Source organism: Anguilla rostrata, chromosome 11 (genome assembly GCF_018555375.3).
Source record: "Anguilla rostrata isolate EN2019 chromosome 11, ASM1855537v3, whole genome shotgun sequence".
NCBI classification, from domain to species: domain Eukaryota; kingdom Metazoa; phylum Chordata; class Actinopteri; order Anguilliformes; family Anguillidae; genus Anguilla; species Anguilla rostrata.
In genome coordinates, this window is record NC_057943.1 from 30648560 (window position 1) to 30900802 (window position 252243).

The 252243-nt window shown below is 39.4% G+C and overlaps 3 protein-coding genes and 3 long non-coding RNA genes across 33 annotated transcripts; 3 read left to right on the top strand and 3 right to left on the bottom strand.

Annotated features, from left to right (window-relative positions):
* Window positions 1–667: 667 nt before the first annotated feature.
* Window positions 668–4381, bottom strand: LOC135234588 (uncharacterized). Its single transcript, XR_010324142.1, has 2 exons — window positions 3221–4381; window positions 668–2855 (listed from the first exon to the last, which is right to left on the bottom strand). It is a non-coding gene; the product is annotated as an uncharacterized LOC135234588 (long non-coding RNA).
* Window positions 4382–4504: 123 nt separating this feature from the next.
* On the top strand, window positions 4505–24354 carry cep15 (centrosomal protein 15). Of its 6 annotated transcripts, none has more exons than XM_064299336.1 (5): window positions 4505–4819; window positions 21777–21840; window positions 22687–22810; window positions 23278–23346; window positions 23753–24354. In XM_064299336.1, the coding sequence occupies exons 2-5, from the start codon at window positions 21800–21802 to the stop codon at window positions 23948–23950; spliced, it is 432 nt and encodes a 143-aa protein (XP_064155406.1). In that variant the 5' UTR covers window positions 4505–4819; window positions 21777–21799; the 3' UTR covers window positions 23951–24354. The 6 variants fall into 6 exon arrangements, with proteins under 6 accessions (XP_064155406.1, XP_064155408.1, XP_064155405.1 ...); XM_064299338.1 differs by having other exon boundaries at window positions 4505–4716; XM_064299335.1 differs by having other exon boundaries at window positions 4509–4716; window positions 21777–21852.
* Window positions 24355–27253: 2899 nt separating this feature from the next.
* Window positions 27254–140622, bottom strand: LOC135234583 (calcium-dependent secretion activator 1-like). Of its 22 annotated transcripts, none has more exons than XM_064299312.1 (33): window positions 140488–140622; window positions 139795–140149; window positions 113274–113387; window positions 110555–110887; window positions 93066–93146; window positions 88242–88475; window positions 87378–87499; window positions 75876–75987; window positions 73977–74116; window positions 71602–71668; window positions 69686–69794; window positions 69123–69335; window positions 65989–66000; window positions 60869–61005; window positions 60380–60567; window positions 59995–60096; window positions 59503–59566; window positions 58707–58830; window positions 55303–55371; window positions 51273–51379; window positions 50265–50294; window positions 47216–47372; window positions 46448–46589; window positions 43384–43545; window positions 40266–40421; window positions 39799–39946; window positions 38838–38852; window positions 37683–37757; window positions 37162–37245; window positions 36440–36472; window positions 34696–34803; window positions 29754–29858; window positions 27254–27564 (listed from the first exon to the last, which is right to left on the bottom strand). In XM_064299312.1, exons 2-33 carry the CDS (start codon window positions 140128–140130, stop codon window positions 27388–27390), a joined length of 4056 nt encoding a protein of 1351 aa, XP_064155382.1. In that variant the 5' UTR covers window positions 140131–140149; window positions 140488–140622; the 3' UTR covers window positions 27254–27387. The 22 variants fall into 22 exon arrangements, with proteins under 22 accessions (XP_064155382.1, XP_064155381.1, XP_064155387.1 ...); XM_064299311.1 differs by lacking the exon at window positions 140488–140622 and adding an exon at window positions 140243–140473; XM_064299317.1 differs by lacking the exons at window positions 55303–55371; window positions 140488–140622 and adding an exon at window positions 54414–54446 and having other exon boundaries at window positions 139795–140473.
* On the bottom strand, window positions 43734–46441 carry LOC135234589 (uncharacterized). The gene is made up of 2 exons (XR_010324143.1): window positions 44750–46441; window positions 43734–44140 (listed from the first exon to the last, which is right to left on the bottom strand). It is a non-coding gene; the product is annotated as an uncharacterized LOC135234589 (long non-coding RNA).
* Window positions 123352–132784, top strand: LOC135234581 (uncharacterized). The gene is made up of 3 exons (XR_010324140.1): window positions 123352–123556; window positions 125368–125544; window positions 132548–132784. It is a non-coding gene; the product is annotated as an uncharacterized LOC135234581 (long non-coding RNA).
* Window positions 140623–198392: 57770 nt separating the features above from the next.
* On the top strand, window positions 198393–228291 carry LOC135234590 (synaptoporin-like). 2 transcript variants are annotated; one of them, XM_064299340.1, is made up of 5 exons: window positions 198393–198956; window positions 214642–214766; window positions 223114–223312; window positions 224949–225137; window positions 226149–228291. In XM_064299340.1, the coding sequence occupies exons 1-5, from the start codon at window positions 198933–198935 to the stop codon at window positions 226443–226445; spliced, it is 834 nt and encodes a 277-aa protein (XP_064155410.1). In that variant the 5' UTR covers window positions 198393–198932; the 3' UTR covers window positions 226446–228291. The 2 variants fall into 2 exon arrangements, with proteins under 2 accessions (XP_064155410.1, XP_064155411.1); XM_064299341.1 differs by lacking the exon at window positions 198393–198956 and adding an exon at window positions 209274–209421.
* The last annotated feature ends 23952 nt before the right edge of the window (window positions 228292–252243 follow it).

Below are 252243 nucleotides of genomic sequence, written 5' to 3' on the forward strand. Positions count from 1 at the left end.
ACCTAAAATAAAGTATGCTTTTTGATGTACTTTATGAACATCTTGGGATAAAAATATTTTCCCCAATGTGTCTAGTTCCCTTCTTAGAAGTTAAAACAGGAGAGATTTATTTATCTGTCATACAGTATTTATACAATTACACAAACTAGAGAAAAGGTCTTCACCTGTATGTGATGCTTTGCTCCAACTTTGTGTGGGCAAATGTTAAATCTGCACGGGACCTGTTATGTGCGTAATGTTCAAAACGTGTTGAACACATACTCAAAATAATTCAGGACACATTTGTCAAATCCTGAAACAATGGTCAGTTTTTAGTCAATCTGCACCAAAATATTCTTCCACGTAATAATAATAATAAATAACTAACCCTGTAAAAGTGGAATTAAAATTATTTAAAGCCTCATTCAGGGGATTTTGCCCTCTTACTAGAGACATATTTCACTAACTCTGGAAATGCCAAAATAAAACGGAAATGGGCTTGCCAAGTGCACTATTCATTTTTCAACTCTCATGTGATAAATAATACTAGCTAACTTCTGACCTCTGGCCAACTGGCTATTGAATTTTACAGTAAATACAAAGTCAACTGGACAATATAGATCTTCTATGCCTCAGATCCTTCCCATGGCATTGTGTTGAACATGCAAACAAAATGGCAGCACGCAAATTAAAATAGTACTAATTTTATCTTATTTTTTTCAATACAAATAGTTTTGCTAACAAGTCATTTATATTCAGTCTCAAAAACTGAATGTATATTTTTCTTTCAATAGAATAAAAAAAATTGATTGCATTGTGAAAAGGTTTGCTTGCATAACAGACACAAATGTAACTCCATAGAACAAAAAAGACAAAAACTACCACAAATGCCATAATAGAAAATGGGGAAAAGCAAAAAGAGGGGGAAAAAACCAAAAGGGAAAAAAGCTACCAGTAACTTGTGTGAGTTACCTTTAGACTTTTTAGTTGGTGGGTGTGCTTTATGATCCTATTGGTTATAAGAACTGCTCCCCTCTTTGGCATCATGGCAATGCCTTCAATGGGTTGGATACAGCTCATTTTACAGATTTTCTGATGGAAATTATACAGATTGTTATCAAGTTATCAAATAATTTTCACATATCAAAATTCGTCTTGACCAACTGAGCAAGTGCAACCAAGAATGCTTACTCCCGTTTAAAGGTAGTTGAAATATCAAAAATAAGTTTTGAAAACGGATGCAAATGTAATTTGAATATGCACAATCACAGTGCCAGCATATTTAAAAGTTACATCATTTTAGCTTCCAAAAATCAAATTATTAACTATCCCATTGTGGTCAGTGAGAGGCTGTCATACCTTCACCATGCAAAAGATGGCAATGTTAGGCAATGGTAGCTAAAAGAATGTAAACTATTTTTGACAGATTAACCAGTAAGAGCCAGGGAGTATCACTACATGTCTGGTTTTGCTTACAAATGACATGCTTTGCGTAGTAGTGAAGGTGTCTGACAGGGGGGCATTAGAAAGTAGATACCTATTTTGTGTTTGATCATGTAGGGAATTACAGCAGGGGTCGATGCTCACACCAAAAAAGTGTGTGTATAGGGGGAGGTTGTGCATAGACGTTTGTTGGATGTGTTGGCTGTTATCTGGTCTTTTAAACTTTAAGTTGGGGATAAGTGTGAAAATGTCCAGAGAAAACAGAGTAAAAAAAAAAGTGAACAGGGAATGTCAGAATACATATATTTGAGGTATAATATTCTATACCAACACATGCATGCTTCAAATAAAATCATCAAAACTGGCCAACACTGTATATGAAGAAGTAGAGGTCTGCACCGGGAAACAAATGAGGCCTGAGCCTGCCTGAGACCAATGTCTTTAGGGCCCGACAGAAACCAGCCTGACAAGCTGTAGCCAAGTCCTTGAGCCAGGCAGGCTCCCTACTGCTGCGCTGGCTCTCAGCTCTTGCAGTGGTACTTGATTCAGGCTCCACTGCTTGTTGTTATTCAGCCACAGGAGGGAGCCTCACTGGCAGCACAGACAGGTGGGCAGCATCCCGAGTCTTTCCATCACTCAATGTGCAACTGCATGATCCCGTCTGATGTGTCACTCAAAGAGGCTCGCCGAACTTTGATTTTCCTTTTCTCACGAGCTCGGGTCTCCTCACACGTACAAGACTTGCTGAGCAGATATTGGGTGGGTTTACACGTCTCTTTTGATCAATGTGTGTTTTCATATTCAGTTGTTTCTTTTCAGCTCTGTCTCGCAGCTCGTTGTCTTCAGCGACTGGGATCTTCGGCTCAATGGCGACTTTGGTTCTCATCTTAAGTCCATACAGAAGTTTGAACTGTGATGTAGTCACGTGATGTTGCCCTGTAGATCTGGAGGAACATGAGCTTCCCATGGAGCGTTTTCTCTCTGTACAGCAAAAATGCACTATGTGAACACTGAATCTCCCCACCACTGCATTTCTTTCTGGGATGATATACAGCTGTACGAATGTGCTTTATCTCTCTGCCTTCCAAGAAAGATGACAGAGATCAGCTGTAGACTGTTGTCTGCCACTATAGTTATTTGATTTCCTGTATGGCTAAACACTGTAGCAGCAGCATTAGTGACTCATGCATTGACAGTTCATCTTTAATCCGGTAGTATGGCATCATGTCTGTAGGCAGTGATTTGGCTGTAGCAGGCCACTCATTTGTGATGTAGGTGCGCAGTTTACTTAGCTCTAGGCACGAGCAGCAGGGATCTGTCGAGTCAGACGTGGAAACGGCAGGCAGCAGGAAAAAGCAGCAGTCTCAGGTTCCATGTCCATGGCCGCCATCCTCACAGGGTAGACTGCAGTACTGTTCTCAGCTCCAGGCCTGCTGTAAACAATGTCATAGTTTAGCCTAGCAGACCGGTGTGCCACTCTCATACCAGCATGTCCCATGCCTTTGGCAGTCAAGAGTGTAGTTAAAGCTTGGTGAACAGTTTCTGAGATGAACTTTGTTCCCCATAGGTAGGGCCTCCATTGTTCAGTACACCCAATGCAAGCTAAGGCCTCATTTCCTCACAGCAGAAATTAAGGAGCAGGTGCAAAAGCTACTGTGTGGTCAGTATTGTCTGGGTGTAGCTGTGAAAGGAACCCACAGTCGAAGGAATCTGAGGACAGGATGGAAGGCAGTGAAGAGTCAAATAGGGTAAGTGCTGAGCTGTCAGTGATGGCACCACAGTGAACAGTTTGACTTACTAGAAACTGTTCTGTGCATCAGCAATCCATATGAACATAGGCTCACAGAGCAGATATCTCACTGGTTCTGTGATGGTTTCGTAGTTTGGAATAAACTTGGTGTACCGCAGGGTCAGGCCAAGGAAGGACCTGAGGGACGTAGAGCCACTGGGAGTTGGAGCATAATGGACGGCAGAATCATGCCATTTGTCTTTGTTCAGATGCAACCAGCCTCCTGTAGCTTGTGTAGGACAGCTTTGAAATGTGTTTAATGTTCTGTATGTGAGGCAGACACAATAATGTCATTGATGCCAGGTCTAACACTGTTCTTATGGCCATGGGTTGGATGTGGGTGAACCAAACAGATAAATCAGTAATACCAACAAATAAGCAGAGAACATTTTCTGAATATTTATTTCACACACTATGGTGACATTCACAGAAGGTAAATAAACTCTAGGACTGTTGACCTCCAACACCATTAAAGCCACAGTCAACTGTCAACACAGAAACTCTGGTTTCTTTCTGTCCTTCTGGATACTTATTGTCAAATCAGAAATATATGAATTGCAATTGGTGACAGGTAAAAGAAAGATCATATGGTGATACTGTCTGGAATACATCTTATGCAAGTATAATACTATTTACCCATACATTACCATAACTGGCTAGGAACCACATCTTTCTTGATAATGATTGTATTTACTGCTGGCTGTGCAACAAATTGCCCCTCAGGGATAATAAAGATTACCTTACCTTACTTTCTTGAGTAGCGTAATTTTCCAGTATCATATAGGGAAGGTTGGTTCATTGAACCATAAAGTGTACATAGAAACTGGAGAGGGTAGGAGGGGCAGTGAAGCCTAGGAAGTAGCAGGGAAACAGCCTCTACTCTGCATACTTGAGGGCAAAAGCACTTCCTGGCCATTGAATTCAATGTAGAAATCCAAGGTGATTTAACAACCAAAGAAAACCTCATCGGTCCATTTTTTGTTATCATACAGTGCATTGTGTGCGAAACAACGGTTATTTTGGTCCAGTAGTCTTGGGAAAATATTTATTAAAATGTGCATATTTTATTACATAATGCATATTTTTCTATATGCTTTCCATATGAAACGGTAATCACTCCAGTTTCAAAATACCATCGAGAACGTTTCATTTTGACTTCAGAGGTCTGATATTCCCCATTCAGTTCAATGGGAGCTTCAATGTTCTGTCCTCAACAAGCGCACCACAGGTTTACTTCCGGGATTTCACAATTTTAGGTTAGTTGAAGGCGTGCCAGCCAGTCCAGTTAAATATGCATGTCTTTGCATTGGACGCACCCTCAATCCCAGTCTAATCTGCTCCGGTTTATCGAATTTCCTTTTAAATCCGGCAAACCAACTGCAGACAGATGTTTATTCAGTGTTTAGTCTCTGGTCTAGTTTCGCACAAAACTTAGTTCACGGTCGGTGCTCTCTTTGAAGATACGTTTCACAGCAAGCAGTCAGCTGTCTATTAGCTATTTAATGGTAAATATGAATTAAATAGCTAATGACGTTAGTTACTTAGCCAGCTACGCAACAACACGATAAACTGTTGTGGAGATGTACAAGACAAACATTGTGCTGCGTGGTAAGTGTATATCTTGCAGTGACGCTGTCGTAAAATGTCTTCTGACCGTGTAGAGTCACTGACTTGCCTACGTTTCTGTGCATATTACTTGGGGTATTCGAATTTCCAGCTTCACTAGTCTAGCTCACGTAGGAAACGTCCAGATAAGGTAAAAGCACCTAAATTCTTAATCATGGCAATGTAAGCATTGAACTACAACGTCTTTTTCGTCAGAATTGCGTACGCTTTGAAAATAAGAAAATACATTGAGCTCAATGGCAAGCCCTCAGCGTGTTTAGGGACCGTCTAAGAAGTACAGCGACTAGGTTTCAGGAGAATCAAATTGTCAATTTCAGATAATAGATCTTAAGGAACCTATGAAGACCATAGTACAAATTTTATCTTTTAAAAGTTCACATATGATGATTTCTAAAAATAAGCAGGTTTTCTTTTTTTCTTTTTTTAGGTAAACGATTCAATAGATTTTCAACTGTGCAGTGGAGAGCACTGCAATCAACACTATTGCATTGACATCCCATTACACATTTTAAATTAGGAAATTATACCGTGGTTTAATTTTGGTCTGTCTTTATTATTTAAAAAAATGTAATGGCTTCACAACTGTCAGTAGGAGAGCACTAAAATCAACACCACAGAATAGAGGGCCTCCTATTGGCTGTTCTTCACCTTTTAGATTGAGAAACTAATTTTAAGATTATTTTTATTAGTTGTTTTTTTTTATTTATTTTAAGTTGCTTCTTAAACATTAGGAAAAGATTACTAGAGATTGATTTTTATTAGGGAAAAAAATTCAACAGTACCAAAGATTGGAGGGCCCCCTTTTGGTTTTAATGCAGATTTTACTTCAGAAAAATTACACAGATTAATATTGGTGTTACGACCCCAGTCATAAGTTTATGTTTACATTTGTCACTGTTGCGTGTGTTTCTTTCCGGTTGTCATCTATTTGGTTGTTTCCGTAACCGTATTCAGTAGATACGTCACTGTGTGGTGGAGAGAGCTTAAATCAGCACCACAGATTAAGGCCTCAAATATATTTTTTAGCATTTGTACTATGGAATTCACAGTCTTGACTTAGTTTTTCCAAAATTTTAAATCAGTAATCACATGTTTTCAACAGTTCCTATGGCTTCAATTACGTTTTAGGGCTCAACTTAGGGTTAGGGTTATGAAAACGATAAGTCTGAGGGTCGAGGCAAGTTCACGGCTGTGTTCAGCAGGTTAAAGAAAGGTTGGGACATTGGTTCTTTTTTGATTTTGGACAATCCAAAAATTTTGTATATACTAGTATAGGTACCTATGACCATAAAAGGATATGGAATTTATACATATTTTATCAGGGAAAACATTTTTTTTTTAAGGCCTCAAATATATTTTTTAGCATTTGTACTATGGAATTCACAGTCTTGACTTAGTTTTTCCACAATTTTAAATCAGTAATCACATGTTTTCAACAGTTCCTATGGCTTCAATTACGTTTTAGGGCTCAACTTAGGGTTAGGGTTATGAAAACGATAAGTCTGAGGGTCGAGGCAAGTTCACGGCTGTGTTCAGCAGGTTAAAGAAAGGTTGGGACATTGGTTCTTTTTTGATTTTGGACAATCCAAAAATTTTGTATATACTAGTATAGGTACCTATGACCATAAAAGGATATGGAATTTATACATATTTTAATAGGGAAAACATTTTTTTAAGGCCTCAAATATATTTTTTAGCATTTGTACTATGGAATTCACAGTCTTGACTTAGTTTTTCCACAATTTTAAATCAGTAATCACATGTTTTCAACAGTTCCTATGGCTTCAATTACATTTTAGGGCTCAACTTAGGGTTAGGGTTATGAAAACGATAAGTCTGAGGGTCGAGGCAAGTTCATGGCTGTGTTCAGCAGGTTAAAGAAAGGTTGGGACATTGCTCTTTTTTGATTTTGGACAATCCAAAAATTTTGTATATACTAGTATAGGTACCTATGACCATAAAAGGATATGGAATATATACATATTTTTTCAGGGAAACCATTTTTTTTTAAGGCCTCAAATATATTTTTTAGCATTTGTACTATGGAATTCACAGTCTTGACTTAGTTTTTCCACAATTTTAAATGAGTAATCACATGTTTTCAACAGTTCCTATGGCTTCAATTACGTTTTAGGGCTCAACTTAGGGTTAGGGTTATGAAAACGATAAGTCTGAGGGTCGAGGCAAGTTCACGGCTGTGTTCAGCAGGTTAAAGAAAGGTTGGGACATTGCTCTTTTTTGATTTTGGACAATCCAAAAATTTTGTATATACTAGTATAGGTACCTATGACCATAAAAGGATATGGAATATATACATATTTTTTCAGGGAAACCATTTTTCTTTTAAGGCCTCAAATATATTTTTTAGCATTTGTACTATGGAATTCACAGTCTTGACTTAGTTTTTCCACAATTTTAAATCAGTAATCACATGTTTTCAACAGTTCCTATGGCTTCAATTACGTTTTAGGGCTCAACTTAGGGTTAGGGTTATGAAAACGATAAGTCTTAGGGTCGAGGCAAGTTCACGGCTGTGTTCAGCAGGTTAAAGAAAGGTTGGGACATTGGTTCTTTTTTGATTTTGGACAATCCAAAAATTTTGTATATACTAGTATAGGTACCTATGACCATAAAAGGATATGGAATTTATACATATTTTATCAGGGAAAACATTTTTTTTTTAAGGCCTCAAATATATTTTTTAGCATTTGTACTATGGAATTCACAGTCTTGACTTAGTTTTTCCACAATTTAAAATCAGTAATCACATGTTTTCAACAGTTCCTATGGCTTCAATTACGTTTTAGGGCTCAACTTAGGGTTAGGGTTATGAAAACGATAAGTCTGAGGGTCGAGGCAAGTTCACGGCTGTGTTCAGCAGGTTAAAGAAAGGTTGGGACATTGGTTCTTTTTTGATTTTGGACAATCCAAAAATTTTGTATATACTAGTATAGGGACCTATGACCATAAAAGATATGGAATATATACATATTATTTCAGGGAAACCATTTTTTTTTTAAGGCCTCAAATATTTTTTTAGCATTTGTACTATGGAATTCACAGTCTTGACTTAGTTTTCCACAATTTTAAATCAGTAATCACATGTTTCCACAGTTCCTATGGCTTCAATTACGTTTTAGGGCTCAATTAGGGTTAGGGTTATGAAACGATAAGTCTGAGGGTCGAGGCAAGTTCACGGCTGTGTTCAGCAGGTTAAAGAAAGTTGGGACTTGGTTCTTTTTGATTTTGGACAATCCAAAATTTTGTATATACTAGTATAGGTACCTATGACCATAAAAGGATATGGAATTTATACATATTTTATCAGGGAAAACTTTTTTTTTAAGGCCTCAAATATATTTTTAGCATTTGTACTATGGAATTCACAGTCTTGACTTAGTTTTTCCACAATTTAAATCAGTAATCACATGTTTTCAACAGTTCCTATGGCTTCAATTACGTTTTAGGCTCAATTAGGGTTAGGGTTATGAAACGATAAGTCTGAGGGTCGAGGCAAGTTCACGGCTGTGTTCAGCAGGTTAAAGAAAGGTTGGGACATTGGTTCTTTTTGATTTTGGACAATCCAAAATTTTGTATATACTAGTATAGGACCTATGACCATAAAAGGATATGGAATATATACATATTATTTCAGGAAACCATTTTTTTTTAAGCCTCAAATATGTTTTTAGCATTTGTACTATGAATTCACAGTCTTGACTTAGGTTTTCCACAATTTTAAATCAGTAATCACATGTTTTCACAGTTCCTATGGCTTCAATTACTTAGGGCTCAATTAGGGTTAGGGTTATGAAAACGATAAGTCTGAGGGTCGAGGCAAGTTCACGGCTGTGTTCAGCAGGTTAAGAAAGGTTGGGACATTGGTTCTTTTTGATTTTGGACAATCCAAAAATTTTATATACTAGTATAGGTACCTATGACCATAAAGGATATGGAATTTATACATATTTTATCAGGAAAACGTTTTTTTTTAAGCCTCAAATATATTTTTTAGCATTGTACTATGGAATTCACAGTCTTGACTTAGGTTTTCCACAATTTTAAATCAGTAATCAATGTTTTCAAAGTTCCTATGGCTTCAATTACGTTTTAGGGCCAACTTAGGGTTAGGGTATGAAACTAAGTCTGAGGGTCGAGGCAAGTTCACGGCTGTGTTCACGGTTAAAGAAAGGTTGGGACATTGGTTCTTTTTTGATTTTGGACAATCCAAAAATTTTATATACTAGTATAGGTACCTATGACCATAAAGGATATGGAATATATACATATTTTTCATGAAACCATTTTTTTAAGGCCTCAAATATATTTTTTAGCATTTGTACTATGGAATTCACAGTCTTGACTTAGTTTTTCCATAATTTAAATCAGTAATCCATGTTTTCAACAGTTCCTATGGCTTCAATTACGTTTTAGGGCTCAACTTAGGGTTAGGGTTATGAAAACGATAAGTCTGAGGGTCGAGGCAAGTTCACGGCTGTGTTCAGCAGGTTAAAGAAAGGTGGGACATTGGTTCTTTTTTGATTTTGGACAATCCAAAAATTTTGTATATACTAGTATAAGTACCTATGACCATAAAAGGATATGGAATTATACATATTTTATCAGGGAAACATTTTTTTTTAAGGCCTCAAATATATTTTTTAGCATTTGTACTATGGAATTCACAGTCTTGACTTAGTTTTTCCACAATTTTAAATCAGTAATCACATGTTTTCAACAGTTCCTATGGCTTCAATTACGTTTTAGGGCTCAACTTAGGTTAGGGTTATGAAAACGATAAGTCTGAGGGTCGAGGCAAGTTCACGGCTGTGTTAGCAGGTTAAAGAAAGGTTGGGACATTGGTTCTTTTTGATTTTGGACAATCCAAATATTTTGTATATACTAGTATAGGTACCTATGACCATAAAGGAATGGAATATATACATATTTTTCAGGGAAACCATTTTTTTTTTAAGGCCTCAAATATATTTTTTTGCATTTGTACTATGGAATTCACAGTCTTGACTAGTTTTTCCACAATTTTAAATCAGTAATCACATGTTTTCAACAGTTCCTATGGCTTCGTTTTAGGCCAACTTAGGTTAGGGTTAGAAAACGATAAGTCTGAGGGTCGAGGAAGTTCACGGCTGTGTTCGCAGGTTAAAGAAGGTTGGGACATTGGTTCTTTTTGATTTTGGACAATCCAAAAATTTTGTATATACTAGTATAGGTACCTATGACCATAAAAGGATATGGAATATATAATATTTTCAGGGAAACCATTTTTTTTAAGGCCTCAAATATATTTTTAGCATTTGTACTATGGAATTCACAGTCTTGACTTAGTTTTTCCACAATTTTAAATCAGTAATCACATGTTTTCAACAGTTCCTATGGCTTCAATTACGTTTTAGGGCTCAACTTAGGGTTAGGGTTATGAAAACGATAAGTCTGAGGGTCGAGGCAAGTTCACGGCTGTGTTCAGCAGGTTAAAGAAAGGTTGGGACATTGGTTCTTTTTGATTTTGGACAATCCAAAATTTTGTATATACTAGTATAGGTACCTATGACCATAAAAGGATATGGAATATATACATATTTTTTAGAAACCATTTTTTTTAAGGCCTCAAATATATTTTTAGCATTTGTACTATGGAATTCACAGTCTTGACTTAGTTTTCCACAATTTTAAATCAGTAATCACATGTTTTCCAACAGTTCCTATGGCTTCAATTACGTTTAGGCTCAACTTAGGTTAGGGTTAGGAAACGATAAGTCTGAGGGTCGAGGCAAGTTCACGGCTGTGTTCAGCAGGTTAAAAAAGGTTGGGACATTGGTTCTTTTTTGATTTTGGACAATCCAAAAATTTTGTATATACTAGTATAGGTACCTATGACCATAAAGGATATGGAATATATACATATTTTTCAGAAACCATTTTTTTTTAAGGCCTCAAATATATTTTTAGCATTTGTACTATGGAATTCACAGTCTTGACTTAGTTTTTCCACAATTTTAAATCAGTAATCACATGTTTCAACAGTTCCCATGGCTTCAATTACGTTTTAGGGCTCAACTTAGGTTAGGGTTATGGGAAACGATAAGTCTGAGGGTCGAGGCAAGTTCACGGCTGTGTTCAGCAGGTTAAAGAAAGGTTGGGACATTGGTTCTTTTTTGATTTTGGACAATCCAAAATTTTGTATATACTAGTATAGGTACCTATGACCATAAAAGGATATGGAATATATACATATTTTCAGGAAACCATTTTTTTTTAAGGCCCTCAAATATATTTTTTAGCATTTGTACTATGGAATTACAGTCTTGACTTAGTTTTCCACAATTTTAAATCAGTAATCACATGTTTTCAACAGTTCCTATGGCTTCAATTACGTTTTAGGGCTCAACTTAGGGTTAGGGTTATGAAAACGATAAGTCTGAGGCAAGTTCACGGCTGTGTTCAGCAGGTTAAAGAAAGGTTGGGACATTGGTTCTTTTTTGATTTTGGACAATCCAAAAATTTTGTATATACTAGTATAGGTACCTATGACCATAAAGGATATGGAATATATACATATTTTTCAGGAAACCATTTTTTTAAGGCCTCAAATATATTTTTTAGCATTTGTACTATGAATTCACAGTCTTGACTTAGTTTTTCCACAATTTTAAATCAGTAATCACATGTTTTCAACAGTTCCTATGGCTTCAATTACGTTTTAGGGCTCAACTTAGGGTTAGGGTTATAAAACGATAAGTCTGAGGGTCGAGGCAAGTTCACGGCTGTGTTCAGCAGGTTAAAGAAGGTTGGGACATTGGTTCTTTTTTGATTTTGGACAATCCAAAAAATTTTGTATATACTAGTATAGGTACCTATGACCATAAAAGGATATGAATTATACAATTTTTCAGGGAAACCATTTTTTTTAAGGCCTCAAAATATTTTTAGCATTTGTACTATGAATCACAGTCTTGACTTAGTTTTCACAATTTTAAATCAGTAATCCATGCAAGTTCCTTGGCTTCAATTCGTTTTGGTCCTTAGGTTAGGTTATGAACATTCTGGTCAGCAGTTCGCGTGTTAGCGGTAAAGTTGTGTTTTTTATTGGACATCCAAAAATTTTGTATATACTAATGGTACATGCCTAAGGTAGGAATATAATATTTTTCAGAAACATTTTTTAAGCCAAATATTTTTTGCTTGTACTATGGATTCACAGTCTTGACTTAGTTTCCATTAAAGTAATCCATGTTTTCACTCTTGTTCATTACGTTTTAGGCTCACAGGTTGGGTTAGAAACGATAAGTCTGAGGTCAGAAGTTCACGGCTGTTTCAGGTTAAAAAGGTTGGGCATTGGTTCTTTATTTTGGCAACCAAATTTTTAAACTAGTATCTATGACCATAAAGGATTGAATTTAATATTTTAGGAACATTTTTTAGCTCAATATTTTCATTTTATATGGATTCACAGTCTTGATTAGTTCAATTTAACAGTAATCCTGTTTTCAATTCCAGGCTTCATTCGTTTGCTCACTTGGTTAGGTTTAAGAGTCTGAGGTCGAGGAAGTTCACTGTGTTCCGTTAAAGAAGTTGGGCATTGGTTCTTTATTTTGACACCAAATTTTATATACTGTATAGGTACTACCATAAGATATTATTTTTTCGGGAAACATTTTTTTAAGGCCCAAATTTTGCATTTGTACTATGATTCACAGTCTGCTGTTTTTCCCATTAAAAGTACACATGTTAAGTTCCTTGTTCATTCTTTGGCTACTTGGTAGGTAAAGAAAGTCTGAGGGGAAGTTACGGTTCGAAAAAAAGTTGGGACATGGCTTTTTTGATTTTGGAATCAAATTTATATACGTATTCCATGCCTAAAAGAATGATATACTATTTTCAGAACATTTTTTAAGGCCCAAATATTTTTAATTGTACTTGGAATAATCTTGCTTTTTTCCACAATTAATAGTATCACTTTTTCACATTCCATGTTAATTCTTTTAGGCCAACTTGGGTAGGTAAATCTAGTCGAGCAATTCACGGCTTCGCGGTTAAAGAGGTTGGGACATTTAAGAAAGGTGGACATTGGTTCTTTGATTTTGACAATCCAAAAATTTTGTATATACTAGTATAGGTACAATGACCTTAAAGGATATGAATTTAATATTTTTCAGGAAACATTTTTTTTTTAAGGCCTCAAATATTTTTTAGCATTTGTACTATGGAATTACAGTCTTGACTTAGTTTTTCCCAATTTTAAATCAGTAATCACATGTTTTCAACAGTTCCATGGCTTCATTACGTTTTAGGCTCAACTTAGGGTTAGGTTATGAAACGATAAGTTTAGGGTCGAGGCAAGTTCACGGCTGTGTTCAGCAGTTAAAGAAAGTTGGGACATTGGTTCTTTTTTGATTTTGGACAATCCAAAATTTTGTATATACTAGTATAGGTACCTATGACCATAAAAGATATGGAATTATACATATTTTTCAGGAAACCATTTTTTTTTAAGGCCTCAAATATATTTTTTAGCATTTGTACTATGGAATTCACAGTCTTGACTTAGTTTTTCCACAATTTAAATCTATCACATGTTTTCAAATTCCTATGCTTCAATTACGTTTTAGGGCTCACTTAGGTAGGATGAAACGATAAGTCTGAGGTCGAGCAAGTTCACGGCTGTGTTCAGCAGTTAAAGAAAGGTTGGACATTGGTCTTTTTTGATTTTGGACAATCCAAAATTTTGTATATACTATAAGGTACCTAGACCATAAAAGATAGGAATTATACATATTTTTCAGGGAAACCATTTTTTAAGGCCTCAAATATTTTTTTAGCATTTGTACTATGGAATTCAAGTCTTATTAGTTTTTCCACAATTTTAAATCAGTAATCACATGTTTTCAACAGTTCCTATGGCTTCATACGTTTTAGGCTCAACTTAGGGTTAGGGTTATGAAAACGATAAGTCTGAGGGTCGAGGAAGTTCACGCTGTGTTAGCAGGTTAAAGAAAGGTTGGGACATTGGTTCTTTTATTTTGGCAACCAAAAATTTTGTATATATAATAGTACATATGACCTGATATAATATAACATATTTAGGAAACCATTTTTTTTTAAGGCCTCAAATATTTTTGCATTTGTACGGAATTAGTCTTGACTTAGTTTTTCCACAATTTTAACAGTAATCACATTTTAAAGTCTATGGCTTCATTACGTTAGCCACTTAGGTTAGGTGAAACGATAAGTCTGAGGGTCGGGGTTCCGGCTTCCAGGTTAAAGAAAGGTTGGGACATTGGTTCTTTTTGATTTTGGACAATCCAAAATTTTGTATATACTAGTATAGGTACCTATGACCATAAAGGATATGGAATTATACATATTTTTCAGGGAAACCATTTTTTTAAGGCCTCAAATATATTTTTTAGCATTTGTACTATGGAATTCACAGTCTTGACTTAGTTTTTCCACAATTTTAAATCAGTAATCACATGTTTTCAACAGTTCCTATGGCTTCAATTACGTTTAGGCTCAACTTAGGGTTAGGGTTATGAAACGATAAGTCTGAGGGTCGGGAGGCAAGTTCACGGCTGTGTTCAGCAGGTTAAAGAAAGGTTGGGACATTGGTTCTTTTTTGATTTTGGACAATCCAAAAATTTTGTATATACTAGTATAGGTACCTATGACCATAAAAGGATATGGAATTATACATATTTTTCAGGAAACCATTTTTTTAAGGCCTCAAATATATTTTTTAGCATTTGTACTATAATTCACAGTCTTGACTTAGTTTTCCACTAATTTTAAATCAGTAATCACATGTTTTCAACAGTTCCTATGGCTTCAATTACGTTTAGGCTCAACTTAGGGTTAGGGTTAGAAAACGATAAGTCTGAGGCAAGTTCACGGCTGTGTTCAGCAGGTTAAAGAAAGGTTGGGACATTGGTTCTTTTTTGATTTTGGACAATCCAAAAATTTTGTATATACTAGTATAGGTACCTATGACCATAAAAGGATATGGAATTATACATATTTTTCAGGGAAAACCCTTTTTTTTAAGGCCTCAAATATATTTTTAGCATTTGTACTATGGAATTCACAGTCTTGACTTAGTTTTCCACAATTTTAAATCAGTAATCACATGTTTTCAACAGTTCCTATGGCTTCAATTACGTTTTAGGGCTCAACTTAGGGTTAGGGTTATGAAAACGATAAGTCTGAGGGTCGAGGCAAGTTCACGGCTGTGTTCAGCAGGTTAAAGAAAGGTTGGGACATTGGTTCTTTTTGATTTTGGACAATCCAAAAATTTTGTATATACTAGTATAGGTACCTATGACCATAAAAGGATATGGAATATATACATATTTTTTCAGGGAAACCATTTTTTTTTAAGGCCTCAAATATATTTTTAGCATTTGTACTATGGAATTCACAGTCTTGACTTAGTTTTTCCACAATTTTAAATCAGTAATCACATGTTTTCAACAGTTCCTATGGCTTCAATTACGTTTTAGGGCTCAACTTATGGTTAGGGTTATGAAAACGATAAGTCTGAGGGTCGAGGCAAGTTCACGGCTGTGTTCAGCAGGTTAAAGAAAGGTTGGGACATTGGTTCTTTTTTGATTTTGGACAATCCAAAAATTTTGTATATACTAGTATAGGTACCTATGACCATAAAAGGATATGGAATATATACATATTTTTTCAGGGAAACCATTTTTTTTTAAGGCCTCAAATATATTTTTTAGCATTTGTACTATGGAATTCACAGTCTTGACTTAGTTTTTCCACAATTTAAAATCAGTAATCACATGTTTTCAACAGTTCCTATGGCTTCAATTACGTTTTAGGGCTCAACTTAGGGTTAGGGTTATGAAAACGATAAGTCTGAGGGTCGAGGCAAGTTCACGGCTGTGTTCAGCAGGTTAACGAAAGGTTGGGACATTGGTTCTTTTTTGATTTTGGACAATCCAAAAATTTTGTATATACTAGTATAGGTACCTATGACCATAAAAGGATATGGAATATATACATATTTTTTCAGGGAAACCATTTTTTTTTAAGTCCTCAAATATATTTTTTAGCATTTGTACTATGGAATTCACTGTCTTGACTTAGTTATTCCACAATTTTAAATCAGTAATCACTTGTTTTCAACAGTTCCTGTGGCTTCAATTACGTTTTAGGGCTCAACTTAGGGTTAGGGTTATGAAAACGATAAGTCTGAGGGTCGAGGCAAGTTCACGGCTGTGTTCAGCAGGTTAAAGAAAGGTTGGGACATTGGTTCTTTTTTGATTTTGGACAATCCAAAAATTTTGTATATACTAGTATAGGGACCTATGACCATAAAAGGATATGGAATATATACATATTATTTCAGGGAAACCATTTTTTTTTAAGGCCTCAAATATGTTTTTTAGCATTTGTACTATGGAATTCACAGTCTTGACTTAGTTTTTCCACAATTTTAAATCAGTAATCACATGTTTTCAACAGTTCCTATGGCTTCAATTACGTTTTAGGGCTCAACTTAGGGTTAGGGTTATGAAAACGATAAGTCTGAGGGTCGAGGCAAGTTCACGGCTGTGTTCAGCAGGTTAAAGAAAGGTTGGGACATTGGTTCTTTTTTGATTTTGGACAATCCAAAAATTTTGTATATACTAGTATAGGTACCTATGACCATAAAAGGATATGCAATATATACATATTTTTTCAGGGAAACCATTTTTTTTTTAAGGCCTCAAATATATTTTTTAGCATTTGTACTATGGAATTCACAGTCTTGACTTAGTTTTTCCACAATTTTAAATCAGTAATCACATGTTTTCAACAGTTCCTATGGCTTCAATTACGTTTTAGGGCTCAAATTAGGGTTAGGGTTATGAAAACAGTAGTATGCAGTATCAGCTCCTCGTCCCCTCACAACTGGGGTCCCTCAGGGCTCTGTCCTTGGTCCCCTCCTCTTCTCTCTGTATACTAGGTCCCTTGGCCCTGTTATTGCCGCCCATGGCATGTCATATCATCTCTATGCAGATGATATTCAACTTTTCTACTCTTTCTCTCCCACAGACACTCAGGTCTCCGATCGCATATCCGCCTGCCTGAGTGACATCCAGAGCTGGATGACCAAACACCAGCTCAAGCTCAACACAAACAAAACGGAACTTCTCCATATTCCTTCTCTTACCTCTCCCACTTCTCATCTGCCCATTTCTTTAGGAGACACTCCCCTACACCCTTCGCAGAGTGCCCGAAATCTTGGAGTTGTGCTGGACAACAGGCTGGCACTCTCTGAGAATATCGCGGCAACCACCCGGTCGTGCAGGTTCATCCTGTACAATATCCGCAGAATAAGACCACTCCTCACCAATTATTCCACACAGCTCCTGGTCCAGGCCATGATACTGTCACGTCTGGACTACTGCAACTCCCTCCTGGCTGGCCTCCCAGCATCAGCCACCAGACCCCTTCAGCTCATCCAGAATGCAGCAGCCGTCTGGTTTACAACCTCCTCGTGACTCCACGTCACTCCCCTCCTCATCTCCCTCCACTGGCTACCAGTGCAAGCTCGCATCCGGTTTAAGACACTGGTGCTTGCTTTCCAAGCAGTCAAGGGTCAGCTCCTGGTTATCTGCAGAAGATGATCAGACCCTACAAGCCGGCCAGATCGCTCCGATCGGCTACTACAGGGCGGCTGATTCCTCCCCCTACACGAGCAGCAACAAGGTCTCGACTCTTTGCAGTTCTGGCCCCACGATGGTGGAACGATCTTCCAGTGGAGGTCAGAACAGCAGAGTGTCTGAGCACCTTCAAACGGAAACTCAAGACGCACCTCTTCTCTGTGTACCTCTCTCCTCTTCCCTAAACCCCCTCCCATAACTATAAAAAAAAAAAAAAAAAAAAAAAAAAAAATTTTGTTCAGACTATCTTGTTTCTCCTTATTGTATGCATCATAGTAAAGGCTTTTTATCTACATGTTGTTCAATGGACTTAAGCGGACTTGATCCTGAGTTTGGTTACTCTGTTGTAAGTCGCTCTGGATAAGAGCGTCAGCTAAATACCTATAATGTAATGTAATGTAAAAAACGATAAGTCTGAGGGTCGAGGCAAGTTCACGGCTGTGTTCAGCAGGTTAAAGAAAGGTTGGGACATTGGTTCTTTTTTTATTTTGGACAATCCAAAAATTTTGTATATACTAGTATAGGTACATATGACCTTAAAAGGATATGGAATATATACATATTTTTTCAGGGAAACCATTTTTCTTTTAAGGCCTCAAATATATTTTTTAGCATTTGTACTATGGAATTCACAGTCTTGACTTAGTTTTTCCACAATTTTAAATCAGTAATCACATGTTTTCAACAGTTCCTATGGCTTCAATTACGTTTTAGGGCTCAACTTAGGGTTAGGGTTATGAAAACGATAAGTCTGAGGGTCGAGGCAAGTTCACGGCTGTGTTCAGCAGGTTAAAGAAAGGTTGGGACATTGGTTCTTTTTGATTTTGGACAATCCAAAAATTTTGTATATACTAGTATAGGTACCTATGACCATAAAAGGATATGGAATATATACATATTTTTTCAGGAAACATTTTTTTTTAAGGCCTCAATATATTTTTAGCTTTGTACTATGAATTCACAGTCTTGACTTAGTTTTTCCACAATTTTAATAGTAATCACATTTTTCAACAGTTCCTATGGCTTCAATTACGTTTTAGGGCTCAATTAGGTTAGGGTTATGAAAACGATAAGTCTGAGGGTCGAGGCAAGTTCACGGCTGTGTTCAGCAGGTTAAAGAAAGGTTGGGACATTGGTTCTTTTTTGATTTTGGACAATCCAAAAATTTTGTATATACTATATAGGTACCTATGACCATAAAAGGATATGGAATATATACATATTTTTCAGGGAAACATTTTTTTTAAGGCCTCAAATATATTTTTTAGCATTTGTACTATGGAATTCACAGTCTTGACTTAGTTTTTCCACAATTTTAAATAGTAATCACATGTTTTCAACAGTTCCTATGGCTTCAATTACGTTTTAGGGCTCAATTAGGGTTAGGGTTAGAAAACGATAAGTCTGAGGGTCGAGGCAAGTTCACGGCTGTGTTCAGCAGGTTAAAGAAAGTTGGGACATTGGTTCTTTTTGATTTTGGACAATCCAAAATTTTGTATATACTAGTATAGGTACCTATGACCATAAAAGGATATGGAATATATACATATTTTTCAGGGAAACCATTTTTTTTTTAAGGCCTCAAATATTTTTTTAGCATTTGTACTATGGAATTCACAGTCTTGACTTAGTTTTCCACAATTTTAATAGTAATCACATGTTTTCAACAGTTCCTATGGCTTCAATTACGTTTTAGGGCTCAACTTAGGGTTAGGGTTATGAAAACGATAAGTCTGAGGGTCGAGGCAAGTTCACGGCTGTGTTCAGCAGGTTAAAGAAAGGTTGGGACATTGGTTCTTTTTTGATTTTGGACAATCCAAAAATTTTGTATATACTAGTATAGGTACCTATGACCATAAAAGGATATGGAATATATACATATTTTTTCAGGGAAACCATTTTTTTTAAGGCCTCAAATATATTTTTTAGCATTTGTACTATGGAATTCACAGTCTTGACTTAGTTATTCCACAATTTTAAATCAGTAATCACATGTTTCAACGTTCCTATGCTTCAATTACGTTTTAGGGCTCAACTTAGGGTTAGGGTTATGAAAACGATAAGTCTGAGGGTCGAGGCAAGTTCACGGCTGTGTTAGCAGGTTAAAGAAAGGTTGGGACATGGTTCTTTTTTGATTTTGGACAATCCAAAATTTTGTATATACTAGTATAGGTACTATGACCATAAAAGGATATGGAATTATACATATTTTTCAGGGAAACATTTTTTTTTTAAGGCCTCAAATATATTTTTTAGCTTTTGTACTATAGAATTCACAGTCTTGACTTAGTTTTTCCACAATTTTAAATCAGTAATCACATGTTTTCAACAGTTCCTATGGCTTCAATTACGTTTTAGGGCTCAACTTAGGGTTAGGGTTATGAAAACGATAAGTCTGAGGGTCGAGGCAAGTTCACGGCTGTGTTCAGCAGGTTAAAGAAAGGTTGGGACATTGGTTCTTTTGATTTTGGACAATCCAAAAATTTTGTATATACTAGTATAGGTACCTATGACCATAAAAGGATATGGAATATATACATATTTTTTCAGGGAAACCATTTTTTTTTAAGGCCTCAAATATATTTTTTAGCATTTGTATTATGAATTCACAGTCTTGACTTAGTTTTTCACAATTTTAAATCAGTAATCACATGTTTTCAACAGTTCCTATGGCTTCAATTACGTTTTTAGGCTCAATTAGGGTTAGGGTTATGAAAACGATAAGTCTGAGGGTCGAGGCAAGTTCACGGCTGTGTTCAGCAGGTTAAGAAAGGTTGGGACATGTTCTTTTTGATTTGGACAATTCAAAAATTTTGTATATACTAGTATAGGTACCTATGACCATAAAAGGATATGGAATATATACATATTTTTTCAGGGAAAACATTTTTTTTTTTTAAGGCCTCAAATATATTTTTTAGCATTTGTACTATGGAATTCACAGTCTTGACTTAGTTTTTCCACAATTTTAAATCAGTAATCACATGTTTTCAACAGTTCCTATGGCTTCAATTACGTTTTAGGGCTCAACTTAGGGTTAGGGTTATGAAAACGATAAGTCTGAGGGTCGAGGCAAGTTCACGGCTGTGTTCAGCAGGTTAAGAAAGGTTGGGACATTGGTTCTTTTTGATTTTGGACAATCCAAAAATTTTGTATATACTAGTATAGGTACCTATGACCATAAAAGGATATGGAATATATACATATTTTTCAGGAAACCATTTTTTTTAAGGCCTCAAATATATTTTTTTAGCATTTGTACTATGGAATTCACAGTCTTGACTTAGTTTTCCACAATTTTAAATCAGTAATCACATGTTTTCAACAGTTCCTATGGCTTCAATTACGTTTTAGGGCTCAACTTAGGGTTAGGGTTATGAAAACGATAAGTCTGAGGGTCGAGGCAAGTTCACGGCTGTGTTCAGCAGGTTAAAGAAAGGTTGGGACATTGGTTCTTTTTTGATTTTGGACAATCCAAAAATTTTGTATATACTAGTATAGGGACGTATGACCATAAAAGGATATGGAATATATACATATTTTTTCAGGGAAACCATTTTTTTTTAAGGCCTCAAATATATTTTTTAGCATTTGTACTATGGAATTCACAGTCTTGACTTAGTTATTCCACACTTTTAAATGAGTAATCACATGTTTTCAACTGTTCCTATGGCTTCAATTATGTTTTAGGGCTCAACTTAGGGTTAGGGTTATGAAAACGATAAGTCTGAGGGTCGAGGCAAGTTCACGGCTGTGTTCAGCAGGTTAAAGAAAGGTTGGGACATTGGTTCTTTTTTGATTTTGGACAATCCAAAAATTTTGTATATACTAGTATGACCATAAAAGGATATGGAATATATACATATTTTTTCAGGGAAACCATTTTTTTTTTAAAATGGCCCCATTGACAATACAACTTTTAGACTTAAAATGTTAATTTTGTTTCTGTTTCATTTTGGTCCATTTTTGTTGGGAAAAAACAATACTCAATAGCGTCTCTATCATGAGGTGGAAGGCATTAAAATCAGTCAAAAAGAATGCTTGGCCTTTTAGATTTAAACTTGGTTTAAATTTTGTAAATTATTTTGCTAACATGTAGCCTATGTCAGTTTCACAACCACCTACAGTTCTCTAGTTAACATTACAATGGGAGGCCGATGGCTTTCTAGCTAGATAGTTATAGCTAGAACCTTTTATGTTTCAGCGTTAATTCTGCCAGCACACTTGGCTAAATGAAAGTTTTGTTTTTTTCATTTTAGCAAAGTGAGAAGGTTTCTTTGCAATGGAACCTCGTTTGACTCATGAAATTGAACTGAACAAGAGGTATGAAGAAATGTAAGTACTTATTTGGAGCTTTGTTTGCAATTGCAGCAGTGTGAGTCCTTATTCTGTAAGTTTTACAGCAACCAAGCACCAGTGGTAGTGAGACAGTATTGTTCTTCTTTTTCTTCTTCTTCTCCCTTTTAAAAAAGGCTGTATAACCCAGAGTTTCTAAAAAAAAATTGTGCAAATTCTCAGGCTTGAAGAAAGCATTGGATTTCCAGGGCCCAGTATTTAAAAACTTCCTCAGTATGATAGAAGGGGTGATCACCCACAGCACCAAACAGTTGGGCACAACCTACCACTAGCTTGATGGTCAATGAGAAATGTTCAAGTGAACCTTTATTTTAACCTGTGTCATTTGATGAATAAAATCAGGATGCTGTGTTTGGAATTATATTTACTATCCAGTGAGACATTGATTTCAGAAATTAGATTGACTTTGACATATGTATAATGTATTAATGGTGGTAGGTGAATAGGAGTAATATGCAAACTGATTCAAACTGGTTCTGACGTGTTCACTCATGTGTTTGTCTTAGTGGAATGTTACATTATTTTGACCTTTGTATTGCACTTAGTCTAAAATTAGCTAAAGAGGCTTCTTTCCGTACACTGTTGCCCCAATAACCCATGAGGCCTACTATCATGGGCTTTTGTGATTGGTATTTGTCCTTGGCTTGGTTTTATGATTTGATTGTGAGAGCTGTCTGACTAGACAGTTGCCTGTTAAAAAAGGCATTCAAACATGCAAAATACAATTTCCCTTATTCAGTGGCACACATAGTCAGCTAGCTAATTAGCCTGCCGAGTGGAATGGAGCATCACATATTAGCGTTGATGTTTCAGATTGAAGAGAAGGACCACTTTACTTCAAGAGATGGAGAATCTACACGAGCAGCATGAAAATAAGAAAAAGCAACATACCATGGATGTGGAAGCTGCAATTGAAAGAAATGCTCAACTCCTTCATGTAATGTATTTACCTTGTGCATGACCTTTAACCTTTGCCGAACCACCAAGTGTCTTTTTTGTAGAAATTTCCAGTACGATTAGATTTCCCCTTTGGTATTGCTAGCTAGTTAGCTAACAGGAATATCTACCTCAGAGCATAAATGTGAACATCACATCAGATTGGAGTGAAGATGTATGGCTAGAAATAATGTAACCCGAAATACCTATCCATGCTGAGAACAAACTAATATTGAGTGTCGATAGCTAGTTTGCTAAAGTTAGCTGTAAAGTAACTTCGTACTAGTTAAAGTTAGCTGTAAAGTAACTTGGTACTAGTTAACCAGAGCATTTTTTTGCTTTTTAGTTACTAGTAAGTCGATTCTGTTTTAAAGATGATAAAAATACTCACTTTTAAAAATGAATAACCCTTTGAAATGTGTGATAATTATTTCTCATGTATTATAGCCCATTTCAAATGTCTTTCAGGACTTGCAGAAAATTGAAAGTCGCTTGAAAACAAGATCTTTCACTCACCCTGATATTCTCAGTCTTGAGGTACGAGTCTCTCAAATGTAATGTTTTGACGTATAACACTGCTCACTCCCAGAGGGGGAAAAAATAAAAGCCAGTTCTGAGCTCACCGGCCTTCAAGTACAGTACAAACTGAAAGCAGATGGAAGGCAGCTCAGACATTGGCAAGATTCTCAGGGTGGTTTGCACAACTGTGGTATATTTCACATTTTTAGTACATTTAAGTCGAGCATTTAAGTCGCTGTTGATCAACCTTCATTGAGGTGATGTAATTGGCAAGAAGATACTGGCCATGCCTGTGGTATGGGTAGGTTTATTCCATTGAACTGCACTTTCACTGGACTGGCGTGCAGTTAGTTCTGTGTAAATTTACCATTTTGCTTCTTGTACACGGTTAGGCTGTGTTAACACTTTCATTGTTCTGCCTCAGGCTCGTTACTGGGCCTCTGTGGAGGAGAAGATTCCGGAATGGGAGCCTTTCTTGCTGGGGAGGGGGCCCACTCCAGTTAGAGATGGGGAAAAATCACAGAGGAAGACAAGGAGGAAGAAAGGGTCATCTCAGGACAGCCCCCCCACACACACTGTGACCAGTTTGCCTCCTCGCTCCAACCCTAAAACTGTATCCTGACCGTTTCTGCTGTTCCACATTACCTACTTGGATGTGATCTTTCCTGGTTTGAAAAGTTTTGGAACCTTTGTACAAGTTTGAGCGAAGTGGGTTGCGGTCCGTGTGGACCTCAAACTGGGAAACGGCTTAACCCAGGAACATAATGCAGTATATGGCAAAGCAATCTGTGTACAGTGCTGTGAAAAAAGTATTTGCCACCTTCCTGATTTCCCCTATTATTGCATATTTGTCACACTGAATGGCTTCAGATCTTTAGACAACATATAATATTGGACAAAGGGAACCTGAGTAAACACAAAACACATTTTAAAAATTATTTTGTTTATTGAATGAAAAACATTATCGTACACCCATGTGAAAAAGTAATTAATAAACGTAACTGGTTGCACCACTTTTAGCAGCAATATCTGTAACCAAATGCTTCCAATAATTTGATGTAACTTTTTCATATCCGTGTGGAGGAATTTTAGCCCACTCTTCTTTGCAGAACTGCTTTAATTCAGACTCATTTAGGTTTTTGAGTATGAACTGCTCATTTCAGGTCCTGCCACAGCATCTCTATTGGGTTCAAGTCAGGACTTTGACTAGACCACTGCGGAAGTTTAATTTTGTTTTCTTTCATCCATTTAGATGTGAACTTGCTTTTGTGTTTTGGATCATTGTCTTGCTGCATAACCCCTTTACGTTTCACCTTCAGTTCATGAACAGATGACAGGGCATTCTCCTTATGAATCTTCTGGTACAGAACAGAATTCATGGTTTCTTCAATAATGGCAAATCTCCCAGGGCCTGCCTATATGTATGAGTTCATACCAACATAATTGAGCAGTGTAAAAAATCTTGCCAGTGGAAAAATGATAATATTTGTGTATACTTATTGTAATAACAACAACAAAAAAACAACATAAATTGTTAATATCTGCAATATTTACAGAACAAACCACTGTTGGTTCTAAAGAGCATACTGTGTCTCTGCACCTCCCACAAAAAAACGTCTTGTGAGAAACAGATGATTAGTATATCCTTTCCTCATCTTCCATTGCTGTTGTTGGCTACGGAAATTGGTGACATTCCCTATGCAATGCGCACATCTCTCAAAAGGAATGAAGAGAGGTCATTTGATTGACTATTAATGAATCCAGCTGCACCACAACCGCTGATAATATATTCAGTATAATCCAGCCCATTTTTCAGGTGTACTGCATTCGATGAGCTGTATGCTCCTCGCCTCTGGTCAACATGCACCTCAACATTCACCAGCCCAGTGTGCCCACACACCGCACCACTGACTGCGCTCATGCGCCGTGCGACATTGATTCTGGAAAATAGACGACTATTCTAAATGGAAACATTTGGTTAAGTTTGAAGTTATGGTCATTCCATAAATGATCATTTAGGTAAAACATTTGATAAAACAAGTACCTACTCTCTCACAATGTGACACCGGCTTACCTCTGAATATTTCTTCAGAATCCTTCTCGGCTGTCTTCAATAATGTGCTGTCTGTTGCTGACTTGATAAACAAAAGCATTGTACAATATCAATAACTTCCTTTTCTTTACACTCGCTGAATTTTGCTATATATCCCAGCATGCTGGTGGCCTTACTCCTGTAACACAATCTCACAGTTGTTTCAGAGTCAATAAATTGAAATGAAGCATTCATTTTATATATCCCTATTAGCTAATATATCTTCATTGGCTTAATCATTTATTAAACATATTTATTTTTTAATAAATGATTAAAACAAACAAAAAAGCTTTACATGACTGATGCAATAATAAAAACCCACAATCAAGCTTGTGCTCTTTAAAACTTCATAAAAGATCAGTTTTATTTCGGAACCATCCAGAAGTAATTTTTAGTGTTCAAATGTAATGACTTTGATAAAAAGGTTAGAATAAGACTAAATTTCTAAAACAGACCTGTTAATTGTGAAATGTGTCAAAAAAGACAACTTCATAATTTCACCATTATTAGTAAAGCATATGTAATGAAACACAAATAAATATCATTAGGTTCCAGAAGAATTTATTACTAATTTTAGAGTTCTTTTATTTGAGTGGCACATTGGAGTATGTGAACTGGATGGGTGCCATCATTTATAAACGTTGCATCGGGCAATGGCAGAGTGAAGGGACACCTTTGGAAAGCTGTGTGGGTGGATTTGGCCACCAGATCAAAATTGTGAAAATGGCTGCTGTTCTAGAGCATAGAGGGGCAACATGGGCTGGTATCGAATCCAGACCAGCGTGGACTGTAGATTGAACAAGACACGGGTGATACAACTGTGTGTTTGTACAGTTAATTTTATTTAGAAGCCACAGCTCTTGCATATTACAACTGTAGGCTTTTATAAGGCAAAAGCAAGAATGAATCCACCAGGTAATTCACACAGAAACAAAAGCTTTTAGAAAGGGAGAGAGAGAACCCCCAGGAGCATGCAGATACAGCTCAAAATGCAATGTACAGCATTGTATATACAAAACAATTGTGGGACAAAAGGAACTGCTGTCTGACATCTTGTAATATTGAAATAAAAAACAAAACAAAACTAAAAACTAACAAAAAAATTAAAACAAGGAAATTTTCAGGAATGGCTTATTAAGTTAGACAAAAGGGACATCATTTCTTAAAGTTTTCTTTTGTCTTTAAATAGATTACATAAAAGTGCTACATAACTAAAATATAACAATTTTGAAGTTGTAAATTAGTTCCAACCTAAAAAAAATATATAATTTGCAACAAGGTATCACAATGTGGCTATGAGGATATTGCGTTTCTAAAATACCAACTCATTTAAACCAAAATGGTTTCTCGACAACATCTTATTGGTGGATGGCGAGGCCAGGCAACAGAGATGTTGACTTAAAAGCAGAACATAACTCTTAAAAAGGTAAAGTGACGTCAAAGGTGCGCTGACGATGGAAACACAGATTCTTAACAGCATCGAACGTAAATACAGAGGTTCATTTCATTTTAAGCAGTCGGCATCCACTTAAAAACAAGAGATAAATCAATGGGTCCATACACTCATCTTCACGACAACGTACCATCAATGAATGTAAAGTTACGTTTAAGAAGCGCCATATAAGTTTGCATTTAACAGGGACACACCTAGCAGTATTTCTATTCATCTCACTCAACAAACTGTCAAATGAATGGTACTCGATATTGCTTAGGGAACACATAGAAATGAATTCAGAAATAAATGATTCAAAGATTGGTGCTAACTTTTATATCACAGCTAAAATGTCAATCTTATTTTTTTTTCTTTATTGTTACTATTTTTTTTATTTATTATTATTATAACTATCATTTTATTGTTATAGTTTCTTCATGGGCAATTAGAGCTGACAGAAAAAATCTCCTAGAGTGGCTAACTGAATAACAGAGTTGGTACATGCATTGGTTACCAGGCTTATTCAAAAGAGGCTCTAATCATCTTCTTCATCCTCCTCATCGCTGTCCTTCATGGTTATGCCTTGCATTCCGCCTTCCCGGACGGATGCCGCGGCTTCTTCCATGATGAGGCGATTCCGCACGGTGTCATACATTTTACTGTTGAGAGTGGAATCGAGCACGCCTTGCAGGCGGAAATCGCGGTACTTTTTCTACAAAGAATGAAGAAATTTAAATAAAGACATGCAAAATTGAACACAGATTAATTGGGGATGGAAGTCCCCTCAATTAATCAGTGTTGTTTTTTTATATTTTTATTTTAACATGTTTAGCCTGCAGACCAAAGTCAGGACATGATCCCTAATCAGGCTCTCATGACAGAAATAAATAAATAAATAAATAACTTCAAGCAAGCACTGAAATATGATTTGTATCATCATCATGTGGCATTAAGAATTAAGCAATGTTCCACTTTTCCAATATTTAAAGAACACCTCATTGTTCTTTGTACTGTGAAGTACTTTCATCCTGCACAACCACCAAGCAATCATGTTTCTTTCTCCATGCACTCCCACTGCTCTCCTTCTTCTCTGCATTGAGTGTAAAATGTTTTGTTATCTCCTCTTGCCATTAGTGGTAATTTTATCTATAATAAATGCAGATTGCATGTGAGACTGGCAGAGAAGATTTTCAAACTGGAGGCTCACGTCCAGACTCTTCAACACATTAGAGGAAGCGCAGAGTAAAGAAAAACACCCACGTTACCCACTCAACCGTTTTTCCTAAAATGCTAAAATCCGTTCACCCCACTCGACAACACACCGGTCGAGAAATGGAAAGCACAGAAGGCTCTGATAATTGACGTGACAGTTTTTAAACCAGCGACTGTAGGGACCTAGTCAATTGCATTCCTGGTTCTTGAAACACTGACATGGAGGCGAATTTAAAAATGCTGGCTAAGGCTACACATACATTTTCCCGTATATTCACATCAAGACTAACAACGTTCGATGGAGGCTTTGCCCTATTGAGACTGTGTTGGTCCCCAGAAATTCAAATAATTAAAAATCATGAATCAACACCATGGAGTTTGTCACAATAAAATGTATCAATATCAATACAAAATGTATTGCTATTATTTCCAGTAATACTACTCCGAAAGTTTGATTATTACACAAAAGATGCCTTAACTCTAAGGCAACTCTTGTGAACAAACTATTCACCGATTACAGACAGGATGTATCTTACTGAAACATGGCAGAAAGTGGATGAGAACTTTGCTTTAAATTAGTCCTCTTCTCTTGGGTTACCTATTGTCAAAATTCTTGGGGTGGTGTTGCCGTTATCTACAATTCCTCTGTTCACCAAAGCCCAAAACCAGAGTATAAATTAGACTCCTTTGAAGCACCAGTCATGAACCTTACACAGCAAGATGTTGGTTTTTATTTCCTTTTTCCAAAAATGTGAAGTCAATAACAGGGTTTAATGTTACTTTGTCAGAACGAGGTACTGAAGCCTGACTTCAAAAGTATGAAACAGGATCACATTCAGGCGGCAGCCATATTGCCATGTGTTCTGCTCCTGTGGAATAGCTGAAGGTAAGCAGGTCTGGGCTTAGTTAATAGAGCCACCAGGGAAAACTATGTTGCTGCTGAAACTGGTGTTGGTTGGCTTGTAACAGGCAATAAACTCAAGTGTAGTGATTAGGATACTGTGCTGTAGGATATGCCTGGTGAGACATTAAACTGAGGTCCTGATTCACTGTGGTCATTAAAGATCCCATGACACTTGTCACTAAATGTAAGGGGTTCCTTAGTGTACTAGTGAAATTCCCAACCTGGCTCTATTAATCTGCCACCTAATCATCCACTGGCTAGAAATTCTTCTCCACACCTCAGTTGATGTGTGGTGGGCATTCTTCTGCAAAACAGCTTCCGTGCATCCCCCAGGTGGGTGCTACAAATCAGTGGTGGTTATCACCGTAAAATGCATGAGTTTGAGAAAAGCGCTATATAAATGCAAGGAATTATTTTATGTGTTTCTGAGTTGGGGGGTTTTATATGGGCTTTCATATGCTGTTCATATGGGTTTCACACAGATTTCACATGTAGTCACATGGGTTTTCACATGTAATTATCAGACCTGGGTCAAACATGTATTTGTTTTGGAATCAAATGATTTTCTGTGCTCTATTGATCTTGCCTGGTGTAACTGAGCCTGCCAATATGACCAGAAGGTGGGGTTTGCAGTTTTTGAGAGTATTTCATTGGTTCCAATACAACCTGGTCAGGCTCATAGTTCCCAATAAGATGATGAGACATATATTTGAGGCTATGATGACTTTTACAACCTATTTCATTAAGGCAGTGAAAGCCTTTCCCCACAGGGACCTTCACGTTACCTTCACGATCCGGATGAGGATTTTAAGCTGGTAGACGTGGAGCTGCAGGTCCATGCGGTCAGTCAGCCAGGTTCCCAGCAGATTCATGGTGCTGGTGTACCATTGCTGAAACACAGACAAACAGCATTCTCCAGCAAAACAAACAGACACATAAAGGCACAGACACACAGTCAGACAGAAACAAACGAAACAGCTATGGCAAATGACTAAGTCATGGAAACTTTTCAAAGGTTCCATTCCTCTTGGTATACGTTATAAAAATATATAATATCTATTTTTATATCTCTTTTTTAGCATCTGTGACACAGGAGTATTTGAGTGCAACATGACTTTGTTTTTCACTCAGAAGTTCATTTAGATGCAAAATGTTCTTTCTGAAGAGAACGTGTAGTACAGAAATGGAATCAGATGCCCTTTAAGCGCCTGAAAAGTGCAGCAGTGCAGTACTACGTGCTAAATATAACTGCATCCTTTCTATTGAATATTATATTGGCAAGCACATATTTGTAGTTGCTAAAATGAACATATTATGTATGTTCAGTAATGTAGCCTTCCTATACAGGAAGAAAGAGATACAGTAGACAGGGAAAAGGTGTGTATTTCACAGTGCACACAAATACACATGCCTTCATAATCATACACACATACACACCCGCACATATACACACACAGGTACGCATACATACGTACATGTATGCACTCTTACGCATACACAAATACATATATTGTCAACTCCTGACCACTTTTTATTATGTTGTGTCCTATTATTCTGCAACTTTCATGGAAAAAGAATGTTTGAATGAGATCCTACTAGGTACTTGTTCGATCATTGGTTACTACCTCATAAAAAGATTTACAGCTACAAAATAAAAGCCGGTTAAACATAAGGCTGGAGTAATGGAAGTGACTATTCCAATAAATGATTTGAATTACATTTGAACAAATTTAAATTTCATTTTCAAAGATACCAACACGTCACAAAGCACCCGTATTGCCAGATGTTTTGTATTTCAGAGGATCTGAACTGTCTGCTCTATACATAGCAGCGAGGCATTGCATGTAATAATACATGCGCTTTGGAAAAAAAAACTAGAACTGTAAGCCTGCAGCTGCACAAAAGGATGGGTGAGCAGATGACATTATTTAAGGTGTGAGCGTGTGTTGTGTACCTGTGAAAGAAATGGCAGCCCTGCTGTGAAAAGTATGGGGCCCCCACTGATTTGCAGGGCCAGGGGCCGCTTACACATACTCACAGATCTCGCACAGTGTTATTATTGTTTTTTTTTTTTTTTGGGGGGGGGGGAGGGAGGGCTGGGGGTGCCGTAGGGTATAGGAGGAACCTCGACTCGGAGAAAAATCTATACCTTAGGAAATATTATTGGCTACTAAGATAACTTCAGAGACATACTTTCAGATATTTACAAGAGATCAAAAATGCATACATGTATATATAGAATACCTGGCAATTTCGCATTGATACTTCAGTATAAATTGTACTCTTGATGAAAGGACATTTACTTCATCAAATTATTTGACATACCTCTGAATAGGAACATCCACTAAATGACTATAAAACATGGTTTGGTTTAAAAAGACTACCCAAATAAATCCAATTAAAACATGCACACACACACAATTTAAGAATGAGAATTCTTGGGGCTACTGGTGGCTCATTCTATTAAGATTCTGTTCTAGTGTGTAGTTGCCTATTCTATTCCAGTTGCCTCTAGTGTGCCAAGTAGTGGTGGCTGATGTCATGTGCTTTGGAAGGGAGCACATGCTTGTTTGCACTCTCCTGAATTGATAGCAGACTGTGCAGCACCAATAAAATGCTGTATACAATGCAACAATTAAATGAGATTTGTCATAGCATAGTAGAGTTCATCCTCAAGACCAGTATCACCATATGATTAAATTCTTACTTCACTGGGTCAGTGTTCCAGACAAGGATTAAGCCTAGTCCTGGACTAAATATATTTCCCTACTGGAGGTATCCACTAAAAAAAAAAAAAAAAACTTAGTCTTGGACTAGGGTTAAAAAAGCCCTACGAGTGTACCCTTGCAAATCTAATTCTAAACTGACATGTCGACAAAAATACTCAAATAGAATCAATGGATTTCCAAATGTAGATAATGTAGAGTTGACCCATCCAGTTGTCATCCATGTATCTAAATGGCAAAATACATGAGTATGCACTGTACTCTCTTCTCTACCTCAAGGGTCTGCAAACTATGTAATGAAGCAAGTTTGCCTCAAAACCATTGGCTTTGTGTTGAAGCAGTAGTTTAGTTTCAATATGTTATCATATTGGTTAACCCTCTTTGTGGCCACTCAAGTACCACTGCTTATGTATGCATGTAAGGAAAAATATTATAGCTCACAATACACCTGAAACCAATTTAAAAGCTCAGAGCACTTATTAGGAGCTCAGTAATCTTTCATGCGCATTAACATCTACTGCTCAGAGCCGGAGAACTTTTGTTCCATTTGTGTGCTGAATACCAATTGGACCACAGGTGTCAAACTCCAGTCCTGGAGAGCCGCAGTGCCTGCTAGTTTCTGGAGTGTTCTCGGCATAAGTGTTTCATTTAAGTCATTGATTGGCTAAGGAATCCACACACCTTGTTCTCAAGGCCTTAATTGGCAGCTGAATGAAAGGAAACTACAAAAACCTGCAGACACTGCGACCCCCTTGGGATTCAATTTGGCACCCCTTTGGGTGGCCTATCAGTTCACAATGGAAGAGAAAAAAATAAAAACGCAAGGAGTGGACAAGAGGGTTCAGGATGAGGAAGAGCCGGGCAGCTCTCTGAGGGCAAAACATTACAAAACAGATTATTTATATATAATCAATCATTCAACTAATCAATCAATCAATAAAATTCACCGCTATCAAAAGCTGTAGAGGACAAACTTCAAAATTTCATCCTAGACAATGATGCTAGGTGGAATTCAACCAATGGCCTTATGGAAAACATATTAGCTCTATATAATCTGGTCATGAAATCATTTAATTCTGCAGTGCAATATTTGTGCAACCCAAAATCTAAGAAGAAATTAATGACAAATAAATAGAAATAAAAAAGTGGGCAAATGGTTTTTGCAAGCAAGGACTAGTTGTGCTGTTCTCTTAAACCATAATTTACAGTGAAATGTCAATTTTATTACCCGATCTTGCAGGTCTGGAATTGCACATGTTTGTCTCACTGGTGTTTGAGAACCAGTTTAAAGACAACAGCACATAGTATGATATGAGGGGACTCCGTTTTCATCCCTCAAATTAAAAATAAAATGGAAAATCAAACTTTTTCGGCTTTGGTCGTGTGGAGTGACAAGGCAAGAGTGGGGGGTGTTTGGACCATTTTTTGGGAAGGGTGCCCTCCCGCATCCCCTTCGTGAGTTTTTGGTTTTTGGTGCCTGTCCACTTCACACTGTGGAGTGGGGGTGTGCAGTCCATGCAGAAGTGGGTGGCTGGATGCCGATAAGCTGTATGCATGTATGGGGCAGGCCTTTGAGAAGGTGGGTCATGCTAGTAGATGTACACAGGAAGATTATTTGAGTCTAAATCATGCCACTGAACAGAATGTGATAAAACAACTTGACATGAGAGATAAGTTCCATTTTAATCTTTGAGAGAGAAAGAGAAAAGTGGGAGTTTTGGATAACAAAAACAACAGGTAAAAGAAAGGGTGAATCGATAAAGGTTGAAATGAAAGAGAAACAATGAAGGATGAAAAATGTAAATGTGTATGCAGACAATGCAAAAAAATTTGGGGCTTTTTTTTTGGCACTTTGACATTTGTAAGACAGGGAGCAAATGTCAAAGGACCACAAAAAAAAACGCCACACTCCTTGGTTACATAAAAAAGTGAAACACAGTTAATAATAAGGACCCATTGCCAGACACACGATATTGCAGTGAAATTAAAAAGCACAGGAATACAGAGACATCAAGCTCTCAACACACAGTTATTACTGAACTCCTTTAAACTCTCAAACGCAACGGCATCGGGTAAGGGAGAAGCAATGCACACATACGTTTTAAAACAAAGGCTCTTACATACAGTAACTGACAACAGAAAGGGACAACTGGTGCGGGCCTAATAGGCTCAAAGCAAACAGACAGTGCAACGTCCTGCAGAACAGAGGACAAATTATTGCACATGCATCACAGAGGATTATAAACCGGCGAATGCCCATGGTGGTTATCTAAGACAGTGCTCTCTCTCTCTCTTTCCCCATTCTTCCCCATTCTATCATTCTCTTTATCCCTCGTTTTCTGACATAAACACCAAATCAAAAGCCTTTGGACTCCAAAAAGGCATTCCCTACTTCTATTTCTTCAGCGGAAATGTACTGTGTAATATATTTATATGCATTTTTGTACAATTACTTAATTACTTTTAAGATAAAAGTTATTGTTAGGTAGTTGTGTTTGTCACAGAGTAGATACCATTATCAGGTAACTGTAGGTAGCAATAACTTTTCAGAAAGGAAATATAACTTATGGAGATATTTTGTCCCCACAACCACCCCCCCCCCCCCCCCCCCAGTTGTGTATATTATAGTATTGACGTGTATCTGTGTGTATGTGTGTGTGTGTATGTGCACATGTTTGTGTAAGTCTTTTTGCTCATTCATTCCTTTGCTATACTCTTCATTAATTGAGAGAACACTGCTTAAGATAATCCGCTGTAAGGTTTTTTGAACACTTTGCTCGCAAGCACAAATAACCAGAGGGACAAAGGTCCAAAATACTGTGGTAAAGACTGAGCAGAAGACAGCATAGTAAAGGTTCAGAGAGAAAGAAGGGAAAAGGAGAAAGGGCCTCTAAAGTAACGCAGCAGCTCGCCTCAAAATGTGACTTATCCCTCTGCCCTTCGTTCTGTCACATTTTGGAAAGCCTCCTCCCTGAACCGGAGGAGACGGCATTTTACTTACATCAAATAACCTTTCTATATACATCTCTTCATTGACCTTATCTCGCAGAATGTCCTGAGAGTGGCGCACGAAGGTCACGTAGCCGTCAGCTACGTCCATCCCGGGCTTCTGCACGACGTCGAGCCACGGGGAGACAGGAGAGAGGAGAGATATATATACAAGTCAGAGAAGTTAGCATTAGCTATTAGCGGAGCACAAAGAAACAGAAATAGGACAATGTGGCAGAGGACTAGTAATTAGCAAGAGCTAACTAGCATTTGCGCAAAGTGGTTGTGTTACCTCGTCAACAAAACAGGGAAAATGACACAGCTACATTCAGCAAAAGCTTTAATACACTGTCATTCCTGATTTTTTGATGTTGTTTTTTCCATTTTATCAGCCAGACAAAACCTGTTCCTCAAATGTAATTTAATTTAATTTAATCAATCGTTATGCATTACTGGGTCAGTTTAACATTTTTATTTAATTTGGCCCTAAGCACTATTTTTTAAATAGCTGTTAACCACACTAAACTATATTATTCTCATTTGCTGTAATCCCCATAAGAAATTCCTGTAGTATTTCAAATATCTACTGACAAAAAATTAAAAACATTTTCATTAACATTGAGAATATGTTCCATAATTCCAGAGCGTTTACTGTAGATAACATGTATTAATGGTCAAACAATATAAACCTGCACACTTTCACAGCTCTGCTGAAGACGGATGACAGTAACAGAGCATTGCCACTTTATTGTTACAAAATACACTACGGATAAATATTTACTAATTATGCATTATTTTAACTCCCTATACCAATATGTTAAAATGTTAGAGGTGTGTATTATATTTTTTTTAAACCAAATTCCAACATAATCTTCTTTTATGGCATGGAAGGAACCTACCTCCAGCATATTGTCACTTTGCTCATATGGCATTCAAACAGGTAACACAACAGACTTGCACACAGGCTGCTCAACATAATCCCTTTTCAATGGCTAAATTAAATACATTTCTAATGTCATTTTATTGGTCATTGTTGTTGCTGCTTTCATTAAGTAAATTCAGCAGAGATGTGGTCACAATGAACTGACACCCACTGAAAGTAATGTTATTATGCAATATTATTATATATATATATATGCAATTTCCACTGCTGTTTGAGAGGTAATTATTTGTCTGCATAAGCCTCAAACCAATAATGGTTTCCTTGCAATATTTTCAAGATTATACTTGCATGTTGAAATAGTAATAAATAATATGTACAATTGAAAGAAAATAAACTAAACATAAATTAAAAACTTCTTCCTTAGATTTTGTTTTTAAGATACTTTCAAAGACACAAATTATAAACATCACCTGTTATTTAAATATAGCTACATCTCATACAAGGGATTTATTTTAACCAATGGGTACCATTCAGATGGAAAACAGTAATAGCAGTAATATAACAATGTGGATGTACATAGCAAAGCGTCCAGTGTTAATTCAACTCTAACAGAGTACACACGAGTCCAACTGGGACCATATGTACTCTGTAAGAGCTGATTTAACACTTAACATTTTACTGTGTATGAGCAGAAAAATGTTCAGTTTACATCAAGCATTTATATGAGATCAATAATGTCAATTTATTCTATCAGAGTAAAATCTACTCCATCAGAGTTGATTCCGCACTGAAAGGTTTGCTGTGTGGTGATGCATGTGACTTTGCTCATCAAAGGACTCAAACAGTCAGCAACATGAATTATCTTCTCACTTACAGGAACATCCACATACTTTGAGGCTGCTTTCACCTTAGAAAGAATTTAGGAGAAAAGAGGAGGCTTAATTAATGTTTACGCAGTAAAATAACATTAAATCCCCGCTGGCTACTTAAAAAGTAATTCCCTGTTCAAAAACAAGACAGTTTGTATTATTGTCACTAATGATGTTTTTCCAATATCATAAGAGCTGTCCATAGTACAAATGTGCTTGTACGCTGTATGACTGGGGCAAATAGCAGTAAAGTCATGGTTACTCTATGAGGTTATAATGTAACAGTTCAGAATTCCTCATGGATCTGGTTTTACATATATGACAATCTAGAAATGTTGAGCATTCCCAAGCATTCTAGTTGACAGTTTATGAAAGGAAACTGCATTATCTTAAATACTTTAACTCTTCAGACACCAGTAAGATTCCTGGAGGTTACTGTTAAATAGAACCTGTATCATCACCATATTAAAAACTAAATTCTTCTTTCATATGACTGTATATTTTAGCTTTTAATACATTTGTCAACAAAAAAACAACACTGTTTTCAAATATGCATCTAAACAGTCTTTCAAATACATATTTGATCCAGGTCTGATTTGAGGAAACATTCAACGCTAATGCTTTATACAGTATAGATTTTTAAAACTGTGGTCTATAGATGAAGACCAGTGACATATATAATTGTAAGAGACTGAGGAGGCAGTGAAAGAACAGAAGCCATTCTTACTGTGAAAGATAGAAATGAGGAGAAGAGTGTGCCTTCATCATATCTGGACAGCTTCGCCAGGACGCTCTCCAGAATCACTACAAACTGCAGGGCAAATAATTATCTCCTTGTTACCGATGGATATTACAGTAACAGGTTTTGTCATAGCATCCTTTCTTTTTCAACAGAAGCTAATGCAAAAAAAAGATTTAAAGTGCATCAATAAAATATTAATCTGCTTAGCAGACAATCAGACAAAGGCTAGGATTTCATCAATCTATCCATATGTCACAATTATCAGTTTACTACTTATTTAAAAAATTTTTTTTTGAAAGTTCATCACCAATCACTTGCCAAACTGTATAGAAAAAAACAACATTTATTTTTCATTAGTTTTTTTCACATGCAATTTATTTATGCATTTATATTCTTCTCACACAGGTATGTCATTGCAAGTACATATATGGACCTTCTCAGTCAGTTAAAGGCAAAAAGGCAGAGCTAAAAGAAAAAAATGAATGAGAAGTAGAATTTGCACAGACCTTTGCCACCAGAAGGGCAATCATCTCCTTGACAGATTCCTCAATGAGCTCGTCAATTTTGGAATGGTACTGTTTCTGAAATGAACAAAACCAAAATAAAGAAATAAATATTATGTAAAAGCCCTGATCTATTTGATCTTCCACGCTGTGTGCGCTATGAATGAACTGTAAAAACACATTACAAATGGGGTTTACTGGAGTAAACACTCAATAAATACAGTCACTTCAAACTGTCTACCATATTCCCTGGTAATATTTGGCTCATTCTCATTGGTTAAAGGTATACCCAGCCCCAGATTTGTTCCTTCCCTCTGTGCAATGCAGCTATCTGCTTATAATATAAACTGCTTATAATATACACTGCCTATGTTTGTCGTTATGGTACCAAGTACATCTTTAAGATAAAGTATGTTTGCTATGTTTAACATACAAAACATAGTATAAAATTAACTTTTTGCAATTGGATTCCAATTTTCCAAGGCATAGTTAAATGTTTTTTTTAGGAAGTTTAGTTCATTCCACATAGTTTTGGTGGCGATATAATACATTTTATGTATCACCCAGAACACCCTGATGTTGATGTCATAATTAACAAGAAAGCATCATGCTATATATTGCTTGGTAAATATCCACATACTCATATATCAACATTCATGCACATTTATACAATCCTTTACATTCTGTACCCTGACTATGAATCTGAGCTCACAGTTAAATTAGCCTGGTTAACAAAGATATGATAATTAAGATTCAAATGCAGTTATAGCTCAGATACATTTACAGTAATAGAATAAATGTGTTTTACATGCAGTTAAATATGTTCAGAAAGAATTAAGAATTACATGTTAAACATATCAACAGTTTCAGTACCATATATGCAAATACACACTCATGCACAAACACGCACACATACACACATACATACACAAACACACCAGATCATCCCCTCTCTTAAACATGTTCAGAAACATCTGATAACAGCTAATATCCCTTTGATGCTCAGTAGGACACGTCTCGTAATGACCCAGTTGCATGTGGTAATGCATTAAAAACAAATCAAAGCATTCGCATTGTGGAGGGAAACGGCATTGTGCTGACAAGTGTACGTTCAAGCAATGAGAGAGACGTTTCAGGGGAACCGTTGGCCACACTTACCCGCTCTTTAACAAACTTTCACAAGATTGAGAAAAGAAAGGCAAAAAAGACACGGCAGTGGTGAATATTAAAAAGCAATGCAAGGAATGTTTAAGCAGTGCAAAACATCGGAGCATCAAAGCAAGTAGGGGAAAAAGCAACAAATATTTGCCAGAACTCATGTGAAATGCTTAGATAAAAGTTCACACATTTATCATAAGATACCGAAACACAGTGCCCGAATACAGAAGTAAATTTCTATAAAATTAAAAAATTTAAATTCAATAAAATTGAATTCTATTAAATTAAAAATCTGTAACTTCCCCTTCTAAGAGTGAGGCAGTGTAAATATGTTTTCCTGTATGTTCAATATATGTGAAAATACATTGCAGATATTTGGAAAATACTGTTTTCCCATGCACACTGCTGAGTAAAATGTAAATTATTGCTTTTTACATATTAATATTACATGTATTGCATAGTAATGCTCACACATGGAATTGTAAAATATGTAAATATATATAGTATACTGGATATCATATTTTACTGAAAATCAATATACATTACTTTTTCAAAGGGGATTAGATTCACGCTTTCCAAAAAATATTTTTAAAAGGTAATGAACACTAAATCACTTTTTTGAGTTCTGCAGCAGAGTATCATGTCTCCATTTGATACATCACATTAGTCCTATAGTAAAGAGAAACAAAAATCGAATTAAGCCGTGCCGCTGCATTTTGTGCCAAAAAAATAACTAAGTAGCCATGCACTGCCACCGAAAGGCAAAACGTTTTCTTTTCCGTGAAGTGGGTGGAGACAGGTCAAAAGCTGGTGTTGCTGCACACTTTAATGAATGCCATTAGAAGCTAAACCAATAGCTAGGGCACTTGAAAGGATCTCTTTCCCAGATATCCGATTGGTGCAAATCCTTCCTGAAACGCTCCTGGGACACAGGAAAGATAAGCGATGGAGGGAGAGTTACCTCCTGGCCCATCTCCAAGGCGCACAGTTTGGCAGACTGGTCCTTGGCATCCACCATCACATTGAACATGGTGCATATTGACTGCGGGATGCGGAAGTCTGTCGACCGGCTGCTCTTCTGAAGCTTCGACTCAAAAGCAGCCCTGGTGCTGGAAATGATAAACAAAGAGAGAGAAAGACCCCAGGGGGCCCCATCTCTGCATAAGAGCATCTGAGAAACACCAATACATTATGTAAATATAATTATCGAATAGTCTGGCTGGAGGTGTGCCTGAGGAGTGATAGGAGGGACGTAACTAGTGATGGCTAGGGCTAAGGCTGTGGGTGGGACAGCAATGAGTTGTGGCTATTGCTGTGTTTAAGCTCGGCTGCTGGAGGTCAGAGTATGTTTAACGAATGATGGATGGGGTATAACCAGTGATGGGTGGGGCCAAGGCTGTGTTTACACAGGGACTGGCAGAACCTCACCGTTTTACACAGGACTCGATCATGTCACTGGACATGAGTTTGAGGCGGTTCTCCAGGTGCTTGGCAAACTCCTCTTCAGGCCAGTGCAAGTCTCGGATGAAGGTCTGCAGGGCATCCAGCTTCCAAAAAAGGTCTTCTGAGGTCCCGGAGCCATTGCTACCAGGAAGAGGGACAGTCTGAGGTCAAAGGTCATCACCCCTCCCACTCACAGTGATGTCAGGGAATAGATCGGATCGGCACAGAGGCAGATGCTAACCCTCCGCACCTTCTCAATTCAGATTCCATTTGTTTATTCTTTATTTTTACCACACACTGATGCCCCCTCATTATGATTTTCTTTGTTTTAAAAAGTGCATTTTGCACCTTGCTGATTTCCCAACTAGTGGACAAACTGTCTCATCAATTTCACAAATCAATTTATGGTAAAAATAAATGGACATGTATGTCCATAACAAATCAATAACCACGCAGAAGAGCGTGATTATTTCCAGTGTGCGTGGGGGTGGAGGTCTTGGCAGTCATGCATACGATCAAAATCGTAACCACACGTCATGGTGTTTTGTGGAACACACACAGCCGGCTAGTTTGAGGAGTGTACTGGTGAGAGAGTCTCTCAGAATCACAAAATAGGCTCAGGTTTAGCAGGAAGCTAATGAGCCAGACCTAGAACTACTTTTCCTTCCAACTCAGAACATATTTACAGGAAACTTTTCAGGTGGCGAGTTCTACTTTTTATTTTGTTTGCGCCAACAGGACAGCCTCTCCCACAGTACTCCTCGCAGCCAGGTCACTGGGTATCCAGCAGAATGAGTACACCATGCAGAGTCAGGGGTGCTGCCATCCTCAGTAGAAGTGACGGACGGGGAGGGGGGAGGGGCAGTTTCTACTGCTTTGGATGCCAGCTGCACTGAAGTGATGGCCTCTTCAGAGCAACAGCTAACGACGTACACACAGAACTACCACCGAGCCAGGACACCTGGAGAGTGTCTGCCCTTCCTCGACCATCACTTGGGGAGACAAAGCTACTATGCCAACATTCAGTGCCTGGTTTCGCTAACGCTAGGGCAATTCAGGAAGACTGGAGGCCAGTAGGAACACACAGGAAAGATACAAAATCACCATCAAGCTATAAATCATTTGTGCCACTCTTGTTTCTTAGCATCTGGATCTCAACAAGAATAGGAAAAAACGTAGCAATTTGTTGTTTATGGTGAAAAACTGTCCGTGCTCCATCTTGTCTACGTACAAATTGATTGCTGTCACAAGCACTTCTTAATATATAGTAACTAGTGGGGGTTGGTTGGATATGTTCGTATAGCATACTGGTTTTTATTTTAACCATTACAATAGTTGTAATAAACAGCCATCGGGTTTTGTATCTTTCCATCCTACTGAATGCATGCACGTTTAGGAAAATGAAAAGCCATCAGGTTTTCCCATTTAAAAAACACCAAAGGAGGCCTATACTCCAGTCTTCCAATGCAGTACGCTTGGCATGAACATGACTTGAGCTGAATTATTATGTAAGGCATCCTTGTGATTTTTATATGAGCCCTAGATTATCGCTCCAAATAGGATTGGTATCTCATTAGTCATGGATCTGGCAGGAACATCTATCACAATGATGTGCTGTCATGGATCTATCATAATAATGTGCTGTGTTACGGAACTGTCCTGTGAGGTTCCTCTGGCTGACTGAATTCATAAAGTGTCTTTATCTTGGGACTTGGCAAAGGAACAAAACCTAAAGCTATAGTGTTGCATGGCTTGAGGCCAGATTTTTATTTTTATTTTATTTTCCAGGAAGTGCTGAAGATGTTTTGCTTTCCTTTCGAAAGTGGGATAGATAATCTGCTTGAACACTGTTTACACATAACTAGCACATAGCTATACAAATAACTAGTGAGTATAATTCACACAACAATCTGTGGACTTTTTCTCACTAATATATAAGATGACACAATTGCACAGTTAATGAGATGTGTTCAAATATATTATAAACAGAATGGCAAGGCATGGCCAAACATTGTTTCTGAAAAGTATGTCCCTTATGCGCAAACAACACATCGTCCAAAGGAGGGCAGAGACTGGACCCAGGCTAGACAAATGGAGTTTCAGTCCAACTAAGGACCCACTTAAAATGAATCAACATCAGAAGACCATCTCCATGCCAAGGTAACTAATGTTAAAGGAAACCCCCACTAGATAAAAATTGAACTCAAAATGCAGAGAATGGTGAATTAAGAAAGTCTCTCATTTAGTTCCCTTTTCAAAATGGCTTATTTCTTGGGTTTTTCACAATTCAAAAGGCTGATGCCTTTGATTAAAATGAGCACTGCATTGTGGGATTGCTGGCTCTCTGGCTTGAAAGTCTCATTTTTGAAGGCCTTGACAAATAATATGCAAAATAATAGAAGTAATATGCAAAATAATAAGAAGACATACAACACAGTTTGTACCTATTTTGTTGTTGTTTTGTGAGTGTGTGTGTGTGTGTGTGTCTGTATATAGAGTGTGGGTGAGTGCGAGTATTTGGGAGTACGACTACGGGAGCATGATATGTGTGGGTATATGCGGGTTTGTGTGAATGCATATGTGTAAGGGTGGGGATTTTGTATTCATCTGCACTTGATAAAACCCTCAATAAAAAAAGATTAACGGGTTTTGATGGATGTTGATTTGCATTAATGTGTATAAATTCTCAATCAAATGCTTTATTTCAAACAAATCAATGACCATTAAAACCACACCACTGCATAACGAAGACCCCTTAAAATTAAGGAGACAAAGAAACTAGCAATCCCACAATGGATTACTCTGATATGTTTGTAAACGTGGGTCTCAGGCTTTTAAAATGTGAATAACGAAAAGCAAACAATTTTACACCAGAACTAAACAATGGATATCCTTAACGCTTTAACTTGCAGCTCAACCAAGCAATTGGACGTCTCTTCCCATCAAAATGTAGCTTATTTATTTACTTTTGAGCAACTGAGCAGCCATTTAAATTACGATTAATAATAATAGAATTCTATGCATTTTAATTTCATGTTTTGTTTTTACAAGCGGAGGTTCCCTTTAATAAATCAGGTCTAATGTGAACTTGTTGAATACACACTCAGAGTCATATATCGCGGCCATCCAAGACGGGGTTGAAAAGCTAGGCATTTGTGGAAGGTTAACTGATAGTCCTGCTACTGGCACTGGTAGGTTTGGTACTTTGGGAATTTGGAGATTCACATTTGGAAGATTCACATTGGGCAGATTACTTGTTAAACTCCTGCAGAAGAAACAGACAGAAAGAAAATTTCTGAAACAGTGATTATGTTGATGCTGCAAAAGCAATGTGAGGCTTAATCTGGTTTTAGCTTCAGTCCAGCCAGAGTGCTTTGTCGTTAACTTTGCTTAAAACATGGAGCGCCAGGTTTTTTGGGGGAGGATGGGCTCCTCCGAAGAACAAGCTAAGCGTCTCCCTGAAGGGTCCTCCATCCATATAGCGCACTATGTGATAACGGCCAAGGCCCAGCTCTCAACCATCCATAGGCAGCTGAAAATGCTATAAATCAACAATAAACAATAATCTGGCAACCAACTTCTCAAAATGGTACTGGTATGTATTGCACACTTTCAGCAGTTCAAAAAACTTTGTCTCCACATACTATCTATTTTCAGAAAAATTTATGTTTCCAAAGTCACACAGCCACCTGCCGCAACACTATAAACACAATCAGGAGCCTTATTGGAATAAAATCTAGACAAATTAGATAGCACCCATATGAAAATAAATTACTTAGTCTGATGTTATCTCTATTAGACTATATATGGTGTTGTTTGGAGTTGTAAATGGTATACAGGCTAATGCCATAACATTTACACTATAGAAAATAAGTGAGATAATTAGGTTTGAGGATACAAACCTAGATTAGGGTATGGCTGAAATGAATATATGTGTTCTCCTAAAAATTTCAATGTTCTATAATGACAAAATAAATTAAGTGATTGGATTTGGAAAGTGGGAATTTTGAAATGATTCAAAATTATTATGGTAAGAGCACAAAGTGTTCTTGCAGGAAAAATTAAGGGGAAAAATAATCAGTTATAGAACATGTGTATTGCCTAAACCAGTAAGTGAAAATTAGTTATTTTATACATTTATACATTTTGTTTTCACCATTTACAACTTACAGTACGATTTAAATAGTCCCTCCATTTCAGGGCACCATAATGTTTGGGACAAATGGCTTCACAGGTGTTTCTGATTAGTCAAGTGTGTTAAATTTCTTCCTTGGGGCAGGTCCAAGAGAGCTTTCAGTATCTAGTCTTGATTCTAGGCTCTTGATTGCCATTGGAGACAATTCACACTTGAGCACCACTGTGAAATGGTGATACTTTTGGCGACTAGGGGGAGTCTTTAAGGTGGGGGGAAAAAACAAATTTTTGCTTTTCTAAATGTACATTTATAATTATAACAACATACTGTAAACACTTACAGTATGGCTATTGAAAAAGTCATGGCAGGATGGAAAAAGCATAAACACTAATGAAATAATTCAACTTTTTAAATGTTCTATAATGACGTGCAAGTTGGCGACTCTAATGTTAAGAAATTTAGGCACACTTTTAAAACACTCTTTACTCAACATTTGCGTGCTACACCTACATGTGTTTCTTCATCAGTTTTATCACAATTTGTCACAATTGATAAGGCAAAGTTAAGGACAGAATCTTGGATCTGTGGCAAAACTGAAGCTACAAATAAAAAACCAATATAAAATAAAATGCACACAACATTTCTGGACAAAAAAAGCACAGCAGCACAAACCTGCGGAGTAAAAGAATCAGTCATTTAGAGGCACGGGAGGCAAGTTAAAACTTAAACAATAATATCAAGGTCATACTTTATGTTAAGGGCTTGTTTTAAGATATATAATAAGTAAACTAAGGTGATGGTTTGTGACAGAATGAAGTAGAGGTCCCCAACCATGGTGCTAGAGAGGCACAGACTGTTCAGTATTATGGAGTTATTACTCAGCACTTAATTGATCAGTTATAGCCACATTGACTGCACAGCGACCTCAGCTCAGTGAGTTAAATGGGTCTACACTGGTTTCTGTGGCAATCCTGTGGCTCACCAGACTCCAGGGTTGAGTCTGAGGACCCCTGAAATAAACAGACCCTTAATATATAGCTGGAGCATTGATAGGGACAGGACACAAAGTAAAAACAAGTTAAGAAGGGGAAACACATAGTCTTATGGTGCAAAGAAATGGCTACATTGAGCCACAGAGAACAGAGTAATTCAAATCTCTGGTGGTATTTCAAAGCAGAGACTATGGGGGTTAGTAGAATAAATTAAATATTGAATAAAATAAAAAAATTTAAAAAATCAAATAATATATTGTCAGGAGTCAAGTTACAGTAACAGATAACAGGACATTTTTAAACTGATAATACCACGTAAACACTACAAAATTCTTATACAATCTGTTAAATAAGAAATGTAACCATATTTACCTGTATTTGCCTTCAGTTAAAGAAATAATGATATACTGAAATAAAGTATTGTGACATGTATATAAAACTGTAGTATAGATCCAAGTTCAATTTACAGACAAATCCCTTCATTGACTATGTGTATTACCATACCTGCATTTAGAACCAATTAATAAACATCACATAAAATATTATTCATAAATAGTGGATCATTATTGCAATCTGTTGTCATAAAAAAATGCAACTGTCTCTTAAATTCAAAATAAAGTTGGAATTACCATGTTAAATCCTAAGAAGTACTGTTAAATTGAACTCAGATGGTACAGTACAAGACTAAAATAATGTTAGCCACGGATCCAAATGTAGTTTCAATCGCATTAAAAAGCTATAGGTTTATACAGTTTATTATTTTATTTTTTTTTACATTTTTTAGGTTTGTGCTTAAACATCAAAGCTCAAATCAAAATTTTGATCAATATGGACAGGGGGAAATTAGAACTGGAAAGAAAAAGAAAAAGAATAATTTTTAAATTTGAAAGCAAAAGGATTATAAAACACAGATTTTGCACTCTTTCCCCTCAAAACAAAAATGTGACTGTGTGCTATATGTGGTTTTCTTCCTAAAATCAAGTCTGACTTCTCCAACCAGCTCAAGGCGAAGTGATTTTTGTCAAAAGAGGTTCTCTTACTTCACGGGTTCCCACGACTCCCGCTCAAAGCCCCTATGTATTGACTGTGCAATGGATGACTCCATCAGGTCGACGTATCTAACCACCAGTGGAGCGTACAGATCCTGAAGGTGTTTGTGGAACTTTCCGTTGCACAGGTGATCTGAAAAAAAATGAAAAAATACATTTTTGCATTTGGAAATAAGTAGGACATTTAGGTCAGGAGGTGTCAAACTTGGCTAAGTAGCCTCAAAGCTGATAGGACAGTTAGGTTTCATTAACTTTATAATTCATGTTTACATAGCAAGACTTTTAATCAGTCAGGTCCGCTAAATATTTTATATCTATTTCATATTAGGCTCTCCACGGCAAATTATACCTTCAACAAGAGGTCGCATTTTATATTGATTCAATTATAGACTAAAATTTATAAGCAGTGGGGTGCTAACTGCTGAGAGTGCAGACACTTATCAGTGATGCTTGTCTTAGAAAAGTGTTAAAAGACAAAGCAAGCGGTAAAAGAGCTTTTCAAGATCATAATATGATCTTGAGATGAAATGAACAATAACAAAAAAAGCAGCATACCCACGAGTCCCCATTACACAGTTTTAAGAACTTTGGAGTTTCAAAAGCAATAGAAGGTCATCTTTTAAAAAGGTTAACATTATTTGTTCAGCAACATCATAAACTGAATCACACATATCCTTCATTGCACACAAAGGCCAATCAAAAACACACAAAAACCTGGTCCAATTTAGACTTAGCAAAGTTAATTTGTGAGGTGCTCACAGTCTGTCCGAAGGAAGTCGTTGAGTAGCTGGAAGAGAGGGAAGCTGTCCCAGCTGTCGGGCGGCTGGATCTCCAGTGCGGCATCCATGTCCACTGCATAGAGGGACAGGAAGGTCTCGGCGTGTTCCACCATCAGGTCCGACCACCAGGCAAAGGCCTTGTCACCACACAGGGGAAAGGGATCAAACAGAAACAGGAAGTCAACAAGACAGCGCAGCGGCAAAATGAGGGGGGACTCACATCAAGGGGGCAGGCTTAAATGAAACCAAAACTGTGACCCACCCCATAATCTAACGAAACAAGCCTAGAGCAAAAACCAGTTTGGTCCTATGCAAACAGTGCCATATAATACAGCCAAGATTTAGTTCCCATTTAGACTTATGGGTCACTGTTTTGATTTGATTCCAGACAAGGCCATGAATCTCTATTTTTTTTTAAAACTATGGGTACCATGGTAGCTGTAACCCACAAATACATACAAATAGGGGTGGATAAGCTAGGAAAAAAGCATTTATTATGGATGTGGTAGCCCCATACAAGTGCTAAAAATGTAAAAATTATATCCACACTCAGTGGGGAAAAAATGTTTACTAGTCTGCAGTTAATATACATTCTAGATGGCCCTATTTTGACATACATTTTGTACAACACTTGGCCTTTCACCCCACTGAGTACAGATAGCACTATCAGTATGAGTGTCCTGTGCACATCCCTGGTTCTCCTGCAGCATCACACTGAAGAATGCTCATACTCTTTACTGTAAATGAGCAGGCTACTGTTGATTGTACAGGTCTCCATTTGTTTTTGAACACTGTAAACAACTCATTTTAACTAAGTGGATTTCATGATGCATTGAGGTACAATGCAAGTAACTTCATTCCACTTAATTCTATAAATGCTGTCATTTTCTTGAGATGCCCCATGGTCTTTCCAGCATCTCTGGCAACATCAAACCTTCACTTCAGATAGCTTCATCTAAGGATATGAGACACACCATCTGTGTGAATTATGTGATGTTCCCTTCAATGACATAATCGGGTTAGCCAGAAGCAGCACCGATCTCTAGTGCTGCGACTGTTCATTGCAGATCTATAGAATGAGTGGAGTTGGGGTGCTGGGCGACGGCTCTCACATGCAGGGGCGCCCCCCCCACCCCACTGTGCATGCTTTCTGAACCACTCGGGAAGGCCCTGCCCAAATTCAGCTTTCCACCATTCGCATTCACATCTCGATCGCCTCAGATGTGAATGTTCCACACTTCTCATGCATGTTCGGCAATCTTCAGCTCACCAGCGACTGGCAGCATGCAGCGCAAGGTTTCACTAGCAACAGGATCTCGTTGACGGAATGCGCAAAACCCAATTAATGGCTTCGTAAGGTAAGGATGCTGCTTTTGGATTAGCGCCCTCCAATAAGAGAAGCCGTTGTAAGGCATGCGGCTGAGGTGGCCAGAAAGAGCAATAGCCTTTTGCTAGTGATGCTGGTCTGCTTGCAGTTGCCGCCTTGATTATTCCGTCCATGGAGAACCAAAAAAGGTAAGTCTGCTCAATGCACTAGGGAGTCGACAGAACGAAGGGAGGTTTAGTCTCCTGATGAGTGGCATGCGTTTTGTCTCAATGGACCAGACAAACATCTGTCTCGACCTTCCATGGACCTATGAGAATGCGAGACAGTCGCCTCTTACCTGATCATACTTACCTTTCAACAAACATTCACAGTGCAACACATAGCGAGCAGTTTAAACGACAGTAACCACAGACCCTGCGAGGGCAGTTGCTCACAGAGGCGGACAGAGACTGGACCAGGCCAGACCAGACCGGATCAGACCGGACACACAGAGCGGACTGAGGGAGGGGCAGGTGTGGGAGGGGTTAAACTGGGGGAGGAGGAGGAGGGGATTTCAGGGCAGCCTTGCCTGGCTGCACTGCCAGCAGGACTGAAGACTATACACGCACTTGCACAGTTCTCCACAAAGGCACAGAGATAGCCCTGGAGGACCACAATGCAAGGGTAACAATCCCACAATCCCAAGTAACAACATCCCAGCAATTAGGGTGGGTGGGAATCATCCTTGGGACATGCACAAACTGTTATGGGGGGAGCGGGGGTGACTCATTCCTCACAATCACGTACCTCTTTTCCCTGCCCGGATCGTCACGAGTCAAATGAACAGTGAAAAAACAGGGAGATTTCATGTAAAAAAATCAACCATTCCTATAGGGGGACTAAGAGAGCTTTTAACTCTGAAAACTTGCTCGCCCTGATGGCAGCAATTCAAACTAAAAACTGCTGCATAAACAAACAAACAAAAAAACTGTTGAAAAAGGTACTAATCTGAAACTAGCTAAATGTTTTGCTTAACGTAAAAATTAATAAGCAGAACCTAAGAATGAGTAAAATAGTGAAGCATATCGTCATGCACTTGGAAATGTGGTTTCGTATGAGACCTGTAAGGACTTGGCCTGTTTCTTAAAGGGACTGCTTTGAAATTGGGTATAATTCAGCCAATAGACAAATATGGCGGTAATGCGCCGCATAAAAAATGAGCTGAACATTGGCTTATTTCTGGTGTCACGTGGTGCCAGAATCCTACTGCCAGAAGCACACATTTTCCTGCCAGCTTCTCTCTAGCTTTGCAACCACAGGTCAAGTCCTACAGGATGAACTTCTCCTAGCCTCTCTCGTTTTGGCGGATAAAATCCAGATGGGGCTTCTCTCAGAATGATGCGAGCTGGAACGCAAACTGCGCCATATGCAAAAACCGGAATGTCCTGGACGGCATTCCTGCGTTCTGGTCATCCAAATATCGCATTGTGGTTGTGGAAGTCGAAAATGTACTGTATGTGGCGTGTCATGGGGTGGAGTGGGGGGGCGGGGTAGGAGGTGATCGGAGCGGAATCCTGAGTGACCCCGCTCTGGGGTTTCTGACACATGACCCCCTCTCTGGCCCCCCAATAATGCCCTGGCCTTTTTAAGAGTTCCATTCGCATGCACCATTGCGGGGCGTGTGAGATGTGACTGAATAGAAGGAAACATATATATACTGTACCGATTGATCTCCAGTACTTGTGACTGCAGCCTGTTGAGCATATTCAGAAAGATAAAATAAATCCGCAAATCTTAAAGATAAGAACGGGTCCCCTAGTAGATCGCTATTGAATGCGATTCATTAAACCCATCTGGCATAATTCAACTGCAGAGTAGGGTAAAATTTCAACCTGTTTTGTGGATCAGCTTTTAGAACCAATAGGATAAAAGTAACCTTATCAGGCTCAGTTATTTAGCTGTATTGGTAATATCCTGAATTTTAAATGTCAGTTACTTTAGAATTGCCCAGTCAAATTTATTCATTATGATTGCATCTCTTAATACCAAAAAATAAAATGACTGAGTTTCGAGCTTATTATTGTATGTTCATTTATATTAAAAACTCAAAATTCAATGTTTTGAATGATGATTTTTACTATTTTTAAAAGCACGTAGCGTTAGTAACAGGTGCAATTTTATGGTCCTTTGTAGACCCTCTAGGTGCACTGGCTCAGTCAGGATATGAGCCCATATGCACTGCACAGTAGTGTTGTAATGGTATGCTTCATCAGGAAGCCTATCAAAATAATATTTATAATACCAGCCAAGGGATGTGTATTTAAAGAAGTTTTAAGGAGACCAACAGTAAGAAAACCTGTTCCGGGAGGGCCATATCCATTTCTGGTTTTTATTTTCACAAGTTACCCTGGTTCAGTTAGCCAATTAGCCATATACATCAACACTAATTAATGAATAGACCACAGTAAACACCTAAAACAGGGACACAGTAGCAGTCGTCAACTGTGATCTAAGAGCTCATCAACAGAGGCAGCTAGAACATCAGCTCCAATACTGTACAAATGAGCTAAAGAAATAATAGCAGATACAGATACCAAATCCAGAAACGGAAATTGCCCTCCGGGAACATGGTTCCGTACCCTTAGAAGCTGAGTAGATTAGTAAGTAGTGATGTCTGAAGACCAGTGTGTTGGCTCATCTGTTAGAGTTTAAGGCTTTCCCGGCTGCTCACCTCCGCGTGGTGCTCCTCGTTCTGCTGAAGAACTTCGATCACTAGCTCCGCCAGGCGAATAGTGTCTTCCAGTTTTTTGGCAGGCGTTACTAAGCGGGCTGCGTTTTCTGCAGCAGAAACGGGGCATTGTTAATGAAGCAGACTGAATTCATCCAGGCTCTGGTTGGTCATTATCGATGCAATTTAGCTGTTAGCATTCGGCAACAAAGGGGCGAATGGTGCTGATGTTTTTGCATGCTGGAAACCTGGCTTTTGTTAACATTACAACAGTGCCCCAGCAAAAAAAAAAGCAAAAAAAAAATTGTCTTTTTTCAAAGCCAAAGCCAAACTCAGCTATGATGCCCATTCTGCAGCATTCAGTATACTGACCGTTGCCTCGTTTACTGTACATCTATATGAAAAATACTACCATATCAATAACTCAAAACCATGCATGTAGCATTTAAAGACTGTCAAATAATTACCAATAATATAGCAGGACCATAACTATGAATATAGTTTATAAATTGATAACGAACATAAACATACTAATATAACAGTGAGAACTGGAAGAGAGCAGGGGTATGATAATCCCCACAGAAAACTGTTATCAACACAATGGTAAGGCAGTTTAGCACAATGCAAGTACAATGGATCAAATCAAATGAAAACAAACATGTTAACAGTTATCATGCAAAATACTGTGCAGAATTTATGTTGTTTTGTATTGACACCCATACTCAAATGTTGTATATGACAGGTACCATAAAAAATGAAGAATGTAAAATGTTTGCATTGTCAGTCTAACACATGGTACAAATAAAATGAGTCCATCTTCTTTGGACATTGACACCATCAGTAAAGTATAACAACTCTGACTTTATCTCACACAAATATAACCAGGGAAACTGAAGCAGTATCATTGACTTAATATTTCAAATTAAAGAGGAACTGCATAGACAGATAGAAGGCATAATCATTTTATGGCTTCTCAGATTGCTATCTGTGACCACAAGTACATGTGTGGAGATGCCATGCGATTGGACAAGAGACAGGAAGATTAAATGAGCATGACAACCATTGACCAATGAGGTGGTATGGAAGCGCAAAGTAAATACAGTGATGATAATTGGGGCAGGGGGTGAAAGGGAGCACGAAGACGTCATCCCCCCAGTTCTGTCGTACTAGCTGATAGCTGAGAATGAGAAGAAAAAGTGGATTCATTTGTCACAAAATTATTTTTGTGGGACAAATGAAAATTATTCGACTGTCCTCTCATATTAAAATAAAAAGGTATATGCAATTAGAAATTAGTTATATTCAGCCATTCGAATTTGTGAGCCCTTAAAAGGACACATTTCTACACTTGATTAGAATTTTGACAGGCTATACTTTCAATGAGACCACTTCAAAAGACCAAGAACAGCTGCAGACTATAATGCTTCCTAATTTCACATTATTATAGAACGTCACCCCCAACACACACCTGTGTTTAAGGGGAGATATAACACAATTATGGACAATACACTGCCTGCAGCCTATTGCCTGTGGGTTTCTTTCAGAACCAAATAATCATCACTTTTAGGCTCAGGGTGCCTTTTGATAAATAATTAGTTCTTATAATAATTAATAGTTAGAGTTAATCATTTAAAATTATGTAGAGCATAACCATTTTCAGTTGGGGTTTATATTACATTGTAGACCTTATGTGGGATTTGGGAAACTGAAGAACAATATAGCAGTCCTATTCTAGCTCAGTTTTCTCTGTAAAAAGTGGTAACAAAATAGGGGAGGGTCTGGATATTTCCACAGATCCAGTAATGCCATTTGGCTGTCCTCTGTGGCTGTATAGGTTTTCACTCAGTGCCTGTACTAGAGATTGAAAACCCCTTAGTGCTCTGGACTGCAGGTCTTATAGCCAATAAATCATATCCTCAGTGTGAGGAACAGAATGCTCCATAACTTAAGCCAGATGGTGTGATGGAATCAGCCCCAATTTAAAAATAAAGAGTAATGCTCTTCTTACTGTCCCAGGTGGCTGTTCTGTTCAGTATACCCTGTTAAAGGACATTTTGTTCATTGGCACATCCTATAAGCTAGCGTTGGGATTTGATCCAGGATGAATATTTCTACATTACATGGATTTTTAAGATGAGCATGCATCAAAGTTAATGCATGAGCATATCTTAATTGGAAGCACATCATGCACACCCCTAATTTAATAAAAATCTGTAATAGTAATAGCACAATTTCCATATTGGATGGCTTGTAAGCAATCTGAAGTAAACCGCTCCACTTTCAAGTACAGGATGGTTTTTTTTTGTTGTATAATGATCAGCATCATCAAATGGATCTTACATAATCTAAATCCAATGTATTAAGGAATTTAAATGTTATAAGGGCCTACTATTCATACTGAGTGTACGGTTATTATTATTATTATTATTATTATTATTATTATTATTATTATTATTATTATGATTAACGACAGCATAGTCTAATCAATATGGCCAGCATAACAAGAAATATTAGAACTCAAATTTAACCAAAATAAAGTAATTCAGTTTACATTTTAACACATTGGAGACGGTCTATGTTGTGTATTTTTCCAGAGACAGTCTTTATTAATTAGGAGAAATTAATTGCTTTAGGTTGGTAGTTTAGAGTATAATATATAACAAGATAGTGCCAAATGAATATCTTGTGTAAATATACCAGAAATGGAAGCAGGTCCGCAATAAAGAAATATTTATTAGCGGATAATTATGATCGACATTATAGAATGGTTTCCTGAAATTCAGCTTATTGAAGCTACTTAAACAGTGTGCAAAGAGAGAGGTATGAAAAAGAGAAAAGTACAGAGGTGTGTATATGTTTGTGCATGTGCATGTGTGCGCATGTGTATGTGTGCGTGTGTACGTGTGTGTGTATGTGTGTTTGCACCACACATATACAAATGTGCCTTTGTGGAATGTTTATATGATACACAATGTGTGCTGCTATTGAAATGAACTGAGCTAATGAACTTACATCCTATATCAAAAGTTATTCAATGCAATTTTATGACATTACTAATTATTGTACAGGTGTAATGGAATATTACTGCCCGTGCGTGTGCATGTGCGTAATGAACTAGGCTGTGAATCAGACAGAGGGCTTCACCTGGATCCTTCTGATCCTTTTGATCTTTCTCAACTTGAGAGAGAGAGAGAGAGCGAGAAAGAGAAAAGAGAAAAAAAAAACAGTAAGAGAAATTGAGGATTAATGACTTTCCGGGGAAAGAACACGTTCCTAAAAGCGGGCTGCCTGACCCCTCACCCCCCAACAGAGCCCTCCAGGACCTTCAGACAGAGGGGACACATTCTGATGTAAAGCCAGGCAATGGACACATGTCTTACAGTTCCATAGATAGTCAAAGAAAAACAGAAACAGCCGCAAGGATCAGGTAAACAAAAAACAGTAAAGACAAAGCCGACAGAACATACAAAATACAGACTGGAATGTCAGAGGTAAAGACATACATGTAAAAGCTGTTGGAAATAAAGACAGGACATTTTTGGTGAACTGAATTAAAAACACGTAGAAGTACTCGATATGCATACACACAGAGTGCTGCGCTCCTCGCTCTTCCCAGCTGTGGTTGTTCTAATGTCTCTCGGCTCCAAGTGACATAGCACTGTCATATCTGTCCTGCATTGTGTACCAGTGACATGTGCTCACACAACTGAGGAATACACAGAAGCAAAGTAAAAATGCATTCAAGTCACAGGCATGAACATCAAACTCAAAAAAGCTTACAGATATCTCATGTTCGTCACAAACAGATGGACTTCTCAAAGTTTTTCCTGATTGGCCGGTGACTGACAAGAGAAACCGGCGGCATGTTTCTCGCGCGCGGTCTCCGGGGTGTGAGCAACGGATGAACGGAAAAAGGCTTGAAGCAAGAACGTGATTTCAGTCAGGGGGCTATTTCTGGGGTGTGGGTGGTGGGAAGGATGGGGAACGGAAAAAGTGGGCGACAAAGGATGAAGAGGATGAGGAAGGTACTCACGAATGGTTAAATCCATCACTTGAGACGCCAAGCAGAAGACAGGGTGCTCAAACATTTCTCTCTTTTTCCCTATAAAAGAGGATTTGGGCATGCGAGAGGCTTAGGTCAGAGGAAGAGAGGTTAAAGGTCAGAGGAACACTGTGCGTTAGGTCAGGGGTGAGGGGCCTGCTGAGATGGTAGAGCAGGGTGCAGAAGAGATTGGAAGTGGTGGGTGACAGGGGGCTTCGTAAATTGTTATTATTTGGGGAGGGTGGCTTGGTAATAGACAGGTACAGGTTCCTCGTAGGGCTCGATTTAACCATTCAGCATTCCCCAGGACTGAAATCTGGAAGAGTCTGAGAGATCTCTCTCAGACTGATGCATGGCAAAAAAACATCATGTGTAAAGGAAAATGTTAAATAGATTTGGCTCCAAGATACTAAGGGACAAAGCCTTTAGTATCTTTAAGACCTTCAGGTTTTTCTTCATAGACATTGACTGCAAAGTGACTTGCAAATGTGGCACAATAATTGATCGATAGCAAAGCTCTGCTCACCTTGGTGACAGCTGCTAAGTGTTGAATTTTTAGGAAATACAATTGAAATCATATACCTAAGCCAACTACAATAAGAGATAATTCATTATTTTTAGATAAGGAAATATACAAACAAGAAGCCTTCACTAAGGCCTTCAATATGTGGTGGAAGGATATATACAGGATGTGAAAATATCTGAATAAATTACTGATGACCACAAAACAAAATGTTACAATGTCAGACAAGTAAAATATAGGCTAACATGGTTAAATATTATACATGCTAGCTAACTTTAGCTAGGGGCTAGAATCAATGCATTGTAACCTTAATCTATGCCTAGATTAAGGTTACAATTCAGTTTACAGTAGTTCTAACATTTTATGTCAACCATTCCTCTCAACTAGTGGCTGCTACTGCTAGGAACCTACATAGCTGACTACCTAACATTTGTTAATTACGACCATACTAAAAAGTATTGAAAACTAGTAATGTTGGCCTGAAAGGGTAAAAAACCTTTTACAAGTTCCCCATGCACATCTTAAGACCTGAAATGATTAGATTCTTTGAAAACAATGGCATGGTCTTCCGCACCTAGCATTGCTTGTACAAGGTTATGGTGGATTATAACAATTGCCAAGCTGTGACTGGAGGATCAGGAACAAAGGCGGAGCTTTGCTAAAGGTCAACTGGGGTGGATATTTTGCATGTCTGTACATATATTACACATACATAAGTGTTAAATATATGTACACAAATAGAAACATTGAATAACTAGTCTGCAGATATTACAGACTGGGAGAAATTTGGTAGCTCAATGAGCATATCTGGGAAAGGCCTTTGCTAGCCTTTGTCTATCAAAGAAGAATTTCACATGCAGCTGACAGATGTTGGGTTGCCCGTGTAGGCAACCCGGCATGCTGTGTGTATTGGCTTCCCGGACACTCTTTATAGAAAGCTATAAATCAGTGCCGAGGCCAATCAAAGGAGGAGGAAAAGAGAAGGGAGCAGAGAAAAGGAGGGTGAGAGAAAGGTACAGACAAAAATTTTTGCTTCAAAGTATTTCCACACCAAAACGTCACTGTGTGGCAAGGGGTCAGGAACCAGCGAGAAGACTTGAGGTGCGAAATGGAACCCGAACAAAAGGCAGGGTACAGAGAGAGATCTAGTGATTCGGAATTGAATGCATTTTTACTTACACACCCTCTAACACAGAGTGAGTACCTGACAGACAGAGCAAATTAAAACAGACCTGAAATATAAGGTTATAAAGTTAATAGGCTGAAAATAAAACATGGCTGTCAGTCATGTGACAGACCATGCAAGTTTCCACTGCAGGTGGGAATAAAGTTAATTGACACAATAGGAAGTAGAAGGGCACACGGAAACATGAAACACAAGACATAAGCTATCATGCCTGTATGTGCTACCCTAGAATATTCACAGGTGCCAGTGATATAAAGTAGATTTGTGAGGTAAAGAGGTATTCATGCGAAAGACAGGTTTAATACTGAAAACAATTTTGGGTAAAAGGTCATTATCAAGGAATAGCTATATCCTTAGCTGTGCTGGCAAAGATAATTCAAGGTCAAAAATGTAAATCGTAAATCTGTTAGGGAGCACTGAATTCAGAATACAGAGTGTTAAATGCAGAACCCCACTCGTGCAAAATGTTTCAAGAATATTGGACAACAAAGGTTGTCATTTTTTTGTGAGATCATGTTATATTATGAAATGTCTCCAGAATGCCTGAGAACATATTTATTGTTTCGAAGAAACTGTTATCATCAAATAAAAACATTCCAGGTATGACTCATGCACACTTACTAGTAAAAGCCCAATGGTGAAGCACCATGGCAGAGACACATCACACGTTTTAATAATATTCCAAATGAAAGTTGAAATAGATTTGTTTATTTTTGGCAGCATTCCTAAACTAGCATGAATCATAGATATATATTTCACCATGTAGAAATGACAAAACATATAAAGTTCTGTAATTTCTACATGGTGAAACCAAAGTGTATACCCTTAAATAGAAGCACTTTAACCACGTGTGAATTGTTTGATTACAAATCGAAAATTGTGGCGTACAGAGCACACACACACTATATACACACAAATTTTAATTCAATATAGAACTGAATAACAGTTCATTCCTGTTGAACATTCCTGAATGTTCAGAGAACAAAATTGTTTCCCTCACCATAGTTCAGACACAATTCACAGAATCTGTTCCAGAGCCTCTAACCTGTACACAACTTGTTTATATACTGTAAACGCAATGGAAAAGAGATTGCGTAAAGTGTCCAACTTTGCCTGCCGTGTTAGGCTTTTCCCTACACATGTCTAACCAGTAAAAGCTAATTTTAGGTATTCAGGAAAATCAGGGATCTATTTGATAATACACGCATAACCCATATTATTCAGATAGCACCTGACAGCAATGTCGAACCTTAAAAATTTAAACATCACCCATATCAACAGGGGCTACGCAGAGCTACGCGAGAAAGGGATGCTACAGCAAGGCACCAGTTAAAGAGTCACTGCTCTGATTCGTCTGCCGCCATTTCCCCAAATCATCTGAATGCATAACAGCAGCAGTGCATTGAATTAGCATGGAAATTGCAAACGATTGAAGCTGAAAAGAATGACTCACTGTTAAGAGAAGCACTGTATAAATGAACTAATACATTTATGCACAATGCGCAAAATGACTCAAAATACTTCCTCTGAAGAAATCTGCAGACGCTGTACATTTTTATCCTGCTGCCAAAAAAAGATCATTGAGGATGAAGCTCCTCTGTTTAAAGAAATAACACATGGGGACCTGCGGGGTCTTCTGTCAGCTGCGGCCTGTGGGGTAGGGGTGGAAATTGGTGCTGTAGTTACCTTCCACTTTGGCATACTCAGACAGACGCTGGTAGTTGACCAAGGCTGCTTCCTCCAGGCATTTGCGGATCACGGTTTTAACCTCCTCTTGTGGAACTGGTGTTACAATGTCCTTCATTAGGACCTGCAGATCATTGTGAGGTGACATTTACTTTACTAATAACGAACCCTCTCTTGAGAATTCAAATGCATTAAGTATTTATGTGGCATGGAATGACATATTATGAATAAACATAATATGTCATTCCATGCGACAGATGATGAAAAAGTAACAAAATATAAAACTTCAGAGAGTAACAAAGGCATGACTGATGTGTTATTGAGTGGTGTGATCGCAAAACTGTGCTGTCTGTATCTAACCCCTCAGACTGAAATGAGGATAACGAGCACTCGAAACGAATCTTCTGGCCTGTGAACATACATAGCATTGATGCTATTATCATTGGCATATATCAAATGGGGTTCTCAATGGTTTAATGATTTTGGCTGATAATATGAACAGATGATCTGCAAATAAACAATAAACAAGAAATCAGATTTTAAGAGTTCTAAAAATCATAGTTTGTGCAAATGTGTAAGGCTTCTAACTCAGTAAACTATAATAATAGAGTAAAATGTATAAATTCAACTCCAACAGGGAATAAATCATTTCGATGGAGTACTCTCAGACTTGATTTAACCCTGATCATTTTACTGTATATAGGCCAATACATATAATTTTCTTTATATAATTCATAATCCGTTGCAGTGAACCTAAATGCATTTTTCTGTTCATAGTTGAGGAAGAGTAGCATACCCTTTCTAGTAAAGATAAAGTTGCTTTTAATGCTCCTTCAGGACGGCCAAAAGGGAAGCAATACCTACAAAATGAATCACAGTACAATACAACTAAATACATTTATTATTACAAAAATGACTCTAATAAAATATATATTTTTTACATTTACATACATATAATGCACAAATGAGTGTAATAATTATAACAAAAATGTGAAATAAGAATGTTATAAATCTAAGTCATAGGAGTAAAGATAAAACTATAGACTATTATTAACAGTTCTTTATCATAGATTAATAAAAACTAAAATTGCAGGTTGTATATTTTCCCCTCACATATTACAGATATTCCAAATAATCATAACACCATAAGAGCAGACTGTTCCCTAAATAAATACCGTTTGGAGAAAGGAAAATGGCACAAACATTTGATCAGCGTATTTCACTTCTTTGTATGCTTGGTTCTTTCTCATGCACTCGGAAGGTCCTGGACACAGGAGCGGGTACCCACCTGAAGTGTGTGATCTGGTTCTCCAAGAGCACCCGCAACCGCTCTTTTATCTCCTCAAATCGTTCTTTCTCGTCAACCTTTACAGTCCCTATTCCGTCTGGCCTGAAAAGTAAAATAAGAAACAGTACCACTTGAAATTAGTCTTTCACTTCCTACAGTATACCTCAGCTCATATGCTTTTATAGAAACAAGGATTTTTAAATAGATGTTGACATTTTTTGGTTGGTGGGGGGCGGGGGGGTGGTCAATTTATTTAAAAAGTGAACCTGCACCTGTAGTGTCTTTTACCTCTAGGCCAGGTGTGGGCAGTCAGGCTGGAAAGCATCCTGTAACCATGGGCATGTATCTGTTTCCATGGGCGTGTACCTGTTGTAGCTGCTCTTACCTGTTGCCATGGACATGCGAGGCGCAGAAGGCAAAGCTGTAGTGCAGGAGGGTGGGGTCAATCATGGCTCCATTTTCAGCTCTCTCCAGCAGGTCGCCCAGGTAACACAGGTGTCTGTGGCATCCCCTCACCCCGTTCCGTGCGCAGTACTCGTCCAGAACGAACACCTGGCCAGGGCTGAACCAGCCCTGTGAATAACACACAGTACAAACACTTTAGCAGAGCTCCCAGGCCTAATAGAGATTGCACACACTTTAACACGGGTCTCAGGCTAAATACAGATTACATATACTTTACCACAGTTAAGTTAAAAACCTTTTAGCGTGGACAGGTAAAACATCCACCACATCAAAGCAGGTGTGAATACTTACTGCATGTAGGCAGAACAGAAAGGCGTTTAATGTGAAACACCTAATCAGTTGTGCAGGCGGGAAAGGAGAGCATGCGCTTTGTAGCGGGTCAGAAAACAGCGCACTTCGTTCTACTCACCAGACAGGAGTAGGAGTCATTGAGCCTGTGGTCCAGGGTGAGCCGTTGAACCATCTCGAAAAGCGAGGCGTGGTCAAAGCTACATGGGTTCGCGGAGATAAATTCATCCATCCCATGTTTCTGAGCTCTGTCCGCGTCTATCCGGCCGATCGCACATGGAAAAGGACAGGATTCACAGGAGACACAGGGTCAGCCAGCGGCGGGAGGCAGCGCAGCACAGTGAGCACGCTCCCTCTGGCACCACACAACACTGCACTTCTCTATCCAGAGAGGCTGGTCTACGGTTTTAAAAAAATGGCAAATTAAATCGGTACAGCTTTACATTGTCAACTTGCATCATCTCAGCTGAGCAAAGTTGGGCTGCGCTGGAGCGAAACTCCATTTGGCAAATCTTTCGTACAGCACAACCAACATGGACGTATGTAATCTTCACAGTGCATTCATGCATGCACGGGTCATTTGGGCTTAGCTGTGTCTTTTTTTTTGTTAATTGAAAATGATTGGTGAATGTGTCCTGATTGATTTTTTTTGTTGTTGTTGTTGTCTGTTTGTTTTGGAGACAGTGGTGGGTTTGCGAAGATGAGGTACAATGTGTTCTCCTTCATGTGTGTAAAATAGATTCTGCCATTCGCTCTGAGCACTTTTCATTCATTTCCTAACAAATGATGAGTTGAATACTGAAAGAAAACAAAGAAAAAAGGTGATTGTTGATGGTAACTTCAAGATTTCCTTTTTTGTTTGCTGTTCATGTTGAGATAAAATTTAGTCAGAAAGAAACAACAGGCAAATTGAAAAAAATATTGCTTCCTGTAGGAAATGGAAACTGGAAATTGGAGCTGACATACGGAAAAAAACCTCAAAACATTTGATGCCGTGCCAGCCTCAGCTAATAATATAAGGAAATAGAGACTGGACAAAGCAAGGGACTCAATGTGTGCTTGGGGTGAATTACAAACTTTACTGCACTCTAACTTTTCTTTTCACTCTCCATCCTGGAGGTCTGTTCTCCTGGAGCTCAGTGTGCCTGGTTAAAAGTAGGGGTGGGACCGTTTACTGCTTTGATCTTTTTATTATTTTCAGGTGAGAAATATTACACAAGCACTCATAAACATATCAATAACCTACCTAAACTGCTGAAATGTCATAAAAATTCATTTCCATATTTTTTCTATAATTTATTTGTTGACTAGCATCCTGATGGGAGCAGTAGTCATAAGTATAGCTAGAGAGGGAATCCTATTATGGTTTTAAGCTTTTGTTACATAATATGCGATTATTTAGAGTCATTAGCTTTACATGTATGGTACTTTCCTGGGCGTACTGTACGTACATACAGTAGAACCTCTACTATGCAACATTCCACTTTTCCCGAATATTCTACTTCCCAGAATCTGGGCTGAGGGTTTTTTTAAATTTTTTATATGCATTTCCCTTTTCCCGTCTACCCAAAGTGGTCGATGTAATCAGCAAACGTCTCCTGCAGACTCACAGGTGGGGGTGAGAAAATATAGAATAATATGTCATTTAAAAAAAAATACTAATTGAACAAAAAAAATTAAATACACCTGGGTGCATACGTTCAAACATCCAGCACTGAGAAGTAAACAAATAAACACAACCCCTCTCTTTCATTTATTTTTTGTAGCCCAAAGGAAGTTGCATTGCAGATTTGGCTTTCAAGAAAAGATTGTACATCGTGCGAGAGACATTTCAGTGTACATTTTTCTCCAGCGGGCATCATGTATTTGTACACTTAACTGTCCCTCTCTCCTGTTTAATGGTTTTCATTTGGAACCACTGTCAAGTGTAAGAGGTGGTTTACTTCAAGTAGTGCATTTAGTTTCCACAATGTCACAAGACTTAAAGCTAATTGTTTTTCAAACTGAGGCCACTTCAACAATGTAGTCTAGCTTCTACAGCATTTTCATGTCTTTGTTTCCCAGAATTGCTAAACAAGCAATGTCTGAAGCCTATCAGTCTACTAAAGCCTGAATATTTTTGGAAAGGAGCTGTCTGGTGCTTATTCACTTATTCCTGTCTCAGTGTTCTGTGTGAAGTGGGCTAAAGCTGGAGAAAATGCTCTTTGAGGCCTTTATGGTCTGTTCTTGTAAAATAGGGTTTAGACACTACTAGATTACTACAGTATTGTCATCGTGTTGTCATTCTGTAGAGAAAATTGTAAAATGTCACACCCCTAGTTTAAACACGACGTGGGCCACCCACCACTCCAGCCAAGCTGGGAGCAGGCCTCTCGCCTTCTGTAACTCTCTCCTTTCAGAGCTAAATAATTTAACACTCCATTTTCCCTCTTTATTGCTGAGTGGATTAAGTGTTTCCTCAAGACTGCCTGGCCCTGGTTCAACAGTGCCCTACAATTCTGTTTCTGCCCTGAAACATTCTAGACCAAATCGTCATTCATTTGAACAGAATATTATCCTTTCAACAACGTTTAGCAAGAATCTACTGGTTCATTATCCTGGTAACTTTCAAATAGCATTTCAGTGAGAGAAGACTAGAACACAGCCTATATATAATACTGTATATTTTGAAACTTCTTTCTGTTTATGCAATTCTGATGATGTCACTGAGGAGCTAATTACATTTTAGTTAAACCTCAAGTGCTCAAAGGCACCCCTCATTTAAAATTGCTGGATGTTTCATTATAACATAAAAATAGCCCACAAAACATTGTTGTATTCATTTTCCAAAAGGATGTAATGAATAAAATAATCTGAAACAATTTGAATTGATGCAATACATATGGAGGAACTCTGAAATAAAAGATGTCATTGTTTCCCTCTCATCTTGGAGCTTGTCATGCTTGTTTGACATTAAAAGAGAGGAGATGAAGGTATATAGACAGTGACAAATGATGGTACTGTACAACTTAGCCTCCTCAACAGAAGAGGGAGAGACAAGATGACAATGATTTATGACTGTCATCCTTTTTTAAATACTTGTTAGAGTCTTGATGTGACTGTCGGGGCCATTTAGAAAAACAACCCACCAAAAAATCTACCATGGGCTAGTATCTTGACTTATGTTCAAGCCTCACTTTACCCAACAGGAAATTAATTTTTTTTTTCTTCTGATGAAGAGTGGGCAGGGCTTGAGGGGCCTCTAAATAAGACCTGGGTCAAATACTTTATTTGAAATAATTTAACCCTTTAGACGCCAGTAAAATGCCACCACACTGCTGACTATTTTAAAATAAACAAATTCACCAATATGCTTCTTTCATATTTGTATAAATGTATGTGTTGTATGTAGCACACATGTCTCATTGGGAATTCTCAGTGGTCTGCAGTACTGTTTTGATATTTTACCAGCATCCAGCATTTCAAAGTACCCCAAATATGTATTAGGACCAGGTCCGATCTAAAAAAAAAATAAAATAAAATAAAATAAATTAAAAAAAACAATTCATAGTTCAGAAGCATAAGGGAAAATTAAACAAAGTGTTAGGGGGGAAAGATTTTCAAATTTGGCCATCCCTATTGAAGTGCTCCTATGTTCTGAAGACCACTTGCAACATAACTGAATACATGACTAATACACTGGACTGAATGTATGGAGATGTGTTCTGTCAATAAGCGTATTAACCAAGTGGGAAGAAAATTTTATTGTCTCAGTCTCCGCAGTGAACATGAATGAAACTGAATGATAGATGGTCAGTGGGCATTTATTTCAACATGAGCCTCATATCACAGGAAGGGGTCACTGCATGCTGTGGTTTCCAAATATGCAAGTTTTTCTTTTGTTAGTATGATAATTTTCTGTGTTTATTTTTTTAGGTATTTGCAAGTTGACAATACTGAGTGTAATCATGAATTCTACAGAGCACTTCAAGCATACCACTACAGTAGTAGTCTATCAGGGTAGCAATGCGTTTTGGTGCAAATACATGGGTATAGTACAAAGCTGACAGAGCGGATCGTTCTTTGAGAGATGTGGTGGTTCGGGGTGGGGGGTGGAGGGGGAGGGGGTAATCTTGTATTTCCACCAACAAATGTATAACATCACATTGGCAATTCTCCTACTCAGGCATCCAAAGAAAAAAAATAATAAAAACTTGTCCTTCCTAAAGGTGGTAAACAAGGTCTAGCATCTATCCAAAGGCCCATCTACTGTGGAAAACTCTGGAGTATTGCAGGGAGAAGGGAATGACATCACCTGCTCCTTGTCATTGTCATTCAGAATACTCCAAGTACATATTTGCCAACTCTCATAAAAGAAGACAAAAAGAAAAGAAAAGGAAACAAATTTAGCCCTCTGTGGTAAAGCATTGAGCCCAGGGTGAAGCTAAACAAACCTGTGTTTCTTTCAGCATATAAAACCTAGGGAACATGTTTGGTTGGCCGTGCAAAACATCTCTCTGTCAGTCATGAGAGGCCCACTGACCTATATGTTTGGTCTGGCCCACTAGACACATTCCGAGGTATTTGTTTCTTAAAATTTTTCAAGGGCCAATCAAGATACATCATATAATAAATGTCAGGTGAGCATCACAAAAACAGCCATCGATGCTCTATAAAATGTCTTGTGTTACATTCATATGTAATTTAATAAAAATCTGCAATTATTCATATTGCTGGAAGTCAAATGTTTTCTTAACAAATGTTTGCCTGTTATATACTATGATTAATGAATAATCCAACTATCATTGGATTTTAACTCCTGGCTTTACTTTACATCTGAATATAAATTCTAAATTGTTTTCTCTTTTGTAAACAAAAGCAATATCATAAAACAATGTGAACTACTGAACACAGCCTGTGCGTGTGGTTCTGTGCATCTCTGTTTAACATATCACCAGAATCTGCTTTACTCCGAGGTGCTCTTAACACCAATGAATATTTGGAGAGAGAAGGCAATTATGCAAATAAATCATAACAATTGAACCAAAACGATAAAGATAAAGAGTTACATGCATCCTCATCTGCCAAAAATGGAAGCTGATATTTCAAACCTAAGAGTTGAGGAAATCAAAGAGAAAAGAGTCATCTAAAGAGGTCTAGACATGAAGCGAAATTTGAGGGAAGGAAATTAAAAAAAGACTGCATTTGTCAGATAATCTGGGGAGATTATCTGAACTGTGCCAGCTACAGGGAAGCACTTACCCTTGAGTCCAGCTAGAAGATAGCAGGGTAAGAAGAAACAAACCAGAATAACATAAAGACTAGCAACAAGGCTGAGGAAAGCAGACAGGAGCCCTAACCTAGCAGCTGAAGGTCTAAAAGGGTTACAGGCAAAGCATGAAAAAGAACACAAGACAACTCAAAACACAACCTGTACCAACATGAGAGAGAAAGAGAGAGAGTAAGAGAGAAAGAAAGAAAGAGAGCAACGGTCTGAACATTCTTGTCCTCCTCACTCTGCTGCAGATCATTTGTTTAAAGAGCTGAAGTTTGTATCTCTCTACTACATTCTAACACAAACACCTCAGTACTCTGTCCATTAATACAGCACACTTAAACTGCACTGCAAAAACAAAACACAATTTCTCATTTTAACATTATCTGAAAATGAGGAGGAATTATTTTTCAGTTTTCTTAATTTTAAGGAGAATGTTTCATGTGGTTCCTGTTTTTCTTGATACTGTGTTTTGGCCTAAAGACTAAACGTTCAGTTTTAAAATCTATTTTGTGTTGGATAAAAATGAGAGTATTTTAATGACTTGTATTAAAAGATGCTTAAAGCAGCACTGTACAGTTTCATCAGATGTATCACATAAATTAATGCTTAATAAGCCAAAAATTCCCAATTCAGTACACCATCCACACAATGTAAATAATGGTTTAGTCACCTGACAATAATGCCACAATAGTTTTCAAGGGACCTATTTTACATATACACTTGTTATTTCTTAAGAAGTGTATACGCAATATAAATTTCAAATCCATTCATATACAGTATCTTCTGTCAGGTAATAATGGGTCTAACATGAAGGCTAACACGTTTGTACTCAAATCACACTCTAATGTCACAATCAAACATTAAAATTGGTATTTGAAAAGGATGACAGTATGCACAAAACTGCTTTAAGGACATAACTGCTTGTTCATTACTGTGCTTTCCTGATAAATTACCTCAGGTCTTGAACATAATTATATAATATTAGAATGAGAAATATTTCTCTTGTAAGAAAAGCACTACTTGCAGTGTAAATGTGCTCATCTTTCTCAGCCATAAATGAGCAGGATGAGGAAATATGGATATCAGTATTCTGATACGCTTACCTCTGTTGCTCAAAATCACCTTTTAATGAAAATATCTTTTCACATGAATATAAGTGGCAAATGACTGTTTTGTTTGTTACAGAATTAGATGCTATGCTTGTGATAATATTTTTTAAATTTCCTGAACATTTCTATCATGTATTTTCCCTCTTATGAAAGATACATATGGGGAGATTTAAGCATTGCGTACAACCGTTTTAAAATGTGACTAAAAGGAACGTGGATATTTAAATTGCATACAATTTTTATAAATGTGAGGTACATATGCAGGATAATTACCTAAATAACTCAGTTTAACTACCTTGCCCTAACTGGACTTGAACCTATAACTTCTGAACTACAAACCCAGTTCCCCACCCATTATACTAAAGTTCCAACTCTATTAATACATATGCAAATTACATGATCTTTTCACCTTAAAATCAACAGCTAATTCAGACCCAATAAAGCAGGTGAAGTGAGTTCAACAGCTTTAATTGGTCCGAGTAACAGCGAGAACCAGAGGACCTTGCAGCTTTCCAGGAGTGCATGCTGTCCACGGTGAATAGTGCTCTGTATTTCCAAGCTGGTGGACTGTGCCACTAAATAGACGTTCAGTCAAATATAGAAAGATATTCGTAACCTTCGCAAACTGGTAATTAAAAAGCAACATTGAAAACGTAATCTTATACAGTATATTTTCAGCTCAAGTTAAACTAACAAGAAACTAATACTGTGACTGCAGCTTATGTTTTGTATTCCAACCATCAACCTCTCGCATACGATAACCTTCAGAATGTTCTAGAATCGAACAAATCCTCTGCAGCAAAGTTTGAGTTTGAGGCTTCTCCTTCCCGACCACATGCCATTCAAAACCACCAGGGACAGAAACATGTACGCTATGCCACAGTGTTTCAGGGACAGGGGAGGAACCGGAGGGGGAGGGGGGATTGGGGGGTGGTTGCCACTCTTAGATAGCTTTGAATGGCATCAGCTGGAAAAGGGAATCAACCAAACTAATGTTCACTTTTTAGACAAATAAATCAATGAACAAACAACATAGACTTCATGTTTGTAGATTTTGCCCAGCAGTTTATACTTTGGCTGTAAATCTATCCTGTGGTTCATATGTACCTTGTTATTATATAGAAAACATCTTAACAACACATTATAAAATTGCACTATTCTAGCATATTCTAAATGTGCGTTATTGTAACAAATTCTACTGTACTGTCTAAGCCACATTCTGTAACCCTTTCTGGAAAACAAGAATACTGCAGATATTTTTTGAATTGCAGTTAATTCATACATTTCTATGCCTTTTAGTTTATTGCATTTAAAAAAAACTGTGCACCTTTAACTTAGACCCAGACTTGCTTTAAAGTGTCAGGTCCTTTCACAGCTAACGAGAAATATGTGATTGCGTTCTGATGTAGTCTAATAGGGTACGTACCGCCTTCTTTTGAAAAGTTTAACGGTAGTAGCAAGAACACAAACAGAGGGGGTCAGAAAAGAATAAAGGAATAAACACATTACAGACAGAATGAGGTGGGGAGGGGGGAGGACACTGCATTGCTTTCGGAACTCTTACCTCCTCCTGAGCGTTCAGATCAGTGGGCCTGCTTAAAGGTGCAAAGTGCAGGAGAGAACCCGTAAGACTCACACAGGCTTTTACTGTGTGGTTACGTGACCTCGCAAAGCCGCTCAATCGAGGGGGAACCTGCCAGACAGTTCGCACCTTCCTTTCTAGAGGAGACGAGAGCTGCTCGTTACAGGGACGTTGCACCCCCGCCCCCTTCCCCGCCCTGTCGTTTTGACAGGAAAGGTCGGGTGCAATGAAAGAAAAGAAAAAAAGGGTTTGCACCTTTAAACACGCATGAGCTGAAATTGGGGTTTTCAAGAGATTGGTTGGCAGAGTCGTGAGGCTGGCCTACAAGGAGTTCTCTTTCTGCCCTACGGTGTAGCAGTGGAGGGTGAAGGCGGCAGTGTGCGGCGTTAGGGGTAGGGGGTCCCACCCCGGCGCTGGGGTTACTTACAGAACTGGGAGATGGGCGCGTCCATTTGGGGTGCCGCGCCCCCCTTGGCGTTGAGTTTCTGAACCTGGGTGGGCGGGACTGGCTTGTGGGACTGGCCAGTGGCCCGGTACATGGCTTGGACCCACAGGATGCGGTCCTGCTCATCATCGCTGGCGAAGATCACAGTGTCTCCCTCCTTCACGGCATTAAAAAAGGCCCTTCCGCCATCCAGACCTGCAGGGGGCGGGGCATTCCTGAGACTGGAGAATGATGAGGGGGCGGGGTGGGAACTTGCTGGGAACAGGGCTTATTAGGAAGAGGGCGGAGCTAAATAAGAACAGGGTAGGGCTTAATGGGAGCAGGGCAGGGGTTAACGAGAACAGGGTGGCACTAAGTAGGGACAAGGAGGAGCTAAGCAGGAATAGGGTGGGGATAAGTGGGAATTTAGTGGGACTAGCTGTTGACAGGGAGGGGCTAGGTGGAAATGGGGTGAGGCTAAGTGGGAACATGGTGGGACTGGATGGGAAGAACAGGATAAGTCCAGCAGGGAAATAGTAGAGCCAGGACACAGAGTGCTGAGATACCTGGCTGAGGGTCAGTGTAGTCCACAGTGTACCCATCGAGCTGAAGCAGCTCCTGGGGCTCTGCTTTCTTCTCCCTGTAGCTGCACATGGCAAAGGTGTACTGGCTGACCTGGAGAAGGGCAGAGGTTTCACATTATACAAACACCTGCAGATGTACGTGTGTGGTTATGTAGGCTATAATTCAGTGGTATTGGATGTAATTTGTAAGTTTGTAAGTTCGACAACTGGTTATGTAGGATATAATGCATTCACATTTCTGCTATACAAGCTGAGCAGGTAAAATAGAAATGTCACACACAGCTAGCTAGCTGGCTAGTGGTTAGCTAACCAGAATCTATATTATTGTGCAGGTATCCCTGTTGTTTGTGCCCTGGGTAATACGTATTTACATTTACCAAAATGCAACCACAGAAACGTTCCTCAAAAGACATTCCTAAGCAAATAGCACACCTACACTTCTAGCAAGTATCAGACCTAAGGCAGAAAGTTCTTGGGGTGAGGCCTCATAGACAGGGCCTTACACACAGAATGATTCAGACAGCTTAATAGCTAGGCTTCACTCAGATTCAGTGGCAGTGAGTGATGCGGAAACAGGGGAAGCTAAAACGTTACCTTTAAACTGATATCCGCTCAACCTGTTCCCTTTATTTTATTCATGATTAAATAAACTTTCCTTGATTGACAACCCAACAATTAATCTGTGTAATAACAAAAGCCAAATGGTGTAATGACTACCAATTTTATTTTTTGATAGTATGATTGTTCTTTAATCACAAACTTGTGCAACTTATTTATAGCAACAGATTATTTAAACGGGTGGATAACTGTAGGCCTACTTTTCGTTCGCTGTCCAAATTCATGAAGTATTGGTGAAATAATATGGGCTAATCTGTTAATATTCTCCAGTTTAAATGCTCTTCCCAAACATCATTGGATAGCCTTGTTTATCTAAATCACATTTTGTCACATAGCCTATTTATATTATGCAATGTGACTGAATGTAATGTGAAGAAAGAGGAAGCAACATCATGAGTTTGTAGGCAGTGATACGAACATTGATGTCACCATCCCCTGAATTCATACAGAATGTAAAATAGGCTATAATTATCCACAAATTTAGATACGTTGTTGGTAATATAAGAAAATTCTGTATAGAAAAAGCAGTAAAATATTATTTACAGTCAAGCCTGTGAAACATAATTGGAATAAATGTTTAGAAAATAGGCCACTGACAGGTGACAGCCAAAATAAAAAGACATTTTACAGTTGAAAATATTTAGATAAAGTTCGATGCAGACGTTTTGCCATCCCCGAAGATTGGCCGGTCAGAGAAGCTTTCATTAGGAAACATCCCATTCAAGCAAATAAGCTTTAGCGGTAAGTGTTTTCAAAAATACCAGGTGCTTGAATACAGGTGATGGTGGTGATGGTGGCGGTAGTGATGAAACTGACAGCGATGTAGTATAGTATTGCAAGGCACTGTACTGTACGATGGCCAATTCTCACATTTCAGTGAATTATAGAAGATGCACTGATTTTTTTGTTTGTTTAAAAAACACTAAAACTAAAATGAATTATTATAAGACGATGTTGGTTTTATGTTAAAAATATATATATTTTAAAGAAAAATAAATAAAACTTAAATATGCTGTTTGACTAAGTATTCACCCCCTGTGCTCTGCAAGGTCCAGGTTTGCACCAGACAAGGAAGCAATTGCTTGACCACTGGCTTCTATCCGTGAACCATTAAAGTAACTGTTGCATTTTCTGGATTAAAAACCCCACTCTGCTTAGGAACATTTGTCACTGTCCCATTTTAGCACCACACCCTCCTCTGCCTTCACCCCATTCATATCTCAATACTCAGTGCTTTCCCGAACTGTTCAGAACAGTGTTTACATGTGCCAATCAGTTACCTGCACCAGGACGAAGAACCTTTTCTTCCACCTCTTCCATACATTTTTTCCAAATGCCCAGAGATACCTGCAAGACATAACTTTATTAATAAATGACCTGAAATAAAAACCTGTCAAAGAGGACTTCATTGTGAGTAGTCATGACTCAAAACATAAACTAAAACGCATTATTTTTATTTTTAGTTACTATTTCTCACTGGTTTCCAGTTCTCATTTTTTTCATAGCCAAGCATTCAGGTCTTGCAGAGTTCAGCCTGTGCAAATTCTTCTTTGGTTGGGTGTGTCAGAATAACTCCTCAATTCCAGCAACATGAACATAGCCGTGGTGATCTATGAGGGAGGACTTTCCAGTGAATAAATTTATAGTGTGGTTGCCTTTGGTAATCACACTATTATTATCTCACATAATAGTCTTGTTCATTACACCCAGTTTTTGGACCGCTACTCCTCCCAGTGTTTTCGCACCACATACACGTGCAATGTGTCAAATCCCCAAAACCTAACCCTGACCCTAACAGTAACAATAACCCTAACCCTAGCTGCAAACCAAACCCTAACCCAAAACCTAGCTGTAACTCTAACCCTAACCCTAGCTGCAACCCAAACGCTAACCCTAACCCTAGCTATAACCCTAACCCTAACCCGAGCTGCAACACTAACCCTCACCCTAAATGTAACCCTAACCCTAACCCTAGCTGTAACCCTAACCATATATGCAACCCTAACCCTAACCCAAGCTGTAAATCTAACCCTAACCCCAGGTGCATCCCAAACCCTAACCCTAGTTGTAACCCAAACCCTAGCCCTAGATGTAACCCTAACACTAACCATAGCGGCAACACTAACCGTAACCCTAGCTGTAACCATAACCGTAACCCTAAATCTAGCTGTAAAATAAACCCTATCCCAAATCATAACCCTAACCCAAGCTGCAACCCTAACCCTAACCCTATTCCTAGATGTAACCCTAACCCTTACCCTAGCTGCAGCCCTAACCGTAACCCTAACCTTAGCTGTAACCTTATCCCTAACCCAAGCTGTAACCCAAACCCTAGCTGTAAACCTAACCCTAACCATAGCTGCAACCCTAACCCTAGCTCTAGCTGTAAACCTATGCATAACCCTAGCTGTAACCCCAACCATAACCCTAGCTGCACCCGTAACCCTAACCATAGCTGTAACCCTAAACCAAAAGCTGCGAAAGCCAGTGAACAGGGTTACTGCCCGTTTGTTTTCATTTCTTTAAAGTTGCAGTCAAGTTGCATTGTGAGGCTTGAGTCTTTTATGGACCACCTGTTGTCACTGACAATGTTACTCTAGCTAACATGAGAAGAAGGACTCAGCATCAACATTGTTTACAGAGGCTGTCAAATATTTGATTGCAACAACTGATATTAGGCTGTGTTAAGACGGACAGTTACTATCAAAAACTGCCAAAAATCACAGAAAGCACTAGAAATGGGGAAAGTCACAGAACTTCCCAAAAAAATGGCAAAAATCACAGAATCTGTGACACCTAGGACTTCCGTGACAAACACCCAGCCCAGCCTTAGAAATAATTACTCTTCCGGAAAAAATAAAAGATGACCAAGAACCTCTCACACAACAATCCCATTCCATCCCAGCAATAGTCAACCTCCTTGCAACATTATACTATCTTACATCTGTACCATTTTATTAAACAAATGCCGGAGCAGCTGGAATATCAGTCTGCATTTTTCTGTGTGCTGTCAAAACTGCGGGATATGCTCTTAAGGAGCAACAGCCGATAACACATTAATTTACCCAATTTACCCATACAACCAGTGAAGATAGTCAATTCACTAAACATGAACTGTGTCTTTTTAAGCTCTGCTTTATAAGCAAAATGAGATTAGTAGGCAGTCCTATTTGCTGATTGCATAATTAGTTGCAGCCATAGTAAATAAGACGTTGATTTCACTCAGATTGTGTACGCACCAACATACCCTTGTCAGGCTGTAATTTGTGCTGGGAGCTTTATGTATGTACATCTCTCCCCAGAATTAATTAATATATTGCAAATAATACTATCTCAATTTTCTAGTTCTCCTTTAAGCACAGCAAACAAAGTGATATAAATCCACATGAAAAACAGAGAAATGTATCTTTGTCCATGGGAAATGGTCCTTATTTGAAAATTTCACTGAAAATTTTGTTGCCATTGCTTGCCTTTTATCATCTGCATTGTACAAGCAATTCTGGGGTACCAGCTACATTCTGACCACATTCTGTTGCTGCAACACTGCAGTGACATTGCAACATGAGGTTTGTGAATGACCCACAGAGAGCTGCTTCACATTCGCTACGTGTCATATTTCCAGCAGTATGAGAAAATGCTGACACGGCATCCTTACCCACAGTGCTTCATGTTCTGAGGTTTGTCCATGCGGATGGCCAGCTTGATCTTTAGATCGTGGTCAGGACAGGCCTTAGTCAACGCCATTTTATGCAGTTCAGATTGCTTAGGGCTGTTCGGGGTTGGGTGGAGGACAACCTGTGTACATAATTTAAAAAATCAATACATTTCAGTGAAAATAAAGCTAGTTTACAGGATTCTAGTACCTGATTGATTGGGAAAGATGAATAAGGTAACATGGTGAACGGTCTGTAGTCCTTATTGTAAATTATATTTCCATTAATGAGTTGCAATAGATTGTGGTTAGTGCAGTCAAAATATGTTGGCTGTCATTCCTCAGTCATTACTGCAGATAAACTGAACTCATATTTTGTTGTTTTTTTTTTAAAACTTGGAATTCATTCACCTAAAGCTGTCCTGCCAGCCCTTAAAATGCTTTAAGACGTATGATCACAAATATGTGATCAGAATGTTCTTAACTGAGAATCGTAGCACTGGTGTAGCAACCACTACTGATAATGGAAAGCCACGGAGTTCTAGAACACTGTCTTAGAATTTTGAAAAAAAAAAAAAAACATTCCAAAAAAACCTACACTTCAAAGGATTAATCTGGGGTCCCTTTAGCTGTCTCACTATCAAAGGGAAGGCCCAGTATTAGTCAGTCCGGGGAAAACTGCTGAGGATTGCTCTTCTCCGAAAACTCAAGCTAATCCATTGCGAAAGCCAGTGAAAGCTGGGACTGGTTAAGGAGCTCTATGAGAGCAGGGCTCTGCAGCAGCATAAGATTAAAGGGCCCTGTCACAGTCAAGGTCAATGCAACAAGGTGACACCTAACAGCTTTCACAGCATCCACGCCTTCACCGGGAAATTTATCTGCTGCATTTACGTGGGAAACGGTGAGACGATCATCCTTTCCATGGTCAGCGATGGCCATAAGATAGGTAAAAGACAGGTTCCTGCATGTCGGCTAATTTCAGTGTCGCTAATGTCTCACGTTTAGATTGTTATACCAAAACGGCAGTTTTTATGCTATCATTCACGGGAGAATATAATAAAATTAATTCATACATTCAACTTGTTTTTATTTTGGCTTGTGGTCAATCCAATAGCAATATAAGCATTAGCTACAGCAAGATTCTGAAATTTGCTTGCTTTGATTTTTACCTTACAATTTACTCAGACTCAAAAACCTTTAGATTGAAAATGGCTGAATTAAGAGTGGTGAGTAACAATGGACACCCGCAGACACTGTGGCACTCCAGGACCAGCTTCAGATCGCTGACCTTAATAAACTAAACAGGATGAACTGCTGCAAAAGTCCACCACAGTCAGCAGACAGTTTAGCCAGGGAACCCTTACGGTCAGGATGCAATTTAAACAAGGGCAGAGTGTACTGGACCATTAACTAGGGAATTTAAATGAGGACACAGTGAATCTGACCATTAGCAAGGTGTTTAAATGAGGACAGAGTGAATCTGACCAATGGCAGAGAGTGTAAATGAGGACAGCGTGAATCTGACCAATGGCATGTAGTTTAAATGAGGACACAGTAAATATGACCATTAGCTAGGGAGTTGAAATGAGGGCAGAAGGAATCTGACCAGTAGCAAGGAGTTTAAATAAGGACAGAGTGAATCTGTTTATTAGCATGGAGTTTAAATGAGGACAGAGTGATTCTGAACATTAGCAAGGAGATTTAATAAGGACAGAGTGATTCTTACCATTAGCAGATAGCTTAAATAATAGCAGAGTTAGAGTGGTAGGTAGGAAAGATGGCGAGATGGACAGTGGGTGAAGAAGAAAGGGAGGTGAGAGAGTTCAGGACAGAGGGAGAGAGAAAAGGAGAGGGACAGGGAGAAATAGTGAATGAGAATAAGGAAGGAAGAAAGGATCATACTCTGCCAAGCTCCTTGTCTTCAAGTGCCAGCACCCCCGTGCTCTCTGTGAAGAGCTTCACTTTGACAGCCGGAAGAGGATGTGTTGTGGTGAAGTCTCCTTGAGTCCCCCAGCTGCAAGATAAAAACATACAACTGAGTACATTACATTTTTACATTGTGGGCATTTCACAAGCTCTCTTATCCAACTTTTTTACACACGGTGTCCATTTACACAGTTGGACACATACCGAAGCAATGCAGATAAAGTTCTACAGCTCAACAGCAGTGTCGCTTAGGCTACAAGGCCAGTTTCTAAACTATTATACTACACCGCCACCCAGAATAATTGATCAGAACCAATCATGGTACAGCAACCAACCTTTGGGGTTTCAGCTGTGAGGTAAGCCATGCACAAGTTGCCTGGGTATATAAAAACGTGCGTACACCCACACCCACACACACACGGCACACACACGCCCACAACTCCATTTGAGACTTGTCGTTAGGTGCAGTACTGTGAAGCAAGGTAATGAGCAATGTAATGAGCAATGTTTCCACAATGCCTCTTCCATTATACAATCTTGCAGATGACCACAGTCATCTAGGCATTACTATGACCACAAAAATTTGGTCTCGTTCTGCTTGTATCTTAGGGTTGGCCCTGCTAGATATACACTAGGGTCTCAACCCTCCTCTGGCCTGACCTGGCAGCTGCAGTCAGGCCTGCACCAACAGTGCAAAAAGCACATTCATCCAGAGCACTGACTGCACAGCCCAGCTGGTGGACTACAGAGTGAGAAGCAGCAGCAGTGTGGTCTCAGAAGACCTGTATGCTCATTACCATTCCACCAAAACTGAACTAAAATGTTGTAGGGATGGGGTACACACTGACACACACACACACACACATAAGTAAATTTACCATCTGATTGCATTCATTCTTATAATTGCTTTTGGAGGCATGGTAAATAAATTAGAAAAACCTGTAGAGCATCTTGCAATGATTTCCAACTGCCATATGGTGTCAACAACATAAATAAAAGGTTTGGATAAACTTGTATTAGACTCTGTATTCAAAAAACATTTGATTTCATTCAGGCAATAACAAAGATGATCAAAATTCATACAGATTGTATTGCTAGATATGTCTTATATGAAGTGATTTTAGTAATTGTAAGCAGATATCAATGAAGTGATATGCACTGCTCATATCCTGTACACTGTGTAAGACTAAAGTCAAGATCGACCACTGGAGAAATATCCGATAGGAAATGATATCAGATGTGAAGACTTAATATATGTGAATAGTGCATAAAACCTTCATGAGAATGATTTATGAGTAGAGAGTTAAAGTGTGTTTTAAATGCCAGGTAAGGCAGGGTTTAACATTCATTTAACTTCAATATCCAGCATAGATAACATGGATCATATGAAATTAAATAAGAACCGTCTCTGTTTCCATTCTGTCTCTATAAAACGCCATGGTCCACCAGCCCAATAAACCATTGGTCAGTTAATTATGATTTCAGGTGGGTGGGGCTCCAATTATAGGCAATTTGAACCAAATCGATAATTGAACTATAACACTGAGTAAAGCTCAGAAAAAAATATGATTACTGGAAACAAGTAACAGCAATTGTAACCTCCCTTTTAAGATGCTTTAGAGTGGGTGTGCTGGCACACAGATATATAAAACTTCTTAATTTTTCAATCTTCTAAACAATTTCAAATTATTGACATAACAGGCTCATGAAAACAAAACAAAAACGAATCCAATTTCTGTCCGTAAATACATTAACAAATAATACAAATGTTACTTTTCTAGTGCAATAATTATTTTTTTTTCCCCATTATTTTAGTAGATTCCTGGTAGCCATTGATTTCACGCCTAAAGAGAAGCACTATAAAGTATGCACTGTATCTGACTGGATGTTCTTGTAACAGCTTCATTTTTAGAAATGAGGAACAAAAGCCTTATTTCTGCCCGAAAGGCCGGTGGAAAGAACGCACATCTGTGCCGGTTTTGTTCGCGGGTGAGCTGCAGGCAGTTTCTGACAGGCTGTTAGCAGCTAATCCCATTGGTTTACACTGACAGCTCTGGGAGTTTGCCATGAAATGCAGCTGATGTTGCATCATGTTGCACTCTGTGTCCAGAGAGGGAGATGGGGAGAGCACAGAGGGGGGAGAGAGCAAGAGATGAGGAGGGTACAGAGAGAATGAGAGAGAGGAGGAGAGAGAGAGGGAGAGAAAGAGAGAGAGACACATATATGCACAAAGTCAAAGACACACGATTCGGGACAGCGGACAAGGATGCCGGGTTCGCTGGTTTGGTTCATGCCGGTCAACATAGAACAGGTTAGCTCATCTCTAGTTGAGGACCTTGGGCCAGCATGTATCCTAGCTGTTATAATTCTCTCAGACCTGCAGAGGGCAGTAATGGCAAATGAGATGAGCCAGGCCCGAACGCTGGGATCCCAGAGCACCAAAGCTGTGTATCCCTGCAACACAGCGAGGTTGGCAAGGCTGCCATCCTTGAGGGAGAACAGCTTTCAAATTGAATCTTTAACTGGATCAGTTATTTTCCCAACTGTACTTGAAGAATGTCTTTGAAAATAAAAAGACTAGAATATTCTAGGTATACACAATAATAATAAATACCACAATGTGTTTTGTTCACCCAAGGGATTTGTTCAGAATGAGAGCTAGCAACACACCCAGCCCTTGGGGGAAGTGGTTGCCAGGTATGTCTCTTGTGATGAGAAGCTTTAACAGACTAGAACACATAATATTCCAATTATCTCACTCTCTTCTCAAAGACTACACGCCGCGAGCCAATTTGAAAGTGCGGCAGTAACTACAAACTTGCCATTTGCTATACAGAAAATGATAGCATAAAAATGTTAAAAAATGTATAGAGCAGGTTATTGAGCCTGACTAATCTTGTCATTTACCTATAAAGATATTACAGAGTATCCAGCAATGCCTCAAGCATGGACATCAACACCCCACAGGTCTCTGCCTCCCATGAATTTATGAAATTTAGCTATATCTAATTTCCACATATGCCCCCTACTTCTACTAGCAGAACCCAGCTTGAGATAAATCTGAGTCGTTGTTACTATACCTGCGCGTAAGTGTCCTTACATCTCCCCTTGTCATTTTTACATTACATTCCAGAAACCAGTTTAGTTTGAACTCTTTGTACTTTTTCAAGAGCTTCTGCATTTTTCTTGTAGAGCTTTTGTATTTTTCTTGTGGTACACTTGTGATTTCTTGTGATTTCACCTGGCGCCTAGTCTTTCTGTCAATGGTACAGGACTATATTAATTTTGTCTATGTTGTCTCTTCACCCCTTGGCCATTTGTTTCATCTACTTGAGATTGTTTGCATCCTGCAAGGAATAAATAATCATTTCAGACAGAGGTGAACATTTAATGTTGCCTTGTCTGTGCAAATGATATTGAGGAAAACAGGCAATGGCAGGATTTATGAAGAACTCCATAATATCTTTGACATCTGTAGCCATTCATCCCAGAGACAAAAAAGAAATCTCACAGGGTAGCTTATTATGCTATATGTATGCCTCTCTGCTATAAGTCTGGAGAAAACAGTGCAGTTTAGAGCAATTAGCCCACCCATTTTTCTACCCAACCACATGAACACAGTGACGGCAAATCTTAGAAGAAGGCCATAGGATTTATGCATCAGCTATGAGACAGAGGGAAGCGCTTGAATGGTGGGAGGAGGCACTGGAGATCTCTCAAGACCTGAACACCTGGGTTCTGAGACTACTAACTGGACAAACACTCCGGGCAGGCGTGCTGTAATATTTGGATGAGCAGGAAATAAGAAGACTTTGGGGGAATACAGCAAGTCAGCTTGATATCTAGAGAACGAAATCTTGAAATCCTCTGAATATTCATCTGTGATTGAGTGTGCACCTATCTCTCTCTCAGCGGCAGCCCACTATATTAGCTCACAGCTCTATGCAGTACGCAAGCTTTCTCATTTAGGGTAATTTCATAGACCTTCATAAAACCGGGCAGGTCAACTAAGAAATCAATGATCTTTTGCACTGATGAGCAGCAGAAATAGTGGGTAAGCAATGCCACAGGTGGGATGATAAGGAGGTCTGATGTAGTGCCGGTGACTAACCAAGTCCATTGCTGATTAGCCTCAGCAGTCAGACGCAGAGGTGGGGAGTCCAAGGGTCAGGCCATGTGATTCTTCCACCCATGAACTCAGCTGATTTCACTAATTGGTTCTCGTGGCTGGAGTATTGTGCAAATTAGCAAATACAGGTGATTGGGTAGGACTGCTGGGGAGGACTTTCACTTCCTGAAACTGGATTTTCCACCTCTGGTCAGATAAGAAGAGTACAGAGTTGTATGGCTTCTGGCACCTTTACCTGAATGTCCAATATGACCACAATATGGCTTTGCTTCGACTTTAAATACAGAAATTAAATTAAATTACTATTTTTTCTATATTCAAACAACCACAACCGAACAGTAATTGCCATAAATTATTTACTTGCGTTTAATGTAAATACATTATATGGCTGTGTATACATGTGCGTAAATGCATGTGCGTTTGTGTGTGTGTGTGAATGGGTGTCAGAGACATCATCTGGTAATTTGTTTGATAATAAGGATTCTGGTCTCAATATCTGTTTTATCAGAGAGGCCATAAAAATATGTAAAAAAATGTACACCTAAAGATATAGGACAGCTGCTCATCAAGGTTACAAGACAACCTGGGGTTGGGTGCATGGCTAAAGTATATCACAGATAATGAACAAACCTTGTCAAGACAGAAGGCAGGGAAATAAGGTCATTCCATATTAAATTTTTCACAAACATTTGGCTTTGCAGAAAATGGTTCATTAAGGAAGCACTTGCTCACACATTAGCTTAAATGCTGACCTTTGCCTCCACACCTGCTTCAATGCCTGACTGAACAAAACGAATGATTCATAAAAGAGGAAATGTAAAAAAATGTCTGTCACATTTGACCTTGTCTGTCACACAACACACAACCACTGATTTGCTTTTCAGTTTTTATTATTTATTTATTTATTTTTATTTTTTATCATTAAGACCTGCAGTCTAAAAGTAGCTAAGGACTTTAGACTTCAGATCATTGGTGACGTGGTCAATGTAAAGGCCTCTGAGACATGTAAATTCACAGTGGTGATGATTATGCCAGTTTATGCCCTAGGTGTGCAGGGAATAAACTGGCATATTGGGGGTTCAGGCCTGGATCTCTGTAAAGCTGCTTTGTGACAATGTGCTTTGCAAAAAGTGGTGCACAAATACAATTTAATTGAAGCTTGATATGCTCCATAGATCATGAACATGCGCACACGGACGTTAAAAATATAACCGATTATATGTATATGTTTTGTAAAAATAAAAAAAAAGCTCATAATTGTTTCTTTTTCAGGGTTAAAGTGACAGTTTGGGGTTTTGTTCAAGAAGCTCGCCAATCCATCTCAGGGCACACACACCATTCACTCACACACTCATAGCTATGGGCAAGTTAGAGTCTCCAGCTAGCCTAATAGGCATGTCTTTGGACTGAGGGAGGAAACTGGAGTACATGCGGACATGGGGAGAACATGCAAACTCCACACAGAATCTGGGAACTTCTTTCTATTAAATCTTGGATTTGGTTCTAACCAAACATGTATGGCTTTTAGGAAATAGTTTATTCTCAATCTTACAAGTCTTTGTTATGATACATATACTCCCATGCATGTTTGATGGGTATCACGTGGCCTTAGAGAAAATTCCTTCACATGAGCTGGGTCAGGTAGTGATAGTAATTATGCCAGCAAAGTAACTCACATGCAGCAGAATAATCCCTAGGGTAATGTAGAATAGCTGCTGCTAAAAATTTAAACATTTATTACACTACCCGGTTTTACCTTTTGAATGTTCTTGCTACTGTTTAATGTTTAATGTTTAGTTAGAGGGCTTTTCATCTGTATTTATGCAACATTTATCTTAATGTTCGTCTACTGAAATTTCCCTTGGGAAAAGACTAGGACAAGAAGTTGTTTTTATTCTTAATGTTATTCTTAAGCTTAAATTCTCGTATTCCTGACCCACAGGACATATGTCTGTGCATCAAAAGTAGCAGGAAGGTGAACACCTGGCACTACTGCACACCAATCCAAAGAAGTAGGGCAGAGGATGAGCATTTTAATGCCATGAGATAATGAGCCAACTCCATCTTTTTCCCAGATGACTTAAATTCCAGGAAAAGGCCCAGCGCGCACACATCCAGGAATGCTTTCTCAATTCCTCACCCCCCAATTAACTCAATTACCATTAACCTCGTTCACACCGCTGCTCTGCAGCAAAAAACACAAGGGTCGCAAGAACACAGGTGGCCCTCAACATCCCGTAGTCTGGCTCAGCAACCGCCATGCCAACTAAGCTGCCACAATATTTTACACCTGAAAGGACAACCACAGTGTAAATGCACCATTATTTGCAATATTATCTACAGTAAAAAATTAACCTAGCTAGTCAGTTATAAGGCAGTCTTATTTTACCTTAATTGTGTTTCCATGGAGCTGAAAAAAAGCTCCTGGGTAGCTGTTTCGTTGTTTATCAAGCAAAGGAAGCTGCTCTCTTAATGTTGCCCATTGAGGAATCATCATTGCTTAACAATTTATCTTTACCTGTACTATTTAACATATGCAATTTCCTTTATATCTTCAAAAATAGTTTTTCATTTGATTTCCCCCGTGCTGCATTATATTGAACTTGATGCATTTACACTCAAAAAATACATATGTCTGCGGTCGCAAAGAAAAGAAGGTGGAGTGAACCTTTCTGAAAATACTGGCTAGCTCCCGCAATTATACACAAAATTATTATCTAAATTTCAGATTAACTATTCCCTGTGTCCCTATTATTTGGTATATTTGAACAAATCCAGCATTTATTTTGTGAGGAGGCACCATACAAAAGTACACCGCTAGATGGCAGTGTGGAGAATTTCCTGGTTTATGTGTGTCCTTGCAGAAACAGGAAAACTTAATCCAGATGCTTTAAATGCTATAAAAAGCTGCAGAATGAGAAGGTGAGAAACATAACGATGAGGGAGTTTATAGAATCTAGCAGTATGTTTATTTTATTCATTTTTTTTTTCATTCCATAGCATTTGGTAGAAGGGTGCTCTTTTGATTTGTCACCTTCATTTTTAGCCATGGTTCCTGTTTTCATGAAATTAAGCAATGACACCTTCTCAGTATGTCCTCACCATGAAGATAATCATGAACCAAAACTAACAGCGGAGCTTGTAATCTTGCTGTTTGTCTGTTTCCTTTTGCACATGACAGGAGGGCATGGAATGAAATCTCAATTATATCAGATCAGCTTCAGCTGTATTATGTAACAGATCAATAAAAAAATGCACATTCTCTAGCTCAGTTAGATCTCTAATTTCCTAAGTTCACCTTTTTCAAGGAAAACAGAAAGCAAGTTTGAAGATTATTCATATCCTTATTGTATTTCTGAAGAGAAAAATGAGTTTCTGGTTCTCATACATATATGTATGGACTGTTTTGTTTTTCTTAACATTCATAGAACATTCCTTCCTTGAAATACACCTAACAGCTTAAGAAAAAAATTCAATATAACTGTGTTTGTAATGTGTGGACTGGGCAAGGTTTGAACCGACAGGAACAATCAGTAAGAAACATAGCAGGTTCACTGCAATCACACACAGCCCTCAAATTGGTTTCCCATCTCGCAGAGAGGAAACTCACCCTAGGACACAAGCATATGCACCCGGCTAAACACACCCAGCTAAACATACTCAGCCATATGCACATGGCTAAACACACACAGCCATACACACCCAGATATACACACCCAACTAAGTACACCCAGCTAAACACATTTATACTTCACTGGAAGGTTTCCTGAAAAATACTGACTGTGCGAATTTACTGTAGGTAATTCTGTGGTACATTATTCAAACATTGAGAGCTCGAGGCATCTAGGTTTGCATATAATATTTTCTTTAAAAAATTGATATTAAGGAGAAGAGGAGAAGAGGAGAATACTCTTTTTTATTGAAAAGAGCCGTTTGTCTTCCTCTCATATGTTGTGCTTTATTCAGTTGGTGAAAAAGCACAGAGGGTTTCAGATAGAGATGAAATCACAGCTCAGACTGTACCATGGTGGGGGATCGAACTGCACAGGGGGACTCATATGGCTTCAGAGTCAGCTGCCCTATGGACCTACGGACTTATCACCAGGAGAATGCTCTTCAGCATTTCTTCATGACATATTCAAACTAAGTACCTGCCTTATATCCCTGGCCCCCTAGTGGTATGGGCGGTACCATCCATAGAATGGGAACACAGCAAAAATCCACAATTCATTAAAACATAGCCGACAAACATGCTGTAAATTCATACTTGGTGCCTTCAATAAATAGACTTGTCTCTGGCCAGAAAAACCATTCAAGTCATCAAAATAAAAGCCCGAGCCATCCTTTTGAAACTAACATCTTGTAAAATACAGGATATAAACTGTGGCGGGTATACTCAAAGAAAATGGTTTGTCACTCTGGTCAAGTTGTTGAAGAGATCGACAAAAGTGAATTTTCAAGGTAAAAATTAGTCTTTTCTTGGAAACACTTGTATGTTGGAGATTAACTATGTGCCACCATTTTCCCACTAACTGATGTGGACTTTGTTAAATAAACAGTAGAGCAAGTAAATTATAAGGCACTTCTTGTTTTTGTCCATTTTAATGAATATTATGCGTGCACCATGAACACTTCCTCACATATTTAATAGCCTTTCACACTTGTCTTGATGGTACAAATGTGCCCTTCAAATACTGCCATGCCTGCTGTGTGTTAGCACAAAGTTATAAGGTTGTATCTAAGAGTCGTGCAAACCAGGGAAAAATAGCCCTTTTTAAGTGCAAGATGGGATTTAAGCTGAAATTATAGTTTTTTTAAATTGCATCTATGTTACAATAATTCAGATCCCCACCATTTCTGAATTCCCATTGTGGACAGAAAACAAGAAATAGATTAATTCGTTGTTCACCTTTGTAGAAAAGGGTAATTCATTTCTAAATGTTTAATTGTATGAAAGTTCTGTTGGTGATTTGTGCATAGTACCCATTTTACAGTCTACATTTGTGCATAGTACCCATTGTACAGTGCCCATCATTGTACACTGACCTATGTACAGTGACCATCAGTGTACAGTGGTCTGAAAGTGCATTACTGATCAGGGCAATTATGTATCATTCATGTAGTCCCCATTAAAATGCCCACTATAATCTCACTGGCTATGTCCGTGTGCACAAATCCTGGAGCTCCTCTGTCTTGATTAAAAATGGCAGTTGAGCTCACAGCAGTCAGGGACGTTCCTTAAAATAGCACCGGCACGAGCAGCTGTCGTCACGGCTCTGGTGACCTGCGCTGCTGGCAGAACGTCTCATTTCAATTTCAAGGTGATAAGGCCGCTGCGTTCTGTTCTCGCATTCCCACAAGGTGCGACTGCCATTGTCTAACGTGGAAAATAAAGAGACCTTCTTGTGGTCCAGGTCAGGAGCCACACCTTGAGCAACCAACAGCAGTTTGATGTACAAGATTATGCGCATACAATACCTGAAAAATCAAACTAAAACAAAAACAAAAACCAATCAAAAAGCCGCATATTCAAATAAAAAGAATCCCAACCGCACTGAAAACATCAGTCACTGAGCCGAACGATGGAAAACGAAAACTCCTTCTGCCAAAAACATTCGTCATCTAAACTAGGTCTGGACACTTCCTGGGCTGTTTATCTCCCAAATAAAGAAGGCCTACCCAGCCAGAGCTGCTTATATCCGTAGATGCCGCTTGGTGCTCACGTTAAAGGGGGGGATCAATGCTGGACTCCTGTGGTGTGCTTTCTAATCCCGTGAAAGAGTTGCTGCCGTGCGGATGATCGGCCGCAGACTGCGGCTCCCCCAGTGGATTTTTTCAGGGAATTACACAACCCACTGAGACTCCGCAGGTTACAGGAACGCACCAACAACTGCATGGTGAGGCCCTGCCATGGGTGTGTTTATTGGTGTGTGTGTGTGTGTGAGAGAGAGAGAGTGCATGCTATAAGCCTACTTATATATCTTGTTGCCTACATATAGCCAGACAAACTACATGAATGTTGTGTGGGCACAATGTCACAGATCAGACAATGCTGGTCTGTGGGGGAGGTCAATAAGAGAAAGGCCTATATTGCCGCCAGTTTTTTAAATGTGACAGTTAGCCAACATTACATTTTTTTGACTTCTGTACATTACCATTCCAATTACTAATATTCATTAGCTAAGTAGCAGAGATGGTGTACTCTTTTGTGGCAGAATATCAACATCGGTTCCATCTAATGCAAAAGAGTTGCAATATGGATTAAACAATGATAACAATAAGGTCAAAATACATCAATAATTTTTTCAGACAAAAAAATTCAGTTGCAATTGTTGTTTTTCTTTGTCTGATGTATCCCCATGTGCCGATTTAAGTGTGTTATTTAGACAGCTAGGCTGCTCTAGCTCTAAAAGCACTTGACAAGCTTGCATTCAAAAGCAAGGGGCAATGGCTATTATATTGCTTGCTAGCTAGCTAGCAGGATTATGAAAACTATCACCATGTAAATCTGTTTTAGAATATTAGAATACACATATATTTACTTCAGATGCAGCTTCGACTTTACTAGCTGAGATTCATTGCTTTGTGATTGGTCTGCAGAATGGACAGCCTCATGGTATTGATTTTTAACAATTCCTCATTGTGTAAACAAACTAAATTTCGTTGAACCAAGCAATCAGCTGTTTTCTAAGTCATTATAATTAGCTGAGATGGAAGCCATGTTCTGTTCAGGCATTCAGAGTTGGATGGTGGTGAGAGGCTGAGCCATATAATTTTAATTATAGTCAGTCAGCGTTCAGTCAAAGCTCAAGTCACAGAACCTTATTTTCAATGCGGTGAAAACCACCGCAATCAAAACTGTGTTATTTCAAGAAAATGATATAACTTGTTACTGACTGGAGGAGAAACCAAACAGCTTCATTTTTCCTGGAGTAGTTTCATGCCTATCATAACTTTTTATTGTGTTTACAATCATACATAAATTCCACGGACACTATCATATCCATGACTAGCATCTTTGTTTTGGTCAGAAAGAGAATAGCATCTACATACTTTGGTTTCAGAAAGGACCCAAAATTGTTTACAATCTGTCCTGTCTTACTGAACACTCTTTCAGAAGGGACAGATATTCTAGACATTGCTATGTCCATGCATCTGTGGTGATTGTTACAGAACCGCATTCTGTCAACAAGTGTTTGGGCAAGTGATCAGTGTGCAGAATGTTATGCAAGAAAAAAAAAAGTAAGTTATCTTAGCTGATTTCACAGTGTTATCAGTTATTATTGATAAATTGAAAAGTGGTCCCAGCTCTATTGGACACCCTTTGCCTAATAAAGTAAAACACTTACGTTGGTTTTGAGGCCTCAGCCTGGTCAGTCTGGAGCTTCTCCCCACCTTCCACTTCCATGGTACAGTAAACGATACGATTGGGGGCCAAAGACTTCAGCCCTTGCACCTCCATGATCACAACCTTGGAGAAACAACAGAGGAAGTAATACAATCTCCCTCTACTGTCAAAGCCATTGAAAACTACCAGTGTTTCTAAAGTCTCAAATCCACTGTCTTGCATTCTCAACAATCAGCATGAAAATAGTGCAGTATAATCAAGTGCAGGGACAACGGGAAAAATTAAGTCTGAAAATTCAGAAAGGGAAAATAGTTCATTGGGGAACATTGTCCTCTTCTGGGGTACATTCATCCTCTGAGTACTTTGGTTTTTAGTTAATGATTTATATAAAACCAGAATGCAAACCTAAAAAAAATTATTCAGTGGAGCATATTGGATCTTTTGGAATCATCATAATGGATGGGCATAATATTGATCCAGATGAGTCGATCTCGATACAATGAAAAAAACAACCAAAAACCACAACCTTTTACTTCTGATTTTTTTGAAGCGACTTCAGACAAAAAGAAGCCCAAATTCATGTTTTATAGGTGAACTTTTATAAGCTGCATTTTATAAACTGTTAAAGCCAATGCAGAAACCAGACTGTTATGGTACCATGCCATGGAGGGATGGTACCATATTTACCAAGCCTTTCATAGTACACAGTAGGAGTGCTAGGATCCCTGTCGATATCCCAAGTATACCTACTATGAGCTAAAAAGGATAACTGATCCGTGATACTCTCAGACACTTTACGAGTAATGGACAGATTTAATTGCATGAGTCTAGCCCTAAAAACACCAGGAAGTTGTTTGCAATGTACCTCTAGAGTGAAGGAGAGCACCACATCAGACTTGGAGAGCTGGTTTTCGTCCTCCTGCCCCATGTCGATGATGGAGGTGTTGTGGCCTCTCTTCAGCTTCTGCAGTTTGAACTCCCCACCTTTGGACACTGGCATGCTCTCCAAGTTAGCCATGAGCAGGTTGACTGAGGACTTCAGCTCCTCAATGTACATGGCTTCCATCTCTTTGGACACAAATTTTGGAAACTTCCCTGCCTTTTACAAATACAGAAGAAGGGAAACAGTCTTATGGACACATTTCGTGTTTAAATGACATCCTAGGGATATTCTTTACATGAGTGAACCAGTGAACCTTGACATCAGGAGAGGGAGATTTGATGATTTTATATCATCACTGACATAAAACACAATTTCAGCTGCGATAAAGCTTTCATGCAAACTGAGGACACATGACAAAAAATGTCTTAAAATTTTAAGTCTCATGACAAGACTAAAACACTTATTTTTTTTCCACTCAAGTAGAATTATCTTGTTTTAAGCTTTTTGCTTGACAAATTGTCTTACTTTACCGGCAAATCTTGAAATTACTAAAATTGTCTCACCTCAATGGCAATCTTGTTGCCTTATTTAGAAATAAAATAGATGTAAGTAACGGAAAGTAATATATTTAGACTTAAAATGTTATTTCTAAGACAGAAATACTTGTAAAGATTACAGATTTTTGTTTTTTGCAGTGCATCATCCTTCATATTTCTCTGAAAAGCTTCTCAGGGAATTACTTCTTACCATGAAACACATCATATGCCACCCAGTTTTTCTTGTTTTGAAAAGCCTAGGTTTAATAATATTTCAACAAAAGGTAATGGGTTGTATCACTATATTGAAGTAGAACCGCTGTAAAACTGAGTTCTTTTCCCAGATTCCTTTTTTGTTGCCAACGGTTGCTCGCTGCACAACATCACATGACACAAATCGAAGCATGTCTATACTAGCCAAGACCAGTGAGAGCCACAAGAAATCACTCTGTTTGTTTTGACAGTTAAATGAACAATTTTCACTTTCACAAAGAAACGCTGAACAAGGGCAGCCAGAAAACGACCATGGACTGGGGGGGGGGGGGGGGGGGGGTATGAAAGGGTATGAAAGTTCAATCCCTGTTTTGTAATAATTGTATTCAAGAGATCTGAGAAAGCCAAAGCACTGTAATTTTCAAGATTAATTTTAGTTAAACATGTTCACGTTAAATGTAAGAATGTGAAGATAAAGACACATTAAAGACAGATTCACATTCAATAACTTTTATTATGTTGCGCCTGTGTTATCAGTTATTAGTCAGAAACATTTTTTTAATGAAAACTGCCAGTCCTCTTTGAATTGAAGTTTGCAGATAACAAGTCTGAGCATGCCTTCCCTTGGTACTAAGGTCATTGTCAAAATATAGAACTCCAATAAAAACACTTAATACCACAAAGTGTACTGTGACTTTTCCTCCAATCTGATCTTCTGACTTTTCCTCCAATACCTCCCTTGCATCCGGACCCAAATGGAGACCTATGCGCATCCAGGTCATCTTGACTGGAACCCTGTCGCGAACCTGACTTCGAATAAGAAAGTTTCTCAAGGAGTTCACACACCTGCTGGGACCTTGGACCTTGGATAAGCTGACATAACAGAATTGGGACTGGCCTTCCCATGTTTTTGCTGTTAAGTATTAAAACACATTTCAACACTGGCATCAAAAAATAGGATAGCATAAAAACTGATTTGTCAGTTTACTGCTCTTTGTTGTTGTGTTTTGTTTTTCTATACGTGTGTTGGTCTGGAATAGCAAATTCAATGACGATGTTGTTTTACTTTGTTAAAACTTAATTTCAGGAGACTGATTAAACAAACTAGCCACATAATACAGAGCAGCGTGTCACTAAGCAATAACACAAATTAACCTTCATTAAATGGTAGTACTAATAACTTCTATATTTAGCTGTCGCAGAATTATCATTTCCTCTGATTAAGAATCATATAATATTATTCCTCATATTTATGCTATTTTTCAATTAGCATATTCATATATCCAGTATCATAGCCAATAAACATATATGCTTTTTCCAAACTATTGTCATGTCTACTTTATTTCACCAAGTTGTGCTCTGCAGACATACATAATTATAATTGGTTGTTGAACATAATTTGTTCAGAATAAACCTGACCAAACCTCACTACAGTAATCAAACAACTCACGTGTAGTAAAAGTGCAGCTTCTCAGCTTTTATTAAAGGGTTGGACCGCTGCACACCTAAACTCTGCCTCTCCCTGTATCTCTGGCCTCGCCACCTCCCAGCCCGTTCAGGACCGCCCGGAACAGCAACCGCGGCAGCGAGCTAACAAGATCGTTGCGGCGGCAATCAATCAATCAGGGGCAAAAATCAGTCAATCAGGGCCGCCCAGCCGTCTCTCATTACCTGTCCCAGCTGCCGCTCATCAGCCTTGCTCAAGGGAGAACCTCAGAGCAGCCAGAGCTCACTCTTTGGTTAGCTTGCTTAGACTCCCGCCTCACACAAATCTGCCTGTGTGGTTTCCTACAGAGACTGACAACGAAGCCACATTCCGAGGTGAATCCTTGCCTTAGAGCCTCCCCGTGCCTCCTGAAGCTGGCTTGCGGGTTTGTCAGGAAGCCTCTGAACCCACCTTCTCCTGAACCCCTGCACTCCAGTGGCCCTGGCTGTCCTCTTGCATTAAACAAGTGTGAATCCGCAATAGCTGCGACTGCACACGCACATGCATCCATGTGTGCATGGATCCATGCACACACCCTCACACAAACATGTGACCTCTTCTGTGGCTCATGACCAACCTCTCCACAAAATCTTGTGCAAATCTGTGAATCCATTCGAGATTTTGTGCCTTTTTGTGATAGGCTAAGCACATCGCCACGCCCCCTCTTGATCAATCGGCCTTGAAAGTTACTCAGTTGTACCTTCAGTCATGACCAACGTCCATGCCAAATGTCAGCCGACCGATCGACCGACAGACAGCGCTATAGAGCTGCCGGTCGCAGCTAATGAACCACGCCTGCTGGCTTGACTTACTACTCAGTTTCACCTTCTCAGTGCCCACCCTAGCTCTCATTCACATGGCAGCAGTACAGGGCATTTTAATACATTTTGGTTAACAGCGATTTGTTAGAGGAAGAATACTTTGAGTGTAATTCTGTGAGCAGCAGCAAGCAATCATCAAAAATCAGCACTGGAGAGGACTGACTGTTGGTTTGAAAAGGTGCTTGATTAGTGATGTGTGCATGTGATTGGTTGAGTATGAGAACACCTATTGTGTATGCGATTGGTTGAGTATGAGAACACGTAGTGTGTATGCGATTGGTTGAGTATGAGAACATGTAGTTGCTGAGGTCGACGAATGGTCGGCTGCAGCAAGAGTTTCCTGACCAAACTTGCTTTGCACATTTCATGCACAACACTCATAAAATCAAAAAGTACACAGGCTGCACAGGAGCATCAAGTATATTTTTATATTTGCAAGGCAACTGAAGCAAAGTGTCCAGCTGAATGCACCAAACCCTCATCAGGCCAATGACCTTCATGGCAGATTTATAAGAGCATGACTCATCCAGCCAGATGGAGTGAAGCCCTCTTTAAGTGTACACAATCTCTGTACCCTGTACCTCTCTCTAGATTGCCTCCAAAATGCTATGGAACCCTTTACTTAGAGCACTCAAGTACAGTTTTATTGCTGGGGCTTGGAATATGACCTGATGTAACATAGTGGCGCCATGCCCATTCAAACTCAGGTGGCCCCCGATTTTTTTTATTTTTGGCCCGTTGAGTCAAAAGTGTTCTTCCAAATATGGCACAGAACATATTTCATTAAGCTCCCAATACCCTTTTCCCCATGTTGCTACTTCCTTCAAGTCAGCCATCATAAATCAAGCATCAAAGATAAACAAGAGACAAGATATTGCCTCACCGGGATTGATCCACAATGTATATCAGGACCAGAAAGAAATTTAGAGTTTTAAATGTCTGCAAACTAAAAATGAAAAACACCTTCAATTAACTTTTTACTCTCTTTGGTATTGAGTTAACTTGATTGCTAGTTATCTAGTAATCTAGAAAAACTTGCTTTCTGGTAGCTTCTATCCCCCTCTGGTTAGATGCTTTATGTGCTGGATAACCTGGAAATCTGACTATTTTTCCAGTCATGGAGACCACATGGGAAATTAGCAAATGATTTAAAAATGCACCAATGCCACCAATGAGCTAAAGCAAAGTGCACTGCAATACAACAGCGTTTGGGGTTCAAAGTTTGGGGCATGTTCAATTATTTAAAAAAAAAAGTTGTTCAAAAGGTCACGTGAAATGCGTGACTTTTTGAGCAACTAAAGAAAATGTAGATAGAACATATGTCACATATGTATTCACAAGTTTTCTATCTACATTTTCTGTAGTTGCTAGCTAATTAGCCCATTTGTATTATTGCTAGTCAGCTAATGTTAGCTAGCTGAGGTAGCTTGCTAGCGAATGTGACAGGACAAGGGATTTTACAGAGACTTGAGAGTGATGATCCTCTGATTGGCTTTGCTTTTTTCCTATTTTTTCTGGCATGATGGTTATTGCAGTTGAAACAGAGAGGACCGAGAAAATCAGGGATGCATACATATGTTAAGGTAGGCACCCAACACCCAACACTTAAGAAACTTCTGGTTCTCTCCCTCTCTCTCTCTCTGTCTCTCTCTCTCCGTGTTGTCCTATGTAAATGTGCAGTTGATCAGATCTGGTCATGTACTCTCGCAGTGCATTCCGGAGGACTAGATGTGACGTATCACACACTTACCCTCGCAATCTGGTCAGCCATTTGCAGTCGTCCATCCAGCTCTCTCCTGATCTGAGCGGCCTGCTCGTCTAGGTTATCCAGCTGGAGAAAAACAGGACAAACAAATAACACCATTTTTACATTCACTCACCATAATGCATTACATGCTTTCCAAGCTGAAATGAATTCAAAATGATTAGCCAAGTAATTACACTGAAGAGCATTCACTTTGAGTGCATTCATATTTTAAATGAGGTGTTTTTCAAATACAACCCATTCCTGCATGTAGCCAGATAGACAGCAGGAACAGACCAAGCTGCTCCAGTGTTACAAGGAAAACTGGAAGTGAAGACTGCATGTAGACCATGATTGTGTGTTTGGGTACAGTATTTGTGTATGAACACCCTCCCCTTCCATTACTATATACTATGCGTCTCCTATAAACGCAGGGCTCCGTTGAAAAATAGATTTATCAGTGGGAGTTTCCCGGATAAATAAATAAACGTATGTATAAATAAATATAATGTATGCGGAGGATAGTGAAACAGAGTGAAGATTTTGCACTGCGTCCAAACCATGCAATACAATCTCCAGCTAAAACAGCCGTTTGCTTTACAGGTAGTTTTGGTAGGGCAGTGGCACGCTCAAAGGCGTGCTTTTCCCGCACGGCGTGCCCTGGGGCGTTGGAACATCCTGAGAGAGTGCTCATGCCCCCCGGGTGAAGGAGCAGGTGGGTGTCGGCATGCCATTTCCCGGCTGCCCACAGCGGTCCCCGTCCAAAAGAAAAACACAGCGGGCTAACCGAAGCACCTGCACAATGCAGACTGACAGCCATTATTACGGTAGGCCTGAGTCACCGAGATTAAGGCACCGGGAAAGTGGTGCTGCTGTGGACCCCTGAGCTTTAGAAAAAAAAGTGAAAGTGGTATTTAACTCTCAGCCCAATAGAAAGCACAAGTCATTGTACCACAGGGTAGGGGAAACCGTAAATGCGATTAAAAATGGGGATTATAATTTAAAAAAGGTCATTTTGATCGGTTATCTGATCTTACAAAAGTACAACCTTTATAAGAACATAACAGTATTATTATGAATGAGCCATTCAGTTCATCTTGGCTATTGACCATTTTCCTGTACAATAATCAAATGTGATTGGCAGTACATAATGGTTACCACAATGTAACTAAAATGTATAGTTCAATTAAACTGTTTCTGTGTGTGTCAGGAAAGCCAAATAAACTATGGTTAAAATTTCTGTGCAGCCCTGTATATCTTCACAAACATAACTAGCTACAGCTAAATTAGCCAAAAAATGCAGCATTTTCCTTCATTGTCTACCGTTATAACAGGGAAGCAGGATGTGGCTGCTTTACTCAGGTTTCAGTTTTGGCTAAATCAATTCATTAAACCCTGTTACTCCATCCTGGCAAACACAAAGCTGTTAACCTGAGGACACCCTGTGTTGAAGGGCCAGCATAAGTCCCGCTAACTTAACACATCCACCCCGGTGTTCTACCTAAACCTAACACTACGAGTTCTACCTACCTAAACACTCTAGGGTCTCAAAGTAAGGGGCGAAATCATAATAGTTTCGCAATTTGTTTTAGAGCAAACATTGCTCTATCCGCAGAAATCACCTAGGACCAATTAGCCTCCGAGTTGTTTTGTGTAGTTCCTGTTGTAGTAAATGCAGGCATCTTAATTGGTGTGTTTACTGTTGTTTCGGTGCACTGTGCAGTGGGAGTGAAAGTTCACCGAGTTTCTGTTGTTAAATATCGACTACATTTTATATGCAGGCTCAAAGGATCTGTCTGGTAATGTGCTATCCTCATATGAGCACCAGTTTGGTTGTTCCATATTTCAATTGTATTAGAGATGAAAGCAAAGTGAAATTATGATGACTAAACAACAAAATAAATACATTAAATCCCATTTTAAAGGCACAGAATTCACCTTCAACTCCTACAAGGTGATTTACTGGTTATGTTTCCACCAGGTCTTTTTTTTTTTGCAATGAAATCTCATTTCTCTTGTCACAAACCAAGTCATTATTTAAAGCCTAGTCATTCTGATTTACATACAGTATACATATAGTCATTTTGATTTATATACAACAGATAATGCTTTTGATTTTTTGATAGGACTTTGGCTCAAAAATAATCCGTAATAAGAATTCAGTAATTCGCTAGTAAGCAGGAATCTTCATTGAGTGGTACTGAGCAAAAGTGAGTCTGAGCTCCTCAGAACTACCTTCAGACAGCTGTTGGCCTCGTTTTGCCAAGGAGCAATGAAATTCTCACATTAATAATGAATATACATGCCAGCACATGCCAGTAATTTAGAGTACCTGACAAAGTGGTTGGTTCAGGATTGGGTCACTCTCTCCTTCTCTCTCTTTCATTGATTTAATTGAGAACCGAATTAAAGCTCTGCCTCAGCTTCTACTCCGACTGATTAAAATTAGCCACCATTGCACCGAACCCCCAGTCCTCTGGGATGCTGTGGCAAAGGAAAACTTTGGGTAAGACAAGATGAGAAACTGTCTCATGGCACCCCCCTGGCAGGTTCGGGATCACGAGAGTCAAGACATAATAAGTTCCTTTTAATATCAAACTCACAAGTGATAATTCTTCTTTGAAAATTTAAAGGGATAGTTCCATTTCTGTAGTTTTAAAAATATTTACTATTTCAGTTTTGGTGTGCATTTTTGTTTGGCCAAGAAAATTGTTGTATGTTTACGAAGACATTTAGTTTTTGATGACCTGCTGTTTACGATGGTGGGCAAAGAGGCATTCACTAGTTCATAGTCTAAAGCAAGAAAATGCATTTCAACTGCAAAAGCCACAAGGACAGCTATGTTACCAGTGGCTTCTCACATGTAAATGAACTGATTAGTCATAAACTGTGTTCCATATGGCTTTCCATATCAACATTACTGCATAGGCCTTTGGGAGTGAGACCTTGCATTGCTTGAGAACTGAGAAGTACCAGCACAAAAGCCTTAATAAAAATGATCAAGAAGGGTTGCATAAAATAAACAACAAAGGTAAAGAGCTATATAGTATGCTTGAAATATTGAAAAATAAAAAAAAATATGCAAGCAGTTGGGGTTTAAAAAATGTATTGTCTTGCTATAGACAATGAACCACTGATAACGTCCAGTGATAAGCTGTATCTAAAATATCCTTCATCACAACAACTGTCTGGGCCAACCCAGAAAGTGAACCATAATTTTGCTGAATGGGGAATCCTGCTGTGTTATGAAATATACTATTATTGTTGTTGCTGTCCTATCTTAAACGTGCTGAAAATAACCAAATAACAGGTCTGGTTAAATGTAGGTGTGTCCTTTTCTCCTTTCCTTCAGGGTCATGATGACTAGAGCAGCCAGCTCTTTTGTGCCGTACTGATTACCCTGCTGTAAATGCAGGGCACTGTAATATGGGCCACGCCTACAGAGAGAGCGGGTGAGAGAAAGCGAGAGAGAGAGAAAAGAGAAAGGAAGGGAGACAGGAAGGCAAGGGGCACAGACAGTGAGAGAGAGGCTGCACTCTGGCCAATAATGCCACAAACTTTAATAATTTAATAACTCTTTGTAGCTTCAGACTGAAGGTGCACAGCTGGGAGACAGTCTAAAAGCCAACAGCATCTTCTGCCTCACAGATTCAAGGAAATATGCTGGGGTGGACAGTTCTCACAGCATGCTTAAGGTCACACTCCTCCACACACAAGGAAGGCACCATTTCTGTGAGCTCTGCCCCCCCAGGGACAATTCCTTTTGCCAGGGATGTGGTTCTTCCTGATTCTTCTTGATGAATCAGGAAATACTCATTGTCAGACCCTAAATGTCTCTGGGGGCCAGTAGAATTGAGTTTAATTGCTGAACGTCATCTCATCTCTGTCAGCTGCAAAAACTAGGCCAGGAGTGCAGGGGTTGTATGACGGTGTCCTGACCTGCTTCTACAATGCATATGACTGGTATAGCTGATGCAGCTCATATAGCTGATATGGCTCGTACAGCTGATTCTGCTTGTACAGCTGATATGGCACTACAGTTCACAGGGCTCATCCAGCTTATGCAGTGTGTACAGTTAACGGCCCCTGCAGTCTATACTACTTGCGCAGTAGGGGGCAGGATGGCGTAAACCATTCTACGTGTGCAGTCAATCACTGTTGCACAGGCTGAATGATGCATGTGTGTTTGTGTGTGTGTGTCTATGTGTGTGTGTGACAGAGAGAGAGAGAGAGCCAGCACCAACACCATACATCTCCCTCTTATTTTACTATTTGAAACACACACACACACATACAGAGAAAGAGTGAGAGTGTGTGTATGTGTGTCTGTGTGTGTGGAGCAGGACCATGCGTCTCTGCGTGTGTGTGTGTGCGTGTGTCTGAGTGCGCCTGTGTGTGTGCATGCATGTTTGTGTGTGCGCGCTCAATAATAAATTTTCCTCATTCGACAGAAGTCAGTTTGAGAGAGTGTATTGATTGCATTTCTGCTCAAAGAGCCCTGATATGATATAATGCTGAGATGTTCCTGCTACTCTCTTTGCAGATGTGCTGAAATGGCAGTAAGTGAGGTCTGGTCCTTCAACACTGCAGCGCATGCAAGCACTGTCAATCACCACCCACCTCACTCTGTCCTCGTTTTAATCCACATGGCTGTGAGACTCTGTCAGCATCCTCTTAAATTTATGATCACCGTGGCTAAGCCATATAAATGACAAATAATTGGTTTATTTAATTTTTGCTTACTCTACTTTTTTACTTCTATGATTTTTTTAATTCCAAAATTTTTCAGATATTCATTTACATCCCTGTAATAGCAGATAACCTAATTATTCAAGTAAATAATAATATAACGTAATAGTTTTCTTTTCCATTTGTAAAATAATAAAATTAGATAATGTAATGCATTACTGGATGGCATAAACCGGTTGAACAGATAACATAAAAACTTCATTATTTTGTGGTTATTATGTTATAGGAACACAATGGAAAACATATTAGAGAATAATGTACTAGCTTAAATGCATAAAGTAATAACTAATTATGTATTGTATAATTCACCTTAAGTGTCACACGCACACACGCACACACGCTAGAATGCACATACACACGTGCAAACACACACGCACACACACAGGAAAATCCCACTGTAGCTTTTTAGAGAGGAGCCTAGTTACTCATATACACAAAGCATATACATCTGTTTTAATTCATAAAAATTGTCTGCATACCATATTACTGATATCAAAATGATTTAAGATTGCAGTCAAACTTTCTGAAATATATTTCACAGAAACTAAACAAGCTGCATTTCAAAGTAATGCTGCCCCAGTTTTCCTACATTAATTCAAGTAAGTTCTCCTAGTGTTTCTTCATCTAGGCATCTCAAGAGAATGTAGCCTTTATGAGTTTGATTAATACATGCAATATTCACTAACGTTTGGAAAGTTATTCAGTTATCCCATTTTTTTTTACATTATAAGTGCAAAAGATATTTTATGACAATTTAATACTTTATCTGGTGTTGTTACATTATCCATTGTTACAGTCCCTACTATGCATTCAACCATATTTATACTTTAAAATGTTTTGATTGCCCCACTGCAGTCTAGAGATTTGGCAACATGGTGGAAACCCTGAGAGAGTTAAAGCATTAAAAAACAACATGGTGATGAGATCTGCAACATTAGCAACATTTAATATCAGTTTTTCTCTACCTATGGCCCGAGGGCCCTTACAGCCCAATCCACACAACAGTGTAGCCAAAATCATAAATAAATGTGTGTGTGTGTGTGTGTGTGCGTGCAGGCGTGCGTGTGTGTGAGTAAACACACTTACATTGTCAGTGGTAATATCCAAAAGATATTACAGATAGGAAATGGTTTGTGTACCTATTGTGACAAGTAGGCTGTATCACCCCAATGTTTAAAAACCCCTGTTTTATATTAAAAAGGTTCAAATTGCTTTTTGTATTTCCTGGAGCACAATCCATTTCAAAATGACTTCCTAGTTATCCCACCAGCTGAATGGAAGCATGGACCACAGTCCCCAGAATCCATTGCAGGAATGATACCCTGGTTATCCTACTGGCTGGGTGGGGTGGCCCGGCATGCCCATGTTCACATGGCTATTGGACAGAGACCACCAGTGAGTTACCTCACCGACCACACAGGAAGGACTTTTCACAGACCCCGGCCGCAGACTCAAGATCCAGAGCTGTTGGAATATGTCTGCTATGCTTAGCGCTGGCAAACGGCCACCCTAGCAGGAATGATAGCACCTTAATTTGATTATCATCACTGTGAGTGAGTCAGGATGAGGGCAGAACAAGACTAGAGAAATCAGCTCTGACAAGCCTCAGAAAAACCAGACCTCTGCCGCTTCTGCTTACCACTTGGCTAATGAAGAACGCCCCATCGCTGCTTCTGTTCCAGCTGTGAGCTGGGAACCTTCTGTGCCAGCTGGGAACCTTGACTGCTGTGGCAGTGACTTTGAAAATTACTTCTGTCCGAGAGACATGCAAGAATGCATGATCAGACTGAAACGGCAACATCTGTCAAATTAGCTCTAGCCAAAAGCAGCTTTTGCAATTGGAAGTAATTTTTTCATTCATTCATTAATCCATTTTTATTATCATCATTATTATTAATTTTTGGAGCAGCCGTGTTAAAAAAAGCAACAAAAAAATACATTTTAACAGGAAACTTGGGTCTGGATTCATTCAACATGTGTCCTTCACTTTGGCTCGCAATTAAAAGCAATTGTCCACTTTTGTTTTGCGCAGAGTTTCAGCGAGTTGGTACAAGAAAATCCATTACAGACATGACAGGACTGCCATTAGTTCCCTGGGCTTGGAGACCTTGGAAATTGGATAGTACCTCTTTCTGTGCAGATCTGCTTGCTCAGGGACACGGAGTGAACAGTACGGGGAATTCAGCAATCACCAAAACGACCTTGACAAAATGTGTTTGTGAAGGGTTGAAGCACTAGCTGCATGTACATTTAAGTCTAAGTTAAGGCCATGATCCAGTCAACATCTGTCCTTAATGCATGCTTAGTCGTCTGTGACATTCTCAGTCTTGATGAATTCAGGGGTCCTGATCACCAGACTGCAGGCAGGGGCCAGAGCAGATGGGTGCAGAGGAGTGAGTTTTGGGGGTGTTGAACGGTTGCAGACTTAGCAGAATGAGTGTCGTTCAGCACCAGGGACTGGAGCAGTCAGGCGGTGGAGAGCAGGCGAGATCGCTGGGGGAACGTGATGCGGAGCTGCGCAGCAGCCTGTCGCCGGTCTATTTTTGGCACAGCTGCCTGACGGAATGTGCTGATTCTGCTGGACGTACCCGCCGCCTTTCTTCCGCTGACTCTACGCCACAGGCCACGCCCCTGTCTTGCCTCTATCCGACAGGCCACACCCCTGCCCTGCCACTAGCCCAAAGGGCCACGCCCCTGCCAAGCCTCTACCCCACAGGCCACGCCCCTGCCCTGTCTCTATTCCACAGGCCATGCCCCTGCCCTGCCAGTAACCCACAGGCCACACCCCTGCCCTGTCTCTATTACACAGGCCACACCCCTGCCCTGCCAGTACCCCACAGGCCATGCCCCTGCCCTTCCAGTACCCGACAGGCCACACCCCTGCCCTGCCTCAACACCACAGGCCACGCCCCTGCATTTCCTTCACCCCACATTAACCACCCCTGCAGGCCCCGCCCATATCTATGCCGCATACATCTATGGGGTGCTGATTCATTTCAACACCCCTAACCTGTGATAAGTGGGGTGTTGAAATGAAATGAGTGATAGAAGGGCTCTGTAAATATATTTCAAATAAAGCTCTCATTAGATTATACCAAGCAATCAAGGGACAGTACTTACAAATGATTTCAAATTCTTCTCACCCCTGAGATATAATTATTACATTTGCTGTTCTTTCACACATTTAAGCAACCACAGTTTCTGACTTGCTATGTGGTTAATACACATAGATTATGCAGCTTTTCAAAGTTTAGTCACTTAACCACAGTGGCAAATGATGCACATAAACTGATTTTGGATCAACAGAAACACGCAGCACAAACAAGGAACGATTTTCACAAACAATCATGGCTTTTAATTCAGTCTTTAGTGAACTAAGTGATTCACTCCTGTAACTGTCATTGCATTCCAGATGCACTGTTAATTTGCCAGATGAAAGCTGCTCATGCAGAAACATAAAAAGGACGTTGTGAAGGCACTCCACTCCAGTGCCTGCAGTAATAAGTGCTACAGTAAGTAAAATAAAGCATATAAATAAAACTACAATTTACAGATGATGGGAAGTGGTCTCAGATCAGCACTTAGCATAAAAGGGAAGTCATGATTAAAGATACTTGCCTTTATCACATACTTTTGAGAGGGTGAAGATATCTGCATCTTTGAAGTGAAGATTCAGTGCAAACTGAAGGGTGAAAACTCAGGGAAGAGGAGTGTGTAATTACAATGTTTTGATCTACCACCAAAAAAAGCTAAGCTATGTCTACTTCGCTGAGCACAGTGTGCTAACGTCACAGAGCACATTTAACTTTGCAACGCTGAAGCTCCACCGAGCTGCACAGCCAGGCAAGGACAACCTCATTGTAAAGGCCTGTCTCTGTTCTGCTCTCTTCCTCTCTATTCATCTCCAGCTGTCTGGTCTGGCTAAGGGGCAACTCTGGTCTTAGAGGGCTGTTGGTATGGTGGGCGTAAGCAGCAATGACACAACACATGAGTGTCATGCCCAAGAGTAAAAAAAACCCATTATATTATCTTTGACCTTGGTGACCCTGGTATTTGGCTCAACAACAGAATCGCATCTCTTGGGGTGCTATGTGGATGACATATTTTATTGTGTGATATAAACTGAATGCTTAATTTGAGTCATTATTTTGACAGTATGTAAGGCTTAATGTTTTCGGTTTTTATTTTTTACTCCTTTTTTCAGTGTTTATTTCAAATATTTAAAATCGGTTGAAAAAATCAGTGGAAAAAATAGCCTAATGCAAAAAAAAAAAAAAAAATCTAATTATAAAAATTTAGATTTTAATTCCAAACATTGATAACTTTGATAATTCTTTTCTGGTCCTGTTTATTTTGAGTCCAATGCTATAGATTCATTCCAGTAAGTGAGACAAAGTACGGTAATGATTTGTTCACAACAGTTCTGCATTGAATCACTGCTATGGACATTACTAAAACTAAAACTTACAATCAGATTTCAGCTCAAAATGATACGATTCTGTTTCTCTACCATTTAGTTCATCGACACAGTTATGAAAATATATTGGGCTGATAAATATTAGGTCTGTACTTGTGTGCAAGCTGTGTATCCTCTCTAGAAAAGGGCCACCAAAGACCTCCATGTTCTGTTTGAGCTATTCCCAGCTCCCTGATGAGTGATGACACTGCAAATTCTGACTCTCCTGAGCAATGCGCACTCCCACTCCTCTTAGCAGAATTTGGGTGCTGTCATGACGGGTGCATTAGTGGCTTTTTGCTCTGTGCCTGTGCTGCCAATCCTCCTGCTACCATCTGCTGGGAATCGTAGGCTTTTGTCTCCTTTATGCCTCCCAACTGTGGTCCAACCCCCAGTGGCTGAAAATGCTACAGTAGGTAAACCTGACTGAGGAGCACTATACTCCAGATTAATACAAAATGGAGGGCGGAAAAACCCAACAGTCTTCTCTGGCGGTGTGAGCTCTCAGTTCTGGAGGTCTGTAGTGTCCTTTGGTTTATTTCACCACTTAATTACACTGATTAGCTAAAGAGTACATGCACATTGTTTCCAAAGTCTAAATTGACTGATGATTGAAGGTAAACAACAAAAACCTGCAGACACTGCAGTCTTCCAGGACTTCAGTTTAACCCCACTGGATCAGGTGGTTGGATTTGGTACTATTCGAAAGATGGTTAATATATATTGTGAACAGACAGTCACTGACAACTAATGAACAAGCCAAATGACAAGGGAAAAGATTAGTAACAATGCATAAATGGACTGGTACACTCCAAGGAAGGAACTCGAAAAACTGCCCAAAAAACTAGTGGAGTGTGTTGGACATCATCGCTCCAATGTCAAGAAAAAGAAGTCCGTTCCAAAGTGACCCTGACCTGTGTTATAATGTGAGACAGGCACAATATGCATCTACAACAGAGATCTCAAACTCCAGTCCCAGTGAGCTGCAATATCTGCTGGTCTGGTATGTATCAAGGTCACGCACATTCATTTTTGGGGGAAGAGAATTCAAAAAAGAAAAGGGCATTAAGAGCAAATTCTGAAGATTAATAGCATGCTGTTAGACAAGCAACAATCAAAATGCCTATCTAATTTACTATACCCTGCACTATATGATATGCTATTAGTCAAAATGTAAACATATAGCTGAGTCAGCCCACCAATGTCTCAAATTATGACCGTGAACTTTCATATAATTTAATAAAAACTCATTAAACTTCAAGCATAATATATGCATATTGTATAACAACTCCCTTTCTGTCTGTTCTTCTTGTCAGTTCTAACAGCTGATCTTCTCATAGAAGAGAACCATATTTTCATGTTAAGCTACACCCTGGATAGAAAAAAGACTCTCAAATGTAATATTCGATTGAAACATATTAGAAAAATGTTTCTGCAAGCATAACAAATGTATAAGAAAATGACAAATGCAAATAAAGAAAAAGCCAGCATTTTACAAAAATAAATAGCTGTGGTACCTGACTACTCACTTTTATGTCATAAACCCAGGTCAGAAATAGCAAAGGATGGTTGCCCACACAAGCTATTTCCTTCAAACTGGAAAATGACCCTGTCTGTAGCATTTTGATTCTTCCTAACAAGCTAACTGTGGCACTTGTAGCAATTTCTCAGACATCGTACATGGGAACTTGTGTCTTTCTCATATATGAAGGAGACGGGCTACTTGTTTTGCTAAATTCAATATGTCAATGTCAATATGTGTTTGATCACTGCATAGAAAGCCATTCAATTGTTAGGCTGCTTATTGTTGGGGACCCCCGAGAACGTTTGTGGAAAGTACCTGTATGTCTATCTGTCCGTCCTCCATTGCTTCAGATTACAGCAAACATAAAATATGACATTTGTCTGTTCACCCCTTTTACTGACTGACGCACACAGGCAGTCTGAGAAAGGAGAAGCAGACATACAGGAACTCACCAGGGAGAATGGTACTCTCGTGCCGCTGTGCCTAGCTGCACTCAACTTGCTAGGTGTGTTCACATTGATGATGAGTGAGGAAAAACAATGTAGTGTATGCGTGTGTGGGCGGGGTGCCCTTTTTAAACACGAATGCCCTTTGTTAAATGTCGATGGAAATGATAATGATGTCATAAGAAAGAAAAAAACCAGGTCCATCCAGGTCAAAAGAGCAGGGACTCAAGCCCTCTGATCTGTATCTCTGCATGTTCCCAGGCTGTTAGCAATGTTCAGAACTCAAGACCTCTGATTGTTATTATAATGATAGGTCTCCATACAGTATATGTGTATGCAGTGCATGCATGTTCATCTGCCTATGTCTAATTTTCACCAGAAAGTACTGACAGTCTTTCAGTAGTGGAAACATTATTATGCTGAATTGAATTAGCTTCCCTCTGTGGATTAGCTGATATATCAGAAATATAATTATGCTAGTACCTATAACAAAATCTGTCTGTAATGTATTCGGAGAGAAAACAGCTGACGCCGGGGTGAGTGGAGCATGCCTGCCGTTGCCATGGCAGCAGCGAATGAGAGCAGACAAACGTCCCTCTGAGTGACAGAGAGCAGATCGCACGGAAAGCTCGCAGTCTCGCCGTGTCAAAAGTGACAGAAGAAAACAACAGGACACGTGTAGCTGCAAAGTAGCAAAGTGGCTGTGACTTTGAACACCCACACGTCTGCGAGAATCCAGCTCAGAATCAAGTCAGACTGCTGACAAACTACTATGCGAGAGCTTTGCTCCTTTTTCACTATTCTAAGACATTATTGATTTTAGTAATCTAATATGTCTGGTGTGGCATCCTGAAAATATTTTTATTCATTGAAGGGTGCAAAATAAAATAAAGGTTGCTTTGCCTCTGATATATTATGTAGGGGAGACAGAAATGCTTTACATTTTTATTTAATTATCAGTGAGTTTATACAGATGGACTGTGTAATAATGTTTTCATTTCCCGGTTGTCTGAACATACATTTATACATACGTATGTATTCTCCAGTGAATAAGTGACTAAGACAATGAACTGGAAAGTTGTTTTATACCTGAATTTGGCAGCGGATGCAGTACTTCTCTGCATTTTAAATTATTTTCTCAGAAAAAAAAAGAAAAAAAAACAGCAACAGTAGTACAGCAACAGTTTGATACAACATGTGTTTGATACAACATGTGCCAGCCAGAAAAAGGAATCTCCTAATAGAAAATAAAAATGTTCTATACTACTAAATTAACAACTTTAGTCATTTCATTTTGTTTATCTGTGCAGACAGCAATCTGACATGTACTAGATGACTACAGAACGAATGCACAAGATAGCAATCACACATTCTCCCTGCCAGTGTTTGCTGTTGCCAGAAATTTTTTCCAATTATGGTTGATTGTGCTTTCATTAAATAAACTCCAGGTGGTGTATGTCAAACTGGCAACCTAATTCAAAAAACACCCACGTGGTACAACCTACGCAGGCTTGCACATCCAAGAGACACTGCTCCAGTTCCGTTTGCTCAAAAAACATCACATTAATCTGATTTGCAGAAGCACAATCTACTGCATAATACACCCTGGAGAGGCACATCAAAAAAACAAATGTAACATAAGACTTCACCTCTACAATGTGTCACCTTCTGCTCATGCACTGTTTTCATAACTGTACTGTATCTGTACAAAAATGAACAGAATACAAATTGTTTTTTTAAATAAACAAAAACAAATGTGCAATTTGAAGGGAGCGAATGTGTTTGATACAGACTGGTGGCAGTGAACGTAGCCACGCCCATAACAGCCGGGCACAGGGGTTTTCCCTCCCCCGGCCTGGACTGTGATTGGCTACTTCACCTTGCGCAGTCGGAGCAGGGCGTGCAGAGGTCACAGACGGTCACGCGTTGTGACCCGCCCGTCCCTCAGCCCCCGACTCGCTTTTATTCTGCATCTCAGAGCAGTGGCCGGACAAGGCCTGAGTCACTCAGATTGCGCACCCGTCCCACAGAAATGACCTAATGACTAACGTTTTGTTTTTTTTCCTTACCTAGGTTTTGTCCAGTTTTTTTTTTTCATAAAAGAAGGCAGAAACACAGACAACGCGACAAGCGAATTGTCAGACATTCCTAATGACAAAAACAAGCAATGAATTTCAAATACCCCCGAGGCAATGGCCCGTTAATCTCTCATCTTAGTCATCCATAGCGCTGGCCAGTGTGTCTCGCCATCATTTTGCGCAATGAAATTACACAGTGCTCATGACTCAACATCACCGTCCCTGCAAAAACACGGTCTGTCATGTGCGTAGCTCAGCAAGGGAAGTGACATTAGAGAGACATAGAACCAATATAAGGAAATGGAGAGGGAAATGGAGAGATGTCTGACTTCATGTGTTTGGCAATCACTTTTAGGAGAACTGAAGACTCTTTTAGGAGAAATGAAGACTCACCTAGCTTAAATGTCTATATAGGTGTGGTTTATGGGGATAAGTCAAGTGAACTTTATTTTTACTTTATTTTACTTTATTTACTTTATATAAGGCACATTTAAAAACAACTGGCAATGTCTCACGTGTTGTACAACTGCAATGAATAAATAAATTGATACCTGTTTTCTGTTCGAACAAAATCTGCGCTGTACTTGCCTCTGCTGGACTCCCCCTTCCCTGAACTTCATTTTTTCCCTTTCTTGATTTTCACAAGCTCAGAAATAGGTTGTCAAAATCTCTCCAATTTCAAATTTAGTTTCACCTCCCTCTCCATCTTTGGCTGTCTCTTGCTTACATTACGTGATATGTTTAGTTATTCCTCTCCGCCATTAGTGGTAACTTTACCTGTGATAAGTGTAGATTAAATGCTAGGTTGATCGCTCAGTACCTTGTACGAAATGTGAGATGGTGAGAAGTTCATAGAACCTTCCTCAGTTTCGGATGCGGCCGTTAGACCTTTCCCGAGCAGAACTCCAACAGTAAGGGGAAGGTAGTCACAAACACAAGCTCCCGGTCTACCACCGACCGCCTATTCATATTTCCAACCATTTCACTCCTCTCAGGAATGCATCTGCTGTTGAAAGAGCTAACTAGCAACTCTATTTTGAGAAATGTGAAAGTAGCAACTCCATCAACCATAATTCAATGCATTCCAGGGCAGAGAGCGATCGACAGAGGCAAATCTTTTATTAATTTATTTATGAAATAAAACAGTCACCTCCAATCCAACAGACATGTGGAATGTCCAATTCGCAAACTACTAATTAATATTTTCCCATCCCTTTAGTATTCAAAAGATTACAAGCAGTTCTGCACCTCAGATGCAGACCTTTAAGCTTAAGCCCTCTAACTACAGTGTTATATTATATGCACAAATGCACCGGCCAACAAAGTATTTGCAGTGACCAGTCCCACAAATGTACTCTAATGAACATTCCCTACCAAACGCCATGACACTTTGCCTGAGTGGCAAATTTTACAAGAATTGTAAAATAACGAATTTCTTGTGATGGGATTCAAGTGTGCGAAACGGGCTGTTAGTAACATACTGGGTGAGTCAGCAATGCTTTTGTCTCCTGTGGATTTAGCGGTTCTGCGTAGCGAATATGCGGTCTATGTGGATGCCAACGGTAAGACTGACTGGTAATGGCCAAGACCTACTCTCCACTTCCTGATTGCAGATCAATATCCCAAGCCTTCCAATAACTGAATGGGTTTTTTAATTCACTCACATAATATTTATCACTTTGAGACAAATGAATCGATCAATTAGCTTAATTAAAATGCACAATCCAATCAATTTGTATAGTTTCATCCTTTTTTAAATCCCTGCTGCTAGCTCAAACTCAATCGAGTTCGACTGATTCAATGGAAATTTTTTAAACGTAAATTAAGTCATTTCAAGAATTCACTGGTTTCCAAGCTGTGTTAGAAGTAGGTTAGTAACTGTATTAAATTATCAGATGATGTAAATGTCTCTCATCTCCACTCCCACTCATCCCAACAGTGCATTTTAATCCTGCACAGGATCCGTGTTGAATACATGAACAGGTCTCTGAATTCAAAACGTGAAGTACAACAACATATTATATCTGTGTTAACACAAGCGCAGTGGGGCACATTTTCATCATGTGACGATCCCAAAGTGTCAAAATATTAAAACTAATTAACGTCACATACTGAAGTACATCCCTGCTAGTGCAATGATCCTGGGTTAACACAGAACGAGCTATTTTAAAGATGAAAATGCAGCTGGCGAAAAGAGACGTGTCTGAATAAGTGTCTGTATTTCAATGCCTCTTTCAGAAAAAGCAGTGAAGTGGGTGCACCCTGCGAGAGGTCTGAGTGTGAAACTGCTCTCGCGTTACCAGAGACAGAAAACAACTCTGATCTTGTGACATGGGTATTAGCATAATGCTGTGCTGAAGGGCTAACTTGCATTCATACCGCGGCTGCAAGAAAACACTACCGACTGATGTCTGAAACATACTTGGGTCAATCGCAGAACGCGTAGCTGGAGTTAAACTCAGGTTTAAACCCACCGACCACAGAACCACATTACAACTGCCAATTTCACAGATCCAGATAGCTGTTTCAATTGTAACATAGTTCCATTGTCAACCGGTTTAAAACTGAGGTTAAGAATCCAGGTGAGCTTGCTGCAGTTGCTCCCTTAAGCCGGGGATTATACATTCAGTAATCATTCTGTGTTACTCCCGTGATTTATTTTGAACTGTATGTTTGCCGATATACCGTTTATCTTAGTAAATACAACATCCAAAAGTCTGTAGAAAAAATAGACAATGACCTTGATCTCTTACAATGATGTATCTATACATTGCATTGCTGCTGTTGTGGTATGGATTTTTCTCACAGTGTAAATTCATTACAATGCATCATCCTTTTCCATATCCTTTTTCTATTGCTCTGTCACCAACCAAGGTTCACCGGCATAAGATTGGGATTGCACGATAGCTAGGTCTCTGAATATCAAACCTGTAAAAAGCAACACTGTGTTGTAAATTTCCATCAATCCCTAAAACAAAATGACTGACCCGACCTCACCATTACACCCACTCAGAGCACAAGCAAAATAAAACACCAAACATAAAAAATAATAAAGCATTACTTTACTTGGCTTGGCTTTGCAAACATAATTTATATGCTTACACCTCTCTAAAAATACCAGTCTTGACACTAAGCCACTGCTTTTTTTCATAAACTGCTTTTTCCCCACAAGAACATTGCCCAAATAGCACCAGTCTTCTAGTACTGTGAAGAGGAAAGGCTGATTTGAACCAAAAGAAAAAATGGCCTAGAACACATTCTCTTATTCATGATGTTACCCTCACACTAAAAAATTCATAATTATAACCCAAATCTCAACATTATGGAAAGCAATCACAATCTTTCATTCCACTTACAAAATATGGTCCCTGAAATAATACATAATTTATCAGCTTATTAGGAAAAAGTGGTGATAACTTCAGATAGATGTCCACATTTCATGAATAATGCTGGCTTGGTCTTGGTGGGTAATATTACTCTTGGTTTCTGTTCCCATTAAATATGTAAATATATGGCCTTACAGTTGTCATTATATCCACCGAAGACACCGGGTCATCTGTCGGTTAATCAGAGACCTCTAAAAATAGGCCAGTTTGTGAGTCAGTTTTCCCCATGTCGTTAATGCACTGCGTTGTGCGTCACGCGACATGTGTGCCCCACACCGCCTTTCCACGCCTCCCCTCCCATCGTTCCTGTCCAATTAACCCTCTTTTATTCCAGTTCATTCTGGTTCCTTCATTTTCATTGGGCTAAAACTCCGTCAGTCTGGAACCACATGTATTTATCTGCTGTCCAGCATCTAGACAACCCATTGTGGCTTAGGAAGAGACAGAGGTGAGCAGAAGGAAGATACAGCGGAACCATCCACTGCCGTGTGTTCAGACTTCTACTGTATGAAGTGGTCCAAACTAAAATATGAATGCTTCACAGAGGAAGATGCCTCCTTCTACAGAGCAATTTATGTAGTGTGCCTTCTGACTATAGTTTATTTATTTATTTAGTTATATGCTTAAACTTTATGATGCACCAAATCCCCACAAAATTGCATCACAACCCAGGGGCGCGCCCTTCTGTGTATCCATGTGCAGTCGTGTGGTACTGCATAGCCACGTGAGGTTGTGTGTAGCCATATGCAGTTGTGCACATTTGTGCGCTATAGTGCGCAGTTTTGCAGTAGATTTCAATCCTGCAGTAGTGTACAGTCATGCGGTGGCAACCTCCCTACCCCAGGGCGTCCTCACCTGACAGGCGTTGTACAGCAGTTGGTGTTCGAACTTCTTGATGCCGAGGATCAGCTGGAACATTTCGTAGAGCTGGTCCTTGCTGAGGATGAGCTCGGAGGCGGCGCTGGCGGTCAGGCGCTGCTGGTGCTTGCGCGGGTCCTCCTCGCCGCGGTAGATGGTGTCGAACTTGGCCATCCAGGAGCTGAGCACCGTCTCCTTGCTCAGGCCGTCGATCTCCGGCAGGCTGCGAACGCGCTTCTCGATGTGCTTCTTGAACACCTCGCGCGAGTCGTTAGCCGAGAAGCCGCCGCTCTGGACCATCCTGGAAACTCGGTCACTCTTAAGGAACACCTGTGGGGGGGTGCGGGGAGACAAGCAGGGGCTCACTTCTCCAGACAACCTGAAACTTTCTTGTCTAAAGGTTCTGTAAACCTGTACCTAGATTTATTATTACAAATACCCGGGACAACATTCTGACCTTGAGCTTTACTTACCAAAGCCCTGTGTGTCTTTGAGCGCATCCATTTTCTACCTACTGTTAATATTTTAAAGCAATTCACAAAATAATTGAACTGTAAAAAAGAGAGAAAGTTGAGCCATTCCAAATGCATTTCACATTAGTGCTTAATTATGAACAAAAATAATGAATGTTAGCAAACTAACATTTTTTTATCTGAAAATGAGATGCAGTAATGAGATATAGTACGACCAACAGGGGAAGAGCTGAATTTGCCTTATTTTACTTTTAAATTTGCCAAGTGCCATTAAAAAAGAAGCCAGATAAAATGCAAGGTTATGAAACAGCACAGAGTGCATGCTAAGTAGTAAATGTCCAACAAATGCACAGCCATTTCCATCTGATTAGCCTGTTTTTCTCCTTCAGGGCTTTCTTTATGGGCAAATGTACTGTAGGAAATATGATTTAGCTGAGTTTTATTCATTGATCACAAAGTCTGGTGGTTGTTATGCAGGGCTCTATGCTATTCAGGCTCTATGCTGTTGAATCTTATGTAACTGTAACCTGACTTGAGATGTATACGTTCTGTAAATGTAAAAGTCTTTGCCTACTTCCTTGTGCTTTGATGAAGGGGTGCCCGCAATTTTAAGCCTGGTAGGTTTCAATCCAGAAAGTTTTACAGCCCTATATAAATGACTAACAATCTCTTCAGTGTGATTCACGATTAAATGGGTTGAAGCAAGGGAGTAATTGGTTGAATGAAGTAGATTAAGTGCCCTGATGGAAAAAACATTTGATTGGATCAGGACACCAGCTCATGTTGACTCAAGACTGAGAAAACAATCTACTTCAATTCAGTAATGCATTTAAGAGCAGACAGAGCCACTGTTACAGCTGCCACTGGTGAGGAAGACGGTGACAAATTATTGGAAAATTTCTTATTTAATCTATAGAATGAGTCTCCTCGAATGACGCAAATCTTAGAGGGGGAGAGTTTTCCCCAATGAACTGGCTATGAGAACAACAAGAATATATACACACACTGAATAGGGGAAATAAGAGCAACACAGTGTAACTGAATAATTGAAAAGCAAATATCAGCAGCCTTAATAATTTCTGAATTTCAGCCTTAATAATTTCCTTAATAATGTTGATTTGTAGCTGCTCTTTGTAAATTCCTGGAAAAGTTACTTTGAAAATATGCAAATGCAAGGAAACATGGCCACTAATTTACCATGGCTGGCAGGGAATTTGATCTTTGGGTGCAGCATGCCTGAAGTTCTTTTTTTATATCCTTGAGAAGTGTAATTATTATTATAGACTGTGCGACCCTTCAGCTTTGACCTTTGTGTCTTCTCCTGACTCTGTTGACTGCTGCCATGCTTAATAACTCCTTGCAGTACTGTACATGTTCAATACAACACGAGCTAAACTATACCAGCGTTCAACAAATTATCGCTTTCTTTCAGGAATCATCATGCAAAGAGGAGAATCAGAATTATGACATGCTACAATTATGACATGCTACAACAGAATATCTACAGTTTTAGCACATTTACCCTAGGAAAAGAAATACTTTAACCGATTTAGCTATGTAACAAACCAGAAGACGCAGAGTGACATCATATCCTAATAGTTAATATTTTCACCCATTTTGCTTAGTAATTCAGTGTCAATACTGCAATGTTTTTTTTTTGTTTTTTTTTTTAAATCTGGCCCTTGTTTTGTTTTGGGAGAGAGGGCAGGGAGACAGAAATAACTGATGAGGACAGAGAAAGGGCACCTCTGATGGTAAAGTATATCATAGTACATTCCATTTTTGCACATAAGTGGAATGTGCTGTGATATACTGTGTGCTGACATTTTGGGGTATATTTTACAACACTTTTTAAAATATACTATACAAGAAAGCACCAATAAAATGTATACATTTCCTCATATGTATTGTTATTGATTTTGTGAATATTATTATTATTATTATTATTATTGTTATTATTATTATTTGTAGTAGTAGTAAGAGTAACAGTAATAACACAATTTAGTTACCCAAAATATGTGCATTTCTCAGGTAATATAGTATCAAGTGCTAATCTTTATTGTCATACCTTTATGTAACACGCATTGATATGTGCTTTTCTACATGTTGGTAGATGCAGAACACATTTAAAGCAAGGGTAAGGTGTGCTTACTGGAGGTTAGGGTGCACATGAACAGGCTGGGTGCAGCTGAGGAGCTGGGATGTGTGTGTGGGGGGGTGGGGGGGGGGGAGTAAGAGGTCACCTCAAAATAGCTCTGGACCGCATTAATGAAAGCTTCATCCGCGACGATCTGAGTCTCCCCATTGAGGAAGGCCTGGAAGCGGTCTTTCACCGTCTGCAGCTGCTGTTTGCTTATCTGTGAAGGAGGAAGGAAGAACGTAAGAACCGATAATGACAAGAACAGAGCCTTCAGCCATCTGAGCTCATCATTTATGCACAGGCTGCAGAGTATCTGACTGCCTGAACACAAGCAATCTGAGATCCTCTGCCTCTCCTACAGGGGTGTGTCCCAATCCTCAAAAAATATATCCTCCTTTCCTCCACTACCACCTCGTCTCCTCTGTGCCCCAAAAACCAACCATTTTGTCCTCCCTCCCTCCAGTGTCCCAATATTGTAGAAGACGAGCAAAGTGCACAGAACTGTTTGGGCAAGGCAGCTTCAAACCTCCATATACTTCCGGGTGGATGACCAGTGGTGGTGGGGGAGTGGAAGAAAGGAGGTGAAGAGTTAAAAGTAATGGGACACACTCCATAAAGTGGAAATCCCTTCCACACATTGACAAAAACACTTCCTTGTACCAGTGCTTTATACCCAGCCCCCTGGTGGATTGGAGAGCACAAGCCACAGAATTTGGACTCACAAACATAATCCACAATTTTTTTAATCATATCCGACAAATATTCTCCAAGTTCACACTCTTCAGAGCCTTCAGGAGACTCATTTGCAGCTAGAAGCACTGCTTTTTTATCATTATCAGTTCTACTTTAAGCTCAGGCCAATAAAACAGAAGGAGCCTCCTCATTCCATGAGCCCTCATTACACCCTTAAATCTATTTTTTAATGCATTCTATAGCCATCTTTAAGTGCAAGGGGGGGATTTAACCAATTTCCACCTATGCCCACCTTGTTATGAGGACAGAACTCAACCTGAAACAACTTTTGTTATTCACTGTTGATCCACTTTTTCAGACTTAAAAACAAGAATTAAATCTCCCCATAGTCTCCTTCTGCTTATTGATTTTGAGCACTTCTAAACATTACAGAAAAGGAGCAATGTGAAAATATCACTGCTTAAAAAAAGCAGGAAGCTACATTTGTTTTACATATTGCTCTATTATAGTGTAATATTGTAAAATACGCAGTCAAATTTTAAAAATAAATATATTTTGGACTTTTGGTAGAATATAGTCATGTATTACTTCCAGTAATATATTTCCACATAGCATTGCTGTGTGTGCTTTCATTTCATTGACTGTCGAAATTTCAAGTCTACAGTTTGTGCGCAGTTTTTCATCTGGGGTTTTCTTTGCCTGAAATCATACTGAAACTGGTTGTGTGACAAATAAAACTAATCGTAATAGTAACTGTCCTATGAAAGACCCTATTATCTTCAGTAAACACACATTTCATGCTCACGTCAAGACAGCAGTGTGAACAAACGAATGACAGACGAGCCTAAGTCAATGTTGCTATGACGATATGCCGCGAGTCACCTGTGCAATTTCCTATTAACGCTCTTAGCCCTCTCCACAGCTAAACACACTGTGGAACAATAGAAAGAATGACCAGATAAGGGTGCAAAAGGGTAATAATCACATAAATGTAATTTGTAGGTGTAAAGCTCACAATGCACACCCCCTTCAGCATGCATATGGGACTTTCATTGTGCACAGGGTTACCAAAGGCCACTTGTTATCTAGAGAGCCGATTTGCGAAAAGATTTTTTATGCTTTACTGTGGCTTTCCCGTCATAGAGCAAGGAACACACAACCCGATTATTCTTTGAAAAAAATCATGCTCCTTGTTTTTTTTATTTTGAACTATTTCCCATGGTTCAAACAACTTGAGATCTCTGTACTCAAGGGAAGCAGTACCAGCATGATATAGAAACAGATATGTATGTGTATAATTCTCGATAAATATCGTAAAATTAATTTGTTTATATGTGCAGCCTCTGGGAACATAACACCACTGGACAAGCTGATGTGGAGATATTTGAAGCGCATTTTCCTCCCTGAATGGCCTATAGCTACTTGCCATTGTAAATCCGACAGGCTTATCTAAAATATCTTTCATCACACCAAGGGCCAATCAAAACCATATACTGAAATTGAAATATATATTTTTAAAACACAGAGAGTGACCTATCATTTTAAAAGTGCTAAAAACACAGTGTAAGTAAATATAAGATGCTAACCATAAATCTTTGTTCAGGTGGATGGAAGTCTGGTACAGTCTCAATACATTTGAGAGGATTATTTTTTTATTAGGCTTTTTGAATGCTTTGTGAAAAAAAAAAATTAAAAAACAATGAATCACTCTATGCAGCAGTAAAAATAAATCACTCCACTGTTGTCATTGAGAAAAAACTCATCCAGACCGCAAACGCTGCTGGGAAAGATTAGCTTATTTACTGTATGTCTGTATGCATGCACAAATGCAAGCCCAGTTGTTTACACTAAACCTGAACAGAGAACGCCGTGCTGGTTCACAGCATCGGACCAATCATTAAATGAGCGCCGCTGAAAACGGGTTCTCGCAATCAAACTCTCCAGAAAAGGCCGTAGAATCTTAACACCTCTCAGCCTCGGTTCCGCAGTGATTAACGCTTGCAAAAATGATAATAAAATAATTCGCAATGAATAAAACATGCTTGATGATTCGGCGCATCCGTGTCCTCTGATCCTCATTAAACCTGCTGGCGTCATCTAAAATCTGCCTCTGCGACCTCGTGACAGAAAACAGGGTTGAAGGGGACGAAAAAGGTTTTCGATAAAATTGGACGAAATGATACCGATGCCACTCGTTTACCAGAAGGATGAAAGGAGTGGTGTCAATGTCAGTTCAGCCAATTGAACATAAGGAATATACTAATAATAATACTAATAATACTAATAATAATAATAATAATAATGTTTTTTTTAGCTTCAATCAACATTTCCTTCTCAAGTGCTTTATGAGCTCCATACTTTCTCATTACATTATAAAACAGTATAATCACATCATGTCAAAATTTCATTTTACTTTTTCATAGTGGGCAAATCTATAGTATATGGCTGTTTTAAAAACAATTAGGCTATGCTTTTAAAACAGCCCTGTGTGTTGTACACATTATGCTACCTGTAGGTGTGGTAGGAGTGTCTCCTGTCATTGAGGCTTAAAAGTATGTGTTCTCCATTTAAATGCATGAAATACTTGTATATTCTTATGTTCTGGGAATGGGTATCTATGTTTGTTACAAAAATACATATAGGCTATAGGGTTGGATTAATTATGTTTCAGCTTAAATCTACTAAACATAAAAGGGAAGATTTTACAAGCAACACATGTCCAGTATAAGCAAAATGCAATGTAAGGAACTGAATATAAATAACAACATCAAGGTTACATCACATTGATTTAACAGACACTCTTTTCTGAAGTGACTTAACTGTGTTACATGAGCAGTATATTTCCTAACCTGCATGGCTAATCGCATTATCAGGCCAGAGACAGTATATGCAAAGTCAACAATGATAACACGGTCAACCTGAGGTTCATTGTAAATATATTGATTTTTCTGGAATCTAATTAATTTCCTGTATAAATCTATTATGCATACAGCTGGTATAGAGCACAGCAATGTGTCACACAACTGATGTTACTGATTTCATTTGGACTGGAATAAAACTGAAAGTTGACGTTCAGCTTCCGTGAAGCAAAACGTACATGGTAAAACATGCAATCTCAATATGTAGCATGTGCATGTCAGATGAGGTCTTGCAAGGGCATTTTTAGAGTTTTAGCAAATCACTGAATTCACACCAAGAGGTGGCTTTGTGAGCACAATGTCACTTTCTTCGGTAAAACTAGCACTTTGCCTGGTAATGTTCACTGACACCCCTGCTATCACCAGCCCAGCCCAGCCAGTGCAAACCTATTTTAGACCAAGAATCTAAGAAGATGAGGAATGTCATTTTTTATCAGAGCTAGACTGAAATAAGCTTGCTTTTGGCCTTCAAATGCCTTTGCACTTATGACAGTGATATTTCAAGGTTATAGTTTTCCTCCACAGCAAGTTCAGGTTTTACTTATTGTAGGAAAAAACCTTGAATAAGAATAAAAACCTGGATTTGTGAAACCTCAGATATTCCTTTTTTATTTTAATCTGAATGGGTACTGACAGTAGTACATAGTCAAATGTTCAGTGTTACTTCATTAGTTGAGTGCGCAACCTCTAAATACATACTGCAAACTAAATGGACAAATCACAAAATCATGTGTTCACAAAACCAAATTACTTGTTCGTAGAAATACAAACTTATATCCACAACTGTACTCACAATATTAACAACTTCACAATATTTGTACAATTTTAACAAAACAATCTTTCTACTGCTAGCAAACTAATCCATTACTGTATTCATACCATTTGTCCCTATAATAGACTAACCTATCAGACCCCACTATCCCCTTCAGTCAGTTAACACCTTGCCCTCACATGTTGTTTGCATACATTGGGTTGCAGGAACATCTCAACGTAACTGGTCAGAAAGGTTAAGATGATTGGATGTGCTGAACCAATCACCTTTATGGTTGGTACTTTGACAGACAATAGTATAGTGTTTGACAGAGGCTTGTCTTCATTGATGATGTTACATTCTTATGGAAGCACGATGATTTCTGAAGTGTACAGAAACATCTTATTGGTGGCTTTGATCCAACCAAATGCCTCATTGGACGGCGCTTCGCCCTGCAGCAGGGGGGCAACCCCAAACATACTGCTAAATCCACCAGTGCTTTTCAGGGCCACAAACAAAAATGATGTCACTGTCCAAATACTTGTGCACTGCACTGTATGCGTATGCATGCACATGCATGAACATGTGTATGCCTGCAGGTATGACTGCACTGTATGTGTGTATGCGCTTTGGTGCATAGCCTCATTACAAGGCAAAGCACTCCAGCTTATCTCTCCTGTCTCCCATGCAGCATTAAAGGAAGCACACTTAGAAGGGAGGGAGCAGCGGGAAAGTACTGCGTAATAAATCACCTGAGAGACCGTGCAAAAGCCCCATGCTGCCCCCCTCCCCCATCACTGGGAGATTGTGTTACTGCCCTATGGCCCCCTCCCCCTCTCATCAGTGAGAAACTTTTATTGCCCCATGCCCCTTCGCTACAGAGAGACACAGAGAGACTGTAAATATTCTCTCTCCCTCTCTCTCCGCCACACACAAGCACACACAGACACATGCAAGTGCAAGCATGCACACACACACATGCATGCATGCAAGCACACACACGCGCACACACACACACACACACACATTTGCAAGCGCAAGCATGCACACACACGCACACACACATGTAAGCGCACACACGCATGCAAGCACACACATGCGCACACGCACACACACGCGCACAAACACATTGGCCACTTGCCCCTCCTTGCAGCAGCTAGCGCTCCTCTCATTGGAGGATACAAGCTCCTACCACTGTGAGTCAGCAGCCCCGGGACACAAAGAGAACGAGCCCTGCCATTCCCCCACATGGGCCGGATGAGCTGTAATACACAGATCCTCAGCGATGCGAAACTCTGACTTACAGAACGCTCGACCGAACGGGGGCATGCAGCGCACTTCCCTCCCAGCAAATTGGCGTTGTGAAGATGTTAACAAGATGACTGGTTTCGGATGAAAGCGAAAGTTGAAAAGAAGGCTTTATCGGGTCTTTGTTTCGGCGTCTCGCAGGCTACTTAATTTCAAAATTCGGTTTAAAATTCTAACAGCCAGCGCACTGAGCGGATCGTTACGCTACTCCCCGCTGAACACAGACCGTGCCATCATGCTCGCATCACAGGCAGCCACCTGCGAAGCACACCGCTGCCTCCTAACGAGGCACACCAGTTTACTTCAGATACCAATATAACAAACTCGGCAGGGGGGCAGGCAGGAACTGAACTCGGGCCCACTGCACTGAAGATTAATTCACCATTAGCCTAAGAGCTAGCCAGCGGTCAGAGTGGGTCACTACAATTCATTTATACACACAGTGAGCTCCATAATGTTAGGGACAAAAACTTTTTCTTTTTTTTCTGGATTTGGCTCTGTACTCCACTGGTGCCTTGAAATGGGGGGACTATAAAAACTGCTGTGATTTCTACATGGTGAATCCAAAATGCATAAAAAATTTAATAAAAGCTGAGATTCTGCACTTTAACAACTTGTGCTTTGTTTGGTTACAAATCTAAAACTGTGGAGTACAGAGTCAAATCAAGAAAAAAATAGGCCTTTGTCCCAAATATTATGGTGCTCACTGTATATACACAACAGTAGGCCATTGACCTTCATAAAAATAAAAAAAAGCTTAATGCCTGAAAATACCCAGACAACTGAGTTTAAGACAACTGAAGCAGTGATGAATGTGCCGGGTATTTTGCCCACACACACAGTGAGGAGAATGGTTCAAGAGCCAAAAATGATCCATGTGTCACAGCTGTAGATTTGCAGAAGTTAGTTGCATCTTGGGGTCACTAAGTGCCCCATACTGCACTTACAGACACCACCTCCATGCCAATAAGCTATTTGGTACACTTTTCAGAAGACAGCCTCAACTATCATCTAGCCACATATATAAGCTCCAGAAGTTTGTAAACATCAATGGAACTTTGGATGGATATTCTCAGAGCCCTTGCTGTACGTGTTCTCCCTCCTCACCAAACACTATAGGAGAAGACTCAAAGGTTATCTTTGCAAAGTGGAGGTGCACAATATACTAAATACAAGGCTTCCAATAACTGTGACAAGTCTTTTTTATTCTATGATTTTTTTTCTCCGAGCAACTATATCAAAATAAGGTTAGAGAATTTTCTCATATTTCTGAGCACAGAAAACATTTAATAAAAATGAAGGTGAATTTTATCCAGCATTTTCTCTATATATTAATTGGTGGGGGGGGGGTATGAAAAGCACTGTTTAAATTATATTATATTGTGTATTTGATCTCATATCATATTTGATATTGACTGATGCTGCTGTCACACAGTGGAGATGCTGACCTCCCTGGCCTAATCTCATCAGTGCAGCCTCAGTGAAAAGCCCCCGGCCTCGGAGCAGCTAAGCCAGCGGATGACTGACAGCTGCGATCTACACCCAGTCCTCAGTGTGTCTGCTTCTCTCCTCCATCAAACTCATTCACAGACTCACTTCCTCTAGCCCCCACCTATAACGGTTTTTATGATAAAGTGTTCCAGATTCAGTTTAATACATTCAGAAATCATATTGACTCTCTGAGGCACAATAACATCAGCAAAGCTGCGTCTTACTGGTCAACAAAACTGCATGTTCTGTAGGTAAATCCAAGCTCATAACAACTCCGCAGTGACTGGTGATGGATCATTGGCCTCAACATGTTTACATTAATTGTCCTTGATTAACAATTGCGCCAACAATCTGAATAATCCATTGGGAGGTAAACAGACAGATTCTTTTCACATCACATTTGGGAGAATAAGCAATAAATTCAAATGAGAAAAATCTGTTTTAATCAATGAGTACAGTACACTTAAATAAAAACGATAAACCACTCTGTTTACCACTTTAGCTTTCAGCACAACCTGCAATAAAGGATATCAAACAAAACCTGTGCTTCAAGATGCGCACTGCAGAACCTTGCCATGTATATTGTCGTGAAACTTTGACCTTTTAAACTTCTAATCATAGCACCACCATGTGGGCTATTGCGGAGATATTACATGTGTTGGTACGCTCCGTAATTATGAATCTTGGGTCAAGTTTGAAGTCTATACCATCTCATGGAATACTGTGCAAACTTGAGGAAAACAACAACAATAATAAGTTCAGAGGAAAACAACAGCGGAAAGCAATGCAGTGCAATGTGTTCACCCCAATAGCATGCCTCAGTGCTGCAAAAGAGATCCAGAACACCTTTCTGAGCAGGACTGATATTGCTGGGCAGACAAGATATAGTTTTGGGATGATGTGAAGAGACCTACAGCTCTTCTCTGCGGAGTGAGTATCCTTTCACTGCCAATCACCATCACACTTCTCTCTGCTTAGGTTACTTTCCCTGCAGGTGCTGGGTGAACTGTCAGACATGTTCAGACTGACATGTTCAAATATGAGGGGATGTTAACTGTTTGCTCACAAAGGGAGTCTTTATGAATACTGGAGCAAATGAACCATGAATTACAATAGCCTCACTTAACAGGCTCAGCACCTACGGCACTCTAAGCCTGACTAGACTGATCAGAACCCTATGGTCATAAGCCCACCCTGAGCCTGACCAGGCTGCTCAGAACCCTATGGTTATGACCCACTGTGAGCCTGACCAGGCTGCTCAGAACCCTAAGCTCATAACCCCACTCTCAGCCTGGCCAGGTTGCTCATAACCTCATTGCAATATGAGCCTGACCAGGTTGCTCGTAACCTTCTGGCACTATGTCCTAAGAAATATATGAATGACATAGTTCATTCCATTATTTATCAAATGAAATATTTTTTTTCTACATTGAATTTCTTATTTCTTTGAAATATGACAAAAAAATTAAATACAATCTTAACAAAAAACAAGAAAATTAGTTTCTTTAGTTTATGTTTGCTTTCACAATAGCCTATAAGATATTATTCATCTGAAGGTTCATTATTGCTTATAATGTTCATCTCACCCGTAATACTCATTTGCACTCACTTCTCTAGACAGCTCATCTGGTCAGACTCATACAGTATTTGCAGCCTTTATTTAGTTCAAGCATCAGCATAAAAATCTATGCACACTCACACATGCACGCACACGCACACACACACATGCACACACACACTCCTCTCAAATATAATGTGCATGTGTATCTCTGCTGAAGACTGTTTTCACACAGACCATTTTAATGAAGCCAGGATTCACCATAAAACTCTTAACCAGGGGTGTCAAACTGAATCCCAAGCGGTACTGCAGTGTCTGCAGGTTTTTGTGTTTTCCTTGCAATCAGCTGCCAGTTAAAGCCTTGAGAACAAGGTGTGAGGATTCCTTAGCCAATCAATGACTTAAATGAAACACTTGTGCCAAGAACACCCCAAAAACAGCAGACACTACAGCTCTCCAGGACTGGAGTTTGACACCTGTGATCTAAACAAACCCTTCCATTTGCACTATAGAGTCAGGGTTAAGAATTTCATTTATGTTAAGAACAAACAATGACTGAATTCAACTCAAGATCTGGGTATCTCCTGCTTAAGAACTCCCTGTTAATCCTCTTACCACTTGATTATGTTACATTCGCTCACTTAGCAGCCATACTCACAAAAGCTGATAGTACAGACATTTGACAACCTGCCCATTCATACAGCTGCCTATGTTCACATTATGTTCTTAGCACAGTGTAACAAAACACACCTACCTAGAAATCAAATCTATTGCACTTAACCTCAGCTCTTCTGTTCCTTTGTTCAGTTTCCTCCTAACCGCACTCCAAACTAGGTCTTCATAATGATGCCTAGAAATCCAGGTTCAATGTGCTGTCGGTAACTTTGCCATTCCTGATCCCAGACCATCACCTGTACCACCCAATCCGAGGTTCCGCATTCAAACAGCACATCCTCCCGCTACTTGTTTAGTCAGGATTTGCCATTGGATGTTAAATTAGGGGTGTTAAATTTGGACTAAAATGCTCCTACTGTATTTTATATGTCTATTTTAGAAAATAAGTGACTGAATATGAATTGTTATCAGAAAAGTGTTTTTCTCTCTAAGATGTGCACTCTGCTAGTGAGAGGGCGGAGGAGGATGTGTTTTCGGGCATGTAGTAGCATATGCATTGTTTTTCGTTATTTAATCGACAACTGAAAACCATTGCAGCAATACTATTAATAACGTTGTGAGAATGCTTTACGTTAACTGAGCGCATCCATGAAAGTACATGCTGCAACAGCCTACTAAAAAAAAAGGGCTTTAAGCTCGGGATGGTTCATTAACCATTGCCTTACTTACACAGTCTGCAATGCAAATGGCAGGATATCTGTACAATAGAGTATACTTGGGTACGAAAATAAAACTAAAACATTTTTCTCTTTCCCAATAGCAGTGGCAAGGTTACTGATCCGCGAAAGCGGTTGGTACTGATCCCCAACCGGAGCGTGCTCTCGAGCAGAGAATAACAGGTGACGCAATCGGGCGGGGGGGCACAAAGCATCAGCTTCGCGCAGAAACGACATACTGCCTGACCTAGGAGGACGACTGTTCTTGTCGAATGTCACCCAGAGTCTCCAACCTACACCAACGTCGTAACACTGTGCCAGACCCGCCGTAATAAGGTACAAAATGTCTCCTGCCTTCCGCCAGACGAAGTCGCGCGGCTGCCACGCTGCGGTTAATCACGGCCATTCTGTTTCAGCCGGAGTAGAGAGAATGTCTCCCACAACCCATTGAACAGCGTGTGCCTCCGCTTATTTATTGGATGGTATCAGGTCGAATTACTGCACTCCAGACTGCACAGTGCCCCGCACATTCACAGTTAGAATTACCTAAAACGGAATTTTCTGGTGCAGCTGGAATCACGCTTCGCAGAGACTGTGATGACGTTAAGGTTCAAAACATGTTTGTCGCCAGTTTTAACTGCTTTCATAAGGTTTTTCACCTCTTTATTTTTTTTGCTGACTCCGCCAGGAATCTGTGTCGGCTTTTATCATTATAGAACAATTGCGCTGACCTTGGTTTCTAAGATGGTTCGTGGGCTTCACCAGTTGAAAACATTTCCTGTTTTTTCATACATGCCTAGATTTTAATAATAGCATATTATTTCCGCAAAGTGTCTGTAGACTATAATAATAATAATAATAATAATAATAATAATAATAATAATAATAATCGCAGTCGTAATAAAGCGCTGTTTAGGTCAAATACTTTTAACCATTTAAATAGCACGTATTGAGGTCATAACATAAATATTATTTTAATGTTTCCTTTGTCATTTTGTCCTACTAAGTACTTTGCGCAGGAATAATTGTTGCTGTTGTTATATTTTGCAGTGACAAGATAAAGATAACACATGTCCTTTGTGAAACAGTGATTGGTCCCACAAGCAAATGACTTCAGAGAACCCCGCTAAATAATTGGCCTGTGGACAGAAATATTACATACGGCTACACACCAGTACTGCAGAAAAAACAGTGCAACGGTAGCGGACAAATAAAATTCACAGCAACCAACAAGTGCCTGAAGCTTGCTCCGCCAAAGAAAAAGGTCGCTTTAGCGCATGTAGCTGACATAGCACGAACGTGCGTGCCCTGATCTAGAAGTCGCAACTCTGTCATCAAAGCCAAGAGATATGAGTCAGGGGCTCTGTGGGATGCTAGAAGGCTCTGCAAGGGCTTTGCAGATGAGAGGGGTGGGAAAATCAAACAGCCCGGGGCAGGAGCGGGTACAAAGCTGGATCCCGTTCAAATGTATTACACCTTTAAAATATTAATTTGCTCGCACAGACTTTCTTTCCTCCCGGAAGACCGATGAGATGTGAACTTAAGACAGAATACATTTTCCGTCGTCAAAGGCACTGCCGCAGAAGCCTATTCGTTTCAAATGAGGGGAAATTCTAACGCGACGAGTGTGGGCTCCATTAAAGCGCTTGGGGCTAAGACTGATTCTACCAGTAAATGTGTCCTGGTCCCATCGGTCATGCAAAAGTGAAGTTTGAACAAAAACCCAGACTAGGCTCCTAATCGTGGACCAAAAGCTGCATATTGGACGTAGGTACGTTTCAAAATGGCTCCTCTCAGAACCACAGCACTGCTAAATTAATGATGAAGCGCTGTTGTGACACATTGGGAGCAGTTTAAGTTGGTTCCATATTGACAACAAAATTTCATATGAAACAGCAAGTCATGGTTTTACAGTCATTAAAGTCCATAATCATAACACAGGTAATTAAAACCATAGCTTTTCACTGCTTGGCTTTTAAATGTAATATTAATAAAACATAACTATTACACAACCAGAAAAAAAAAAAAAAAAACACTTAAATTTTCACTGCTGTAAGTCTACAGCATATTCAAAAATGAACAGCTTTTCAAAATAGAGCAGATTTCATGAGACAGAAGACCTTATGCATGTGATTTCTCCCCTACAGATGCCTGAAACGTCAGACTGCTGGCAGGGGTCACAGTCGAAGGGATACGTAGGTTGAAAGGGCGCAGAGAGGTGGCGGCGTGAGGGACAGCTCGCCGGGTCGGGTAGTAGAGCCAGAGGCCCTCGGGGCGTTCGAGTCCAGGCTTGTCACGGTGCAGCATATTCTCAAAGTCTGTGGGTAAGTGATGAACCTGGGACTGAACAGTGTGTCCTTACATCATTGTATATGAACGGATATATTGTGTATTTGTAATGCTGTTCAAATTGGGAGACGTTGAGGTGATCTAGAATGCCGGGTAATGAGGGCTGTTATGGAGGAGCCCGCCCGTATTCCGCTGGTGCATTCAATCCCACAGTGCCCCTGGGGCACACTTCGGAGCATTGTGCTGCTCTGTGTCGGGTGGGAGGTGTGCCTCAGGGGGATGTGCTAATCATCCCTCAGTAGCGCATGAGGTCATGCTAAAAATGTATCGCTAGAGATTCAGACTGTTTACTACAATGTTTGCCTCACACCCCTTGTTTTCTAGCAGACACAGTTCTTAAAAACAGCAGCAACGGTGAACAATGATCATGGTGACCAAACACAAAACAAAATCTACCATTTACTTACAAGAATGTTGCAGACATGCTTCTGTAACTACATACAACGTTTGCTAGCTTTACGTCACCTTGTAAAACAGTAAATTAAAAGTGTGCCACAGCTTGAATCAAACCTAGGACACTGGGTTCTAATGGCTGTGTCTACACCACAGTGCGGTCAAACAGGCTACAGTTAGCGTGTATCCAGGGGAAAAGAATGTTGGGGAACTAATGCCCCCTATCAATGTACATTTTAAATGTACATTTAAACACACAATGTGACCTATGACAATGACATGTATCCTAGTAACACATTCTTTATAGGAAGTATGCTAGTTATATTATTGGCTGAAGTGCTCATTATTTAACGTACTAGTTCACATAATTAGAAAAGGGTTTCTCAGTATCATATATGCCATTTAGTCCACATCAGCATAAAGGTGCAGACACACTAGCAGAATTAGGAGTGTAAATTAAAATGATTAACTAATTTTTGACTGACCCGCAAGCCTTATTTTAAATAAGTCTGTAGGATATCAGGCTTTTCATGTACACCAGCGCTTCGCAAACCTGGTCCTAGAGAGCCACAACCTCTGTGGGTTTTTGTTTTTAACTTAAAAATCAAGCAGTTCAGAAGATGAAGTGCGATCATGAAAGTAGCAGACCCGAAAACCCTCCAGGATCAGGGATGGGTAGCCCAGGGTTGCATTCTAAAGTTTCCCCTGAAGCCCTCGGTTCGGGAAATGAAAGTGCCACACCCTAGGAGCTAAAGAATTTTCCAAAAACAAAGTTGGCGCAGTCACGTTGCTCAAATCAGCTCTCAAAATCAACCCTTAAAGAACGCAAAACCAATGGTAGGTTCTCGGCTAAGGTGACATCCCAGAAACCACTGAAAACATCTGACAAAGCACCAGTATCCACAAACAACCAGCCTCCCTAATAGCTGGCAGAAATACTGTGGCTTATTGACTTGCTGGACTGCGGGAATCTGACAAACCACAGAATGAAATAAAATAAGAATCACAACTTCCCCATAAAAGACAGACAAACTTTTGAATAATAATAATTCTGTTATAAGCTTAGAATTCATAATGGTCTCAGGAACTTGTCTACATCTATTTCAAGACATGTACTATAGTTGTGCCATTCACTAGTAATGGTGATGATAGTGGTGCGTAAATAATGATGATTTTAACCACTCCTCGGGCCCTGGAATTGCTTGATGATGACAGAACATGATCAAACCTCTAAATTAAATTTGGATATCTAAGTGTTCATAGAACATCTGTATCTAGTTTTGTGCCTGAGATGGTTTTTCAAGCATTTAGCAAATAAAAGAAAATTCTAGTAGGGGTCCTGGAAGGTAGCAATGTCTTCTAGTTCTACAGTAAATGTTTTTTCAGGCTTAATATACGACCACACACCATTTAAGAGCCCGCACACCTTGTTTCCAAGGCCTACATTGGCTTCTGAATGAAAGGAAACAACAAAAACCTGCACTGTGACCCTTCTGGACTGGAGTTTGAGACCCATGGTCTACAGTTTATGAAGCAGATGTGTACTGTATGTTTAGAGACCTGTCTCCATATGAGCAAAGCAACATTTTCACTAAATTTCAGTCCTCTAAGCAGGGGTTTTCAAACTCTGTCTAGAGGACCCACTGTGTATGCGGGTTTTCATTCAAACACGACTGAAACTTCTGTATTGTAATGGGTTCTTAATTTTTCTTAATTATATTACTTAATTTTTAAATTATTAAATCATTTTCTACTGAAGGATCTACCCTCCTAAGGACACATTGTGTTAGAAATTGCCATGCATCCCATAAAGAAGAAATGTCCATAATTATAATCCGAGAACTTTTAATCAGTCAGATCAAGCAATGGTTTTATTTTCTGTCATGTGCTGTATGGCAAATGAATGCTGTAGAAGAGGTGACATGTTTTAATTGATTTAATTATAGAATGACAGGCCAACTCACTGGGGCTCTGACTGCTGAATGTGTGCACACTTGGGCAAAGACAGATTTCAAAGAAAGAGCTAACTGCTTTGAGCCAAACTTGCATTGTACGACAGTAAGTTCGAGGAAAGAATTGTGGAAGAACTTCAACACGTATTCAGCTCCTCAAATTAGCTGCAACCGGAAGCAGGCTACACATTAGACCTTTGCTCTACAGCAGTGATTTTCAACCTTGATCCTGTAGAGCCCCAGTGTATGCTTTTTAAATATACAGTATATGTTTTTTTTCCCCCAACCTTAATTGAAATAACTGTAAGAAAGGCTGTTCATTGTTTTTATTTGAACATTGGTGTTTATTTTGGTGTAACACACACATGAAAAGTCAATTATCTTTCCAAGGCAGACATAAAAGATTGGCACTGTATATCCAAACAAATGGGAGTTTCCTCTTAGAGCCAACCAGACTACTTTGGAAATGCTTGGATGGAAGGATAATCTGCACAAAAAGCGACCACGGAGGTCCGGTTCTGCTTGGGTTCAAGAAGGGCGGTCCATTCCCACACATTCTGAAATGACTGAAAATGGCAGTTCTCTATGGGAAAAGTCCCCTAGTGTATAAACACGTGTGTTCCACCAAAAAGATTATTCCTAACCCCAGTGTTGTGATTGTTCACAACCAGATCCTACAACAAACAAAATTGTTGGGCAGGCAAAATTAAATCTCTTTATCACAAGCACAAAGATATGACTTCAGTATTGTGTTTTTTTTTTACCCAGTCTCATTTTAAATAGGTTCTTTGTGCATTTAGGAAAGCATTTTCTATCTGCCGGTTCTTTGGTAGGCAGGCCCTATTAGTCCTTTAGCTGGCTGTAATGTAGGTTGCTATTGAATTGGGCTCTTTGTGTGTGTACTGTATCCGCGCGGTCCCCGAGAATCGCTACACTGACTGCGGTTCCTGTTCTGTAGGCAGTTATCCATGCTCTTGCTATTAGTCTTTTCCCTAATTGAGCTGTTCTTCTCCGTGGGTTGTAGCAGGCAAAGCCTTGTGGGCGAAGGTAAGCTGCTGAACTGAGCCAATGAGAGCTGCCTATTACAAAGAATGCAGCTGGGGCCTTGGTGACGACCTTGATGCTTCATTGTTTTTGTTTATGATTGTAGTTGCAGGAGTCGGCCAGCGTGTGGGGGTGCCCTTTTTCTTATTGAGAGCACCTGGGGGGCAACCCTATAATAAGGAGCCCCAGGGCTTTCTGTCTCTCTCTCCCTCTCTTTTTGGTACTCATCCTGCATCAGGCCAGATGGTGTTTTGTTTTTTCCTTTATTTGTTTCGCATTGTACATTCACATCCCATTTTTGCACATGCAGATCCATACATATGTCTTATAAATATGTTACATTTGCACTCATGCATGCATTATTTTCTTCTGCTTAATAAATAGACCTTGTAGTGTTGTCCCCCTTTTGTCGTGACTGTTGCAAGAGTCGTAACACCTTGAATCGAAAAATGGGCATAATGCTCTCTGAGGATTTTTCAATTAATTGAGTGAATTTCAATGAATTTCCTGAACTGACTGAATTTACATGGAATTGAAACCCCAAGCCTCCTAGTGTATACCTCTGTGCCTTCTGCAAGGAAATCTATGCCTTCACCATCTCCATTGCATTTATATAGGAGGTATTTTTTTGGCCAAAGAAGCAAGCAATCCATATTAGATTTGACATGTGCACAAGAACATGTGTGTGTGTCAAATGCATGTAGTTGAAGTACCACTCATCCCTGTGTGTTGTCAGGCACCACATGGGCCTGATGTGTTTGACTGCACATAGCATAGCAGTGGGAGGTCCTTGTCACATGTATGCAGTGCAGCCAAACATATTTCGTGGAATGTCGCTTGTGATTGGTCAATTTGTCACTTGAGGGTCACTAGATAAAGTGAGCTGCCATAGAAATGTTCATGGAGTTTGGTTGCAATTGAGTGGAGTGGAGCAGATGATATTTTGTTCCTATATTTAATAAGTGGCTAAATTTCCATTAATTCCCATTAATGCAGACCCAGGATCAAGAAGATTTTGCTAGACAGACTAACTTTGACTAGCTGAAAGAAACCAGGGGAGCCAGAAGGATCTCAAGGATTCAGTAGTATGGCTGTAGTCCTTGATATTATTCTCCTTGAGAAAACCACAGCATATCCTCATGCTTCCTGTGACCCGATCACATGCAACGTGACTGCAGATGATGTAGCTTATTTGCTAGCAGACGAATGCTGAATGTAGAAATGCAATGTCTCCTTTCTCCTCCTGGTTGAGGACAGGGGGTTTTATTACATGAAATAATAAAAATGATTGTTCACCACTAAAAGGTAGTCCCAGAACCCAGAAAGCCAGATCTCAAGAGACCTCAAGACTAGAACTCAAGTGTCAGCTGTAGCTCCCCAGAAAATGTGCCAGCTTTGACCTTGGTCAGATGACACACACACCTCCTTACACTGTTCAACTGCTACCCTGTTTCTTATAGTTAATGTTTGATTTGCCTTAGATCAACTTTGACCTTCACTGAGCTGATGTTATTGATTGTAAGATTTTGCTTAGGCCCCAGAAGTGGGCGGGCTTCTTGCCCTGAATGACAATGCTTCCTCCAGGCACATAGTAGAGAGGGACAAGCCTGGCGTTTGAGGCTACTGAAATAGCTTCTTCCCCTGGGAAAACATCCAGCTATTTTTGAGCGGAACCAAGTGTGCATAAAAAATGTGTGGCACAGTTCCTCTGTCATTGAGAGTTATATCGATCTGCAGATGATCTGAATTGGAGCCTTATGTATAATATATGAGGCAACAGAAACCATTACTCATTGTAAGTAAAGATTTCTTAATTTTAAGCCTTTTGGAATGTTTTTTTTTTTTGTAATCTTTTTAAAGTACTGTTTCTGTTTTCATTGTAGGCCTTGACCACGAGTTTAACCAGAAGCACGTTACATTTTCAATGAAAGAAAACTGCAAGGTGTGATTTAACAGACACACCTCGGTCACGAAGTAACACACTACTATATATTATCAGAAAATGCCCCAAACATTTTCTTTTTGCATTTTTTACCTTTTTAATGTACAACAGAAAAAAACTATTTTATAGCTTCAAATTATTCTCAGCCCCACACACAAATAGTTGACTATTGATTTGCAACCCACATTCCCAGCACACTATTGATAATGGCTTGTAAAATAAGGCACAACCACTTGAGGCATTTACAGACATGAAAGAAACAATCCTCACAAGAATTACTAGGGGATAACTAAGATCACACAGTGTGGTTTGATCCAAGATAGCATAATTTAGGCCCATAATTTAGGCCCATTCACGCAGACATGGGAACGGAGTCAGCAGTCAGCTCACAACCCAGGATCTGTATTCATAAAGCATATCAGATTAGGAGTGCAGATGTCAGATCAGTTTTGCCTTTTGACTGATAATAGATTAGGCTAAAATATGTACATGGAAAACCTGATGCTAGATCAGCAGATACAGTATTTAATGAACACAGTATATGACCTAAGATCAGCACCGACTTCAAGCACGTGGATAAGGTTACATTATGGACAGGGAAAACCTGATTCCAGATCAAGAGATACTCATTAGAGGCAGACTCTGATCCAGGACCATTTTGCTTTGTAGCTCACAATAGATAAGGGTAAATTAAAGGGCAGGGAAAACATGATCCTAGATCAGGTCTTTGAGACTCTAAATGAATACGGGTCCTGGTTCTGACTTCTGGAGGTGCCTGAGATAACCTCATCAGGCTCATTTGCAAGCTCAACAACCAGATCTGAACCTCTTCTGGAAATGATCAATTACACAAAAGATTTTATGTAAAAAAAAGAAGTAATCTCTCTATAAGCCCGTTCTCCTAAATGTTGTTTTTATGAGTGACTCACGTGAGGAAAAGCCTTTAATGGGAAAAGATATAAATTTCACTGCAAACGCTCATCTCTGTCCTGGTGCTTATCGCTGCAGTATAAGAAAACAGCGGGGGCTATAACCCCTGCATTGCATCCCATCTCCTGTCTGCACTCAGACACTCCAAAAAAAGAGAGAACCAATATTCCTGTATGACAGCAGACGCTCCTCACCAACTTCAAAGTCAAATAGATATGCGATGCACTTGTATAGCATGTTCCCTGGATTTCAATGCTTTTTGCAGTGAGTTTACCTCAACCACCACAAATCAATCAAATTCAACACATTTTTTTGTCAAAGGTAATGGCAAGGAAAAAAACGTCTTGGATTGAAAGTTGGAAGAAACCTTAAGTAGGAGCTAGTCTCAAGTGGAAGAGCCCATCTACCTCTGACTGGGTAAATGTATAGCTGGTAACCGCCTAGCTGTTGTAAGACAGCCATTTTATGCTAGAATGCTCCCCACACATCAGCTTAAGTGGAGCAGGATGGTTTATTTAAGTACACTAGGGCACTGGCTTTCTGTATAGTGTGTATGGAACCCAGCCCCCTATTGGCCATACAACACCTTTGCGGCAGGGCTCGGTTTGTGGGAGAGGTTCAGGGCAATCGAAGGACCACGCCTACTGGTTAAGTAGCACACGCACCTGGAGCGCATTGCCAATTAGTCAAAGTATTTAAAGTGTGCTCTTTTCCCAGTAGGTGGCAGTGACCGGAGAACTCTGAAGTCGAGAGGGAGCTGGACCGACTGTAAGGAGGTGGAAAGCTCTGTGGGGCTGTTTGGCTGTTTTGTTTATTTTGTCTTTGTTATTTTAGTTCGTTGTGTTAATTTATTTATTTATTTTCCTGGATCCCATGAGTCGGAAAGGTAAAGAATTTCTGTAGAATCGTGTTCTCTCTCTGTGCATTTAAAATAAAGACCAGTAAATTCCAGAATTCCCCTATCTCCCTGTGTCCGATTGTTTTGTCAACCAAACGGGTGTGTCGTGGAGTGTGACAACTTCTTCTAGTAGTAACTTCAGTCTCCAGTCCACGTGCTAACCAAGCCCATAGCTGCTTAGCCTCAGATATATGACTGTCGGCCAAATCAACACACTCCAACCCTGCTTCAGTTGTATGACTAAATATGAGCTGCTTAGTGTGAACTATGAGGCAATAGAATGTTCCAGTGACAGAGTTTCAGAGCTGTCTGCTCTCAGTGCCAGCAGCTGGTGTCCTCTTATCGCAAAGCCTAATGTCAACAACCAGGTGTGCTATGACTCAACACAACCTCTCATACTTACTTCTCCCAATTCACTGTTTGTCAAACATGCTGGCAGGAGAACAGCAAATGATCAAAAAGGCAGTTTGTAAATGTGATCTGGATCTTGTGAAAATATGATAAAAATATGACTGAACGAAAGGCTGAAACGAAAAAAAAAACTGAGCTGGTTGCTAGGTATTGAAAAAATATTCTTTTTTTATACAAGTGGTATGTTAAGTGCTTTGAGTCTAGGAAGGAATGCTAATATGTGCATGTGTTTTCCAGGGTTTGGGTGAAGTACATATAAATTCAGGGAATGATTTATTCACTGAAATGCTATCTTAGAATGTTTTGGACAGTTTTCTATTCATTAATTGAATTTCCTGAATTTAATGAATAGAAAAGAATTGACCCCAACCTTCAGTATACTTTAAATATTCCAAATATACATGCTTAAGATTTCACGGATATTCAGAATCTGTAAAATGTTAGCATGAACTGCCGCCGCGGGCTACGCATGGCAAATTGTGGTCGGTCACTCACTCACTCACGGACGACATTTCAGGGACGTTTTGTGGGACGCATGCGCAGGTGGTGGCAGCTAAAATATGTCTGCGGAAATGAGTTGCGCTATTGTTTTCCATGAGTCAGATTTACTGCTTAAGCACAGTGGAAGACAAAGCTTTTTTTCCTCTTTTTCAGTGAATACAGACACTTGTGGGTGTACCTGGTGAGCTTAGAAACAATACAACCACAGCCACAATGCTGGACAAATTCTGGTTCAAATTTGATGACAGTACCTCCAAAAATGAGTATTCTGCATTGTTTTTTCCAGGCAGGTTTTCAAAAAGACCATTTGGAGACTCCAAAAGGACACTTGATAAGTTAATGTCCCAAATATTATGGGTCTTTTGAGGTGTAAAATACTATACATTGTATACGATATGCTAGTGGAATACATGCATAGATTTTTCCACCTGCATGTCACCCTCCCCTGCCCCTTCCACCTCCCTCTCTTTGCTCTCTTCTTGCCACCTCTAGAAGCAGCGATTGTAGATTGTAGAAATGGACTACGTAAACTATCTAGTTTACTAATTCATTGAGTGAGGTCTATTAATAAAATTTTTATCAAATACCCACCCCATCAACATGTCAATCACATCCCACAATTTTACATGCCACATTTATTATTCAAAATCAGGCCTACTCCATGTATGCATGCTGAATGACAGTACATATATTTTGAGAATGTATTTAGAAGCACACAGATATAGAATGGGATCAAGTCCTTCATGAACATGCTGTTCTCACTGTCCTCCTCAGAAATATTCACTCAGACAGAAGTGATTTCTTCCAAGTCCTCCAAATGCTGAGGCTTCAGTTTAGACTTAAACATTGTAGATTTTGACCATGTGTAGATGACCTAGAACCCCCCACACTTTCCCATTCCATCCCAGCAATAGTCAAGCTCCATGCAATATGGATTAATTCTATCACCAATTGCCATCACAGCTGGATTATACGCTATTTTGTTCAGCGCTGTCCACAGTGCTGAATAGCCTATGTTCTTTCGTGGCACCAGCAGATACATCAATTTCCCCACATGAAGTGAAGATACGCACAGTACAATGTTCAGAGTTTATATGAGTTCACTATGGTCAGAGTTGTATTTACACTGGACATTTTGCAGTGTATTCAATGCACTAAACAGGAGTATTGTTGTGGTTGAACTGCGCCTTTTAAGCTCTGCTTCATACGCAAAATGCGAAAACTCGGCAGTAACGTTTGTTGATTGTGCAATTAGCGGGAGCCTTAGTAAATAAGGCAGACTGTATTAATTTCGGGCAGACTGTGAATGCACCAGCATACCGTCTTCAGCCCGCAATTTGCACTGCAAGATTTATGTGCGTAAAGCTGGATCACACAGGAATCGTGACACTACTTTTTTGATGCACTTTAGAGAGAAAACATTCATGAGGAGAAACAAGAATGAAAAATGTTCAAACAATGGTAATAAATTTCCTTTGTTTAGCATTTCTCTGCAGTTACTGAAATTCCAAACACTCTTTAGAGCTCAGTTTTTCAGTGTTAACATTGGTTTATTTCTCAGAGTGAACTCCTTGGAGTGTAGTTATTCAGTGTTAACCTGGTTTTATTTCACACAGACTGAACTCTTTGGAGTGTAGTTATTCAGTGTTAACCTGGGTTTATTTAGTGCAGACAGAGGAAGCCATCCGTGCATCCTGAGGGACAGCTGTCCATCCACCATCACTAATTACATAAAAACAGCAATCTAACTGCATGTGCACACAGACACACACGCACACAGACATGCACGCTCACACCCAGACACATGCACACACACATGCAAATACGCACAGACTGTTTGGAGTGTGTGAATTTGTGTGGGCATGTATGTGCACGCTTGTCTGTGTGTAAACAAGAAAGACAAAATTCTCTGTCTAATTTTGGGTTCCTCACTTCAAGAAAAAAAACTGAATTTAATTTAAACAATGAACTAGGCTGCATACAGTATGTCTTTCAGTGAATTCCCTGCTCATGTGACAGCTGCCTCTATAATCGTGTATTACACATTCACCCAGAAAGCCATAAAGAAGTCTCTCAACACACACACACACACACACACACGCATACACACGCATGCACACACGCACACACACATACATACGTACACACACACACTTTCCACAAGTGATATAAAGATCCTCAAATTTGGAATAAGATTACAGTATCGCTGCAACAGATGATGAAGACGACGACAATATATCTCATTTGTTCAAAGCTCAGTAATAATTCTATTGTTGATAAATTACACTTGACAAAACAATGTTTCTGCAGAACAGACACCGCATGGGGGCATGTTTATCTAAACCAAAACTACACTGCACTCCACTACACAGAAGGTAGTTTGACTATATACATGACACCTGGAGATGTGAGGGAGCATCCAAAGCTTGGACTGCGGCAGGAAGATGAAGCACCTGCACAGCTCGGACACGATATCCCCTGTGGCACTGTGTTCATGTGGGTCAGCACTACATAGCTCCCCTTCTGTAAAGGATCCATTTGTACTTGTCACCGTTAGACTGGCCTATAGGATGAAATTAACCCGGAGGAAGCAATGAACTAATCAGAAATGTTACTAATCAAGTTATAAAATGAGTAATGTACCTGCTGAAATAGCATTGGTTTGTGAACTACTGTCAGACCACAGACTCTGCTCAAGCTAAGCCTTCATTTGGTGAGCTACCATGAGACCACAGACACTGCTAATGCTAAACCCCATCTGCCTTCTCCTTGTGAGCTACTGTGCATCCACAGACACTGCTAGTGCTAAACCACACTTCACCTTCTCTTTGTGAGTGACTGTCCTTTCACAGACAAAACTAGCGCTAAGATTCTTCTCTTTGTAAACTACCATCAGACCACAGACACGGCTAATGCTAAGCTGCTTCTGGCCTTCTCTTGGCTGACCTGAACAGACAACAGTAGCCGTGCTGGAGCCCAGGTTCCACAGGGACTCTCAGTAACGACACACAAAAACAGTCTATTATTTAACCTTATTCATTTAAATTTTATATCACTCCACAGGCAAGGCACCCCTGTTGTGAATGATCAAATTCTTCCATTCCTCTATATAACATCAGCAGTGATTCATTTATAATATGAATGCATTAAATGTCCCTATTAGCACACAAGAGTTTGGTTTGTTAACTGGTACAGATATCTGTGAAACTCTTAAGTTATAAATCATAGTGGTGTGTACAGTTAATTTGATACATTACACACCTGTTTTTATTTTATTTTACCCAAGATCACGCCCTCAGCGCGTACAATTGCCATAGCAAAGCAATATATTTCAATAATAGCACTGTTCCGACTTGTACTGCTTCTAGTTAACACCAAAAAATAGTATATTTTAAAATCAAAATGCTGTCAGTTGTATTGTATAGTCATGTTCAGGTGACTTTGAGATGAATGGAATAAGTGAAGATAAACCAACAATATTGCATGTTATGAAGACAATAAAATGCAGATGAGATTCTTTCCAGATTATTCAGCCCTGAAATGTATTTGGCTGATTTGGCTGATTTGGCTGACCATTCTCTCCTTCCATCAACTGTCAGTGAGTGCAAAAACTCTTTATTTTGTCCAGTCCTGGCTTACTCAAGCCATACCCTCTGCCTTTGACTGAAATTTTTAATTCTGAAAATAAATATTTCACAATTCACCAGGAAGGAAATCACAGTCCAGAAAAGATTTTTTTTTTTTTTCTCGAATGTTGTCTGGTGGTCACTGTCATCGCTGAGTCTCATTTGTGAGAATGTCCTAGTGCTCTGCTCTGTACAGGGTCATGGGCCTCTGCTGGGTAGAAAACCAACTGGCAGGGCTTGGCTTTGCTGTGTACAAAATGCTTAAGGTGGCCTCCATGCCTTACAGAAAGGCTTCCCTTTATCTGGCTCCACCAATGGGGTAAAAGACACGGATCCATCAATATCCCCACATAATCCTGATGGATGTCCTCTTTCAATTTCCTTTGATTTTTCTTTTTTAATCTTCATTTCATTTGCATACCATTATCCACTCTGAGCTGTTCCCTCCTGCGTGTGCTGAGAGCAGCAGCAATACTCGAAACTGTGTTTCTAAAAAAAGGTTGTTTCAAGAAATGAGCCACAAACCAACAACAGCCCATGCATTTACCCAGCCAAATCACCAGCCAAAGCACTTTTGTTTTAAAATATACTTCAGATTTCAGATATTGTCCTTGATTTAAAGCAAAAGATTTGCAATTCAGAGATGTATTTTTAAACTCTTAACCGAGTGGTCATTCAACATCAATTCCTGCCAACATATGGAGTTTTCACAATGATAATACAGCGTTCTTACAATATTATCGGGTTGGTACAGGTCTGCGGTGAGCAAGATAATCTGTGTGAACATGACTTTGAGAGCAAACATGCTAGAACATAATACCAAAGCTCTGTTTCATGAAGCAGGATAACACCGGGTAAAACCCGAACCCACCCCAATTAGGAACATGGACCGAAGTAAAAAGAGCTGTTCCGAGTTTTTAGTGCCGCAATTATCCAGCTAACTCAGTATTCCTGTTTCGTAAAATACTCCCTGTTTAATGGGCCGGTACGGCCATACATGACTATTTGCAATATGTGCTGTAAATGTTTCTAGAAAGTAGCTCGAGATCTTTGTTTGCCCGATAACTTGTTCTTCAAAGTGGTAAGATGATAGTTAATTAAGTGTATGTTTATATAGGAATCAAGTAAAATTGCCAAGTCATGATTGCTAGTTAATCATTTACCTGTATTCCGGATATGAACACATGCATATTGCTTTACCTCGTGTTATTATTGTATCGACATGGCATACGCTAGGCCTTGAGGAGACGGACATGAATTTTTATTTATTTATTTGTTTATTTATTTATTTTACGTATGGTCAAACTGATCGTCCACAGCCAATCGCCATATAGGCGACTCTATGAACTGCAGCAAAGCTACCAAACAAGAGGCAGCGAGCAGTGCAACGTAAAACACTTATACTATATAGACAAATATAAAATCGTATCAACAAAAGGCATAGTGCTTTACCGATTTACATTGCTTCTGTGTGCAGTACTTGCACATGGCTAATAAGGCCGGTTAAATTTGCGAAAAGTGTTATATAGGACATCACAATAAGGCTTAAAGAACACTGGGGGCAAATGCTTCAACGTATTCAATCCTACTCAAGCGCGCTCTGTCCTAACCGAGTAGAATAATGACATGAAGGACATAACAGATTATTACATTCCAGGACGTATTATAGATGTTTATTTTTTTCAAATGGACTGTCCTTATAAAACTCATTTTCGCTTATAATTTTTTTTTTTTTTTTTTAAACGGACATCCATGTGGCTAGACTGTTAATAGGACGTGGAATTGGCTTTTGTACAGTTTCTGATACATTCACGCGGATGCACACACAATAAACCGAAAACCCAGGCTCAGAAGCCACACACACACACACGCACACACAGATATATATATAATAGGTGCTTCATATGTCACTTCTTCTGTTCAAGAGTCACCTTGGGGAAATGAACTGAGCGCGATGGCGCAAAAAAGGCATCTATGGTTAGAGCAAGGCATTTGACTTCCAATCTGAACCTCACGTGACTTTCTCTGGTACACACACTGACATGGTTTTGTTTCTGCCTCTATTAATCGAGACTACTGGTCTATCATCTGAAAATTAAGTTTGTTTTTTTTTTTTCTCAAAAGCTTTTCTAGTTGTGGGGCACTTGGTCACAGAACATGTAGCCAGAATGTTGCCGTCCTGATTTAAGCGAGGGTAACCCGCTATATAGCCTAAGCACGATACTGCAGTCCCATGAACCCAGTCCTCCCAAAAGCTCTACGTACCCCACATTACGCATGGGCGATTTTTCACTAGCCATTTATATTTTATATATGAGTGTCTGTGAAGGACTTTGGGAACTTAAAGATGTCGGGGCTGTACAAGCATACGGGCTACACAAGTAGGCTATATATTGTAAGAACTCTGGGGAAGATTTCTGGCTGTGTTTCATTTTTACAATAACAAGCCAACATAGAGCGCTTGAAATATTTTCTTTCACTCAAGTGGGTGCTTACTGATGTAGTTTTCCTCCGTGCGCTGCCCTTACCTTTTGCTGTCGCCTCGCCATATCGGTCGGTTGCTTTGCGTTAAAAGGGTAGGCAATGCACCGCATCACAAAGACATAGAGCTGCAGCTTCTTCTTTCGTTCCTCTTCCTCCTTCTGCATTTTTTCCACGTCCTCTTTTTCCTGCTCGCTCACTGCCGAGGGGCTCGGGCTGGACGGGCGGACGCTGCTGCTCCGGCTGCTGGGCTGCAGCCCGCCGGAGCTCTCGCTAGTCCGACTCGGCGAGATGCGAGACCCGGCCTGCGGTGCCATAACCTCTTTGCTTTCTTCTTCGACTATCCCATCCGATTCCTCCTCGCTGGACGACGGGTCCAACATTTTGTTTTGTAGAGGTTGTCTAATTAGACAGCAGAATACGGAAACTGGGTGATTTCAGAACCTCGAAAGCCGTGCTAGATTAAAATAATATTAATAATAACAACAGTAATACCTGCGTTAAAGGAAAAAAGTCCAACAATTTTGCTTAAATGGCAAAGTATATGAAGGGAAGAAGAAATCCTGATATCGACAAGTAACCCAATAAGCTCGATTTCTCAGAAATATCTGAAGATGCGATGAAGCGGGACAGCTAGCGGACGCTGAGAGAGGCCGGCGGAGCTTTTCGCAGAGACACAGCAATCTCCCCCTACCCAACGAGATTGTTGCTGCTTACGTGTTTTCTCTGTTTTAACTCACCAGTCACCGTCAGGGAGCCGTGGGAAGGAAGTGGAAGAGGGGAGGGGGACGTAGCAAAGCAAGACGCTGTCAATGAAAAGCGCGATCGATGGCCACTTCCTGCCAGCCAGCGTTTCAGACTGAAAGCACAGGGAGCTGACCATGGTTCTGAATCGAATTATCCGTTAGATGAGAGGCGCGAGAACAGAAGGATGCCCGCTGCTCATTTTGTTTATGGGCAGGCGGAGATAAATAGTAATCTACTGATTACATTTACTTAATACTATTAAGTATGCAGCGTTTGCTAAAGTGGAGAATACAGTATGTAAAATTTGACATTTATAATTTCCTACAAATTAATTTAATATATTCATAAAATGTGTATATTTCAGAGATGCTAGGGAATAGCGCTTTGTGTTTTACGTTACACATGCGCGCGCGTGCACACAGTCTTCATGAAAAAAATATTTGAAAGAAATCCTCCCGAATTTTCAAGCTCAGCATATGATTTTCGAGAAATATACATTATACATACAATAACATGTATTTTAACAAAACGAAATGAAACGATTGTAATGTACAAAGCTGTAGCGCACTGCATCACAATAATCCTTGTTGCTTTTGGTACGTGTTATGTTTAAAATTTAGAATGTTGGTCAAATGGAAAATTTGCTCCATAAACTATCAAGTAAATAATCATGTTCACAACAGCTAATTCGGACAGACAATGTTGTTTTGAATGCAGTAAGCAAAGTACCCACTAGAATTCGGATTACCAATTAGCTTGATTATTTTAATAGGTTTGTGGTAGAAATAATTAATGTTATGAGCTCTTTAGTGTATGCTCACCATGCCCCAAATAAGCATCCTCTATATCTGTTTATTCATGCAAATTAACATCCACATCTGTATTAAGGTTTTCTAGAGCTAAAAAAAAAAAACTCTGACACTTGTGGTTTCAGATGTTTCTCTTGTGTTTCACTGTGTTACTAGTGTTTTACTTATGTTCTCACATGTAAGTTGATTGTTGGCTGCGTAAACTTTTGAAAGAGAAGAGTCTTTTACAGAAAATCTGAAGTCCAAATCCTTACTGAAGTTTAGGAAGTTTTATATTAATATGTTTGTGTCTAACAGCAGTCAATTGTACGTTATTGGTTCTACCCCATCTTGATGTATATATAGTATACATAAAATTGAGAAACCAATGGAAAGTCACTTACAGTGTTAGATCACCATGTGTGGCTAGTATGCAAAGCCATGTCATGGCAGTTTCAAAATGAAATGGGGGCACCAAACCCACACAATAATTTTAGAAAAATGTTCCTAAAAACATGCATGCCATGCAATTTCCATTTGCAGCTACATCATGCCACAACCGGGAACTTTTGTGAACTCTGCCCTTTCCATGACAACACCCTTGACAACCAACTTATCTTTACATATATCTGTAGTAGCTAGCTAGCCTAGGTGGTTCCCAGAAAGTTAATAAAATCATTGAAACATATCCTAATGTACTACTATAGAGAGGCACTCTATTTTCAGCTTGTCTCTGATACAAACATAGCCCTGACAGGCCTCTGAAAAGTTTTCAGCTGGACTATCTAGCTAATCTTTCATTTGAAAAGCAGAAACATGTGTACACATTTCACATATATTTAGTGCAGATTCTACGCAGACTTTGATACATGCAGCCCCTGGTGCTGTGTCCCCACAGGTGCGTGCAACACAAAACCCACACAAAACTAATGATTTTGCTGTATCAAACGCATATGGCCTGTCTTCCCACTGTTATTTTGATGCTCTATATAGTTTTGCTTTCTCAAAATCAGCCCTATGGCTATGTACATAATCAAAACAAAGTTTTCCATGTGAAAAATGTGGGATTTTTATTTTTTAAAACAATAATGTGGTATACACTCAAATATATATATATAAAGGTTGGACAGTGATTGCAAGCAACAGTATTTAGTAACATATACTCAATAATATTGTGTGCAATATTAAAACATGTATATTTCAGAGATGCTATAGGGAACATCGTTTTTGTGTTTTACGTTACACACACACGCGCGACTTTCAAGAAATCTACACCACTGTCCAACAGTTTATTTTTTGAGTGTATGTTTGGTTTTATAGGCTTATGTTATATGTTTTGGATGGTATAGCCTATGTTAAAATTATATAATTGACCATTCTTATTTTATTTCTTAAATTACATTTGTATCAGTTTGTTAAAGTTCTTAAAGCTTGTTTTAAATTAATAAAACGATTTTACAAGTTCATCAAAGTGAGTGTTGTGCCTCTTTTGCCTTTCCTAAAAGCCAAGGTAACACATAGCCGACAAGCATTGGACATTTAATGTTTGTTTTTCAGAATTCCAGTTGTTAAGGTTTGAAAGAGCAACATAAAGCTTTGGTAATTATTTATTTTTTTATTTTTTTGTATGAACAAGGTTCAGTGTTTACATCTGAAGCCACTGCCCATATAGGCAAGTGGCTGGAGGGGCAATGGTGAAAGGATCAGAGAGGGCCTCATGATATAATTTTGAAACAGTCCACCGTGGGCCACGGAACATCTCTCCTTGTACGACTGGTGTATGCTGAGTCCCAGAGCTTAACAGCATCTGGAATTTTGTGGGAGAAGTGCAACTCCACTCTTCCACAATAGAGTCGATTAACTGACGTTTAGTGTACAGAAGCTGAAAATGCTATCTCAGCTATTATTCCACAGCTGCAGAATATTCCCCAAATGCTCAGTTGGCTTCAGATCTAGTGTGGGTGCTGTCATGCTCTTCAACTCATCGAGCGACTGCTCCTGCTCTTTGGTTGGGGGAACTGTCATCTTGAAATATGTCCCTTTCTCCATGAAGGGAATGCTTTTACAATAGGCATAGAGAACCACTCAGTACCATTAAGTAATGACTGAAATCAACCTTGCTTTCTAAGTGTATGAGTGCACCCAAACCGTGCCAGAAAGATTAAAGCACACCATCAAGGTACTGTAAGAACCCTTTGCGCTGGAGCACTGGTGTGTCACTATTTCATACAGGCTGTCAGTGGTACAGTTGATGCTCTAATGTTTGGTTAAGCATAATGAACAGAGTACCTGATGAGGTGAGTTCAGATGGACTAAACTTTGTATGGTTTGCAATGATGATACTTCAAGAGTCAAATTTACTGTTAGCACACAATATATGCTACACACAATCATACACAGTATTTCATATTTCAGGTAAAATCATGTGTGGTGACAGCAATACCATTCCATCAAGAAAATTCCTAGATTTATGAGTTGTTTGTTTCTCAAAACAGATTTTCTTTTCTGCTGGAATTAAAATCATTACATCGCTGCAAGGCAAACATTTGTCCTGACTTGTCTGCAATGATTCCCAGAATTTCCACCATGTAATGTCAATCTGGTATCTGGTGTCATTATTTGAGGAGTGATTAGAACTACATCAGCTAAAACAGAGTATTGGTTCATGAAACAAATAGGGGCCATATTCATGAAACCTTGCAGAGTAGGAGTGCTGATCTAGGATCAGCTATCCCTGGTCTGGAGCCTTGTCCATTATGAGCTTAAAGGCAAAACTGATCCAGATCGGCACTCCTGCTCTAAAAGGCTTTATGAAATTGGGTCCAAGTTTTTAATATCCAGATTTTTAGTGATCATCCATTAATAATATTTTCCTATTGCTTAAAGAGAGAACTCCCCAGTTTCCATCCCTCGCAGTGTTTCTGGAATGCTGATACATTTAGCAGTGTTTTATGTATGTTGTATACACAAAGAAAGTTCAGTGTGAAGTCAACTGGTCATACATCTTACTCATACTCTGACATACTGTAACATCTGTAATCCCTGATGATGGATTCATATAAATTGTGTTAAAGTCCAAACCAATACTTAGTCGATGCAGTTGCACCATTAAATTTGAATTGAGAAACAAACAAAGCTATTCTAATTAAACAACAAAAACAAATGTTTGCAACAGCACACTCATAAAAATGTAAAGTTGAACATTACTGTTATTTATGGGCAGGCCAAAGAGAAAACATGTATTGCCTTCTCCCTGAACATTTTGTCTGGATTAAATCTCTGCAGCCAATTATTTAAAGAGAAAGCCTTATTCAGTGAACAATGTTCAACGATAAGAAACTATATTACAATAATGATGATCCCTTGAGTCTGAATCGCCAAACCATTTTAGAGGAAAGAGGGGAAGGCTTTCTCCCTGACTGAACAACACTTTCTCTTCGAGAAAAACATTCTCCCATTTCTTAAAATGGCTTTCATATTTTGTTATGTTAATTGTGGTACTAATGTGTCTTGTATAAGCTTTGAACTGAATGTGACAATTGCCTTGTGCTTTCCACAACCAGGCATCAGATCTGGTATTCTAATAAAATTCCAAGATCATAGACAAAGATCCAATGAACTATGAAGAATCTGAACCAAGGGAAAAATCTAAATAGTTGCCTGCACTGTCTAGCATGTAAAATGATAAGAATACTGTATAGTTATGCTACATTGCGTAACTGACACAGAACAAGACCCAGCATTTATGATTTATCTTGAAATCATAAAGATAATGACAAGAGTCCTAGATAATGAATACATTTGGTATCAGACAGGAGCAACGTTCTTTCCAACAACATCATCAGTTGCAATTTGTCCAACTGTAGGAGTCCTTTATAAAGTACAGCACTGGACATATCATGATTTTCATGTTTGTATTACCATCCGTCCATCCAATATCTAACCCGCTTATTCCTGGTCAGGATTGCAGGGTGTATTATCATCTGGATATATTAAGAATAGTTTTTCATTTTTGTGTGTCTTTAAAGTGGACTTTGCAGGTGAGACTGTAGCCTGAGCAGAAAAATTGCCATTGGTCCACTGTTTTATGAATACTGAAAGCAGACCCACTGTGTGCCTTAGAATTTATAATAACTGAACTAATATCCAAACTAAAAATACAATGATCACCTATTGTACAATAATCAAGTCCTTTATAATAATAATAACAATAATAATAATAATTTGGTCTACATACTCTTGTATAGTGCCTTTTACAAACAGGTTGTATATAGCATAAAAGATGATCGGTACATTTTAGCTGAATGAACTTGAAAAAGTATCCTTCTGTTATGAACAGCAGATGGTAATGTACTGTTACCATTTGGTAATGTGCTACTTGCCATTTAATTGTGCATTATGGCACAGTGTATCATTTCTATGTAAATAATAATGATATGATAAAATGTTGCCTGTGTTATATTTTGGAGAACTGTTAATAATGGATGGATAGCTGCCCAATGGAATTATTAGAAAGACATAAAATTCCTGTTTACAAAATATGTGCTTGTGAAGTGCATCTCCTAGGAGTATTTGTGCTTGAATTATGCCATTAAATTTCATGTGTACAAAATGTATAATAATTTCAATGAAAAAAAGACTGTGACTTCATTAACCATGCATAAATTGACAAAATGAGAAGTAAAGAGCAGGGTCTACTGTAAGTTAGGCTGCCTATTGGAAATGTGAAAAAAGTGTTCAGATGTTTATCAGTTGATATTCAGTTGGTGTTGGGAAGTGTTTTTTTTTTCCATTTCAACAATGTAAATCCCAAAATACATGTTTCACGGTATGTAACATTATTATTACTTAATATTTTCCAGTAGAATGCTTCAGCAACCCTTTGAGCATCACAATCAAACAGTATTTGTGTGAGATATTTCTTGATCTTTTGGGGGTATTGGACAAAAATAGATCAGGGTGGTATTGATCCAGGACATTGTTCTAAGTTTTTTTTCAGCTTTATTGGCTATGGCAGTGTAGAGAGACAGGAAAAATTGGGAGCAAGAGAGAGGGAGTGACATGCGACAAAGGTTATGACAAAGGCCAGATTCAATGAGCATGAGGATGGTGATCTATAGGCTATGCCACGAGATCCCAGGTGCTTTACTCTCAGGTTGAAGATGTAATGGCTGACATTTTACACTGATCAGTGACAGTTCTATCCCTCAGTTTTTGAATCAAAAGTTCTATCCAGTTTTTCACACTCATTTCCCTAAATTAAAAGGGACTGAAAGCCCTGATCTCCTCCTGAAAGGAAAATCGAGTTGCTAAATACAAAATTTGGACAATTGTATTCCTGTCGTTTTTTCCATCCAGGCCCTTAATTACTTTGTTAAATAAATTAATTGGTGTAATTAGCACACATGGCTGCTTGCTGAAGGTTTTCTTGTGATTAATGATGCAACGTGATCTAGCAAAGCAGAGTGAGTGGAGAGGGCTCTCCGAGCAGAGGGAGACGAAGCCAAGCCAGTGCATGCGCAGGGCCTCGGAAATGCCATGGAGCATGCCAAAGAGCCATCTGTGTCCTGCGGGTTATCCCAGTGACACGAGAGGGGAGCTTGCGGGGAGGCGTTAATGCGGGCTTGATGAGGTACTATGAAAGAGCCTTATTTTGCAGACCTGTCACAAGGCAATTTCAAGGAAGGTTCTGGAACCGGGATCTGATGTGATGCAGTTGTGCACAGTATAAGCATCTCAGGTGTTACAATGTTGGTCGTTACACTCAATGTTCAGTGCTGACAAACAGATTTTATATGAGCCTAAAAGAAACAAATCTATGTGATATCAGAATCGATTTAACGCTGAAAATTCTTTTATTTTGTTAGTTTCTAGTTTAATTACCTAGAGCTAAGCACTAAAAATCACTAAATATTGTCAGAAAGTACATTTGTAATGATCACCAAAGATATTTAATTACGCAGAAATCAATCCTTATATTTTTGTTTTTAGGAAAGATGCCAAGTATTTGAATATACTTGCCGGGGATAGTGTTCAAGTTACCATTACAATCCAAAACTAATGTTCATAAAAGCTGACCCATGTATAATTGTCCAGCCAGAGAATTTTCTTTGTATATTTGTATTTGTTTTTTAAACTGTGAATTAATGCTAAATAACACTGAATATAATATTTTAAAATTAAATAATACAAATGAGGTCTCACAATATGGGTGGGGGGGGGGGGGGGGGTATGCAATAAAATATGGTATGAAGCTGGTATGGTATGAAGGTTGTTCATAATTGAGCACAAATACAGTGAGCTCCATATTGTTTGGGAAAACTACATTTAAAAAAAGAAAAATTTGGATCTGTACTCCACAATTTTAGATTTCACACACTGATACAGGTGAATCTTGTTCTCAGCTGTCCACAATCTCCTTTTCCAGAACTCTGCATGCTCTTTTAGGTGGTACTTCTTAGTTACAGCAAACCATAAACTGTCAATTCTGTTTTTAATTAGTGGCTAATTAGTGGTTTGCGTCTTGCAGTGTAGACTCTGTAGTTCTGTTCTGTGGATAGTAGTCACTGACATATCCATGGCTGCCTCCTGAATAATGTTTCTGTTCTGTTGGACAGGTGTTTTGTGTTCATTATGGTGATAATTCTTTGGTCATCAACAGCAGAGGTCTTCCTTCCTAAAAAAATCCTTTAATAAAATGTGAGCACTTGTGGATTTAACCATATGTGAATTGTTTGATTACAAATCTAAAATTGTGGTGTACAGAGTCAAATCAAGAATAAAATAGGTATTTGTCCAAAAACATAAAGGAGCTTGCTGTTTATGTAAAGCAGAACTTTAGATATAAAGTTATTTCACATCTGTAAATGTCTCGATCATTGACAGACATTGATTCAGCTGAAAGTTCAAAGGAAACAGCCTCTTGGAATCTGAGCTGTGGCCTCACAGTGAGTGCCTGTCAGTCTACAAAGGTCTTTGAAGCAGCTAGCAGAGCCATCTCCCCATGATGTATTCCTGTTAAGATAAGACAGTGCCTTGAGTCACCCTTGTCCTTGTAGACTGCTGTTCCCTGTGAAGTCAGTCTGGAATATGACCAGGAATCCAAGCGTATACAACCAGGAAACCTGGAATATACAGATGACCAGGAATCCCATTCCAGTCCCCGAGTCTCATCATCTCAAGAATATGACCCGAGAGCACTTCCAGTCACATTACCAAACTTTGGCTACAGTATTTGCAAAACATTGAACAAACTGTGCATTAGAAAGCATTTAATGTCCATCTGACTTGAAAATGTCAGTTTGTCAGCTTGCCAGCTCATAGAAACTTTAAATGCATTAATTTTACCTTCCAAGAGACGTGTGATTGACTGTCTGTACTTGAATTTGTTGACTCATGCAGGTATGTAATTTCTTCCCAAATGTTCTCATTTGGGAAATGATTAAGTTGAGTGTTTTGGCACACATTACCATGTACATTGACTGCAATTATTTCGTTTTCTCTTGATCATTAGTACCAACAGTTTCTTTTGAATATTATTCCTCTAGAGTAAATAAAAGGCACTTTACAAAATTTACCAAAACATCTTTAACTGAAAAATCATGGGAAGAGGAAAATGTGTCATCTGAAAACTTGGGTGTCTGGCCTGAAGGTAGAAGTCTCCAGCTTCACAATCCCCACAGTTAATACAATACAATACATTACAATACAATACAATTAATAAAATACAACACAAATGAAGTACTACACATAGCATAAAAAGACAGGCATCTGCCAGTGTCATTTGCAAAGCTAGCTGTCAATCACTTGATGAAATTGTAGTCGTATTGGCCAGAAACTCTCTCTACTGCCTTCACATTGCCATGGCAAGCAGAGCTGACTTGACTGGGATCCAAGGAGGTTTGATTGAATAGCATTTGCCCTCAGTGCAAGGCTAAGGCTACAGGCTAAGTGCATCTGACTGAATTCCCCTCTATTTTTTCCCCCACTAACATGGCTCATCTGGAGGAAGATATAACCTTTGACCTTTGCGTGAACGACCATGGTACAACAGGGTTGGGGGCGGATGGTAGGTTACAGTCACAGTCTGAGCCTTCAAAGCTACTGTAGTTACTGGTGACCAAATAAATCATCTATAAAACGACTACTTTTCATACTGCCAAAAGACGCAAAAATGGCAAACAAGCAAAAAAATGTGTTACTTCTATTAATTATTAATCATATAATGCTTTATTCATGTCAGACTAAAAATCAGAAAACCACTTTTTTTAATGGATGAATCCAGTTATTAAGGTTAAGTAAGTTTTAATTTCTGTATAAAGTGTTTCCAGTGATTTGATAGACCGGAATCATGCAAGTTATTTAATTCTTTTTTATGTAAAAAAAAATCTTCTGTTTCAAGGCCTACTTTGTGGAAGAATCTGTTTGTCTTGAATTCTCAAGAGTAAAATCACTTGGAAAGAAATGGAAGTATATATTGTAATTCACTAAATTAGCATTCACCACACTATGTGTGCTAAACAGCTATTTATGCAGTCAACCAAAAATGATTAACAAAAGCCTCAATTAATTGTATTGTTGTTTGCCCTGGGACCTTGGGCAAAATCATTTATTTAAAAGAACAAAAAAAATAATACCAAGGAGACTCCAAAAATAAAAAGAACAATGGCTCAATTCTAGGTGACACACCAAACATGTATTCAGTGTGACTGACCCATTCAAACATCACAAATAGTTGAAAGATGACCTCAGCAGTGCCAACCATTAGAGTCAGAGGAGGTCATTCTCTGCAGGCCAGGTTGGCGAAGGCAGTGAATGGCACAGAATTGAATGAGGCAGTAGTGGCTAGCACTTTAAAGAGTAGGTGTTTTGTAAGGTTTTTTTTTTTTTTCTAGTGAAGTCAATGTTCTAGAACTCCATTGCTTTCAATTAGCAGTAGAGATTGTTATATCAGCATTAGAAGATTCTGCTAAGAACATGGTAATCTCACATTTGTGATCTCATACCTTAAAGGGTTCATCCCTTGTTTTTCAGTCAGCTGAAAAGCAAAACCCTTATGTCCTCTCTTAGGCTCTTGATTTGTTAGCAATGTGTTTACAACGGAAATTTTATTGTCAAAGGTGTGGCTTCACACTGTATTTGCTTTATGTAGCCAATCAACCATGAATCCACGATTATTATTTGCATTTATCACAATATTGTTATGCAGCATTTTTTCTCTTTAAGGGCACCAGGTTTCAGGTTGTTCCAGAACTTTCTTTGTTTCAGCGCAAAGAGAACATTTAGAAGAAAAAATTTTCTTCTGAGCCCGGCATGACCCCAGGAACTTTCCAGGACTGTGAGTGTGATTTTGCAGGGTACTTTTGTAATCATAGCATCGTGAGTAGTCTGACTTTTCTTAGTATTCCATTGAGCCTGAACACTTTCTTACATTAGGTTCCCACTATCAGCCCAACCCTTGGTCAGCCAGAATTCTCCAAATCATTGGTACAGTGGTCTTCTAGCAGGCAATCAAGGCAAGGCAGCCCAGGCGAGGAGAGCAGCTGTAAAAAGAATGCTAAACAGTTGCTAAAGGGACCTGTCACTAGCAGGCCCCTGTTGTGTTTTTCTAGGGCTAATTTTTCAAAATCTCATTGGCACACTGACAGTGGTCTGATTGGTGCTTGCTTGCAGTGAAGCATTACTGAAGGCCTTCCAGAAATGTTTTCCACAATATTGTATAATTATTAATTTATTTGTTTTGTGGTTCATCCCCCCCCCCCACCCCATTCGCTTACTTATTTATTATGCTTGCTTTTCAAATGAAATGTCAATGCTCAAGGACATTGTCATGTTAGTGCACATCAGTGTTACTGACTGCAGAAGACATGTCCTTAACTTGACAGTCACAAGTCAATTTTACTGTGGTTATTGTTTGCAAGGTGAAAAAAAAAATATTTCAATACAAATTAAAAAATTGACATTGACTTCTGTCCTGATTAAACCAGAAAAAAAATATTCCCAGACAAACAAACTAAGGGGAGTTCATTGGGATTTTTTACATTGATGAAAGGGACAAACAAAATGAAATACAAAATATTTTCATGTTGACTTCTGTCAGTAGAATAAGGGAGCATAGGTTCAAATCTGCAGATATGTTTTCCATTGATAGCAGGAGGTATTTCCTTACACAGAGCGTTACATGCGTGGAACAGCTGCCCAGGTCATGTTGCAGAGACAGAGACCCTTGGGGTACTCAAGGTCATGTGATTATGGATTCTAATGCGTCCTTATAACATTTTTCTCACTGCAGGAGATTCTGGTACTGAGTTTAGAATTATATTCAAAATAATGTGATTGAATAGATGTCTACAAGTTAATGCACTTCACTTAATCTATCTTTTCATTCGGATGGTTATTCTTTAAGTGTATCTTACCTAAGAATACAACAGCAATGCCCACACACCCCTACTCCTCCCTCAACACTCTCAACCCCAACCCCTAGTCCCCCCAGGCCTATCTCACTCCAGATGTGGATCCCTGTTACAGTTTATTGGTGGGTTTGCACAGACTCTGGCAATGTTTTGGCAATGCCCCTCCCTTCACTCCTGTCACACCAAACAAGGACAGGGACACTATGACACCCCAGTGCCTCTTTCTTGTACAGCACATGAACGGTAACCAGCAGAACAGGACAGCACACACTGTTCATAAGAAAAGTTATAAGATGAAAGGACTCCAAACCTGTCAGTTTAACACTCAATCGGATAATACAATTAAAGTAACTGTCCTCAACCATCTTTAACAAAATCCGATCAAACTGATGAGTTTGCACTATAGTCTTATACACAATGTAATGACAATCGTATTGTGTAATAAATTCTAAAATATATGATCTAATCAAAACTAATTTGACCTCTGAGAGTACTTTCAAAATAGCTCACTCCTGTGGTGTAAAAATAACAGCTGCTGTTCACAGTCTAGTAAAAAGACCTTTCATGTCATGCATATTTTCTGACAGTCCCTCAAAACAGATTAATTCTAATGCCCATTTACCAGCTGTGGGATTTCAACAAGGCCTGGGGTTAATTGAACTAATATTTCTTGAATTAATCTTTCCATGTAGTGTCATTGAAAACTTCTCCAGAAAAGATCCCCTTGTGAAATTTGTCCATGTGCACACATTTCTAAGTGAAGCTCAATGAGATAAAACTATAATATACAGTATGACATTTGAAAGGACCCAGTCTCAAGCAAATATTTTTGTTATCCAAAAATATTAGGATATTGTCCTTTCTTTAATTTTACAGTCACCGTGCAATTCTCAAAAAATGAAATATTCATTTCTAGCTCTATAAACATGTGCTAAACAGTAACAATATTTTATTTACATTTATTTACTGAAGAAATACATATTCTTTCATGATAGTGAAAGTCAAGACTAAACTGCAAAGCAGAAAGATTTATTTATACTGGAAGTAATTCATCATTCAGGTGGAATTCGTTATGCAGGTAAATCATTGGTTTCCCAATCCAACTGATCACATGACATTACTTATGACTTACAATTGGAAAACTGCATTTACTTGATTTTTATTTTATACTAATTGAGCAGCTACCCTTGTGCCAGGTGACTTAAACTTTGGTGGAAATAAATTTAGGGCACACAATACAATTAACACCGGCATAATGTGGGGTCAGGAATCAATACTATTATAAGCACTATTATTAAAACAGATGAATATTAATATTGGGCTGTTTACTCCTGGTTTGCAGGGATGAACTGGCCGCAGTCACACTGATAACGCGACGCACTCTTTATTCTAACACAAGTGCATGCGCATGAAAGCGAGCAGCGTCTTGTCAGAGAGCCAGAGGGGGGTGGGGTGGGAGGGGGGAGTGCAGAAAAATTGGCAGGAAGGTAGGAGTTTTGAAATGCACGTGGGCTGCAATCAGAAGCTTGTGGAGGGGAAAGAGCGAGGGAGGGAGGGAGGGAGGGAGGGGCGGTGTGAAATTCAGCAGGGTTGGAAGAGAGCCAGAGGGAGCAGAACGCAGGATAATTTAGAAATTCAAACCGCGCCGGGGGGCTATCCTCCTAGCTGATGAGTTAAGCTCGGCTGACAGAAATGTCCAGAGCTCTGTTAGCCGACCACTTTCCTGACCCTGGCTATCGACTGCCTCCCCTGCTGGAACGCAGGGATCCAGGCCCAAGGAGAGAAGAGCTCTCCTGTATTCCAAGGCTCCCACGGCCTTCCGTGTGCAGACGGCTGTCAAGTAGAGCCAGCTACACAGGCTGACCCGCAGTGCTGAAACCTGCCATTGTACACATTAAGAAAACAGCACGTTCAGTCAAAGTGTCAAGTGCCCCCTCTCTCATCTTTTACTCAAATTATTATTCAATGTTATTAACACATCGTAACATTCCAAACTGATTTAAAATGTAAATTTTATTGATAAAAGCCATTTATCTGTTTTGTGTTTACAAATCAGGCTAAAAGACTCTGATAAATATTAAAAATATATTTAGTTATTCTCACTGCATGAGGTTGTTGCCAAGGGAAATTCAATATTCCCATTAGTCTAGCACAATGTTTTCCAAAGTGAACATAAGGTGATAAATAAAATCAGGACATAAACTGGAGACACAACTTTTACTACAAAGAGGGGTTAAGCCTGAGCTAGCGGGGGGTCAACCACAGTTTGACATTAAGAGCTTTTTAAATGACTATGTTCTGTTTACAATTCCAGTCACCGGCTCACTCCGCCTCCCGCCGCAGTGGAAATTATTGGACAGATTGGAGTCATCTTTCTTTTCGGATTTTTTACAATGAATATGAAATGTGAGCATACCGTGACATGAGTCAGCACATCAGGTTTTATTCGACTGCCGACACAAAGCCGCCGATTCCTTCCGCAGCGAGGCGACTGAGCAGCGCAGGAAAGGAGTGCCTTCTACAGCAGCGCATTTTAAAAGGCGAGCAGACGTGGAGCATCTCACCTTTAATGAGCTCATGAACGAGCTTTAAAATGAGCTTAACGTCTCTCCGGCCAGTCTTCCCTCGGCACAAGAGTGCTACTGAGGGACTGGTAAGCATCCTTACTGGTATCTGATTTATTGCAAATGTTCACATTACCGTTTTAAGCATGGTGTCCGCTGCTGTCTAAACACTGCATGAAAAGGCTTTAGCCGTCCTTCTATTAAATATAATCATAATCAACGTGCTAATTCTCATTCAGCTGCACAATGGGATTAAAGAGCAGGGTTAAATGGCAGACTGCACTATGCAATTTCGTACCGACAATAAATATATTTTTGTCAAGATATCCGAGTCTGACCATGTGCATGCAGAGTGCGAAACGGCTGTTTTTCTTTTCCCAGATTGGCAGAGGAACCTGTGCTGCAGGCATTCGACTTTCAACAATGCAGGACAGGGTCTGACAGGTCGGGCGAACCAGGTGACAGGCAGAGCGGTGATGACAGGTGGACTGGAGGAGGGGAGGTGACAGGTCAGTCAGCCCCGGTGACACGCGGTGCAGTAGTGACAGGCGTCTGCGGTTAACACACTCCGCTCGCTGATGTCACTACGAGGAAGAGGCCCTTTGCCCTTTTCACCCAGACCTGGAGTCCCTGGACTCCACTCCGATCGAGATGCTAAAGATGCTGACATATGCTGTGACCTCATCTCTACACAGCGGGAAACGAGATACCACAGTAGCTCCACAGTGCCCAGAGAGGATTGTGGGAAGGATTTAGAGGACATTTGAAATGTTCCATGTTCTTTGGCAAAGTCTCAAATTGCTGAGTCTCACTTTTGTGAAAGATATCATATCCAACTGTTAGTGACAGAAGGGTTTTAGTTGAGATTTTAAAATAGTATAAATTCAATAGATTTCTTAAATTTCTCATCAGTGTTTAAGTTCAATCTCAGATAGCAGCGGAGAATGGTGCAGGATGTTGAGACTGAAAAAAGGTTTAAGAGCCTTTATGAAATAAATAAATAAACAAACATAGCAAACACCTCTGAGTTGTTTGGAAGCTCTCTCTGTGGCATGGAGTATGCACATATTCGTAAGTATTATTTCTCCTAAAAGGTTTCATAACTCAATATCCTTGGCATGGAGCACAATCTCTAGTAACCAAGGGCATTATAATTCTGTCTCAACGGCTGGCTAGTCTAAGCTTTATTCCAGGAAAATGTATGCCAACCAGTATCTTTGAAGTTGAGAGGAGGTTGTAGTATGGACTGTGTGATTGTTTTGGATAAATGACACAGTCAAAAACTGTGCAGTGCATGGGCATTGTACATGGTATCAAAGCCTTTAATCATGCAAATGGTCTTCCACAGCAGCAGTGCCAATGCATTTGAGGTCACCAGCCAACTGAAGAGAAAATTTAGTATATTGAGGTTATTGTAATAATAAAAATTCCTTTGTATCACTGTGAATCTGGACATTGAAAATCAGCCAAATAATGTTACTCATCCTTAATAAGTAATTACATCAATATTGATGACTTAATTTGTAAATCTATATTAGTAATGATATTACCTAGATAAATATCATAAAGCTATTGAAAACTGACACCAGAGCTAGTTGTTACTGACCCCCTCTCTTTCTCTCACTCACTCTCATGTCCCTCTCTCTTTCTCTATGTCGCGCACAGCCTCATTTCCCTCTAAACTCACGTTTCATTCGTCACCAGCGTTCATAGCGTGAACACCTGGGTGTAATTCCGGCCATGATGTCATAGCGGTCGATGTGAAAATGTTTAATAAGTGGATGATATGAAGTATATGAAGAATGCAGCACGGTGGGCTAAAATGCCTATTGCATTACCATTAAAAAGGCAGCATTATTTCCTGCTTATTACAGGCTTCAAAATTAAATTAAATTTAAAAATTAAATTTAAAAATGAATTTCCAAAGATGCTTCCTGCTTCACTCACTGGGCCAATTATGTTAGTCAGCACGGTGTATGCAAGAGACGACAACATACTGTGCAGTGCTACATGGAAATTGTACATGCTACTGAGCAAGTCTGTTATGCATGGAAATCTCAACGACGATGACGACATATTATCATTATTATTATTAATAATAAGATGCGAGCAGCAATTAAGCACTCGCTAATAGCCACAAATACCCTGTCTTAAATTTATTGTGTTAATCCTTGACATTTAGTATGCATAAACGTTTGGGTAAATATACTGTGATCATATTTAATCATGTAACTTTTGAAGCATAACATCGTTTTTGACATTTACCACATTTAACAATCTCAGAATGCTCATGTAAAATGTCTGAAAACACAATATTGCAACTCAGTAGTGTCAAGATACCGCTTGTATTTCATCTCAAAGTTCACAGTTTTTAGGAAGCAGAGGAAGCTGTTCTGCAGGCAGAATCAAGGCTGTGTCACAACAGACTGGTGGGAGTGGTGACTCAAGTTAGAGCAGGAGTCGGGATACTTTCTGACATCCTATATTGACAACACCAAAGGGAAGGAGAAGCACCACCAGGTTCAGGAGGAGGTGAGAGCTGCAGTGAAAGAGGAGAGGTCCGGGTGGCAATGAAACAGTAGGGTGCTGGGACGAGACGGGACCACGCGCTTTAGAGGGAGGTGGCCTAGGCTGAGCTGTGGAAAACCGAGTCCCACTGGATACAGTTTCTTGTCCAGGCAGTATATGATGTACTTTCCAGCCCATTAAACCTCCACGTGGGGGGCAAGGCAGAGGCACCAGAATGTCCACTGCGCTCTAAATGAGGAACCCTGGAGCACATTCTGCACGAAGGCTGCTAGGACAGGCACATTACCAATGGCAGTACGATCAAGAGTTGATGGGCACAAAGCAGTCATGTCCTTCAAAACAGCCAAGGCCCTCTGCAAAAACATTTGTAGGAATCTTGACCTCTGCATGGGACTGGTAACTGTTGGTAGACCGGATGTTGCAACTAAAATTCCCACATTGTGACAACCACCTTCAGACCAGATATTGTTCTCATGTATTGAAACTCACCAAGTACAAGGGACTGGTCAGTAAGTGTCGACAAGGTGGCTGGAAAGCAAGGTCAGGTGCAGTTGCTTTGCAGGCCGATTTCGGTCCCAAGCCTTTAGCATGTTGAGCAACGAGGGAGAGAGAAGGAGAAGAGCTATCCACAATACCACCAAAGTGGCAGAGAGAGACTCAAGATAGCTGTGGTGCAAGAACGGAGAGCCATGGGGGGAAAAGTAGCTGGCCAACCGGACACAGGCGGAGGTCTGATTGGCCTCAGCTTAGTTGCATGGAGAAGGAGGGTATATGATGTTGAAAGACTCAAAACACCCATTGGTTCCAGACACTTCACTGAAGATGTATCCAGCAGCAACAGTAGATTCATGTACACAATATGCTTTATGGCATCAATCACAAAAATCTGCACAGATCAATATATTGTAATTATGTGCGGATATTACTGAAATTAGTATAAAAGTGACTCTTACGCTTGTAAAGGAAAAGGAAAGTATTATTTAAATAAATTAGCTTTAGTTGTCTGTGCAGCTGGTTATTGATCACGTGGAACTTATGTCATGTGCATTCTAATTTCATAAATATATCTTTTATTTATACCAATGATCAGACGGTGATCATTTGGGAGAACCCGAATTTGGTTGTGCAACATGTTTGTATCTTTTCCTAATTTCAGTTATTGCTCATTTAACTATAAATTGTTACCAAATGTGTCGTGATTATATTAAGTAGTTAAGATATATAAAACATTCAACACTAGAATTCAATAGAATGGCATTTTCTCAGAATTATAACCGGCATGGTGGTGCAGCGGGTAGCACTGTCAGACAATAAAACCGACATGAAAATAGAGCCAGAAGGTTCTGCGTTCGAATACCAAAGTTTGCATGTTCTCCTCGTGTCCACGTGGGTTTCCTCTGGGTAATCCTACTCGGTCTCCGTTCATGCAGATTCATGATTCATCACAATTCATGCAGATGAGTAGGTATTAGTGTGAGTGAATGATGTGTGTGCCCTGTGATAGACTGGCAAGATGTCTAGGGTGTATTCCTGCCCTATGCCTGCCTCCCTGTGACCCTGACCCAGAATAAGCTTGGTCAGTTTAGATAATGGATGGATGGATGCAGTTCATAAAAAGTGCATTTATACTAAACAGCCATATGGTGGAAGTTTAAGGCCAATGGCCAATGTTTGCACATCTGGAAGCAAGTTATGCTCATTTTCTTTCTGTGTTCAAATTAAAGTCACATATATAACATGATTACAATATGTACTTACATAATTACAGCTCGAATACTAAGTGTTTTATGCTCAATTTTAAGAACACATTATTCATAAAGGATGAATGGACAATTACTATTTTAAGGAATTGAACGATCATGAAAAGGTTAAAGTATATATACAATATTGGTACTATAGCAGTGCTGTTGTGCTATACCTGTCCTGCTGTACTATGTTGGTGTGCTTCCACTGTAGTGTCGCTGCTATACTGTAGTGTAGAGCCCTGCACATGACCCGTTTCTTAAATCCCATTCCCATTCACATCTGCAGCATTGCAGACCATTCCTGCCCAGTCCAGCAAAGGTTTGGATCCATTCCCTCCCACTCCCACAGAAATTGGGGACCATGTATGCCCCAACCACCATTATTTTGATATGTTGCCTGTTACCGTCTGGCAAATAAATACACAAATAAAGATAAACACAGAAATTCAGAATCATTTAACTTCAAGAGAGATGCATATTTATAATTTTAGTGAAAATATACACACATGAACAAAACAGAAATAAAGACATGTTTGCGTACATAACAAGAAATAGGCTAGGAGAATAGGTGTGCTGCTGTGCTATAGTGGGGCTGCTATACTACAGCTGTGCAGCTGTGCTATAGTGGTATTGAAGTAGCTGGTGCGCTGTACACACAAACACACACACACACACACACAGACGCATGGACACACATATTTTGCTAATATAAGAAGCATTCAAGCAAAATGCAAAAGAAACTCTCAGCCACTTCCTATTCAGTTTAACTAAAACCCATAATGCAATTATTCATCTCCTGCTCAAAACAATGAAAAACCCACATATAGCAGTCTGGGAAAATGAGGCTGTGGGGAAGAGAAAATAAGTAGTCGCTCTATTTGATGTATTATGACATACTGATGTTGTCATTGCAATGTAAAAGTTGTTAATCCTATTCCGGACAACATGAAATCAGATGATCAGTTTTGTGTGTGTTGGGGAACGGGGGGAGGGGGGGAATCCAATTCCACCAGATCTCCTTGTCTCTTCCTAATCCTTCAGCACCAACCAGAACTTTCCTCGAGATAAAAAGCTTTCTTTTGCATCTTGGCACCCTAGAGCACCAGCATTCTGAGTTTTATGGATGAATAATTGATTGAGAACAGCTCTTGTACTGCATGCTCTGGTACACAGTACAATGTGTACTGTTACATCAGCTCTTCCAAATTGGAATATGAGGAATTTTACATTTTACTGTGTACATTCAGCAAGTTCTTTGCAAATGTGCAGTGATTTCACCAAAAGGTCAAAATGCATGACTACAGAACCAGTGTTCTATCACTCTTTCCTTATTAGCCGGATGTTCTGGCAAGTCACAAAGCGGGCCGCGGGTCTTCCATGATGAAATTAATTAAAAGGAATTGAACTAGAGTGGTTTATTTTAGTGTACAAATACATCCAGATAAGCAATGACTGCTACAGAGAGCTTATAGGACTATCAGGCAGCAGTAGAGAGAGAAGTGCATTTGTTAGCAGGTGTTAATCACAGAAGGGACTGTACTGAGTTACCCCTGAGCAAGCCTAATAAGCAAAATGTGACAAATCCAAGACACCTTGTCAGTCTGAATTAAAGGACTGGCTCTGTCCCTCCGTCATGCAAACAGACCAGCATCTGGCCCCGCATTTGTGCTCCATGACTGCCACAGGAGGGCCAGGGATGAAAGCTAATCTCATTCCCCCCCGTGCTGTGCGAGGACATGAATAAATGGGCAGTAGTCCCCATATCACACATGAACAAAAGGGCAGTCATCCCCATATCACACAAGAACAAAAGAGCATTTATCCACATATCACACATGAACAAAAGGGCAGTCATCCCCATATCACACAAGAACAAAAGAGCATTTATCCACATATCACACAAGAACAAAGGGGCAGTTACACCCATATGACACAAGGATAAATTGGCAGTTATTTTCATAACACACATGAACAAAAGGGTAGGGTAGTTATCCTCAAATGTCGACATGGGGAAAACCACCTTACTCCCTGAAAAAGCAATCAACTTGTGATTAGTTTATGGTAGTAGAAAACACTCTAGGGCATTGTTCCAGAATATTCTATTAAATCTCAACGGGATTCAGATCAGCTGACTGAGAAGGTATGGGCAGCATCACCGTCATGATCATCAAACTATTCGGCAACTACTTGTGCTTTGTGGAGAGAGGGCATTGTCTTCCTGTAGAAGATTCCTCTCTGCAGAAAGGATACGCTTTAAAGTGGGGTGAACAAGATTACTCGGTACCATTAAGCATCGGATAAACTTGACCTTGCTTTCAGAGGATGCATATTTAAACAGAGTAAAGGTCATGAAAATCCAATTAACATGGCCACAAAGTGTAGATTTTCAAGTTGACATATATGGCTTGAGCTGCAAAGAGAAGGTGGAGAATAGCCTTGACACCAGTCGCTGTCCTGCAACACTTTCTGTAACATTCCAAGTCTGTTAATGGTATTTCAGTTCTGAGGTTAAGTCACACAGAGTGGGTCTAAATATCCTTTCATTTGCTCTACAGAAAATATTACAAATTCCACACTTGAAAAGATCAGTGTCCTTTTTTATGCATTGTATGCATAATACTAACAGGGCTATGTGGGTTGAGAGTTGTGAGGGACTTGTTCATGGAAGATCCTGGCGTTCCAGACTATTGATTTGTCCCTGTGGGTGTTCGTAAGGTTGTGTGTCCAGCTAAAAGCATTTTTGAAATGGTGTCACCCAATGAGAGAGGGCTTTGGTTGAGAAGGTGCTCCCTGCTATCTTATGTGCATGCAGTTTGCCTCCACCAGTCGCCTACGCATTGCAGTGCTCCAGCACAGCAACAGGAAGAACATTACAAATCAGGAAAGAAAATAGTAAAAAGACGATTAGCATTTTCACCAAAAACAAATTTTTGCAGCTGCACTGGTGCGGGCAACTTTTGGTAAAACATTCATTATTAATGCCTCCATACAGGCAATTGCTTTCACTATTTCTCACAATGTGTTACAATACATAAGCACCCCCTATTTTCTCATATAAAAATATGCATAAATTTGCATGAATGATATTGCATTAACTGATGTTATATCATGTGCAATTAATTATATATATACCGTACACTGCCTGGCCAAAAAAAAAACTTTACTAATTACTAACGCACTAATATTTTGTTGGACCACCTTTAGCTTTGATTACGGCGCGCATTTGTTTGTTTTGACAAACTTATGCAACATCACAACATTTATTTCTGTCCAGAATTGCATTAACTTTTGGCGGAGATCTTGTATTGACAACGGGAGAGTCAAACCACTCCGTAAAGTGTTCTCCAGCACATCCCAAAGACTTTCAATGGGGTTAAGGTCAGGACATGACCAATTCATGTGGGAAAATGATTCCTCATGCTCCCAGAACCACTCTTTCACAATTGGAGCCCGATGAATCTTGGCACTGTTGTCCTGGAATATGCACGTGCTGTTAGGGAAGAAAATATCCATTGATGGGATAACCTGGTCATTCAGTACATTCAGGTACTCAGCTGACTTCATTTTATTGCCGCATAATGTTACTGAGCCTAGACCTGACCAATTGAAGCAACCCCAGATTATAACACTGCCTCCAGAGGCTTGCAAAGTGGACAGTGTCCAAAAAAATCCAAACAGCGCAATGTTTTTTTTGGCCAGGCAGTGTGTGTGTGTGTGTATATATATATATATATATATATATATATATATATATATATATATATTTTGCTATTCCTATGCGGTAGATGTTGGTTCAGTGCTGGTTACTTCTGTACAAACTTCTAAATTTCATCAGTCTTCAGCAGAGGTGCAGTACAGTGAAATGAAAGCAGATGTATTCCGAGTGTATGGTATCCTCCAAGGCAGGTAAAATCAATTCCTTTCAATATTTCAAAGCTCAGTGCCGTTTTTGGTTCCATTGATTAATTTTTCATACCGAGCACACAACCTCCTCTCCTCTCCGTTTCCACCCTCTGTCCTCCTGATCTAAACTTTTTTTGCGCAAAAAAGTAAGTTGTGAGTAAAGTTTATGTATATAATACAAGTGTACAAAGTGCTTCACAGGGGCATAAAACATATATTAATATTTTATTAAATGAGTAAATAGATAAAGAAATAATAAACCAGACATTAAAACAGAGCCACAAAAGAAAGACCTAGCAGGTACTTTAGCTGAAAGCCAGTCTCTCCTTGTTTTTTTGTTCTAGAACTGAGGATTGCCAGCAGTCTTTGATCTGAGGACCTAAGGGACCTATTGGTGGCATAAGGGCAAAGAAGTTTGCTTGTGTAAGCTGGCCCCTGACCATGCAATTCCCTGTATGAAATGACAAAAATGTTGAAACCTATCCTGAATTTGATGGGAAGCCAGGGTAGTGAGGCAGAAATGGGAGTAATGTGTGACCATCTATTGGATTTTGTTAATAGCCCGGCGACAGTATTCTGAACCACTTGTAGACGGTCCAGAGAGGATTTACTTAGACAAGAAAAAGAGGCATTGCAGTACTCCAAACATGAGGAGACAAAAGAATGGATAAGTGCCTCCAATGGTGGTTTAGACATAAAAGTAAAAACAAATCTAGCAATCATAAAAATAGCTAAATCTAGCAATGTTCCTCATCTAGAGAAAATAAGAACGAGTCAACATCCTAATATGCTGGTCATAATTCATGGACTTGTCGAAAATTATACCTACATTTGGATGTGACAGCTGTATACAAGGAACCAACAATTACTTTAGTCTGAGAATTTACACAGGTGTGAACCAAAAAACTAAAACTTCCGTTTTTGAAGTTCTGGTTTTTGAGCTGCATGAAATTGCTAGCCATTTAGTCCTTAATAGCAGTCATGGAATCGAGTAAAACACCCAATTTATTCAACTGGTCTGGCTGGAATAAGACATACAATTGTGCATCGTCTGTGCAACTGTGGTAAGAACTGCCTGCAGATTGGAGCAGCTGATGATGACACATAATTACCAACAGACACAGAAAAACTCCTATCTGAAAGGAAGGATGAAAGCCAGTCCAGGGCAGTCCCAGCAATACCCACTTGCGGGATGCTGTTATGCTGTGATCAATGGTGCCAAAGTCAGCACTAAGATCCAGTAGTATCAGAACGGAGCATTCATCAGCATCAGCATCAGCATGCATTAAGATTTCAGAGATGGCTGCCAGTTTTGTTTGGTGCTCTCTTGCAGACTCTTTGCAGACCTGTTAATCTGTTTTATATCAGTTTTTATCTACCATTCATGTACTTGCTGCTTGTAAGATCATATACTAGAGCCTATAACGTATCTTTAGCTTTGCTACAGTTGCTCATAGAAATAATAAAGGGAGGACTCAATTACCATAATCAAAAATATGACAAAAAAAAAAACAACATCAGTATTGTTCACATCCATGCCGTGCAAACCTTCTAATTGTTTTGCCATTCTAGTTTCTCTGAGAAGGAAGTCCTTAGCAAAAGTCCCAGTTATATATACCCCCCAAAAAGAGACCCCAAAGTAAAAAAAACAAAAAAACATTATATATATATATAATCGTCAAAACGTCAGCAAAAACGAAAACAACTACAAAAATGAGGTTGATCTCACCCAAGTCTCCACCACTGGTCCGGTCCCACGATGAGTGTCAAACAAACACAGAATACAATTAGTGCCCAAACAATCCAACAGTCATGGGAATCCAAGGAATCCAACAATCCACACAACCAAAGTTCTTCAACCTTGTGATTACAAATATTTTCTTACAATTATTTAGCAGATCAGCTATGTGAGACAGAGATACAAACTAGGCCTCTAAGCTCCAGGTTCCTAGTCAGTTGATTGTGCTCTCTACCTTAACTAGCCACACCCTTCTGTCTACTTTTCCCCTCCATTTCCTGAACTCCTCCCCTTTTCTCTAATCTGTCTACTCAGGGTCCTAAATTCAGCCTCTGAGCTCATTCCAAGAATAAGTTAATAAGAGAATGAATTAGATAAACGGAAATAGAATTCATACAACACAACTCATGGAAAATTAGGGTCACAAGCCTTTGCCACAGTTTACTGCATTTTTATTACCATTTCTCTAAATTACCGCTTAGCCCTTCCTTGCGGCTCGTTACAATTGAAAGTGAATGGGAGCCATCTTGTTGACCTCCAGTCTAGGGTATGTTTGGTCCATGTTTGTGTTTGTGACTTTGTGCCCTTGTCTGGCTGCTTTTTAAGATTAAATTGTAGCCTCTGTTTTTATGATCATTGTATAATTGCAATATATATATATATATATATATATATATATATATATATATATATATATATAGTATAGATATAGATAGATAGATAGATAGATACATATAATTATCAATGATAGTTTTTTTTGCTGTTTGTATATTACTTCTGATTACTGCACTTTTAACTCATATGTTTAACTGCTTTTATTTGATACGAATGATAGTTTGTATACAGTTTGTTTACTACCTTGACTATTGCAATTTTCACTTGTCTGTTCACAACATGCGAAACAAAACACGTTATTAGAGTATATACAAGCATAAATTGTATTATTTTACAGAATCTTAAATGGATGCTTGCAAAGCATGGCCTGTTAAGACAACCAAGGGAATACAGGGGAGGCCAGAAAACTTCATCAAGGATAGCTGTGTTGACCTGTGAACATAAAATACACTTTAAGCTCCCACTCCCTTCTCAGTTACGATGCTTGGTCAACCCTGATATGAAAGTGGAGGTGCGCAACAATAGCCCTGTTAGATTTGCTTACCTATTGTGTAACTTTGTGTTATCAATCATGTAGCTATACTTTTAGATAGTATTGTTATTTTTTTTTTTGAATATTATTCCGGAGTGCTCCTTTACAATTAAAAAAAAAAAAATTAATAAAAAATCTGAATTCATGTTGTTACGCAATGATGCTTTTTTAAATAAATCTGAATGTGAATCATTAGAAACTCTGAGGAGGGCTGTTTCAGTTCAATGCTTCTGACGGATACAAAGATGTTATGCTCAAAGACATTCATAAGCTGTTTACGCTGCTAACTTTTCAAGGATCTTGGACATAAAGGGAAAATTGCCCTATAGTTCTTGGGCAAGGATGAGTCAAGATTAAATTTTTTTTGAGAAGGAGCTGAACTATTGCCAGTTTAAAGGACACAGGAACACAACCTGATTCAAGGGAGCAATTGATAATGAATATGAAGCAAAGTCCAATAGACCCCAATACATTTTTTCAATGTACTGGGGTCTATGATGGCTTTATTAAAAGCACCAAATCAGGAAATTGGTAGGTGAAAAGAAGTCCAGTACTGAGTTAGGCAGTTGATTAGGGGTGTAAAAGTGGGAAAAATCTTAGACCTTGTATCCCTGACTCTGTCAACAAAACATGAGAAAATTATTACTCGCAGAAACAGAAGAAACAGGTAGTGCAGGAGATGCCGGGGACAGAATATGATTAATGGTGGCAGGCAATACTTTCGGATTGCGTTTACTAGTGGCAATGAGATGAAGAGAAATAAGCGGCCTGTGCTTTCGTGCTCCCTTAACCATGTCATTAAAATCAGACACAAGATCCCTTAAATGAAGGTCGTGAACTTGAACTTTCGTGAATTTCCACAAATGCTCCACCTTTCTGCATTCACACTTCAATGAATGAATATCATCAGTAAGCCAGGGGCAACTGACAAGAGAATTTTCAGTTTCTGGTAGTTAAAGGAGCTCTGTCATCCAGCACTGACAAGCAATATGAATTAAAACTGCACAACATCATCAATGTGGCCATGAGGATTCAAAACCTAACCAGAATCATAAGCTGCAGAAACCTTAGCTGCAGAGACTGTTAAGAAAGTGTGAATGAGTAATGTCTGCAGGATAGAGAATCTAAATTAAAAGAGAGATCAAACAATATATATTTGTGGAGGGAAATAAATCTATCAACAGTGCAAAGTGAACCAAACTTCAAACCTAGGGTGAAAACAAGGTCCTAAGTACGGACTCTGTTATGCGTTGGATGCGACACATGTTGAACAAAGTTAAAGGTCAGCCTTTCCCAAAATCTCTCTACATATTCCCTGGATTCGAACGTGCAGCCTTGTTGGTGGGTATGATATTTCAGCCCAGGGTGTTTGTCTGAGTTGGTAATGATGGTTCAGCCCAGGTGTGGTTTCTATGTGTTGAAAAATATGATGTAATATATCCATAAGCCACCCTGCAGCCACAGGTGTCGGCAGCTAGATAATCAATGCTATCCTTTATCTGTTCTGCCTGCTGTGAGACCGGAGGCTCGGAGAAACAGACCCACATGGACTCCTGGCGAGAGAGAGATGGACTGGTTGCTCGACTGTTGATTCGCTGATTATTTGTGTTGCCAACCTGCGCTGCTTGTATGCAGTTTAATACAGTGGTTCTCAAACTCAATCCTGGGCCAGTAAATTTGAGGGATGATTTACCATCATAAACCATTTAATCTAAAATAATTATGCATGCCATGAAGAATAAAAAAACCCCATATTCACATTGTGCTATGCTGTAATCAGTTACATAAAAAGAAGTAAAAAGAAATTTACTGATCTAATTAGCAACTGAGGTGAATCAACACGATCCTAATTGGTGAAAGTATAAAAAATCTGGCAGCTAAAACTAACCATTCAGTAAATAATGAAGAATTCAATGAGAATGCAATTGAAAAGCCACGCCAAACCTGCATGTGGACCAATGTGTGCTATGTGTAAACTCTACAGTGAGAATAAAGGCAAACCAACGTAAGAGAATATTGGTAGAATACTCTTAAGATAACATAAGATATATAGATCAGCACATCTGACAATTTTATTCGTCTTTATTGTTGATGTAGTTAATTGCGGATATTAAGATCCCATGGAAAAACTCCAGTGGGGGTACTCAGACAATAAAAACCTCAATCGCGTATTCATAGTTTCTGCCTCCGAGCCTGTGAGAGCGTGTTTTATTCTAATAGGGAATTTGAACACAATTTTACCTTCGCAAAACTATTCATATCCCAAAACTCTGAACCATTCTCCTATTGTGTTTCTCCGACCATGTACTGTAAGATTATGCAGTGCGTTTCCTGCACTGTATAATCACACTAATTTTGTTGTGATGGACAGATTTCATTGGTGGCTAGTCAGCAGCTATTTAGAACGTGTGACCCTCTCCAGCAAATTTAAAATTAGGTCATGTGATACCCAATCGGAATGCCTTGACTGGTGGCGTCCTCGTAGGATGCAAAGATGAGGTTTTTGGGTAAATAATCGGGTTCTGACTCAAGGCACTTGGAGACAGAAAGTGGTACTGCTGGTGGTGTCATCATTGTCAACAGGCCGTCAACACAATGCAGCAGCAAAAAAAAAAAAAAATTGCCAAAAGGGCGTTAGTCAATGCAACAGTAACACCGGTGATAGCTGTACCACTTGTGTGATCAATTCCAGAAAAATACATTAATGGCGAGCGTATTTTCATTGGCAGTTCCCTGGTGAGTTGACACTGGAAGAGGATATAGGGAACATAAGAGAGATGACACGTCTCTGAAGAGAAGCTCTGATGGCATGGCGGAGACGATAATGGAACCAGGGTCTGTGAAAGCTGTAAGAGGTTCCCTGAAATATTTAAGCAGTCAGAGTGTTTTTTTTTTTTTTTGCACAAGACTGATGGAATAGGGTCATCCCTTTCAGTAAAAGGAGCTTTTCTTCCCCGCTTCCCTCGGCTCACCTATGAGATGTGAGTTATTTCCTGTTTTACAGTGTTTTTTTAGATGAGTGTTAAATTTCCTGAGCTTGAGATTGGTGAGGTGAGGAAAAAAAAAATCCTTGATGACTGCAGAGGCTTAATATTATAATGTTCTCTAGTGATGTTTGGCATAGAAAAAATCAACCAGCTGTGCTATAATGTATTCTGATGTTTTAAATTTTCTGAACTTTAACAAATATTGCATTACAGTGCATTCCTCACCATGTTGCTTTTTCGGACTGGCCTGTCTCCAGTTGGGAAACAGCATTATAACCTGTATTGCGTCATAGAAAGGCAGCAGTTTCAGTTATTGAATACTCTACTTGAATCCTACTCAAAGCCTGGTCATCCTGTTGGTAGCCTCGCGAGCCAGTCTCTTTTTTCACTTCGTTCAACAGAGCCTGGCCGATGCCTTGATGTTCTAGGCATAAACGAGGCAACCTTCCCAGGATAGATGTATTTTCCCAACCAATCAGAGTGCAGAGGGGCGGCGCTCCAAATGTGGTGACGATTTTGGCCAGGCGTGGTCTGAAACGTGCACTGGAAAAACATTACCGGAGGCAAACTTTTCCACAGACCCACATCAGTTCGCCACTATTTGGGGAAAGGGGTTAACGTTAATGTCAGAGCACCGACCACACCATCAAAGTTTATCACCGAGATATGCAGAGTCTGCGGTTATTAGTGATAAATTTATTTATTTAATTCCTTTTAGGTTCAACAATTCCACTTGCGCCTCCATTACTGATTGTAACAGGCAAACAATCAAAACCATTGCTTCTTCTGGTCATTTTTCTGGGTATTTATTTGATGGCAGACTGCATACCATATGTAGGCTACGCTTGAAAAATTAAACTTTTGCCAAATCCTGTAGGCAAGCGAGTATATTTCTGTTCGATAACAGCGTATCCAAACACACGCGCTGAAGGTCCTTCAAGGAAGTCACACCATGTATTTGGCAAGTCTGTGATATAACAGAAATCTTAAAATCTTCTTCGAATTTGTCCATAATGATCTTTTTAGCAGATAATTTGGGTTTGCTCAATAGCTTTGTCCATTTTGCTGCTTTGTTTCAGTCGGGAGTGTTGGGGGGGGGGAGGGTGGGCAGGGAGAACTGGCACACTGAGACAGATAGTTCGATTAACCAATAGGGAGGCGCCGGTGGCTCCGCGAGGCTCCTCCCTTTTGCCCCAGAAAGTACATGCGTTCGTCCAGACTATCTTGTCCGAGGCTTGTGTATTGCAGTGACTTTGAGATGCCAGGGGGTGGCGAGGTGGAGCTAGAGCCAGAGAGGTGGCCGTTAATAACACGCCGCAAAGCGACAGCCGGCTGCCCCGGCTCTGCCAAACAGCAGGTCGCATCATATGGGAACTATCCGACAATGTCTGAGAGGGACTGACCACGCTCCATCGCAAGGGCTGTGTTTCGTTTCAATGTCACTACAGACGGTGAGCTGTGCAGATTTTCAACGGAGAAAAAACGGAAGAGCACATTATGTAAACAAGTGGCCTGGCCAGGCTCCTAATGTGAGGCAGCTGGTCTGGTCTTTGTGCTATGCATGCTACTGCAGTGGAGGGTGGGAGGGAGGGAGGGAGAGAGAGAGAGAGAGAGAGAGAGAGAGAGAGAGATGGTACAATGGTTGTGGTACTACTAATTATACCCATTGATAAAACCCACATACTTTTCTTCAGCAGCGAATCATATTCAGAGAATGTTCAATCAAACAAATCAGTTTAAGAATTTTTGCATTCAATTCTATTCTATTCTAGCAGGATATGGAAAAAGTCTTTTAAAAATAATTAAATTACCTCAGATCCACAGTTGATCATGTACATCAAACCTATGTCAAAACCTAAAGAGACATTGTATTTGACTGATGTTTAGCTTTTTGCTGTACAAATGTTTCATTTGTCCACGGGTGTTAGTTTCGGTTATGCTTTGCTTAGATGAAGCCCATTTATTGTCATAAGGAAACTACTCTACTAAGCCAATTGAATACACTCCCTACTGATCCCTACTGGTTTATGAGTAACTGCCCAGCTTGAGCAGAACAGCACTGAGGACGTCAGCCAAAAAAAGTCACCCTATTGTTCTCCATAACTTAGTTTGACCAGGAACCATATTCATAAGCATGTTAGATCCGCATTGATGATCCCAGAGATAAAAGGAGATGGGGAAGATGGGGAAAAGGTAAGAGATGGGGAATCCTTTATGGCCTGATCCTTTATCAGCATTTCTACACTTCATGAAAACAGGCCTTGATCTAAGATCAGTCTTGCTTTTGAACTCATAATGAAAAAGGTTAGGATATGGACAGAGGAAATTTGATCCTAGATTAATATCCCAGAGAAGCTTAATAAAAATGGGACTAGGGTTCTAAGGACACCTTCAGTTTGCTGCATAGGGGTGATTCTGAGCAGTTTGCCTCTTCACGATACAGAATGTGTGTATGTTTGATGTATGGTAATTTTCTATGGATGCCTGGCTGTGCTTTATTATGATAAAGCATTGGCTTAACACAGCCAGATGCTCCAAGAAAAGAAAGCATGAATGCGGATAACTTCACTCACAGTGCTCGGGCTGAAGCGGGAGGATAGATCTGAGAATTTCTCTTTCATTAAAATGTCTTAAGAGAAAAATATATTAACTTGTTCTCATTCATTTTATTGTTAAAGGGATCTTCATGCCATTATGTTGGGGAAGTGAGGATTAAATAAATTATGTATATTTTCTGAACCCTGCAGTTTTGAACCCAGCTAAAAACATTGGACAGTTTGCTCATGTATGTAAAACATGCTAGCTAGCTAGCTAGCTGGCCTTTCGATAGCTAATATTATGTTAGCAAGCTGTTGTAGGCTGGTCCAAATGATTAACTTTTATACAGTTTGTCAATATTAAGCTACTAATTAAAATTGGCATGTTGCAAGAGTGCCTAGCTAACATTAACTGAGTAACACGTGTCATGATTGCACAATGTGGTTGTTGCTAGTTATCAAATGAGACATTTGCTAGCTATAAAATTATGCAAGATTTTGTCCCGGAGCTGCAAGAACTAGAGGGTGGTTTTCATATTATGGAAAAACACTGTTATCTGTGACATGCTTCTTCTCCACAGCAGAATCTCTTTTCTTGTTAGCCCTCAATTGTCTTCATCTTTTGTCTATGTGGAGAGATATTACTGCAAAGTTTTTTGAAGCAATTTGGGGAAATGTATAGCCAAAGTGCAATTGTTTACAATGTACATGCCTTAGTTAATCTCCCTGAAGATGTTATGTTGCATGGTTGTTGGACAAAATTTCTTCATTTCTGTATGAAATGTATCTACAAAAAGTGAAGAGACTAGTTAGGCAACCAGATTGTCCACTACAGCAAATTTTCAGAAGGCTGTTGGAACAATTCCAGTCTTCTAATACCAAACAATGTCCTGAAAGAACACACTTTTGATGGACTACTTCTGAGTACAAATGTTCTTTCAGTTTTAGAGGCAGCACTGTGGAATGCATACAGAACAGTGGACCCGTAAAGTGTCAACAGGAAATAATGTCCTCATTGTTGGAAATGATGTTTGTGTCATATGCAATATTGCTGAATGCTTTGATGGAGTCTATGTGTTACACAGAGCCCTCACAGAGGTCTGTTTTTTAAATATACATTTAGTTCAGAGTTCCTGAATGTGTACAGCAGTGGTGGCTGGTGGGTGTGGAAACAGTGTCCAATAATTGTGATGCGGTCCGAAAAGAGGGGAGCCTGGGGGGGCAAGGCCTCCGGAGAAATTTTTTTTGTGAAAATCATCCCTAAAATAAACCCTAAACGTTGATGAAAATGAGACTTAGATGTTCATCTTGGTTCATCTCAGATGAAAAAAAAATTAAAAAAATGAAAGATATGGCTAATTGTAAATAAAATCAAACCAAATGGAACCCCTAACCTGTCAAATTGCTCCTCTATTAAACCTTTGGTCTTGATTTGAATGCCAACAAAGTTCCAAGATGGCTAATATACATACTTAAAAAATTGACTGTGCATATATAACGAATGATAATGAATTAAGCAATGTAGGTTCAAAAAATGCTAACATTTTAATAGGTGTGCATTTTTCAGAAGACATTGCAAAGATACTATGATCTTAAACTAAATATATGAAAATAGATACCTGCATGTACATCATGGAGCTGTAGGGCCTGCACTTTAAGCACATGTGCATTGTTTGATTGTAAATCTAAAACTTGTTGAGTACAGAGCCAAATCAAGGAAAAATATGTTTTTGTCCCAAACATGGATCTCCCTGGAGGTCCATCCATAGAGAACATGGAGAGATAATTTATTTATTTTTTGGATGCATAGCAACATCAGGGATTAGAGTGGCTCCAGTTGTAACAAACTACAGGAAAAGAAAGAGTGTTTCACTAATCACAATGGGTGGTCATGTACACATTATTATTGCTATAGTTGGCGACATCTGACAGAAGAAAACAAGACCAGGTCAAAACCTTGTATATGGCTGGACCTAACACACGTAATCCGGCCGACCAATGGTGTAACTTCATCACTCACTCAGTCACAGACATTTGCGTTTGTAGGGCTGGCCCCGCTGTTGTGGTCCAGCCAAAAATTGTGAAAGTACTGGAAATAATAGCTGGCAGAGAATTACAAGGAAATTTGTTTCAACATAACTAGGTACAGGGTGTTACCAATACTTTGCTTATTTTTACATATGGCTGCAAATGCAGTATGTTTACATGTTGTTGTCTTTCGTATGAACCCGGTTAATAATAGGTACCCAAACTTTTGTGTCAAATACATTACAGCCAATAACAAAAAAATAAATAAATAAACACGGTGTCTTCTTGCCCTACTAACCTCAATTTAAAAAACTACTATTTAAAAAATCTATAATTGAAAAAAATTATAATTTTGCACAGCTACCTTATAACAAGCATGTCTCTCTACTAGCCAGCTAGATTACACTAGCTAACATTACTAGGGTTAGAAAAAATGTGTTACTTCACCAAGCTCCTCCAAATGAATAACAAAAATAACTCCTTCAACCACTCCTTCTCGCCCTACTGCCCTCAATTTTAAAGCTGCAATAGAAAAAAATCAATACATTTGCACAACTATATTTTATCACATGCTTCTCTCTCTCAGTAGCTAGCTTTCACAAAATCTCACACTGTACGACTGAGGCTGAGCACAATGGCTTGCACACATAGTGACACTTGATCAACCCCTTCCATATAGGCTACTCTAATTGGATATACAGTTTGTCATTGTTTTAGTCTGACGGCTTATTGGTTAGGAAGGACGTCCTCCCCAAGTCTCATTTTTGCAATGTAAAAGATAGGAGAGGAGAAGCCATGGTAACGAGGTCATATTTGAATGGATGCTTATGGAGGCTTCAGGAGGCCGAGAAGCCATTGTACTCCCTGCTACATTTTCCCGTTGCACTAGACACCACTGTTGACATTTTAACATTTGGCACTAGGAGGTTTGGGTATCATACATGCTTACAAATGGATATAAAAGTGATTTGTTGGCACTGTTATTTTTCAATAATTATTTTTATTGATTTTTTCCCTTCAGATTCATGAGGAGGATGGACCTCCTGTGCTGTACAGAGTATCTCACCTTTCAGATGAACTCAAGTATGCCAGAGCTTCAGACATTACACAGAAATGCATAGCATTGCCCCATAGAGTTTGTGGCTATACCCTTTCTGCATACATTTTCACATGCCTAGTATAGAGCGGGACTTTAATTCATTTTTCATAATTGTTTTGAATGGAAATGACGTATAATCATCACTTGAAACTATGCTTTCACTTTCTGACCTTTCTCCCATTTTTTCCCATTTTCAACCAATTGAGTTTTTGCCAATCCTCTATAGTATAGGGCCCATTGATACAGTCACTCATATTGATCAGGCTGACCAAGAAATTCTCTTCTCCTCCTCCAATATGCTGAGCTGTTCGCTGGGTGCATTTTTATCACACGGCCTAAGCAAGAGATTTAGTGCATGTGGAGACTATTGAGATATATAAATAATTGGAGACAGAGATGGATTAGCCTGTCCATTAATTTCAGCAGTAGCTGTCAAATCATGCATGAAGCCAAGGAAATGACATGGGGGCTGACATATTGAAAACATCACTTCCTTGGCACCACAACCAAACCTGTTGAAATACAGACTGACTACAATGTGAGCTGATGATGTTATCAAAAGCCCCAGTTTGCTTGGGGGATAAAGTGGTGCTAATCCTGGAATAACAATTTCAATATGGATATATAAGAAATATTGAAATTCAAATAGCTGAGAACTGTTGATTTGATTTAAGCCATTATTTCAACTGTGATATAAACTTTTAAAACTGTTACATTTTCAATACTGGTACTGTAGGTGTTGCTTCTGAAGGTGACGTCAAAGGGAAAACTTGGCACCAGACACTTTAACTGCTAGGGGGCTAGCAGACTTCAACCTACATAAGAGGCTAATTCTGCCCCAATAATGGAGATCTACGCTATTCTCCTAAGATTAGCCAGCAGCTTGCCATGTACCCCATCAATTTAGTGCATTGAGAGCAAAAAGGAGAATACACATGGTGATCCACCCATCCTTGAGACACAGTAAATTGTGCACCACAGAGAAAGTAATAGTATTTTGCCCTGCACCACTTGGGCATCCAAGTAAGATCTTTTCCATCTTTTCCACAGGACTGATTGCATCACTAGCATAAAGGGCAGGTCAGTGTTTTTCCAAAAAGCTTCAGAAAGGTTGGCCATTTGGAGAAATACTCAAATTGATATTACTTTTTCTCTTTTTGCTTTTAGTAAGTAAGTATCACTTGGTGAAATTTATGCAGACTAAAAACAGCTGGAGTTGTACCATCTGACTGGTATAATGTTGGAGTATCATTTTGGCCTTGCTACACCACTGATGAACAAATTGATTGATAAAGCTGTCAAACAAAGAGAGGGGCCTGGAGAGGACTGGGAAGGTCAGGACTGCACAGTTAAGAAAACTTGTAATATGTTCAAATTCTGTTTTGTTTATGATCCACTTTTCCACACAGCACAGACTCACTGAATCATTACTTATGCAGCAATGAGTTAGTCTTTCAGGCTGGCATTCAAATGTGGTATTTTACTCACGACCCTTCTCTGAATTCCAACCGTGGAAAGACTTTCTGTCACTGTGTGTTGAATCTATATATTTTACTGTTTCTGTCTGCAGCAGCTTGGGCTGTGGAAGCAGCAGTTCTTTCTCATCGTCACTTTGATTTTCACTTCTATTATTCTCTGTTACATCCCCTCTTCTTTTATTTTGTTCCTCATTTCCTCCTCACCCTGAATCATTTTTCTTCAAGATCACTTTTAAACTAATGTCTAACATTATCCAACACAGTCAAACTATCTGCTTTCTCATGTGCATCAAGTTTTAGCGATATAGGCTAATTATTTAATGGAAAAAGAGCTGCCTCGCTGTATCACAACCCAAACTATGACGTAGGTGATTATTCCGAAGATTGTTGAAAATGAGAGCCGGGGCAAAGGGTATGTGGAGTTTCATCTTTTATGGCTGATTTATTTCCATTATTTCAATAAAATTGAGTTTTTAACATCGTGAATCATAAAATAGAACAACTTCTTCTATTTGGCTGGTGATATTTTTGTGATACCTGGTGCTTACCCTTTAATCTTGGATTGCTTTGCCTTCGGTGGATTTTCATTTGTTTCACCGTTTGTGATCTGGCACAGCATTCTCTGAAGACAAGTTGGGCATTGTAGCTACAGTAGACTGTAGAATATCACTCGATACAGCGAGGCATGCTCCTATTGACATTAGTGAGGTAAAAGCACCCTATTTCCTTTCATAGGATGCTTTTTACTCACTAATTCCATTTTCTTCCAAGTGCTGCAGGAAACAGGTAATATCATAAATGTAGGTCCAGTGCAAACACCATTTTGATCAGTGTTTATACGTTCTAGAAAACTGCTTGGCAGCTAGGCAGGCACAGAAGTCATTAATATGCAACACCTCCGACTTGGCGTCGGAATCTGAAGACGATATGGAAATCAAGCCAAAGTTTCGGCATAAGAAAAACAAATTTTTTGTTCTGTTCAGAAACTGAAAACTAACTGAAACACTTGGCTGTTTATTTTGTTTTATTGCAGAAACTTTTTTGGTGACTCTGATTGCGTGGAAAGTAAAAATGATTAGCCTTTCTCACAGAAGGCAAAATCCGAGGTCCGAGGACCAGCTCAGCAGTGTCCAACTGTCCGTCTGCCTCTTGGACCTCAGTCACCGCAGTTATTGCAGTACTAGCACCCACAGGTATCTCCACCACCACCACAACCTGCAGTACCGCAGAATTCTCCTCCACCACCATGTCATAGGGCTGACTCTCCTGGGGATGATGTAAATGGGATTAACCTGCAGGGTGACAAAGTCTGGGATTGGACCAATCCCCTGTACTGGTAAGCTCCATTTATAAACATTTGTTTTGAAGTGGTGTCTGTAGTTATTTAGCTAGCATTTACATTTGTTGTCCCCATGTTTTTGTCTTTTTTCCCTCCATTTTGTAGCTGCTCAATTGCGTACCCTTACCTTGTTGGAACGTGTGAAAAATCGGCAAACACGTATCCTCTCTGTGCTCAACACCTTCGCCTCAAGGATGGATGCCAATGAGAGAGGATGCAGTCCTAACAGATGCTGTGCATTTCCCTTTAGGGGCTTCAGGAAATGTGGAGGAGTTTGAGGCCTGGCTTAGGGATGCCAACAATGCAGCAGTTAAAAAGAGCACGGTACTGCTGTCTCTTCCACATTACTATTTAGCTCAAACTGTATATAATCAGTGTGGCCTTATTTTACCCAAGATTAATTCAAGTGATAGCTTTCAAAGTCAAGATATCATTCAACAGACAGCTGTACTGGCCTCCATTGGAGGACATGACACAAAGAAAGTGAGGTGGTACATTCTTGGACACATGTTTTGCAATAGCCAATCTACAGCACTGGTAAAAAAAAAAAAAAAGTAGTCCCTGTTAAAAAGTATAATCTGCCAATCACTGCTGCCAAATTGTGGGCCAGCGTCATCTTTCTGAGCTGTTTCGATCAATCACAGATATGAAATGTTGATAATCGTGGATTATTTTCTGTTGCCTGGGGATTTTTGTTTCAAGATGAGACACATGCAGTTTACCTGAAGATAAAACCATCATAGCAGTGAAAATACAGTCAGCTAATATATATCCTAGTTAGTTAATACTTTTAGTCCCTTAGCTTGCCGGCAATAAAACAGGTAGATGAGTTGGCTACCGTTATCATGTTAATGTTACATCGTTATTACTTTATATAGGTGTAGTACTTACCTATGAGTGGCTATGTCCCCTCGATTGAGTTTGTAGTTGGTTGACTACAAATATGAATGATTACAGCTGTTCATTATTGGTAACTTAAGCAAGTGTTGGTACAAAAATTAATGAATGATAGTCACAACATAGTTATTGATAAACAAGTTTCATTAAAGAAAGCTCGGCTGTAAAGTTAGTTCTTTTTTAAGACAGCATTTGGGTGAATATTTGAAGATGATCAAGCTTTAACATTGGCTATTGATGAGCAAGCACTGCTACAGAAATTATCAAGTTGTAGCGTAGTTTCCAAGATGGAAAAACTTCTCTTTGACCTGGGTAAGTTTTATCTAGGGTAGGCTAGTCAACATCATGTTTCCCTGTGTGATGCTGCAAAACTGTGGTGGCAGCAGGTATTTTTCATTTCCCAAGTTTAACTTCTAGATTGCTAACCAGTTTGTTTTGGCAATATTGACTTCCTGGCTTGCTGGACACAATGGATCGGGATTATTCAAGTGGGTCTACAAAGATAAATTGACTCGGCAGCAGTTCTGCAGAAGGTAACCTAACCCTGCCTCAGCTATTTATTTTTTCAGTTGTTGCTGCTGCATGCTAATGCTACTACCAGCGATTCCACTCGTGCTAGCTTGCTAATTAGTAGGCATACACAAACCACAATGGGATAGTAACGCTTTTAGTTTATTGGTGGACTAGTCGGACCTTGTCAGGATGCTAGAATTTGAGGATAGCCTCTGTAACCGCTTTGGTAGGAGGAAGAAGACCGTTGAGGATAAGACACATTTTATTTATATCATGGTGGTGCGCCCCAGTTGCGCTAACTCCTGGAGTCACAAAATTACCAAAACAGACTTGGACATGCCCTTATTCACCAGTGCCTTGAGTTCTGGTGAGTGAGGGAGGTACAACTCCTTTTTTGAAACTTACAATTGCAAAATGGTTGGATCAATATTGTTATACACTACAGGCTTCATGAGGGTTGAGTCAGCTGGGTTGAAACTATTTCTTTAAACTTCCCAGTTTTTTTCCTTCCACTTACAAAATAGAATGGGCTACCACTGCAAGATCCTCCATAAAATACTGCCATACTGTATGCACCCGAAAAAAACTGGTTCAGGCTTTTTGACTTTTTCTGCAGCCCAGCAGCAGATCTGGCAAACCACCAACCACAGAAATCACTGTTATGCACTTAAGTGGAGAATACCCTCCCTCCATGGGAGATGAAATAGCCAATTACACATCACCCTGCAGGACTCCTGGCCACAGTCAGCACTAGCACAGCCAGGATTCTAATGTTGGTTTATGAACAACTAAGACCTTGTCCTGGACCAACCGTAAACAATGTCAAAAACACACTGGTTCAATTTCAGCATGCCTTCAGTCTTTAGTCCGTAGCTGCGTAATGAAAAACGTTTCCGAAGTACCATATTACGGGATTTGCTGTATATTGAGTTTAGGACAATCAGCTGATCTCCAGCAATCCTCCTGCTGGTCGCAAAGTTCAGTGTTTATGTTTCTATCACCATTGTGCACAGCGAACGTAAAGAATGGAAATATTTTTTAATTTTTCAAGTGGGATAATTTTTTTAAATTCCCAAAATATCCGCAATTGAGCCGATTATTATGCAGAGCCCACATAAACAAGAAAATACCTTTAAAGCACTTAAAAATGTGCTTGTGAACTTCTAAATTAACTGTTACAAAATGAATATTTCCTTGCCTTACATCCTAAACTTTGTATTCATAACTTCAAGATTTCAGTCTTAACTCAATAACAAAAATGTAGTGATTACCTAAATTATTTGCCTCTCTGGCATTACCATATGAAACTGATAATGAGACAAATTTGGTCAAAAACACCTCTGTTCACACATTGATATAATTAATACTGTTGGCTTTTGACTAGGGCGACCAGTTTTGCTCCCCTTGTCCTCCTGCATGATATTTCAGTTTGCCGCCAGCTAGAGGTCACAATAGTCTCTTTGTCAAGCCCCTTCTCAAACAATTATCCCATGTGCATCATCTCAATAATCTAAGTTGAAGTAATTGCCCGTAATTAAGCATAGACGATGAATCACAGCAATGTTTACAAGCGAAACTCATTCATGTCCTCTCTACAGCACTCAGATGTCAGGCTGTGCACATGCATGTGGTTGGAAGGTGGGGCTTTTAAAGGTTTTTTCTTTTCTTCAAAAATTAAGCTCTCTCGTTTGTTTGTCCAAACTTGAATACTGCACCTTTAAGCAGGGTCGTTCAGAAGCTCGAACAGATTTTGTGCTCGAGATTTTATCGTCTGTATATAAAATAGATAAGATGGGTTGTGCGTTGGCCTTTTTATGGATTCCAGGCCACAAGGGAATAAAAAGGAAATGAAATGGCAGATAAAATTGGCAAGTCAAGATTGCAGTCAGAAAATATCCAAGTTACTGTATCTTTTGGGAAAATGGACAGGTTTAATTAAAAAGAGTGTTGGGAAGGAGTGACAAAGTCAACAGGAAATGGATAAGAGAGGGAGACACTTTTACTCAATTAAAACATCTGTCAAGAAAGGATCTGTTTATTATGGTAGAAATCGAACTGAACCAGTGAAAAGAATTAGACTGGGAATGGGCTGTTGTGGGTTGGGGAGTGGGTTGAAAGCTATTGGGAAACATAATGATGGACTATGTGAGTGTGGTTGTCTGGATGTTCTGTTAAAACACTGCTCAGTTGGGATGGGAGTGTGGACCACTGGTTCACAGACATGCTTTACATAGCATTTAAACTTCCATCCATGTTCACTTTCATTCCTGACTCTCTGCATATTAGATCAAATAATTGTTTATAAATGTCTCAATTCAAAATTAAATTGTATGATTAGTCACTTGCCATTGGAGTTGGAGAGCCTTTGGGGACCCCTGCAGGATAACCATTGAAAAGTTTAAATCCCTGCGGGTCACATGGTGGACACAAACGGGTGGCCCTACTTTTGACTGAATATTATTATTCAATTATGAGTATAGACCACTATACAATGCATGCGCTGCAATGATAACATGCTGATTAGGGAAATGATTTTCAATCTGAAACGTGTGAGTTATTGTTCGACAATCAACAGAATAATGAATAATAAAGTTATTGAGTAATTTCCTCATTAACTTTAAGTCTCTTAAATGACAACGTTGTCAAAAAATGATATGAGTTTGAGGTAGTGCAATGCAAATGTGTGTAATGCACAGCCAGTTCTTTAAATTAATATTGGGGTGAAATCTAAATTAAATATTTATCGCTTGAGCATGAAGTAGTGCAGACTTTTAAAATACCTATTTAATGAAAGAACAATTCTCAATGTAACCAAGAACAACAGTTTTAGATACAAAGGCAATAAATAATACCATATGTGTAGCCTATTTATTTGTTTTGCAACAAAATCCATTTTTATTTAAATAATTTGCATAGCCATGCGCAGATGAATGGTGAAAGAAGTGGATGAAGTAGGCTTTAAAGAGTTGTCAGAAGGTCCCAGGTTGAAATCCCTGGCCGGGGCCTTTCTATGTGGAGTTTGTATGTTCTCTCCCTCTGGGTATTCTGGGTTCCTTCCACAGTCCAATGTAGGTTAGGCTAATTGGAGAGACTAGCTTTCCTATTCATATGAGTGTGTGAGTGAATGGTGTGTGTATCCCGTGTGAATGGATTGGTGACCTGTCCAGTGCGTAGTTCTGCCTCTTACCCAATGCATGCTGGGATAGATTCCAGCCCACCCTCTGACCCTGACCAGAAATAATGGTGTTAGAGGATCGATGAATACTTAAGTGTAATTAAAGTTTAAGTAATTATGCTTCAAACATGCTGATTTTACTAGTTTTCACATGGGTTATAATTACTTAAACCACAGTTAGCAGAGTGATCTTATTACTGTCACTGATTTATATTTTGTGTGTGTGTACTGTACACATGCATGTGCATGTATGTGTGTGTGTGTGAGAGAGAGAGAGAGAGAGTAACATGCAACCATATAGGGTTGTGTGCGCAAATCACTTTTTAATTCAAGTATTTAAAAGTATTTCAGAACTGCAAATTATCTGCGCATATATGCATTTTCATTTGCATGCACAGATAAGCATGTATGTATTTCCCGTACAAGTCCTGTAAAAGCAGGTTTCGAAGAATAGGACACACAGGCATGGGTTACTGCTAAGATTTCTCAGTTCTGGGCACTCAGCTACTGCTAGTGCAGAGAAATTGCGCCCCTGTGTGGATGTTGAATAAAACTGCCAGACATCTCAATGAGAAATGAAAATTCTCTACTGATCTTCATTCCTGGTCTGGAGAGCTGCAGAGCCTGCTGGTTTTTGCTGTTATTCAGCACTAAATTGATCAATTAAAGCAGTTCATTACACAGTTAACCTTGCCTGGTTTCTTGCATCTGAATTAGTTGCTGATATTAAGGCAAAAACAAAAACCAGCAGACCCTGTTCTCTCCGGGACCAGGAATGAAGACCACTGCTTTAGACAGGCGGCAGAAAAAAAAGTCTGCAAAGAGTGCTGTAGCCCTCAAGGTCAGGGTTTCAAACTGCTGCTGCAGATACATATACACTGACCTCCATAATGTTTGAGACAAAGACATATTTTTTCTTGATGTTTCTCTGTACACCATTTTAGATTTGTAATCAAGCAATTCACATCTGGTTAAAGTGCACAGTCTCATCTTTTATTTAAGGGTATTTTAATATACTTTGGTTTCACCATGTATAAATTGCAGCACTTTTTATACATAGTCCCCGCAGATGCTTTGGGTCGGTTCAAATGGATAGAATCAGATGCTTGGGGTTGGATCGAATTGATTGAATCAGATACTTGGGGTTGGATCAAATTGATTTGTCAATCATTTGTGGTGCAGGGAAATAGCTGGTAGACTATTTAACTGACGCTGCTTGCCAAAATCCATTTAAAATTAAATTCAGGCAAGAAACCGGCCATCCAGGTAATGAGGTTGTCTTCTTAATAGCTTAACCGTTTAGACTTTGCGGAGTCCGTTTGTTTTGTAGTTATGGAACAATTGTTTGGCAAGTGGGAGAATTTTCACTGTGGATCCTAAATCTGATCGGTGTCAGGGAAAAGTTAATTGAATTCAACGTTCCAATCACGACATCCACTTACTGTGGGAAATTTACATCAGCCACCAGCTCAATGCTGATAATTTTTTATCTTTGGCTGCTTAATTTGCGTATCTCTACCAGCCGCTTCGGCAGGTAACCACCCATCACTTGGAAGTCCTGTTCTATTCTAAATATCCAGCTGTCTCGTAAAACAAAGAAATTTGCCGGTGAATCTTAGAATGCACCAGTGACTGTGGCCAGTGGACAAAAAGTCAGTTACCTGCCCTGCTTGCATCAGGATGCCAGCTATCCCTTTGGGCTTTGCACAAGTGATTAGACCCTAATCATAGAAAATGAATGGAGGTAATGTGGAACCCTAGCAATATTGCTTTCAGTCTGGCTGATCTATTGATCCAGACGGACCATTGTATTGCTTTACCAGCCCAAGCCTAATGCCAGTACTATATATCTATTTTACCCAACTTTTTCAATTACTTCTTCACTGACTGATTTTCTTAACTAATATATGAAGTATTACTTAAAGTTTTTGTTTTCAATTATAGCAAGGAGAGAGTTTTCTAAAATAATTATTCATGAAGTGCATCCACCATTCATGAAAGAACAAATCATTCATGAACGACACACCACTACTTAAACAATGAATGTAATTGTGTTAGAGATCTTCATTAGGGTCAGATAGAACGTACTATAGGCTATTTTAAATAGTAATATTTTTATGGAAAGATTTTTTTTTTTTTACAATAAAATTTTCTTTACACCTTTCAGCTATGTTTGAATGAATTACAGTGGATGTAATTAATTAATTACATGATGTAGTAAATACTGATAGCCGCAGAATTTGTCCAGGACCTTATTGGCTAGGCCAGTAGCTATTGAAATGTTAGGCTATTGATGGCTAATCACAGTAATAGCGGTTTCTGATCAAACGTTAGTTAAAACTTTTCTGTGCCCTGAAAAACACGTAAACAAACCTGAACAAAGAAACTCGGTCTCGGCCTCGAACTGTGGAGAGCAACACACCTTTAAGCACCTGGGCTGATTAGTTAATGCTGCCCAGGTGCATGTGCTCTCTCCACCAGCCGACGAAGACGAAATCAATCAAGCTCACCACCGGACCGAATGCCACAGCATGCTTAGTCTTGTATCCAATAAAGGGGTCAATACATCCAAATGAAACCTGAACCGGAACCAGACTGACGCAAATTTTGCAGATTGACCATTTCTACAATTACATCGGCTCTCAATACCCATGCCTAGTTACCAGTCTGTTAAAGGCAAAAGAAAAATATCCAGGGACGGTCCTAGGATTGTGTCCCTAAACAAATCTGTGGGGTACGTTCGCACGGGTGGGGGGGTGTGGGGGGTGGTTGCTATTGGATTCTGTCGAGCGGGGGGGATCGCTTGGTAAAGTCCGTCTTACATTGTTATGAAATGTTCTGTTGCCATTCCATTTACAATTTATACCGCGATAGGGGATGAATAACGTAATTACGAAAATAACGTTATTTATCTTAGATTAACATCGGATCGTGTGGCCCCCCCCTCGTGGTCGTGTGGCCCCCCTTTGCGGTTGTGGCCCTAAACAACCGCATAGCGCGTTCATGCCACGGCCGGCCCTGGAAATATCGTTATTTTGAACAGAAGAGCTGTGTCGCAAGAGAAGGTTAACCTGCTACAAGGTCTTACTGTAGCTTTATTGCACCTCACTATACTAACTAGCTTAACTACAGTACATCTGCTACATATGCAAGGAATGACTGGCTGTAGCATTTCATGAAAATGAACCACTGCCTGTTTAGAAGCCCCTGTAGTTATTTTATTTAAAAAAACATATCCTGTCTGGGTGTTTTGCTTATTTATAGGGTATATGACAGCATAACTATAAAATGTGTGCTGAACAAGACCACAGCTCCACAATTTAGTGTGCAGTTATGCATAATTTATAATAATTAAATGCAAAATTGAGATGATTCAGGAAAAGAATGTGTTTTTTTTATTTTTTTATGTTTTATAATTGCCCAACAGGTGGCATCAGAACCTTGCTGTATGATACCAGAGCTGCAGGTTTATGAATAATAAACAATATAAATAAGAGAGTAATTAACCATAACAAACTATTCCACATAAATGAAAGTTATCAATCAAAGCGGAGAGGGAATGTTTCTTCTGAATTATTAACTACATATTATATTAGTATTTGAACATCTTAATACATGATTAATGGGCCTACATAAATGAATCAGCTAGGATATATTGTCAAATAAGTGAGAGAAAGATTACTGATGAGAGAAAGTGTTTTATTATACAAATAATTGATCTTGATATCACTGATAGCATCCTTGGATCAGTATCCAAATGATAGTTCTGTAATAAAAACCCCAGTGTTCTCCTTTCTCATCTAGAGGGCTGACTAGTGTCCTTAGCTTGGTACTGTGTCCGTGGGTGGGTTGGTACAACAGTACAATTTTCTCTCTCTCTCTCTCTCTCTCTCTCTCTCTCTCTCTCTCTCTCTGATTCAAATGTGCTTCATTTATACATTAATACTGCATGACCTCTCAAAAGCACTGTCAAAGCGCAAGGTCAGCATAAAGACGCTTAGCCTGTGCGGTCTTTTTTCATCTGTCAGTCACATTGCCTGTTTCCGAGTTACACAGAAACCCGCAGTAGAGTCTGCTAATTACTGCGGCCCCCGTAGCCATGAGACTGTAATCCCCGTTCCTCCGGCGGCCCGGTAAAGTGCCCTTCATCTCTGCAGCACGCAGTTTGGAGAGGAAGACAAGCATGCGGGGTGCAGCCCATCTGCAGCTTACCAGCTCAGAGGAGTGTGCAAGTCTTTCTGCGTGGCAGGGTTTCTGTGGGAATCAGATGAAAGGAGGTCGCCGGTGCTTACAGAGGGGGGGAGACTGGCAGGGGCTCTCCACTGCAGGCGACCTTGGCTGCTTTAGGTGTGTGTGTGTGTGTGTGTGCATTTATGTGTGTGAGTGTGTTTGAGGTGGAGGAGTGGCTTAATATCAATAATGGAGGAAAAAAATCTCCCCCGTGTTGACATTTTTTCATATAACCCTTCCTTCTGTGACAGTGAAAAGCAGTACACACACAAATGCATGCACACGTGTATGTGTGTGTGCACATAAAATGTTGATAGAATGATACACCACCATTAATTTTAATATGTTGGAGGTCACTAGCAAGCAAATTAGTCATGAAATAAACAAACCATGAAGATGACCTCTTCTACTCTGATGCTTTCTCCAAATTGATGTGTCTGTCTTTTCTTTAAACTCCTCCTCCCCAGATGTGCCAAGTAAACTGCTTCTAAAAAGACTGCATTTTAAATGGGTTACTGCCAGTAGTTGAATCTAAGCAGCCAAAATGACAACCATATTTAGGCTTTGAAAAACTCCTTTGTTGCTTTAGCAGTATGTTTGGGATCATTGTCTTGCTGTAGGATGAAGCGCCATTCAAGCATTTGGCTGAATTTCAGCAGATAAGATGTTTCTGTGGACTTCAGAATTAATTCAGCTGTTGCTGTCGGCAGTTACATCATCAGTGAAGACAAGTGAGCCAGTACCTGTGGCAGCCATATATGCCTAACCCATAGAACACCCTACTGAAAATCTTCTCCTTTTGTTGAAACAAGTCAGGACCGGTGAAGTAACACACTGACGACCACTTTCCAACTGAAAAGGTTTTATTTTGATTTGCAAAGGGAGATCCATGTGTGTGCCTCAACAGGTTTTCTGTCCGAATCTGAATATAACAGCCACAAGTGAGGGTTTAAGTATCCTGGTCAGAGGTGTAACAGCTGGCAAGTGTGAACAGATTTCCCAGGAACACCAATTAGGTCTGCTGCCAGTGACACATCTTTGATCTGCGGCAGTAGTATGTCCTGAGAGTAAAGCCACACATCCTTCGACAAGAACTGAATTTGTAATCATGTCCATTCATTTCAATGACATCATTTATTTGCGTCTGCAATGCATGATGGGATAGCTGGCGATGCGAGGCAAGCTGGCAAGGTGACTGGAAAGAAGGGGAACATGACGTGGTAATCAGATTAAAGATCTGACATGCCAGTTGTCCCTGTTATTTGCCATAGATCATTTTGGTACATTTACGTTATGAGAGTTGCGTATGCATTGCGGTGGCAGAAAGCAAGTGGCACAACCCAACATTTGGTGAAATACTGTTTGGCTGCTTTTTTTGCCAGCAGAACCTGACTTGTCCTCCCTGTTTTACAGGAACTCTTTTTTTGAGTAACATCTTAAAGACTTGGACAGTTCTGGTGACCTGATATTTATCTGTTTGGCTTAGAGTTTGCATTTTTATTCTTTACTCTGGGTGGAACACTGTGTATGAAAAACTGTGTAATTCTAGAAATATTATAACCAGTTGTATTTGCAGAGTTTCCTTTGATTAATACAAGTGAATAGGCATTAAGGTTTTTCACAGGAAGGATGATGATGGTAAGAAAGATTGTCTGCCCTCCTGATATATGTCTTCCATTGCGGTGTTGGAGTTACTGGGACTTCTGCCATTATGTACTAATGTTCCCATGGCAGTTTCAACAAAGTTTAGACGTACCATTACAGCCAGTGGCAGATGGACACAAAATTTTGGTGACAGTGAAGAGTGCAGAAACTGAAATAAAATATGTTGGCTAGTACACTAATGTACTGCTGTGCATCCCTCTGGATTTGTGCATCTGCTTAGGGACTGTAATGTAATGTAGCAAAGATTAAATACATAGTTCATTGATGCACAGATTTCACGTTGAACTGCATATTTTCTACTGTTACGAAAGGTTACATAAACTGTGGGCCCTGTGTTAAGTCATTGGACAGCATGCCCAGGACAAATAGGATAAGGATTAGGGATAGGGTTACGGTTAGCATTGAGGCAGCACTAGGACCCTGCTTAGGAGCTTGGATTAGGGAAGTGGAACAGACCCACCTTTGAGATGTGTCTTCCAGGGATGATGCCATGACTTCAGACCTACACGCACCACAGAGTCCGGTTTCTCTCTGTACTTTTTTTCTTGTGTAGAATCTTAATTTCACCACTAGAAGGCAGTGTTACATTGCATTACATGGCATTACTTTACAGTCACTCGACAGACACAGTTATCAAGAATGAAATACAGTAGTGGAAAACATCAGTGCCCCTGTCATATATACAGATGTGACCAAGGAAAGGGACCCTTTAGGAACAGTAAGGCAACCATGCATAGCAGAGCAGTCTGGTATAAGGGAGTATAAAGTTCAAAATTAGATGTAAGGTAGGTTTAAGGTTATATGAAGTAAGATGTGAGGGAGTTAATCTTGCTGTCCCTTAGGTTAAAATAAGAGTTTTCTATTTTATTCAAGCCACAACCAGTAAACACTGGAGGTAGATGTTGTGACATGCACTATTAAAAACTGCAGGCTCCCTCAACATTAAATATTAAGGTGAATGGTTTCACAGTCTTGTTAATCAGATCTAACATTTTGGCAAAAGGTTCTATAAAATACTAATTTTGAGCTCACATGGCAAGTCTTTTGTGCACACTGAGAAAAAAAAGGCAAGATGTGTGGACTTGTAACTTGTTCATCTTACATGAACAATATGCAATAGTAAGTTTAAGAAATGTATGAGACTTAAAACTAATATAAAACAGCTATTACTGTAGAACACGATTAGCTCAGCAAGTTCATTCACCTTCAAAAGGCTGTGTGACCAGTCGCCTTAACAGTTACGACATACTGAAGGTAATCCATCACAGGTGGAAACTGCAATACACTAGTTCAACGAGTCAGTGTTCTAAGAAAAAAGCAAAAAGTTAGTCATGAAACAAAGGAAAAAATACCCTTAAAAGTTTTAATATAACTGTTTTTACGCACCAACTGTTAAAGAGAAAAATTGAGGAAAAGGATATATGGCACTTTTATGTTTGCAGACAGAGTAGTACAGAGGAAAAGTGCCAATCAATCAATGCTTACAAAATGTTTATGGATCATAAAAAGAAGAGGAACAGGGCAGCGCATAGATGCTGAGCATTTCAGCTGCTATAAGACTGGAATTAGAACTAAATTCAACATTTAACACAGCAAATAAAGACAACTTATCACAGGTCTTGGTAATGTCAGTAATATTGGTCTAACATACAAAGACCAAAAGGGGGTCTGCCTTTGTACTCCATATACACACACATACTGTATATATATATATATATATATATATGTGTGTGTGTGTGTGTGTGTGTGTGTGTGTGTGTGTGTGTTGTGTGTATAATAAACATTTCTTCTGCATTTCGGGAAAAAGCAAAAAACATTTAGACAATTTTAACTTTGTAAGCTTGCAGGGGTGGGTTAAAAAAAAAAACTTGGAGAATCTGAAATGTAGCGAAGCAGGAGTTGGTGATTACTTAATAATGAATTCAGTATGTTTTTGGGAAAAAAGAATCTCTGTTCACATTTCCACTATGGGAACAATGTAGCAAATTATGCATGCATAATGTTCCATAATATCAGTCTTTCATTGTGTGAGCAACTGCTGGTGATCTGAATTTTTTGTTTGTAAATAGTTGTTTCTAAAAGTTCAGAAATATTTTAGACAACAAGGTCTAAAGTTCTTTGACATACATTAAAAAAGTTCCCCATTCATTCTCATGTTGTAGCATTAAACCAACAACCATCAGAGGGAGAATGTCCAGTTTCTGTGTTCCCATTGTCACCAGTAGTTCTCTTGGATGAAAATATTCTGAATGTATATATATATATATATATATATATATATATATATATATACACAATTTACTGAGTGCTTCTAAGGGAATACATTAAGTGTATAATATAGTTTAGTTTATCCAGGGTAAAAAAAGAAAGAAACCTTAGTAAAATCTGTTGATAACAATTCCCTCAAACAGGTCACGAAGTATGTTCCAATCACAGGATGAAAAAACAATGTATATTTCATTAAAACACATTCTGCCGATTTATAGATTTCAGGTTGACCTTTTCTGTGAGATCAACAATTCTGTCACATAATCATGGCGTTTGTAACAAAATCTGTCCTTGTCTCACCTCAGTGGTCTGAATGTCAGTCACAGATCTTAAACAAAACCTACAGAATCATTCCCCTCAAAAACTCCAGGAATCCTATGAGGTCATTACATATACTGTATATTCTGGAGTAACCGTGAAAACTGTCCCTTGTACATTTTTCTTCAAAGGGATCAGACATAATCCATCTTTCGCAACAATCTTTGTGTATGTTCCTTTTATACTCAGAGGCAAGAGATAATTTTCCATAGTTTGTTAGAAAATGATTAATGTTGTCAATGACCTCAAAAAATTCATAAACAAATGACTACTTAATATTATAGTTTTATTTTTGTAGAATGTATCCAATAACTATGGGCATATGACCTTTCAGGATCTATACAACATCATTCACATTCTCAATTATTTGCTTTGCAGAACTGTTTGCAAGGAGAGAAACAATGCAGCAATTTTGTGCCCACTTAAATTGAAAAATTCTTTGATTTCATCAGTAGTCTCCAAATTACTACTTCTGACATGTGATGCATGTTCCTCAAAATGATGTCAGAGACCAATTGAGTCCAGCCACTCCATGATGAACAGTTGGTCTTGTGAGTGCTTTTATGATTCCTAGTCTTATGAACACTGAATACAGAATAATACTTGATGTCAAAAGAAAATTTAAAAATGGACATTTGTCATGTGAGGTGAAACAGAGTACCCAAGCGCAGGAATTATGCCACAACACGAGATGAAAGAAAATACAAATACTTTTTTTAGAAACACAGGGATAAATTATAAACAAGACTGAGCATGATAAAACATAAATAAAAAAAAACACATGAGAATTAGGGAGGCTTGATGCGTCTATACAAAGACTAAGACCAAGCGACAAGACTAGAAGCACTAGGAACTTAAATACTAAGGGCTCATTCCAATCTCTTATTTTATCCGTCCTTGTCTCCTTAGTCCTTGTCTGACCTGGAAATCGATTGATGTCCACTATCTTCAAGGACATTTCAATCCATTAAATACTCCTTGAAGGAGCTAGGAGGTTCCCGAAGGATGCTTGAGCAAGGAAACACGAGTGCATCGTTTTCAGAAGTATTTTTTTCAGAGCGTGTGATGTTTTTTCAGTTGAACGACCTGTGGATCCACCTCTCCCCATCTGCAATGTCTGTAATTGACATAGTTTCCAACTTGAAGCTTGACTGAACAAGGACGTTCCATTTGGCTGGTACATGTTGGTGCAAATGGCCTAATACACAAAGTGATTTGTGATGCTACATGTAAGGTATTCATGTATTCGCAAAATATCTTGGATCAAGACATAACTCTTTTATGTTGGCCAATTCTGTCATTCCTGCAGTCTTCCAGGGGGATCATCAATGACGATCTGTTAAATACATTTCTGATAACATGTATATAGTGTGTGAATTGTCATTCAATCACAAACTCACAAAAAATAAGTGGACAGTAGCCTATTAGATAGGAGTTTGGAGTGCAGAAAATGCGCTTCAGGTGTTTGCATAAATCAGGTGGAACATTACAATACAGCCCTCAGAGGGCCTGGATGTTCTTTGTGGCGTGTTGTGTGTTGCATAACAATTGAAAAAGTCATGGATATCTCAGACATAAATGAGGACACGTGTAGGACTCTAGAAAGCATGATGGTGAATTGCATGTGCCAATGCTAATCAGTGAACTAAGTTCAGCAGGACAGGCAGAAGCAGAAGAGCTAATTCATCTATAGCCTGGTAAGCAGGTCCAAAACTTTGTCACCAAAATGTTACATTTTAAATAACCTTAATGTATTGCAATGTTTTGCAAATATACAGTCCTGGGGATTCACTTGGCATTACTTTTTTTCTTCTTTTTTTGACATCTCAATACGCTTCAAAATATTCATCCTAATTTCACCATTTTAACACAATTTTTTAAATGGTGAAAATGGTAAGAATAAACCTGGTAAGAACAAACCAGACAAAATGGTAAGAACAAACCTTATTCTTCGTTCTTTACATTTTTATATCGCTTTTTCATATGGGTCATATAGGTGTTTGATAACTTTTTTCATTAAATAAATTAAATAATAATTTCAGGTATTTTGTGTTAACTCGGTTTCTCTTTTTCTAATATTACATTTTGTCTAAAGATTTGAAACCATTCAGTGTCACCAATGTGCAAGGAAATCAGGAAGGGGACAAATACGTTTTTATGCCATGGTATGGCGAGAGGACCTTATAATACACTGTAAACCACTTGTTAGCATACATGTTAAAGTAACCACAAGGTAGAGATGAACAGTTTCTGTTCAGATGCTGCGTAATCAAATCACTGTTAGTAACTGAAATCCTCCCCACAAATAGGCGATGATGACTAAAAATAAATGCCCTAAATTCGAGTGTCATTTGATTTTACCGAAAGCACATCTTCAGTTTCACAAGTCCAGTAAACTCAATTAAATGTATACACCCATCGTTTATTTTTAATTTAAACTGCAAACTTAGAGTAGATCTTCTCATAACAGCAGCTTTTTTTTCTAATTTGATTTTTAACGCCTAAAGTTGTCAAGCCTCACAAACTTTTATTAAGTTACTGGGGGGACCTGATGGCACGTTGTAGGGTGACCATGCAGGGAGAGGGTTGCGCTAGCCCAGTCAGGACAGCACAAGGCCCAGACTGATGAGCTGGGCAGCACATCTAGTGAGAAACAGATTCATTTAGTGGATGCTGGTGTGAAAAGAAAACAGAAGCTCCGGCAAACTTATGCAATTTTCTCAGTGAAAGACAGCAGCTTGTTTTCTGGAAATACCTTGGGATTCTGGGCAGTCTGGGGTGCAGAGGCCATTATACACACCAAGAGTAATGGACAGATCCTCGGGGGGGAGGAGGGGGATGTACCTGGATGTACCTGGTTCAGTAAATCAGTTTCTGTGGGAGCGAGGTTGCGATGCTGACTGATCATTCAACTGGAAATATCACTCAGACAAGCTTTGGTGCATGAAACCATAGAGCAGCAATGGGGGAAGCCATGGGAGGATATTATTTAACAGAAAGATTCAGTTTCTGAGGAAAAAAGCTGAGGGCCGAGAACCAAACCCTGGGTGACCGCAGAGGTAAGGCTTTGGGGTTTTCAGATAGAGCCATGCCATGCATGGAATTATAAAAGAATTTCCATTTGGCGACATTGCCTGCCATTTCCAACAGGCTTTCCAAAAAAGACCTGATGTCCAATTCCATTGAATGCCACAGGCTTGGTGCTGCTTCTGTTCCAGAGAGGACAGCCATCTCTGATGTGTGTCTGGCCTTGAAGCCAGACTGATGAGGTAGTGTGTCAGCCGGTTGGATACAATCAGTTCAAAGGCTTTAGAGTGAACAGGAGGAAGGATACTGGTTGGGAGCATTGGCCTGTGGACAGGCCCATGGTTGGGTTTTGAGTAAGGGTGTTACTTTTTCATCATTTGAGATCCTTTCATTTTCTCAAGGAATATTCTGTAAACAACATAACGGTGTAAAACAACATAGCAGAAACAGAGGTAAAGAGGTGAAGTTCATCCTTCTTAAGGCCCAACGTTGGACATTTACGGTACAGGGTTATATTGATCAGAGATCTTGAAATAGCACAGCGGTCTCACCAGAAATAGTCACCTGGGTCCAAGGACATAACCTTGGTGCAATAAGGTTTGTGAGCTGTCAGCATGGACTGTAGAGAAGCATGTACTCTAAGGCACTACTGACTGAAACTTATGTTCCATACGAGACAAAAAATATAGCTGCTTACTGCTAATGTGAATTTAATTAACTGAAATTTTTAGTATGATGTGCAAGTGAGATCAATATACACCAATCGCAAGAGACAAGTTGGCTATTGCCTGACTTACAGTTAATGAGTTGGTTTTCAAGTATGTAATTATACCTTATACCTTTGGGACATCTTAGAACTTTTTTCTATGCCTTCCTGTCTCAGTTTGTAGCTCTTTTAACTGTTCACACTGTATTTGTTTACATTTTTAATCAAATGAATAAAGAAGTGAGTGGTGGGCCATTGGCTTTCCAATCGATCTTTGACACTGCAAATCACCCACTCAAAATATGAGACATGCCTTCAATGAGACGTCCAGACCGGATTATTCTCGATGACCCAAAAGTAGGAAACTTTGAGGAAATTTAAGGAAATTATTTTGCCAAGATACAGTCGATCTGATAGCGGACCTTCTACTCCTTTTACTCATATAGTGTATATTTGATCCTTACTGGCCTCATATAAAGTATGTGAGAGTAGACTGAGAATAATACTATGTAAAAAATATTGTTATTGGTTATTGGTGAAAGAGTTAATATTTTCATGTCAATGCCTGACATGTATTTCCATGGTGACTATACATGATACCAAACAATAAAGCAATCAGAAATTGTGTAGTTTGAATATGTTTGTCCAAATGAATTTCCTGAAAGATACTAAAAGGTGCTGTAGTAATGGGCACTATGGAGTGTGTGTGTATCTGTGTGTGTGTGTGTGTGTGTGTGTAGGTGTGCGGGCATACATGTGTGTGACACTGTGGAGTGAGTGTGTATATACATGAAAGTGTGTACCAATATGTGTATGTGTGCAAACATTTTTCGCCTCTATGGTCGGCAATAAATCTGTTTGCTTTGGCGGTGTAATGGGGGGTCAATAAAAATATGTCAATAAATATATTTCATGCTGAGCAAGTTTAGTGTCTAATGTGTTTGTGGTTTTAAACAACCAAGATCACACTCTTACTCCAACGCTAGCACAGGTGTATTTTGGTACTCTTACCAATGCACATAACACTGAACACTCAACACATGGGGCAGGCAAGTGATCACACAAACCTACTTTATGGATGTTGACATGACATAACCACTGGTCATGTTGCCTAAGACGTGCATTTATATATATATAATATATATTCAAAAATAGGTTACACAAGTCCTTCTCAGTGATCCACTTCTGCAAATGGTTTGATTTTATTCTGGTCTTTCTTTATATCAAAAAACTGTGCAGAGTTTTATAAAACTGCAGTAGCCGCAAGACGAATCTAGCATTTTCACACAGGGATATGCTTAAATGTGCACAACAGAAAAAGCATACATAAATAATACCCAGATGCGTATGGACACATAAAACAGAAGAACAACAATGTGACTGTTGCAGTAAATTCTAGTCGCAAGAAGACCCGTTTTTCTGTTTTCCTCTTTTTTAAATTGTTTATAAGCATCTGGGTAATAATTTATTTGTGTTTTTTTTTTCTGTTGAGTACATCTGAGCATTTCAACTTTTTAAGAGAGCCAGGTGGTAATACACTGCATTGTTTCTGCAAGAACAGTGATCATGTTTTTTTAATATATACTGATTTTTTGAGTGCATCTCGTCATTTCACCACAGCAACTTGTTCACATTCACACTTTATTTTTTCAGATTTTATTCTTTTGCATTAGTGCTTAGACATACACCTTTGTCTACTTTTTATAGTATTTAGATGGAACCTAATTTAATGTTTGCATTAGAGTGTGTTGCTACTTTGGGTTGCTGATGGACTCAGTTGACTGGCATTGTTGGCTCGAGGAGCATCCTGACAGGATCATTTGCCTGAGGAAGCTTTTCTGAGGAGTCAGAAATGGACATGCGGCCATTCTGTGTCTTCCAAATAAGATATATAAGACATGAGGAACCTGCCAGTTTGCTCCTGACCTTGGTACAATAATATTAAAGGGAAAGAATGTGGTTCATCTAATTGGCCATAATGAAACCAAAGCTCCACCACACCCACAGATAATGTATTTATTTTAAACCAACCGCTTGTGCAGTTGTACTGCAGGTGCACTAATGTCACAAAATTACATAACTTGCCTTGGACACACTTTAATTTACCAGCGTCTTGCGTGACCACTGGAGTATGACAACTGCACCTTGACTGTGAAAACAGGGCCTATAATCATATTGTCTGCTGGCAAAGATATTTCCACACCTGGCAAAATAGTTTTTTCATTGTCAAAATTGTGTTCACTGAGAGTAATTCCATATGCTTTGTTTTTCAAGTTACTGATCGCTATTTTACATTTGTTGCTAAGTTTTTGATTTTTCCTGAACCAACTGGAGTTTGCGACTGATATTTAAAAGTGGCGGAAAGGGGTAAATAACAATGGTGGTGTGTCTTTAGGCCCCTAAAAAGAAAGCATTAATTGAGCTTTCTGCATCAAGCCATTTTGCAGTATTTTTGGTGGGGGGTTAGTTCCATGAGATTATGTATGAAAGTAATATAATGGTGTAGTTTGCTTAAATGTAGGATAAAGAGGATCCATCCCCATTTCACAAGCCAAATGTAAAGTACGTGCACACTGCTAATACTCAATGCAAACCAAGATGCATGGTGTTAACTGCTGCTTTACAATCCTAACCTGATAACTTGAGTTAAAAATCATTATTGTTACAATACAATATTATTCCATTACATTATTATCACATTACATTATTTGCATACTTAATATCTTTTGTTCCTGCAAGCCAGTTATATCTGTCATATGGCACTGTTGGCATCATGTATATATTGTAGTTGCTACTCTGTTCAGCACATGCACAGATAATGCTGAGCTACCTAAATTAGCATAACCTGGGGCAAGCTTGCACTGTTTGGTTAGCTAGATTGACTGTTGTGATATACACATGAATTATCAACGAATACAGTGCCTGATTTCCTCTATTATTGCGCGTCACACTGAATGGTTTCAGATCTTTAGACAAAATGTAATATTAGACAACGAGGACCTGAATAAACACATTTTTTAAATACTGTATTTAATGAAAATAGTTATTAAACACTCAGCCATGTGAAAAATGTAATTGCCCCTTAAACTTAATAACTGGTTTCACCAGCTTTAGCAGCAATAACTGCAACCAAACAGTTCCTATAATTTGATATCAGTCTTTCACATCATTGTGGAGGCCACTCCTGGGAAGATTCCACCATGTTCCAAGTGTTCTGAAGATAATAGCTCTCATTGTGGTTCGGTAGATTCCGAGAGCCTTAGAAATGCATTTGTAACAACTTTTTTCTCATCTCTTCTGGAATTTCCTTTGATCGTGGCATAGTGTGCTTGTAGAAACTTTTAAATTTCTGCTGTAGCAGCTTACTCCTGTTTGAAAAATGTTGAAAAGGAGAATGTGAGTGATCTGAAAAATATGCCAAAAAATACCATAATTCCCTCTCCCTTCATATATTTGATTGATTATCTGACAAAGTTGGCCTTCCATAGCAACAGTAACCATGGGCAACATGGCCCTGTGGACAGGGCAGCTTACACTGGTAAGGCTGCAATGTGAAAATATGGAGATCAGAGTGGAAGAAGCAGTATTTGAGGTCATGACTAAGATCAAGTAGATCATTGATTTTTATTGGATAAGGAAACATACAGAAAATAAACAAGCAGATTGTGTTAGTTTTGCAAACTACTGTGGTCCTGAAAATGTTTACGCACAGGCGTATTGACTATTTGGCTAGGCCACGTCTCTCTCTACCCATTTATGAAACCCTCTGTTTAGGAATAGGTGCACTTTAAGAAGCATTTAACTGTTAGTTCCCAACAGACTTTTTAATTAAGCCTTGCTTTAATTGCATCATCACCTTGAAAACCTTGGGCAGCTCCCTCATTAGAAGGCTAATGAAAGACATGAAAAACCAGTAGGAAGCGTAGGAGACCAGCAACGTGCTATTCACCCTTTGAAAAAAAGAAGATAAAAAGGAGACTAAAAAAGCACAGTATTCTGGCATCCCAGACTGGTAACAACTAAGCAAGGTGATGCTGCAACAAGTGGCTTGATGTCATGAATGTAGGTATATCAAAATTTTGCTCATTAAAAATCTTTATCGGAGCTGTCTGTTCTACTTGCATCTAGTACAATGACTGAGCAATGCAAACAAGACCAAAATACGTTTAATCCAGCTCATAATTTCTGTATACTCATTTGGTTCTGCTGGCGGTTGACATTCCTTTAAATCTCTCATTTCTGGGAGGCTGTTTGAAATTAAATGAAATGTTCTCTTTCTATGACTTACAGTACCTTAAATACAGAAGACATCCATAATGAGGATGGTGAAGCCAATGGTAATCATTAGAAACCAATTAACATTAAGATTATTGTTGTGAATGATGCAGTTATTATGTTTGTTTTATCGCTGTTCTTAAACTACTAACGAGGATGACAAGCTTGCTCTAGTGGCTAATGAAAGCTGTCTGAGCAGCAGTAATGATCTGATGTTAATTGATTCTGAATGAAGGCACACAAAATAGCAGGACTGCAGAAGTGCACCGGGAATCCCACTGAATATATGTAAATTAAAGAGATATATAAAAAAATGTCCCACTATTCTGAAGGCAAGCTTTTCCTTTCATATTAACAAAAGAATTATGCGCACATTGTTATTCACACATAATTTTCACAGCATTCTTTTGATGGTATTACTTTATGCTGTATGGAAGTGTGTTTATTTTCTGTGTGTGTGTGTGTGTGTACATGCACATCTGTTTGTACTGCGTGTAAGTGTGTGCAAGTGTGTGTGCATGCATGTATATGTGTATATACATGCAAACATCATGCGTTATTGTGCATGTACGTATGTGCATGCATGGATGTGTGTATGCCTGCGTAGGTGCATACATGCATACTGTACATTTCCAGTGTGTGCTCGCATTGTGAATGTGTGTGTGTAGGTGTGTGTGTGTATGTGTGGCTGATCCTGGTTAAAGTGGGTGATCATATTTGATGCTATCGTCAGTAATCCAGGCCTTATATTCAAGTGCAAAAATGAGATTCTAATAAAAGAATGTGCAGGACTTCCTGGCTGTCTGAGGGGCTTTCTAACACTACAGGTCTGTGAGCTCATGTGAGTGAAGAAGGAGCAGACTTGAGCATCTGATAGGAGCCTCCCCGAGCCTCTTACTCTCTGCAGCAACTCCCAGCCTCTCCTCAGAGCTCCGACGCATAGCCCAGCTCCGCGTGAGGGAAGAAGCGTGTGGGAATCCGTGCCGCTCTTCTCACCAAGCGTCTGTAGCATGAGCCAGCTGCCTTTTCCCTGTCGCGGAGTGAGACCCGGCTGCATTCCTTCATTTTAAATGTGTATGGTGATATTCGCTCCGGTAAGTTCATTAACTTTTTGTTTGTGATTCTATGATATTAATGGCTTGTTCATTCTCTTTGGGAGATTTTACATATGTATATATAATTTGGGAGATTTAAAAAAAAAAATAAAGTGCTGTGATGCAGTGGCGTTGCCAACAATAGTGTACATGTTGCTTATGTGATTGCCAGCTCATAGATCAGGTTTCACTGAACTGTGTTAAAATGTAATGAGAGTAATGATAAATGTGTATAAATAATTTCAGTTGGGGGAGGGACACTATAGGGGAAGTCCACAGTGTATGTTTTATTCAAAAGAGATGCCTTTGAGAGTTGTCTGAGATTATTTTATTGGTCATTGAATTTGGCATTCAAAAAGCAATGATTTTTTTTCCCATCACTTTTATCATTGTTTATGCTTTTGTTTCTGAGAACCCACATGTGCTGTTCATTACTGTGAATTACATAGATCACAGAAATTATAATATAATATAAAATATACAGTTTAATACTGTGTGCCATGCCACTGCCTTCTTTGTGTGAGCAGAAATCAACAGGTTAAAGCAGTTTGTCATAGACTGCTCAGCCACTCATCACCAGCTGTCATCTCTCTGTTTGCGGTCTACCTGTCTAAATTATTCATTTGTTTCGGAGCTCTATTTAGCAGTGTAAAAATCTTGATTGTTAGCCTTGATGAGAGCTGTCATAGACAGGTAACACACGGCGCAAGCTGCAAAAAGGACCAATTATCAGTGCCTCCGGATCATCTGACAATCAAATCTGAAGATGGTTTCCCCTCCTCTTCTTCTTCAATCCCATCCCTTTTTTGCCTCCTAGTTCTGGACATCTGATCACCGCAGGAGGAAAAGTACCCCGTTCACCGTGTGTTATCGCTCTCTCTCTTTCAGGCTAGGGCACCATTCGAGTGCAGCATAAAACAGAATGAAAATTCACCGACATAGTTCCCTCCACTCCTAGGGGCACCCCTTTCATTTTTCAGTAGTTCAAAGTTTGAAAGAAGTACACAGCATTTTCTGCTCTGTCTTTGTGTCAGCCGCGCAGAGCGTGGGCACAAATCACGGCTCAACAGAAGCCCGCTGTGTCTCTGTTTCAACCTTTCAAATGCTTGTACATAATTCATAGAGACTCATTCTCTCTCCCTACCACTGTAGTTAGGCGAGAACGCTTGACACTCCCAATGAGCAAAGTGGCACAATAGAAGAAACACGCTGCACTGTCTCCTGGGAATGCAGCTATGGACGTTACATTCACTAAAACAATTTAGCTTGCTAGGTCTGATTGATGGACTGATTCATTAATTGTATTCGATCACCCTGAAATACAATAAATCAACACATATCCCTGCTTCCATATGGCATAATGATTGCATTAAAAATTATAAAGTAACACCCGGAAATGATCAGTTGTTTATGGGGTTATCTCATAAAAGGCAACATTTTAATTGCATGCTTTGTCATGTTTTTTTATTTTATTTATTTTTTACACAGCATACAATAGTTTCAGAAGTAATCACACACAACTGTTCGGATCGGATTATAATTATTATCATGGCAAATTGTCCACTGCAGCTGCACATTTTAGCATAATTTCTGGATGCTGATAGTAGAATGACACACTCCTGCTTTTACAGGTCTTTATAAATAAGCATTGCTCATGAGAATCACATTATTTGACAATGCACATATTTTAAACACTTAAACAGTAGAAAGACTCTCATCTAATAATAAATTCCACTACATCCCAGACGTCCACTAGAGAACTGACTCTATTTTTCCAACCACGTTGATCTACTGGTGAAATGAAATTAAATACCAGTTAATGGCTTTATACCCTTTTACTTGACTTGGTAGCTAGTTACAAATCTTACAGAATATATGTTGCCATTTTCAATTGGGATTGCTTGGGATGAAAAGGTATATTGTGAGAGCAGCATCTACATTTTTTTTTTTTAAACATGACAAAATGTGTTCAAGCTAGCAATGCAATGGTGAACTTAACCATATCTGAATAAAAAATTCCAATAGAGAAATGCAATCTCCATCTATCACTTGCTTTGGTTGCTTTTTTCTCATTAAACTACATGCCATGGTGCCACAGCATTGTGGTCTTGCAGGGCAAAGGTTTGTCTACACCAAAGAGGGAGAGATCTTCTACAAAGGACAACACTAGGCTTACATTTTTATTATAGTTTTTACTAATACACTTTTTCTATTGGGCAGAAAGGCATTTAGCTTGCTATTTTTTAGGGACTAAGATTGGTTGATCAGTTAATCCATTTGTATCTTAATAACTTATGCTTATGCTTATGTTTAAATATAGTTATTTTTATTTTACCAGGCTGTTTATTTATTTTGTATTTTTCATTTTTACAGGAATGAAATTGCTATAAAAAAAAGTTATATTTATTTGTCCTGGTTTTCATAAGGATGGCAGCATGATACTCAAGATTTGCAACATGCAAATTTACCTAGTTAGTTTACTAATAAGTGCAACAATTGACCAGGGCAGCTCTAGCAGGACAGAAATTGACTTGTTGGAAAGTGCCTCATTGAAAGTCACTGAGCTCTTCAGTATGGTGCATTTTACTGCCAATGTGTTTCTATGGAGATTCCATGGCTGTATGCTTGATTTTATGCACCTGTTAGGTATGTTTCAAATTGAGTATTTGAGAAGTGCCTGCAGTAAGAAAGCAAATCTAATTAGATAGTACAAATATAAGGTTATGTGGGTTCACTTTGGTTCAGGTGTGAAAGCTTGATTCATTGATCAAAGAGATAGCCATCACAGTGTCTTTACATCTTCCCAACCAAGTGGTTGCATTAAGGCACATGATTTCGAGAAATGACTCTAAAAATAGTTTTTGATCCTGACAGATAATCTACTATGAAGTGCTATTAAAAGTGAAAGGTATACTTTCTTAGATGCATACCATCAGTTTGGAGGCTGCCGTGAGCCAGAGCGCTGTCAATTTGGCTATTCAGCCTGCTCCATGTGCTTTGAGCTGTGCGCTCCTCGTTCTCCAGTCACGAAAATACTAACTTTCAGTAGCCACACCCAGTGCGCCCGCACGCCGTGCCCATGTGCCCGGCATCATTGATTCTGGAAAACAGAGCCCGATAATATGCTAATACTGTGAATGTGTGCTTTGTTATTATTAGTATTTGTAGTACCATTTCTCTTTCCCTGCATGTTCTTCTAAGGGAAATAATGATCAGTGCTAAAGCATGTGGCCATTTTAAGGGGCCCTGGGATTATCACTCGCAGCTACACAGAATTTAATGGACTAAAAGCTGAAAGAATACATTCTTTAGACTTACCACATGCGCAGCTCATTGTTCTTAGCATTATAAGATTAGTCTCCTTACAGTAGAAGCCAAAATATTCCAATTTGTTGCATCCTATGAATATTTGTGGAGAGGCACAACCAAGTGCAATAATGTAGTAACGGTTGTTCTGCACTCTAATATAGCACCGTAAACTCCAGTTACCAATCAGAATCTTTTGTAGTTAAGAAGCAGAAGAATGAAGGGACATGGGAGTGATGTAGCTGGAAAATCTATGCAATCTATGTTGATAGTACACAAGCACCCAATTGAAAAAAAAAAAACTAGCTGTGAAATCCACAGGGATAGACTCTTTAGGTTTGTATAAGTTGATAAGCTTTGCGCCTGATGTCACCTGTAAGTGTGTGTAGATCACATGACCTTGGTGAAAAATCTGACATGGCAGCCAAATGTTCACATTACCACATATTTCCTCAAGTTAAATATACTGAGAGCCCTTAAGCCACACAACGATGTGTACCTTGCCATACCACATGGTTTTCTGAGGCTATATTTCGACCGGCAAACCAAATCCAATTTTTTGCATGTCCAACTGGAATCTGATTAAGTCAGAACAGCAAAAAAAAAAAAAAAAAAATGAAATTCGATTTTTTCAAATCCTATTGAAACCACATACATATGTGCCAAATCACATTTCTGGACATGGGTCTCAATCTGGCTGCTCAAATCAAATTTCAAGTGTTGTTTTTCACGCATTTGACATCACATGTGGACTGCCGGAAAGTAACAAACAAAACAAAGTGGAACACACATATCAGCCATTTCCATCGCTGATGTTTGCCTGATGGGATACATGAGTTCCGCACCGTGACTATATTTCCATGGTGTACAGAGTGAGAGGAACAGTCCCCATTCTTCAGCTAGGTTTCTGCACTGAGAGTTGTTCTGTATTGGAGAAACATACCAACATCTTTGAATGTGCCACCAATTAACACATGTATGCATGCCTATGTCATTGCCATAACAACCAATGTAGATACACCAGGTGTCTTGTCCTCCCTACAAATTGCAACACTGTATGTTTTTATATACCAGGAAGTTCAAAATCTGTCAGTTCAGCCGACATTTACTATTAATTTGATCAGACCAGCAGATAAGCTTATACCTAGTACTAAACTCTGTACTAGAGTGCTAGACTCTGAGGAGGGGGAGGGTGATGCCTACTGCAAGAAACAGTAATAACTAGCTTTCTAGCAAATGGCTATTTGCTATTTTAGTATTCAACCATGCTGGGAGACCATAATAGAGGTGTTCAATCACATGATTAATCAAAGAGGGAATATCTAACAGTAATCAGCACCCGTCTTTGTCTTGTACGTCATGCGGTACAGTGCTATGCTGTGCACTCTAACACCTCCATATATCTTAACTGTATCCATTGTGTTGACACTGCACATTTGTGCAAACCCCCTCAGGTTTAAACCAGATTATTTTGTAATGGCAGCAACAACAAAAAAAAACATCCAGCCTATCTCAACAGGTCTCAACTTCTACAAGACTCTGTATACTCCATATACAACCAATTACATACTTTATAAAAATAGGGAAAAATAGTCTTAAATGTTTAAGTTTTTAACATGAGAATGAAAAACAGCCCTGTTAGATAACAACTTTATTTAATCAGGAAGTCCCTTAAATTCTCTTTTTTGGGGTAGACTTGGCATTGACAGCAGCAAAAGAAATACAGCATATAAATGTTCCATGTTAAAAAACATAGAATCACAATAATACATAGAACATACTTTTGCTATGTCACTAACTCAAGTCTACAAAACAGCATCATTTGACACTAATGTGCTGCAGAGGAGCACTGGTTTCCCTTTTTAGTTTGCCTGTTAAAATATATGTGCAGGGACACAACCATTCAGAGGCCAGATTGCCTACATTCACTACAAACACCACTCAAATATCAGATGGCTGGTCAGTGGCATACTATGTTTTGTGAAAAACAGGTGTGGACTTATGAAACTCCTGTCCAGCTATTATATTAGGACATGATGTGCTTGTGAACAGAGTGGTCCATGTTTTTTTTTAATACTGCAATATTTGACAGCCATTGTGTATTTCCCATATATTTTGCAATACCTTGATAATACATTTTATCTCAGTTTATTCCAGTCATACTGTCTGTGCACTGGATTCTCCTGTTTATCCTTTTATTTATTCTTTCCATTTTCGTTTGGAGCTCTTTCTTTCCTCAAATATCTGCCTGTCCATCCTGCTCCCTCTCTCTAACATAAGTCTCCTTCCCCAACGTTGTTCTTTTATGAAATCTGCCTCCACATATCCAGCTACCCTCTCCTTGCTCTCACCCTCTCTTTCTCTAAACCTTCCCTCCAGTTTTTCTGTAAACCCCTTCTATTCCTCAGCACCCCCCCGTTGTTTTTTTTTCTACAATTATCACCATCTCTTACTCCGTGCATCCTTATCTGCAGGTTCATTTATTTCCCCTTTCTTTCTCCAGTATGCCCTCTCTCCTTCCTGAACCGAAGGGGTGCAACAAGTTTGATTCTTTTTTTATTGTATAGAAGAAGAAAAAAAAACGAGAGCTCCTTCAACCAGAAAATATTTCCATCTCCTCTACTGGATGATCAATAGAGACAACAGCTGTATCATAAATAGCTGCAGTGCCAGAGGCTGGGTGATTAGGAGAGAGAGAGATGAGGAGGGAGGGAGAGAGAAAGAGAGAGAGAAGGAGAGAGAAAGAGAGAGAGAGAGAGAGAGAGAGAGAGAGAGAGAAAGAGAGAGAGAATAGCTAAGCTGATGTCCCTTTTGACACTTAGCCAATGCAGACGATGAGTAAATGGCCCAGGAAAATCATCCTCCCTCCCCCTGGTCAATGGCATGGTAACATTTGGCTTTCAACAAAGTACGATGAAAATGAAAATAACGTTTGTCTTGTTGATAGCATGAATAGCATTATTCAAACCAGGGACTTGGGGGGCAGGGAAGTTAGAGAGTGAAAGGGGTGTGTGCAGTGTGCAGTGAGGTGTCATGGCTACCAATAATAGTGAGAACACTAACAAAATATTTTTATTGCCTTGGGGCTGCGAGAGCCTTGGGGCTGCGAGGAGTGAGGGAACGGGAGACAATGTGTAGAATAGTCTGACATTTCTTTGTTTAAATGCTAGAAATATAAAAAATACATTGGAACATGAGGCTGTTATGAATAGTGGGGGCTATGACATAGTCAAGATTACAGAGACATAGCTTGGGGAAGGGGATGGGATGAATATAATATAGAGGTAAAAACTTATTAGGAAGGATAGATCCCATATGAGAGGTGGAGGTATAGGTCTCTATGAAAAAGAAAATCTTAATGTGCAGGTAATTCCAGAAACTGACCAACTCCAACCATGCCTAGTGAGGATATATCTTAAGCTAATAGAGGAACATGAGAACAGCCTTAATATTGGACTATGTTGCTGACCACCGGCTTTATACAGAGTGAATACAATGCTCTTTGGAAACAAGCTTGTCAGGAAGATGAGACTTCTTACGGTGACTTCAATTATCCCAGTATTAATTTCCTTGACTACAGGACAAGGAATGTGTGAGGAAGAATTTTTAAATGTTGTAAAGGACAATTTTTTGACACAGTATGTCATTCAGCCTTCAAGAGGGAATTTAATTCTGGATATCATGCTTTGTAATGATCCTACATAATTTGCAGCACAGAGGTGGTGGAGCCACTTGGGACAAGCAATGATTCTGCTCTTAGTTTTGTTATTGTAGCAGTCGATTTGTCTCAGCTGCGCCGGCTGTTGGAGCAATCACACGCACCTGGGCTGCGCTAGCTTATCAGCCCAGGTGCTTAAATGATTTTCGTTTTATTAAAAGAAACAAAACTGAAATTAAATGAAACAAATAATGAAACTCGCTCTTGGTGTGAGCTCCTGGCCTCGGCCCCGAACTGTGGAGAGCAGCGCACCTTTAAGCACCTGGGCTGATTAGTTAACGCAACCCAGGTGCGTGTGCTCACTCCACCAGCCAGCGCAGCTGAAACCAATCCACCTCTCCAGTGGAATGACTGCAACTGACATATTTTAGCAAATTAAGAGGGCCTCCTGAAAGTTATATGAATATATTTACCATATTTACCAGTACACTGTTGCTATTGGCTAGCAACTGCAACAGCAGGGAGAAGTCAGTGACACATGGCAACTGGTTAACTCTGGTATCATTTTCAGTTTGAAAAAGACTTGAGACTAATAGTTGATAAAAGACTCTCAGGTTCTGGGCACTGTGCTGCAGCAGTAACAAAGGCTTAAAAGGCTTTATCTCAAGCTTAGTAAAAGGAGACTTAGGGGTAAATTGATTGAGTCTTTTTAATTCATAAGAGGGATTAACAAAGTGAACAACAAGAGATTCTTCAGGTTGAGTTCTGTTGGTAAAATGAGGACCAGCTTTTTAAAATGTATCCTTTACATTTCATTGAGACCTGCTCAAGAGGCTGTGGTCACATACTAATCACCATTACAGCCATCATATATATATATATATATATATATAACAAAATAGTGGAGTGGCACGGTATAAAAGCAACAATACACCGAGTAAACAGATCAATTAGAAGCATTTACACTCCTCTGTTAAGTAAATCTTCAACCAGTTCATCCACATTCATTTGCCTAGAGGTTTGTATGCAATTGCTTAGGATGCAGATTTGTTTTGGTCATTCCTATTCATTTTTTGCCAGTCGGAAAGCCAATGGGCAGTTGATCAGACCTTCGATAACATATTTTATTTTACATTTTTTCAGTACCCAACTCAAGGCTACAAGCAGCATCCCAGCTGGCCATCGAACCTACACCCCGGGTTCCCAAACCATTATACAATGCTGTCGCCACTTGTAGAGCTGGAATTGGATCTACAAATGTTGTGGCAGGGTTTCTTTCTGGGGAGCACTGGTTAAACAGTACAGAAGTAAAAGTAAAAAAAAAAACAGATCTGCTTTAAGATGTTAACCACTTCTATGGGAGGTCTGCCTTTCACTTGTGGCGTTATGTTGAGAGTTGGATCTGCAAGGACTGCAGATGCACTTGACTCTATGTTCTCCAGTTGCTTCGAACTAATGTTGCCTGGAATGCAGCAGGCAGCTGTTACACTTGGCATGAATCGGTGCCAAAATGAGCTCATTTACAGCTTGTGAATGTGGCCGTTGAGACAGTTACTTAAACTGTCTTCCAACAATTATTCTTGGAAAGTTTAGACCCCATGTCCCATCCCGACATCAGAACCTTTGGGAGTTTTTTTATTCACAGCAAGCTATTTGCTGTCCTTCATTGTTCACTGTTGACAAATGCCCCTGTATTTCTGCACAAATGGCAATGACACAAACGTGAGCTGCTGCATTGCAGACCCTCAGACATTCTAACCATGACTGGATTCACAACTCACGGCTCATAACCTTTATTATAAATTTAATCCTAAATTTCACATGTAACATAACATGACATGACATGACATGACATAACACAACTTAAGACGAGAACAGGCCATTCAGCCCAACACTGCTCGTCTATTCCTACCACTAAACTGTACTTAATGTTTAGTTTACCTAGATAGTATCTAACACTGTATCAAGCTGGGCCTTGAATACCCCCAGTGTTTCTGCCTCCACTACATGTCCAGGCAAGCTATTCCACACATTGACCACTCTCTGTGAAAAAACATTTCCTAATGTCTGTGTGAAATGTATCCTTTGCCAGTTTCCATTTATGCCCCCTCGTTCTGCTAACCAAACTCAACTTGAATAATTTCCTGTAGTTAACTTTGTGAATCCCTGTAATACATTTAAAAGCCTCAATAAAATCTCCTCTAAGTCTCCTTTTACTAAGCTTGAAAAGTCCAAGCATCCAAGCCTTTCCTCTTTTATACCCGGAATCAATCTGGTTGCCCGTCTTTGGACCTTTTCCAGCGCCTCTATATCTTTCTTGTAGTACGGTCCCCAGAACTGCACACAATACTCTAAGTGGGCAAGCTCATCTTGGACCTGTCGCCAAGGCCTTGTGGAAATGGAAAATATACAGTAGATATAAATGTTGAACTAATATATATATGAAATTATTGCTATATATATATATATATATAGTGGGGTGTGTGGTCTTCTGCTGCTGTAGCCCATCTGCTTCAAGGTTTGACGTGGTGTGCATTCAGAGATGCTCTTCTGCACACCTCGGTTGTAACGAGTGGTTATTTGAGTTACTGTTGCCTTTCTATCAGCTCGAACCAGTCTGGCCATTCTCCTCTGACCTCTGCCATCAACAAGGCATTTTCTCCCAGAGAACTGCCGCTCATTGGATATTTTCTCTTTTTTGGACCATTCTCTGTAAACCCGAGAGATGGTTGTGCGTGAAAAAATGTAGATCAGCAGTTTCTGAAATACTCAAACCAGCCCGTCTGGCACCAACAACCATGCCACGTTCAAAGTCACTTAAGTCACCTTTCTTCCACATTCTGATGCTTGGTTTGAACTTCAGAAAATCGTCTTGACCATGTCTACATGCCTAAATGCACTGAGTTGCTGCCACGTGATTGGCTGAACATATATTTTTATTAGATATATTAACGAGCAGTTGAACAGGTGTACCTAAAGTAGTGGCCGGTGAGTGTATATATATATAAATGACAAGAGAACTGGGTCTATTACCAGTATAACACTGTGACACTAGGCTCGCGTCGAAACTCAAAAAAGTGGTGGAACAGACACTGACTCAACCAAGTATATTGGCCATTACTAAACTTCCCAATTGCAAAAGGCTCTCCTTTGTGTCTCATTCATAGATGAGGACTGCCTTGTCTTGTGGATTCGGGTCAAAATGAATTACCTGTTAGATTGGTGGCTATGCCTTAATTGAAATTGACCACAGCTGTCAAAGACATAAATAAAGCAGCAGAAGATTAGTGTTATGATTCAGCTGGACTAATTTCCCCACAGCTTGAAATCTGAGGGGACATTTTAATTGAGAGGCTATAACACAAGGCATATACCTTTTAAAGTTCCCCAGCTTCCACTGAATATTACAAGTTTTGTCTGTGTGAGATGTTTATTTGCATTTGAGTTCATTTTTCTCTTTGACATTAACAACAGCAGCAAAGCAGTGACTCTTCAGCAGAGGTTTGGTTCAGTATTTCACTTGTTTTACTTGATTAATCCAGTCGTGTAAATCTTTTTGTCAAATAAGTGTGAACTACAAATGAATGTAAGCCATTCCAGATAAGGGTGAATGTTCAGAAAACAAATAATAATAAAGTCTAAAGGCTGATTCAGACCAATTAACCAACAACAGAAGGATGGCTTTTAGGAGTTTTAGGATATGCTCAGATTGGCTCCACAACGACTCCCCATGATAAATCCTGAGTTGAGTTAAAGGCAAAAATGATTTTCTCAGCCAACTTTTAATCTGTTTTTATGATTTATTTAATAATTTTATATGATAACCATCATTTTGATATGGACTGTGCAGTCTTTACTCAGTAACCAAATAAGTTCTTTTTTTTTTACTTTCTTTAAATGAAAACTCCTTGCTGTCACCATTTTTATTTGAACTGGGTTATATGGAAGGGTTCTGTTTTGCCATTATTATCCTTCACACGTTGATACCCAGGCAATTGTTATGGATTGGAAGAAATTTTCTGTGCAGCATTCAGTCCAGCTGGTGTCTGGTAGATTCAGAATAGAGAAGAGAGAGAGGGAGGTTTCATGTGCTCTTCAGGGTCTTTGAGCAGATTGAGAACAAGGACAGAGGCAGCAGGATTTGACTGGCTCCTTAGAGGCATGGATCTGCAACAGTGATGGATTGTTCTTAAACAAATCCAGATGGATGGAGACTTGTAATAGATACGGAAACTGAAGAGTTGCAAGTGTTTATCACCAGCATTACAGTGACATAGACAAAGTCCTGAAATGCTCGTACAGGACTTTATATTTAAGTATTTAGCAAACTGTCTCATCCAGTTATTTATAAAATGGCACGCAGAAAGGACAGAGAACATGCCAAGTTATTAGTGTCACAACCAGGGCCGGTCTAGGCATAGGCGGTCGCCTAGGGTGACATCTGGTCTGTTCTCCAACACAATAGGTTGCAATAGGTTGATTTTGAGTTGAGCTTATATAATGCTGGGAAAAACTATTTTTGAATGAAATCAAATGGAATGTGAGAACAAGCAAGTGAAAGATATATAGCTGTATAGCTTAGAAAAATAGGGTATAGAACCTGTGGAAATAATAGCTTTCTGTGCTTTAATTAGCCTCTAGAATATGAGCAAACAAAGTGACTGTGAGGGGAGGGGGGGGGGGGGTAATTAGGCAATCATTATTTGGTCTTATTATTTAATATTACATAATTCAATAATGGTGGATCTTATTGGTTTAGAACAAAAAGACATTAAGCAGCCCATATACTTTTTAAATCTTAATTTAAATAACTTAACTTTTTTCATCTTAATTTAAATAACAACATTTGTGGCCTAAATATGAACACTTACCTCAATATATCTTTTGTGTTGATTCTTAAATGTCTCAAGAGTGGTATTTAAGGAAAGTACATGTTCAGTTGTTCCCTTGTCTCTTTAGTGTCTACACATGTGCAGGGAGGGTGAATGTCCTCTGTGGAACTACTGAGATGAATCAATGGAACAGCAACAAGTTAATGTTAAGACAGAAATGGATATAAATGGGAATTGATGTGTTAATTTGTGGGTGATTTTTCAAAGTGCAGTCATAGGTGACCTATAACGCCCATTTTATCTTGAGTTTATGCGATGAATAATAGTGGGTTTCTGGGAATGAAGAGGTTCAGGTAGGTAATGAACCCTTTTGCATCATCAATAGTGTTTTTACCACAAAATCTTTATTATGGACAGGGGTAGGAAATTAGCCTGAAACATTATATGCATAATATATGTCTGTTACTTTTTTTAACAGTGCAGGAATGTAAAAATCAGGAGTGTTCGGTCTTATATGAAAATGATGCCCTTTTCGGATAAAATTGGACACTCCTAGTCTAAATCATTTACCCCAACAAACAAACAAACAAACAAACAAAAAAAAGAACATTCTTTATATGTTATAGGAATTTAAAGGAACAATGAACATAAAGGTATTTTGGTAAAGCGTTTGCACTTGAGCTGTGCCACAGCACTGTGTATCTTCAGGCCATATTGCTAACAATTCATTAAAAATCCATTTCGGAGCAGCACGCTTTGCAGAATGCACGTTACTGTACGTGACTGATTGCACAAGCGGAAATATTGGTGCCTCGCTCCGCTCGCCCCCATTCATTTCAGTGGAAGCACGAAGTAATAAAATGAACTAAAACGATTACCACCTGATGGCAATCACTGGCCTCTGAGGAGTCTCACTGCCACTGACTGGAATTAAACCTGCTTCACAGGAGCGGTGGCTTGGCTGGTAGGCTCTAGCAGATAATACATCTTCAGTTAAAGTAGGTGTCTCAGCGCACGCTCAAATTATGTTTCACAAGAGCACAGCCTGAGCGAATGGATGATAACCAGGCAGGAGCAGCACCTCCAGATCTGTTTAGCAGCAGATCTTAGAATCAGCCCAGGGCTGTGACTCTGAACCCATTTGTGTAGCATTGATACTTTTGATTTACTTCACATTTATATAGCAGAGATTCTTATCTTGGGCAATGTATGGAGGAGGAGTAAAATAGTGAATACAAAAGGTAAAAGAATTAGCACCCATTAAAGAAGTGATTGTACACTCAGATCCAGGAAGATGCAAGGCCATAGTTCTGTACCTGTTCATTAGATTCAGGTAGAAACCACAAAACTGGACTTACTCAGCTCAGTTTCTGGTCTCTGCTGGACTCCAGAGGTGGAAAGTGTGGGGTTTAGCATGGAAATGCCTCCGGCCCCCAAGAAGTCCTCTGACTGCTCAACAAATGAACTCAGTTAATATATTCAAAATTGAAAATGCGAAGTTCTTGAGACAAAAAAACATTGAATAAGTGAATAATTATAATTCCCTTGCTAGAGAAGTCCATGAAAAGACATTTCATGCAGCCCAGAAGAACTGCCAGGCAGCTGTTGAGGGGCCAAATCGTATGACAGATTTCCAGAATATATTCTCAACCCAGCTGTGTGAAAACGTCCCAGGACGTGCGCTGAAACCCAGCCAAATTAACCGTTTTCCCAAACAAATTAGTCAAGTGGGGATTTTTTCAGTGAGCCCTCAAACCAGCCCTGCAGAAAAACATGAAAATGTACTCAACCCATCCCTGTGGGAGAGAAGGAGAATGTACTCAACCCAGCCCTATGAGAAATAGGAGGAATGTACTCAACCCAGCCCAATGGGAAATAAGGAAAATGTACTCAACCCACCCCTGTAGGAAGTCAGAAGAATGGACACAACCCACCACAGTAGGAAATTAGGAGAATGTACTCAACCCACCCCTGTAGGAAGTCAGAAGAATGGACACAACCCACCACAGTAGGAAATTAGGAGAATGTACTCAACCCACCCCTGTAGGAAATCAGAAGAATGGACACAACCCACCAGAGAAGGAAATTAGGAGAATGTACTCAACCCACTCGTGTAGGAAATCAAGAGAATGTACTATAAGCATGATAATTAAGTAAAGATAGGTTCATTGTATTATAAATTCATAAAATATTAAAAATAAAATCACAATACGAAAATAAATAAAATTAAAATACAAAACCTCTCTGGGACTTCCGTTGGTTACACCAACAAATGTAGGCTACATAGCCTATATATTGCAATTTGCAAATTTCCATTTAAGAAGACCAGCTGTCTAATTTTTTATGCAACTATGCACAACCGGGTCCTCATTACCACAAATAGCCTTTCATTCAAGTTTCATACTGAATCGACCAGCCAGTGCCGCCCATGTTCCCAGAGTCTTAGGCATCGCAGCAAGATTAAGATGGATATTGCTGAATAAATATTGTTACAGTTTCTAAATATGTTCAGCTCTTATAGTCGTAAAGTGTGTTTAGCAGTAGCTTCTGTTTAGATAGTTATTGAACTAAGCGTGAATTCACACCATGTGATCGTCAGCTGTGTGAGGAAAAGATGTCGTGGTATTTCAGTGACTGAAGCTATGTACCTCGCTGGAGAACAGCACACATCTTTCTAATGAAGATGAAACTTAGCCTAGTAGTATCTAAGCGGAGGAAAAGAAATACAGTCTCTCTGAACGGATTTGATTGTTGCGAGCACCTCCATTTTGCTTGGAGCTACAAGTGAGTAACTCCAGCTAGAGCCAGAGTAAATAGTATATACTGCAAAGTGAGTGTTTTATTAATGGTTAAGTATGAGTGTGGTGTGATTGGAATGGCAGATATGGAATGGACCATAATCAATGGATTAGTAAACTGGATAGCCAATTAATTTATTTTCTACAATCTTGCTGACCTGTTGCTGCCAGAGGTTGTTAGGCGAGAGCAAGGAGAGGCAGGTTGGGGAGGGTTACAAGAAGGGGGAAAGCAAGCAAGCCACTACTTCTTCCATGAGCATATAGTATAAAGTATATAGAATTCTGCACCTCTAATAACCCATAATATCATTTGGTTACCAAGTGCTCTTTTGGAGTCCCCAAATGGCTTTTTTGGAAACCTGCCTAGACATAGCTCAGAAAAAAAAACAATGCAGAATGCTAATTTTTGTTGGCACACTATTGTCAGCCAATTTGAGCCTGGATTTGTCCGGCATTGTGGCAGTGTCTGCATTATGTTTCTAAGCCCACCAGACACAGCCTCAAGCAACTATATCCAAAAAAAACTAAACCTTTTAGTTGAGAAAAAATCCACGTGCACTGTGTTTGAGCTTCTGTTACTTAGTTTCAATAATATTTAGAGTAATTATGACTCTCGGAAAACGAACTCCCAAGGGTTACCCCTTCAGAAGAGACCAGGTTTATGCCTGTATTGAAACAGGTTCAAGAATAGTATGCATTTTATTTTGGGTATGCCATTTTCTGGCTTGTGTTAATAAAGAGGGCAATAAATAAGGAGTTCAACTCTAGTCAATATCCTCCTTTCATTTAATGAAGTTTTTGTTGGTAGTGTGTCTTGTTTCAAAAATTTATCAGCATCTGAAATATTTAAATCAAAATCAAAATTATTTATTCGCCAAGTACGATGTAAATACATATTTGATACAGGTCTGATCACCATAACTTTGTGAATAGGCTCTGCAATGTGCTGTTAGCAGATACACATGTTTATGACTAGATTCTGAGATGTGCGGTTAGCTGTAATGTAGGTTTTGCGAGTAGGTTCTGGGATGTGCTGTTCACTGTAATGCAGGATTGCGGGCATGTTTAACACTGTTCTTTTTTTCCCACAGCTTTTTGCCATTTGTGCTTTTGCAACATGTGGAGGGTACTCTGGTCTGCTGCAGGTTAGCATGGACTGCCTCAACAAGACAGAGAGCAACTACAGTATCACCATCAACTTTGCATATCCATTCAGGTAGGAACAAGCACTACACATGCTCAAATGGAAGGTATTACATCGCTCATATTTGAATACTATTGTCATGAACATGAAACAAAGCATGTGATACAGATGACTCTGTTTTACACATATGAGCAGTGCTGTTAGGAACATTGTTTCAGGAATAAATCTGCCTCTTGTTTAAGTGGTTTATAAAAGGACTCCCCTCTCCCCCACCCTAAACTAGCTCTCCAAGTGCAGTCTGGGCACACCTATTAATATCTACTTCATAATCCAAATGTCCACTTTTCTTCTTAAACAGCCATGAATTTGTGCAGATGCAAAGATGCACACACCCACAGTGTGTAAGAGCTATGTGGCTCATCCGTATTGCTGAGACAGATGTGCACAATGCCTGGGACCCAAGAGCTGGCTCCATTATTATTACCCACATTCTTCTGTTTTTATTATAAGGACCTGAGAGCTACTGACCTCATTATAAGGACCTGAGAGCTGCTGGCTCCATTATCAGGACCTGTAGGCTGCTGGCTACATTATCAGGACCTGTAGGCTTCATTATCAGGACCCGAGGGCTAATGCCATCATTATCATGACCTGAGTGGCATTAGCTTCATTATCAAGACCTGAGAGCTGCTGGCTTCATTATCAGGACCTGAGAGCTGTTGTCTCCATTATCGGGACCTGAGAGCTGTTGGCTTCATTATCAGGACCTGACAGCTGTTGCCTTCATTATACATACCTGAGAGCTGTTGACCTCATTATTAGGACCTGAGAGCTTCTGTCTTTATTAGGACCTGAGAGCTGTTGGCTTCATTATCAGGGCATGAGTGGTCAGGATAAATAACAAAAAAATGTACATTCTATCAGAATAGCCCCACCAGAGTTGAATTCAAATGTATTTTGATTGCATCAATTCAGAAGATTCCTGAAAATTTGAAAAAGTAATTGAAATGAAATTAATTTTTAAATGAATTGCATTTCAGTTCACAACATAAATACATTACATTCTCTATAGAATTTTCCAGGAAATGAACTAGTGCCAAAACACAAAGGAAGTAACATATATTATGGCAATGTTCTAAAAGGTTGAAGTTGTTCCAGCATCCAGTTTCTTTGATCTCTTCCAACATCAAAAGTATTGCCTGACATGAGATTGCATAGGTTGCATTTTTCCAAGGCATCTCCACTAAGTATGCTACTCGACTTTACTGTATAATATGTAATCTCCGAAGAAACAATATCTCCTTCCAGCTCCACAGCAGCCCTGTCATTGCTCATTTGACTGATACAAAGGCAGAACATGCTGTTCAGAAACACAGACAGATCAGAAGCTTGTGCACAAGCCCATGGAAAGTCAGTGGGTGATGTCAGAGTCACTTCGTCCATATTTTTTCTACAGTCTATGGTTTCAGGTTGTATTATGCGTTTTCGTTTTTCTGCAAAGGAGTGCTCAGAATGTGCTAATCTTTGATTTTCTTATGCAAACCAAGGGTAATGCAAATGGCAGCTGAGACATTTATTAGCGATATTCTAAAAAAACTCTCCTTTTTGTAATACACTCAGGCTGTTGCTTCTGATGCCTCTTGGTGAGCTATGTCCAGGCTGGCTCAAATGAAGTAAGATATGTTTTTCACATGCATTAAATAACAGGAAAACTCATCTAAAATGGGACTACTGCCAGCCTGTTTAAATCATATTAGGTGGTTGATTTCCATTATCTCCTCCTTGCAAATGCCTATGCATTAAGGCTAATGTGCCAAAGTTAGTGCCTTATTGTCTTATCACACATGCTAGAATCACATTACTCCTACATAAGTAATCTTGATGCTTACTTTTATACAACAAAACTGCTTTACGTTTGTGCGGAATGTTCATAGATCTGCCTGAAAGTTCGTCAGTATAGCTCTTCACTAACTTTTCCTCAAAAACGTAGCTCTTTGCTCATTTTCTGCGGTAAAGGCTGCGAGGTGAGTGGCTTCGTTCGGTCGTGTGAAATCCCAGCCGGCTCTCGAGCCCCGTCCCGCGCGGGCACTCCAGCGCTCGTCACTAGGCACATTCACCATGAGCTTTCTGAAGGACCTGGCTGAGAGCCTCGCCACCAGGCGCTGGCTTTGTGACACATTTCCGATCCGCTCCCTCCGCACGGCGAAGGATCACAACCCTGACATGTAAAATATGCTGTAACTTTGCATGTCCTGGAAGCACTGGCGTGCACTTTTACTTACTGAATACAGCATATGAGAATGCAGAAAGTAAAGTTGTGTGGTATTGTGATAATGTAAAAAAAATTGTATTCATTTTTTGTCTGATACGGTCCTGTTCACATTTCTTTATATGCCACACATATCCAGTTTCTTAAAATCTCATTTTTGTTGATGACTACAGACAGAACACAATAAATCATATAACAATTGGATTTATCTTAATCTGATCTGAGCTACCTGGTAGTCTGGGTCAGGTTTCTCCACCATGAGATTTTAATGTGAACATTCCTCTCCTGAAATCAACATCTTACTGGCATCCTAAATCCAAAATAACCTCTCGCGAAAAGTGATTGGGAGTCACGAGGGAACCTGCCAGTCAGGTCAGACACAATGCTGAGCGCAACAACCACAAGAAATGCGATCTAGGCCTTAACAGAATTGGGTATACAGTTCATTGTGACTGGTGTGCGAACAGACAATTGCATCTAACAGACTTACAGCAACTCAATTTGTCAGCAGTATGTGATTTGAGTGTAAGCAAGGTCAGTGTCCTCACAGAACCTGTCCCTGATTGGTTGAAAACAGGCAGGGGTCTCTTCAGGCACAGACGGTGTGGCATTAACGTCCCTTTGTTCACGTGTAAGTGGTGTCTCCAAAATCTGGCATTCCTCTGAGCGGTCCCCCCCCACCTCCCCCACCCCCCCAGCACGCCAGCACGCCAGCACCCACAGCGGTAATTAGAATGCTTCATTCTGGCACGGCATGCTGGCTCTCTGTCGAAATCAAAATCAAACAGGGTTCACCTCCAGCTGGCTGGCATTTGCAGGAAAGCCTTCCATTTTATATGTTCTTACTGAGAACAGTGCACTCAGATAATCTATAAATATGTTCTTTTTATTTTTTTTTATTGTGATAAGAGTTAAAGGTTGTATGAGGTTTTTATTTGTATCTTGTCTTAAAATATTATATGAACATAAGTTCAGCTATTTGAATTCTTCATTTCCATTACTTATTTTTCTATGCATGTTAGCTGTTTTATTTTTAGATGTTATTTTCATTAACTATCATTTTTCATGTGAAGACTATAGTCTTCTGAATGAGCTGTCTTAAAAAGTTAATGCTTTGTTAATATCCTATTATAAACAACTCTTTAAAAAACATATGGCCAGTCAAGCTTTTTATTTATTTATTTCAGTTTTGAGCCACTTTTGACACAGTTACAAGACCTTTAAATCGGTGTCTTCATATATTGTTTTTCATTGATACATTATGTGGATTTTACGTCTCTCAACATTTACCTGCCAGATTTCATTTTTTGCACAGGTCATGGCTGTTTATGAATGTCTCACAAGAACAACAGTCTTTCATTCTACAAGGCCAGCAATTGTTTGCACATCAGAATCACCCCATATTTGTCACTGTTAGAAAAGTATGGTATGAATCCAGTTTAGCTCTGGGCCACAGTATCTGTTAAATAAATCTCTTAAATTATACCTGCCCATGGCTATACAGGAGAATTTTCACAGTCCAAGAAATGAAAAGACACGAAAATATAAGAGAAATTCTATTCTGTTACAACTGTTTTGGTGCTCTAGACGCTGACAGTCTTTGAATAGTTCAGCAGTTATTCTCTGCACTTAGAAATCTAAGCTGTATGAAAAATATCTGCTGAAACATCGCTGTATCAGCAGAGCTCCTGCTTTATGGCTTATTTAAAGCCTGAAGCAGTGCCCTGATGTATGCTTCTGTGAGTATGCGTTGCTAAGCCTACCACTGTCAAACAGCTATTCCTGAGATCTGAGAGGAAGCTGTGTCACAGACGGGTAAGAACTTCCCTCGCAGAATCTTTGGAGGTATATGCACAGGCACACCTGTGTTTTTCTGAAAAGATGAAATCTTTCGAAGGTAGCTGGAAAAGGTCTTGATGTGCAGTTTGTAGGCTTGTTTCATTGTCTTCCCTGGGTACAAACTGAACTTCTTTTGGAGAGGGAGTTGTGGAGAAGGGGAGTACAGTATGTCCTTCTCTCCTGAACTATCAGTCAGCTTTTTCCTGTAGTTAGGCATTGATTTATATGGTTCTCTGTGGAGGATCTTAAACTAGGTTATGCTACCACAAGTCTGAACCCTGTGACTGGAGGTGATACATATATATGTGCTCTCTCTGAGCTGAACAGTGGTCTCTCTCTATACTTAGTGTACTCTCTCTTAGCTGCCCTGTGGTCTCTCTCTTTCTTTGTGTAATCTCTTTCGGGTGCAAAGTGGTCTCTAAACTTTGTGCACTCTCTCTGGTCTGTGCAGCGACCTTTGCACTGCGTATGTTCTCAGTTCAAATGATCAAAATAAGTCCTCCATTTGGTTCCATTTTGAATTGCCAGTTCTTGTTTTTGCTGTTGGTCATCAGTTTTAAATATCAATTCCATAACTATTTTCGTTAATTGCCTCCTCTATTTGGTTAAATTTTTCAGTTGTGTTTTGATGTTTTTTTATTACATAGAATTTGCATATATGTTTTCAGTACCAGTGAGTGCTTGAGGCATAGCTCTTGTTCAGTGGGCTCTCTGTGTTTTTTTGTTGTTGTCGTAACTTTTTTGGATTGTTTTATTGTTTTGTTTTATAACATTTGCTAACAACGCCAGTGTTTCATAACATTTGCTAACGATACAATTAGTCATATAATTTTTTCCATTTGAGTCAAATTGGTTCCATGCTGTTTGAAAGTTTTTTATTGATAATTTTTGTATTAGTCATGTTAGCTTTGTCGTTTTTCTTTGCTGGTATTTGTCCAAATATACAGTGATCTCAAGGGGATCCGTTTCTCAGCTGGGTTATTGTTGAGTCTTTGTTGATCCATTTTAAATAAAGACTGGCTTGACAGTGGCCAAATAATGGGTTTACGCCCTGACAAAAAATTGCTTTATATATTTTGGATCAGTGTTAGTAATGCCATATTCTACCACACTACTACCTAATCTTGAACTATTATGTGAATCTATCAGGAAAATTCCCCCTGGTCCTTGCGTTGACTGTATACGGACTAAGTCCTTTACAGAGATGCATTACCTGTTTTCCGCTTTTATTAACCACACTGTTGTGGCTGTTCAGCTGTGCTGTAATGGGAGTGTGGCACAAAGACTCATACCCAAAGAGGTGGTGGTTTCCTGCTGTGCTGATATAGTCCATCTCTTTTATTTTAAAGTTTTAATTTTATTTATAGAAACATTTAGTTTATGGTTTATGTTGTTTTGACATTAGCAGTATAACATTCTCATTAATGACTGTTCCAACACTTCAAAATTAATACATATTCTAAGCAAGTAAAATTAATGAATAAATTAATTTAAAGTAATATCGTAATATTTCCATACAGCACATTTTTACTGATAATGCATACATACAGTTTTCCTATTATTATTTCAGAGGTTTTGAGCAGATGGTATGTAGTAGATCAATAATCAAGTTCAGTTCCGATGCTGCAGGGTTCAGTGCTCTCGAAGCTACAGCTGCATAGCGCTCTGGCTGTGCTCCTTGTTCTAGTTGGATGGGGTCTACTTTTAGGTCTGGTCCAGTTGTGTGCTCTGGTTTCCTGATATTCACGGCGCTGCAGTTGATTTGCTGTGTGGGGGCTCTCAGTGTTAGGGAGCGTCGGGGTCTCATTGGTTGGAAACTGCTGTGGGGTGGCAGTGGTAGGATTCCGGTTCTCTGTGTAAGGTGTCCCGGGGCAGTGTCCTTCAGCACCTTGGAAAAGTCTTTGATGTCCTGCTTGTTCAGTTGAATGTGCTCCGAAAATCCCAGGTCAGGCGCACACTGTGCCTCTCCATAGCTCTGCATTGATGGTCTGGATGATGTGGAATGGGGCGTCTCCATGTGACAGTAGGGTGGACATGGTGATCCTTTCTGCTGTGTTGCCTGTTTGCGGCAGCCATGTCTCCTCTTTGTGTCATCAGGTCATTGGTGGCAGTATGAATGAGTGCTGAGCCTTTGTTCAGCATCTCTCAAAGAGCAGTTGGGCACCATAACTTTTTTTTGCTTTCATGCCTGAGAACAAGAGTATTTCCCTTAGAAACTTCCTCTGTTAGAATCACACAGTGTGACTGCATCTGCATCAATGACTTGTTCTATGTCTGCGACAGTACTGGGCGAGGCGACTGATACAGTGGGTGTTACGCTGTCGGCTGATGAAACAGTGTGTTTTATGGTGCTTAAGTTGAGGGCATTGCATGTATTGGAGGGTGTGTGTATATTAGGATGGTGTGGCGAACTGGGTGATTGAGTGAGTGTATTGTTCTATTTTTTATAGAACAATACACAAGAGCACAGGTTTACTGAATTTGAAGAACATCATTGACTTAAAATGTAAAATATAGATTAACAGTTTGGCCTAATCTGACAAAAAGAACATGGGAAATGATACATTTATGTAAATAAGAAAGGCTGGTTCATATAGGTTAATACTTAACGTTACATTGTGCCTTCTCATTCTGAGTGAATGACTGAGAGACTTTGTCAAGCAGTTTCAAGTGGGTATGACAGGGTGCTAGACCTAAACTCAACACAAACACCCTGCTAAAGTAAATGAGTACAACCTCGACTACACCCCAGATGCCGTCTGTCCTATGTGTAAAGATGCACTTAAACAGGAAATACTGTACTGTCTGAGACAAACGCAAAGCATTGCATGCATAGAGCCAATTTGCCTTCTATAGAAAATCCCCTGCTTTTTCACCTAAGAAAATGTGTTGCTTATGGCTTTGTGTCATGCTGATGGGTACTGGATATAGAGCAGAATATCAATTATTACTGAAATACCCTCTTTCATATGGTAGCCCACAAACAAGGCTTATGATTGTTTCTGGAGCTCTCTATCCCTGTTTTTTGCAGTCAGTTATTGGTATTTGTCCACATGAGGACCAGAGTTGTGTCAGTGAAAGTCAAGAAAGCCATTATGAGACTGAGAAATAGGAAAACTAGAGTCATAGGCTAAACCTTAGGCTTACCAAAATAAACTGTTTGGAACATCATTAAAAAGAAAGAGACCACTGGTCAGGTCACTAATTGCAAGGAGCCTGGTAGGCTAAGGAAGACCTCTACCATTGATGACCAAAGAATTATCAGCATAATGAAGAAAAAACCCCAAACACCTGTTCAACAGGCGATTAACACTTTTCAGGAGGCAGGTGTGGATGTGTCTGTGACTCTGTAGAAGCCTTCACAAACAGACCTACAGAGGCTACAGATGTAAGCCATTAGTTAGCCGCAAAATCAGGATGGCCAGGTCACAGTTTGCTAAGAAGTTCCGAAAAGTTCTGGAAAATGGTCTTGTGGACAGATGAGACCAAGATTCATTATCATTTTTAAAAATGATATATTGCATAATTGTGGCGGGGTGTTGGGAGTCACTCTGCATCTTAGTGACTGATCAAGAAAGCACCCAAATGAGGGCAAACAGTGGATTTAAATGCAATGTATTTCTAATTTAATTAATTGGTCAAACAAAAAATATGACAAAAATTGCAAACAACAGAAAAAAATCATCTCCCACAGCAAGCTCTTGTAGAGATCCTAAGATCTGGGGAAAGAGAAAGGCCTCTTAAGGCACAGAGGCTTTACAACCAGTCTAATGAAGGCAGGGGGCAGGACCTGAGCTGACTGCTGATGAGCCTCAGATGAGCATGCCTGTGTGTGATACTGTCGCTCTCCACGGTCCTGTGTTCCTGGCTGTGGGAGGGAACAGCTGACAACAGCCAACGAGAAGCAGCAGAAATCTCTGCTCCTCCTCCCTCCCCTCCCAAAATTACAATAATGCAGGACCTTTTTTCTCAAACAGGTTCATGGACTCCCACGTTCCTTATCATCTGTCCAGATTTTTCCCAAGACGAACAGACCAGCCAAATATGGTTTCCATTATAAGACTGTGAACACTAGCCAGTACCCTTAGCTAGAATGCTAATTTTCATACTACTAGACTGTGGTGCTACCTATAAGCACTAACCATATTGCAACTTGTAGCTTTGTAACTATACTACAATATTAACAATGGATCTGATGATAGCCCCACCTATAGCAACTAGCTATATCACTTTGGTGTGCTGTGCAGAAGTTCTAATGGTGTTGATTCATTGAAATATGTGCTGTTCCCTTTCCCCGCTGGGCTGTGGCAGGTTGTACCAGGTGTACTTTGATGCCCCCTTGTGTGAAGGGAACAGGCGGGAGCGGCTGTTCCTGGACGGGGATTTCTCCTCCTCAGCCGAACTATTCGTCACCACCGCCGTCTTCGCCTTCCTCTACTCCCTGCTGGCCACCGTGGTCTACATCTTCTACCAGAACAAGTACCGCGAGAACAACCGGGGGCCTGTGGCCGTAAGTCACAGCCGCCAATCGGCACCACTTTTTCACCAAACCTCTCTATTCTCCACAAATGCTAAAAATCAGTAATGGCATGATATTTAAAAAAAAATAGAATTGCTAGTTTTGGGATTGTTGGGTTAAGGACTGTTAAGTGTGTACTGTAGCTGGAAACAGTAGCCTTCTACATTTTACACTGGTTACTGGTGATGTGGTTCAAAATGTTGATTCCAGATTTGCTCTTAATATAGTTACTGAATTGGTCTGCTAAATTTATTTATATAATTGTCTATATCACTTTTGTCTTTTCTGCCACGAGTTAAGAATGAATAATTAAAAGCCATATTGAACACAGGCTATTAGTAGTTCATTTGAAGTTCCATTCTAATTAGCTTGTACACCTGAGGTGACCTTATTCAGTCATGTATAAAAGACTGCAGTCAGCACACAATGCCATTTGACTGATGATGGTTTAACCTTTCTGTTTTAGCGTCTATTTTAACCAACTTTCAAGTAAAAATATGTCAGAAATAGCACTTAGTTTTATTGAAACCAACCTTTATGGTAACCTCAAGAATAATTATATAAACTATTTAAAAACTGTTCATTTTATTGAATTTGAAAGTCTCTGTCATCTGTGATGTTATGGGACAATTATTGACTTTGCAAATATTATAGGTTTTTGATAGAATGCAATGCAGCATTATAAAATTATGAGGAGTTTTGTTGATTAAATCTGACCCAAATATGATTCTACTTTGAGTAAAGCCCCAACCACACCAACCCAACTCCCACAGACAGCTCATTTCTTCTCATAATGTTGTTCTCGTAATGTGTGTGTGCGTGTTTTTTTTTTTTTTTACAAAAATATTTAAAAACATAATTTTTTCCAAACCTGATATTACCCTCTCCCATAACCCTTCATGTCATCAATATTGTACTTGCCTTCCATTGCTCACTTACTACTATCATTGGGTTTGTACAGTGCTTCTGTTTTTGAATAGTTATTTAAACAGTTTATGTTGCCAGAGTAGCTATTTTATCCTTAATTTTGGCTGCAAAAGTGTTCTTTGTGTTTATGTATAATACAATTCCCCATTGTTCATCTATTGCTGTCCTGCTGTGCACTCACCTGAGAACCAGTAACTATTTCACACCCTACAGTCCAAACAGTATGACAGGAGTGAGAGTAAGTGCCTTTCAGGGAAGAGTCTCTCTCTCTCTCTCTCTCTCTCTCTCTCTCTCTATGTACAGTACCATGTGGACTAATTTTATCTTGCACTCAATTGTCTTATGGGGGCGTGCCATGAACAACAAGCACTCATTTCTCGCAACATCAGTATCTATAAATAACATAAGGCTTGTTTGAGATCTTGTCCACATTTCATGCTGCTGCAGCAGCAGCAGCTGCATACTTCAACATGCAAACAAGGTTCACAGTCTATGAGGGTCTTCATGCTATCTTTGATTATGTCAATGAAGTGGAGGAGAGAGCAGGCTGAAACTGAGTAGGAAGTGTCTGAGATGGAGGATGATGTTGAATACAATCCTTAAAATGTTTCTTGGAATGTAGCCTTTGCATAAGGATGCAGTGATGTGTTGCATTAAGTGAGCGGTCAGGAACGTGTTCATTCTTCTGTGACCGCACCAGGACTTCATTGTGACCATGGTCTTCTCCTTCACGTGGCTGGTGAGCGCCTCTGCCTGGGCCAAGGGTTTGGCTGATCTCAAGGAGGAGACAGACCCTGAGAAGGTGCTGCAGCTGATCTCTGCCTGTAGAGTCAGGGCCAAGTGCAGCTCTGTTCAGGAGCCTCTCTGGTCAGGCCTTAACATCTCTGTGGTGAGTCGTCATAGAAACTGGCAGAAGTTTTAGCGCTGCAGTCTAAAAATACATAGGGCCATAGGGTCCCATTGTATATTAAAAAAAAACAGAGTTTGCGTTAGCCAGCAGTTGCTGCTCTTTCTACAGTAAAAATGATCAAAGCCTGGGAAATGTAAATCTGTCTGGACATTCTGGCTGACAATTTTATATTTGTAATCAAACAACTCACATGTGGTGAAGACAGATGCAGAACTCGCATTGTTTATACTGGACAGGTTGGGTTAAATTTCAGAACTATTTTACCTGGACTTTCTGCTTGTCAGCCAGATGTACTTTCAGTGAATTTAGGCACCGATGCAGCAAGGTAGCTATTATTGATAACATTACTTTTTAACATATAATTTCAAGGTGTAAATGAAATGTATTGTATCCTCATGTGTTTGCATTGTTCCAGTGACAAGTTGGGAAAAGCTGCCTTTTTATTTTTTCATGGGATTCCTTTCTGTGTGTCTGTGTGTGGATGTAAGCATCAGAGTGACATCAGAGTGAGACAGTCCCAGAGAGGGGCCCTTATAGACAAACCCAGAGAGAGTGGCCCTTAGAGACAGACCCAGAGAGAGTGGCCCTTATAGACAGTCCCAGAGTGAGTGGCCCTTAGTGACAGACCCAGAGAGAGTGGCCCTTATAGACATACCCAGAGCGAGTGGCCCTTATAGACAGACCCAGAGAGAGTGGCCCTTAGAGACAGACCCAGAGAGAGTGGCCCTTATAGACAGACCCAGAGAGAGTGGCCCTTAGAGACAGACCCAGAGGAGTGGCCCTTAGAGACAGACCCAGAGAGAGTGGCCCTTAAGACAGTCCCAGAGAGAGTGGCCCTTAGAGACAGACCTGGAGAGAGTGGCCCTGAGAGACAGACCTGGAGAGAGTGGCCCTTACAGACAGACCCAGAGAGAGAGGCCCTTAGAGACAGACCCAGAGAGAGGGGCCGTGAGGGACAGTCCCACTGATGCCTCTTCTCTCTCCCTCCAGGTCTTTGGCTTTTTCAACTTCCTCCTGTGGGCAGGCAACATCTGGTTTGCTCGCAAAGAGACTGGGTGGTACCAACCAGGCTATCACAGGTATCCCGCAAGGAGTGCCTCGGAGAAACAGAGCGGCCGATTCACCCGGCATCCCTACAGCCAGGGTAGTTTTGAGGAGCCCCTCAGTCTTGAGCAGCCAATGGGAGGCTTCATCACCCAGCACGCTGTTCTGGGGCAGCAGTCCAGCTACAACCAGGTGGGCAGCTGTGTGACCACTGGGCCCATCACCTTTGCTGGGCAGATATAGCCTCCGAACACTGCCCCCTGCTGGGCTGTAATGGGAGGCTGTCCTAGGTCATGGGGGACTGAGTGTGGTACAGGAGGTTAGGCAGACACACCATTTGTTCAAGCCCAATTGTTTGGGGCTTACCGGCCATAGCACAGGGCTACACACCCACAGCCTGGGGGGCAAATGTGACCTGTCATAGATTCATTATTATTTCTTTGAATATTGAAAATAGAAAAATTAAAAAGTATCATTCCGGTGCATGAAAAATGTGACACAATTCAGATCTGCATCTGTGATGTCAGCATAACCCCCAATAGAGACACAATAATAAGGATACATACATTATAATATAGTATAGCATATTATAAGAAGACATCTGCTTTGTTTACACATATGTGCAATATGTCTTATTTATACATTTATATAAATATTATGTGGAAATGTGCACATTTTGAAAAAAAAGGATCCAGCCCCCAGGAAGAGGTAGTTGAAGAACCATGATCTAGAGCTTTTCCTACACCAGGGAGAAACACAGTACACTTGAGCCCAGATTCAATGGGCAATGTGCAACACACTGTGTGTTTCACTCCAATGAGCAATGAAATTTAGAAGGCATTCTACTTATTAGTTTTCTAATTCTACTATTAGTTCGGTTGAGACAGGAACAAATTAATGAATGTAAAACAAGGAGGAAAGTAACACTTGTTACATTGCATGTTACTGTGCTTGTTTGATGTATTACTTGGAGTTGGACTTAAAGCAGCTTGGTGAGATTGGTGGTTAGATTGAGGCATGGACTCATTCACAAATCACTCCTTTGATATATCTGAATGTTCATTTTTTCATCATGGTTAATATTGGTAATTGCTGAAAGTGTTTGTGGAGATAAAACTAACACTTGAATGTGACCATTTAAGTTTTGAATAAATAAATGATTTTCACAGTTTTTACCGGTTTTATCTTTTCAGCTTCAGCTTCCAGCATGTTTTTGTCTGTGGGAAGTTATATATATTTTAATTGTTTTATTTATTTCACACAAATTGAACAATGGTGAAATAAAATGTGATACTTTGTACTTGTTGAAGATTTTATTGTTAATGTTGAAGTGTATGAAATTGTGCAGTTAATGGTTGTTACCTGTTTGAATTTTGACTTTTCAGCCATTTAAAAGAAGTATTTCACTAAAATATTGACTTTATTTGCACACTGACTTGTGTTTTAATAAAAGTATGTGGATAGTACTTACAGGTTTATTGCACATGCTACCTGTCCATATGAACATGTAACATCTGTTGTTAATCTTTTGGGAATTTAGTATGCTGGTGTTCATATTGTATAAGGATTCAATTGTTTTGTGTGCTCTTTGTTATTAAATATGCTTTAATATATTTTGATTATAAAAGTAATACTGCACTCAGTCTGCTGTATAAAGGCACATAAACTTGAAAAGGCACATGAAATCCATCAGACCCTAACTATCCTTAATGAGAGATGAGTATCTCAAAGCTTGTCTCAAGATGAACAGTCATGTCTAATTATAATCAGTTTTTGTGTACTTTCATATCTCCTTAATCACATTTCCAAATACAACTCATAGTTTATCAGTTTTCTGTTGGTGTTAAATGTTTTTAAATGAACATGTATTCATTCAGTATTGGTTTTGACCATTCAGATCACATGGCTGTGTTTGTCTCAGCAACTTAAATGAGAAATGGGGATCAGTTTCTTTGCTGTACCCCACTGAACTTGCTCAATGATGTCACATTATGAGAACAATTCAGATTCAACATACTTCAGACCTGTTAACAATTACTGAATGTGAATGCCTGTTTAAAATGCATTAAAAGTTAAATTAATTAATATGCACGAAACTGTAACTGAGACTGTGTCCTTTTGAGACTGTGTGTGTGTGTGTGTGTGTGCGTGTGCACATTAGAATAGGGAAACGTACACTTTCACGAAAGGTCTACTCTATTAAAAGTAAAATCCGTGACTACTTATAAGTGTTCCTTTTGAATTCCAATATGGCGAAAGACATTTATGTGCAGTAATGCAGACTCCTTAGGTGTAATTGGATTAATTTTGGATTTTGGCTGTTTGAAAGTCATTTCCATTAATATCCATGCACAGAACTGTTGAGGTTGTGTGGTGTGTGTTTGAAGCCAAAATACACTTAGTTTTCAAAACATAACATATTTGGCTTTCCTTGTATTAATGTTTTCCCCAAACATGCACATAATTAGGCTAATTTCAACATGACAAAGACCAACTGTGTGGTTAAATACTGAAAACCTTAAGAAGTGGCAAATAGATTCATGCTTTCTTTATGATGCTGTTGCACAATTGTAATTTTCTACAGCTCGATAGCAATGAGTTACAATTGCTTGCCCATTGACATGAAAAGTTGATCAGTGCTCAGTTCAAGGGAGATAATAGCTGAAATATCATATCATATTTAACAAGCAATGATTTTCTGCCATCCACCTGCGGATTGAGAAAGCACTCAGTCTGATATATTTATTATACATTAATTGATTTCATTTGACATCATTTATTGAGCGGAATGTTCTGGATATTTTCTCCTTATGCATTTCATTATAAAAGTACTACTGTTATTTTCTGCTGTAAATAATCGAGGTAGGACTTATTAAACATAATGACATAAATTGTAGAATATATTACATGTCATATATGGATTAACATTTGGTGAATATATGCTAAATTAGTAAACGTATTAATTCAAAGATGTGCACAATGTAAGAGACACTTCACCGTGGTATAAATCTTTTCACAAATTCTTGGTAAGAGAAGGAAACCTGCTCTTTGTTTCCACGGTTGCGTTGCAGGGATTCTATTTTGAGAAAGCGGGAGAGGTATGCTTGTTTAATTTGTACGAGGGGAAACACTGTGAAGCGTTCGAAGGATTCGTTCCCCTAGGTGCGTTCCCTCGCCGTCGTTTCCTTTATTAATCAGATGCTCGGAGTGCAGAAACAGGCCCGTTACAGTCTGATGAAGATGAAGAGAGGCTTCAGGGAAACCTCTGGCTAAACAATCAATATGACACCTACCCCAAACTCTCTGCTCCTTATAAACAAACCAGGTCGGCCGGAATGGAAATAAAGCAGACCCTATGGTTATATAAAAGATGGCTTGGAAAAAAAAACTCCTTTTTGTGTTTGGACTGGCAAACTATGTCTGAGGAAGTTTGGGGAGTTTCAACTGCTTCAATGCATGTATTAAATAGCAGTTCTAGTGAAGGCCTTCCTTTGGTTTATTTCCCATTCATAGGCAAGTAATGGAAACGGAATTATCTTGTAACCTTTGTGTAATCGAATTGAGCTTCTGCTAATGGAGCCTAATGTACTACTACATCGCATGGGCAAACAACTTCACAGAGCTTATAATATGTAGAATGGATTTTTTTGAAAGACAATTTTATGTGTATCATTCTATTTTAGAGTTTCAGGGGTTTAAACAATTTGGGGAAGTTTCTGGAAATTTCTCAAAATTGATCATAAAAGCATTGTTTTTTTCTCACACTCAAAACACTTGATTAGGGAAACTCTCCTCATCCACAACCAATGTGTAGCACCCACCTGGGTAGGGTCGCCAGTTGTCAAGGATTAGCTGAGAGACTCTCAAGAGATTTGTTTTTTCTGAATCCAGTGCATATGTCCGTTATGAGTATCTGTTTTTTTTTTGTGGGCAATAGCGGCATGGCCTTGGTCATGTTATGAGATAACTATGACTTGGAGACTACAGTGGATAAACACAACTGGCGAGAGAGAGAGAGAGAGAGACTCTTCCCTTAAAAGACACTTACTCACTCCTGTCATACTGTTTGGACTGTAGGGTGTGAAATAGACACTGGTTTTCAGGTGAGTGCACAGCAGGACAGCAACAGATGAACTGTGAAAAACTGTACAATACACAAACATAAAAAACACCTTTACAGCCAAAATTAAGGATAAAATAGCTACTCTGGCAACATAAACTGTTTGCATAACTAATCAAAAACAGAAGTACAAACCCAGTGTAAGTAGTAAGTATGCAAGCATAGGGATGGCCAGCAATTCCCAATGTTGTATTTTGGCTACAAACACAACACTACTTGTGAATATTCAATGTGTTTTGTATATTGTTTCATATGTTTATTATGTTTTTAATGATGTTATATACTTAAAGATTTTTTTATTTTTATATTTGGATCATCCATTGATGTCAAATGAAATGACAAATCTGGACGGAGAAGAGTGGGCGGAGGTATAATTGCAGTTTAGCTACTTTTAATACAGTATGAAACGGTATTACAAAGTTTCCCTCCAAAGTGCTTTCTAATTTATAGTTTTTGGTTGAAGGAGCTGTGATATATAATCTGTAAAAATGCTATTTCAGTAGAAATTGCATTTGGAAAGTTTTAAAGTCACGCAACGCTGGGGAAATAGCTTTATGAAGCCAATAATATGAGTAACCTTGTCTAGACATCCATACATGAGCTTAGACAAAATAAAGGGAGTTCCATGGACACAATGGATTTTAAAACTAAAGGGCAATTCCACGCGTGTCATTCTGCGCGCAAATGAGGGTCTGCTTTCCACGAAGCGCGCGAGACCGTCTCACACATATCGGCTCTTTGACCTAGCGTGTCTCTGGGGGGGAAGAAGGTCGGTAGCCGTACGCACAGCGAGCTCAGAGATAACGAGTGGGCAACGACGAGTCGCTCGCCTCAGAACCCCGCTAATCACAGGGTTCTCGGGTTGTAATTAAGACCTCTGCGCTGAAGAGATAAAGGCAGTGTTTGTCCAGCCTTCTGCAGAGATGCTAAATGCCCGCAGGTGTTCAGGACACAAAGATGCTGATGGCCCGAAATTGCGGCGTAGCTGCCCGTGCATGTAACAATTACGGTTAGGTTGTCTGAGGGAAATTAGGGGTTGCGTTAGCATTCGTGCCATGGATTTCTGTAAGCAGCAATTTTGCATGAATGTTCTCGCTGCATGCAGAAATGCTGATCATGTTAATACCAGTTCTGGAGGCTGACTACTGGACACTGAGACATTTATAATCAAACCTACTCAAACCTCTGACCTTTTAATCCATAATGCTCTTCTCCCAGGCTCCTACCTTCGAAACAGCTTACTGTTGAACATACACCATCACAGATATACCGTAACACTCAACAAAAAACATTTTCAATGTACAAAAACAGGCTCCTTAAAATCACAGGTTGTTTCAATCCCAGCGGGGCAATTCATCAGTTAAATATCCAGTGTTGAACTGAGCATGGTGATATCACATTTCGGCTCACTGTTCTTCCGCTCCTCTGTGACTGTTCCGTAGTGCAGCATCATACCTGCTAGCGGAAGAGCATTACAGTGTGTCCCATTGTGTTCTCTTACCGTACCACCAGCCACTACACTACAGGAGTCTTACCTGACTCGCTCATGCTGGGTATCGGACTTGTGCCTCCCCTGACGAGAGTCCGCCCACCCATGTCCCCGACTCCCCACCCTCTGGCTGGGTCCTGCGTGTGTACAAGCGCCAGCTCATCATGAACCAAAGGCTTGACAGGAAATGCAGAACCAGGCCGTCAGAGTGTCAGACTGGGCCAGAGCTCGTTGACCCCATCAAGCCAGTAAACTGAACTTGTTCTGGTCTCCCCCATGCCCGCTGGACCCGGCTACTTACCAGCTGGCAGGCAGACAGGTCCCGGTGGCATGCCAGCCACTTGTCCAATAAGCTTGCTGCCCCTGGGGTGATACAGGGCGCCCTGGTGGTCAGACTGCATGCCCTCCACCTGTTGTGGAATTCAAGCCGTCGTCAAAGATTTCCTGCCCACTTAAAAAAGCTCAGCTAGTACAGAGGGGCTTCTACTTTTCCCCTCTTGATGTGCTTCTAGCATGCATGAACAACAACTGAAATTCTCACACATTTTAGGTATCTTATATGCAATAAGAAAGCTGTATGCTACTGAAATGAAAATGCAGTTATCCTGCCATGCATTTCAATACATTGTTAAAAAACGGGCTTGATATGCGCATGGTGGGCTTGGACAAATGGGCCCGTAAAAAATGGCACTTGCGGCACATGAGTGAGCACCATGGTCTCGGATGGAATCCGAACCGTGCTGGCGGCAACTGTGGCCAGCGGCCCCACAGGTGTGCCATATAATTGGCTTTGCATTGCTCAGGGATAATAGGGGGGGATACAGTCAGTAGGCTAGCGACATTGTTCATTGCTCGAGGGACTCCCGCTAGCCATTCCGGGAGCCCACGGCTCCGCACACACGTATGAATGGGTTTCATGAATGGGCCCTTCTGTACTCTAGTGCGGCTTGTGGCTGCGGTGTGAAAAAAAGCAGCTTCTTAAATGTGTAATCTGATATTGTGTATGGCTTTTACATTCTCATAAAAACCAGAAATTGTGAAAGAAAATCTTTCTGAATATCCAGCTCATGAAATGTCCACAGGAGGCACGTGCACATGGCCATCCATAATTCAATGAGTGAAATCAGTTCTGGATCTGGTGCTATGTAATGATCCTGACAGCATTTTCAGCATGGAGGGAATCAAGCAACTCGGGACAAGTGATCATTCCACAGTTAGTTTTGATTTATTTTGGCAAATTAACAGGGCCTCCTCTTTGGCCAGGAGTGTTTTTGGTGAGCCAACTTTAACAAGACACGAAGGAATTTCTGTAATACAGACTGGGTGCAACTTTTTGATTGCAAGGCCGTGAATGAAAAGTGGGACAGGTTCAAAATGGTTATTCTTGAGGCAGAATGTAAATTTATTTGAAAGATAAGGAAAGGTAAGTTAAAGAAACCTCCCCAGTGGATGAACAAAGCCATACCAGAGAGTTTGACAAAAAACCAACAAAAAACAGTATAAGATAAAAACAACAGCACTGAGAGAAATAAGACTTAATATTGTAATATGCATGCTATGGTTAAAAAAAAAAACTATGGGAATCTTAGAGGCTCTTCGAAAGGCAAATCAGCCAAGATGCAAAAAGCAATCCTAAGTGTTTCTTTCAATACAGTAGTAGGAAAAGGAAAGTCAAGGAGGATATAAGATACACCTGTGATAAAGAAGGAGCATTGCTCTATAAGAATAAGGATATTGCTGATTCCTTAAATAGTTAATTTGTTAAGAGTTTTACTAGAGAAGACGCTATGAACAGACTGGATGGTGTATTCAATACTCAGAATGTTTTAGCAGATATTGATATAGAGGATAAAGAAGTACTGGATAACTTACATGAAGACAAATAAGGCAACAGGCAGGTATTTTTAGACAGTCTAAGAGATAGCCACCATGGTTTTCCCAAGGGAAGGTCATGCCTGACAAACCTTTTGGCGTTTTTTGAAGAAGCTACCAAGCATTTTGATTATAGCAAGGCTTATGATTAAATGATTAAATATTTTGATTTCCAAAAGGAATTTGATAAGGAACCCCATGGGAGACTTATTAGCAAAATGCAGATAGTAGTAATTGCAAGGATGTATTTAAAAGTGGGTTCAGAACAGGTTAAAGGGTAGAACACAAGGAGGGGAGGAGGGATCTTATCCGAGTAGGGTGCTTTTGGAAGTGGAGTCTAGGGTGGTTTTTCCTATGGTGGTTTTTCAGTGTGTACCATTACGCCAGAAAATAAAATTCTAGGGGAAACACTTATATATCAGGAATGCAATTTCAATCAGAAGAATGCATTTTAAGTTGGATGAATGTGAAGAAATGTCATTAAAACATGTTAAACTGTGTTGCATTACTTTAAAGTAGTGCAATTTAAATTGAGTTTATTAGAATGGCAAGATTTTAAATTGTTGTTTCTAAAACTTATGGAAGCAGAACCACCAAACAATCAGCCAATGTTTCCGCCAAATAATCGGTATCAGTCATGAATTTTCAAATCGCGTGGCGTCCCACAAGGATCGGTGCTGGGACCACTGCTCTTCCTCATTTATATCAATCAACTTGACGGGGACATTGAAAATACATTAGTTAAATCTGCAGATGATACAAAACTGGGAGGCCCAGCTAATAGTTTGGATTCTACCAAGGTAATCCAAGAAGATTTAAACAAAATCCAGAAGTAGGCAGAAACCTGGCAAATTAAATTCAATATCGCCAAATATAAAGTTCTACATATGGGAAATAAAAAAATAAGGCAGTATTTCATTTTGGGAAGAACACAACTGGAATGTGTTCAAGTTGAAAAAGACTTGGGAGTAATGGTTGATCAAAGCTTTTCACGTTCTAGGCATTGTGCTGTAGCAGTCAATAATGCAAACAGATTACTGGGAGATATGGCCAAAAGTTTTGAGTTTAAATCCAAGGAAGTAATACTGATCTTATACAACACATGTCTTCAACCACACTCAGAGTATTATGCTGTTCTGGGGACTTTACTACTTATAGATAGAGGCTCTGGAAAATGTTCAACCAAATTGATTCCTGGTATGAAAGATAAAAGCTGAGGAAAGACATCTTAAGATCTCTTTGTGCTTAGTAAAAAGAGACTAAAGGGTGATTTGATTGTGGCTTTATATTCATAAAGGGTATTAACAAAGTGAACTACGAGAGATTCTTCATGCTGAGCTCTGTTTGTAGAACAAGGGGACATAAATGGAAATTAGTTAAATGTAAATTCTGCACAGACATTAGGAAGTATTTTTTTTGTGCAGAGAGTAGTCAATGTGTGGGGTAGCCTGCTAGGTCATGCAGTAGAGGCTGAAACTCTGGGAGTTTGAAGACCAGGTTTGATACGGTGTTTCATACTATATAACCTGTAATTAGTCAATACAATATAGTTAGGAAAATGGCGAGAATTTTTGGGCTGAATGACATTATGTTCTCGTCATTATGTTATGTTATGTTAAAGATCAATCCGATTGGCTAAGAAAAAACTTTACATATTGATAACAAATTGCTGGTTGAAATATTAAGCAGCACATTTTCTTAAAATAAAAATTGAAAAATGGAAATGGTACATACTGTACATGTTCTTGATATGTACTTTCCCTACATGTAAAATAAGATTTGAGATCTACGAACTTGTTAATAAAAACACATGCAATGAATTTGTTGCATTTTTGGAAGATTGTCTTCCTTTAGAGTCTAGGACTGATGCAATAAAGATTTGGAGTGGTACAGACAGGCTTCAGGTACCCTGCATTTATAATTCACAGGAAAGCACGGAGAAGCACAAAACTAATTAAATGAGACAGGAGTGATCTCGCTAGAGAGGGTTCACACTGAATAAAGGGCATATTTTATTGCCTAATTATTCATGGTCAATTGTCTGGGAATACAAAGCGAATAAGATTTACCAACTGAGCAATATGGTACAAATTCGGCTGAGGAATCAGGCGAATAATGAGCAGAAGATTCACGGGAGAGCAGAAGTGTTTTAATCTCCTTCCACCGAATGATAATTACTGAGAGTAGAAGGAAGGAAAAACCTAAAAACCTTTTTATGGTGACCTTTAACCTTTTCCTGAACAACAAATCCCTTGTCTTTGTCCATTCTTTGCTCTTGTTTGAAATCCCCCCTCCCCCACCCCCACTCAGCCACCCTCCCTGTATAGAGGACCTATTTATTATTATGCTGACATGAACAATCTAATAGCACCAACTATATTTCCCGTAAACATAATCAGTAACCCACCCTTTGCAAGCAATGGCTGCTTAATGTCTGTGACCCATAGATATCACCAGGTGTTGAGTATCTTCTCTGGTGATGCTCTGCCATCTTCAGCACCTGCTTGTTTCAGTTGCCTTAGGTTTTCCCTTCAGCATGTGAAATGCATGTTCAATTAGATTGAGATTGGATGAATGACTTGGCCACTCAGGCATTTTCAGGTGTTTTGCTCTGAAAAACTCCGCTGTTGCTTCAACAGTATGTTTGGGATCATTGTCTTGCTGTAGGATGAAGTTCTGACCCATGTGTTTGGAGGCATTTGCTAGAACTTCAGCAGATAAGATGCTTCTGTACACTTCAGATTTAATTCTGCTGCTGCTGTAAGCAGTTACGCCATCATTGAAGGTAAATGAGCCAGTAACTGTGGCAGCCATACATTCCAAAACAATTACACCCACACACCATGTATATATATATATAAATATACACCGATCAGCCACAACATTAAAACCACCTGCCTAATATCGTGTAGGTCCTCCTCGTGCCATCAAAACAGCTCTGACCCGTCGAGAGTTTTTAAAAATAAAAAAATAATGGAAATACTTCACCCTCTAACAATATCTTAGCTTTTTATAGCCCTGTAGCAAATAATAATGTAATAAACTACCAATAGTGTAATAACTCCCAATAATGTAATCCATTTCAAATTTTTTATGTAATAAAAACCAATAATGTAATAAGTAGTAGTAGTGTACTTTATTGATCCCCGGGGGGAATTACTGTTGCACTGTTGCAGCATCAAAGACAACAAAGTAACACAATCAGATACAAATTTACAGTAGATACAAAATATCAGATACAACTATACAGTAGATACAAATACATACAGAAATCCAAATATACCAGAGGACACCTTCAGAGGTGGAGTCCATGCCTTGACGGGTCAGAGCTGTTTTGACGGCACGAGGGGGACCTACACAATATTAGGTAGGTGGTTTTAATGTTGTGGCTGATCGGTTCATATATATATATATATATATATATATATATATATAATTCAGCAGCATTGAGCCATCAGTCATCACTGTGAGTGCAACTAGTTGTTATCTGTTATCAGAAGTTCCTTCTCATATTTTAAATTGATGTATGTATGAAGTAACAGGCCAATCAGCACAAGAAAACAATTCTAATGCAACCTTTGCTCATTCCATACAAATGCTTATGTTGAGATGAAATAACAAACATGATTCAATATTACCTTGACTTGAGTAAATAAGAGAGTGAGCTTTTGCAAAGTGGAGATAAGCAAATCACTGTCTGCTGATATGGATTGAAATGAGAAAAATAAGTGTGGTGCCTCTCCCAGAAGTATATGTACACCTGCCCGCCTGTTGCCTAGTGACGCACGCAAGCTAAAACTGAAAGAGCGGGTTGATCAGCCCACTATATGAAGGCCAGACAGTGTATAAAAGCAGAATAATTTAGTTTCAAAGACAGAGCCAAAACGTTGGCTATATTTGTGTCAGTTTATTATTTTCAAGCTTTAATAGAATGGCTGAAAAGAAAGACAGTGATGCTATGCCAGAACTGTGAAAGTCTCCAAATGTCTGGTTCTAAACTGTAGGAATTTGCTTGTTAATCTTTTCATCTCAAATCCAAATGTAGTAAGTATATAGCAATATATATATATATATATATATATATATATATACACAGTATTAGTCTTTTTGATATAACTGTCTTCCCCCCGAAACATCTACAGTAAGAGCAATCAACACACAGACACACAGACCAGGATGATACATAAGCAAGTGTGAATGTGAAACAAACAAATAATAATAACATTATTATTATTATTATTATTATTATTATTATAAAGTGTAAATATTATTGACAATAAAACAGATATGATAGCTTCCGCTATTTTTGATTTGTTTTGTCTTTGTTCTTTTAGTTTATTATTTTCCATTTCCAAACCGAAACCCATGAGGGCGACTGTGAGGTGCATTTTTGTTTATTTTTGTTACCTGAGGCATGTGCCTCCTTTTTGTCTCTCAGTGTTCCCTCTTGTAGGAGGATTAAGTAAAATGTTGAAAGGCTGATTGAAAGACTGTTCTTCCGGGGCATGTGTTGTCACGATGCATGAAAATTTGGTCCCAAAACCCAGGAAAACAGCTATTAGTTGACTGCCATGAAGGCCTCCCCACAGGACAAGCCACCTTGTCAAAACGTGGGAGGTTGAAAATCACGCTCTTGCTCTGCTCGCAAAAACACCAACATCAGGTGCTGCACTCCTTCATGGAAGCACACACAGCAGATAGAAACACTGTCCTCCTGGAGCTGTTAAAGGTAAAGAAACCTTCCCCCACTCCCCCATCAGTCAGTTTCAACATCAGGATGAAGAAGATTGTTCCTGGATGGGTCCTGGTCCTGAACACCTGCTGGCATTGGCTGCAGCCAGAATTGCGCAACACGGATGATATTGTACAGCTGGTGGCATTGGAGCAATTTATTCTGGGGCTCCTGAAGGCAACCTCAGGTTGGCTCCCTTGCCACCAGCTGACCTTGACTGCAGCCCTAGAGCCCTAGATCACCTGGTAGTCAACGAAGATGCAGGGAGAAGACCCCCACAACTAGGAAGGCTGAAAAGTCGCTCCCTCTCCCCTACCCCAAGAACCCAGTCTTATCCCAACCCATATCCTGATCCCAACCCCAGGCCCCACCCTCCCATTCAGGTTCAAGCTGAGGCTATGGATAAACACAGTGAGGTGGCTATATGGTGTGTGCACGCTGACATACATTACTATCTTACCGTCTGCATTGAATTTACCATTGAGGTGAGGTAAGGTAAGCATTGTATGGTGGCCATGGTGACCTCCTGCACCCCTTTTCCGCAGACTTTGGGAACCGAATGGCTAAGACCGGGAGCTCATGACAAGAGCAAGCAAGTCTATTAGTTTGTCAGGGCACTAAAAACAAAGATACACCATACTATGCTGAAAAGCTGAGGAGCTGGTTAGCTGGATAGCGAAGAGCTGAAAAGCGTCTGCTGTGTTTGGTTTGTTTTGCCTTTGTTGTGAAATTTTTGATTTATTTGTTTTTGTGTCTGCTTGAGTGCACTCAACCTGCAGGGTAAGTGTAGTCAGCGTAGTATTTGTGGCGTGCTGAGTTCTACACAACATAGACCTCACAGAGGACACATTACTGGACTTCATACAGATAGATTCAGAGCCTCATGTGCCAATTACAATGGATGTTAGAGAGTCACAGAGTGCACGAGAGAGCAGGGACTGTTTCCCTAGAGTGCCGTTTCCCTCGTGAGTGTGCATTCATTGTATTATGTGCCTGTCTGTTCCATTATTGTAATATTATTACTGTACATTTATTAATATTAAAAGCCAGGGTGCCTTTGTTGATTAAAAAAGTGGAAAAGTCAAAACTGTGTGTCTTTGTGTAAGGAAATAACGGGACCTATGTTGATGGAATTTGCTGAAGCTGGCTACATGCTCAAAATATAGCCAGTGTGTTTTGCATAACTGTCCAATTCAGCATAGCTACAGGCACCCACTATTTGTATTTGTCATTAAAAAAAAAATATTAAGGCATTAAACCAGCCAATAGATATGTTACATGGGCCTAGCATATGCAAAATTATAGGTTCATGCTACAGAACACAACTATAAAACCTCTATGTAAACTCCTGCACCCTTGACAAAGTACACTGTGCCTCTCACAGAGTTCTCCCTGTGAGGTTTCTAAATAAACTCGGAACTGAGATAGTTATCTGAAATATCTCTACCGCGGTGGTAGCAACATCATGCTATGGGATTACTTCTCAGAGACTGGGAAGCTAGATGCCATCAAAGACAGGATGGGAGTCAAATACAGGCAAATTATTGAGGAGAACCTATTTCAGCCTGCAAGAGTTCTGCTTTTAGGCAAAATATTCATGTTCTAACAGAATAAACCAAGAACTACAAAGGAATAACTTGCAGTATTGAAGGTCATTATTCTGGAAAGGTTCAGACAAAGCCCAGACTAAAATCTCATTGACAATCTGTGGTATGACCTAAAATTGCTTTGCACCAACATTCTCTGTCTAACCTGACTGAGTTGGACCAATGGGCAAAAATTCCAAAACCTACATGGGTAAAATTCATACTGACATATCCGGAAAGACTTGGAGCTATTACTGCTGCCAAAAACATTTTTAAAAAAAGGTTTTGACTCTGGGGTGTGAATAAAATTGTAAATGAGAAATGTAACTTTTTCTCATTTGAAAAAAATGGAATAAAAAATTTTTTATTGAATCATAAATGTGTTGAATTTATTGTGTTGGTGAAGGGGAAAAATGTTTAAATGTATTATTTCAAGGGGAAAATACTTTATGGACTGTAGTTAGGAATTTTGATTAGTTAAGCTGATACTCAAGTTTTCCCTTACCACTGTCATCCTAGGCCTGTTTTTATATAGGTTTTAAGCCTAGGTCTGCTGTAAAGCATTTTATGACAGATGTTTTTTGAAATGCGCTACATGAATAAATTTGATTTGACTTCAAGACAATTAAGTAAATGTTGATTTGAATAAAATGGTAAAAGTGTAACAAAAAGTGCAACTGATAACACAATGTGCATAATGCTTCATAGAAGTGGTTGCACCTTCACCAGCATGCTGTGATATATTCCTTATTTTGCACTTATTCTTTTATACATGATAGCCAGCAGTGCCCTCTGTGCTGAGTGTGTATTATGGAGCGCTGGTGCTAGACAGCTTGATTTCATCAAAGGTGGGTGTCAGTATGGCACAGCGCATCGTCTGAGGTCATTGCTAAAGCGGTCTGCATGATCCGATGTGTCTGCTGGACTTGATTATAAATATGAGGCATTCGTTTCTCGGTGAAATGCAATGCTGGAGTTGTTTTGTACTGTAGATTTGTCTTTCACAGACACCAGTTAAGGTCCTGGCACCCAGGTTTGAGGGCTTTAACAGTTTATAAAAAGAATATCTGGCGCGACATAAAGCAGAACGCTGAGCGAAAGAAAGATTTTGGAGGATGAAGCTGCTCTGTCCTACGCATGTCAGGCATGTCTCTCGCTCCTGAAGCAGATCGTGAATTCCCACCGCAATGAAATTTTTGTAACAGCTAAGGACAAGACGGTACAATCAGTACTGCAAAAAAAGAACCCCTTTTTTAAAATTAGCGACTTAGTTTGGAGCTTTAAATGCAGACAATAGACTTCATTCCGGCTGCTGGAGACAAGCTATTATACGCCTCCAATTGAACAGACACCTGAACTCACAAAATCTCCGAGTACAACTAAAAAAAAGAGCTCGAAATTGCTTCCAAACTCCACAGATATACAGCCTGGCTTGAACTGCGTGGGAGCAACAGAACTTAATTTAAAAAGAGAAAAGGTATTACGAAATCCTATTTTATTCACAATATTTTGAAGAACACAAATAAAATAGTGATTTGTTTAGATCTGGACCACAGGGAAAGAGCCGTTTACATAAGGTTCCTTGTCTGGTTCGACCCTTTTCGCCATGGTAATGTGTGGCAGGTTTGTTCAGCCTTCTGATCTAATAGGCTGATGAAAGGGATGCCGGAAAGTTCTCCTGGCGCACAGCGGTCTGGCCTGCTGCCCCACTCATTAAGAACGACTCTGCTGCATGGTGGGTGGGCCCTGAGAAACTCCGGCAGGGGGGGTGGGGGGGTGGCGGGGGCATTCAACATGTTCAACGTGACATCTGTCTACCTCCAACCTGCCTCCACATTCAATCACTTCTGTCTCGCTTTTAATTAGTCAGAAGGCCAGAACGAAAACCCACGGTCGAGACACTTCCTCAGTACCGAATACCATCTCCTTATCAAAGTTGCAAAATGGCAATGACTAAATGTAATGACAACAGGAATCCATAGGCCATTTTAGACCTGCTGAAAAAATGAACGCGCAGGTACCGAATTGAAAGAAGAATGTTGTTTTCCTGCACTGTTGGGTCCCCTACACAGACATATAAGTAAGGGTACATTTTCTACTCTTGCTGTAGTGTGGGGGGAACGGGCCGAAATATTTAAGCCACAAAGAGCGGGCTTTTCAAACACAACACAGTTGCTTATCATGTATGTCACACACCAAGCGTGACACCCCGGGGAGGGAGATGCGGCAGTACTGGGCAACACCGTTGTCTGTTGCATGGAGAGAGAGAGCACACCCACACAAACATGAAATAAAATAAACGGACACCTTCACCCTTCCCCCTCACAGGTTCCAGGCAAAAACAATGAACTAAAACAACAAGCTAAAATAACAAAGACAAAAGAAAGTAAAACAGAGCAGCAACTTTTCAGTTCCCTGTTCTGTAGCTGACCCGCCTTCCCGGCCAGGTCCAGCTCCTCCAGCATCCCAGCTGAGGACTCATTTCTTTTTAGTGCTCAAAATAAAATGAACCGAAAATCATAACTGCGCTCTCAGTGTTAGCTCCCGGTCTCGGCCCTGAACTGTGGAGAGCAGCACACCTTTAAGCACCTGGGCTGATTAGCTAACGCAACCCAGGTGCGTGTGCTCTCTCCACCAGCCGGCGCAGCTGAGACCAATCCGCCTCCCCGGCGGACCGAATGCCACAATATACAAAATAAAATGTGTAAAATAAAGAATATCACACATCACATAGCACATCACACTGATGAAGGTACAATCACTTGTATGAAGTATTATGCATTATGTACATTGTGTTATTGATTTTAGTATTGCACTTTTTTAAAATCATTTTTACATAAATCAACGATTATTTGATTTGCTTGTGATCTTTCCCTCTCTCTCTATTTCAATTTTTCTTTCTCAATTTGATCTCTCTCTCGCTACATGACAACCACAGTCATGTTGCCAAAGCAACACATACAACACACAGGAACACTAGATATACAACATGCAACAAATATGAGCCACAACACGCTCTCTCTCTTACTGTCTCAGACGCTACCAATATTAACGTATATGGCAATCATCTAAAGAGCTCAGAGCCCAGAACTCAAGGAGGTCATTCTGGAACTCCATTCTCGCTGACATCATGGTACTGTGTCTTTCTCACAGAGATAGACCCAAACCCACAGGCCTGTGGGCCTGGGTGAACCCCAGCATACTTCCCTGCTTTTCTGCATTTGAGGAAAACCCCCTTGAGCTTTATTTAAATTTATCTACTTGTGGATGACTTTTTGAGTTTATTAAATATGCCCACATGGAGTAATTAGTCTTTCTATTTGCTATTCTTGTGTTTCCTCATCTGTACCACCTCGCTGTTGCCACAAGGTGACAGCATTACAACAATGGAGAATGTGGGTATAAGGCACAGACATGGCAGGTATAGTATATATGTCAGGCAAGTAGGATTTATTTACAGTTTCAGGTGTGGCTGCCCTGAATCCAGCTCAGACTACAGCTTATCTCCTTTTTATAGGTTACCCCTCTGAATGGTGGCCCAAGAGAACAGGCAACGGAATATTCCTAAATGCCATACATGTATTAAAATGAGTTCAATTATAAATTATTATTTAAAAAATCAATAAACAACTACAGTTGTTGATAATCCACCATACAATAAACTGGAATCAAAATAAATGGTATGTCAGTTTAAAGATTACAATCACAAACTTAAGTCATGCAATCATGAATGAATGTAGCTCTCTACTTACAAAAAATTAAAAAGACATTAAACCAGACATTAATTGATATTACCAGTAAAGAGTGAATGAGACCAGTAAGACAGACCTTGCGAGAGTATTATCATCTTCCAGTGCTATTGCAACAGGAACAAAAGTAGAAAGGTTGAAAGCAAAGATGTTACAAAGACCCAATCAAAGAACGAAACAAAAGAGGAAAACATTGTGCCTCTCCCAAGACTCATACTGATCTCAAAAACGAACTTCCTCCTCCTCAGCATAAATTCACCTTACTGGGCCTGGGGATAGTGGTTCTGACTGGATGTGTCGGAGGTAAGGTACTGAATGGGGATGGGCTCGTGCATGGCAACTACTTTTTTATTTTTTATTTTACCTATTCATTTACAAGTTCCAAACCTGTATATATCACTTCCTGTCTCACTCTGAACGATGTCATGACATATTCTGTACATAGTCTGTGTGCAAATGTACTGGAGTTATCCCTTGTTTCCTTACGTCTGCATTCTTTTTCTGAGGGGGCATGATTATGGTAAACCTCTTCTTCTCAAAGAGTGTTTTCTTCTGCAGAATCTCTTATGCGGAGTTTTCAGTGGACAGCATCATGTAACAGCTCGGCACGATAATTCGGCTAACCAGAAATCATAAATAGTAAATTATATTTATTTTAAAGGGACGTGTTTTCTGGGTCGTCCTGGGGATTTGAGCCTATTCCTGGCAATTCCAGCCTCTGTGCATTCACGCCAGGACAGATGACACGCACATTCCATTCTGCTGCGTTGTAATAGGCAGAAATGCAAAAACGCATTTCCGTAGTGTCGCCTTCTCCATTAGAAAGCCTCGGCGCGGTGATATTTCGGGGGTAATGCTAGTTCAGGACAGCCTCACCTGAGAGAAGCTCGCTGGCTCAATCACTGGAACAAGAAGTGCTGATTTCTCATGAGTTTGCGTTCTCTGCTGCCAGGTAACAAAAGCGGCGGTTGAATGGGATCAGGTATAACTGCGGAGCCATTACCGTGGCTGAGAGGGCGCCTTTCTCTCCGTCGGCTATACAGCACCGGCTTTTCTCTCAACTGCTGCATTTTTCCTTCACCAATCGCGTTTACTTTGAGAGACCATCTGAGTTCCGCACATCGCATCACGCGCAGATGAACCTCCGCATTGTCTGGAAAGGGAAGCCACAGTTAAGATTAATTTGCTAACATAAAACTCCTTCCACCAAGTTTCATCCAGCATTGCATTATAGGTTAGTGCCCAGGTGTGGCTTTATGTGCCAAACTTTACACCCAAAGACAGACAATCAGGAATGGGGGATAACTTAGTGATGACCGAAATTATGCAGCATTAGCACATTACGTATGGCTATACCTGGTCATGAGGAAACAAATGGGTCAGTCATTGTGTCAGTGAGGCTAAGGGAGTATGAGATGGAAGGAGGGAGGGAGGGAGATGAAAAGGAAATTAAAGGAAAGACAAAGGGGATTGGGATTGGTTTGTGGTGTGTGTGGGCATGTATCTTTGTGAGAACCAAATGTCCCCCCAAGGATAGAAAGATGAGGAAAATTTAGCGAGGTGGGGACCTTTTACTGGTCCCCAGAAGTTCAAGAGGCTGTTTTAGGGTTAGGACTTAGGCTTAGGGTTAGGGTTACAATTAGGTTACGGTTAGGGTTAAGGTTAGGCATGTAATGGTTGGGGTTAGGGTTAGGGTTAGAGGTTACAGAATGAATGTAAGTCAATGAGAAGTTCTCACAAGTATAGCAATACGAACATGTGTGTGTGTGGGTATGTGTGTCTGTGGCATTAGTTATCAGACTAGTTCGATTGTCTGAGAAATTGAACAAGTACTACATTTTTTCAATTTATCATCGCTGTAAAGAGTAATGACAGGCATATCTATTGACCAGGAGATGCCATTAGAGAGGCAGATGTTAAATGCTTCCTGACACCAACACTTCAACCAACCCAGTCACTTCAACCCACTGTGCTTCAGAAAGCTTCGCTCTGTCCATCACTACCGACCAAACAAACACACAGAAAGCCTTGCAACTTGCAACTGAGTGTGCTCATTTCACACCTGTGCAAACCTGTTACAGCTTGCACCAAGTTCAAAACCTTGCATTACCATACAGGCCAGCTAATGGAACAGCTCCCCCATACCTCCAATCAAATCAATTCTCAAATCCTACGCTCCTGCTGGATCTCTCTTTTCTGCAGACTACTGGTGACTGGCCCTCTCCTTCCTGTATGGCTGCCTCTCCCAGTCATAATGCCTGTGTGTCTTGGTCTCAGATCAGTTTAACAAACAAAGTGGTCAAGACCGCAGAATTATTGGCTGTCTTCCAACACTGACTGAAAGACCCACCACTGCATCTTGGTTCCCCTCCCATCCCTGCCCCGTATCATTATTTTTTGTATTCATTCAAGTTGTGTTTTTTTATGGTTTTATGATGGTTTTCAGTTATAAGTTATAATTTTGTGGATTTATGTCTCTCTTCTTAGGGGTTTTTATGAGTGTATTTTTAAACTGGAATTTATATTTTAGTTCTTGGTTAATATAGTTAACATGCACTAGCGCTTTAATGTTATTGCATCTTAACCGATTGATCTGGGAATGTTGTTAGCAGATATGGCACTATTGGTCATATTAAATTACATTACAATTACTTAGCAGGCACTCTTATCCAGAGCAACTTTCAAAAGTGGAGAGAATCTCTGTTTGACAGAATTATGATATCACCAAGAAGGGACAGAAGGACCATTAATAAGTGTAAAGTAAATCAAACAAAACAACAGTGTTGCAAAAAAAAAATAAAACTGAAAATGCCACTTAACAGGTACAAATTAATCAGTGAACGTATGTATTTCCTATGTGATAAGTGGCTATGGATAAGAGCATCAGTTAAATAACTATAATGATTGTTAACCTGATGCATGAAACCTGGTATTAACCTGGTTCATTTTATTTCTATCTATAAACAGTTAGCATTTAAAATAATTATATAGGCTATTCTTCCCTCCACACCAGTATGCACATTTAAGCATTTAGCACTCTGGTTGATGGAAAGCATTGTGGGACTTGCAGTAATGTGTTCCCCAAATTGCATTTGCAAATGGTGTATCAGGCAAACAAGGACATGTCATGTTTTCTTAACCTACCTAGTCAGGCCTATAACCAGGCTAACTTGTATTGAGACTGCATGTCTAGCAGTCCCCTGTTGCACTGATTCTGAAATATTGAAGAAATCTTTGGATCACAGTACTGATATTTTATTTTTACACTTTGTTGCCTTGACATGTGAATCACAGCATTAAAGAATGATTAATATGTTGCCTTTTTTCATTCATCTTCATTAAACAATGCAATACTTAGTGGTACATTTTCTGTGAAATTTTCTTGGATTTTCTGTACACTTCTGTAGGTCAGGTGAGCTCATTGGGGTAGGCTACTAACTGTAAGGAAAGGATAGTAAACCCTTGCTGTAGAGAATAACACTGGTGCCATCTGCAGGAGAGAAAGGAAATGACCACAAAATAAAAAGGCCAAGGATTAAATCAATTCACATGACATTAATTCAGCAGATGCTCTTGTCCGGAATGCAATAATTACAATATTTTATAATATAATTTACATAATAGTTTATATGAGCAATGCCAAACCAGCAATGCCCATTAGTTATAACATCACTAAATCATTCATTCAAGATAACTGTAATATCCAAGAGCCAAAATACAAATCCTGAATACACAAAGATCACACCCATAACAAGCCCTAAATATTATTATTATTATTATTATTATTATTACATTTTTGTATTTATTCAGAACCACTGGGAAAAGCAATTACATTTGCATAATGTCAATAATTCCAGAAGTGCTTTGGTGCCAGAGCCCTGTGTCTAAATACCCAAGAGTTCAGATCCACCCATAGATAGAAGTGAGTGTAATTACATTACAGTACAAACATAAATGGGCTGTCAAGATCAGAAGGCTAGGGGTGTTTGGGTAGCTAAGTGCTATGCACTTACATCACAGTTGAGTATATTATTTCATACCAAATAGAAAAATAAATTAGAATTTCTTTTTAAAAAATGCATTACTTAAATAAAAATATGTGATTGACATGCAAAACGGATTTAATGTAGAAAAAATATCTAACAATAATGCGAAATGATTTGCAAATTGAATGGCAATTGTATCATATTGTAAGCTTATTATATTACATCTATGTATGTCATATATACTTTGCATATATAATGTGTTATACATCTATGACATATATTTATTTTGATTAAATATATTTTAAATGCTATTTTCGGAATGGAAATGTAACTCTTTTTGGTACTGAGTGCTAAACATTCGGAAGAGTGCTGTGGTCAAATGAATGCTGACGCCTGTCAGATCGACAGAAATCTCACCAAGGATTCACTGACAGCAAGGAATTAGAATGAATGTTAACTGTGCAATATGGGAAATCTCTGGGTGTGTGGGAATGCACTGACAAGCCAGTGTGTCCACTGTGCAATATGGGAAATCTCTGGGTGTGTGGGAATGCACTGACAAGCCAGTGTGTTCACTGTGCAATATGGGAAATCTCTGGGTGTGTATGCAATCAGGCTTTCCCTGCATGGTCTGAGTTTGTTCTTTTTAATTCAGCAGTCTCCCTCTCACTGGCAATCAATGCAGTGCTAATTTTTTTGCCATCTCAGAGGGATTAGTCTTTACTGGAAAGCATATGTTTCAATGACAAAATCTCAATCTTCATTTTGGGACCTGGGAGGGCTCTGGTACAGATATTTTTGGAAGAGGCATGAAAGGATATAGAAGGCTTCTACAATACTTTTTGAGGAGCCATTCCTGCATCAGAACTGAGCAGGGAGAGCTGTGAATTACAAATTCACTTTTGAGAATTCAGTTCAAAAGCTGTCAAATATCTCCCCGGCATTACATTTGATAGTTATGTGCAGAACTAGATGCAAGAATAGTCCACGGTAGTGCTTATTCTCTGCACAAGGCATGAAAGGTCACCTTCAATTTTAGTACAGCACTTCCAGTGGTTTGCAAATCACGGTCTGAAACACTGTACAAAATTACATTAAAGCCTTTGTGAGCTTTGTACTGTAAGACATCCATCTATAATTAGGACCAAAATTACTTTGTAAATCCATCACAACCATGCTGTGAATATTTTCTGGCTGTTTATTCGCTGGACCGCAACAGTGGGGCCAGCCCTACAAACACGAATGTCTGTGACTGACTGAGTAACTGACTGAGTGAGTGATGAAGTTACACCATTGGTCGGCCGAGTTATGACGTCAGACCATTGGTCGGCCGGTCCAGCCATATACTAGGTTTTGACTTGGTCTTGTTTTTGTGTACTGGTTGTATATTGATTTGTGAATAACAGGACTTATGTAGTGAGGAAATATATGATTAAAAGGTTAACCTGAAAAAGTCCATACATGTTCGCCACAGTATTATTTAAATCAAAAACACAGCTGTCTAGGTGTCAACACACTAAAGCCATAGTTATTCATATTAATATTCACCGCATGCAGGAAGGAATTTCAGCATAACATTACCTTAAGGGCTTGTGTATCCTCTGGAAATTCAAGGTGAAATTGCGTCAGTATGTTGTATAGTGCAAGCATCACCCTCTAGTGGAAGCTGTGGATATGGACTGTGTTCATTCATTAGCAGAGTTTCCAAGAATAAGAAATTGTAACCTGTCTGTATTGCTTGTCAGACACATGGATAGATTCTGTATTTCCACATAAAGGGACTAGAGATTTGACATGTGAAGTGAGTGTATGTCAGAAAAAGTGTCTCTATCAAATGGCTGACATACTCTAGAAGGTAACAGTATGTAACTTGAGGGAATACCAGTAATGGGCATAGCCTTTTTTGAATCAGATATTTTATGTATGGACTGTCCAATTGTGTATGTCTTCCCTTCATCAAATGGGAAACATTTGCCTACAGTATGAAAAACAGAGCACTTCTCTTCCTTGAGGCTATAAAGAGGCAAGCTAATGGAAAACAGCCCAAATACAGTCCAGTCCAGCTCTGATATTGCAGCCTGTGTTTTGTTAGTCTAGCCATAACATGATGATAAACAGACAATGCTAATAAAATCAAAATACTGTAAATACCAAAGTGAGAGACACAAAATATACAGTAAGCAGCTTTTTAGACTACCATAATTTTTCAATGTGAAACTTTTTTTTTGAAAAGAAAAGAAATGTTGTTTTTTTATTTTGAAAAGAGAGATGCAAATTATGGAATCTACATATCTATCAGTGCCCATTCTAAACATTCACACTAACCAATGTCAGGCAAATAACCCTGTGGCCTTCAGACAGTAAAGTAGTCAGTACCTCTCCTGTAGCACTGTGTGGCTTGTGTGGGTGGGGGGCTCATTGTTGCAACCTTTGATATCAATGAAAATGAGTGCAGACAAACATGCACTCTTCCAGGATGAGGTGCAGTCTAATCTGTGTCTCTGAAGAGGTATAGTCATCCCTGACCGACTGATTCCCTACCATCCTGGGCAATGTTCCGGCTAACTATGTGCAGAACTGCAGGCCACTGCTGGTCACAATCAGTATCAGCACAGCCTGAGTGCTGTACAAGACTGTGCTACCCATACACAAACTGGAACAGCGCCTTAACCCGATGCGCCATATAGTAGCCCCCAGACATGAATTCTTAAGCATATTCACTCATTCAGAGTCTAACTGGACATGAAACAATGGAGCAAGGCGAAGGGCGGGGCCAGGGCTGCTCTTAAGTGTCAGTCAGCACAGGTATAGACACACCCAAAAAGCTCTAACCGAGCAGTAGATAAAAGTACATAAACTGTACACAAAAACACACTATAGTCCTTCACAAGTTTAACGGAAGGTATCTGGTATCTTTCTGTAGATTTGTGGGTTTTTAAGGTCTCCTCCATACCCGAGGCTTTGAACAGATTCACTTCAGAAATAAAATAGGTCCATGGGGGACAGACCGATCTGTTTGAAGTGCATAGTGACAGGGCAAGTTGGATCATTCTACAATGATTACTTGTGCTTCTGGATTACCTTTGCAAGTACAGTACATCATATGCTATGTCAGTATTCTTTAACTACTTTTCCCTGGCGGACAGATTAATTTTACACTTATCATTTTGTCATGGTGGTTGATGCTATGACACCGTGCTAATGCATATCTGAACAGACAATTTATTCTGTTGTCTCTGTTGCTGATGTCCATTTGTAAGTCAATAAAAAACATTCAATTTTTTATTTTTGAACAAATAAAATTCTATATTTTCCTTTGGACAACTGTCACACAGACCAGAAAATTGTCAGACCATGAAAATCAAAAATGTTGATACACTTTTTTTTACATAAAAATGTTTCATCTATTTTTCAGAAAACCAAAGGATTTCCACGACCAGTGTGATGTGCTGGTTTCTCTGTTTGTTGATGTTGTGTCTATCTGCTGTTTGTCTGCTGAGTGTTTTTTTTTTTTTTCATTCCCAAACCCTTTTACAAGAGGCCTTTCGTCTGTTGACAAACTTTATAATTCAAAAATGTATATACATTTTAATCAATAAAAAAGTGTTATTCCGTTTTTTCATAAAACCAAGGGCTGTGCAACATGTGTCAGTATTCTGTAATCAATCCAATAGTGTTTTGGGGTGTCTAGGTCATGTGACCTAAAAGCTATTGAATATCCAAAATTTGAAATATTCATATAAAATAGTGTGAGATGGAAATGGACAAAGCAAAGGCTGTGCAACATGTGCCAGTACTCGGTGAGCAGTCTAATAGGGATTTGGGTGTGTAGGTCATGTGACCAAAAAGCTATTGAAATTCCTAACTTTGAAATATTCATATAATATTGCATGAGATGAAAATGGACAGAGCAAAGGCTGTGCAACCTGTGTCCATTGTTTGTGAACAATTTAAAAGTGGTTTGACGTTTCTAGGTCCTTTTGTATAGGAGCTATTGAAATTGAAAGCATTTGTAATCTGTAATTTGTTCAAAAAGCTATTGAAATTCCAAAATTTGAAATATTCATAAAAAACTGCATGAGATAAAAATGTACAAAGCAAAGGCTGTGCAACATGTGTCAGTACTAGGTGAGCAATCCAATAGGGATTTGAGGTGTCTAGGCCATGTGACCAAAAAGCTATTGAATTTCCAAACTTTTAAAATTTCATATAAAAGAGCATGAGAATAAAATGGACACAGCAAAGGCTGTGCAACATGTGTCAGTACTCGGTGAGAAATCCAATAGGGATTTGGGGTGTCTAGGTCATGTGACCAAAAAGCTATTGAATTTCCAAAATTTGAAATATTCATTTAAAATAGTATGAGATGAAAATGGACAAAGCAAAGGCTGTGCAACATGTATGCATGGTCAGTGGACACTCTGAAAGTAGTTTGAGGTGTGTAGGTCATGTGACCAAAAAGCTATTGAATTTCTAAAATTTTAAATATTAATATAAAATAGCATGA

Excerpts from the sequence above, each read along its gene's own strand:
- cep15 (XM_064299335.1), top strand. The coding sequence starts at position 21,800 with ATGGAACCTCGTTTGACTCATGAAATTGAACTGAACAAGAGGTATGAA. Across the intron at positions 22,811-23,277 it reads GAAATGCTCAACTCCTTCAT|GACTTGCAGAAAATTGAAAG; the intron begins GTAATGTATTTA and ends AATGTCTTTCAG. Across the intron at positions 23,347-23,752 it reads CTGATATTCTCAGTCTTGAG|GCTCGTTACTGGGCCTCTGT; the intron begins GTACGAGTCTCT and ends GTTCTGCCTCAG.
- LOC135234583 (XM_064299331.1), bottom strand. The coding sequence starts at position 140,130 with ATGTTGGACCCGTCGTCCAGCGAGGAGGAATCGGATGGGATAGTCGAA. Across the intron at positions 75,988-87,377 it reads GCTGAGGCCTCAAAACCAAC|CTGGGGGACTCAAGGAGACT; the intron begins GTAAGTGTTTTA and ends TTTATCTTGCAG. Across the intron at positions 54,447-55,302 it reads AGTGATGGATTTAACCATTC|TTGAGAAAGATCAAAAGGAT; the intron begins GTGAGTACCTTC and ends CTCTCTCTCAAG.
- LOC135234590 (XM_064299340.1), top strand. The coding sequence starts at position 198,933 with ATGTGTATGGTGATATTCGCTCCG. Across the intron at positions 214,767-223,113 it reads AACTTTGCATATCCATTCAG|GTTGTACCAGGTGTACTTTG; the intron begins GTAGGAACAAGC and ends GGGCTGTGGCAG. Across the intron at positions 223,313-224,948 it reads ACAACCGGGGGCCTGTGGCC|GACTTCATTGTGACCATGGT; the intron begins GTAAGTCACAGC and ends TGACCGCACCAG.